Source organism: Stegodyphus dumicola, chromosome 1 (assembly GCF_044657685.1).
Source record: "Stegodyphus dumicola isolate Sdum_Otavi_A_Nest chromosome 1, ASM4465768v1".
NCBI classification, from domain to species: domain Eukaryota; kingdom Metazoa; phylum Arthropoda; class Arachnida; order Araneae; family Eresidae; genus Stegodyphus; species Stegodyphus dumicola.
In genome coordinates this window covers 51,214,490-51,480,794 of record NC_140768.1, presented here as the reverse complement: position 1 = coordinate 51,480,794, position 266,305 = coordinate 51,214,490, and the positions used below count along the sequence as shown (strand labels likewise).

Below are 266,305 nucleotides of genomic sequence, written 5' to 3'. Positions count from 1 at the left end.
TTGAAAGGCATGGTAAAAAAATCCATTTCTGTTTGAATGGCAGTGAAATCTTCGTTCGAACTCAAAATACGGTTTTTTTCAAGCCATCTTCATAATTTTTAAGATTCTCTTCATTTACTGAGGGTATTGAATTTAACCTTGGGAAATGAAACTAGCTAGCTGCCCTGCAAACAAATTAAGTTTTATTAAGTTAAGATAATTAAATTAAGTTTGTACTAAGAGGTCTAATTCCCCTATAATTGGATTCCCATATGTCTGCTCCCTGAGAAAGAGATAGCGCTTGTTGGCGCCAAACTTCAGCTATAACTAACAAAGAACTTCCGCTATTAATACTTTACTGATTGAAAGCTGTCTGTGTTTGCTATATCCGTCACTTAATGTTTTGTAGAACAACAATAACGAAAGTGAAAAGATCATCAGTCCTTTGAAAAAAAGGAAGAAAAAACTAATATTTAAACAAAGTAGAAAAGAATATGGATATATAATATATAAATGTATATTTCTTTTAATTTGCCTTAGACAGGAAAATTAAATTTCTATCCGCGGACCGGATAGAACCTTCCGGCGGGCCGGATTGGCCCATCCCTGCCTTAACTGGTAGTAAGAACAACATAATTCAATGATTTTTAAAGCAAAAAAAAAAAAAAAATGCACAATTTACTAACATACACTGGTGTGCAAAAATTAAGGACGAAGTCGAAAAATTAGCATATCAGCTGAACGAAGAGGCAGAGCGGACAGAAAGACCAATCAGGAGATTAAGTAACGTGATGTATGGTAGCACATGCGCAGATATGCAGGTAGACGTAATGGGGAAGTGTCTGTGTAGTATAAAGCATGTTGTCGGTGTAAGATCAGTATTTCTGGCAAAGAGATTGCACGCCGTATAGCAGTTAAAATCACACCGAGTTGCTGCCTCAACGAGAAATTGCGAATAATCAATCTGTTAGACGACATCTGGATGCTTTTACCCGAGGTCGAATCATTGGGAAGTTGGAGGAAGGCCACAGTGTGACAAGTGTGGCTGCAGAGTTCGGAATTGCTCACAGCATCGTTTCACGACTTTGGAGACAATTTCAAACTACAGGAACAGATATCCGGGCGTTTAGTAGTGGTCATCCACGAGGAACCACACCCGCAGATGACCGGTATATTGCCTTACAGGCCAGAAGAAACAGGCGGGAGAAATCCTAAACACACGACACAGGCGACTGGACGACCGATATCACGTTTTACCGTGGCCAGAAGACTGCACGGTGGTGGTCTGTTTGCACGACGCCCTGTACGGTGTGTACCTCTAACGCCGGTCCATCGAAGAAGGCGTTCTCTGTGGTGCCGGGAACACCGGAATTGGAGAGACAATGAATGGGGACGAGTACTCTTTACAGATGAGAGCAGATTCAGTCTGAGTAGCGATTCTCATGGCATATTCATCTGGAGAGAGCGGGGAAGCCGCAATCATCCCTCGAACATCATTGAAAGGGACAGGTAGTATGGAGGTGGCGGTGTTCTCGTTTGAGGAGGCATCATGCTTGGTAGTCGTACAGACCTTCACATCTTCGACGCAGGTTCAGTCAACGGGACCCGTTATTGTAACGAGATTCTTCTTCCATATGTGCGTCTTCTTAGAGGCGCTATCCTTTTCATGGACGACAATGCACCATGTCATCGCACAGTAGCTGCCGAACAGCTCTTAGAGAGTGAGGATATTGAACGTATGGATTGGCCGGCACGATCTCCGGATCTCAATCCCATCGAGCATGTATGGGATTTTCTAGGCAGACGCTTGGCAGCTCGTACCTTACCACCAGTAACGATTCTGGATCTTCGATTGGCGCTGCAAGACGAATGGGCAGCAATGCCTCAACAACTCACTGACACCCTCATTCTCAGCATGGGCAGACGCTGTGAAACCTGCCTAGCAGTCAGGGGAGATCATATCCCCTATTAAAGACGGGATGTTTCTTGCTGGACACCCATCGCAGGGATGTTTCGGCCTTCGGTCGCATTGCGCTCCATGCTACTTTTTCAATAAAGCTTCTTTTTATCCCTCTAATTTCTCTTTTAGTGAGTGTTGCTTACATTACTCATGTCCTTACGTATTGGGGATCTTACGGTATTAAATGTGTTGATTTGGAAAGCTTTTGTACAACGTTATATTGAAAAAACCGTCTCGTCCTTAATTTTTGCACACCAGTGTATAAGAATAACAATAACTTAGCTCACCGAGCCGAGTAACAGAGTGGGTATATATACGTTTGGTGCAACCAAACGGGAGGTGCACAACTCCATATTATAGCAGTCCTATATACAAAATTTCTACGTTCTGATGCTACGTTCGAAGGGGACAGGACTATGATGGTCCGCATAACGTTCTAATTTATAAAAGTGGTGCCCACTTGAAAAAAGTTTGATAAACGCTATAGTTAATAGAATTCATTGAGAATTTTAGAAAAAGAAGTTATCAATCATGAACTGGAGCTCCGCCTCACAAGTAGCAGACAGAAGGACTGAAGAGAACAAAATATTCAATTGCACAAACTTTGACATCACTTTTGATGGCGTTAGAGCGCTAGATATTTTTCACATTACACATATTCTATAATACTAGCCTTTGACTAGTTAATTTTGAAAAAAAAATTTAAAAAAATGAATGGCATTCAGCGTATTTGATTACTGACTTCGTAAAATTATTACGTGCAAACAGGGCTGGACTTAGACTTGATAAGGCCCTAAGCTATTTTAGATATGGGGCCATTTATAAGTCCAGATATTATATGTCAATACCAAATATGATTTTTGGATATCTAGACGTTTTTTAACTCCAAGAAAATGAGGCCCCTAAGCTACAGCTTGTTTAGCCCCCCCCCAATACGTAAATCCTGCACTGCATGCAATAGCAGCTGACAATTACGTAACTAGCTGTCAATAATGGAACGAAAAATTGTAAAATTTTATTGTAGAAACACAACCTTTGAAGAAAGGTCTTTGGAAATTAAGAAGCGCATAAAATTTGAGGGTTAAATTTAAGCTTTGAATGAAGAACACCTGCGAACTTTAGTACAATACCTGTTGGATAGATGGCAGCACTAGAGCAATAAACGTAGTAGCATGAACGTAGCCATATTTGACTATTGTAAATATTATTACTATGCTTTCAGCTTACAATTATTTATTTCACATAAAAGTGCAAAGTAATTTATAGAAAAACATTTACTCATTGTAAGGATTATATCTTGTATAATCATTTTGACATGACGATGCAGAACTTATCGAAAAATATGGAATTGTACATGTTAGTTCTTTTTCTGGTAAGGTCTTGATTAACAAAATCTGATAAAACTTTAAACTAAAATATTTAAAAATTATCCAGCTGCTTAAGTTTCTAAAACTATCACATTTTTAAAGCAGCATAAAATGTTATGAACTCTTAAACAAATATCATAGCCGATGAAAAAGTATTTTGCGGATTTGTCTTTTCGAATATGACTGTTATGTCTAAATAGCGTTATGGGGCTGACTAATTTTGAGCAACCGAATTAAATGCAGTTATGTTTACTCAGTGTTGATGTTTGTTTTTATTGTGAAAGTGAATGGTGCATTGTGTTGTTGTTGTTGTGTCTTATCTCACTTGTCTGACAGTAACATCAGAACAAGCTCACGAAATGCGTCGTGGCAAGGAGCTCAAGACTGCACCTGTTGTTGGCAATAGCTTTGAGCAGCATACAGGTGACAGCAGGACTTTGCTCAGTTCCGCCGCCAGTTTGGATGGAGAGCACCCAAGGGTCTCCTACACCTCTTCTCCTATCTCAACCTCTCCAGAGGACTTTCGAAAACAAACAAAAAAAAAAAAAAAAAAAAAATATTAATGTAATAAATCTAAGTAAAAATTAAAAGACAAAAAACTAAGAATCTTGCAACAGTGGCACACCTACAGATCTCGAGGCCCGAGGAGGAAATCTCAGAAAGGCTCCCCTTATTGAAAATGATCATCACACAAAATGTCAACTGAAACATATAATAAGCATTTTTAATTAAAATAACCTTAAAAAATATTAAGCCTAAAGAAGAAACAACTTACATCTAGCAGACAAACGTGTATTAAAAAAAAAAAAAAAAAAAAAAAAAAAGGCTTCTCTGCCATTTTTAATGATTTAAAAAGGTGTTTTTAATTTTAATGTCAATTAAAAAAAAAGAGCTAAAAGTGCGTTTGGGGGAGTTTTGACTTCTGAATATCTTTCTTTTAATAGCTTCCCTCAAAATTAATGTTTTTAGCTACTGGACAGATTTATCAAACCGGTAAATCTTACATTGCTTATTGTTGATCGAAAATAGCTTTTAATCTTAACGTATATCTATAGTATGCGTTCTGCAGTAGATATATTATCTACAGTATTGAACTTGCGAAGCAAATATAACACACACAGTCAAAAAAGCTTTAGTACCAAATATACGTTAGAGACTAATTCCTGGAAGTCCACTTCTACAATAAACATTAATATTTTCAATGTAGGCCACTTTTATTTTCCTACACCATTCACCATTTTTTTATATTCCTACAAATAAGTACATATACTTAAAAACATAAGGAGGAGGTTAAACAAATAACTCTGGAGCCCCCCCCCCCGATCAGAGTCACTGAACGGTCCGCCCCCTCCTCGGTACATTATTATTTATAAATCTGGGAATGTATAAATTATAGATCTTAATAACAGTTATTCTAATTATTTAAGCCATTCGAAGTCTCAATTTTCAAATTAATTTGCATCATTTAGCTTAAAACTAGCAAATAATTACACAATTACTTACAGTTACATGCTTAAACAATTACATAATTTGAAACCAATTTTTGCTCTCAGAGCTCATGTTTTTTTTTTCCTCTATTTCAGTAAGTATATGTTATTATTTATACATTCGGATTTCTAAAACGCCTTGATCTTATCATGAAGAAAGTGTAGTCGTGTCTTATTTTGCGTGTTATCTTCATCTTTCTTAAAAATAATTATTTACCAAAACTAACCATTCAATATATACTATAAACGCAAAATCATTAAAAAATAAATTTAATTGAATATAATAATATAATTAATTAAATCAATTTAACAAAAAAGAACTGCGTTCGACTATCTTGGATGGGCTGCCCACTGCCTCCTATTCACAAGCGCGATCCCACTACTGCACCGTGCGGGAGCTTTTGCCTGCTGCGTTTCCGCCCTGGGCCGGTTCGCTCCTCCTTAGACGACCTGGTGGATCCGGGCTCCCCCAGTTCAACCATATCGACACCGTGCTTAGCGCGGACGCCTGATCGACATAGAGAAACAGAGGACAGAACTCCCAACCTCACGCCGTCCAGCAGCTCAGACCTCCAAGCAGCTGGATTACAGCACCACGCCACCGGTGCCGGTCGGTTAACTGCGGTTTCAATTGCTACATAAGCTTTGAAGATGAATATTTCGGTTTATGTGCTTCCATCTGTTGGTGGCGATTGTCTTTATTTCTTTACATCATTTCGAATTACCCCGCAACATTGTAGCGTGAAGAGGTATGCGTTCGAAAATAAAGAATCAAGATATATTTCCTAAGATGCTTCGAATTTCATTTTCATTTACAAAAAATTCCAAGACCGTTAATTCAAAAATATCAGTATTCTAATTCAGAGTTATTAGTGTACACGTATCGCTGAATTTCATGGTAAAAATTCAGTGTACACGACGGTGTGATTATGCGCGATTAAATATGACACTGCATAAATGTAAGTTTATTTTCGCACTGCATAAACAAGTAAGTAACATTAAATGTACGTTTGTGAGAAATTAATAAATTTAAAATTAACTGTTATTTCAATTCTTGAATTTACATAATGTCTAAAATTAATGGTGAACAGCATACATGTCCATACGGTGAATAATGTGTACTATGTAGCGCTACATACAATGAGTTTACAGTAAGTATCATCATTAAAAAAAGGTAGGTCTGCCAGCAGAATTGAAAGAACAGAAATGTTCACTTTCCTAAATAAATGTTAAAAGCATTACGTTAACGTTAAATCTATTTTATCCCATTATTAGTCAAGTGAATTAGCTCGCTGAATACCCTTAATTGGAGCTAAATTCGGTTCCTGACGAATGGTTTGATTACGTATAGTCTTCATCTGTTACATGAATAAAAGCTAGTTTTCCTTAGAAAATACTCCACGAAAGTATTCTATTTGTTTTTGGCAGATAGCCCTCACGTGATTTCCTTAAAATTAAATAACTAACTAAATTTCCGCTATTTTAATGTTAAATTTTGCCTCCCATAACAATGAAAAATTTCCCTTCTGTTTTATATGCTGATTTATTATGCTAATTGTATATATATACTAATTTGAATACTGCATATTATTAAAGAGGAAATATGTGCATTATTTAAAATCGTCTGTTAAATTAATAAATACTATGTTTTGAATTCGAACAAAAAAGTACTATCTTACATCACAGTTACTATGCATTGGCAACAGTTTTCATAACCGATAATCTGCATGCCGCAAGACAAAGACGGCAGCAATTCGGTAAAATTACGTACGTGAGAAGTGGAAAGCTAGGGTTACAGCCATTTCTGAGATAAAATCAAGGAAGAAGGGAAGATAACAATAAAATAATGCATGCTTTCTCTCTAGATGATAAGCAAATAATAATGTCTAGATCGAGATGTCTCTAGAAATGTTTGTTTTCAATGACCGTCATGATGGAAATGTTTACGAAAATTTCTCTGTCAGTCACATTACATAATATTGTAAACAATGCAAAAAAATGGATCATGTGTGTGTTTTACACCATTGGCGAGCCCTCTAGGACCAATTAATTTGTTTTGAGACCTCAAGCCGTATAGTATGCCCCGAAATAATAAATACCGGTTATTTAAAAATATTTACTCTAATAATATTCTTGCAATATAATTTAAATAATATTTGCATGAAGATAGTTAAAAGAAAATATAATAAATCGTAAATAATAAATTTTGTTATCGACACTATCACTTGCATCTATTTGTAAAAATCTCAAAATAATATGCTTTTTGGGTTTTGTTTGAAATACTAATTCTTTTAGCATTTATAAACAAAACATATTATGAAATGTAAAGTAAAAATAGTAAATAATTTTAATGATTTCCAGATATTTTTACTAAAAAGATTGGTAGAATTTATAAAAAGTAATTAATTAAAATTATCACAGCGAATAATTTTTGTAACACTGTGACCAAGAATATCTATTTACACAGGCGCTAGAAAAGTCATTATTTTAGTTATGCTAATGATATAGAAGTTTCCATAAATGATGGAAATTATGCTACTCTTCTGGTATCGGAACCGGATTCAGAAATGTATATATGTATGCATGTGTATAAGTATGTGTCTACATATATGTGTGTGCGTGTGTCTCTATAAACACATAATATACGTACGTACACTGCGGGGAAAAAAAAAAAAAAAAAAAAGAGTATGGGACAGTTCTATATCTCCCGTTCTACTGGGCCGGTTGACAAAATTCAACTTGCGTTTTTCATGTCTCGAAAGAGCGACTTAGGATATGTATTAGATTTATATATAGCATTGTTCCGTAGGAATTTTGACACAAAATCGAATTTGTTCTGAAATGATGTGCCAGTTTTTCCCTATTTTTTTGATTCTGCGACTCAAATTATGCTAAACTGCCAAGTTTTGTATCGCACGAATAGTTTTTAAAAAATTAGCTCTCAAAATTTTAGCTCCTCAGTGTTAACTGAATTTAATATAGCTTTTTTTTTTTTTTTTTTTTTTTTTTTTTTTGTTAAACTGATTTAAGTCTTCCTTTCACATTTTTAAATTTAGGTTCATTCCAAATAAAATTCCCCCATTTTTTATGATTTATTTTTAAAATTTGTAGTTTTAAATAATTTTTACAATTTTTTTCAAAAAAATTGAATCATAACCTATGAAATTTTTACGATCATCTTAAAGAAGATGTATTTCTAAGTATACCTGCAAAAAATTAGATGTTTGATTCAAAATTTCCTAGCACATACCTGAATTTACATATTGGCGCGTTTTGAAGTTTGGCATATTTTTTATAAGCTATAATAACGCTAAATGTGGTTTACGCACTTTTTAAAAATTATTTGAAATTATGAACGATGACTTTTTTCCGAGCTTGTTTACAATGGAAAAATGAAAAGGAAAATAGGGTGGCATAAATTAAGAAGTTCGCCAAGTGAAGGATTCTTGGTGCAAACTGAAAAAAAAAAAAAAAAAAAATGAACCAGGATTAATTTTTGAATTTTTCCTTATACAAAATTTAACATTTAGGCATAATTTGAGTCTTAGAAACGAAATATGGAAAAAAAAATGGCATGTCATTTCAGAAAAAGTCTGATTTTGTTTTAAAATATCTATATTAGAACAGTGCTATATATGATATGTATCCGCGCTTTCGAGACATGAAAACGCACTTTGAATTTCTTCAATAGGCGCAGTAGAACAGGAGATATAGAACTACCCCCCCGCTGTGTACATATACACATGCATACATGAACACATTTACCCATACATACATGCATTTATACATACATTTCTGAATCCGACCCCGATAATAAAAAAGTACCGAAATTACAATATTGGCTCTTGATACGAAAAAACTGAAGGGGAACTGAATGAAAATTTTATTCATATCGAAAATATCTCAAAATTGATAAAACTTTAAGATTACTCTTTTTTAGATTACTCCATCATTCTTATTTAAACGCAATCAGACGTCATTTCAACAACAATAAAAGTAAATAAATTTTTACCATTTTAATGGATACGATGATGAAATATGGGTAATTGTATAAACAGACAATGGCAGGCTTAATAATATGATTATGAACACGAATATTAATGATCTCATAACCACCTCACACATTTTCATGCATTACATAACAAAAGGGACGCAATTTCGCTTTCGAAAGTTATCGGCGAGTATATTCAGATGAAGGTGTGCAGCATGCAGAGCAAGCACATCGCCATTTAATAATTGGTGAAATTCTACTTTTATGTAAATAGTAGTGAAATACAAACTTCTTATGACAAAAGTATTTATTAATAGGTTCTTGTTGCTATTGCTCTCGCGTCAGTGAGAAAATGATATGATTTAAAACACGGTTTCAGGATCAGATCTCCCCAAAGGTCCTGGTGACTGCGGCGAAGAACGTCTATGTAAAGAAGGAAAGGTTCCACAGACGTAATATAAACTACTAGTTTGCTATTACGCCGCTAGAAAGCGGAGGGAAAAATTCACCAAAGAATCGGGGTCTATGAACAATACATATTCTTTGACTGCGGCGGCTACTCATAGACCGTGGCGTAGCGATCAGGCAAGGGGGTCTATGATGCCCGGGCCCCTCACACAGAGGGGCGCCAAATTGTCTCCAAACAAGATTTTCCGGAAAATATCAGTTTTTATTTTAGTCGATTTTTGAAAAATATATTTTTAATTAATAATTATCGTAATATAATTAATTATTTATTTTCTTAGTTTTTCTGATAAAATATGTAATAAATTTTTATGTTTGCAGTACATCAATCAAATATCTCCGTATTTAAAATGATATCTTTGATATGCATTTTACTTTTTAATATTAACTGGACAATTCCATTATTCAGTGAACATTGCAATGTGTCTGAAACTGTTAGCACTAACGTAACACAGTTGTCACACTTTTCGTCACTCCAATAAAAATCATCATAAAGTCCGGGGAAAATTACGGCGTGAAGTGAAATTTTTATTTATTTATGTGTGCAGTGTGAAAATCTGCATAGGAAATTGTCATCGAAGTGTGTGATTCCATTTATGTGGATTTTATAAGCAATGTTATGTGATAACTACGTTTCGCCAAAGTGCCGTGCCCGTGTTCTCCTCACAGCCGCATCATCGGCGACTACCCCGCTGAAACAAATCATGTCATGCAGCTGTTAGTGTTAGTGTGTTTGTGAAAACGTCCGAAGAAAGCATGGGAATTTTTTTAAAGTCCAGATATTGTAGACTTCCAGTTTAAAAACACCAGTGCTTTAATTCTGTTCGGGCCAAGGCAGCCACGGTAGGCTTATTTAAGTACTCTCATATAACTTATAATGGAAGCTTTAGACCTGTCCACTATATGTGATAATATTACACTTGTTAGTTCAGGTCCATAGATCAAAGAGCTTCAAGAAATGAATATAGTATTGTCTCATGTGGGTAAAGAGTCAACCTGTTCAAGCACTCTTTGGAGCTGACGTGACAGGAAAACTTATGACAGGTCAGCGTAAAATTTTGACTTGTAGACTTGTAGCAATGGAAGCTTTACTTGGTTGGACCTTATCAGGAAAATTACCTGATAAAGAGATATCTTCAACCAATGTTATGCTCGTAACTTCCCGTTTAGTAAAAGAAATTTATATTTCTGAAATGTGGAAAGATTCTTTAGGGATACAAGATCCTTCAGAACAAAGAAATAAAGAACTTTAGGAGGCCTCTATGGAACATTTTTTAAGGACCGTCAAAGTGGATGAAGATCAACGTTTTCTTGTTAGTTTACCATGGCTTGACGTTCATTTACCTTTGCCAGACAATTTTAAAAAAGGATTACTAGTGAACACCCGTAAGTTTAAAACTGAGAGTTTGTTTATATGAAGAGTATGGAGAAGTGTTCAAAGAATTGGAGCAAGAAGGCATCATCAAAGAGGTTTCTAAAGAAGAAATTAAGTCATCTTGTTCCTATTTGCCCCATCGACATGTGGTGCAGGCGAACAGTACGACTAACATTAGACCTAATGTTTAATGCTTCTTCTAAAGAAAAGGAAACTCCCAGTCTCAATGACTGTATTGAAAAGGGACCGAATTTGATAGAATTAATTACTTCCATATTAACGAGGTTTCGTTTGCATAAATTTGTCGTGACAGCAAAGTGTTTTTGTAAATAAGTCTATAAAAAAGATAGAGATTTCCTCCGATTTCTATGGTACAAAGAGAGATGGGAAGCTTAAATATTATCGTCATCGCAGAGTTGTTTTTGGAGTTTCTTGTAGTTCGTTCTTGCTTGGATCAATTATCCAATACCATTGAGAAAGGAAGCTAGATGAAGCCAAACAAGGGAATAAAAATATTGTCAAAATATCATTCGACAACTGATGCTCAGCTTTTATGTGGATAATTGCTCGACTAGCGTTAAAACTTAATCAAACCTGAGAACATTAACTTCGCTATTAAGAAACTACAAGCCTTCATTCCAAGTATCGAGTCATGGTGCGCGAATTGGAAAGTGAAGATTAATGCTCAAAAATCTCAATTATTGATCATTCGCAGAAGGAAAAGAAATAAGCAACTGAATAACAACTGAAATAAGCAACACCTTCTCCTCTTTAATGAAAGAGTTCCTATAGTGAAAAGTGCCAAATATCTCGGAGTCACTCTTAATGATCGTCTTACTTGGACTGACCATATCAACAATGTTCGAACAATTGCACTAAAAATTATCAATTGTTTGCTTCCTATACTCTAGAATGGATTTGGGGAAGAAAAGACTTGTTTATCTCTCCACAATCAGACCTATTTTGACTTATGGCATCACCTTCCTGGGCGGCAGCCAAAGACTCAGATGTAAACAAACTCCAAATCGTTCAAAATAAACTCCTGCGTATTATCACGAACGCAAACTATTATGTCCGCAACAAGACCCTCCATGAGGACCTCAAAATCGATACCATCGCGGTACATCTGCGAAAACTTAACGACAAATTCTTCAAAAATGCGCAGGAATGTAACTTCATGAATCATTTCAACATGCTTCATTATAAAGTTCTCACCGATGATCGATTTCTTCGACCTTTCGCAGCCTACATACTCAGTGGAAACGAAAATTTCCCCACCTAAATACCAAGTTAGTGGAAATTTTGATCTGTACATAGTGATTTTACTCTTATTTTCTTTTACGTTACTCCAGAATGCTGCTTTTCTTCAATATTCAAGAAGCACTTCTAAAAGTCAGCGCCTGAGAGGGTGACCTCCCGCGTGACCTAAGAACTTGAGTTCTATATTCAGCCTTGTTGTAGGACTTTCTGCATTTTTTAGGACTGAAATTTCTGGTATTCCTTACATTTATCATATTGAAGAACATGAGAAAAATAGTGATTTTTCGCTATTGCAACCCATTATTTAATTATTTTACTCTTTTCATCAGTTTTGGACAAGTTTACGCTAAGCGAATCAGAATGCCTGATTCCGCTCACGTGATATGTGACTTATTCTAAGTATACTCTGGGGTAGACATTTTGAATTTGTATATATATGTATTTTGTGTTAACATTTGTCCTGCATTTATTCTGTTATTTCGTAACTCTTACTAAAATTATTGCTTTTCTGAAACTTCTTCGACTGTTATAATGAAACTATGATTCTATTTACACCACCCTCATCACGTTATCATGGACTCAGAACTTCAACTTACAGAACTGTATTATGTGATGAAATTTGGTTTATTCCATATGTTGTTACTCTGATGATTACTAGAAAAATTTCCCTTTTATGTAATTGTTTCGCAAATTTGTACATTTAATGTTTTCTTCAGCATTTCTAACCTGAAATCTCGAAACGTATTAACGACTTCTTCACACCTCACGTGACAAGGTAGTCACGCCCTCTCAACATCTGCAATCCTGACTTAGGTCTCACTCATGCATTCTCCTACTTTCAGTGCTCTATAGCAACTAACTCAGACAGCCGGAACAAAACTTGCAAATCCTGCAAGTTAATCAGCGGCGCATCCAGCGGTACTTGGAACCTCTTTATCTCAAAAGTTTTTAGTGCTTTCAGTGAAAAGTTATTTTTAATTTCAATCCTTTTATGCAACTGATCAAGTTTTCTAAAATGTTATGTTTTTGAAAAGTTTCCGATTAGTAAGACCCGCAGTCGTTTTCAAAAATCTGCATTTTGTTACTGAATATCTTTTAAAACAAAGCTGTCATTTTATTAACTTTAGAAAGCACACGCCAATTCAAAAACTGTACCATCGTAATTCTTCTTGGAGAGGAGAACGGGATAATTTCCAAATTTTAGACCTGTGCTTAGCATGGAGTTAAGTTATATTCTCAGGCTAGTATTCCGAGGAATTTCAGTTCTATTAGAGGTATTCAAACGTAAAGAAAATGTATTCAGATTTCATAAATAAATATAATGAAATTTGTTCTACTAATGTTTACACAAATACATCCAAACCTCTTTAAACCGTTGACTCAAATAAGAAGTTTGGCTTCAAAACAGGAAAATAGCTTACTCATCCTCGCAACTTAAGAATTTTTGACATCCTCACACGGAAAATTCTTTTTGTTCTACTGTTATGTTTCATTTTTGTAAAACCATTTAGTTCAAAAAAATCTAAAGTGTGTAGAATCTACAGTACAATGTATTACGTAACATATTTCAATAAGATATGAGACAGCCCGTATCTAATTTCCTTTACTTTAGACATTGAGAAACTTTTGGTCCTCGTAGACGCAAAATAAAATTTTAAATTCTTAGCGAGCGCCACGCATTCAAATTTCATGATGAAACATCAAACCTCGTACTGCAAACTAGTCTTGTTTAAACGATATAATTTTATTGAACTACAATAACAAAAATTTATAATTTATACCCTTTAAACAACTTGTTTAATGTGTCAATGTGATAATTTGTGTTTATAATTAGATCTTAACTAACGTCTGCTAACTTATTACAATCGACAACGTAATTTGAGTTGCATATCTTAAGGAATTCTCTAAGCATGAATCAGTAAGTTTTGAACGATACTTTGACTTCAAATAAGTCATATTTGAAAACGTTTTACAATTATAGGTACTTGAACAATAAGAATCAATCTTTACCGCACGTGGCTCTATAATAGGATACTGATTTCTGTCTACCAAGCTCCATATCTTCTTATTAGTTTCGTAAGATTTTATAAATGACATCATTTTGCAAGCTTACTATTTTTAATTTTTCCACATTGTTAAGATAAAAACAGTTAAAAATTGCTGTAGCCGTGTTCTCTCCGTCAGTAATATTAAAGGAATTTGTAAAGAATTTTAAAACGTAAGCTCTAAATTCGCAAAGTGAACAAATCTAGAATCAAATTCAGTTTGCAATGCAGACACAATTTAAAGATATGAATCTGTATTAATATTAGGCTATTTCAGACTTTCTGCCATTTCTGCTATCGAATTCTATGCAGTCTTTATTATTCTGAAGTGGCCTTCTGTTGGACTGGTATGTAATTCTTTGAGGAGGTACGCGATCCGAGATCTTGCTATATGCGAGCTGCAACGGAATGCCTTTCTATCATCCGATTCGAACTTCCCATGCAAGATGCAGTTTCGCATATGGCGTGAGTCCCAGAGAGTCTAATAATATTCCTTAGAGAAGGAATTTTTTCCGTACAAAAATTATGGAAATGCGGGGTCGCTCCTAGGCCATTGGCTGCCCGTGTACTTTCCTAAGATTGCCGCCCCCATGATTGAAACATAATGCTCAATGATTAATAAAATTTTTATTCCATACTCACTATGTACTTACATATCACGAGTACCTACAATGAAGTTAATGAATTAAAAATATTTTGGCGTGCTATCGCGAGAGTCCGGCTGCCTCTGATTTTGGCGCATCGCGTACTTTTCACGCCCGATAGGAAAGACCCGGTGGAAATGTTCTACGACTTTAACTAAGGTATGTGAGGTGTCTGGCATGCAAATGTAGGAAAATAACACTTCTCTGACTCCAATAGAACCAATATTTTATTCCTTACGAAGTTATAGATACTTATTTATAAATTTATTTAAATTTTACATGCACGTTGAATCGCGTGATAGAAAACCGAACTTTGTTTACTTCGTTCTTCGCGGAGACTAGAAAGTGTTACCATTCCGCTTTAACTAAACTTAATTAGAAATTTGACGGAACTGAAGCGACACTACACACCCCTTTCCTAGTGACAGCGATTATGGAAGATAGTCTTTAAAGTGATTGGAGAACTTTACATGTCTGCCGATTCTAGTAGTCTTAGTTACATGATGAGTTTCTCAATTTCCTTCAGTGTTCTTGAGTGCAGGTGTTTCCCCAAGTCCCGCTTTCTTGGAATGGAGTTTTGGAAAGGAATATCAGAATCTTGCACTAGGAAATATGGCTTTAGTCTGTCTACTGATACTCTTTTAACTTTTCCTTGAATTTCAATATCGAAATACTTATCCTTTCTTGCGCTTACAGGATACGGTCCAAGATAGACTTTCCGTAGTGAAGAATTATTAATGTTGTTGTGTAAGAATACGTGAGAAAAGTTGGAAAGATGTTTAGAAATAAAGACTGTTCTATTTCCATGGGTGGTGGTAGAATTTGGCTTCATGTCTCTTATTATTTTCTGAAGGTTTTGAGAAAATTCAGACTGTTTCATATGAGGTACTGTTGAAAAGAATTCTCCTGGTAGTGTTAAAGGGGTTCCGTATACAAGTTCTGCGGATGAGCAACCTAAGTCTTCCTTGACGGCAGATCTTATGCCTAAAAGAACGAAGGGCAATGCTTCCAGCCACGATTTTGATTCGCGTAGATGACATTTGAGACTTGATTTCAACGTTCGGTGTTGTCTTTCGATCAGGCCATTTGCCTGTGAATGGTACGCAGTTGTAGTGTTTGTATGAAAACCAAGATATTTTCCTAAAGCTTGAAAAAGTTGGCTATCAAATTGCCGACCTTGGTCATATGTTATGCGATTCGGAATTCCAAAGCGTGAAAACCAAGTATAAATCAAAGCTTTAGCAATAGATTTTGCTGATTGATCTTCTAACAGTACCGCTTCGATCCATCGTGTATAACGATCGATGATGGTTAGAAGATATTTGAATTCTTTACAAGGAGGTAGCGGACCAACCAGATCTATGTTTAAATGCTGGAATCGGTGTGGAGGTACTTTGAATTTTCCCAAAGTTGACTGTGGATGTCTGTGAACTTTAGGTCTTTGGCAAGATAAACATTGCTCTAGTCCATAGTTGGCAGTTTTTATTCATATTGGGCCATATGAAACGTCGTGTTATCAATTTTATCGTGGATCTTATTCCAGGATGAGATAAATTATGGATTGACGAAAATATTTGCTGCCGAAACTTTGCAGGGATGTATGGTCGATTATAATTTGTAGAAGTATCACAGTAAATTTTCTTGTCAAGTATAGGGATCTGTAGGATTTTTAAGTTTGGGTTGTTTTTAAGTATCTTCAAATCTACATCTTCTTGACAGTCTACTATAGTTTTTATGTCTATTGCAGATGGTACAGAAATGGTGTCTATGCGAAAGAGAGTGTCAGCGACGGTATTTTCATGCCCTTGTATGAATCGGATATTGGTTGAGAACTGGCCAACATATAACAGTTGCCTAGCTTGTCGTGGCTAAGCTTTTTCCAAATTTTGTTGGAAAGCTTAGTGGTTAGTGGTTTGTGATCCGTGTATATTGCAAAAGGTCGCCCTTCTAAGATGTATTTGAAATGTTTTACTGCTGTATAGATGGCTAAGAGTTCTCTGTCGTAAACACAATATTTTTGTTGGGCTGGTGTCAAATTTCGGGAAAAGAAACTTAAATGTTATTTTTCATTGTTCACAATCTGATGTAAAACGGCTCCAATGGTAGTATTGGAAGCATCAGTTGTTAGCGATATTTCAGCCTTTTGGGATGGGTGAGTTAAGTTTGTGGCATGAATAAGTGCATCTTTTAAGATCTGGAAGGCGTTTCTTGGTTCTGCCGTCCAGGTTATTTCTTTTCTGCAGTTCTTTTTAATAGCATTGAGCAATGTTGTTAAAGGTTGTTGCAGTTTCGCACAATTTGGTATGAATCTGTGATAAAAATTCACCATACTTAAAAATCGTCTTAAACTAGTAAATGACTTTGGTTCTGGGAAATTTTTGATGCATCAACTTTCGTTGAAAGAGGTCCTTCAAAAGTCCTTCAGCTGACACTTTGTATCCCGGGAATGCAAGTTTTGTTTGACCGAATTTACACTTTGCCGCATTAATACACAGGACATATTCATTTAGTCTCTCGAGGACTGCTTGTATAATGTTGTCGATGAGTTTCTTCATCTGCAAAACACGAATTCTAGTCCATTCAACACACTGTTCATGAAACGTTGGAACGTTTGGGCCGCATTTCGTAGGCCGAACGTTATGAATGGAAACTCAAATAAGCTAAAGGGAGCGAGAATGGCCGTTTTCGGTATATCTTCTTCGCAAACCGGAATTTGTTGATACGCTCTAATGAGGTCTATGGATGAGAAAACTCTTTTTCCAGCTAAAATGGAACTGCAATCTGTTAAAATTGGGAGAGGGTATCTATCAGGAATAGTGACGTTGTTGTGACGTCGATAGTCTCCACAAGGTCTCCAATCACCTGATTTCTTCATAGCGAGATATTGAAGGCTCGACCAGTTACTTTTGGATGGCCTTCATAAAACCATTTGGAGCATAAATTCAAACTCCTTTTTAGCCGCTTTGAGTTTCTCAGCTGATAGTCTTCTAACTTTAGCGAAAACTGGTGCACCTCTGGTTTCGATATAATGTTCGATGTTGTGATTTTTAACTTTTTTATTAACTACATTCAATTTTAAAAAATCCGGAAAATCGTTAATGATACGTTTATATGGATCATATACGGCATTTAAAATTGGAATATTACTATTGTTATTTTGAAAACAAGGAGTTCCATTGGTTGTTAACAATGTAGTACCATCAATTAACTTGCGATTTTTGCAATCTACCAAAAGGATTAAAATTTGCAAGAAAATCTATGCCTATTATCGGTTTGTTTACTTCCGCAATTACAAAAGGCCATGTGAACGATCGTCTGAGTCCAAGATCAAGCTTGAGTAATTTTTGGTCATATGTTTTGATTTTCGTACCATTTGCAGCAAAGAGTTCTAGTTTTGAGATGGTTTTTTTAATCTGCAAGTAAGAGAGGAATGACAGAAATTTCTGCCCCGGTATCTATTAAAAATTGGGTAGCCGATTCTTTGTCGCTGATGAAAAGACGATTCAGCTGCACCCCTTGTCCCTCCGTCCTCAATGAGAGACGGGGAACTGGTTTTCCGGACTATTTTTGTCTGTGATTTTGATGAGTAGTTGCAGGGTTGTTTACACTTAAATGACTTATCACCGAATTTTTTATGGTAGTAACAAATATCACTAGATCTGTTACCACTGTAACTTCTATCTTTTGATTTGGATCGGTTACGACAATAGGGACGACTGTGACGTTGCTTGGATAAAGCAGAAACTTGTAAGCTAAGTTCACTAACCTGTTTTTGTAAACTTTCGATGACTTCCGTTTTCACGGTTATAGATGAAGTAACAGCTATTTGTTAGTTACTATTATTAACAGGGTTTAATCCCCAAATCTTATCGGCCATTGTAGCCACTTTTGACAAATTTTCACCACTAACAGATATAATGCTACGCATATTAAAGGGTAAACGTTGTAGCCACAATGTTTTTAGGAAAGTATTTGTTACTTTATCACCCGCCAAATTACGTATCTCACAAATTGAGATGGCTTTTTATCACCCAGTTCTAATTCACTCAGTAATTTTTGAGTCTCTGAATCTGCATATAATGAAATTAGTCTATTTTTAATTCCCTGATATTTATTATCTGGTGGTGGACTTTGCAAAATATCAGATACCTGTAACAAAATATCGGTTTCAATGGAACTTATAACATAATCATATTTTGTTTGATCTGCATTTATTTTTGTATTTCTAAATTGTGCTTCTAATTAAATAAACCATATTTAGGATCTGGCTTCCAAAAAGGAGAAACTTTAACGCTTACCTTGGCGACAGACAGAGTTGTTGCTTTAATTTCGGTTCCTCTTCGTCAGCCATTGTAGAATTCGATCATGTCCGGGTCACCAGTGAAGTGTCTGGTATGCAAATGTAGGAAAATAACACTTCTCTGACTCCAATAGAACCAATATTTTATTCCTTACGGAATTATAGATACTTATTTATAAATTTATTTACATTTTACATGCACGTTGAATCGCGTGATAGAAAACCGAACTTTGTTTACTTCGTTCTTCGCGGAGATTAGAAAGTGTTGCCATTCCGCTTTAACTAAATTAGAAATTTGACGGAACTGAAGCGACACTACAGTATGCAACTCTTTCCTGGTGACACAGTAATTTCTCTGTTGTTTAGATACATATTTGTTCCAGCAAGCCATGACACGTTCTTGACCGTTTATCCGTTCCATCCATACCGTTTACATTTATGACCGTATATTTATATATTATATTTACAAAACAGCTCCCACACTCTCATTGCTTGCATCCGTGTCGGGAATAAATGGCTTGCCAAGCTGAGGATACATCAGGACTGGAGCAGGTTTTAAAGCCTCCGTTAGTTTGTTAACTGCATAATTACACTTATTGGTCCACAAGTACTTTTGCATGCTCTCTGTCAGCTTATAAAGGGGTTTTGCGATGGAAGAAAAGTCCTTCCAAAATCTTCTATCGTAGGTACAAAGCCCCAGGAAACGGGGTGTTCCCAATCTTTAACAGCTGACAGTTTTTCTGGATCCGTAGACACACCTTCGGCAGAGATGACATCTCCAAAGCAAGTAACTTTCGTTCTGAAAAGTTTACATTTAGCTGGACTCAACTTTAGATTGGCTTCTTTCAGTTTCTAAAGCATCTTTCTAAGATTTTCTATATGTTCTTTAAAACTCTTCGAAGCGATGATGATATCATCCAGGTATATCTGATAGGCTTCGTAGGAAGACTTCTCAACATGGTCTCCATGAGACGTTTGAATGCTGCCAGCGCATTACATAATCAAGAGAGTATCACCTTGAACTGTCAAAGTCCTTGTCCGATCGTAAAAGCCGTCTTTTCTCGGTCATTAAGATATATCTCTGCCTGCCAAGATCCTAACCACTTGCTTCCAGAAAGAGTGTCTAGAATGTCGTCAGTTCTAGGAACAGGGTATCTGTCTTTTTATCCTGATGTCGTTCAACTGGCGATAGTCAACGCAAAATCTAGTTGAACCAACCTTATTTCTGACCAGACGGTGAGTGAGGCCCAATGATTTGCTGAAGGCTCGATAACGTCGCTTTTTTGCATGTCCTTTAGAAGTTTTCCTACATCTTCGTGTCTAAGGAGTCGACAGACGTCTTGGATATTGATTGATTGGTGTGTGATCTTGATATCAATTCTATGCAGCGTCAAACTAATTCGACATAGGTCAGAAGACGAGCGAGAGGGAAGATCTTGATATTTTTGAATGACACATTCGGCAGCACTTCTCTTTTCATCGCTTCAGTTGCGCATTCTGCAATAACTCCGATATTAGAGTCTACGAAGACAAAGATTCTGGAGTGTTACTGTTTCATTTAACGCAGGTTAGTTGAGTCATGCTGCAACCACTTCACATTTCCTAATAACTTTTTTTTTACCAGTTACTCTCACTGGAATAACGGTCCTCGATAGGTTGACGAGTGCTGGGACTAATTGTACTCACTACCCATTTCGTGGGGTGTTACTGTTCTTAGGATATTCCATTATACCGTATTGGAAATTTCTGTTTTCGGATATGGATTCAGGAAGTAAAAATTCTATTCTTGCTGGTTTTATGTAATGCAGTTTATGATATCGTTTTGAGCTATGCTTTGGTGAACTCATTTATTATTAATTCCGCATAGGATTATATCCTTAGAGGCAGAACGTAGGTTATTATTTTTAAAATCTAAGGAAAAACTATATTTCCGTAGAAAGTCTAATCCGAGTATCCAAGGGTCTGTAATATTTGCTACATTTGCCGTGAAATGGTATGCGGTACTTTCAAACGTGATGTTTATGTTTGATTTATAATTAATGTCGATTTTATTCCCGGAGTCTGGAGGTACACAGGGCGGATGATGGTGACATTGGCTTCTGAATCAATGGTAGAATTGCATAATTGTTACTTTCTTGAAATTGAAAAGGATTGGATTTCTGGAACGGACCATCTTATGACAGGAGACCCGGGGTTCGATCTGGACCTTCTGAGAGGGGGTACAACTGCCGGGACACTGAAGCACTACCTTATAGACTCTCCTGTCCTAGTCCAGCATCAGCCTTATATAGTTTTCACGCGGTAGCCAAGATATTTCTAGCACTTTCTCTTTCTCGAAATAACTGGAAGATATATGAGGCCCAGATACGGTTACAGCTAATACAGTGATCAATTACAGTTATTCAATTACAGTACACTTAGTACGGTGACACAGGGACCAGAACAAAATGTCGCCAAGTTTAGCGACTTTTGGTGATTTTTCTCCAAATTTAGAAACAAAAGTTAGTCACCAAAACCGTTGCCAACTTAGTAATGTCTCGCCAAATTAAAGAGATAACTATTTACTCAGTGTTAAATAGATTTGTCCCTGTATTGTTATTTTTCTGGTAGAGCATTCTCTCTCTAGATTTTAATATTACATTATACAGAAATATACAAAAATTTCACATATAATTTAACTACAATGATCTATGCACAAAATTCATAACAATATTTTTCATAGCACATATCTTTTAAATATCAATAACAACTAATAAACACAAAACACGTTTATTTTAATAAAATTTTACAAATGACTAGCACAAATACATCAATGAATGAAATTGGACTAGTAACGTATAACTCAATTTCTAGCGATTTTAGAACACTATAAAAATATGAAATAATATGTGAAGTCACACAATGAAGTACCATAAATCATATAAATAGTAAAAGGAAATTTCTCACAATTTATTGAATACATGTCACTATTCTATATTCCAGAAAAGTTACACAAATGCATATCAAAACAGTATGATTCGGAAAACAACAGACATTTTGAAATATCAATATTACCATTTTGAAGGTGCCACCATTTCCCTAACAAACTAAAACTGATTCCTGTTTAGCTCATTGTCCTTAAAAAGCTTTATAAAGTCATTTAAATTTTATAAATATTATCATTTATAATCTTCATAATTTAATAGTTTTTACTTTTAGTGATTTTCGTTTCTTAATATACAGCAGAATAAAATATGAAAGGGTGAAAAAATTCGCTTAATTGTTTTCTTAAATAAACATCCAAATCATCTTTAGATTAAATTGCTGTATTTTTAAAAATGTCATGAAGTAATAAAATATTAATTTATATATGTATTTTATCTTTTTACTTTTAAGAATTTAAATTTAATAAGATAAGAAAAATAGTGATTTATTCAATTTTTTCAACAATTATTTAATAAAATTACACGTTTAAATCAAGAGTATGCAAGAGGTAAAGTCAATAAATTTGTTTCTGCCCGAATTTCAATTTAAGTCACAATTTCAATTACTAAACTGTTGTAGAAGTTTCAAATAATAATAATTTTATACTGCATATATTATGTATGCTGTTTCAGAGAGTTTTACACATTAGCATGATCATTTCGGACTTTACCACCACTAAGAAGCTATCGAAATTTACAAGCTTTCTTTTATGGTGAAATATTTTTTTTTTCCAGATACTTATTAATGGTATTTACATATCAGTGCTAAAGGTCACACAAGTGAACATTAGTAACAACAACAAACCAGTGCAACCACTTCAGCACAGTTTGGCGACTTTTTCATACAGGAAAAAAAAAAGTCGGGGTAGGCTGGGTAGAATGCTAATATATAATGAATTGGTACAATTGGAATAATTATTCAGTACATATATACATTGCATTTTAATTAAATATTTAGCCTGAAAATAAATATATAAACCTACTTACGAGTTGTTTTTTTTTTTTTTTTTTTTTTTTTTTGTTTTGTTTTCTCTCGTTCTGTTGGAAATTTCATTGCGATTATCATATAAACAGATTGAAAGCAATTGTTCTCTTCAGCAGTTTTCAGCAAAATGCTGTATTCCTGCAGAAATTTTACTAAAGTTTCTTTCTTGCAGCTAAAAGCTTGAAGTATACATTTGAAAATTGAGGGTAAGACCAAAATATAGGATGATTTGTTAATAAAAACCATCGGAACTTGTATTACAAAAGCATGAATGCATACACAGATTCTTGTTAAAAGTGAAGAATTGTTATATGCATGATTACAAATTTGACAACTTCTGCTGATGTGGCTGCCCTAATATGTAAGAATGTTAAGTACCTTATTAATAAATTTATTATAATTTACAATTGATAACACTAGTGCATTATTAAACATTTTCTATTAATTCATTCTGACAATTTAAGACCATGTTTTTTCCATTAATTTTCAACAATAACAAAATCTTGGCAAATATCACATCATGTATATAGATAACATCAACTATGTAGATAATTGTGTATGTAATAATTAAATTAATACTATATGATAAAAATATAAACATACTTTTTTAAATACAAAAAGGCAAATTAATAATTTTATGTCTACCTTTTTTTTTTTTTTATTTAAGCCAGAAAGATACAGAAAAGTGCTTTAATAACCAAGGAAAAAATATTTTAAAAATTTCATATAAATGGAATGGGAACGACAAAAACATTTCACATGTAAAATTGATTTCAAGTTGAAAATTTTTTTCAAGTACAACAAACAATAGAAGAACAAGGATTTGTAATTAAAAAACTGACAAGAGAAAGTAAGAGCAAGAAAATAATTCAGAAAGTAATATAAAAACACATGTTACAAGATGTTTTTACAAACTATGAAACACATCTGATGAAAAAATATCTTACAACTTATAATTTTTATTAGAATAGCTTTTAAAAACAAAGAATATGAGTTGTTAATTTGTGAACAGTAAGAACTATTATAATATTGTTACGAAATGTACAGGCGCGGTGAGATAGCTTCTCTGCAAAGGGTTGCCATAAAATGGCAAGGAAAGCAGGGTTTCCACATTTGGCGACATGCCATGGATGGATGGAGAACCTTCTGGAACGAATTCTTACCAGTTCAGCCCAAAATGTTCTCGAACACAACCCGAAAGCTATATAAACCCTGCTGGTATGCGGAGAGTTAGTTAGTATCGAGTTGGTGACTCATCTAGTGAGTCGATCCCTGCGGAGTCGATCGAGTTTACAGCCGGGCAGCAAGTGCCGAGTGGGTCGTCGAGTACATCGGAGAGTCTCTTAGTGTATCGTGGTTAGTGCATCGTCAAGAGAGTTGTTGAGCTCCGGGAACGACTGAACCAAGAGTCGGGAGCTGTGCTCTGTGTGTCGTCGAGTGCATCGCGAGTTGGAGCGTGGAGAGTACATGAAGTTCCGAGAACAACCGACAGAGTCGGGAGCTGTACTCTGGTGCTTTGCAATGAAGCTGTCTCCACCGTTCTAGCCTGATAACCTGAAGGCTGTGTTGCCGATTGTTCCAGCGAGTTTATAGTAGATCTTCAAACGTAAAACGTGACTTTTTAGCTGTTCTGATTAATACCGGCCAATAAAGAGTGTTTCGATACTTCATCAAGTGTCGTCATTATTCACTCCAAATCCCCATGAACCCCGTCCGAACATGAAGGAAGAAAATAACGTAACAACTGGTGTCAGAAAAGAAAAACGCAACAATATACAAGCTTGTGCAACATTTTAAAATTGGACGGATTGAAATTGGCAAAATAAAAATAGCAAATTTAGTTTAGGAATATACACTTATAGATATATATATAATTGTAATCATCCTGATTATTTTGGATGGAATGTTTAATTTTATAAAAAATATTAGTAAAATTGTAGGAATTGATATACAGTAAAAAACTACAAAAATTGGTCACACCACAGCACTTCAACTTCCTGCTTATTTTACAAAAATATTTTATTGTAATAAAAATGTTGGCAAAATTAGTTTTAAAAAAGTAAATATTGTATTTTCTTATAAAAATGGTAATAAAAAAATAAACGGGAGAGATAAATATGCCAAACTTTAACTATTATTATTCATAAAATCAATTACAAATTAAATTTATGAGCTGGACATTATAAAAGATATTATCAGTTTATATTAGTTATTCTGTATGTCACTTGAACATTTAAGTTATGAAATTATTATTTTTTAAACTCTAGACTGCTTGAGTAAATTTATGATAGAGAATTTGAAAACTGTTTAATCTTAAAATAAGGAATATAATGAAAAAATTAAAGAATTATTTCCATTAATTCTTTAATTTTTTCTTCCAATAATCTTTAATTTCAATTAAAGAATTATTTCCATTTTTGAAATAAAGTTTAAGAAAAACTTTTATACAATATATAAGAAAATGGATGGATTATCATTTAAGGCAGCAAAATAATGAGTATGCTGGAAAGTTTATACTTATTTAGAATGTTACAGCTAGCTGTCTCTGAAATAACTCTATTTTTCTATTCTAACTATATATTTAGCATAAATTACATAAAATTATTTGAAAAAATAATTATTAAACTTAATTTCTTCTTTGTGATATACTTAAAAATATAAACTGCATACGAATGTTACATAATTACAAATTTATTTCACTAATATTCCTCATTTTTGATAATGCAATTTATGTAGTTTGCTTGTGTACTGAGGCCTGGTGGCACAGTGGCTAGCACGTTGCACAGCAGCACAAGTTGGTGGTTCGATCCCAAGGCTAGGCAAGGTTGACCCAGACTTTTATTCCTTAAGTGGGTCGATAAAATGAGTACCAAGCTCACTTGGGAACTAAACACCGGGTGTCCTGTGACAGCTGATCACTTGTCCAGGGCATATATTCATGCAACCTGGGCCCTAGGTCAAGAAAGCAGATATTAGGGAACTGAAGGCCATGACTCTCTAAGGGCTGTTGTGCTACTAAGTTTAATTTAGTTAACTTGTGGATTGATGATGATGTCGTGTCTAATGCAAAGTGCAATTATATAGCTCAGAAGCTGTCAAAGACAGCTTTTACAACCTCGGCAGCTCTATCAGTATAAAGTAGGTCCACTGGGTCTTCAATGCTGATGTTATACAGTCTGGCCTGGATTGCTGAGCAGGTGCTTGTGCATAATTTTTTTTTAATGCATTGCATGCAACATCACGTTCAAAATTAAACAATTCAACACAAATATGAATTTTATCTGCAATTTTCATTATTAAATTACAGCAATTCATGAAAAATGCAATAACCAGCATTAAAAACATTGAAATTGAGCAGAAAAGATTCACATCAAAATGGCAAATATTCACTGGAATACTTATTTTTATAGGTCACAGATACTTTTACATCACTTTCTCGAATAATAAACAAGTTCTATAGTTTTTCATTAAATAATACAATAATTCTTAACTAAAGTTCTCATTAAGTGATGATTAATTACTTCTAACAGCTCCTTCTTTCTAAAACATTATTATCCATGATCCCCCCCTCAATAGTCCAAAAATATATTTATAACATTAAATTTTTTAAGCTAAATAATTTGCAGATTACCTAGTAATTTACTGTCATTATAAACAAAATTTAATTATTATGATATCATTTTAATATTAAAACTTTATCTACAGATGCTCATGTAACACACACATATTAAAGGTACTAAATAATACATACACATACCTCAAAATATGACTAGATAATTTTGTAGTTGCATTAATGCCAACATTTATACATGAAATACAATGTCAAAGCTTAATCACAATAAGCAAGACTAATGCCATAACAAAGTAAAATAATGTCAAAATTCTGAATGTGCACATTGGCATAGATTATTCCATGATTAAGTAATGTAATGATAAAAGATATAACAAGAATAATCTAATTACAAATATAAATTAAATCTTCATAATGTTTCATGTTTCTTGACATATATTATTGTCATCTGATAATTATAGACATGCGCCATATGATTTCACATTTTATGCATTAGAATAGTACAATGCATTCGAATAGTACAAGATAAATAATATTTAAGTAATCGACAGAAGACCATAGCAGATGAAAATGAAAACCACAAGTTTAATTCTTCACAAATTTAGGGAGAGGGAGAAAAGAAAGAGAGAAATTTAGTCCTGAACATCTCCAATATAATACTTTATTATTTTTTTTTTTCCTTTGGGAAAGAGAAACATGAAAAACTAAAAATCTCTCTATATAAATTCATTATATTGCATGTACAAGTTATTTCCTTTATTGAAAAGAATAAAAATTTCCTATTCAAGGAGAGATGCTCACTCTGTTAGTCAGAATTTTAAAATTACATTCAAACATTACTTCCAGCCTTACATAGAAATATATTTGTAATTAAATACACATATGTGCATATATGTAGACTCATACATATACATATGTGCATATATGAATACTTATAGTGGTATATATGTAATAATTTAGAACAGAAGATGAACATACTTGCAATCATTGCTATTTTAATATTTATATTTTGCATAAACAATTTTTTAAGCCAACACAGAAAAACTGGAGCAGTAAGTGTGTTTATTCTTGAAAAACTACACTGGGTACTTTTAAAGTTTTTAAATCATATTAAAAGACAAATGAAACAGCAGGCAGCAAAGTGAGAGAGAGAATGTGATGCATTCAAGATGAAAGGCTAGTTCAGAATGACTTGGTTTTAGTTTATTTTTGCCCCTATTAGCTAAATTTTAGCTCCCACATTTGAAATCATTACTGGCTAAAGCCTGCCTCATTAGCATTATAAATGAATAATATGACACAATTAATTTTAAAATAATGCATTTCAGAATGATTTATTATAAGCAGTTACTATTTTTATGACAGAAAGGGAAAATAATTAAATTAAAATGGACACTTAAGAGACTATAGTGAATTAAAGATAGTATTCTGATTTATATATAAAAACTTGACATTTTGTTAACTTAAAAATTTTACACCTATATTTTTTACTCAACACCTTTCCCTCAGATAGGATAATCTGGATTTCATTTACCCAATATAATCTAATTTTATATATAAAGAAGAAATATACACATGAAAAAGTATCAATCAAGAAAAAGTATATGAATCAACTTACATAACTGTATTTGCATTACAATATAAGATGTTAAATGATGAACTGAGAGTTCAATGAGAATAATATCAATATTTATCAATCGTAACTAGAAATCTAAAAAGATTTTTTTTTTTTTTATTCTGAAAAAATAAAGCAGATTAAATAGCAAACAATACTTGGCAGTAGTGTGCAATGATAAAATAAGAATTAAAAGTTTATAAAAAATTGCATTTGGTAAAATTATTTTAATATACTGTCTGCCTAAATAAGAGAAATAATCTCTCCTTCACAAGAAGAGACCACATCATGAGATTTCAGACAATCCTAACATATTACTTTACGTAAACCAGGATAATGATGCATGTTCTGTGACAATAGTATTTGGATTCACTCATTTGCAGCCTTAAACGGGTTCTCTTGCATCTCTTCCTGCACTCAAATGAACTCCTCTTCCTAACAAGTGAAGTTAAGTCTCTTCTCACAGTTGGAAACATACCATAAAAGCTCAATTTGCAAACTAGAGTAGAAAAGAATGCTAAAATTTTCTTTTTTGCTAGCATAGAATTTGATATATTTTCATGAAGCAAATTATGTTGTTTTGAAAATGGACTGACATTTATCATCCCTGTGCAGAAGCATCCTAGGATTCTATTGCACCGGATGGTCTATAATTGGGCAAATAAAATTTTTAAAATTATGCAACATTATCTTAATTACATTGTTTGCATTCAATGTAATTAAGATAATGTTTTTCTTTTAGTAAAGGTCTATTTTTAATGCACTTCACAATTACTTTTATGACTATTCAACATTTAAGTGCACATTTAGCTTATATACTAGGCCTATGAAAAAATTTGCAGTTCTTTCATAACACTTCAAGACCAATTTTCTTCAATTAATATCTAAATTTATCTAAAGATAATTTTATTTCTTCATTTTAACAATATAAATAATTAATAAGAATTTAAATTCTTCATCTAGAAACAATTTTTTTAGATTAAAAAATAGTTTTTTTATATAGAAAATATTAATAAATAAATAATAAATCACCACAAACCAGCATTTATTATGTTACATCTGTAGTCAAAATAAATTAGATAATTGACAAAAAGGGTGCAGATTTGAAAATTGCTTAAAAAATTTATGCTGCAATAGTTAAAACACATTACATGTAAAAACAATGAGTACACTGTATAACCCTTTGTATTTGTATATCCATCTGCATAAAAACTACCATGCATGTTAATAGTGCATAATAAGTCGAAATAATAATTTGATAAATATAAGCTACTTCAAACAAATGAAACAAAATTATAAAATAATAGATTACAACACCAATTACTATAATAAATATTCCACAATTTGTTCAGTTACATATTTAATTTTTATTCTGAACAAAATTTCTCAGTTGATCACTAAGCCATTCAACACCCTCTCCAAGTCCTTCACCAGTCAATGCGTTGCTTGCACAGATGTGCCATGGTTTGTTTTTTAAGCGATCTAAACCTAGAGCTTGACTAACTTTGACGCTCGATAACGCTTCTCTCAAATCCATTTTATTTGCAAAAAATAAAATAGGAATATTGCGATCTTTTATATCTTTATGCTGTAGCATCATTTCAAGTTCATCTTTGGCTACAACCATACGCAAGGCATCACTACTATCAATTACAAATATAATGCCCTGCGCTTCTGGATAGTAATGTTCCCATAAATTTCTGTACCGGCCTTGCCCGGACATATCAAAAGCAGTGAAACTCAAATTTTTCATTCGAAAACGATCAACATTAAAACCAACAGTAGGAACAATTTCCAAAGATTTTTGTTCTTCAGGTTTGAAATGATTGATAATCGTTGTTTTGCCGCTGTTATCTAAACCTACAATTAATACATTCACTTCTCTTTTTTTTATTCCAAGAAAATATGCCAGTTTATCAAACAAACCCATATTAAAAATTATAAATCAGAGTTGATTACGAAGGCGTTTAAAAAATATATAAATACAATTACTTTTCTCAATTCAGAGCAGAAAAGTATAGTAAAATTAAAACAATATTGCGATTAAGTATAGTTGTTTTACGTCTGGTGTTTCACAAATAAAACAAATTCTGTGACTGTTTTTGTTTATGCCTATCCAAAAAATCAAATGCAGATGATTTTTAATTCAAATCTTTCATTAACATAGGTATTTTATTTTTTCGAGATTTTGAACGTGTCAAAATATATATTTTCTACCAACAGAAAAAAGACAAGTTTCATTTAAAATTGAATAAAAGAAGAATACTTAATTTTTTTGTATAATGCCGAGTTTTAAATTTCTTCCTAAAAGGAAATTTAAATTAGAAGAAAAAAGTTATAAACTACTTGGTTTTTGTAAATGGAAGGTGGCTGTATCACTTTTAAAGGCGACGCGTGTTCGGTGTTTTAAGAGTCGTGTGTCTTTTTATATCGAAATCATGTATTATTCCGTTTTTTGTTTGTTAGTGCTTAGTTTTTGTAGTGTTAGTCATGCAGAGCTCATAAATAATAAATTAGATCGTAATATAGACATTGCATCACAATTAGTAAAAGTTTTGATCAAACTTACATTAGAAAACACAGGAAAGTCGCCGGTATCAACATTTCTCTATGCTTTGGACCCAGGAACAAAACCTCATTTATCGTATATTGGAGCATCGGTATGTTTCAATGATATAAGTAATAAAGTCTCTTGAAAACTAGATTAGACTAAATAGAATGTTTCATCATGAATTTCATTTCTGATTATAGCATGTAGTTCCATTCCGAAATGTAATGAGAATTCTTATTAAAAATATAAGACATAAGCAGTAAATTGTAAAATGTTTAAAGAAAATAGAAAATTTTTTACTGGGTATTGCATCTCTGAGGAGAGGGATTATATTTCAAATGTTGCCTATCAGTATGATTGATTACAAAAAATAAAAAATTCTGCAAGAAAAGGATGTGTAGCCCTGTTGACAGTAATTCTGAATGACAAGACTATTAAATGTGGATAAATGAATATCAAAATAGTGTGCGAGAATTTTTTGGCATATGTAGAAAATGCATGTAAATACGCTACTAATGTGTTTATTCCATTATATAAAATTTTATTGCTTAAAGTTTACACTTTTTCTGCATAAAAACAGGCATTAAAAGAAGAAAGCGGTTTAATCCTAGTATCCGGTGCACACGAGATTTGGCGACTTTATGATGAGCAGTAAAAACGGGACATATACGATGAGTAGTAAACGGGTCATTCAAGGAATATATATAGTTATATATAGTTTATACTATGTATATAGTGTATAGTATATACATAGACGTTCTTTGGGTCATTTTTGGTGTTTGCTATAATTTTCAAAATCGCTCCAAGGCTGCACCGTATACTAGGATCTTACCAAGAAAGCTGTAGCTTAGAGATTAGAAATTAACTAAAGGAGTTTTCTCCCCCTTTCCCTGGAAAGTGGTTTACTCCCATTATATTAGTGGTTTTAAAGATTACTAGTATTGAATAGAAAGTGTATATTTGTACTTTTTTAGTATACTTTTTGCTGTTATTAACATTTATTAATACACTTTAATAATCTTTAATAACTTCTTGCTGTTTATGTTTTAAATATTTCTCTGGAATATATATGTAGGAATAAGACACATACAGAAAGGTAAATCGTGGGCATGTTTTTTATTTTTTGCAGCACTCTTAAATTAATGATTTCAGTGTAATACCGTTGATGCTTACACATAAATAACAAAAATGAAAAACTTCTATCCAACAGAATTTAAGGCCTACCAGTGGCCGAGTGGACAGAATGCTAGACAGCGGCCAAGTGGTAAAGTCGCTGAACACTGGTAGTTCAGTCCAAAGTTCGAATCGTACGAAGAGGCAGTCTGCATGGGCATTTTCATGGTTTTTCCCTTGTGTAACATGTATACGAGCCAGTTTCTCTCAGAAAGTCCTTCATAAAGGGATCTCTTCCCTTAGGCAGATAGCCCTCGAGGCTTTGCCAAAATCGCATAAAACCAAACCAACAGAATTAAAATCAAGAGATATAATTTAATAATAACATCCTCTGGTAAAAAGAAAAACAGAATTCTTAAGTAAATTTCATGTTTCTTAAATAAACCTTTCCTCTCTTAATGCATACTTTCATCCATAATCATGTTCTGCAAGAATGAAGCTTTAATGTAATGAATATGTATTTAGTAGTAGTATCTGAAATGGGAGCACCTACATCTTCACTGAAGAACAAAGTAGTCAAATATGAAGAAAGGTGTTATGTAAATGGTTCATGTTTAATTTTGTGTATTATCTCAAGTTATATATACGTTCCTCCTCAAATATTATTCTCTCCAGTCTTGGTTGAATGAAAGGAAATGTAATAAAGGGATTTCTGTATTGCTGTTTGCATACAGGCAGTGGTTCATTTTCATATTTTCATTATCTTAGGAATATCTGGTACACTAAAATCTCGTATTTTCTTTTTATCATATATTTGATAATATTGTTAAATTTATTCAAATAATAACTAAAAGTTTTAGGCTTCACATATACTTGTACTCTTTAATAATGAAGAGCGCATTCTTAGAGATTAAAATGAACTCGAAAACGGAAGATTTCAAATTTTCAGTTTTGTTTACAAGTTATGAAATGCATCCAAAATTGTAAATGCTGTATGTATATCTCTTAACCTTTTTGCGACGGCGCACCTTTGTTTAAGGTGCTTGTGCAGGACAGAAGAGAATCGAAGGCAGTCGCCGTACAGGACGGAGGTTTTTCATCGCTAAGCCTAATTTTATAACAAAAATTTGAAAAACAAAAGTTTCGCTTCTAGCATCGTAATTTTTGGTATCATTTTAGATTATTACTTGAGCTCTTATATATGTTAAAATTAGCCCTTAAAACATTTTTTTCTTCATTTTACATGAAAATATACTTAAAAAATTGCTTATCTTCTAAAATAATTTTCGGAAGCACTATTCAAATTATTACAAAGTTTTAATTGATAAAAATCCATCAATAAAGTTTTAAATTAATAAATAGAACACAATAAAGACTATTTACAGTAAGAAGTAACAAATTTTAAAATGAAAACAAGTGTGGTAAATCTCGAAGCACAGAGAAGTATCACTTTGTAACTCTTAGAAAAAGTATCACTTTTTAACTCTTTAGAAAATGAATCAGTATTCTCATTTGCATTAGTTAAATGGTTCACTAACCATACAATGGTATTCTTCCTCTGATAAATAGCGCCTTCCCGCCATAATAGACTGGAGGTGAGGCTTTCCTAAATAAAAAAAGAAGGAACGGAAATATATCTGAAGGCAATGCGAAACGTAAAAAAACTCCGCACAGTAACCCTAAAAGACCGTACATAGCAGAGGGAAAAAATAGAATTAAAAAAGGAATTGGATATAAATCAAATACGAGAATGTTTTCATTAGCACGCAGCGATTTAAAGAGCCCACCTCTGTTTATGCTTTCCCTCCGCCCTCCCCTTAGAACAGCTGATGAGTAACATCCAAAGTCAAGCAGAATATGTCAAAGTCAGGAACCTAAAACTATGTTCATTTCAAAAGTAATGGACACAGGATACCATCTAGTGGCCTTTAGGAAAATGTTCCATCTTAAAATGCATATACGCATCACCCGTCCTCTGAATGTGATCTTTACTGATGCATAGATGGGACGCCGGGCTGTAAGAGACGTTTTTAGGGAATGCGTATATGGGACGCCCGTCCTGAAAGGGTTAAGCTGACATTTGTTCCATTATGTCTTGAAGTTTCTTCTCAATTTCAGTCTGTGATAAAAATGCCAGTTATGATAGAAAGCTAATTTAGGAATCTTGTTACTAACTTAACACAATTTCTTACTGAGAATTGTTGAGATAATTTAAACTAAAAGTAAATAAATAAAAAAAATTTAATTTGAAAAGGGGTTTTCAGATTTGAATGATGTGGAAGAATTATTTTTTTTTCTTTTTTGAACGATTTATCAATCTTCATGTGCTTATTCTTTTTGTCTCTTCTTTTTACTATTTTATTCTACCATGTAATAGAAAATAAAAATTTTCATTGCTTTTAAGGTTAATCGACTTTGTAGCGTCTATTTTTTTTAAACGTGAATACGGACATCAAAAGTGATTTGATGGAAAAGTCAGGTTCTAGACTAATAGCCATTTTGGATAAAAAATATTTTTTTCATTTGTAACATCTCTAGTGAAGGACTTTGTTGTGCTAGTACAGAGTCTTTGAACTCTCCATCCCCCCCATAAACGTAATATTTAATCCTAAGCAACTTTTAAATTAATTATAAACAACTGTATTATATTGCATCATAAAAAATAAGATAAATAAATTGTCACCCCTCAGAAAAGAAGCCTGGTGTTGCCATCTGTTGTCAAGGTTCCCTCAGTATAGTTGCTGAAAATTGTATAAATAATCTTTTAATTATCATTTTGATTGAAATGCAGTGAATATGTAAGGTTCAGCATGTGTAAATCATGCATTTAAAGATTTTTGAGTATTTTCCTCCCCTCCAATAGAATTTATGAATCTTCAAACATACCCTTTGAATGATTCATATTGATTTCATAAACTGTAAAATAGGGCAGTGTTGCCATTTAGAATCAAAAGGAAACAGTGGAAACTCAAGATTACAGCTTTTGGTATAGAAAAACCGGTCTATATAGTCAGTAATCATCTGTCATTAAATCATACCTGTTATGAGAAAGGAGAACTTGCCTTGATTCTTTAAAATTAGAAGATTTTGTCTCAGTTAATAAATTGAACAAGGCAGTTTCCTTCAGTAAGTTATATTAATTAAAGTGATAAAGGAAGTTATTTATGTTCTTTATCAATTTCTGTCTCTAACCTGAGAATTCTTTCTAGTATAAGTAAATGAAGGTGTGTTTTTAATGGGTGTTTGATTGTCGTTGCTTTGTTGACGGTGAAACTCGATTGCATCTTTAAAAATAACAAAAAACTTCAGGTTTTATCTTCCAGAAAGTATTCCTGTATATTTTTACTTGGTAATGTGATAGTTACACATTCTGTCTTAATACTTTTAGTTATAATTTCTTTCTTGAACTGAATAAATTTTGCAAAGCTGGAGCCAGATGTGTTTGTTCAGCAGACATGCTTTTGCATATCACTAAGTATATTTATTGGCTCTGAAAATAATCTCCTTTTGTATTAAATGATTTTTCAAAGTTTCAACTCCCACTATAGGTAAATTCTGCTCCCTGCAGTGTATATAGGACTTGGTTTGGATGTTCTGAAACCATTTTTTTTTTTTTTTTTTTTTTTTTGTAGGAAAACAAAGATATTTACTAATCCTGGAATTAGTTGACAGGCTGTGACATATTACTGAAGAAACTGGTGAAAGAGCGATTAGATGTGGCAGTTTTGTGAAAAAACTTTTTTTATTTTTCCTAGGAATTTTTTTGGGGGGGATGGAAAGGTACTTTCCTGGTTTCCCGGTAAAGCTATACTGCTGCTTTTTTTTTTGTGTGTGTGCCAATTTTCTTTTCGGCAAATGTTGCTCGTGTGGTTTGACATCTTTTGCTGGTGATAACTGTCTTTGTAAACATGATTTGTATAGGTGCATTTTTCATTTTTCATTTTATGCTTGTTGTGTAGTTTTATTCTTTTTTAGTGTTTATTACTTATTGCTATTTTGTGTGTTTGATTTGATCTTATACAAGCAATAAATATAACTACTTCCTCCCTATATTTGTCATTATTTCATGCTTCTTCTTTCTTGAAGAGGGTTTCAGAGATGACAGCAACTGAAATAAAAAGGGATTAAACAGAAAATTTGTAAAAAGTAGAAAAAAAAAAAAAAAAGTTTCGCAGTTTGAAGCAATTTTTTTCCTACAAATTATTGGCACACCACCTAGACGTTAGCTGATATATGTAGTCAGTTTAAGAACCTATCTATCCAATCCTTGAAGTATTGAATAAATCTCAATGCTTGGAATTTTTAATTAGTTTAGCATATTTTTATATTTTATTTTTGAACAGCAGACTTAACTATTTTCAAACTGAAATGTTTTTTTTATAAAGGCTACAACATTAATACATAAGAGTATGATTTCTTATTTCTCTTAGATTTGTTCACTTAGTTCTGTTTGCACATAGTATAATATAGGCACGTCCAAACTGCAGCTCTTGCTTCGTAAATGTGGATTCTGTCATAGCACATAATTTTATTTTAGAAATACCAGTCATTTCCCCTTGAAACAGAAGTCATGCTACTACACACTTTTTTAATGAATTTCATTTTTCAAATTATGTTATATGTATATAGTAGTACTTTTGAGTAATTGCAAACTACAGACCATTTTTTGGACTTCGGAAGAGAAGACTAAAATTTAGTCTGAATTTCTTTATTTCTTTATTTTTTTTTTTTTTAAATTCCTTACAACAAAGACTAATGGTTGTCCTTCATAGTTTATTCTCATGAAAATCTGATATTTTGATATTAAAAATTATTAGAAAACATCATCCTAAAAAAGGCATTTCTTTATTCGTATTCCACTTACAGAAGTACCTTGCAAAACAGAATTGAGACAGACTTGACAGAAGTAATATAAGTGTTAGTAATGGTATTAAACAGAAAACTTATATTGCATTCAGATATTGAAAGTCTTTTTTATTCCCTCTAGCAAGTGCAAGAAGAAGGCAAAATTAACTTAAAAACTGAAGAAGTGGCTTCTCCACAAAAGTAAGTGTTTTTGGAAATGAAATAAGGAGTTTTACAAATGCATTTTTTCATTAAGAAAAGGTATCTAAATTTGTAATTTAATTTTTGTTACTGATTTTTTTGTAGTATTAACTGATTACTTTTGCATTAACACCAGTGCATAGTCAGTTGAAGTATTTCCCAAAACACTACTGAGGCTTATGAATTTTTGCATTATCATTAATTAAACAATAGCTTTGTGAGTGAATATTCATTCAAATTATATAATTTGTATCACTTCAAAATTCTTTTGTATGTCTCCAACAGATTTCAAACACTTAATTTAACATTTTAGTGCTATAATTTTTTTTTTTCTATTTGATCGTAAGAGGTTCTTTTATCACTTTTTTTATTGTTGTTTCTTTATTTGATGAGTCCTTTTTTAATGAAGTTATGAGAATGTTGCTCAGGTTGCACTGTAAAGGTAGACAACATACCTATATAAAAGGGAGAACCTGACAACCATAAATAACCATGCTCTATTTTTGGTATTAACAAATCTGGGACGAAAAATATATTTATGGATGCCCCTTGTCGAAAATTGGCGATTTTTGATGGCACATGGATACCGAGTTTGTGAAATTCTTCAACTTGTTATTTTGTCTTTGTGTATCGATTATTATTACTTGTTATTTTGGTGATTTTTGGCGCCAAAAATCACTGCTACACCAAGACAAAGTAACAAGTCAGAGAATTGCACAAACTTGGTATCCATGTACACATCGACCTATTTTCACTTTAAAAAAAAATCAGAGAATTGCACAAACTTGGCATTGCGCACTCCTTGACTTTATCCAGAATTTTTTTAGTTTGTGCAATTCTTTAACTTGTTATTTTGGCTTTGTGTAGCGATTATTATTACTTGTTAATCAATAAATATATAAACTTGGCATTGCATACTCCTTGACTTTATCCATGTACTCATCAACCTATTTTCACTTAAAAAAAAAAAAAAAAAAAAAAAAAAAAAAAGAATCAGAGAATTTCACAAACATGGCATTGTGCACTCCCTTGACTTTGTCCATGTACACATGAATCTATTTTTGTTTAAAAAGTCAAAGGAGCACCCAATTCTACAGTAGAGCCAAACAAAAAATAATAATCTCAATAAACTGCATTTTAAATCATACAATAAAATAACATAAAAAAGGAAATTCATCTTATGCATCTAAGCACTACACAAAGCAAATATCTACTTACCATACTTAGAAATTTCTGCATCTTCAGTCTGTAGCACACAAAATTCCTTAACAACATCCAAAAACTTCCTAAAATTATCTGAACTAGAATCCGTATATCGCCGTCGCCACATGAATTCACAAAAGTAAGAGTAAAAAATATCCTCCATAGTGTTGGTATCATCCAACATTCAACCATACTCATTTCCTTCCTACAAACAGGACACTTATAATGGCTACTAAATAAATCTTTCATTTACTTACCAGTCAATTAATGTCTTTTTTTTTCTCCTTTCGTTCCAAATCGTACAGAAACTTCAAAATAATCTTACCACATTCAGCCATTTAGCCGTCTAAACCACAAAGCAAGCGATGTACTTCCTAACCAACATACAAGCCTTTATAAATCTTTTCCCATCATTCAAAATTTACCGCAATCATGTAACCGATTATGTCATAATAGGGTTTCCATAACATTTAACTACTCGGGTTACCGTAAATGAAACAACAACTTGGCGATAAATGAAATAACAACTTCGCGATAATATAAGGGGCACCCTTCAGTCTACTCTAACCAACCTGGACCCAGTGCTATAGCAGCTAACTAACCACCACTTTGAGCAGAGTGGCTGAGTCATAATATTATATTTCAGGAAAATATGAATCTCATAAATACTGTGTTTCTGAATTTTTCTTGGAACCTACTGTTCTGTTAAATTTTTCGTTATGTTTGTTTCATTGCTTCCTTCGTGGATCTCAAGAATTTTCTAAATAGGGAAACAGAAATCATAATATTTACCTGCTCTTACTGATTTAATAATTGCTTTGAACCTATATTGCAAGCAGTGGCTAGTCAATGTCTACTATAAATATATAAATTAATTAAAAAAAAACTTGGTATCTGAAAATCTAACATTGCTTTTTATTAGCTGAAGAATGAATTTATTGTGAAGTTTAAAAAATATTAAAATGTGAGAAATCTCAAAAATAGTATTTTTCTTTTTTCAAATACAATTACCTACTGCTTCATTTGTATGCATTTAAATACTAAGTTGTTGTGTCAAACTGGTGGTAAGCAAGAGCAAAATAGGTGGTACACAGAAATAAAGTAATTTTAATTATTGAATTAAAAAATCTTGTGAAGAAAAAGAACAGTTGATAGAAATTTCCTGTGATCGAACTCTTAACTGAAGATTTCAAACACATTTGTTAACGTTTGGCTGAACCAAAAAAAAAAAAATAAGGGCATTTCAAATAAAGTTATAAAATTTTTATTGCCTCTTTGCGCAACCTATTTGTGTAAACAAGGATTTTCTTCCATGTTTACATTTGAAAAATAAATACAGAACAAAATTTAAAGTAGATTCTAATTTACGGTTAAAACTAAGTGAAATAAGGCCAGACGCTCAAATTTGACACTAAATTTTATAATTAAAGTGTTATACCTTAAATTTCTATAATTAAAATGGTAACCAATTTTTATCTAGTATTTTTATGTGTGCATATTTAAGGTAAGAGTTGACTTTACCCCTTGTATTATTGCCAAGTTGCTGTTTCACTTACCGCCAAGTTGTTGTATCATTTATGGTAACCTGAGTAGTTGAATGTTATGGAAACCCTATTATGATGAAATCATTTGCATTATTTTGGGAAATTTTGAATCATGGGATGTTTTGCAAGGGCTTTTGTGGTGTGTGTTGCTTATGAAGTACATTGCTTGTTTCATAGCTTAGACGGTACAATGGCTGAATGTAGTAGGATTAATTTGAATTTTCTGTACGATTTGGAACGAAAGGGGAAAAGTGCATTAATTGACTGGTGTGTAAATAAAGGTTTACTTAGTAGCCATAGTCCGGAACTACGTACAGTAAAATGTCTTTAATCCAGACATCCATAATCCGGACCTCAAAGCTACAAACTTTCTACACATGCATAGCGTTTATGCATGCGCATATGCGTTTATGTATGTGCATAATATCTTTATGCATGTGTATATGCATTTACGCATGCACATAATACATTTATGCATGCACGTTTAATGTATAACAGACGGTATAAGCTAGGCTAAAATTATCTAATTATCTATTTCAGTTAATGTTGCAGGTTGCGTTGTTCCTTAATCTTCTAATTGGATCCGGCTTATTATTTTTTGCAGACTGTTAGAGCAATTTTATAAAAAGTAAGCTCGAACTTTCGATTATGTCAAAAAGAGTTTATGATTCTGGAGCTGCCAAAAGATCTACAAAGCGAAAGCATGTTTCGGTGTCCATCAAACAGAAAGTGGAATCGCTGCAAAAAATGGATAAAGGCATGAAGAAAGTGACAGAAAGGTTAGTGAAAACGAAAAAATTTCGATTCATAAGTTTAGTCGGTATTCTCGGCACAGCAATTACAGAACTTGAACAGCGGAACTTTGTAACTCAACAAGAAATTATGTCTGTTTATAGAATTAAAGAGAAAGTATTAGCACATAAAAGGAAGCAACTTAAACAACTTACATTGAAAGAAATGTTTAATAAAGTAAACAAAAAAATATTAAGCTTTTTTTTTGGGTAAATTCTGATACCCTTTAGATCATAATTGCTCTTTATTTCATAAATTGCGGTTTCATATTTTTAATTTTAGAATTTCTGCATGCCATCTTATCAGATTTAAATTGATGATCTATAATCTGGAAAACCCCTAATCCGGAATCGCCAAAGTGAGTCCGGATGAAAGACTTTGTACTGTAGTATATTTTTTAGTCTTATTTTTGTGATGAATTTCTGTGGCGACGCCGATGTACGGATTGTAGTTCAGATAACTTTAGGAAGTTTTTGGATGCTGTTAAGGAATTTTGTGTGCCACAGACTGAAGATGAACAAATTTCTAAATAAGGTAAGGGAATATTTGCTTTGCGTAGTGGTAAAATACATAACAGGTTTTTCCTTTTTTGTGTTATTTTATTGTTTGGTATAAAATGTAGTTTATTGAGATTATGTATTTTTTGTTTGCCTCTACTGTAGAATTGGGTGCTCTTTTGATTTTTTAAGTGAAAATATTATTGATGGACAAACTCAAGGGAGTGCGTAAAGCATATTTTGTGCAATTCTCTGATGTTTTTTTAGTGAAAATAGGTTGATGAGTACATGGATAAAGTCAAAGGAGTGCACAATGCCAATTTTGTGCAATTCGGGGATTTTTTTAAGTGAAAATAGGTCGATGTGTACATGGATACCGAGTTTGTGCAATTTTTTGACTTGTTATTTTGGCTTGCGTAGCAGCAATTTTTTCACCAAAAATCGCCGCTATGCAGGCCAAGATAACAAGTCAAAGAATCGCACAAACTCAGTATCTATGTACTGCCAAAAATCACCAAGTTTCACCAAGGGGTACCCTAAAATATACTTTTACCCATATTTAATACAGTAGCCAATAGGTTATGCAAATGGCAAAAAATATCTATTTTTTTAAATATTTCTACTGAGAAATTGAAAAATAATCTTTGTAAAATGTAGTGGTGGTACTAAATTTTTTCAGTTTTTGTTTATATGGTACGTGTTAGTCAAAAGGTTTAGAACTTCTGCTTTATCGCAATTACAAAGAGTCACAAGTTTTAATAAACATGAATTCATTATTAAGAAGAAAGAAACATTACTCAACTTGAGTAGAACAGTATTGGTTGGAAACTGCAGAAACATTTAAAAGGAAGTGATAAGCTGAATGTTCAAAAACTAGTTACATGAACTAATTTACTCCTTTCAAACATGTCATCAGTTCTACCTTTTAGGCTGCGGGCTTGCTATGGGAACATTTCCGAGCGAGAATAGAATAGTAGAAAGGCTGAATGGTTGATATTCAGTTTTATCTCACCAACTTTATACTTTTTAGCATACATCTGATCAAGTTTCATTATGCAGAAATACTAAATTCTTTTAATATTGCTAATTCAAGAAGCTAAATTTTTGCCATTAAGTAAACTAAGCATTTTAATTTTCTCCAAAGCACTTCAATTTTAAAGCTGAAGTGGTATAAACAGCAAAATATTTAAAATGCATACTCCTGTTTGAACAAAGTTAAAAACAGAAATAGGTATAAAGGCTTATATTCTTTATATTACTGCAAAATTTCGTTATAAATGCAGATGAAAGTATACCCAAAAAAAGTAGAGTTGGTAATTTTGCAGAGTGTTTAGAACACCCACTTAAAAAAAAAAAAAAAAAAAATAATAATAATAATAATAATAATAATGACAGTAATTTATGAAATAACATTTGTTACATAATACTAAGGCATCCGCCTAAGCGTTACAGTTTATTGTGAAAGCAGGTAATAGTGCACATGAAAAGTAGAATTACAGATTTTGCAGTCTTCAAATTAGAATTTATTTGAAATCTATTTTTAATAGCACTGTAGTATAAAATAACTCTTTAGAAAATATTGTTAAATTGTTCAGCTAAATGACTATTTAATGATTGACCTGTAATGATATTGAACAATAGATGTTTGTAATATTGATGATAAATGAAAGAACAGCATCAATTTATTGTGGATTTTATCATAAATTGAAAATAACAAACACCTCAATTTTTATACCTGAGATTCCTCCTCCCTCCCAAAGTGTTTATAGTATGCCAAGTACCTTTATTGTAACCTTTGCAGCAACAGATATATAATTGGTACTCAAATCACCACTAAAATTACATTGGTACATACTAAAATCCTGGAGCATGAATAAGACACAAGTATTGAACATTTTACTATAACAACTAGCTATACTTGTATCAAATACATTAATCTTCTTTTAGTCAGATTTAAAATGTTTTCTAAACTGGTATTCTGAACATGTGACTTGAACAGTGATAGCTAAAATGTTTGATAACTGTTGCAATTTAATGACGAATGTTATTACAATCACTCTAAAAAATGTAAAATGTACTAGTTCCAGCTGTAACTGTTGTTATTTATACTAAAATAAAAAATATTAAAATTACTATAATAGCTGTATAAAGTATAAAATAACTATAATTATGTTGAGGGAATTACACTATGATAAAATAAAAATTGAAAAAGCAAAGATAATTAGTGATTTACAGTTCAAGATTTTAATTGGCATTGATACAGTTTGTGTGGCAGATTGGTTATGGAAATACAGGCACATTATAGAAAGCAAAATTTATATAAGTACATTGCTATTTTAAGCTTTTTGTGAAAGAAATTTTGAATATCCTTACTTTTTTACATTTTCAGTCTTCTAATTTTATTGATGTCTTATGATGCGCTGATCATTTGTTTGGAACACAGTGTGTGGTTTTAAGAACATTGTGTTTGGCAAGAAATTAACATCTTCCAAATAAAATTACATAATCTTTTAAAATACATTTACTTTATTTTTATATCAAATTTTAAAAGTTTCATGATCAAATTGTACGCTGTTATGAAAACTGTTAACTGTTTAATAAAGTATGTGTAATTTTTGCGTGGAGTAACACTGAAATATTAAAGTATAAAGCATATGAACTAAATGACAATGTAGGTGCACCTAGCTCTCATATTATTATTATTTTTTTTGTTTTGTTTGTTCATAAAAGGTTTTTAACTTCATGTGATATATCAGTTTTATATTTCACACAAAGAAATTTAAAAATAATTTGTAAGTAATAAATTTAAGAATAAACATATTATTCAGATGGGAATTTAATAATAAAATCTTTATTTACACGTTGTCTGAAATATTTCCTAAGAATAAAATATGCTTTTTTGAATTAGAACAGAAAAAAATAGATTTTTTGAAATTTATTGATAAAGAAATATTTTATATACTAATAATAAATTTTTTTTGTCTTATTAGCACTGTACATAAAGATAAAGACCTTATTAAAATTCACTTCAAAACTCCTCTTCAGCCTGCAAAAACAACCATTGTACGCCTGGAACTGGTCTTCACCCATTCTCTGGATCCACATCCATCTAGTATATCTCAGTCAGAGAAACAATTAGTTTTGTATCATGGCAACCATTACTATTACAGTCCATATCCTACGAAGACTCAAACTACTGTTGTCACTTTGCCCTCAAATTCCATTGAAAGTTTTTCTAAACTCAAACCTGTTGCACATAGTGATAATCTTATTACTTATGGACCATATGATAATATTCCACCATATAGTGTTGTGAGTATATTTTAAAAACTCATGTTTCAATTTTTATTCATGTATGTGTTTTTGATATAAAATGTTTTAGTACAAAATTCATGCTGCTAGATATATAAAGTTATTTAAGCTATTTAACAAATTTTTAGATGTTTAATTGTGAAAGACAGAATCCAGGAGTTGGAAATAACCATGGCATTGTCTAGTAACTAAAAATTTTGAACAGTATTGATTTGCATGTAAGAAAACCCTTATTTTTTAAAGCCTTTAACCAAAAGTAAAGAACCTTCATGTTTTAAAAATTAAGTATCATATCTTGATGTAAAATTAAGTAAATATGTTCGTATATGTAAAATTTAAGAACTAATTGATAAATTATATTAATACAGTACAAAGTCTGATTCCAATATCCGAAATGATCTAAAATCTGGATATCAAAAACCGCCAGCAGCTTTTTTTTTTTTTTAACGCTTTACACGTGTGCATTTGATTCCCCCCCAATAGATAAAACATGTGGAGAGTTCTGATTCGTAATTTCCATTCAACACTAAATAAATATCTCATTATTGAAGAAACAATAATTTAGCATAAATTTGTGTGATCAATAATTTGATGGGTAGCCTGTTAGCAAAGCAGAAGTTATACATGATGTTGGGTTTGTGCAATTCTCTGATGTGTTTTTCATTGAACACTGATTCCTGTGTGCACAAGAAAAAGAAGAGAGGAAAAACTACAGAACAATTTCTCAAAAAGTGAAAGTGTTTTTATTAATTTGTTATTTTTTTATATAGTTCTTATTTAATAATTAAAATCTGTACATTTTCTTTTGATATGTTGATAATGTTTACTGACTTAATGATAAATAAAGATAGTTTAGAGTTACTTTATGATAAATAAAGATAGTTTAGAAAGTTTCACAAAAAAGTCATGAAAATCATCAACTTGAACCAAACGAGTAACTTTTACCTTTTTATTTATAAAAATTGTTCATAATTGTGCAATCTTCTGTTGCCTTTTTTAAGTGAAAAAAGATCAGTACGTACACAAGGAGAACAGTTCTGCTCTCCCCGTGTAACTATTGCTTTTCTCACGTTCACAGCAATCTGCTTTTGTTTAAAAACACATCAGAGAACTGCCTCAATTTGCCATTACTCACATTAAACATTATGTATACTATATGGTACTTTACTGTTATTATATGTTAATTTTTTTCATGAAGCTTTACATACTTTTAGGGTTGCTGCCATTCAGTTTAATTTCATATGCCAGCATTTATGTTTGGCACTATGCGATGTCTCGTTAACAGAAAAGTAACCTTTTATCTTGCATTTGAACCAGAGTACTAAATATTTCATGACTCTGGTCTTATTTATTTTCCCCCCTCTTTCAATTTAAAACTGGGTATAATATTATTTGAAATCCAGTTTCATCCTAACATAAATGGTAATTAAACTTTAGTTTGACTAGTGTTATTGAGTTAATTTAAAAGATATTTTTATATGGCTGAGAATTTAAAAAAAAAAAAAAAAAAAAAAAAAAAAAAAAAAATCTTTTATTCTTTGAAAGATAACTTTAAAATTTTCATTGTTCAAAATTATTGCATGTTTTTGTATAAGTTTCTCTTACATCTATTTATGCATCAGATTTTGAGAATCTAACTTTATAATGAAATTGCTGTAAAAACACTTTAAGCCTTGAAAGTGTGATTAAAAGTTTATTAAAAAATTACATTTTTCTAGGCACTAAAAATTATATTTTTATCTGTATGTGTGATGAGTTAGAATATACTAAATTCTGGCATTTATTGACATAATGAAATTCTTTTTGGTGTGTGAAATTATGCTGAGCTCTTTTTCCCCCCTGACATCTCAGAAGTTAAATCTGGGATAATGTAAGTGTAATATAATGTTATTAAATATTATAATTAGAATCAGGAATTCAGATATTGAATATAAGAAAATAATGTTTATCTAAAAATTTTGTTTGAAGTCTCATAGTTTGAGTGCATTATATGAATGTTATACCTTTCATAAATGAGTATTATTTATATGTATGAAGGAGCAGTCATCTTTTGTGTTGAAATTAATTGCAAATAATGCTTGAGCTCTTCAGAACTCAAGCTCATCTATAAGAAGACCCAGTGTTTGACATTCATTTAAACAGAAATATATGTGTTTATACAGGTATTACGTATTTAAAAATATTTTTGTACATAAATAATGTAATCATATTTTGCACTGAACAAAAAGCAAGCCTTGTATCTTTTTAGATAAATTTAGTAAAAAATCTGTTTAAAACATAGTGCTCTATTGGTGATAAAACCTGGATTCTTTTTTTTTTTTTTTTTTTTTTTGTTTAAATCAAGAATAGTGCATTTCTTCTTGATGTTTTTATAAATGCACAGTATGTACTTTATTAGAAAATATTTTGTTTAACATTATTTTTGAAAGCAATTTCAAATAATTCTTCATAAATATTTTATCCTTTTTAGAGCAAAATGACTATTCATTGTGAAAATAACAGCCCGTTCCTTACCATAACAAATTTGAATCGAGCTATTGAAGTTTCTCACTGGGGTGTTATTTCTGTCGAGGAAAACATTGATGCTGCACACACTGGTGCTATACTGAAAGGTCCTTTTTCCCGTTATGAGTTTCAGAGAGATCAAAGTGGAATAGCGTCTGTTAAGTCATTCAAGGTTAAGTATACTTTTCTTTTATTTATCCTTTGAAACTTTTAATTTGCAGCTGTTTTGAAATTAAATTATCTGAAAGTAGTTGATAAATGAATAGTACAACTTCATTTCTAGGTAAAATTTAAATTAAATGTAGGTTTTTAATTTTTATAGAAATGGTACACAAGTTACATTTTCTCGAATCCGAATTCTATGATTCTGGAATTTTGTGAATCCTTCATGTAAAAAAGTATTAATAAAAAAGTGAAAAGAAATGAGAAACAAAACTGTTATGTAATATTGAAAGTTTTTAATTAATCCTATACAACTCATTTTTGGGGTGGGGGTAGGGTAAAAAAAATTTAAAACTCCTGCTTATACACAGCTCTCTTCTATGGAATGAAAATGGGTTGAACAAGATGTTGCATTACAAACTGTAACTTGATTATAGTGAGTTCATAATAGTACATCATATGAAACTAGCATTTATGAGCAAAAAAATATGTAAGCTGTTACTGTTAAGTTGTATCTGACGATAGAGAGTTAATGCAAAAACTGAATTAATGAAAAACAAATGTAAGAGTATAAAAAGGTTTTAAAAATGCATGTATATTTTTTAAAATGATACAAAGGATATTTGGTTAATGGAGTATGTAATTAAAACTCCCGAGGTTAATTTTTTTAATGCAGCTTGTCAAAAGTATTTTAGTAATAGTTCACATTTTTTTAACATTTTCTCAGAATCTTTTTAAATCAAAGCAAATGTGGAGAGGAAAGGATTAGAATTAATAAAGATAAAAATGAAATGTATTCTCACATTTAAAAGTGTAGCTCTAAGTACCATGAGACGCTTTTAGCGATCTATGGCCACCGAAATTTCTATAATCATGTTCTTCTTTCTTTCTTTTTAATACCTGTGTTACCTGTGTTAGATATCAGTAAAATTAATCTTTCTAAAATTTTTACTTGAAACATTTGATATTTTTTATATTAGAATTTGAAATATTCGTATGATAGTAAAAAATCTGAAGATTCAAGTTTTTAAATCCAAAACTTCCTTTAAGATTCATGGAATTTAAGAGTCTATAGATTCAAATGTCCCATTCCTGATAATCAGTTGAGTTGTTTATGCTAAAGATAAAATGCAAGTAAAAAATTAGTTAACTATGTGAGGTATAATAAATGTTTCTTTTTAGCTTCCCTTCCATTAATATATATAATAATACCCCTTACCTATCACCTGAAATTCTAAATTTGAGGAATAAGGTCCCCTCCCCCCAGCATAAGTGTATTTGGTATTGGTGCTGTGCCATTTTCTTCTTCACAAAATAATTATTTTGAAGTTAATAGAGAAGTGAATCATTTTTCCTTTTTAATTGGCACAATCTGGATCTTGAAGGAAAAATCTGGATTAGAAATTGGTGTTGAGTATATTGTACAACTCCTGAATTCCCGTAACGAAAACTTCGTTTTGAACATTTTTAGAAGAGAGGAAAAAAAAAAAAAAAAAGTCTCAATAGAGAAAAATGAAAATAACAATTAAAGTTAAAAAAAAAAAAAAAAAAAAAAAAAACTGAAATGTTTCAGATTTTAAATTACGTCCAAAGGGGCGTTTTTTAACATTTTGTGTGTTACCTTTCTTTATTAAATATCATGTTCCTCGCACTTAAACCATAAGATCCAGTGCAACAGCAATATCGCAAAATAGTTTTAAAACGAGCATATCTTTAGAATTTCCGATACAGAGACTCACGCGCTGGAGATAAAAATGTTTTTTCTGCACAACGTTGCCATTGCTCGCTTTGAAATCCTTGAGTTTGTTAATCAAAAATTCGTCAAAGTTTTAAAAAATAGGAAATCGATCATAAAACAAATTTCAAATTTGGTCTTCCACATGCTCATATTCGTTGGAGGATTACGTTATTCAAAATTCGATGACTCTATGTACCGTTATTTTATGACAATGTGAGAAATATACATACATTTACGCAGATTTTCATTATTTAATTTCTTCAAATATAATGCAGGACTCTAACATTTTATGGCAACAGTTTGAAAAGTGAACCGACATTTATCCGTCCGATGCAAAATGCCAAAACGAAACTAATAGTCCTTCGGGATTCAAATCCCTTTGGACTAAAAAAATCAGGAAAAAATGAAGATATATGGTGTAGAGCTATTAAGAAACAAACAAGTCTTTGTTTGCTCACCTTCTGTGTGGAATTTCTTATTTACAAAGCCTATTCATTGTAACGAAATCATCTAATTGTATAATTGTAAACTATATACATTTATAAATACTGATGATTTTTGTTTCACATACAGTTATCATAAATTTTAATGGTATTGTTGTTAAAATTTTTATTAATTACAAATGAATGTGATCATTATTTTCTTGGTGAAAATTAATTGCTTAATATGTCCCTCCTTATTTCAACACTGCATCTATTAAAAAAAAAAAAAAAAAAAAACATGTTATATCAAAAGTCTGGGAACAGACTTATGGTAGTTTTGGAGTATTACTGTTATCGCCATATGTATATATAAAAGATAAAAGAGATGACGTTACATACATTCACTATATTTTGCAAGTTTTATTATAGTTATATACAGTTACTAAGAAAAAGTGCTTTTTTTTTTTTTTTTTTTTTTTTTTTTCCCATTTTAATGCAGAAAATTAAGTTTTTATTATCTAAAGCTGTATTTTCCAAATATTTTAACATCAATACTGATAAGCACATAATTGTCATTTATTTCAACCCATATATATGCACTAATCTAAAAAATAAATAAAGGAGTTTTAAAAGAAATATAATAATGGAAAAGTTATATATATATATATGTAATTATTAATTAAATAGCAATTATGAATTGACAGTTATAAATCTGTTAATGATCCATTATATGCTGGTTTTTAACCCATACTTTGGAAACTATTGATGTAAGATTTTGTCTAGAAAACTAGATAAATTAAGAATATAAATAATTACATTGTGCCGCTTTCCATTATTTCAGACTGTATTGCCAGCTTCAGCTAGTGATGTTTACTACCGAGATGAAATAGGAAATATATCTACTAGTCATTTACGTGTTTTGGAAGATTCAACGGAAGTCGAACTGCGTCCCCGTTTCCCTCTGTTTGGAGGGTGGAAAACATACTACACTCTTGGTTATTATGTGCCTACATATGAATATTTGTATAATAGTGGTAAGAGTAGTTTATTTTGTGTTGTAATTTCAATATTTTATCTTTCTTTCACCCTTCTAATGTGTTAAGAGTGATGCAAAATTTGTTTATGAAATTCATATTTATGCTGTTAGCTTGAGGTTATAAATATCTTAATCACAAAAGCACTGAAGTAAAGTGTTCTAGTCAAATTAAGTGCTCTCTTTAGAGGTGTATTGAGCATTATGTAATTAATGCCAAGCATGCCCACCCAATAAAGTGATGTTATGTGAACTTCCATCTAATACCAACAAAGACAGCATTATTTCTGCACTCAAAAGTTCATTGGATTCTCCACTAGCAAATAGAAGATCCAAAGCTCCCACCCCCATTTTCTTGCCCATGTTGTAAGGGATGAAAATGTTGATAAAATTTACGATTTGAAAGATCTCTTGCATTTTTTATCAGCAGTTGAAAAGTATATCTCAAAGAAGTAGGTTCCACAATATCGTGATTGTCAATGGTAGTACTATTCTTCCAAGAATTGTTTCCTTGCTGCACAGTGTGTAAAGTGCTCTTTAGAACACTGATGGCTTATCATATGCAGACACGGTCAGAAGGCAAGATGTTAATTCTAAGCTTAACCAAGTTGGAAGTACCCCAGAATTGGTTGCTGCTGCAGTCAGTAACTTGTTAAGTGAATTTTCTGATAATAAAAGTCCTAATACCCAAAAAAGCAATCCCTTAAAAATACTATGAGTGCTAATGGAAAATATCATATCTTATATTTTCTGAGCCTTTTCAAATGTATCTCTGAAATTGATAAAATCTTCAGAAAAAATCAAATTGTAGCAATGATAAAAGTGTTCAGAAACTATGTGCCCAAATTGAAGACGTTAACAGACCTTTTAGATAAAATGTATATGCATATAGAAATTTTCAATGAAATCAGTAATTATGGCACAGATTAGTGCTTATAAATGTAAATCTTAACTATTTTTACTGCACCCAAGATTAGATTATATCAGATTAAATAAATTAAATCCAGCTCTGCCCTTATAATATTCCCAGCTTAGTTGCGTAACCATCTGAGTGGCCAGAGTTTTCACTAAGAAAGCACAAATTTCCCAAAACTAGTATGAGAACAAAGTATTTTTTTGATTTTACTCTAAAAACTCTGCTGGTATTTTATACCTGCATTTGTGTACTTTTGATATGTTGCATTAATTTCTTTGAGAAATTTTAATATGCATGTATTCATACGTTCTTACAGATATCACAAAAAATATTTTAGGCTGTGTATATACGGCCTTGCCGCTTAGAGGGTTAATGTTTTTCTCTTTGTCAGTTTTCTTAAATTCCTCAGTTAATTTTCTTCAAATTCTAAATTTCTCTTTCAAAGTTATTTACACTTATTTTTTTGGCTGACTATATTACATGTGGTTCTGAAAGAGTCTCTGCTCATCAACCAATGTGTAATTTCCTCAATTTTATGCTCTTTTGCTATTCTTTTCTACTGGCTCCTTGCTTTCATATGACCATTGGTCATACCTTGATCCCTATTAACCCAGTGTAACTAAGAGTTCTTAACTTATTCTACCTTATCACCACACTCTACATTTTGCTTTCTTCTCGCATGTAAAATTATTAGCGTTCTTTTCTCATCTAACATAATGTTAAATTGAAATGCTCTTTTGTTTCCCACAGCCCTCAGCTTTTCAGCTATTGTCAGCTACTATATTAGTACAAAAATCTTGATTGCATACTTTGCTGGTTTGTTCAGCGTATACTGATCGAACCCAAATTGGCTAAGGAAAAGGATTCAGGCTTCTCATCAATAGTGATGTTCGCCTGAGTTATAGGAATCTTAACACTCTGAAATAAATCTGCCAAAGAAATATCTTTATTGCTGCTATTTTATGCAAAGCTTCTTCTCTGTGGCCTGCCTACCAAATTATGAAATGCATGCAATGTAAAAGAAATGAAAATCACTTATAGGGCAGAGTGCTATGAAAAATTTTAATACCTTTTCCATCAGCCTGCCTTATATATTGAGGTGCAACAATCTGTGTGAATGCTGCATAAATATAAAAGTCCTATAAGAGCTTTCATCTCAACCAGATCCATAATTTTTGCATCTCTTTCATGTTTGTATTGTGACATTATACAGTCAAAAGTCGTTAATCCGGACTCTTCGGGACATCGGCGATTCCGGATTATCGATTTTTCCGGATTATAGATCATCAGTTTAAATCTCGTAAGATGGCATGCAGAAATTCTAAAATTAAAAATATGAAACCGTAATTTATGAAATAAAGAACAATTATGATCTAAAGGGTATCAAAATTTTCAAAAAGAAAAAGCTTAATATTTATTTGTTTACTTTATTAAACATTTCTTTCAATGTAAGTTGTTTAAGTTTTGCTTCATTTCATGTGATAATACTTTCTCTTTAATTCTATTAAACAGACATAATTTCTTGTTCAGTTACAAAGTTTCGCTGTTCAAGTCCTATAATTGCTGTGTCTAGAACACCGATTAATTTGTCAATCGAAATTTTTTCGTTTTCAATAACCTCTGTCACTTTCTTCGCTATGGAAAGCGAATTATAATGACGAGGAACTTGTTTTAAATCATATCAAAGACGGAGCATATCGAGATGAAATACTACATTTGGTAAGGAATTATAAGCCAAATAAAATAAAAACATCTGCGCTGAAGATAAGGATAGTGTTGACAGATCAACTTCCAATTCATTACGCGCCCGCCGCGGCGATCCCCCCCCCCCCCCCCCGCCGAGCAGCGTGAAATTGATAAACAGATTTCGGATTTCAAAACATACTTTCGCTTTAGATCCTTTACATATTAACAAATATATATCGGAAATTCTATTTGATATAATCGAAAGTTTAAGCTTACTTTTATAAAATTGCTCTTACAGTCTGCAAAAAATAATAAGCTGAATCCAATTCGAAAATTAAGGAACAACGCAATCATCAACATTAACTGAAATAGATAATTAGATAATTTTAGCTTATATGTCTATTATACATAAAACGCGCACGCGAAAACGTATTCTGCACTTGCGCACACTCATATGCGCAGTCGTAAAAGGTCTTACATGCACACGTAAACGCCTATGCGCATGTGTCAACGTGGTGCATGCGCAGAAAGTTTTTAGTTTTGAGGTCCGGATTATAGGTCATTCCGAATTATGGGTGTCCGAATTAACGACTTTTGACTGTATCAGAAATATATGAAGTTGTACAACTGCATTCATTGATAATAGAATATTCTAGCTACTAAATGGATCAGTAACATTTCTTGCTTCCCTTACTGGATCTGGAAGATGAGACATAATGTTATACAAACAGAACTCGCATGTTATCCAAATTTCTTTTTCTTCACATCATTTTTCCATCTTCTCCTACAAAATCATCCACTTCAGAAACATTATTTTCGAATATTTCATCATCATCTTCTGTATCTGTGTTATGTTCACTAAATATTTCATTTTTGAGTGAGTCTAATCTTCACTTTCAAAGTGCAGTCTTCATCACTTTCCACTGATTCTATTAGTCTTGTCTTGCATCTTCAATTCATTCGGACTCATTTTCTTTCACATAATGCGATTTAGGCATCTTAAGAAATAAGTTCAAGTCCTTTTACATGCTGGAAATCAACTTCTCATAAACTAAACATTTTATCAGAAAACTACTTACACGGGCAGGTACATGGAATATCCCAGTTTCAATGAAATATCAATAACTTCTTTTCTAAACACATGTGTATACCTATTCTGGAGGTCAACAATATGTAGAAACACAGTTATTCAATGCATTAGGAAATTTAGGTTTCACAATTTGCGTTTATTCTATTTTTTTGTTGGGGAAGGGATGTAATATATCCCATGCCCTTTTTCACGGATTAACCAGATTTTATTTGATTCTAAAAATAATTTTAAAAAGATTCAAACTGATTTGATATATATATATATATATTAAATTTACATGTCTATGTAATAAATTAATGATGCAGAAGTGCATTTAATAAAGTGCTCAGCAAAAGATTCTAAAATTGCAAAGTATGTGATGGGTAGAATCATTTATCCTGTTTTTGAGTGAGTATCAAATATTTACCTCTGTTATGAATAACTTGAAGTACTTCAGCTTCTCTCAATAGAATTTTTAGGAAGGTGAGACTTTAATACTGGTTTGATCTGCTTTGGTTAAACTGTATGAATCATATTAAGTTGTTGTGTAATTATATGTTAACTGGCAGATATTTATTTGCTTTTAAATATATTTTCTAATAAAAAAAATTTTGTGTATTTCAGGAGATCAGTATGTTTTAAAAATGCGTTTTGTCGATCATGTGTTTGATGACAGTGTGATTGATCAATGCACAGTTCGTGTCATTCTACCAGAAGGGAGCAAGTAAATAATTGCATTTTTAGAATTTTATGTGCTTTGTATAATTTTCAGAAACTTGTATTATATTTTATTAAAATAGTTAAAATGATTTCTAGAAATATGTGGTAAAACTTGTATTATTATAGTTGATTTTAGTTTTCTTATTATGTTTATTTCATTTGATAATTATTATTTTACTTTTCTCAATTGAATAATATCTCTATAAGATATTTATTTTTTTATGGAAAGCCTATGATGCATCCATGAATGCTTATAAAACTTTTTGGTAATTAGTATTATTTCATTTGTAGATCATTATTGCAAACTATTGAAAGTTCTACATAATATTGTGTTGTTTACTATTCAGTCTGCATTTTTTATGTTTATCATTATTTTTCTTTTGTAATTTTATACATTTAATATGGTGTAATGAGTAGTGGACACTCTGCACAAGGTTTGCTGTTTGGGTATGAGAGACTGATACCTTCCTCTTTAGGCTCACTAAATGGCAGACTTCTGTGGTGTAGAAGTACTTCTGTGTGTACAGCTGTTCTGTGTGTTCTGTGGTGTGTTCTGTAGTGTGTTCTGTGGTGTAGAAGTACTTCTGTGTGTACAGCTGCGCCACCTGTTCTTCAAGTGGGGGAGCTGTACTGCAGGTGTGAAATAGGGCATACTTTTCGCAGGTGTTCGCATTATTTTGTCCTCCATCTGTGCTAAGGAACATCTGCTTGTTGTTCTTCCTCTTGTACACATGATTACAAACATATTATGTTACTGAGTTTAATAAAGCCTTTTTTTGTGCAATTCCATAGTGTATGCATTGTATTCATTTTTGAGCAACTATGCTTTCCTCATCTTTTAAATAAAAAATACTATTTCTCATTTATGAATTTCATGTCTCTTGGATGATTTCTCATAGAGGAAACAAAAGAACACTTGTTGCTTAAGTTTTGCACACCAGTGTGTAATCATTGATATGGGGAGAGTTTTTTTTTTTCTTTCCCAAGGTTAGAGATTCTTTTATGTATTTTTTTTTTAAAAAGCTTGTTTTTAAAAGTAATTTTTTTACAAATTTTATTATTTTTAATGAATTCGTAACATTTTTGGATGATAACAAATTAAGCAGCATAAGAGCAAATGTTTACAAGTCCCTCCCCTCATCAAATATCTTAAATGTGGAATTTTTATTTATTAATATCTGGGAAAACACATAAAAATTAATTGAAATTGCTAGTCATTAAAAAAAAAGTTAGTTCATATAGCATGTTATTTCTATTTGAATATTTCTTTTTTCCAGCAGAAAAATACTCTGGTTATGAACATGTTCCTTACAATTATTTTTGTGATGAACACGTTCATAACCAGAGTGAACCAGTTCATAACCAAATATTTTTGTGATAGGGAATATAAGTCATATTCCTATTCTTGTATCAAATTAAATACAGACACAGTAGCTGTATCAGCTGTGTTCAGCATGGTAAATGTAATATACCGTAATGTACAAAGGTGATGTATTACAACTAACCTCATCTGTTCTTACATCTGTTCCTGATTTTTTTCTTTCCACTTTGGGAAGTGTGTTAAAGATATTGTGTTTGGTTTACTTCCTCAATCTAATAGGGTCTCAAAAACTGCATTCTTATTGCTGTGGAAATAATAACAAAAGGTATATTGTTGTAAATACAGCAAGAATTTGATCATCTTAATGTTGTTCTTGTAACTGAAAGAAATAATAATATAGAGAGCTCTGTTAAGTAAAACATGAGTAGTTTTCTTTGCATTTTATATATTACCTTTCAATATAGGTTTATAAGTTTTGAAAATATAGCCATTTGGGAAACATTAGTTATTTTGAATACTTCTACATATCAATTACCAGTTTAATGCAAATTAACTCTAAATTAGAGAAGATTTTCTTTGGGTCTACCATTTTCTACAAATAATGAATTTTTTATATAGGATAGATATTTCATTTTTTATCTTACTTTGCAAAATCCAAGAGAACTTCATTTCAAATTTTCTCTTGCTTAAAGGTATAGTTGAATATCCTTAAAGTTTGCTACTAAACACATATATACTTACTGTGCATTCTTGTTTTATGCATCACTGTAAAGGAAATAATTTAACTGAAAATGAATCTTATATGTGTGTTTTAATTATAATTAATATTATATTTGTATATTTAATTTGTTTTTTAGGAATATTCAAGTTAAGATGCCATATGCTGTAGAACGCTTGCCTAATGAATTGCATTATACATACTTGGATACTGTTGGACGTCCTGTCATTGTTTTACGTAAAACCAACCTTGTAGAGCAGCATATCCAAGATTTTGAAGTAAGATACTTAAGTTATTAAATTAGCTAAAAGAGATCTGTTTAAAACAAAAAATTAATGTTGTTAAACAATTTGTAAAAATTGTTTGTTAAAAAAATTGTTTGTTAAAACAAAAAATTGTTTGTTGTCTGTTTAAAACAAAAAATTGTTAGTTAAATTTTTTAGACTTGTAAAAGAAAATATTTTCAATAGTATCATACGTTTTATTAGTTATTTGTGATGTTTTCATCACAAATACGTGAACTGATTTATTTATTATTTTTACTTGCTTATTTTCAAATTTTACCTCTTGAAAACAGAAAGGGTGAAATTATGAAAATATTTCTCTTTCAGTTTTCTTCTGTTCAATAATTCTTCATATACTGGTGAATTTTAAAGATGCTGTACCATGTGTTATGGCATATATTTTAAAGTAAATAATAATTAATGCTATAAAATGTAATATACTGGGTGATTTAAAAATCAGTTAAGTTTTTTAAAATGTATATTTCAGTGAAGGATTTAAAAGAATTTTATTATGTAAATTTTTTAATTACTCCTTTATAAAATAAGGTGGGAAAACAACAGCTGCTGTAGATTTTAAGTAAAACATTATCTGTTTTGAAAGTGAACTGACATGTAAATACATTTCTCTCTTCAGAAGGAAAAAAAAAAAAAAATTCCCCCCTCCCTTGATAAATGTTTCCAAGTAAGCAATACTAAAAAACAAGGAGGGGACAAACAGACAAGAAAATGAAATAGAAAATTTATTCAATATAAAATTTATTACTGACTTTGTTTCATTGGAACTTAAGTCATGTTTTTTAGAGCATTATTTTCCACTGAGTTCTAACATAACTGCATCCAGCAAAAAATTTTATATTTGTTTATGTTAATTTTTATGCTGAATTGTTTCATGTGTGTGGTTACTTTCATTTTATGTGTAGCATCAGGATAAATTTTACATGCCTAGTTACTTTATAAAAAAAATCTCCAACAGAAAATGAATAGCAAGGAAAGCTATTATCACAGATTTTCAAATCAATCTGGAACATGTTAGTAATGTTACATTTCTAATTGCAATGCAGGGTTGATGATTAGACCAACTTTCCTTGGAGCCTTCTTGAATGACTATGTATGTGACATGGGTGTCCATATATGGGACTGGTGAATACACACATAAAAAAAGGGGGGGGAGTTCTAACCTATGATGGAATGTAATATATATATTTTCTTATTATCACAATTGGTTCTAGTATATGGGCTTAACAATGAAACATCATTGTCATTCTAAAATAACCTACGTCGGAATTGAGAATGTAAATATGAAATAGTTTCTTTTTTCTAAAAGTTCCTAAGTTAGTATATAGTATATATGATGTAATATATATATATATATATAAAACATAATTTAATTTTTTATAGGTTCATTATGAATATCAAAAGATTCTGATGTTGCAAGAACCACTTTTAGTAGTTATAGCCTTGTATCTTCTTTTTCTTGCTGTTATTTTTTATGTTCGTCTAGATTTCAGCATTACCAGAGTAAGTAGTGTTGGAGTATTAATTTTAAGTAGTATTGATTGTATTTTAGTATTCTGATTTAAAAATATGCATATCCTTGAGTATCTCACATAATGTTTCATATAATGTTTTCTAATTTTTTTGTAAGATTTGTATGGTATGCTGGCTTTTTTATTACAGTGCTGTGTATGAAAATATGAGAAAATATGTTTAGGGTTTCCTTCAATCAAAATAACTGTATAACTGAGATTTAATATGGTTAACTCGCATAAGCTAAAATAAACAAGACTGTCTTTAGGAAAAAAGTATTTTTCTGTACTGTTGATGTTAGATGACTGCCATGGTATTGTACCATAACAATAATCATTGTCCAGTTGAAATGTTTGTGATAGACTAGTGACAATAAAAATAGCATGGATGTTTTAAAGTGTACACATAATATTCGGAATGTTCAAATTCAAACCATACTGTAAATTTCAAAATAAAAATGATAAAAAATGTATATCTGGAAAAGCATGGTAACAGATGTTATATTACCTTCAGAATTCAAAGGACACAACTCGCCTCCCACCCTTTGAATATTTGCTTTATAAACATGGTATAATCTTTTATCCTATTATCCTAAATTGCATCAATCTTCGAAAATTCTATAAATTATGCTTTCATATTTTATAGACCTTAATTAATATTCAATTTTTAAATCTCTTACATATAAAGGCCTTATACATGTCTATAAGAATTTGCTATTGCTGGCTTCATATGTTTAAAAATTTTATCACATATTAAAATTTTTTTGCAAATAAAATTTGTAAAATAAATAGTAAAAATAAAATTTTTGTTCTAATAATGTTGAACAGTTTTGTTGGCCAATATTTACACGATGGGGAAAGACATAATTTCTTTTTAATATATGTTTCTTTTTAGTTAACATCTTATGCATTCTGTGTAAATAACCAAGATTCCTTTGTAATTAACTCCAAAGTAAATTTTTGTGGGAAAAATTTCCATTGATACATTTTTTCATTGTCCTCAAAATAAATGTTTTATTTGTGTACTTCTTTACATAATCATTTTATTGATCCTTTTCTGTCTGTCTAAGGATTCCTATAAACTAAATAAATGCAAGAATTTGTATAGAGTTATAAGTAATTCTCCATTGCTTCTAAAAGGATTAAATAAGTAAAAACCCTTAAAACTGTAAGATTAATAAAATGAAAAGAAATTAAATTGGGCATTATGAAGTATACATATTGCAGTATGGTGGCTGCTCTACTACTTACAACAAGAAATGGGAAAAGGTCCTCACCTCATTTGTGAGGTATACCAAAAGGCCAATTAGGCAAAAGAATTTGGAAATCATAAAATTTTGAAGTAAAAAGAAAGCCAAAAATGAATTAGACTTCTTTCCTCTGTCCAGAACAGATTTATTGACCTCGCCAAAACTCTATTATTATAATACAATATTTACAAACACACATTAAAAAAAGTTACTATTCCAGTGCAATAAGAATGAATTTAAACCAAAGTGAACGCTTTTGTAAAACAATTCAGTAGAATAATCTACATAGTACAAACAATGCTTTTATAGTTTAGTAATAAATTTCAAACTAAAAGTAATACGATAAGAAATCCAGTAAGAATACATAAGGTCAATAGAAAATTAAAACATTGAATACTTATTATTGCACATACGATTGCGTTTCATTATCGTAAATATGTTTCATAAATTTTATTAAGATCAATCGTCCGTTATCATTATTTAATAATTTTCGGAATGAGTCTAGGTTGATGTTCTGTTTGAAAAATTTTCCCAAATCCGAGAATTCAGAACAATCTATTAAAATATGCATTGCGTCAACCAGTCGAAGTCCACTGGGACATCTTGCTCTCAAAACGTTATATTGATTCAGATATGCTGGGAATGCACCATGTCCAGTTAAGATTTGTGTCAGGAAAAAATCTGAACATATACGTGAAGTTTTAACTTTTGGAATCAAGTTGTAAGTATGTTGACTTATTTCTAAGTTATCCCATCGTCATTGCCTTTCCTGCAAGTTGCTCAAGTTGCTTTTTAATATAACTTAGGGCTGCTTTACATCCAAAAGAATTTCTTTGCTAATTCCTTCCTTGGCATATTGTCTGCTGTTTCATTACCGATGAAGCCGGTATGTCCTTTAATCCAATGCAAGTAGATTGTTTGCTGGGATAGAAAATTTCGAATATCTTGTACTATCTTCAAATTTGAATTAAATTTCATAATTTCCTCTAAAGCCGCCTGGCTGTCTGAGAAAAGGTAACAGGACTTTGAAGGAAGATTTTGGTTCATCCATTGCGGAGCTTAAAAGATAGTATTTATTTCTGCTGGAAAACTGTGCAGTAATCATGCAGTTTAAAGGATTGCTGCTTAATTAGTTGACCATTAAGTAAACACAAAATGTTGCACCAACTCCAGACTCCATCTTGGAGCCATCTGTGAAAATTTCCACTTTTGAATTTGTTGGAGGATCTGAATTCCATGTAATGCCTTAAATTTGAGCTGGATGAACTGTCCATTTCGGAAGTACTTTTTCAATATCATTTGTTGAGATGATCAAATTATAAAACTTTACATCAACATTGTCATTCTTCGATGTTAAAAAATGTAACCTCCATATCCAATTGGATATCTATAGATAGTAAACCTGAGATTACCTGCAAAGAGGAGTTAGAAGCAGTTTTATATCCTCTTGTAAGTGCCAAAAGGATTGGACAATTTACCTTGGGAATTCTATCTCTCATTCTTGCTGAATGTATATCCCACTAAGCTCTGCAAGATTTTTCATTTGATTCAGTCGGTTGACAGTTCTTCCAATTTTGCCTTTGAGGTATTCAAATATGAGGAAGCCATGGTAGTTTTTTGTCTAGTTTTTCGAGACTAGGATATTTTATTTTTTAACTGGTTTGATAAAAGTACCTCCAATTGAGATCTTTGGAGGTCTTAATTTTGGGCTTCTATAAGGAAGGAACAGTAATGTAGACTTTTCTTTAGAAAATTCTAGTTTGAGTTTTCTTGACCATTCTAATAATTTCGATACAGCCCATTTAGCTCTGTGCTCAATCTGAGCCACTGAAGATCCTGAGATCATTAAGATTAAATCGTCTGCATAGGTTTGGGTTTTTGTGCCGTCGCCAAGATGGAGTTCTAAAGCTGTATTCATAATTATGTTCCAATATAAGGGATCCAAGTTGGATCCCTGAATGCATCCCTTTTCTTGCTTTTGTTCCACTTTTATTCCTGAATAGTCATGCACAATAAACCTATCTTTTAATGTATCATTAGTGACTTGGAATAAATTATGTGGGCATTTCAATTGCTTTAGTTCATATAGAAGTCCACCATATATTATTGAAGGCACTCTTTATGTCCAGTGAGATAATACAAGTATGTAATTTATTGTCTTTACTGTTATCAACAAATTTTATGATTTGTTGAATTGCATCCGTAGTACTCTTACCTGGCGTGAAACCATATTCCGATGACGTCAATTTATTATTTGAGAATAGATAGAAACTTAAGTGAGATGTAATCAGTATGTCATACACCTTACTCCATGCCATGAATAGGCATATTCGTCTATAAAAATCCACTTTATGGGGATCTTTGCCGTCTTTGCTAAAAAGCACCAATTTTTCCCGTTTCCAGTGCTTTGGGAAAATACCCTGTTCTAGAAGGTTATTGAGAAAATCAGGCATTAGTTTAGGGTTTGCCAGGTAAATTTCTTTATAATTTCTTTGGGAAGATCATCTGTACCCGTTGACTTACCAGGATTCAGACTGTTTATTGCATTTAAGACGTCTGCTTCAGTGAAAGGTAAATCTTTTTCAGTGTAGAAGGGCTTGTGAATATCTCGTCTTGGAGATTTGTGATAATCCAAATTTTCCGAAAGAGTATCTGAAGGAAAATGATAACACAATAGTAGTTCAATCGTGTCTCAGATATTGTTTGTTTCAGAACCATCGGGTTTTTGAATTTTACTAAGTTGGAAAGGATGTTTTAAGGCATCTTTTGCAATATCATGGTGAGATCCAAATAGGGAACTTGAGGTAATAGAACTTAAATGCTTTTTCATACACTGCCTTTTGGATTTCAAGAGTTCTCTTTTATATATAGCAGAGTTCTTTTTTCTATGATAACTTGTAATGTGCATGAAAATCTTCATCGCATGTACACCGTTGAAATCTCTTTCTTTTTGCTTTTACTTTATTTCTCAAGTTTTGAAGATTTATGTTCCACCATGTGATTCTTTTGTGATTCTTTGTGATATTATTATTAGTAGAGGTTGGTTGAAGCTCTTAACAAATTTGCTTCTGTCCATTAAACGAGAATGTGGTTTAGTGTATTAGAGTCATTAATTGACGCTATTGTTTTAGAAAAAAGTATTCACTAAGTTTTAATTTTAGCTTAAGCCAGTCCATCTTTAAAAGATTAAACCGCCGTCTCCGAGATGCAATCCCTTCTTCACTTCTAACCTCGAGATATAATTGTGGTCACTACCTGAGATCTCATCCAAAACCGTCCATTTTGTAGTGAGTGGAATGATACTTGTTACTTTTGTCATAGTAGCATCAATTCAGCTCCTACCTGTACTACAGGAGTAGGTAGGAATGCTGTTAGGATTGTTTTCAACAAGATTGTGTGTGTTTGAAAATTCATTAATCTCCACACCTCTTGGATCCTCAAAAGAAGATCCCCAGGTAATGCTTTTAGCATTAAAATCACCAGCTATTATTGTTTCAAAATCATATTTTCTTAAATCCTCCTCCAATTTTCTTAAGTTCTCTGTAAGCTCACAGGAGGGAGAACAATAGCTGTTAATAATAGGAATTTTCTTGTTTGATAGTTCAATTAAAACAGAGACGACGTCTCTGGAGGCTGAGGTCTTTAAGATTGGTAAATTGAGATTTGTTATAATGATTAGCGCTCTGGGATGATGAGAGTTTTGATCACATATTAATTTATTTGTGATAGCAAAACCCACTGGTTTCTAATGAAGACAATGCGGTTTTTGGACTAAAGCAATATCGTAGGAACTAATTTCTGTTTTAACTGTTCCGTGCCTGCTTGGCAATGGGTGACGTTAATTTGCAAGACTTTTAATAAATTTAATTGATTGTTATTATCCATAATTTATTCTACGTCGCAGCTCATCAATTTCCAACAATCGTGTTATGCAATTTCGATCATAACTAATGTGATCAGTCAAGTGACTTGTGCCACTGTTTGCATTCCGTTCCAAGCAATTGATGCATTTCTTAGTCGAACTGTTACAAGATTTGAAAATATGACCAACCTCTCCACAGAGCCCGCAGGCCTCTTCTGTCGTACGGTATGTTCTAATGTGTCCGTATTGACAACTAGTACTAGTTTAAGGTATTCCTTAATATTTAATCTTTCCCAGTTTAAGCAAATTTTCTTAATCTTCATAAAGATCTTGTATATCTCTGGATGTACTTCAAGAACCCAATGTTTACCTTCTTTGACATTAATTGGAAAGCGGACTGTTATTTGGTCTGCTTTTAGTCTTTCATTTTGTGCAATCATTCTTTGTACTAAGTCCTGTTTTGAGATATTTTTGGAATGTTATATACCACAATTCGTGGATGTCGTATCTCTATTTTCTGTTTTAAAGATTCGTTATTCTGAATCTCGGTCTCTAGTAATTTGAGCTCATCTTCTTTATTCGTTTCTATCAACAAACCACCATTTCTAATGGTTCGCATTCTTTTGATTCCTACTCTTAGTTGAGCAGGATTAACAGATCTTAAAATTTGCCTCTTTGTGTGTTCGGAGTCTGCCCTCAGTAGGGTATAGAGCGACATGTTGTTTGGAAACCTTTTTAGGTTTCGGCTTCGCTTTTATTTGTGGTGTAGGAGCTGATTGCTGCACCACTTCTGCATATGTTTTTGGCAATATGTCTTTGCCTATTTTTAGTTGTTCCAATTTTCCTTCTATTTTACTATAGTCTAAGCACTGATCAATAACTAAGGTCATCAGTAGTTCGAATCTCTTGTTGTACGGATTTGGATATATTATTGGTCTTGTCTTTCAACAAGTCCTCAAGACCATTTTGAATAATTTGGGTTTCTCTGACATAATCTGTAGCATTCATGCTACAATCTATATGAGCAGAGCTTGGAGAGGCCATTTGTTCGGCAGGGTATTGTCTTCCCAGTACCGTGGGGTTCACACTGGGATGACAGTAGCAGGCAAATCTACTCAGGTATTGGACTCTTAGAGGCAGCCCCCCGACCTTGCCAAGGTACCCGAGTAATGAGAAAGCTTTTGAAAATTCACACATGTAATCTAGTAAAGATCAAATCACATTTCAATCCATAAACGCTTGTAATCACATAACATCGCATTTCAAATCGCTTTCCCACGGGGGGGGGGTCTACTATTTACAACACTCAGACCAGTACCTAATTCGTCTGTCTGCACGATATGGATTTTGACGCAGGGACCACATAGTTTCAGTGGCCCCTTGATTGCTCCGAGTTGAATTGGCCTAGTACTGGATACTTATAAATAATATTATGGCACCCTTGTGGTTTTATTTATTGGTATTAACACATTCGCAGCATGGCGCTACCTCCCATGCCGGTGACGCTCTGGGGCGACAATCAAGTATGATAAGTAAACTGCTTTAGTTTTAGTTCGGATTTGGAGGTTGAACGATGAGGTTTTTGTGGCACGTTAGTGAAGCATTATTTTTATATTTTCAGTGCGTGGTTTTTAAATTTTGTGTTTAAATTTTTTTTTTTTGTGCATTTTTAAAAATGGCGGACAGTACAAGTATTGCAGGACCTTCACAGCCTAAGAAAAGGAAAGTAAGTAAAAAACTGACTGATGCCGAAATATTAGAATTACTAGAAAAGAGTGATCTTTCTGATTATGACAGCGTAGACGATGAAGATTACGGTTGGGATTCTACGAGCGAATCGGAAGGAGATAATGATGTCGCTGTGGATAACTTAGAAATGTCGGATTCTGACACAGAAGATCAACAATTACCGGTAATCTGACAGGTTGACTGGAAAACAGATTCAAGTTGCATGGTAAGTCATACATTTACAAAATCTGAGTCCTTGCTAATACAGCCAACTGAAAGTACTCCTATCGGATATTTTCGCCTTTTCCTCACTGAAGTATTTCTGGAAAAAATAGTCGAAGAAACAAATCGTTACGCATTAGAAATAGAAAATAGCGATAAAACGAAAGAAAAGTCACGAATAACGCTTTGGAAAGATTTAAAAGTGGATGAATTTTTAGTTTTTTTGGGAGCATTCTTGCAAATGGGGACAGTAAGAATGAATAGACTTCAGGACTACTGGAAGAAGGACCCATTATTTCATAATGCAGGCATTGCAAATAGCATTAGCCGAAATCTGTTTTTATTAATTTTACGTGCATTACATTTTGCAAAAAATAGTGAACCTGGAGAACCTCAACCTACAGACAGGTTATATAAAAATACGCCCTGTTATCGATTTTTTTAACGAAAGAATGTGCGAGATATATTATCCTAATAGAGAACTTTCTTTGGATGAATCTATGATTCTCTGGTGAGGTAGATTATTGTTTCGCCAATACATAAAGAATAAAAGACATAAGTATGGTATAAAACTTTATATTTTGAGCACATCAAGTGGAATAGTGCAAAAGATTGCCGTGTATACTGGTTTATTAGATGACTATGGAGGGCAAAACCATACACAAAAAATTGTTTTGCATTTACTGAATGAAAAATTAAATGTCGGTCACCATGTTTTCATGGACAATTATTATAATAGCTTTGACTTGGCCAAGTTACTGTTAGATAAAAAGACACGCTGCACAGGCACATTGAGAACCACTCGAAAAAACACTCCAAAGAATGTTCAAACTACTAAATTGCGAAAAGGCGATACTATTGAAAGGTATTGTCAGGGAGTAATGATCGGAAAATGGAAAGATAAGCGTGAAGTGTCTTATATTTCTACGGAATACAAAAATGAAATGGTTGTCATTTTAAATAAACGAAATGAAATAAAGCAGAAGCCTCTGCCAATCATCAAATATAATGCGTTTATGTCTGGTGTAGATCGGCAAGATCAAATGCTGTCATATTATCTCTCAGAGAGAAAATCACTACGCTGGTATAAAAAATTGTTCTTTCATACTATTGAAGTAATGCTAATGAATTCACATGCTCTTTATAATAAATATTCCGGAAAAAAAATATCACTTTACGAGTACCGACTGAACGTTGTAAAATCACTTTTGCCATCAACAGACGAACAAAAGCCGACTCCCAAGAATCTCAAACATACTCTTCAGAAAAGAGAACTTGCACCTGGTAAAACCAAAATACAAAGAAAAAGGTGTACATCTTGTTCCTCTCAAGGCAAACGCACGGACACTACGTACGAGTGCCGTGACTGTCCCGACAAGCCAGGATATTGCTTGAATTGCTGTGAAATATACCATAAGTGATAATATATTTATGCAGTACTGTTCTACACTGACATTTTGTTTGTAATAAGTTTAATTTTTTTTCATTTTCTATTATGTTATTTATGTATATTATACAATATTTGTTACATTTTATAATCTTACATTTACATTTATACATATTTATGTTTTATTGTTACATTTTATAATTTTTCATAAATTTCACTTCTCTTTATCCAATTAAACGTTTTATTTCTTTTAAACTGTGACTTTATATAATGTGTCAATAATTTTGCAGAAAAATGATGAGACACGCCAGAGCGTCAGTGGCATACAGATAATAAGTTGAACGTGAGGTGCCACTGACGCTCTAGAGCGTCCGAAATTTTTTTACACTAAACACGAAAATAAAAGGTTTTTCTTTTTTTCTGGCTTTACTATTAAAATATTAGGAACGTTTTTAATCATTAAAACACTTTTTTTTAATTCGGCTTCTGAGGATGGATATATAAATTTTGGTGGCAGCGAATGTGTTAATTTAGGAAAGTAAAATTTTTAGTTTGTCCAAGAGAATCTCTCCCATGCATATTCATTTTTATTAGAGGTAAATAATAGAACAACATCTGTACACTTCTAGCATTTTTGGGAGGTAATTAAAAATACAATGTACTAGATATGTTGTTTTTCATTTTATTTACAGTTAGCAGTTTATATGGTAGTTTTGCATTTAGTCAGTTGATTGGAATTACAACCAACTATGTTTACTTGATTCATATTTCTATGTCAAATAATGGTGAAGTCTGCTCCCTTAATAATCACAAAATTACTTTTAAATGTTCAAGTACCAAGGAAAAAGTCATCTGTCTTCAAACTAAGAATCATGGGACTGTTAGGCAAGTTTAAATTTAAAGCTATGAAAACTAAAAGAGAGGTTTAAACTAAAAATGATTAATTGTAGAAAAAAAGACATAGCAAACTAACTGAAGAGTCAATTCCCAGATCTTTTAACGTTAACAATAAATCTCATTGCCAATGTAGGGATAAAGTTCTTGAATAACACATTGAACATTTTTGCAATTCTTACTATATTACAAACTTTTATTATAAAGAAATTATACTATGTAATAATAATTATGATGATAATTTTCTGATACTGTATATTATTTAAAATATCATGCCATTTCAAACTTTTCCATTAATGTAATTTTTAAATCAGAACTGTAAATAGTGATGCATTTGCATCAGATAAAGAAAAGAAATCATACCTTCAGTTTAAAATGAAAAGCTAGGAATGATTTAAAGACACTGAGTACAAAGGTAAACATAATGTATCATACATTTAATGAAGTTGTGATTATAAAGGAAAAGTTGTTCATGAAAATTCAAATATATTTTTAAACAGATAAATTATAAGGAAGTGGAATGACTTATCAGTCTATTGCATATAAACTTCAGGACATACAACATAACTTTTACAGGTCTTGGGGGAGGGATCCTTTAATTATTTGTTTTCTTGTAGTAATCAGTTTAATGTGGTGGGTTGGAACTAAACTTAAAATATACAGAGGTATGCCTACGTTTAATTATTTTAGACTATTTTATTTAGCTTTTAGAATCCCACTGTTTAGTTTTATTTTAGATTTCAAACTTTTTCCACAAATATGGACTTCCTGCCATCCCTCCCTTTAAAATTTCTCTCTCTCTTTCTTTGTTAATGTATGCTAATGCATGAGAAAGAGAGAAAGGCAGAATATGCACAAACTTCTCTTAGTGTTAATTTAGAAGTCAAATAACAAAAAGGTCTCTTCGTCTCAACAAAAGTCTCTTAGTGCATACATTTAAAAAGTTTATCCAGCAGTATAGTGTATTTAGTTTTTAAATAAGTGCATTAAAATGCTATTCATAAAATGTGTAATGTAATTTGTATTAAGGTTAGTTTTTTGTTTTTAAATTTTTTTTTTTTTTTAGGATCCTACTAAAGAAAGCAAACTCAGAGTGTCTGGTTTAGTAGAAGCTATTCATGGTCACAGTGACAAAAGGGCTGATATTTATGCGAAGTTTGATGAAGCTTTGAATAAGTTTAAACACAACAAAGATCTTATCCACTATCAAGCAACAGTGAAAAAATTAAATGCAGAACACAAGAATGAAACTCAAGCAATTGCAGATCTTCTTTTAAAGCTGAAGCATGAAGGATCGGATGTTGCAGAAAAGGTATGATTAAAATATTAGCTCAGTTAAAGGATAAAGAGTCTATATTATTAGTTCAGAAGGGCTATTAGTCTCGAAAATGCATTTTGCATTGGATCTCTAAAAGTGTTGAATCACTTTTCAAATTGTTGTTGCCAAATGTTTATCACCCTGTATTATATTTAAAGAAATTAAATAATGAAGAATCTGCATGTATGTTTCTCGCATAGTGAAAAAACAGCAGTACCTAAAACCATCAAATTTTGAATAATGTAGTCCTCCACCCAAATATGGACACCATTAAGCCCGAATTTTGAATTTCAAATTTTTTTATCTCTCATATTTTGTAAAACTTAATGAATTTTTGATTAAAAAACAATGATTTTAAAGCGAGCAGTAGCAACATTGTACAGAATAAAACAATTTTATTTCCAGGGCTCTCTCTCGCCAATTCTAAAGATATGCTGTTTTTAAATATTTTTAACCCAGAAGCTTTCAAAATGTGTATGTGTAAATTAAAAAAAGCTCCTTTAGGCATAATATAAAATCTAAAAGCTTTCAGATTTTTCTTTTCTTTTCTTTTTTTAAATTTTTATATTTGTATGTATATTTATTTTGTCTTGCCCCCATGAGAGGAGAATGTCAAATAAACATAAGTAAAAAATGCAATATATATTATTTCTGTAAATGTAAAATTGTATTTAATGTGTGGCATATTTCTTGCTATTCATTTTTTATAAAAATATTTTTTTCAACAGTATTTCCTTTTAACTGTTTGTTAAAGAAGATTTTGCATTGCATTGTTTGTTTGTTGTATAATCAATTGAGAATGTTTTGTATATCAAAAAAGAGTTAAAATTCTATAGTAGGCAAGATGATTAAAATCTAAAAATAAATAATCTAAAAAAATCTAAAAATAACTTATATATTTGGAAGTGTCACCTTTGGAACTTGATTCATTAATATATGTGTTTACTTTGAATATTTTAGTTTCATGCATTTGTTGGTGAAATGTTTACTGATTTGGCAGAAATCTGACAGTGGTAAATCCTGCAGCTCTTATACTTTCACTGGCAGCCCATTATGTTAGCTTGTCTCTCCCACAATTTTCATAAAAACTTATTTAATGGTTTAATGTGAAAAATTCATTTTTACAGATGTTGCCTTTGGAAGAATAGAAATGTAGAATGTCTGCCAATGTATTGTCAAATCTATATCTTAAGCATGCATCCACGTTAGATGCTTCAGTTTACTGCCTGAATTAATGCAAATTTATTTATTAAAAGCAAGTTAAGTTCTCCCATTTGTGAATCTGCACTCTTCCATTATGTTTAATAAGATTTGGATAGCCCTCGAGGCTTTGCCATAATCACACACACACACATATTAATAAGATTTGATAAGTAGTTACTATTTTAGAAATTTATGGATCTATTTAGCATCAAGAATGTGTTTCCAACAAAAATATAAAATTTTATGTGTTTAACTTTCCATTTTGTTGTGGTGGGTGTGGGCTTTTTTATATAATAGTATTTCAAAATATTAGTCAATTTTGTCTACAAAATTCACATTATATTCTTTGCTGAAAAAACTGATTTTTATTCATTTGGAATTGAATGTACACTCACTTCCAAAAGTTAAGCACGAAGATGTAAATGGAGGGGGGGAATACTGCTTTGATTGATACAAAATTTGGCAGGAAAGTAGCATATATATTTATGCATAAAACAAAATCAATAATTATATACAGAAATGAAAACAATATTAAATTTTTGTAAGTTATCAGATAATGATATGTTGGAGACTTAAACATGTATAAAGTGAAAATAAACAGCACAAAATGAAAAAAAAAAAAAAAAAAAAAAAAAAAAGGACATTACTAGGGTATGTGATCCCCCCTCATCTGTATACAAAGTTTATACCTTGTGACCATGCTTTCAATTAGGTAGTCAATCACCGCAGAATTAAGCAATCACCATTCTTCTTGCAGAGCAATTTCCAGCTCAATAAGAGTGAAACGTGAAGATACAGCACGGCCGAGAACATCCCAAAGATTTTGAATGGGACTAAGGTCGGGCAAATATGCTGGCCACGCCATACATGCAATCCCTTCACTCTCCAGGTAATCATCGACGATGTCAGCTGTATGGGAGCGTGCATTATCATCCATTAAAACAAAAGTAGGGCCAACTGGTGCAGCGTACAAGCTCACAATGGGTTCTAGGACTTCATCTTGATACCAGACAGCCGTCAAAGAACCCCGTTTAAAGATGTGCAGGTCGGTGTGATATTCTAATGAAATCCCTGCCCACACCATAATGCTTCCGCCTTGGAATGCGTGATGTTCGGTAATGTTTTGGGACTGATTGCATGTTCGTTGTTCATGCCGTATCCTTATATGCTTGTCATCTGGCTCCAGAGCAAATCTTGACTCATCAGTAAACATGACATTGCTCCAATCAGACACATTCCAATTGACATGTTCCCGGCACCACCGTAATCATACCCGTCTTGATTCGACAGATAGAGGAACACAAACTCGAGGTACCCGGGCGTACAGTCCACTCATATGTAATCTTCGGCGTACAGTAGCTGCAGATATCGCCTTACCATGGACGCTGTAACCATAGATATCACACGTGTGGAGGTCGCTCTGTGATTCTGCTTGGCTGCAATAGAATATATCGATCTTTCGCGGAGGTTGTAACCCTTGGGCGACCGGCTACGGGCCTTCGGACAACTGTCTGTGGTTTGGAATTGTTTCAATAAACGTGAAATTACAGAACGATAAACGCCGAAGAAAAGAGCAACATCTGTGATCGACTGTCCTGCTTCAATGTGCCCCACAGCATGCCAGTGCTCAGAATCTTCCATTCTTCTGGAAGTCATAGAAACACATATGTCTTGAAAACAAATTGTACGAAAGTTTTAAACACCTTCTATCAGTGTTTAAATCAACTTCTGTAACCCTTCATAAAGCTGGCTTCATATAAGACTGCCTTTTTTGCATATTTCTTGACATGAAAGCACGATTGGCTGTTATCTAAAATATTTGCATACTTCCATCTACCTCTGCAGCGAATTGCATCCTCTTCAATTCTGATTGGCTTCTGGAAATTAGCATTTTCTTCTCTGTGCTTAACTTTTGGAAGTGAGTGTATATGGATTGTATTTTGAATTCATATAGAATTGTATGTTCATCGCATGCCATTTCCTCAATATTCCTGAAATGCCCAATTGCAATGTATGCAAATATTATTAATGACATTGGCAAAAACATCTTAGAAACATCAGCAAAAACATTCATATTAGAGCTAATGTAGAAGGTTCCAAATCACGATGTTATAATATGTAGGATATCTCAAAACTTCACATACAGATTTGATGGAAATGTAAGAGTATATCGATACGAGCCATATTCATATTAGAGTGTGTGATTGGATATGAGACCTTAAGGTGTAAAGAAGTGCAAAAGTGACTTAAGACAGTCAACAGTTTATAAATTTTATTACATCTAATATAATAACTATATGTAAGTGTTGGATGTGCTGCTTTGTTGAGTTATAGGGGTTAGTAATGCTAATTGTTTTATCATTTGGCCCAAATTCAAATCGTGGAGAAGGATTATGTTTGTAAGTCTGTGGTGTTTTTGCTGCATGGGGGCAATTAAAATACATGACGAGCCAAAAGTCTCTCGAAAAGCTTGGTAGTGAGAGATCCCTTAATCCATCCTCCAAGGGATTTTGCTTCAAAATTGGAATGGAGCTGGGAAAAGTTTGCCTGTCACCTGAAAAATGTCCAAGGCCCATGCCAGTGAGACATACAATCATGCCCTAATCACAATAAAAACATTTATGGATTTGTTATGGTTTGTAATGATGTTACCATTAGACAGGTAAGATAGTCACAGCAACACAACAAATATCGGATACAATAAATGAATCTTAACAGATGGCTAATCATAGCACCATTAATAATGATGCATGCCATATTGTCACTGATTGCCAGACATGATCAAACAAATCCAAGTTTCAGGGATAGTAATATTGATGCTGGCAATTCTGGGCACGTGATTGATGTCAGAATGCTGTGTTATTATTTATTGTATCCAACATTTTACATTAAGCTATTAGATATAACAAAAATTTCCCACTTTTTACAGTCTTATGTGTTGTTTCTGAATCTTATCCAGTGTTCCCTGTAAATTTTTACTACTGATGTGTGACTTTATTTTGACCCGTGTAGCTTTCTTACTAGAAGAATTATTTGAGTGGCTTTTATTTTTAATTCTTATTTTTGTTTTAATTCTATTTTAATAACAATAATTTTCAAAAACATGTATTAAAAAACTTATTAATTTAAAAATGAATACATTAATATACATTTAAACATAATAGAATTATTTAAAAAGATAGCTTAATTCTAATTATAATAATAAAAATATTGTTTAGATTTATTAAAACAATAAATAAATGCTGTATAAGTATATATTAAATCTTTTCTCTTCTATCTTTGAAATTTAACCATTCAACATGTATGCTATCCAGATTTATACTGTTTCTACTATGTAAATATAATTTTATTTGCATTAGCATGTCTAAGTGATCTTCTTATAAATTACTTTTTATAAAAAAAAAAAGTTTATTTAATTCATTAAACTGAAACTTCGTTCAGTCTACACTAGGTGCAAAAAATGTTCTGTTGATAACAGTAATTTTGAAAGTTAAAAAAAATAAAAACATTACCATATCTGAAGAATTTCTAATCAGTTTACACTTAATTTTTTTCACACATGGCAAATTTAAAGTCATTATATTGTTACACAGCTGTTTTATATGTTAAGAAGTTACTATATTTTATATAATTTTTCGATTAATTCTGTGCCGTAATGCACTTAGTGCTTTGTCAAACGAAAAGCTGTTCATTCCTGTATGTCGTTTTCCAAAAATCTTTCTCCTAAATGAGAGCAAAGTATATTTATAAAAATTAACATAGAATTAGTGTCAATTTCAATTTTTACCCTCTGGCTTTACAAAAAAGAAATTTCACTGCATTACTTCAAGTTATGCTGCTATGGTTAATATAGTGTTAAGTTTATTTATTTTATCACAGAAAGTGAAATGCATCAAGTGGTGTTAGATTGCACTGCTGAAACATTTTGCACAATGCAACAAGTTCTTCAAAAACGTTATTGATTATATGTAAATTTATACAAAATTCAGTATTTTCAAATGTTTGTAAACAATATTTTGAAATAGGATTATTTGGTTCATCTTCTTTAAAATATTTAGTTTAACGCTTCATAATTTTTAATTATTGTTTTCAATGCAAAATGTCTAAAAATCCACCTAACTTCATTTTATGGTTAAAAGGTAATAGCTTCATTTTGTACAGAAGTAGTGATATTTTGAAATTTATCTCACTTTCTGGCAGGAAATGTGGTGTATATTATTCTCATCAAAGTTACATTATCTCTCATTAATTTAACTTTTTTTTGAAGCATTCGCATAAACTCAAATCTTCACGATATGCAACACAGATTGTTGAAACAAAAATGTGGTTATATTTTCTTTTAGTTTTGCTGCCACTCCATTTATCGCTTGCATAAAAACTGCCTCATCAAAAGTAAATGTAATTATTTTTGTCAGTATTATTTTCTTTAAAAATTTCTTTTATTTCAGAAACAATTGGAAAAGCATCACAAGATTAAAATTTAGTTATTCCACCAAAAATAGTTTAATACTGCGTATTCTATTGACATCGGAATTTTAAGTAGAATGGTGATAGAAATATCAGTAATTTTGTCGATAGTTAAAATGTGAAAATCAGATCCCTTGAGTTCTTTTATCACGTTGGTTTTTACAAAGAATCGGTAATTTTTAAAAGCTTGAAAGTATAATTTTTACTTCGCCAGTTTTCTGGAATTTTAACGTATTTTGCCTTATGATCATTTAAATCCTAGAGAGAATGCAATGAAATGTTCATTTTAATTGCTAGGAATATATTATCAGTTAATACTTCTTCACAAATGGATTTTTCTTTTGACTTTCATTTGCTTCTTAATTTTATTACACTGCTTACATGAGATTTACTACATATTATTATTATTATTATTATTATTATTATTATTATTTTAAGAGAAAACAGTTTCTAATTATGTGCTTGTTTTTCCCCCTAACAGAATTATTATTTCCATGTCCATCACAACAGTAGATATATATAACTGCATTTTTTTCATCATATAAAAATATTTCTCATAAAGGAACTCATAATTTGCTTTTATTATTTGGTGCCTCTGTATTAACTATGTCATTAATCGATTCAGTTTTAAAAGAACCACTGTTTTTCTTTTTTTTTAATACAGTTTTCCATGGTTTATGTATAATATACAAATAATGTATAAACACATATATTGTTAGCTATGGCTTGCAGACATCATACCACTTTCTAGTTGCTCTTTAGCAATTGCAGCTTAAAAGGGACAGTGCAAGCACACCATTTTCTATAGTTGTTGGGTGCAACATAATAATAAACACTTTTCAGATATCGATGAATATATAACTAACATAATATTTAATATGACTTATTGTATGAAGTAACGTAAAAATTTAATTATTAATATTACTGTTATTTTGATTAGTAGAATGTTTGTGTGTGTGCTTGTTAATTTTTTGTGAATTAAATTTTTTAATGTGCACACACACAGAGGAAACTCTGATCTTTATTCTAAGCATTTTCTGGTCATGCATTCTTGTGTGAGTATGATTCCATTTAGTGTTCTCTACATCATTCACAGTCTGTGTATGGAGTTTTGAGATACACACATATATAGAGAAAAATAGTGTTCTCGCCCCTTGAATAAATATATTTACAACTGTAATAAAATACTTGTAAATATATTTATTTAAGTAAATTCTAAAGGAGTGATTTTTATAATATAACAAAATACTCTTAAATGTACAAATAAACACCCCCCCCCAAAAAAAGGAGACATCTAAAAGATACTTGTGTTATTTATCTCCCCATATTGATAATTTTGTATTGCTAATTATTTTAACATCTTAAGTAGTATCTCTTTCTAGATGCATACGATATTTGTTAAAAATCTAGTTGAGTAAAAAGAATATCACAAAATTATAAATAAATTAAAGTGCATTTTTTGGCTTTCCAAAAAGTACTAAATATTTTGAATTTAATGAAACAAAAATGAAATTTATTAATTTCTACTTATAAAAATATTAATTTATTTATAGAAAAAAATCAGGTTTATTTTTTTTAATTTCAGGTTGCAGAACTCCAGCGTTATGACAAAATTTTCAAAGAACAACTTACACAACAGATGCTGCTTGTGGAAAAACTGATTGCTAATAAAATTAGTAAACAGCAGTATCTGGATGCTGAAGCTGTAATAGCAAAAAAGAAAGAAGACATAGCAGAGAAAATAATGAGTGTTACTTTGTAGAGAATCATCTTGCCTTTAAAAACAAAGCATTTTATTTACTTTCTTACTTAATTCATTCCATGCAATCAGTACTAATAAAAATTGATTCTTTTCATTCTGTTCCAAGAAATAAAATATTTAATAAAATGTTATAAATTATTTTTTATTTTCATTCTTAAATGAATATTTAAAACATATACTTCTAGATGCATATTACAGAGTTATCTAAATCTCCACTATAATAAGCATACTAAAGAGGTCATCATTGGAGTAGGGGAACACGTCCAAATTGCATTCCTAGGATACACTGCCTAGAAGTTTGATTATATCATTGGGTGAGAAAGACATTAGCTTAATTTGTTGAATAGCACTAGAGCACCAATGGTAAAATAAATGAATCTTCGTCAGATTATATTAATATTTTATTAAGACAACATCTAACCAAGAAAGCTTGTTAAAGCATATTGACTATATTTGCCAACTGCATTTATGTTAGCTTGCTGTATTGCAGCATTGTGCAGTTGATACTTTTATTTTAGCATATGCTTCAGATAGGTATATCCACTTTATGAGTTACATTCCAACTGTATTTTCTTGAGATACATACATCTATATAGTATATTTATCATTCATTTCCTGCATTGTTAGTCCAAAGAGGCAATTTGCCTAGAAGGACTATTAATTTCGTTTTGGCATTTTGCATTGATTCACTATAAATGTCATTTCTCTTTTCAAATTGTTGCCACCAAATATTAGAGCCCTGTATTATATTTAAATAATGAAGAATCTGCATAAATGTATGCATGTTTCTCTCATTGTGATAAAACAACGGTACCTAGAGCTATCCAATTTTGAATGACGTAATCCTACTACGAATATGGGCATCTAAAAGCCCAAATTTTAAATTTCGAATTTGTTTTATTATCAATTTCATATATTGTAAAACTTTAACAAATTTTTGATTAACAAAATCAACAATATCAAAGCGAGCAATGGCAACTCTGTACGTAAAAAAAAAAAAAAAAAAAAAAAAAAAAAAAAAAAAAAAGAAGAAGAAGAAGAAGAAAAGAAGAAAAATATCTCCAGTGTGCAAGACTGTGTATTGGAAATTCTAAAGATATGCTCAGTGTAAAATTATTTTGCGATATTGCTGTTGAATTGAAGTGCAAAGAACATGATATTTAATAAATAAAGGTAACACACAAAACATTAAAAGAACACCTCTTTAGGTGTAATATAAAATCTGAAAGCTTTCAGAATTTTTAATTCACTTTCATCATTCTCCTCAGTATTAGAGAAGTGATAGTGTTTTACCTTCAAATTTGTAACAAGAACAGGAGAAGGCATAGCTGCAAACATGTCTTCCTTGCAGACATGTTCTCTGATAGCATTTGGTCTACACAAGCAGATTTTGTATCTAACCTACTAAACCAATCAGAGCAGTCAAAGTAGATGATATGATTTGTATCCAATAGGAAATCTCCATCAATTTCACAATAAACATAATATTTGCAAAGTTTGCAATGCTTTTGTTTTTGAGGGCTTAATTTGTTAAATAAGTTGTAATAATAGTAATAACAAACAGAAGCCTTAGTAGCAGACAGAAAGTAAGTGATAAAAAATGCAATATGAAAAATAAAAAGTATAAATTAAAAAAAATATTAATGAAGTAGAAAGGGAAAGCAATTAATTGTGAAATGTTTATATATATATTATCATTAGATAAAAAATAAATGTATTGTACACTACTAATAACAGCATCATTTTAAGTGCATGAAAGGGGAAAAAAAATTATCACTTAAGGAACGCATAAAAATTAATTGTATTTATAAAATTATGTAAATAAGTGTTATAAAATTGTTATATTAACAGAACTATGTTAATTGCAGAAACAATAAAATATTCAATTGAAGAAATAAGAAAATAGCTCAGCTGGATTGGAGCTCAGTCTGCTGGCCTCACAGAAAATTTAAACACTTTAGTAAATCTGCCAAGTGATCAAGCTAATTAGACTCCACAAGTTGCAAAATCATTAACAATAGAAAGTTGGAAATACAGTTAAATGCAAACAGATGATAAATGAAGCTTTTCTTCTTCGTCAGACTTATCAGAACATAAGAATATGGTAATTCGCTTAAACAAGATAAAATATTCTAACAGTTTTAGTCAATGCTAACAAATGGGGTAAAAAAATACATCACTATATAGCTTACAATAGCAGATCAGTTGTATCAAGTTGAAAAAATATTCTGTTAATAAAGAAATCAATCAGAGAGAAATATTGCATCGTAAATTAAGTTTATTAAAATAAAAACAAAAACTTCACATAATTCGTGTAACATGTTATTCAATAAGGTAAATGCTAAAAATAGCCACCATTTCTATTCGTGCACATGATTTCATAGACAATATCACTGGCTGTAACAAGTATGTCTCCAGGAAAAATGTATCCCATCCTGCACAATCATCATGACTACCAATGCAGGTGCTGGATGTTTCCCTCTGTAGATGGATTGACAGAGTCATCCAGAAATACTTATTCAAATCTCCTCTTGTAAATGAGCCTGTGGAATGTATTATGTCTGTGACAGATAGCCTTAAAACACAATAAATGAGACTAACTGTATTTATACTCAAAGTAAGAAGTTTAATTTTTTTTGCAAAGTATTGCCATTTCATATTCTTTTTAATGGTGGATTATATTCCAACTCCCTTCACTTCCAAATTTTCAAACCGGTTGCAAATAAGTACAGTACAGTTATTATTATTGCTTTAAAATGAAAACTTTTTTTTTAAAATTGTATTTTGTTGAAAAATTTGATTTAAAATAAGTATGATTATAGATAATCATCCCACATTTAGCTTGCCAAACATAAAATACATTATGAACTAGTATGGCAGAAGAGTATAAGAATTTGACACCTCGTTTGACATAATTTAGCTAACTGCTATGTTTTAGCATTTTTATTTATGCTTCAAATTTCAGTCACTTAAAAGTTGATATTTTCATTATTATTTTTTTCTTTTTTTTTTAAGAAAAAGGCTTATGCATTAATAGCTGTGGATGCCAAAATTACTTTATCTCTTATGTGTGGATTATTTGAGGGAATATTTAAAAGATTGTGTTTATGCAGATTAGAAGTCTGAAAACATGATTAAATCATGCTGTAATGAGTTAAATGTAACAGAAAAGTGAAAGTTTAAAAATAGGAGACTCGTTTGTTCTTTACTTTTAGATATTCTAATCATCTTACTGAAACTATGATTATCTGATAAGAAAGATTGTCATAAATATCCTTTGTTCCCTATCACATTCTGAGAATAGATTACTATGATTTATAGAGACGAAAGGAAGCTACAGGTCATACCATTTTTAAATTATAACATTGAAAAATTTTTTAATTTAAAATGTTATTTTATCTAAATTTTATGGATGTACACAGTTGTCTGAAAGTCTTCAATTGATAAATTGTGGAAAAAATGTAAACAATAAGAAAACAAAGCTCAAAGTAATTGTTGCAGTAATTAACCTTTTCAAAAATAAGTATTTTAAAGTGGGGAAAAACAATTTAATTTTTTTTTTGTTTGATTACATTTTATATCAGTAGGAACTCACTGAGACAGAAAATATTAGAAAACCCACTGTCAACATATGTGATCATTAAACATTCATGGTAAATTAAAAACGAAAACACTTGATGCATTCAGGGCATATTATCTCATTGCATTTTTCACAGACATATTGGCTATGAAAAGCACTTTTCAGTGTGCTACTGTAATATAAATTTTGAATATTTTTGTTAAAAGGCAAATACATGTGATTCATTTCCTACATTGGAACACTAGCTTATGACCTGCTTAAAAAATATTTAGACATGCAATTTTTTATAAACACCATAATATAGTCAGTGATAGGGTTCAGCTAGTGTACTGTGGTTCCAAAAATAGTTTCAGATTGGAAAGCCACTTGTTAAAATTCAATTTCTATAGTTATGTAGATAATTTATGACTACTTATTAGTTAACTTTATCACTTATTTAGTCAGTAAACCAATTTTCATTAGTAAAAATATAATAGTAAAGAAATTTTTAAGCAATGGATTAATGAGAATATTTTTATATATATAATTATTTCCAATATGTAAGATTAATTTATATTGACAATACTGTTAAAATGAGTATATGCAAAAAACTCTTCAGTAAATACTGTGGAGGTGTTAATATTTGCAACAAATAAATAGTATTTCACAATAAAATGTTAAAACACTACTCATTTAAATAATACTAGTTTTGAGAATTAATATATTTTATTAAGATCTGTTTTGATCAATATTGTTACAGTCTGAATTTCTACCTTATTTAACCCCCCTTTTTTTGACTGCTTCTGTTGAACTGTTTGAGAAATGTGCCGTGATCATAGAGCAACTGAGTGAAATGATACTACCTCCCACTTTAAACTAGCAATTAATAAACTAATGCAGATTTTTATATCACATGAAATTTTTATCACTAATGTACGAGATAAATTTGATTATATCTAGGGATATTTTTAAATATGAGAAACAGTATGCCCCCTCCTCTCATTTTTGGTTAATAGTTTCAATAAAAACCAAGATCATTGTGTTAAGAAAAATGCAAAAGCTCTTGCTTTTCAGAAGAAAAAAATTATTCTCACTTATGTCATCTGTTTTAAGTTCCAAACTGGAGACTAGAAACAACGTACAAAAGAACTTGAACTAGTTTTCAATTATAATGAACATGCTGGAAAATTTTGTTTGATGCTTATCCTACTATAAAATGAAATTTGTATGTTTGTCAAGATTTGTCATGCACTATTAATTTTTTTCCCCAAAAAAAGTGTAGCAGTCAAATGTTAGGAATTTAAAAGAAATGTAAGTAAATGATTTTTATTAACTTTAATAATTTTATTACTTAATGCAGCTTATATGCAATGCTAAAACTGTAAATGCAACACCAAAAAGGAAAGGCTGTAAGGTTTTGCAAATCTTGGATACTACAGGCAATTAAGGTATGAAAATTATCACATGTTTAAGCATCTAAACCTGTGAAAAAGCTTAATGGTATGAAAGCTTGATCAAATGCAATTTTTTTCTGTCACATGAAACTTTGGATATCTGATCAAGTTTTGCTATTTTCTATTGCATTGCTTAAGTTCCTCAAAGGCTTATCATCATCTCTCAAAGTGGACAGGAACTGAATTCTTGAACTTAATATATCTTTCTGGCAAATTGCTATCCATTTGATTGAATCAGCACTGCTCAGTATTGTGTTGCTTCAAGAACAATGAGAAATCTGGAATTGACTGAATTCCCTTGAATGACAGCAAGCATTAGTCAGAGATAAACTTCTGCTCAGATGGATTGCCCAATTAGCATATAGTGATCTATTCAGTAAACTTGGATATCATATACTAAGTGTAGGAGGTCTAGCACTATCTTCTCAAATCATCAAAACATACTTGCATAGGAGTATGAGTCAGATTACCAGCAGCATTCCAACGATGCCAAGTAATTACTCTTCAAAGGCTATTGTGGTGTATATATCGAATTGTGGATACTTAGCCGATGATACACTTAACTGGCACCAGTTAGCTGACAGGACATTTAGCAGACATGGACACTTGCCGACAGGATATTTAGCTGGCACGGACACTTAGCTGACAGAACGTTTAGCTGACAGGGACAGTTAGACTTTCTTTTACTTTAAATCCACCTGCTAAACAACTTGGGTCAGGTTGTGTGCATGTAAAATTCAATGGTGCTAAAAATGTATCTATAATTGTTAATTAAAGTAATATTGTGTATTATGTTTTGCAAGTCATGATGAGTATTTTTAATCTAATCAGTTATGTGAATTTTTTTCATGTAAAATGCAACTTTTGTCAATATGTGTTAAGAATTTATAAATATTCATGCAGTTTAGCAGCAAAACATATGTTCTGAAAGTAAACGAATTGAAGCATTTGCAGTAGACAAATTTAAAATTGGTAGCACAAGCTTGATTTTGAGCTAATTTCTTTTGTCAAATTTGATAAATTTATGACAAAAAGTAAGAATGAAATTACTTATTTATATAGCAAGATTGGAAAATTAATATCATTAAGTAAATAAGAAAAATTATTAATCATGTGAAAGTGCTCCAAGGAACCCAGTTGATTAAATGAAGAAGCTTTATGGACAGTTTTTGCAGATCCCATATATAAATGTAGCTAAGTGACCGTCATACTTAGCTAAAAAAATTCTTTTTTCATTTCAAAAATTAATTCATATTCTCTGATGAGAGATTTCAGTGCTTTTTCAATTTGGCCAATATACAACAAACAGCATAATATATATTAAACCATGCTAAATTACACAAGGATTAAAGCACATATGGGATTTTTAAGAATCAAAAAGTGATTTTTACTGATAAGTGAAAAAATGAAATAAATCAGGAAATTTTGTAATTGGAGAGTAAGTTTAAATAATTATTGGGTACATGTCAGCTAAACGTCTTGACAGTTAAATGTCCTGACGGCTAACTCTCTGTGTCAGCTAAGTGTCTTTGTTGGCTAACAGTCCATGTCGACTAAATTTCCTGGCGGTTAAGTGTCACGGACCCGTGTATATCTAGGTGGGCTATGGAAGACATTTTTGGCAATGAATTTCACTTCTCTTTCAGAAGATTAGTACAGAAACCACATAACCAATGTCATCAACCAAGCTTTCACATAAGAAATGTCATATCAGGTTTATAGGGCTGCATAATGTATATGTAGCAGGTTTTGTTATTTTTGCTTTAAGTAAAATATTCATTAGAGCATTGCTGTGTTTTTCCTGCAGCAACATTTCCTAAAACAAAACAATGAAATCTTCACCTGACTCACCCCTATTCAAAACGTGTAATTACCACAAAGATCTCCTCCAGTTAACAAGTCTACTACTTATGAATAGGCACTTCAAGGTAATTTTTCCTGGCTTATCTTGTAATCATGATAATAACTGGAGCAGCACATTATTGCATCCTTTCTCAGCTACTGAAGTTTTCCTGCATATTCTGCTCTTAGATGAGATATCGAATTGTTTACTCTGTGTCTAGTATTAATATCAGTTTTACTAACTGCTAAATAAAATGTGACATAAATATTCTGTTAATGTTGCAATTCAGTTAAAAATTGAATTTGACTTTTTTGAACACTCTATTTAAATTCATAACTTACAAATGACCACATCAAAAGAATAACCAACATAAATTATTTAGTAGCTAGTTTTCCTGCATTACATCTCTCTTTTTACCTTTATATTTACTGCATATGCCCATTAAGTTTCAAAGTTTTTAAGTAATTTTCATTTTTCTTAGGATGATTGAAATTTTAATATCAGATGAATTAAGCAAAGAGTTCTGTTTCATTTTTAGTTATGCTTCTAACTTTACAAAAGGTGCTTCACGTAATATTGCAGGTTTAATACATTATCATGTGAAACTTTGAAAGAAGCTAACTTTAAACTAAATATAAAGTACAGTATTAAACATAGAAGCAAAAACCTTGCCTCTGCATAATAATAAATATGTAACACAAGTGCCTAAAATATAATAACAAATTATGTTAAACTCACTGCTAAACATTGAACACTCGCTTCTTTCAGGTGCATGTGATAAAGAGGCCACATACAAATGGGGAAAAGTCTCATATTGTAAAAGAGAAAAAAATTTTCTTTTACCATTATTTCATTAAGAATCTCTGTTCTTAGAGAAGAGAGCAGGAGTTCAAAATAAAGAAAGATACACTTCATAAATAACGCTAGTATTTAGACAGAGGCAGAATCAGAAAAGACGATATAGTACAGCTAATTCTATTTTGAATTTCTAATAAATAAAACTGATGATGGTGTAAAGTAAATAACAAGAATTTTACTGTACAATTAAGTTAAAAAATAGTAATTCTTTTCTTACAATGTCAAATTTATAGGCATGCACCACATACCTTAAAATATCACCTGTTCCTAAGACATTTTAATTCGAACAGAGCCTTTCATATACAATAGATTAATGCTTTTATGAACATCAAATTCATAAAATGTAAGCTTTGTGAATTATGCTGTGATCCCCAAAAGGTTATGATCTTTCTAAAACAGCATTCCTTTTTACAAACTTTGAGTTTTGTAAATTTGATTTGCAATTCTAGTGAGCTTGTAAAATCAAAAATATTTTATTGTAGTATGCTATAACTGTATGCGTGTGTGTACCCACTAGTATGCAAAACTTACAACTTTTCTGATTTTGACCATAATTCTGCAAAAAATCAACTGGGAGACATGAAATTTTTATTACAGAAGTACAAGATAATACTGAAAGGATGATGATAGTATAGCAGCCAAAAAAAAGAATAGGATACATACAGTACAGAACAAATAGAAAAAGACTTTGTTGACTGAATGGCAACAAAAAATTGTCTGGCCAAGACAGACAATAACAAACCAGAGCTTAAGTAAGGAATATGACTTTCCCTAACTGCAGTGGTTGTGTTTAATCGTCTGTCAATACTCAACACCAGATTATTAACAATTTCTAACAGTTCTTGGGGTAAGAGTTCCCGTTTTTCAAGAAGCATATGTTTCAATTGTCTGGTGTTCTCTGGAGGGCAAAATCGTACAGACAGATGTCTCCATAAAGTATCCCTCACATTTTCAAAGGAATTTAAATCAGGGAAGCACACTGCTTAATCCATTCCGTGAATAACTTTCCAGGTGCTCTTCAGCAGCATGAGCCCTGTGTGGCCATGCATTATCATACGTGCAAACAAAGTCGGGACTAGTGGCACCCCTGGAAAAGACAAATGTGGGGGAGAATAACTTCATCACAATAACAATGTCTGGTTAGTAAACTTCAGCCGAAAATGTGGAGTTCCACCTATCTACTCATCATAATGCCTCACACTGTGACCACCCCAATGGTTTCTTTCCACAATGTTGATGGAATGAAAGTGTGTCCTTACCTCTCTCCATATCAACTAGTGTGGAGAATCTTTTGGCAGACTGAAATGACACTCATCAGTAAAGAAGACATGATTCTACTTGATGAGGTGTCTACACTTTGTGTATGCTACACCACGGTAAACTGTGTCAAATATGGGCTGCTGTCAACGGTATGCAGCGTACATGACAGTGGGTGAATAGGCCAACTTTATGAAGTCATCTGGCCACAGTAAACTGGGACACTTGTCATCTAATTGCTGTGTGCAGCTGTTGAGTATTGCTGCCTGTTGTCTGGTTTTGATCTGTTTCTGTTTCACTTCTAATTTGATCAGGGCCATATATCAGTCTTAACTCACTGTTGTTTCCCCTTGGCCAACCATCACTTTCTTACAGCTGTATCTGTCGTTTGAAGGCATGAACTACATTTTACTCATGAAACAACACTTTTATCAATTCCAAATTTTTGGAAAACAGATGCCCTCATCAAGCTTACTATTCACAATACCACATGTAAAAAGCATCCTGATATTTTCTTGTAGCTATACTGCACATACAATATCTTTTCCACTTGCAGAAGAATGCCTGGAAATACTCTTTTTCTGGCTAATTGTCACAGTGAAAAGAAGAAAAGTTACCTTCACGGCTAACGAGCTATTTGGCTGTCTTAGAACATTGAAATAGGTTAATTTTTTTAATAAAAGCAATAAAGAAATGAAAATACCAGAAGCAACAATTTTTTACATTATATACAATTACTTCAGTAATTACACTATTTACAAATACTCTAACTGATAGTTATCCCACTTATATCGCCTTTTCAGGTTTAGGAACAAGTTTTCATATCCCTATCAGCCAAATGATTTAGATAGAGTATTTAACACCTGCTCTTTTAAGACAATGGTTAATAAAATAATTAGGTACTAGATTATTTTTGAGAATTTTAATAAGTAGCAGAATTTCATGATGTAGATCTAGTGTATCTGTACAAATATTTTTAATTCACTAGATTTGAGTTAATATACAGGGTGTCCAAATCAAATGTCCCTATTTTGAATAGTCGATTAAAAACAAAGTTTTAGTGCTACGAGAGCGATTTTGGCCACATGTGGGAGCTAAATTCGTAGAGCTTGGCGATAATACTTTTTTCTCGCATCTGGTGCACCTGCGCTTTTGCTTAGCTGACAAACGAAAAAACGGCGTCACCGCAAGAGAAGGCACAAATTGTTCTCTGGTATGTAGAATGCAAATCTGCAGATAATTCATGAAGAGCTTGGTGCCTCCATAACCACAGCTATTGCTACTGTGACTCTGGAAATGCTACACCGGACATGGCTGGAACAGGACTACCAGCTAGACATTCTCAAGGATACTAAGGGAGCTCATGTGGAATTGCACTGATTGTTTAATAAAAATTTTGTAAGTATTGGTATTTAATTTTAGTTTTCTTATGCTTTTAAACTCTCTGTTAAGTAGAGCGACCTCTCTAAATTAGGTACGTTTGATTTGGACACCCTGTAGTACTACTATATGCTTTCAAGCTGCAAAGGATTAAGTTCTGTTTGAAGCATTAAACAGGGGTGATTAATTTATTATTTTTTACATATATTCTTTAATTTTAATGATTAAATCACTGTTTAAAAAAAATTCAATTTCCTTACAAAAAATTTGGTTCCCAACTTGGAACACTATAAATTTTCACCTTTAAAATATTATAACATCAAAAATATGCCCTAAACCTTTTCCCTCACATAGGCTAATCAAAAACCTGATCTCTTATGAACTCAATGAATATAAATTATTATTATATTAAATAATTATAAATAAGAAAATGCTTCTGCTGATTTCCATGTGCTTACATGATATCTACTTTAATTAGATCTGTTTGATGTAGCGTATAACACACACCTATAATTTCAAACTACATTTTTTAATTTTTAGGTATATTCATCATATAATGCACACCCTTTTCTTTATGAAAGATGTGTGATGCTCTTATCTTTTGAAGCCATTCACTTCAATATTTTTCTCAGGTCTTCAAACAATGGTATAATGAATTTACAAGCGATAAGGGGAATAATAGGTGTGTGAGGGAAATCCTTCATGGACTAATAGCTATGCAAAGAGGGTGGGTCATATTCAATACAAGTGTGCGCATAAGAATATTATGCTAGGGAAGAAAAGAGGGGCATAATTTAGGATAAGAATATACTTCTGACCCGAATGAATTTGGAGTCAAATGTTCTCTTTCTGTATTGATTTGAAGTATTTGTTTTAGTTAAAATACAGTTGATTTAGTGTTCCATTTAGTAGTAAATATGGCTCCTTGCCAAATGAAACAAATACAGAGCTCATTTTAAATGCAAACTCATACAATTTACAAAAGAAATGAGAAAAAATGCTGCAGCATTGATGTCTGGAGTTGACGAAAGCTCCATATAAATGAAGAAATATGAAATCACAATAATTGATATGTTAAAGAATATACGTGCTTTGCATAAAGCAGTAATGAAATGGTCTATCCCAGAAGAAGGTATTACTGAGTCCTAGAAAATCACCAGAATAGATTAATTATAACAAGAAATGGCTCTTCTCTTATATGTGCCCTAAAATCACCAAATGTGGCGATATGTGTTCTCCGCTGATTTTTGGTGCAATTGCGTGTTGATGTTCAAAACTCTTTTGCTGGAAGTGGTTTAACTGCTCATTGGTTTGTGTCACGCATGTTTTGAAATGGCCTATATTGCAATGAGAGACGTGGTTGCAAGAGGGTCTAGGAGATTATTTTTAGTGGCTGTGCATGATAGAAGTAAGGAAATGCTGATGCAGTGTATTAAATAGTGGATTGAGCCTTGTACAACTATTTTTTCAGATGGCTGGAAATTTTATAAGGATTTAGGAAAAGAAGTTTTTGAACATTTATTTGGTACGAATTTTCTGGATAGTGTGTCTGGCTGTCATATAAATATGATAGTGATTACATGGCGGCATGTTAAAGGTGGTATGAAATTGGTATTTCTGTTGTTCGAAAAAGCATTAATTCATGGTAAGTGCATTTTATTTTATTCTTGTTCTTATTTTGTAGAATGTTATGTTCATTGTTTTTTTAGTATGAATTTCTGTCGTTATTGTTTTTTTTTTTTAATTGTTTGAAATTTATTTTAGTTATTTTGTTGATTAGTGCATAATGCCTAGATTGTGCAATTTGTAGATGTTTTTTAAAGTTGCAACAGAACGCTGTGTACATGGTATTCTTTAAAATTTGTTGTTATGTTAATTTATTAAAGCGAGGTGTGTGTAGTTCGTAGATTCGTTCGTTGCCTAGATTATGCAATTCATAGATTTTTTTTTTAAGTTAAAAACATATCGTGCGTATCGTGTACATGGATTCTTGTCAAATATTTTTGGTTAAAAACTTTATGTTTTTGCTATCTAAATTTTTTGTTTTTGTTTCAGATTTTTAGCTTAAATTGTATGTTCAAAACATGGTTTTTGCATATGCGAAAACCGCGTTTTTGGAGTTATTTTAGGCTTAAAGTTCGAAATGTAGACAAAAAATTTAGATTGTAATATGGCAGCGTGGAGTTTCTCACCAAAAATGTTTGGCGACCTGAGGGCACATATAAGAGTAGTTACAGCGTATGTTTATTTGCCTTAAAGTGGGCAAAACAGAATGCAAATGAAAGAGAAAACTTTAACTTTGAGTTGGTGTAGTCAATTTATGACACAGAATAATTTAGTTTTATGCGGGAAAAAAAAGTTTCACAAAGTCTTCCAAAAAATTTGGACAACGAACTGATAAGTTTCCAAAAGTATGTTATTGACCTATGAAGGCACAAAAAGTATTTACTATAGCATATTCGAAATATGTATGAAACTGAAGTAATGACCGATACGATAGAAAATAAAATGATGCGAAAGGAACAAAACTGGTTTATAGAAAAACAACAGGTTATGAAAAATCTCAACTCACCGTACTGTTTTCCTGCATAGCGGACAGTACAAAATTAACACCCATGTTTGTTTTTAAAAGAAAAACTGTGTTTTCATACATATTCACAAAAAAGGATGGAGAGATGAAAACAATGTGAAACTGCAGATACAAAACATTTGGCAAAAGCATCCAATTGCCTTAAAGAATTAAACTTAAACAAGAGGGTAATTGTTCTGATCCCATCTAATGGACAATATGAAGACATTAACAAAAGCATGGAATTAAACCTAATTTAAAGAATTTAAAAGTTATCTAAAAAATGTAGCATAATCTAAATTTAATGGAAAATGATTATTTATTTATGGATGAGTAACAGTGATGGTGAAGATGAAACAGAATTTGATGATGTGACTGAAAATAAAATGGAAGACAAATATTATGAACTTTTCATGTCATCTGATAATGAAATTTTTTTTAAAGTTCATAAGGTATTAATTCCGAAGTCAAACAACAAAAATCAGCGTTATATTTTCAAAATTTTCGCAGGACTAGTTTCGATGGTTTTACCAAACCATCATCCTCATCTGCAAAACCGCAAATGAACAAGATAGGAAATAATGACTAGATAAGATAAGAAAGCCTGGACAGGAATAAGTAAGGGGTGCCATCTGTTGATGAAACCAGAACTAAAACATAATTTCTTTAAAGGCCGAAGGCAAAGACGGATTGGAATTAGGATCGTTAACTAGAACAGAAAGATTTTTTTGAATGTGAAATGCCTCTAGAAAATCCAAATCTCCAATGGAAGATGTTTTTTGAATAATTTTGGCAGCAGAAAAATTGAAAGTGTGAATTTCGGACCATCAATGTTGAGCAACAGAAGACTTCTGTGTTTCCTTTTTTCTAACACATGCCTCATGTTCCTTGAAGCGAAATTTTAAGGCTCTCTTAGTTTGGCCAATGTAAATTAAACCACACTGGCAAAGAATCCTATAAATATCCCAGAAATTCATATCCGAAATGGTGTCCTTGAGTATGAAACTCGGAATTTTATTGATGGGAGAATACACAGCCTGAAAGTTAAATTTCTTCAAAATATGTGCAACTTTATAGCTAATTGATGGAAAGAAGGGAATGACAGCAGAATTTTTATAATCTCCTAAAGCAAGAGCGTGCCTTTTAGTGTGTTGAGATGAGAATTTTTTTAACTGCTTTCATAAGATATGTCATTTCTTTTAGATAAATAGCATTTAGCTACATGTGGAATTGCAATTTTTGTATGCTTATCTTTTCCTTGATTTTAAAACTATGATTTTTATATTCAGTGTATAATGTGCACCCCTAAATCATGATCTTTTGTATTAAAAATGTGTGTTATATGTCCAAATATACGGTATATGTGCAATATTAATTACGGGAAGGACAGAAAAACCATGTAGTCAGCTTTTTCAAATACACCATTTAAAAAATTAGATTTTCGAGAACTGCAATGTTGCAATAACTTTCAAAACATTTTCTTCCGCATTTTACAAATCTTTTAACTGGAAGTAAAAATAAATGTATGAGGGTCTGATAGTTTGCATAACAATGTTACAAATCTAGGAAAATATTAATGATTATTGTTAGAAATATGAGAGTTCATTGCAATTTATTGAAACAGATGCATGCAAGAAAAGGAATATGTAAAAGATTAAATTAGCAGCGTAAATTAATTTCCCTTCTCTATTCTAAAAATAGCAACATCTATTTGCACTGCGTCATTTCGAGAAAAATCTATGTCATATGACTCTTATGTAATTCTGGTGATGTAAATTGAACTAAAACTCAAGCAGCCAATAATTTTACAGCAATACTAACTATCCAATCAAAATGCTTTGAGAACCAAAACTAACTCAGTTCAAGATTTCATCCTGAACATTACACACTTGCTTTCCACCCCTTGGCCTGGCCGCACTGCAGTTTGTCTGCTCTGTCTTTCTTATTGCAAATTTATCTAAAATGTAAAATCTCTTGGAATAGGCACAAGTAATGTGCCAACTTGATTGTCACCGCAACATGTTTGCTAAAATAAAAAATGAAGATTTAAATCTGCTTTTGCCTCCAATTTTCTATTCATTATGGATCAACACTTCTACGCCATCAAAAATTCCTCCTCCTGAATTTATTACATGCATATCTTAAAAAACTATATTAGTTATTCAGCTCACATTACAATTTTGTAATTATGAACCAGATGTTTGCATAACATGCTGCAACATTAGTATGGCAAATTTCACACTTAGCATGTTATTTTCCACACAATACTTAGTAATAAACAATTCAGATTAGTAAGTGCTACAGAATATATGTGAGGTCATAAGATTTGAGTGATTGAGATGGTTATTCAAAATCTCCTAACCATGACCAAAGAACGTGATGACGCGTAGCTAATCTTGCTGAAACCAAAAGCTGGCATCAAAATATTGCTATGTTGCCCAACATTATGTGATTTTTTTTTTAGCAAGATAAGAATGTTGCTTTAATTTCGATACAATCTAGTTCTCTATTGTTATTTAAGATATGAAATTGTCTTAAATCTGCAATGCACTTTTTTCTAACAGTACTTGTATATATTTCCATTGTATTCTTCATAAGCCTTGTTCTTTTTCACAAGCTTCTGTTCGATACACATTGTTATTTCCCATACCCCATCCTATATCATAGCTGCAAACCTTGAAATGTGAAAACCCTGAAGATTTTTACAAGAATGTGAGGCAATGTGATTCAAGAGAATGCAGAGTTTATTTAAAATTATTTTATAATATCTAATTCAGGTTATTAAACTATTTACAATGTGGTTCTGGATATACTAAATGTTATTTTTTTGACTAATTTCATTTTATATTATAATTTTCTTAAACTTATACCGAAAAAATCCTCAATAGAGAACAAAAGGTTTTATTTATCAAAGTACTTTCAAACATGACAAAAATAACATTAATAGTTAATGCCAAATAATAAAGTTAATTAGTTAACATCTAACTGCAAATTTAAAACACTGCAGCAAGTGCAGATTATGTAAGAACCTCCATGGTGTGAATAAATACAGTTGCCACCCCCCATAAAAAGCTCTTCACTTCTAATCATGAGCTTATTATCCCTTCACTTGAGCATGTATATGGGTTTGAGATGAGAAATACATTTTTTATACTCTTTTTGGTCTGATGCCTTGCACGGTCATATCGGCTATTCAGGTCCACTCTCTAGTGATAAAATAAGAGGCTTAAAAAAAAAAAAAAAAAAAAAAACACGAGAGCTGGCAGCTATGCACTTAATTTAGATCAAGTAAAAATATCCTGAAAATCACCAGATGTGGGGGGAGTTTCATTAATTTTACTATTGTGAAAATTTTTTTCCCTAGTAAAGGCCACCAATAAAAAATTGGAAGATTCATTATTTATTGAGAGATGTGATAAAAATCCAAAAGACTTGGAATATACATACCATCAAGAAAATATGCATATATGTAATAAAGAAATCATGCTGATGCAGTTTAAGAATACCACACTAAAGTATGTAAATATTTATTCATTCAAGATTTGTGGTGGATTTTTGATAAAACTACATTCAACAAAAGGAGTAAATTGGATGCACTGATATGCAGTCTTTTTTTTTTTTTTTTTCCTCCTTTCTTTCGAACTTAAAAACAAAATTAATCATCTTATGCAAACAAGATTTATATTTTACATTTCATAAAAATGTCACTCTTAAGAGTTTCAAATTACATTTGCCATTTTTTTTTTTTTGTCTTTTTTTCCCCTTTCTTTTTTACAAGAAGATATAAATCTATACAAGTATATAAAAATCCCTTATTTTTATAGTAAATATGTAATATTTATTTACAAGATTTTTTTTTTCCTTCTTTGACTCTACGATACTTCAAAGACTAGCACTGAAATAGATCAGAGAAAATATATTTCAGAAACCATTCCGTTAATTGATAGCATTGTTACGTGACCTGAGGCGTTGTGATGATCGAGTATTAATTTTTACATTTCCATTCGCAGCATTTCGTGTCTTTAAAGTACTTTTACTTTTCAATGCATTTGGTACTCGAGTTCCAATAAGTTTTGCAATATTGCCACCACCATTGGCACGACATTTCTTTGGCATTCGAGAATCTACACAACAAGGACAAACTCTCTTCACAGAAGTTTTAGGTGTATCACGCAAACGCAATCTACCCGCTGGAATTCCATCCATGCTTTGGTCTTCATCTTGTTTTTCATCAAGACAAAACCCATCTTCATTAACAAGAGTTTCATTCAACAAAGGTGTGACCTTTTCGATCTCATTATAGCATGGGCTCATAAGACAGACTGTTCTATTAATTTCTTTCTCCTTGTTTAAAGATTCCTGAACATTGTTCAAGATTCCTGCCTTCTGTATGTTTGCATCACCATCAAACTTTATGCACAAACCCTTTTTGGCATCAATTCCCACTGTTTCAATTTTTCTATTTTCTTGCTTAACTTTTCTTTTTTTCTGAGAATTTTTTTTCATTACATTTCCTTTAGGGTCATCTGATGTTTTCTCACTTACATAATACTTAATATTTTTGTCATTTTCATTCATTTTATTTGCGGAATCAAGAGATTTGCGTATTCTCAAAGCAATACGCTTTGGCCCTTGTTCTTCACTTGCATCACTTTCATTAGGCAAATGATTCTCATCATTAAGCATATTACTTTCAAGAGAAACATGTTTATCATGGTTATTGACTACTGGAAGAAAAACTGTATCATTACAATTATTTTCAACTGATTTAAGACTATCACTTCTGATATTCTGCAAACACACCTTGGAAGGATCTGATAGGCTCTCTTTACACTTCAGTTTGGTCTCGGTAATATTTGAATTTTCATCAAAAATATCTTCTAATTTATTTTCTTGTTCACTTTCATTTAAGGTATATATATTTACATCACTCTGATCATTTGTTGCAGAAGAATTTTTTTCATTGTCTTTAAACGAATTGATATTTTCATACGAATCATCCGTTTCTCTTTTGTCAGAATTTTTAATTTGCAAGTCTGAGGTTTTTAAGTCAGGATGAGTGTGAGCACGCACACTTTCTGTATCAGAAGATGTAAAATTGAAATTTTTACTAGTCATACTTAAATCAGTAGTTGTAGCAGGTAAGTCTGTGCCTGTTGTAACCACATCTCTTTCTATCACATTTAGATCTGTACTCTTTGCACTGAAGTCTGTATCTGCTTCTTTTGAATCTATACACATTGAATTCAGATCTCTAGTTTTTGCACTTAAATCTGCATCTGCTCCCTTCAAATCTATATCTGCTATATACAAATCTTTATTACTAGTATTTGAGTCTGTATCTGTTAGAGTGTTATTATTTAAACTGTTTAGAGATTCTTTCTCCTTCTCTTGATGAATTTCTTGTTCTTGGACAACAGTAGATTTAATTTCAGCATTATTCATGCAGTGTGTCTCAATAACTGCATCTTCTGTTTCACTATTGTTTACAATTTGATCAGTTTTACAATCTAAAAAAAAATCACTCTGTGTTTCAGATTTGGAATTTTCCTTAAAATTTGACACAGAAATTTCCTTTTCAGCATTTTCAACACAATTTACAGCACATCCATTTTCTGCACACTTATTAGCATTTTTTATATCCTCACAATTATATACATCATTGCTTTTCTTCTGTTCATTAAATACTGACTCACTGCAGTTGTCAGTATTTCGCTGTCCTAAAAAAACATCTCCTGAATCACATGATGTGGATGTTTTACTATACACTGTAGGCATGGCATTTTCATTGAATACAGTTTTAGGATCACAATTTGTTTCTTTCCCTATCACATTTATTGAACTTTCTGGGTTGCTAAGATTTTTTTCACAGTGACCAATATTTAGCATACTTTTACTTTGGTCTAAATTTGAACAGTTTTTGCTCACTAAGTTACAATGGTCTAAAAAAGAATTCTTTCTCTGAACATCAAAAATTTGTTTAGAACTAGATGGATCAATAGTACAAGAAGAAGAGTTTATATCTTTATCTGCAGTGCATAAACGCATTGGAGTAAATGTATTAAAATTTATCCCTACAGATGCAGTCTTAGAAGCACTGTGAGTTATATTAATGCACTGAACACTGTCAGAACTGTCTGTTTCATTCACAGCACTAACTGTATTTGTACTCTTTCCATCTTTTTTTGATGTAAGCAAGTCACCTACAGAGTCTTTATTACTGCACGTCTTTTGTATCAAATCTAATCTAGATGTCTGCTGATTAACAGCATCAGCCTGAGTGAAAATATCAGATTTAGATGCAATGCAGTCAACATCTAATGGTTTTACAATTTTTTTTACACATGATTTTTTTTTAACACCACGGCCTAGGTTTCCCAACAAGTTTTTTGAACACGGAGTAGCAACTGGTTTTCGAGGCTTAGGTCTCGATATAGAAATTTTACCTTTTGATGATGAAGCTGTCCTATTCTGTCCCGAAGATCCACTTCCTTGCGTAGGTAAGGGTAATGTGAGGGAATCTGCACTTGATGGACGATTACCTGACTGCTGGGCCAGGTTATGAGTGGCAGATTGATCTCCACTCCAAGGCATGTTTTCTAAAAGAAACTGCTCTAGATCTTCAAGACCATCATTAGTTTCAGATGATGAGCGAATTGAAGGATAAGATGGAGCATTAGCACTAAACTCTGCTATGTTCTGAGTTGAAAACGAGCCATGAGGGCAACTGGGCTGCTCTTGATTGGGCTGTATAGCAGGAGAAAAGAACTGGTGGCCTGAAGCATCATGAGATGGCAAACTATAATTTGTCCCTTGTGAACGCTGATTTGCAGGTAACTGAGCTACAGCTGCTGCCTGGCGTGCAGCTGCCAACTGGGACTGAAAACACTGAGCTCCTCCTTTGGTACTAGATCCCTGAACACCAGTTACAGTACTTCCTAAAGAAAGTTGAGAGGCTACACCAGCAGCTGCAATTGCATTTTGTCGAATTTGAATGAGCTTTTGCATTTGCTGGTTTGCTAAAATCTGCTGGTTTTGAGCTAGCTGAGCAGCTTGAATTTGCTCAGTTTCAGTTATTTTTGTAACCTGCTGGGTAGTAACACATTTCTTAAATTGTTGGACTGGTGTTTGTTTCTGAATCCCATGTGTTGCATGTTGAACTGGAGGTAATGCTCCAACATGATGCATAAGTTGAAGTTGTCCTAATCTCTGCTGAACAATCTGTTTGTTTTGCTGGAAGTGAGGGCATTGTGTAGCTGGCTGCAATTGTTGAGCCTGACAACCAACACTTGACAAAGGTTGTATCAGTCCTGCAGATGGAAGCTGACCTATCTGTCTCTGTTGCTGTAAAGCAGATTGCCCACAGAGAGTGATCTGGGGCATTTGTGACATTTTTGCCAACTGTGGAACTTGGGAAGTTGGACATGTCGAAGGCTGTCTTTGAAATTTTGTGGAGTTTGCAGATTTGCCTACTGGTAATTTACTTTGGGTAATTTGGGAAGAAACTGTTGTAGGTGTGGGCAACCTAAAGTCTTTTGGGGGTGTAACTGGAGAAACATGAGTAGATGTTGATTGCGATGACATCCTAGGAGGAGTCTGCATCTGAAATTCTGTACTCTGCATCTGAGGAACATGTTGAGTAGGTGAACTTTTCACAGCAAAATCTTGACTTTTTGTTTCTCGAGTAGGTGACTGTAACATAAAATCTGGAGCCTTTGGACTAACAGAAGACTGCTGAACAGTACCATAGGGTACTCGTGCAGCAGAAACATCAGATGATGCAGAATCAGTCTGTGGGATATGAGGAAGGCACTGGGATGATGAAGCGAAAGGTACATCAGATGAACCTTTAGGAAGATCCATTTTATGAACATTCCGACAGTGTCGCCTCAAATTATATGCAGAGAAAAATCCTTTGTGACAGATCTCACACCAAAACTTATGTGCAGCATCAGGATCTCTTTCAGATCGTTCTTTCCTTTTCTTCTTTTTCTTAGGTTTATTATCATCTTTCGTTTCACCAGAAGAATCAACATCGGGGGATTTTTGGATACCTATTTGTTGGGCAGTTTCATTAACAGAAGAATCTTCGAGAATCCATGTTGTGGTTCTTGAAACTGTGCTTTGGCATTCTGTAAATTTTTCACTTTGTGAACTGTGAACAGATGTTTCAAACTGCGAAACTCTACTGACATTTAGCTCCGTAGTACTAGTAGATTGTGGAGTTGTAAGAATAACAGCTGGAGTTGGCGAAGCTGTACTAGTATCTCCACCATTTGTAGATGTATTATCATATCTTGGCGAGTCCTGTGATGATTCATGCGAGACTTGGAATGCATGAAGTACCTACAGCAAAGGGGAAAAAATACATTCATTTTAAAAACAAATAATATGCATAGTAAAAGTCAATCTGATAATCCAACACAGGAAATTTTTTAAATGAAACTTAACTAAGAACTATGGACAGATTAATTAAATTATAATCTAGTATTAATGTTTAATTATGATGAAACAATTATCATGATTATAATATTAAAACTGAAGGTAAAGTAACTGAAACTGAAGGTAATACCATTAAATAAAACACTTAAACAGTGATAAAATATGGATAATAATTCAGAAAATATTACTTCTGTCACTTAATGTCTATTTTTGAAAAAAAATTCTCTTTCAATAATGAAATAATCAAGGGTTTAATTAAAGCACTTAAATACAGATAAAATATATATACTATTAATTAACAAAATATTACTTCTGTTATATAATGCCTATTTTTTTGAAGAAAATTCTCTTTCAATAATGAAATAATCAAGAGTTTAAATATAAAAGAATATTTTACACCAACAGTTCCCAACTTTTACATACATCCCTTAATAAGACCCTGTAATTAAAGCTTACCCCTTTCTTCAGAACTTATAATCCCTTCATCCCTCCAGTACTTCAAAAGTATATCTTACTATTGTATTAATACCATAAAATTTACTAATTGTATTGAAACAAATACCGTCAATGTACTGACTGCATTAATTTCAGTTAAGAACTGTTTTAGTGCAGGAAAAGTGGCTGCCATAGAGATTTATCAAGTTCCTAATTAAGAGTTTGATGACTCACTATGCAACCTGTGTGTCTATTTGAGGTGAGCATATTTCCTATTAGCCTCATTTAAGACACTATACTACAGTGTCAGTTTTGGCATATCTATTCTCATGATAATAAGTGGATACGTTTACAGTCATATGGCACAAATGATTATCTTACATTATATACCAAATACAGTCAAAAGTCGTTAATTTGGACACCCATAATCCGGAATGATCTATAATCCGGACCTCAAAGCTAAAAACTTTCTGCGCATGCGTCTCGTCGGCACATGCACGCAGGCGTTTTACGCGTGCGCGTAAGACCTTGACTACTGCACATATGCGTATGCGCAAGTGCAGAATACATTTTCGCCTGCGCGTTTAATGTATAACAGACGGTGTAAGCTAAAATTATCCAATTATCTATTTCAATTAATGTTAATGATTGCGTTGTTCCTTAATCTTCGAATTGGAACCTGCTTATTATTTTTTGCAGACTGTAAGAGCAATTTTATAAAAGTAAACTTGAACTTTCAATTATGTCAAATAGAATTTCCGATGCTGGAACTTCCAAAGGATCTACAAAACGAAAGTATGTTTCGATGTCCAACAAACAAAAAGTGGAATTGCTGCAAAAAATGGATAAAGACATGAAGAATGTGACAAAGAGGTTAGTGAAAACGAAAAAATTTTGATTAACAAGTTAGTCGGTATTCTCGGCACAGCAATTAACGGGACTTGAACAGCGGAACTTTGTAACTGAACAAGAAATTATGTCTTTTTATAGAATTAAAGAGAAAGTATTATCACATAAAATGAAGCAACTTAAACAACTTACATTGAGAGAAATGTTTAATAAAGTAAACAAATAAATATTAAGGTTTTTTTTTTTTTTTTTTTTTTTTAAATTTTGATACCCTTTAGATCATAATTGCTCTTTATTTCATAAATTACGGTTTCATATTTTTAAATTTTAGAATTTCTGCATGCCATCTTACGAGATTTAAACTGATGATCTATAACCCGGAATCGCCGAAGTCCCGACGAGTCCGGATTAACGACTTTTGACTGTAATTGTTGCATGGTATAAATCATTACCTCATTTTAATACACATACCAAACTTCATTAAATTCTGTTTCTCTCTCTCTCTCTTTTATTTAAAAAAAATATGGAAAAAGTGTGTTTATTCTCTTGGTTTTTAAAACAAGCATAAAATTGATGATAGAGAACTGTTCACCTCCCTGTCTCACTATATAAACAACACAAAGTCTAAAATCCGGATGCTCAATAACTGAATGATCTATTATCCAGACCTCCCATTTACAAAAATAATTTTTAAAAAAAAATTACACAGTGTAGGAATAGATAATATTCAAATGTACCGTAAATAGATTTGTATTCCGATTAACTGAGCCCCCCCAAAACATCATTATTCGTGATAATACTGAATCATCCTACATGCTAGTTTGGCTTTAAATACCTGCTGGATTACGAATCCCATTTTTATTTTCAGCTCTTCAATGCTTGTGTTGTCGATCTTATCTATTAGTCTTGCACACAACATGTGAACCCTGAAGACCAACATTTGTCTCGACTGTAATGCTTCATATACTGGTTTTCCTTCTGTTGCATAGTAGGGAAGAGGGAGAGAGAATTTGTTTCCAGTTAGTTTGGAAGCTCAGCTAGAATTCCAAATTGTGTTTTTCCTTTGATTTGATCTAGTGTATTATCTTTTCTATTATTATTACTGTTAATCTTATCAAAATTAAGGATTTAGTACAAGATAATATCTCTATTTTACTTTTTCTTTGAAACTTCATCAATGGACACTGGAATTTTGAGTGCATTGAAATGTAGAAATACAGTAGTGTTTTTTAAATCGATGCAGTAAATCAATAGTTAAGTCTACTGTGTAGAGGTGATGGGAAGATAAGTCTACATATATTTAAAAAATGTTTGCATATGCATATGTGACACAGGCAAGCTGCCTATAATGCCAACGCTCAATTCGCTCATTGAGCTCCTGGACACAGCGAACTTTTTTACTGCGCAATATTAGAACTTTGAGATCTTCTGGAAGGTACTGGGTGAGTAAGTTTCTGTATTTAACCACCAATTCTAAATACCATCTTGAGCAGTGTTAAGGCCTTGGGTGCCCCTAGACGCACACTTCACGAAAAATGGAACATGGCTTCTTAGACCCTGCTAACTTCACAGAAAATTGTAAAAAAAGAGGATTTTCCTGAGGGCTCTCCATTATGAAGACTATTTCATATTTCTGAGCTTGAAAAACAAATTAAGGAAATAAAGAAATTTAGGATAACTACAAAGGATAAGAAATTACTCAAAACTATTAAGCTGAACTTGACAAGAATAAACACCTCCTATCTGAAACAGTAATGTATAATCACGATGTCTTAGATAGAAATGCTACTGCACATCTGCACATCTTATGATAGCGAACAAAAAGATATTGAATGCGTAAAAAACAAGGTTCATACACATTTCTGCACAAGGAAATTAAATATTTTTAAGGACCATTAATGAAAAAAATTAAGGACCTATGAGCAAATGGGAACTGAATAAATTCAATTAAAAAAATTTTATATCTATGCCTGAACGTGGGTAGGATGCATTATTATTTAACATAACTTAATTAACAGAATTATTAATATGTTTGAGAATAAAATTAATTTTATGAAATTTATCAAGTAGTATTAAATAATATTTTAAACTCATAATAACTGGACATATTTGAAAGAAGATAAGTGACATTTTACTTACGTTTTACTAAGACTTAGTTTAGTCTCATTTTGTCACATACTTGCTCAGTCATTTATATCAAGCAGCATAGGTTAAAATGAGCATTAAAATCATAATCAGCATGATTTATAACAAAAGACTGGCTATTGTCGCCACTCCTGCTTGCCTATAGAGAGGCCTGCTGATCAGAACAAACCTAAAAGGCCTGATGTAGGCAAACAAATATTACACAAATCATTTAAAACCCTGAAGAGAATCTAGATGAAATCATCCTTGAAAATCATGCTAATGAAAACAAACCTGAGGATAAAAATGCCACTGCTAGACAAAATTAAAGTTACAGTAATACACCTAAAATAACCAAAATTCCTCCAATAGTCATCACAGACTCCAAAAGCAATTTTAAACAATTAAGGCGAGAGTTCAGAGAATTAGGAGTAGCCAAAAAAGAAGATGGCAATCTGAAACTTGAACCATTCGACACTGATATTTCAGGAAAATCTAGGACAAACTTATTAAGGAGAAGATCCCTTTTCACATATCTGGTTAGCCCAGAAAAATGCCTTGAAGTCGTCATTAAAGGTCTATCAGAAGACTTTACCCCACAAGACATCGAGGAAGAATTATCACTTCTCAACAAACCCTACATAAAGGTCTATCAACTCCAAAGATACTACTAATGCATGTTTTGAAATGAGTAAAATTAACGGCATGTTAATATGTTCTTATGTACAATGTGAACTGTTATCTTAAAAGTTAAGAAGTACTGTGATATGTTAGAAATGAAAATGTTGTAGTAATACCAAAATTTTAACTTATTGGTATGACTAAAAAAAAAAAAGAAAAAGAAAAAAGAAAGAGTTAAGCGTTGTGAATATGTGCTAAAGGTTAAATGAACATAAGCTCTCTGACGCTACACTTCAGAGTTAGCCACTTCTTGAGAATAGTACCTCAGGGTTCAGAGATGAATTAAGGTGTATTCTGAGGTCTTGTTATGTTGAATTTTAACACGTTAGTGTTTTGATTGCAGGTGGTACAGGGTTCGTACACATTTCTGCACATGGAAACTAAGGACTTTTAAGGACCATTAATGAAAAAAATTAAGGACCTATGCACAAATGGGAACTGAATAAATTCAATTAAAAATATTATTCTATGCCTGAATTTCACTTTTGTAATACCATCCTAAAAATAAAATAGATCCCTAAGTAGTATGCATTATTACTAAACATGAATTTAACTAACATAATTATTAATAAGTTTGAGAATAAAATAAACTTCATGCAGTTTATCAAGTAGCATTAAATATTTTACACTTATAATAGTTGGACATATTTAAAAGGCGATAAGTGGCATTTACGTTTTACTAATAGTTAGCTTTCACATACTTGGTCAGTCTAGAGCAGTGGTGCGCGAACTTTTTTCGACTGCAACCCCTTTTGTAGAGAGAAAAATTTGGCGACCCCTAGAGATAAATGTTCACAAATACGATGTACATTTTGCGCATTCCTTTCATTTCATCGAATAAAAACATCATCATATCTGACTCATATTAATTTTATTTATAATTTTAAGAAAATACTTTTTGTATAACACAAAAATGAGTAAATTGCCCTTTAATGAGATGCATGTGGCTGCAAGTTTCTAATTATCTCATTGATGTTTGGATGTATGTTGCTAATTGGAATTCGCATATCATCTTCAGGGTTTAAACGCGAGCGGTATTTAGTTTTTATTGAAACTAGTTTTCTAAATCCAGTTTCACATAAATATATGTTGATGCAAATTGTATTAACACTCTGATGGCATTCTTGCATAAAACGGGATATTGTTTTTCCACGGATATCCAAAATTTTTGGCAAGGCTGAGTCTGAAATTGATTTTGAATGGTATAATCACTAATTAGATCTATCAATTGCTCTTTCTCACTAATTTGAAGAGTTGAACTGCATATGTCAAAGGAAAATGGATCACGAATCCAACCAAGATCGTTTTCAGAAAAATCCTCGAATCTTCTCGAAAAATTTTCCTTTAACTTTTAATGTGATTGGAAATGACGTTTTTAAATGTAAATATATCTGTATTATTTTCTTTGATAAAATCGTTAAAGCAAGGGAACATGTCGGTGTTGTTTTTATTCAGTTCAGTTTGCCAGAGACTAAGCTTATTCTTAAAAGCTTGAATTTAATGGCTGAAGTTATGATAATTGAATTCTCACCCTGCAAGCTCAAATTTAAGTCATTAAGTTTTTTGAAAATATCAACTAAATAGCTCAGCTTCCCTAGCCAAACTTCATTGATATAATAACTTGCCAATCTATTTTTCTAGAGTCGTAGCTAGGGTTTTCAGCGCCCAGGGACAACTGAAGATTTCGTGCCCCCTACTGCTTGCCAAGGATGAAAAACATTTAATTCTAAAATGTCGTAACATCAGTTTGGCGCCCCTTGGATTCTGCACCCGAGGACAGATGCCCCCTTGCCCCCCTCTAGCTACGCCCCTGTATTTTTCTTTTCGACTAAAAACATTTACACTTCGTTTCTCAAATCAAATATCCGTCGTAGTATTTTCCCACGTGAAAGCCATCTGACTTCGGTGTGTAACAGTAATCTCTCATACGTTGAGCCCATCTCATTGCAAAGTATTGAAAAGAGATGGCTGTTGCATTTAACGTAGTTAATTGATCTAACAGCGTCTTGTAATATGTTGTGCAACTCTTCAACCATATCTTTTGCAACAAGAGCTTGCCAATGAATCATACAGTTTTTAAATACCATATGAGGCACCACCTTCTGAATTAAGCCTCTGAGCCCTTTATTCGAACCTGTTAATGTTGCAACACCATCAGTACAAACCGCAACACAGTTTGCCCAGGTAAGGGACTTTGTTTCAAAATATTCATTTATTATTTCGAATATTTTTTCTCCAGTTGTTTTTCCTTCCAAACTTTTGCAACATAAAAACGTTTCTGTTATATCTTCATTAAAAATAAACCGAATGTAAATAATTAGTTGTGACATTTTAGTAATATTGGTAGTCGTCTCGTCCAGTTGTAAAGCAAATACAGATGAATTTTGTATGCGTTTTATGACTTCTGACTCGATATTTCGTGACATTTCAGAAATCCACCGAGACGCGGTATTGTTTTTAGTTCATTTCTATATTTATCGCCATGCATAATTGATGTCATCTTAGTTGCTGCAAGAAGGGTAAGGAATTCTCCAATTGTATGGGGTTTCATTGTTTTTCCTATTAGATAAGAAACTTCTAAAGAAGTTCGTAATGCTTTCTGAGGTATTGTTGTAAATTTCTTTGTGCAATTTGAATTTTCAGATTTTCAGCTCGTCTTTGAAAAAATCGGCATGTTTATTTTGAAGTTCTTTATGTTTAGTTTCCAGATGCCTTTTTAATTTAGCTGGTTTCATGCTCTCATTTGCTAATTTTTCGTTGCAAATGACACATATCGGGCGTTCTTCATCATCAACAACACAAAATGTAAAACCATACTTAATAAATTCCTCATTGTATTTTCTTATTTTTTTAGATCGGGCATTTAGTTCAGTATTTTGCGACTCCTTATCAGTATTTCTTCGTTTGTTAGCTGAAGATGTACCTGGTGTAGGTATTACCCATTTATCCATTATGAAGATAAGGGTTAAATTATTTAAACTAAAACAAATAATATATAAAATTTTATAATTTTTTTCGAGAAATTCAATAAAATTTACAGAGATCTTTCTCTAATGATAGTAAATACCTGATAACAGAGAGTAGCAAAGCCCGATAAAAATATAAAATATCATAATTATATAACGTCACATGATAAAAGTCGAGGATAAACTAAAACAATTGCAGGCCAACTGCTACATGCTACAACTTCATGCGAACACTTCACGTCTTCACTCTTGACTATCAGATACACCGCTTACCTCGCCATCTGATTGGCTGATCACGGAAGCGAATTTTTCCCCTTTCCCTGCGGTTAACGTCTAGTCAAATAGGCACTTTTCAGTAAAACTGGGGAATTAAAACCGCTTACCTCGCCATCTGATTGGCTGATCACGGAAGAGAATTTTTCCCCTTTCCCTGCGGTTAACGTCTAGTCAAATAGGCGCTTTTCAGTAAAACTGGGGAATCACCGCGAAGAGGGCGCTATCTACCGGACTGAAAAACTTGCGTCTTCACACTTTACATACATTATGCATTATGGTCAAAGAAAGTGCGGACAGCATGAAATTGCAATTAAACAGTGAGTGATGGCGCTTCACTCTTTATATGTACACTGTATGGTATGCAGCATGCAGGCATAACGCATTTCATAAAAATTTCGCGACTCCCAAAAAACTTCTGCCGACCCCTAGTTTGCACAATACTGGTCTAGAGGTTTAGCAAATAGTAGGGAGATTTTATGTCAAACGGCATAGGTTCAAATGAGAAGTGAGATCATAATCCGCATGGTTCGTAACGAAAGACTGAATGTTGTCCCTCTACTGCTTGTCTATAGAGAGACGTGCTGATTGGAACAAACCTGAAAGGCCTGATGTAGGCATGGTTGGCAAGTGTTGAAAGTTAGTCAAGCTCTGCTTAATGCAGTTAATGTCATAGCTTTGTGTACAGTTCCAGCGGTTATGACCCAGTTAATATACTTTAAGGTTCCAATAAGCCATTAAAGCACCAGAGGTGATAAGTTATTTTATATATATTATAAGTCTCAGTAGATGCAAAGTATAAGTTTTACTTGATGGTGTTGATGGTTACTTGATGGGTGTTGGATAATGTTCCATCAAAGTTCATCATCCTGTGTTCTCCACACAAAGGATTTGGCAATTGGATCCCCTAAAAACCCCAGTTGCCCTTTAAAATGGAGAGTATATAAGGTATTTCTCCAACCTTCTTGGCAATCCTTCGTGGTGTAGTGGTTTGCACACTGGTAGTGGTATTCCAGAGGTCCGCGGTTCGATTCCCGGTGAAGCATTGTTAATTTTTTATCTTTCCTGCTTTCAAAAATAGCTAATGTCTCTCCAAGCCGTCCCAAACATTTTGGCTAGTTTATATCAATTTCCTTCTCTTTAATTATCGATCTTTTCTGACAATAATTAGAAATTTGTCTCAATATGCAAACCAATGTTCTCGCTAGTTTCTGTGTGCTTTATCTCCTAACTTTTCAACCTTTCCACAATGAGATGTGAAGCAAATTATCACTGTATCTGAAAGTAACTACAATATCAGACAAAGAACTTAGAACATAAAGGCATGTTCTGATGCTAACAAAGTCAATTACAGCTCACGGTGACGTAATTAAATAAGAACAGTCAAATTCAAACTAAAAATGTGGACTAGTGGTCAAAGATAATACAATTTAATTTAAATTTAATCTGGCTTAGTAACTCTATCATATGAGGAAACAGAAATGGGAAGTTATAGTAAAGGCTAAAATGATAAACAATCGGGTAACTTACATAATAACTGCACGTTTTTGAAGAATAATTTTCTTTATGTATTCGGTTTCTTTCTTCAGCGTGTTTCCTTTTAATTTTAGAATTTTTGGATTAAATTAAGGATTTCTGTTTTTCTAAAAAACACTAAATGCATTTAGATTGTACAGAAAAAACGGCTAATTTTATTCCTTTAGTAATATGAACATTCAGAAGAAATGGTAAAGGCTGGTTACAGAGGTAGTGTGGCAGAATTTTAATAATTTAGTGACACACAGAACAACAAAATCTAGAAAAGGCAAAACTTTTAGAATTTAGAGCAGGCATTGGAAGCGGAACTTAGATAGGCACTACGCAGCAGAATTTAGGATACACAAAGATTGCATCGGGGGGAATGCATAGCACCACCTCTGTGTATGATGCATTTAGACATATTAAATGAATCTCTTAAATTGTAAGTTTTCAATTTCTTTATTAATAAAAAACCTCTTTCTATAATGTTTGCTTAAGTGATAAGATTAGAAGCATTTTTGATATTTTCCATGCTTTTGTCTAGTGAAAAGTAGAGAAAATAAAGGGAAGATAAACATGTTAAAAAAAAAAAAAAAAAGATTCTAGTATCATGAGTTAAAAAACATTCAAATATTATGTTTCCATTGTTCTTCCAGACGTTCTCCAAAAAGTAAGAAATTCATTGCAAACTTTCTGTAAAATGCATCCATTACATGTTGATACCATGGAGACATTTTTCATTTTGTCACATATTTCTCGAATCTTCCAGAATTGTCGGTCTATAAATCTTGCCTTCAAATCCTTCTAAACTTTCCATGCTGCAATGTCAAAAATACTAAAGAAAAATTATCCCAACCAATTCTGTAACAGCAAAAAGCCAGAAATATTTTGAGAAAAAAAAAAGGGGGGGGGAGTGTAAAATTAATTTTATACAGAAAACTGATGCATATTCTGAGAGTTTTGAATAATCTGAGACAATTACATGGGAAAAACGCTTACTATGAAAAAATTAAAAAGAAGATATTTTTAATATTAATTACATAGCTAATTTTGTTTTTGCTAAGAGTTGTTTTGTAAACTGTGCTTTATAGAATTATACCTTGTTTATTTTTCAGATTCAAAATATTGTATAAGTTGCCAAAATGAAACTATATAATATGACAGCAAAAAATAAAATGTTTTATTTTAATGTTATTTTTTAAATATAATTTCAATATATTACCATTATTTTAATGAAATTTATTACATTTTACGATGTTTTAAAAAAATCGTCGAAAAATTCTCAGATCTCGGAACTAAAAATTTCCTATAGAAACTGATCTTAAAATCACCAAAATGTTGATAAATCGCCAAATTTAGAACCGTTTAATAAAAGAATTCACATCCCCAAAAGCAAAAAGTTGTTTAAGAGCTCTTTATTAGAAAAAATGAATTTCGAAATGCTTACGTTTCACTTCTTGCTTAGAAACTCAAGTATCTCATATTAGAAATAGAAACAAATTATAACCCATAAACACATTCAAAAGATAACCATATACATCAGTGAATTGCCAAAAAATATTCTTTCAAAATGCTAATTCACACTCAAAATGGCAGTCGTAAAAAACGAGAGAAATTTCAGATGATTAAAATTAAGGACCTTCAACTGATTTTGGCCAAAATTTAAGAAGTTTTAAGGACCAAAAATCGATTTAAAAAAATTTAAGAACTTTTAAGGACTCTTAAGGACCATACGAACACTGTGGTAGTGTTAAACACTTGTACATAGACATTCACGTGTTTGGTGTTTCTCTTTACAACATATGTCAGAGAGCACGGGGAGATAATTAAATAATGGCATGAATGAAATTAGAATAGTTTTAAAAGAAATACATGTTCATGTTACTTGCCATTTGATTGTTTAACATTTCATTAAAGTAGTTTTCCTTCCAGAGATCTGGAAGGAACCAGATTCAACTAAGAAAAACTCCTGTTTGTAGATGCAGTACAGATGAAAAGTAATAGTCCCTGGGATTGATCATGTAAAAACGAGTTTTTAATTTCTAGATTAGATCATTTTTAGTGAGGAGAGTTGGTAAAAGATTGGCCTCGCATTAGATTTATAATCTAGAGCTAAAAGTTTTCAACAAGGTCATTTAGACCTCAGTTTCAAACTAATTAACTCTGGCAGGAAGTATGTAAGGATCCTAAGTTTTACTAACATTTATTTTATTTTAAAACTGTACTATCACTTCTTATTTTCTACTTCCGGCCAGAATTAAATGCTTTAACTTGTTTATGCAAATTGTCTTGCTAATGCCCAAGTATTTAAGCTGTGGCTTTTTGCCAAGAGTTAGAGAGAGAGATAGAGAAGGAGATTTAGGAAGCGAGCCACTTGCCACTGCAGTCTTACGAGTTTTCACTCGGCTGCTGTTTCCCTTTAAGGCCAGAGGTTTAGCCCTTTTGATATTTGAAAACGTATTGTAGTTTCAGCAGCTTGGCGTACTACATACGTACCTCTTTTAAATAAAGGCCAGTCTTAGTGCTAAGCATTTGTATACTAATTCAAAGTTAGATTTTAGTTAGAGTTTTAGTTAATAGTTTTATATTTTTATGTTCAGATCACAAGTGGTTCTCTGTATCCCAAAGTATGGGAGTACCTGTAAAGTAATAGAAAATAAAGGGTTTAGTATACCCTTCCTGCTTGTGTCATCTATTCCACACAATCTGTAACAGAACTTTAGTAAGTTCCCTGTTCTTATTCAGGATACAGTATGTTTCCAAAGCAAGTGAAGAGACATACATCTCCTGACAGCTTTATATATAACAGGCTGATGCACAAGGCTGTGTTCCTGAATTCTTTAAGCACTGCTATGTAAAATGCTGTATTGCCCATTTGTGCAAGTGGAACAAACTATACTTGTGGATTACAGCTTTAGATTAAGCATCAATTTCATCTTTGATTTGCTCATGAGAGCCTTCTTTGTTGAGCAGACTTACTAATGTACTTTATTGGTACATTAGTAAGTTCTGGCTTTTTGTCTCAAAATCATACTCAAAGACTCATATTTCATCACCAAATTACCATTTTTCCAAAAAAATAGGTTTACTCCTCAGGTGATCCAAAAGCTTATGAGAAATCAACCGATGGTTTCCCTTCTGTTTTCGGTTTAAACCTTCAGGAACCAATTGGAACAAAATTTCTTTATTTGCAATTATTTCATTTTCAGTGGAATTTGGCAGTTTCACTTGATCTGATATAAATCTAGGACGCATAGATCAATCAGAATCCAAAACCACTTTTACCTCCATGTTGTCTGAAATGTGAGACTTCAAAGAATGCACCATGCATTATTTGTCCTTGATGGTCTGTCTTCCTTCCTTGATCCACAATATATAGAAACAAAAGAATAAAATGAGGAGAAATTGAATGTTTACCTAAATCTCCCCCACCAAATGTCATACCTAGTTACCCCTTGGCTCTTCTGTCTAGGCCTAGTCATTACTTTCTGAACAAACACAGTATGTTCAAACATGAGTTTTTAATATAATATATATTTGATGTAATATCAAATCAAGTATTTATTTTAGACATTATATGTGAATTTTAACAGCCAAATTGAATTTTTTTTCTTAAATTCATTTTCAGAAATTTTGAAAACTTTGGGATGGAGATCAAATATATTGTTTAGAAACTTCTGAAAAATATATTACAAAAATACAAATATATTTTTATTTCTAATATTCACTTTCATTTTAAATGAAAACACGAAGCCTATTTATAAATAATGCACAAATAAAAAGTTTCATAAATTAACAAACTACACTTCTGTTTTATTTTCTTTTATATGCTGTATTAAAAAAAAAAAAAAAAAAAAAAAAAAAGAAGAAGAGTAGAGAGAGAGAGAGGAGTACTTTGAATATCTCTCAAGTGAGGACATTCTCAAATGATTTTTAACAAAATAATAATAATAAATAAAATTAAATTTCCTAGTGTAAATAAGACCCTTAACATATGATTTTATCCTTGCAGAAAGCAACATCTTATTCTAAATATATTTAAAATTTTTATAATATATCTACATCAATTCTAAATATATCACATCAAAAAGTATACTATGATATATATATTACATGAAGCAGTTTTCTTTTTCTCTCTCTCATTTTGTGGTGTTTGTGTATGTGTGTATAATATAACTCAGATCTACAATAAAATCTTTTTACAATCATAGGACAACTCATTAAAAAATTTTAATACTTGGTTGTTAGTAAATAAAGATTTAAGTTTGAAATGAATGTGAAAATATTTCAGTCATACCCCTTTTACCTGGCAGAAAATTGTGTAAACATTTTACATGTACAGTTGAAAATAACAGATGAAGAGTTGTGTAATGAAATGCAAAAGGAAAGTAAAAGAACTATTTATGACAATACCAATCTTTTCTACATTACTATGAATTTGAAAGTAGAGCAATGAAGAAAAATAAAGAGTAATTATAGCACACAATAAATATGAAAATAGGTTTCATATATTAAAAGAATAAGGGGTATAAATAAATTTAAATGCAAATAAAATGAAAAGCTATTTAATATTTCTAGTGTTAAGATATAGCTGTAAAATATGATCTCCAACCGATTTTCAATTGACTTGCTTAAAACAGAATGTTTTTTAAAACAAGAAAGCTTGATCAAAAATGAAGTACACTTTCTTTTGCATAAATTATTTTCTACTAATATTCTCTTTATGGTATTTTTGTCTTTTCTGAATCAGAGATTTTTAAAACCCTTTGAATACTTTATTTTTCTTTACAGAATGAATTCCTTTATTATTAAATTGACTATCAAATTTTTAGTTCTACAATACATAATAAACATGATTCTGAAGTATGTTAAAATTCCTTTTATTGTTTTAGAAGTAAAGTAGGAAACATCCTTATATATTTTTAAAAATTAACATAAAGCCTCATTTTTTGGGTCTTTATACACATGTTAAGAAATATTCATGTAACATAAATAAATATGTTAAAATTTAACTGAGATTATCAGCATTAAATTAAGTAGTGATAAAATGTACTGAATGTTGCACTGAATAATTTATCTTTCTCTTGTATGTAAAAAAAGGTTGTAAAGTTTTAGCACAATTCTCAAAAACATTGTCATTTTCTGTATCAACTCATAAAGTATGCAAAAGCTCAGATAATTGATTAGAGTGCATATATGCTTGTATATTTAAATTTTAGTAGGTAAAATAATTTTTTAGAATAACTGGTTGAATTTGTATATCTATTTTACAAAAATAAGTGGCTGTATTTGTAGACTTATGTTACAGTAATTATCAGTGAAGGTTTTGATTTTATTGCTTTGAACATTGTCTTAATATTTCATTATGGCATATTTAATGAAAGGAAAGAAGGCCGATCTTGTACTTCTGGCCGATGAGTCAGGGGAAGAGGTCTCAGATGATTTAAAAATGATCGAATTAAAAAATATCATTCTAGGAAGGAAAAATTACGAAGAAGATGTAGTTAAAGAGTTGTTAACTTTGATCATTTCCGAGAGGAAAGAGAAAGAAAATATAGAGCTAGCCAAGGGGAGATTACGCATAGAAAGCGAACGGATAGCATTAGAAAGATTAAGACTCGAAGCGGAAAACCGGAGTCTAAATTCGGAAGGTCCAGTGGATTCGACAATGAGTCCCAGAGTTAAAAGTTTGGATGAAATTGTGAAAACTATAAAATTGCTGACGGTGAGGGTTCCGGCAGGGTCAGAAGGCTGGAATTATTTTTTTAACAGTTTAGAAAAGGCCCTCGCGAGTGTGAAAGTAGCGGATAATTTAAAATCTAAGGTGTTAATGTGTTTGTTAGGAGACAAGGCTGCGCATCTTTTAACTTATTCAGAGGAAGAACAGTACGAGGATTACGAGGCTTTGAAAACCATAGTGCTTCGGGAATACGAACCATCTGGTTTCGAAAATTTTAAACGGACAAGAAGGAACCCGGATGAAAATTTTACTCAGTTTGCTACAAGATTAAATTCTATGTGGAGTTATTACTGCAAATTGAGGGGAGCGACGGATCTGGAAACTGTCAATCAGTTAGCAGTTGCGGACAGATTAATGGAAACGCTCGATACGGAAACTGCTACTCATATTGGTATTAAGCAAGGTGAAAATTGGTGGAAACCAAAGGAGTTAGCGAGAGAATGCGATATGTTTTTTTCGGCAACTGGGAAATCATACACTAAGGTTTATAGGAAAGAGAATGATATTAAAGAGGGATTATCACCAGAGAGGATTAAAGTAAAGCCAAAAGAAAGCTATAAACTTGGTCCAGAGAAGCAAGCTTCAACAGTGTCAAATAGAGGCAAAATAAACTCTCCTCAGAAAAATTTTGCATGTTACAAATGCGGGTCAAGAGAACATTTTAAGCGTGATTGCCCTCAAAATAAAAATACGAAGGACAAATTTGCGAAAGTGAACAGAGCAAGTGCAGTAGATAGTGGAGAGGTTATCGAAACTCAAGAGAACAGAGTTATTGTTGCCAAAGCGGGACATTTTGGAAAGGAAATTTCTAGACAATCAATCGAAGAGGAGTTATGCAAATTGGATAGAGTGCAGGTTAGTGTAAATGGTCGGATAAGTAACGGATTAATCGATTCTGGCAGCGAGATAACGGTTGTAAAGGAAAGTATAATTCCAAATTTTAGACCTGGAAGCGGATCGGCAATTTATTTGAAGGGGATTTTTGAAGGGGATTTTTGAACCGCCAAGAAGGTGTGAGCTAGTAAAATTACCTTTAGCAATAATTAATGGAAAGGGTACAAATGTGCATCAGGAGATACTTTGCGCAGTGGCAAAATCTTTAGTTGAAGATGTTTTATTACCCCCACAGGTGTTATATATGTTATGGGGCAAAAACACTAGTAAAGATCGACAGTTCAACGGAGAAGGAAGTAGCAGTGGTTTGTTCTACGAATCGAAGGATTCCTCGAACGTGGGAGAGGCAGAAACACCTCAGGGTAAGTTACAAACGGACATTCAAAGCCACGTAGCTGCTATCCCAGATGTCGGAGCACCCTTAGTGGAGAAAACAACTAATTTATCTCAGACAGCGGAGTTTTGTCAGCAACAAAAAGAATGCACTGACTTATCTAAGATGTGGGAAAGAGCGAAAACGGATAAAGGATATTATTTTATGAGGGACGGTTTTCTTTTTCATCGGGACAAGATTTTGGAACAGAGTGCAGAGCAATTAGTTGTTCCTAAATCCAGAAGGAATGAAATTCTAGAGCTTGCACATGCATCAGTGTTTGGAGGACACTTGGGAATTAAAAAAACATTACAGAGGATTCGTTATTCTTTTTATTGGGAAAACGTGAAAAGAGATGTCCAGGAATTTTGCGAATCATGTGAAAGTTGTCAATTAACAAAGCCAGTGAAAGTGAAGGACAGAGCGCCAATTACTCCAGTAGCAAGACCAGGGTTAACCTTTTCAGGTTATCAATGTAGATTTAATCGGACCTATAGATCCTCCTAGTTCGAAGGGGCATAAATATATTTTGTGCGTGGTGGACTAGCATACTAGATGGGCCGAGGCAGTGCCATTAACCAGTCTGACGGCATAAACTACCTGCGACGCGTTGCTGCAGATTTTCTCCAGGACCGGAATTCCTAATGTGATTGCATCAGAAAATGGTACCAATTTTAACGCAGACTTAACACGGGAATTTGAGAAAAGATTAGGATCGAGTCCGAGATTTTCGACACCCATGTATCCTCAGTCAAATGGTTTAATCAGACTTTGAAACGTATGTTGCATTATATTATTAGAGAGGAAGGTCGAGCTTGGCATGTCCAAATACCTTACGCATTATGGGCATACAGGGAAATACCTAACGGTACTACAGGGGTATCACCTTTCCAACTATTGTATGGTAGACCCCCACAAGGACCGTTATCTATTTTAAAATCTACATGGTTAGGGGAGCATGACGAATTAAAATTCGATCTGAAGCCAATTCACAAATATTTGCAAGATTTGAAGGAGCGGTTGAAACGTGCTGCTGAGCAAGCTGATCTTACGAGCGAAATCCAACAAGGTAGGATGGCGCAGTATTATAATTTGCACTCTTCGAGTAAAACTTTTGAAATAGGAGATAGGGTTGTAGTTTTCATACCTGATTCCAGCAACAGGTTATATGCTCGATGGCAGGGTCCTGCAGTGATAAAGGAAAGGAAAAACCCACACTCTTTTTAGTAGAACTGGCAGACGGGAGCATTAAGCATGTATATCAAAATAAAATAAGGAAATTCATTGTGCGGTCAAATGCAATTAATGTAATGTTTGACGGGGAAGAGTTCGGGGAGGTAGACAATATTCCCTCTACTTTAGACCAGGATAGTAGTTTTGAAAGTATGTTAAATAATCTAAGTACCGCTAATCTTAACAACAAACAGATTAATGATCTAAAACTACTGTAGGGAAGGTACAAGAACTTATTTTTGAGACATGTTCAACCTGCTAGAGTAGGACAACATAAGATTGATCTTATGCCTGGAGCAGACAGGAAAAAACCTCACTGTTATGACATTCCAATGGCATATCGCAAGGAGATGGACAAACAAGTCAAGGAACTTCTAGAGCTGGGTCTCATTGAACCGTCGGAAGCGGACATAGCCCATCTGGTTGTGTGTGTGGTCAAGAAAGACGCAACAATCAGGATGTGCATTGATTTCAGGGCATTGAATTCGATCACTAAAGTGCCGGCATTTCCTATGAAGGATATGCATGAATTAATATATGTGGCTGGGCATTCAAAATGGCTATCAAGTTTAGATATGCGCAGAGGATACTGGCAAATCGGAGTGGAGGAATCAAGTAAACGGCTGACAGCGTTTTCAACTTACAACGGGACGTTTCGGTGGAACGTCATGCCATTTGGTTTGGCAGGAGCGTCAGGTACCTTTCAAAGAGAAATGAATAAGGTTCTTTTCCGGTACAGCAATTTCGCCCAAGCATATATAGACGATATTACAATTTTTTCAAACACGTTTGAAGAACACCTGAAGCATCTAGAAACGATCCTTAAGATACTGGAACAGTTAAAATTTTCTGTCAGGCTCAGTAAGTGTGATTTTGCAGCTAAGGAAATAGATTACCTAGGACATAAGATAGGAAACAGCAAACACGGCCCAGATCCTAGTAAGATTGCAGCAATTAAAGTGCTAGAAAGGCCCACGAATAAAAAGGGAGTCCGTTCGGTATTGGGTCTCATGGGATTTTATCGCACATATATCCCGAACTATGCCGAAATAGCAGGACCTTTGACGGATTTGACGAAAAAGAATTCGCCGAATAATGTACGGTGGGGTCAAGTTGAAGATGCGGCTTTCTGGAAGTTGAAAGATATGCTGTGTCAGGTGACGTCTTTGGCCATGCCTGACTTTAATTTACCATTTCAGGTGCATTCAGATGCATCAGATGTCACCGCCTGTTGTTGTCTAACTCAGAGATATGCACAAGGGCATTTTAAACCAATAGCTTTTGCATCCCAAAAATTTTCTGGGGCTCAGAAGAATTGGGCAGCCATAGAAAAGGAAACCTAGGCGGTTTTATTTGGGCTCAAGAAATTTGATAAGTGGATTTTCGGGGGGACGGTGGAAATCATTATGGACCATAATCCTTTGAAATATCTCACTGAAATTACACCTAGGAGTCCAAAATTAACGCGTTGGGCTCTCTCTTTGCAAAGATGGAATTTAAAAATCACTTATCATCCAGGAGTACAACATCGAGCCGCAGATGCATTGTCACGATTGGTGTGAATAATAGTAATATTTTTTAAAAAAAAGGGGAGGAACCACAGATATTCAGAGGTTCGTAATTCTTGCCTTTCAAATACTTTTCGAGATAATTTGTTTAAATGACGTTGGTAAATAAAAATGTTTGTCTAATGTAGAATGTATTTATGCAGTTATGTTTAGTTGGTAAGAAGACTTTTGTATCCTGATCAGATTTTGGTTTCTAAGTACCCCCTGCACCTGGTCAGGTAGGGGGCTGAAAAATTTCAGTATCCATGTCAGCCATCAGGAACTTTGACATTTTGTATGAAATCAAGTGTGTCAACTAATAAACCTCTGAACTCTGATTCTGACGAATTTGGAATTGCTTAGGATGAACGCTGGGTTTTGTATCTAATGAACTCTACATTATTTCTAATGAACGCTGAACGGTTCGGTTGAACCTGTTGTGAAAATTAGCCTTAAGAGGCAAATCTTCATCTTGGTGGGGGCGTGTAATGCCCATAACCGAGAAGGAGAAGGAAAAGCCTAGCCAGCGGAATAATTAGTCCGACGGAGCAGGTGGTTCGTTGGACGGAAGGAGAAAGGACGAACAAGAAGACGAGGGGGGTGAAGAGGACTTTGCACCCTGGTTGTCGGACGGGATGGTCCGATTTTTTTTGACAGAAAAGGATCGCCATTTCTTTCGTGATGCAGAGATTGTTTTTCTCATCCGGCGGAGACAATGCTGGACTTACCTATTCATGCTTGTACATATAATGTATAATAATCAAGAATTGTTTACTTATTAAAGTTTATTATTAAACAAACAAAAAATGGGTGTCATCTATGCATCGATCGACGGTGACATGTGTGAAGCAACTGAACCCTACGCTACGGTATAATACAACGATGCTTATTTGTCTCGGCACGACTACCACAGTCAACTACACATATACATATATGTATCTACTCAGATAAAAATTGCTGCAGGCAGACAATATTAATTAAACACTGATTTAAATCACACATATATGTTAAAATTTTAATGTCTAGTGATATGAAGCATGAGCATCTGGGGTTACAAAGGTTTTCAACTTATATTTGCAACAATTTAAGTTATGATTGCTACAACACTGAAATCCTTGGCCATCTAAATCAGAATTCTTATGAGTGCATTTTCTTAGACTTATTTCAATATCTGGAACTTCAGTAACTTAAAAAAACAAGCTTCTAAGACAGTTAAACCATTCCTAGTGCAGAGTTGGTTTAAAGTCCAAGTTTTATTCCTAGTTTATGTTTTATTCCTAGTTTTTCTTAGAAATTATAACAATTACAATATTTCAGCTATCATTTTTATCCTATTGACCACTGGTGTTCTTTCCAAGTTAATAAATTAAAAGACATAACACATTTCCCGCTTTCTTATTTAATGACTGTTAAGCAGAGCATTGAGCTTCTTAAATATTTTCTCAGACTTCGAGTGCGAAAGAAGCATCTTCCTTGTTTTCTTCATAGTCTTTCATTTCAACATCAAAGAAGCATTTTGCCCCCCCCCAATTGTCGGTCATTTCTATTTTGCAATATGTTATTCCCCTTTGATTTACCCAACACTCTTATTTGTTTTGACTGAGCCTACAACAGTTATTACTTCCAAATTTTCACTCAAATCAACCAGTACCACTTCCATATTGTCATCATTCATTGCATCTCAGTTGTCGCCCTCAGTTAAGATTACTGTCTGAAGCTGTATAACATTATCGACTGATTTCTTACAGCAAGAACTACACTTGCAATTCCAATAAAGTATTAACTGGCAACTACGTTTTTAAACCCACTTTACATTTAATCTTCACTCAAATCACCCAGTACCACTTCTATATTGTCATCATTCATTGCATCTAAGTCATCACACTTGATTGAGATTACTCACTGAAGCTAGACATCATTACCAGACGGATTTCTTAATATAGCAAGAACGTTTACACTTGTAATTCCAATAAAGTCCAGAATGGCAAGTATTTAAACCTACTTTAGCTTTACAACCAAATATATTTTCGTACAAACTGCAATCTATTCCAGAATGATGTGCTTTATTTTTTAAAAATTGAATGAATTTTATTCCTTTTAATCACTTTATCATACTGTTTATTGCAAACCAAGCGTATAATATCTTTTCAGCTTTCTATGAATAATTCTGATTGTGGTAAAATAGGAGCCTTGGATGCAAAGAAGTCCGTAAGGGCCTTTTTGAGGTCTGGCTGGTGGTTGAAGGATTTCCCACGGCGATGGTTGTCCAAGAATGGAAAAGGTGGTAGTCTGTTGGTACAAGGTCTGGGGAATATGATGGATGGGGTAGTGTCTTCCAGCCCAGTTGCTGGATTGTATCCCTGGCTTCTCGAGCCACATTCATCCTAGCATTGCCATGGAGGAGTATACCCTTACAGTTGACCAATGCTGGCTCTTTATGCATCAGTGCCTGATGCATACATTCCATTTGCTGCGAGTACAGGCCTGCTACGATCGTTTGGCCCACTGGCAGGAGCTCATAGTGCACCACTTGGCGACTAGTCCACAAAGCATGATCTTGCATGGGTGGAGAGAAGGTCTTGCAGTGTGAGGCAAAGGGTTCCGTGGGGACAATCAATGTCTGGATGGACAATCAACGATTGGGTCTGTCATACTGGACCCATTTTTCATTGCTGGTGAGTACTTGATCAAAAATGGATACGTTGCAAATCCCGGTAAGCAATGACAAACAGGCAGCAACATGCTGTTGCTTGTTTGCATCAGACAGTGAGTGGGGTTCCCACTTGCTCAGGTTGTATGCCTCTCCTATGCAGTGCAAATGTAATAATAATAATTTCATTGGTAATTTCATTGGTAATTCATTAATTCTGATAATTTCATTGGATACCTGGAAGTTTGCAGCAAGCTCACGACATCATATTTGGCTGCTGTCACTCTCTATGGCTGCTCTCAGGGCCTCATCGTCCAGTTCTTGTGGCCAACCATTGTGTGGTGCATCACAAAGAGACATACCCCTTTACCTGAACTTCTGGAACCATTGCCTAGCAATTTGTTCATTGGCATCATCCCCAAAGGTCTAGCAAATTTGGCCACTTGATTCTGCTGCTGACAGGCCCACTTTAAAATCCTACAGCAATCTACTTCAATCAGTCGTTGTGTGAGTTATGTTTGAAGTATTGATGCAACGTGCTTTTACACTCTTAGACTTTTCCAGACTCCCATCCTAAGCACCAGGTTTGCCGACAATTTTTATGTTTGGGTTCACTCTTCCAATGCCATATCAGAAATGGCAAGAACGTTTTTGGTTACCTTGTAAATAGCAGAATCTTATTTATTGCACACATACAGTATGATGGGAGGAAGACATGATTAAATTTGTAGGTAGTTTGGGATATAGAGCATGAAGAATTCAGTACACACAGCTGTAATCCAGCTGAGCACTAAGTCGAATTAAACTTGGATGACAAATATGGGTACTTCCTTCCATGCGGCAAATTTATGCCAGAGTTCATCAATCAGAGTGGCTGGTGTGTGGTGGTATGCTAGTTTCTCAGCAACCTATGACAGAGGTTCTCAGTGGGTGAAAGATCTGGAGAATGTGCTGGCCAGGCTTGAAACGCAAGCCTGAAAGATAGGGCACAGCCACTAGCCTTAACACATCAAAAATGTAATGCTGTCTATTCTCATTTACTGGCTATGCAAACTAGAGGTGACTTTTTTAAAATTTATTTTTTAAATTTTTAAAATTTGTTGGGTGAAAGGTAAACCTTTGACAATGACACATAAACAAATTCCGCATATTATTATTGTATCATAATTTCATAAAACCAAAATAACCAATGTTTTAAATAAATATGCAAAAAGCTTCATTACATCATTATTACAAAAGAAAAAATATTATTAAACTCTAGTAACAAAAAAATGCAGCTTCAAATATTTTTTTCTTTTCTTTCTTTTCCTCTCCTCCCCTTTCTAAGGCTTTTAGTTGCATAAAATAGAAGTGATATATTTTAAAAGTTCACCTTAAGACAAATTAAAAAAATTCTTTTTTATTAATAATGACTTACTTTATTTCTCTTTAATATCTTCTTGCAAATGAAGTTAAATAATTATTATGATTTAATCTGAAAAGCAACAATTTTCAAATGAAATTTATAGCAAAATGATTACAGGCAAGAAAAATGAGTGTGAAAATGTTTATTTGTAATAATGCAAATTTAATAATAAACGTTAATAAAGTGCATCATTCATTATTTGTGCAGTTTTTGCCCTGACAAGAGTAGCAGATGTCCTTGACTTATTGATTACATTCAAATTCTGCATAATTACAGTGTCTTTTGTTAGCAGGCAAAAAACAGTCTGGATAGCATCACATGGAACACCATAACAGAAATGAGTTCAAATTTACCAGCTGCTAGAACATCTTTACCAATGCTGTTAATTCTTTTAACGCTACTTTATTTTAAAAGAAATTTTTTTCAAAAAGTATTTTTAAGGGGTTAGAACATATGAAAGAATGTACAACAAATTTCAGGTACTTCCTGATTATTTTTCTGTGACTGAAAGTTGGCAAAATCTATGAGGCAACCCAGTTATGTGTGTAGCACATGCATGTTCACATGAATTTGCACTTTTGAAATTCAACAGTCACTAGTCTGATTAGTATTTCTTTTTGCCTTGAGTACATTTGTTTTCGTCTTAGTGAACCAAGATGGATCAGTGGAGTATTCTCCTTGCTAAAAAGAAAGAACTGCATTCTTTCAGAAATATATTTTCTCTGACAATAGAGAACACGAAAATTCTCATTCTCTGATGTTGTAGTTCTTAAATGACGAAATTTTATGGAAATACAATGTGAAAAATTACAAGAAAAAAGGTTCGAATGCAGGTCAGAAGCTGGTTTAAAGATAGCTCATTTACAACAGCTATTTCCTTTACTTATTGTTTGACAATGTTGAAATATAGTCAGTGAATTTCTGTAAAGAAGAGCAAGGATTATCCCTAAATATAATTATTAATAGGTGTATTTACCATCAAGAAGTGTGCATGTCTTCTGTGGAAAAAGAAGAATGTAACAAAATAAGTAGCATTGGATGCATCATTGAAACAGATGTGAGGAGATGCAAATGAACATTTGTCTCCAAAGTCATCAATAAGTTCGCAAATGCTCTTCAAAGTCACCAACAAGATCACAACTTTTCGGTGGGGATGTGAAAAATCAGAAAGTATCACATTTTATATACAAGACATGTAAGATCTAGTCTTCTTGGTTAACATACACTGTCACTAGACCTACTTGAAAGTTTTTTAATGACTTCTCACTAAGTGTAAAAGACCCTTTACTGAACTCGGTTATTTACAGACAACACAATCTTACATGCCTACAGTTCCATTATCCACTTGTGGTGAGGAACTTAAAGATAATGGCAATAAAATAAATTTAAGAAATAAGCCAGTAGTTCTACACAAACTAATTTAACCTAGCAGATTGACTCAGAAACCTACACTGGTATGATATTAATTTCGGCAGCAAGAATGTGAAGCTGAGATTCAGAATTCAAACAGCTGGTAGAAATAACAACGTGCATACTCAACAGCAAAAACGTTCTTTGACTAAGCTTTTTGCTACTTCAGGTTTAAGTACACTCACATTCATCCTAACTCGTTCACATTCTTTCGAGGAAACGCAACAGAAACAAGGAATGAGAGAAAAGGCTAACAAATTAAAATAAATATTAGTAAAAATAATATAAACCTTACAGACAGTCTTTAATTAATACTGTAATTTCCGGAAGAAATGCTGTGGCGTTTACGCGTTTAAAACTTAAAATTTTCAGCAGGTGCGGCATTTCTACCCATGCGGCGTTTAGGTGCAATAAAAATAAAATATTTCCTATGATGGTCATTGTGCATAGTTTGAACAACTTTGTCATTGTACATAGTTTGAATAACTTTGTCATTGTACTTAGTTTGGATGGCCTTGTCATTGTACATAGACCACTCAGTTGTTCCCACACAAAAGACCACTCAGTTGCTTTTTGCGAACGTTATTTTGTTTACATTCTTTCCCGTGAACGGGTTTACATGCCTTATTCACCCTAAATGGGATCTCAGAACAATAACATTTCCCCCCCCCTTTCAAATCAGTATTCTCATCATTTTGAATAGTCTCTCTCCTCTGCCATTCGATGAATCTACCAGGACCCATCCTCTCCCCACCCCTGCCTTTTCTGCAATTCTTTTCAAAAGGCGAACACGACTCCACCTGCCTCGCAATAAAAATAAAATATTTCCTATGATGGTCATTGTACATAGTTTGAATAACTTTGTCATTGTACATAGTTTGAATGGCCGTGTCATTGTACATAGACTGGTGCTGTTCCCACACAAAACACCACTCAATTGCTTTTTGTGAACGTTATTTTGTTTACATTCTTTCCCTTGAACGGACCTACATGCCTTAGTCACCCTAAACGGGATCTCAGAACAATAACATTCTTCCCCCTTTCAAATTAGCATTCTCATCATTTTGAATAGTCTCTCTCCTCTGCCATTCGATGAATCTTCCAGGACCGATCCTCTCCCCACCCCTGCCTTTTCTGCAATTTTTTTCAAAGGCGGACACGACTCTACCTGCCTCGCAATAACGAACTCCGACGTATTTCCCCTTCAGCATGAATCGATTTTTCTCGGCATTCTGCCAGATACAGATCCCATTAGTTTGGGTACAAGTATATGTTGAATAGTTTTTAAGTAAGAAGGGAGCGGAAAATTTTTGAAAATGGCACCTAAACGACACAGAAGCTATACTGCTGATTTTAAGCTTAATGTAATTTACGTGCTGAACAAATTGGAAATAGAGCAGCAACTCGAGAGTTTGAAGTGGACGAGTTCAACGTTGTAGAACTGAAAAAGAACTTAAAAATATGCCACAACAGAAACGAGCCAAAAGAAGTGGTACTGTAAGGTGGCCAAATCTAGAGGACAACCTCGCAAACTGGATAAAGGAGCAACAAGGAAAGGGAATGGCAATTTTGACTGTAAAAATGCACTTACAAACAAAATTTATAGCAAAACAAACAAACATAAATGATTTCAAAGGAGGGCTTTGCTGGTGTAGCAGATTTATGAAAAGAAAAAATATTTCTGGGTGTACTAGAACAACAGTCGGGCAGCAATTACTATGGACTGGCAGGATAAAATGGCATCTTTTCTAAAATATGTGACAGATGTTAATGACGCCACAAAAAAAAAAAAAAAAAAAAAAAAAAAAAAAAAAATTCTGTCTCAGATAATAAATATGGATGAAACGCCGTTAGCTTTCGACTCTCATGCAAACAGAACTGTTGATGAAACTGGTGTAGAAACTATCTGTGCTTACGACGGGGCATGATGTGTGATCATTTACACGTGTATTAGCTTGTGCCGCAAACGGTGACAAGCTAACGCCGATGATCATTTTTAAACGAAAAACTATTCTGAAGGAAGATTTTCCTAATGACGTAATTATTTGTACAAACGAGAACGACTGGATGTGCGAAACAATCATACATAAGTGGCTACAAAAAAGTCCGGCAGTGTCGTAAGGGATCTTTTTTCCAACCAAAAGGGTTATTGACAATGGATTCGATGCGTGCTCATTTACTTGAGTCAGTGAAAACCAGATATCAAAAATTGTCTACGACTGTAGCAATAATTCCTGGTGGTTTGACAAAAATCTTACAACCATTAGATTTGTCAGGTAATAAATCTTTCAAAGATGAAGTCCAAAAGTGGTGATAGTGTTGGATGAGTGAAGGATTGCATACGTATACCAAAAGTGGGAAAATGTGTAGAGCATCTTATGAAAAAGTTGCAAAGTGGGTAGGAAATGGGTGGAAATCGGTAAAAACATCGTCAAGCAGGGTTCAAAGAAGCTGAAATTATATATTTAGATAAAGAGACTGTAAACCAAAAGGATTAAATGTGACGATCTGGAAGACTTGGACTTAGATCAGGATTTACTAAATCTTTTTAATTCAGATAGTGAAGAATCAAATTTTCATGGCTTCATATGATGTATAGTTTGCTGTAATTCCTTTTGTACGTAAAATTTAAAATTTCCTTTTGTCATCCAAATTTAATATTTCGTTATTGCAATATTTTTTATAATATAGTCTGAGTATTACAAATATGGACTTCTTTAGTGGGTAAATATAAGTATATTCGTGAACGTAAATATATTTTCAACATTTCTTACCTTTAATTTATTTTTGAGTTATGGTTTCATTTCATGCATTTTTCTTAACTGATATGCCATATATCAGGACATAGGTTGAGATTTTGAATCGATACAGCCAACGACGATGTCACGTGCAATTTAATCTATTGCGGCATTTACACGGATGTCGGTTTCCGTGTAATTTTAATTTTTTCCCCGCCATTTTTCTCGAGTGCGGCGTTTACGCTGATGCGGCCTTTCTTCTGGAAATTACGGTACTTTTTTCTAACTGCATTTTTCAACAAATTTATTTATAACTTATTAATATAAAAATATTTAAATATACAACACTAGCACACCGTTTTCATTAAATACAGTGCAAAAGTGGTTGTTGCAACAAGTAAAAAATTCTAGTTTATAGCTTTATACAAGGTCATCCAGGCTGCTGGCACTTTTGCCTTGATTTTCTTTTTCATTTTTGACATACACATATTTTGTTTTCATATGTAAATATTCTCTGTTAAGATCCTTAATAATTATACAGAATTTGGAGGAAATCAGTGAGACCAAGGTCAAATACTCCTCTTGCAAGATCAAAACTAACAATATCTTTTACATTACTGACCTATCAGAATATCACAAACGAAGAATGTAGAATCGAAAATAGAAGTTTAAAGAGAAATGCATTTAGTATCATTTACTAAAAACAGCCAAAAAATTAATTTTGCAATGTACAAGAATTTTAGCAATTCTTTTTAAACAAGTACATTGATGCTTGTTAGAAAAGAATTATTCAAATTCTTAGTTACATCTTAAAATATTTAGCCATCGAAAACACACAGATTCAAAGTTATTTTCACTTTTCGCATTCATTTATATTTCTTATTTTTATACAAAATTTATACAAAAACTAAAATGAGAGGGAAAAAAATTCTTAAACATGTTAAAGTGTGTAACTGAAATTTTCATTGTGGTGGCAGATTAAAAGTAAAGTTAACGAATGTTACTGAGAGAGGAGAGAGAGAGAGAGAGAATAATTTGCTTCACATATTGATACAACAAACTGTAATTATTTTGTCATTCTGTAATAAAACTATTAAATATTATTCTATAGCAGAAAACACTTTAATTTGGATAAAATGAGAGTAATAGTTAAATTGTTATTATATCCAGATATAGAAAATTAGAATATGTTTAGATACAATAGTCCATGCAAAAATAAACTATAGTTTAGAAATAACAGTAATTATTAGTAATTCATACTATAAAATATATGTTCAATTAATTATTATAAGAATACAATCAAAATAATATTAATGATGTTATATCATTATGACCATTAACTAATTAACTTGAAAACTTATACTCAATTCAGTTGAAAATGAAAAGCATATTATAGTTTTGAACAAGAATGAACATTTTAACAATTACAGTCTAAAATAATGAGAAAATCTTGTGGAACATGTACAACAATTTCATGCCTAATTTTTTATAAAAGAGGGAAAACTATTGTTTAATTATTAATAGCAAAGTATAATATATTAGATACTTATCAGAATAATAATTTGTAATAAAATATCAGAATAATAATTTTTATCACATTATTACATCATTAACGTAGAATGTGCATAAATTTAGAATAACCTTACCTTTGTAGACATTATATAGTTTTATTAAGGTTAAAACTCCAATGAACAAAAATTACAAAACAAAAATATTTTTATACATTAATTTTTGAGATTTTTGATAATTTTACATAATATGATTATATCAATATATCTGTTTATACAAATTTTATACAAAACAAATACAGTGAAATCTTTCTAATTGCTATATGTACTTCTAAACATATAACTCCTAACAATAAACTTTATATACCTTGCATGTATCTAAAGTACATTTAATATAAATTCATTTCTTGACTGTTTAGATGTCGCAAAATAGATAAAGATTGTTGAACACTGAGTGCTTTGACTAGGTTTCAGCCCTAGTGAACAGAATAGCTGTACACACCAGCATAGAGCTTTACCTATATGTAATGTAAATACAAAATAGTTTCCCTTAAAAAGTCCTTTATAAAGAGATCTTTCACCTGAGGCAGAAAGTTCTTGCATGCTTTGGCATAATCTATTTAACCAATTCTCTAACACCTATGAGCTAGGATGGCAATTTTAGTTATTTTTAATGTAGAAGTTTTTTTTTAAGTCACTTTATTAAAGGAATTAAATTACATTTTCATACATTGGGGGTAAAAAGGTACTTACATGTGTAAAAAGGTACTTACATATATATTACCCAGTTAAGTGTGAAAGCTGGCTACCATCAACCCATTAAAGTTGGCCAAGATTTCACTAAAATTGCACCAATCATTCCTGGAGAATTCTGAAGGAACTGATGCCTCTTCATTTAACAAACAATCAGGATTCGACCGGTTTTGTTTCTGCACTTTGTAAAAAGGTTTCACTTATTTTGACTATTTTGTTAAGCCCTCTGACATTGCAGGAAACTTTATTTTGAAAGCTATGAGTACAAACTTCCTGCAAATAATTGTTCCAATCCATTACTGTTTTGTTAGCCATATTCAGCCAGCCATACTGTGTCCATTAATACACTTTTTTGATTACAAGTTCTCATAGCTTCAAAAATAACCCATTCCTAAATTTTAATCACCCCCTCCCCGAATGCTAGAAAAAATAAGCAATTTATATCCTTTTTCAGAAAAAAACAAAAGGTGGCTAATTAAGAATCAGTTGGGTCCTACATTTTAAACACAAATGCAGATGTTATGAACATGTTGTTACCATGTGCTTATCAATAACCCACATTAAATTGCACTGTTTGGAAACAGTTTCATGGTCAATGGGATAATATTCACACACACACACACACACACACACACACACACAAAAAAAAAAAAATAAATAAAATTAAAATAAAATAAAATAAATAAAATCTGAAAGTTATATTCCACCTAAATGTTTTGTGTGGGTGTTACCTTTATTTATTGCATATCATGTTATTCGCACTTAAATCATAAAATTCAATTCAACAGTAATATCTCAAAATAATTTTTAAATGAGCAAATCTTTAAAATTTCTGATATACACAGTCTCGTGTGCTGGAGATAAAAATGTTTTTTTTTTTCATACAGTATTGCCATTGCTCGCTTTGAAATGCTTGAGTTTCTTAATAAAAAATTTGTTAAAGCTTTACAAAATATGAAATAGATAATAAAACAAATTCCAAGTTTGAGTATCCAAATCTCCCTATTCTAGTGGAGAACAACTTGTTGGAAATTTGATGTCTTTAGGTAACGTTGTTTTTTTGCAATGCAAGAAACATACATTCATGCAGATTCTTCATCATTTCTTTAAATATAATGTGGGGCTCTAATATTTGGTGGCAATAATTTGAAAAGTGAACCGAAATTTATAACGAACCAACACAAAATGCCAAAACAAAATTAATAGCCCTTCTGGGCTAAAACAAAATTAATAATACATTCATCTGATAGCATGTTATTAAACATAAGTTATCCAAATAAAGACTGCACACAATACAAGATGTTCTACTTTCCTCAAGGAAAAAATGAAAAGATGTTGCTATGTTATCATTTGAACATCAGTCTTGAATGGCAAAATTTAAAAATATTTAATATTTATGCAATGCAAGAATTATGAAAATAATATATAAAACAGATGAACTGGGGGTAAGATGTAATATTTGTAAAATTGACCATAATCTGCCAAACAATTGTGTGTGAAAGGAGTCTGTAACTAATGACAATAACAAAATAATTTAATTAGTGAACATTTTTATTATCAGATACTTTAATTCAACCTAAATGATATACATTACTAAATAGACCATGCTTGATTTCCCGTTATCTTTATGACTGATCTATTATATCTGTTTCAGTCAATTTCAGATTCAATATAATATCGATAAAGTTTAAAAACCTGCTTAAAATAATTAAGATAACATTATATAAGGGTGGGATCATATGTGATAATGGATTTTTACCTTTATTACATCAGAGTATTAACTAATAATGTACATTACATAATTTCTGCCACATGATATTTTAATGTATTTGAGGCAGTATGGTATACACAATGCAGATTCATACAATAAGGCCAAAATAAAACTGGTGTGGAATGATCTCTGCTGTTTAGACCATATTTACACGACATTCCGGAAACTGTTTTCCAGGTCATGTTTATTTCAGCCATCCTGTATTATGAGTAAAAATGACACTTTAAGATTTATAACTTAATTCTAACATGGATGTAATACTCTTGAATAAAATTATTGCTATGTAGTATCATTTGATGAGGCTATTGAACAATTTCTACAAGTATCTGAGCCATTTTCTAATAAAGGCAGTCTCCAATTCTGCATGGTATTAAAATTTCTAGGAAAATAAGCAGCATTATCAGAAAGGTAAAAATCATCAACTATTACTTCTAGATGGAAAGAAGACTCGAAAGGAATGCACAAAAAAGGTATATAAGGTTTCTAAAGTTAGTAAGAAAGAATCTGCTGCTGCAGAAATCAATTTCTAAATACATCTCTAAATACATCTCTAGCAATAATAAATAAAATAATAAACTGAGATTTACCACTTAAAAAAGCTAAAATACATAATTTTTAATTAATTCACCAATTTTTGCCAAAGTATGTGGCTCAATTAAAAAAAAAAAAAAAAAAAAAAGATTTATAGAACCCTGTACGAAAACTATTTAGTTAAAGAAATATCGAAATACACTGTGACCCTTGAAGAAGGATTGGTTTACCTAACCAACTGCAACACAAAAAGGTCTATTTATTGTCAAAATGAAGAGGGGGGGAAATGTAAAAACATAGTTTTGACAAACTTTCCACAAGGTGCTAATCATTGCTGTAAGATTCTCTTACAATGGGAAATTAAAAATAAGAAGAGTAGGAAAAAAATATTAAAAATCAACTCAATCTACTAACAAAAGAAAAGTTTTACATCCCATATGCACAGAAAAAAAATTTCAATTTGTTATGCCAATGACTTTCAAAGAGTAAACTTCATCATGACAAAGCAACAAGTTGTACTAAAAAAAAATACCACTGTTTTCCTTAAAAAAATGAAGTCTGATACATGTATTGCACATGTAACTTTTCGAGGTATTCCTGTGAAGTCCCCAACATTTCACCCATGGACTTATGCCTTTGCCCTCTTGAAAATAGCTTTTTTTAAGTGCAGTCCCACCACGGTTAATGGACTTTGAAAAATGGTGGAAGAGGAATTAAAATCAATATCCCTGGAAATTTTATGAAAAGCCCTTCCACCATGGAAATCACGACACAGATTTAATAGGTCAGGAAAAAAATATCAGATCAAACATTTAAAAAATACTCTCTATGTTTTAAACATTATAATTAAATGGCCCTGAAATCATTCTAAAAATGTATTAACACCCTCTGTAGATATATTCAAAATTATTAAAGGAAAAAAAAAATCTATTAATTATCAGACATGAAGTCTTAAAACTTTGTTGACCAATAAAAATTATTGGAACTGTTCCCAAATTTCCTATTAAAGAAATTTTTTATTCATTTACTGACAATAAAAAATAAATAAATAAGCCTCCCCCCCTTTTTACATTTGATGGTATTCTAAAATACTTTAAATCCTGTTTACTTACTACATAAGTATTATTTTTTCTTTACCATATTATGTAAATGCTTCTCCATAATAAAATATGCTGATCACGAAAGCAACCTGTAAAATGTTTCTTGATAGTAAAATATTCCGATAGCCAGAGCAGCCTATCATAGAAAGATTTCACTATACTATTCTTACACAGATATTTACTTACTAAGTAAAAACTTAATATAATATGCTTATTAACATTGCAAAGTAAAATAATTTCACAATTTTGCTTTGCAATACTATGGTTTTACTTCAAAGCTAAAAATGACTAATGATACAAAATTTTTTTTAAAGAATTAAAATGAATTAGGAAATCAAATAGTTAAGCAAATTGAAATAAAAATTCTTATATGTGTGAAAAGATAAGATTTCAAACAATTAAAAAGCTTTACCTGATTTTCAACAGAATCTGTGGCATCATCCATATCCATCAAGCTGAAACGGACTGCATCACTGATGGAAGTGAAAGATCTAGTTGGCACTTCAGAAACTTGGTTCCCACCTTCAGCTTTACCTTGGGAACATATTTTACCAGGAATTCTGAGACTTGAAAGTATATTCCCAACTGTTATTGGTTGAAGTTGCTTTTGTTGATCATGACTAACAGCTATATTTTTCGAAACTGTACAAACTGCTTCTTTTTTCTCAACAGGCACATTAGTTGAGGTAATTGGAGCTTTATTCATAAGAGGAAGATTTTCCTTTTCAGATACAATTGCTGCTGCAACATTTACACGTGTTGCATTACTATCTTCAGAGGGAGGAGACTCAGAAGCTGCTACCATTACTACATCAGTATTATCTACATTTTCATTAACAGGACTTGGGCAAGGTGCAGTTGGTGTAGTACCAGGACCCATGTCAGTATCAGTATCAACAACTTTATCTGAAGGTGAATTTTGAATGCTTTTAGATTCAGAAATAGAATCTTGTGGCATATCTTCTTTTAGAATTTCTTGATCTTTCATTTCTAGATTTAATGCTGAAGGTTCTACAATTTTCTTTTGTTTTGGGGAACTAGGAGCACTAGCAGGAGAATTTGGAATACTTGATATAGCTAAATTCGAATTATTAGATTGTGGAGAATGTACAACAGATCCTTCATTTTCAGCTAAGTTTTTGTTATCTTCTTGTTTTGCTTCCCTCAAAGAAGCATTATCATCAGAGAGTGGTTTTTCTTCTGTACCACTGAACTTCAGATCACTATCACTTGGAGTATCATCAGTATTGGTGCTTTTAAGTAAAGATATTTCAGGTGGTATAGCACATATTTCAGATTTATTTATTGCTGGTTGTATATCTGAAGATAAATTAACAGCTGCTGTTTGCTCACTAGTAACTACATTACTAGGTACAATTGGTTCAATTTTGTTTACAGCAGGAGGTTTCAAGCGTGGTTTCTTGGCTTGAGGTTGAGTAAGCTTTTTAGCTGCTTGCTTTATGATTTTGGGCACTGTTTTTGTTACAGTAGTACTGGCTTTCTGTCGAATAGATGGCAATGAAAATCTTGCAGCTGACAAGCATGGCATAACATTACACTGTTGTTGACTAGACGGAATAATGCGTGCACTGTTTCCGTTTTTCACCAATATAACACCTGACAATGGTTGATTAGCAGATGCAGTAGCAAAAGCATGATTTTCACACTCAGTTGAAGGCAAGGTTGAAGAACTTCTGATATTGCCACATGTATTTATAGGTATCATCAATTTTCCAGCAACAAGCTTATTTTTAGATGCATTATGAGCAACAGGGATAGCAAAAGTGGTCATCTGAGGAGATGCAACAGAAGTTGGATAATTTAATCCACTGCTGAAAACAGTTCCCATCATATTATGTGCATCGGAACAAGAAGGACTTGCTAAACTAATAGGTATTAATGTACCACTGCTTACAGAAGTATTACTGTTCTTCATAGTATAAGGTAAATTTTTCCTTTCTATAATTACATGCTTAATATTTGATGAGAGATTCTGAGGCTGATTGAAAGACTTCACTGAATTTTGTACCACTGAAACCTTACCTGGTAGAACAGGTATAGGAGATTTACTAGCTTCTGAATCGGAGCCCACAATGCAGTTAGAAGACTGTGCAACAGATAACAAATGCGAAGTCATTTTCGAGCAGACGTATTTTAAAACAGCTTGGTTGTTAGCTGATGAGATGAAATCTGAATTAGCATTGCTGACTACAACATCTGGCTGCTGTCTTGCCAACAACAACTGCATTTTCATTATATCTTCAGGGGAATAATTATCAAAATTTTGTTGCACTAAATGTTTAATTTGTGGATTTGCTGGGCACTGATGAACTAATGGTGTTTCATTTTCACGACTTCTGCTTTGATTTGAAAGGTTAAGAGCAACTGATCTCTGACGAATTTGAACAGCTTCCATTTTCTTCACACTTGCAAACTGAACAATACGTGAGTAATCACCCACTGAATTAATATTACTACCATTCAAAGTATCCTGAGGAGTAAGATTTTTTAGTCCAGCTTGACAACTTTCAATAACAATTTTCTTTTTACGTTTACTTGACTTTGACTTTTCATGTTTATGCTTGTCATGGCATTTTCCTTTTTCTTTCTTTTTATTGAAGCTTACTTTTCTTTTCTTTCTTGACGGCTCATTGGACAAATCAGATGAGCCAATGCTGGGACTTACACCAACAGGAAAACTAGAGGCATGAGGATGCTTTGAGGTAGCTGCAGGTATTTTTGAATAACTATTTGAATGTTCTTTGACTAAACGCATCAATTCACCAGAGCTGAAATCACTACAGTAATCACCAGATATGAAACCTGAGTTCCCATCTTTTTTCTTTTTTAACTTATGCTTTTTCTTTTTATTTTTTACATAATCTTTATTGGCTTTTCCATGAGTAAAATAATGTTTTTTGGCATGCCCTTTAGCTCTTTTACCTTTTCTCTTTTTCCTTTTCTTTCGCTTAATTAATTCACGCTCTGCTCTAGAACTATGGCGTAATTTTCTTAAAGCCACTTTTTCTGGGTTTTTATCATGATTTCTGTGTTTTTTATGCTTTTTCTTATGGCCTATATGAGAAGAAGAGTGCTCTGTGTAAAAAAGTTTTTCCAGTGGAATCTGAGGGTAATGTATATCAGACAGATTTACATAGGTAGCCATATCTGTCACTTTATCTGTATTCATAAAACGTTTGAACACATGGCTTTTATCAGCATAACGATCTTCAACTATACTATCATTACTCTGATGTGATTGAAATTCTTGAAATGCAGTTAGCTCAGAAGTGGAATCTGCTTCACTATCTATGCTTCCATTTAACTGCATGTTCAGCATCATACATCTTAAATTGGTAACCGTTTCTAAATAATCTTCACACAAATGTTTAATTTGACTCCACTTATTACAACTCTTTAATTGTTTATTCCTCAAACTCTCCAGAACGATGACAAAATCTGACAAAAGTTTACAGGAAATACCTGGTATTTTTGAATCTAATATAATATGAGAAAATGAATGTACGGGGACAGATGCATTATTTTTTACATGTGAATCAGGATTCATTTCTGATAAACATATATTTTCACACATACTTTTGCTAGTGTTTGTTTGGATTTTATTGGAAGGAAACAATTGTATTTCTGATACATTTTCATGTTCTTTACTTTGCGACTGTTCTTTGGTACTAATGGAAATATTCTCATTTGAAGATAATGTGTTATGTTTTACATTCAAAAGTGAATCTGTTTCTCTATTTTTACCTACAATTTCTTCAGTGCAAAACTCATCTGCTATCTCAGAATGACCATGAACATTTTCATTATTTAATGGGGCAGTTTTCTCAAAACCATTTATGCATTGGTGGTTGCAATCTAATGACTGACAGATGTCTAATTTTTCTTCAAAATTTTCATTACAATTTTGAATGTCATTTTTCATTTTCACATTTACAGCAATATCTGCTTCACAAACTGTATCTTTAGAATCAGGAGAACTGTCCCTAATAAGTTCTGATGCAAAACCATTTTCTTCATTTTTATTATTAGCACTTACAGTCAAATTTCCATCTAAGCAATCTTTATCAATGGTGGCATCACTTTCTAAAGTTTTACTTAAATCTTCAGTTTTACTGCAAAGACTGACTTCTATTTTATCATTAACATTTTTGGTTTCAGAATCAAAATTTGGTATTGATAAATCTTTTTCTTTTTTTCCCGTAATGTCATGGTTGCAATTTACACTAGGGACAAATGTATCACAATTTTCTTTTTTGCTATTTGCACATTCTGCTTTAATTAATGTTGATGGTTCCAGGACTGTCTCAGCTATTCCATTAGTTTTTAAATCAGTTACTTTAGAATCTGATTCATTTTCCTCACTAGTTATTTTATCTGTTTCAAGATAAGCTGATGTTTCACTATCTTCTGAACGATTAGAATTGCAGTTTTGGGTACAATGTTCATTAATTTCAATACTATTAATGTTTGAACAAGTATTACTAGGCAAAATATTTCCTTTAACTTCATTTTCTTTCAAGTCTTCTATAGACATATCATCTTTTCTGACAGTTATTTCATTTAACACTGAAGATTCTTCCATTCTTCCTTTCATTTCCTCCATAATAGCACTGCTGTTTTCTTGAATATTGTTGTTTACTGATGCAGACAAAACAGATTGTTCTTTTTCACAGCTGTCAAGTAGTTCATCCCCAACTTGAATGGCCTGATCACACATGATGACAGATTTTCGTTTTGTGATGACAGGATGAATGTAGTTATGGGAGCATGGATTACTGTTGCATGTTTTGTGTTTGCAGAGAATGTTCTTTGAAGCATTAGCTTTTAAGGCTTTTTCTTTGGCTATCTGAAGGGACAATCTCTTAATCCATTCTAATCGTTCTTTGGTTGGATCTAAGGAAAATGCACTCAGCATGCATTCCAAAGAAACTTCTTTATTAATTGAATTAAACATGGATGATAACTTAAAATACATAGCTGCCATGTGGTTTTCAATTTCTATAACATATTCTTTATTGTCTGCTTGCCTAGCTGCTTCTAAATAATTTAAATCTGATGTCAGTCCTCTAAGATACATTTCCAAATATAAAGGCAAAAGAGACACACCAAACTATAAAAAGAAAAGAATAGAATAATATAATAAAACTATCAAGGCATACTGTTCTCTCAATATTTTAAAGTGCTAGTTCAATACATCTACTTTTTAAATTTTCTACAATGAATAAACTGGAGTACTTTAGTATATATGGAACCACTCCCTAACTACAGCAAATTTTAAATATTTTAAGATGAAAATATACAAAATATTTTACTATATTTATAAATTCTATGACATAAGTGCAATAAATCAAATCTTTACTGCAGTTATGTTAATATCATAACATGCAAAATGGAATGAAGTAACCCACATAATAGCAATAGTATTATAACAAACATTATCTGTGTGATCTCCTTCCTTTTAAATTAAAATAATTTTGAGATTCAGATTTGGTCAATATAGGTATAGATTATAAGACATATATATATATATATATAAAGTGATAACAATATTGAGAAAGAAATCATGTTTAAGTTTTCAAATATTCATTTATCACTGAAAAATATAAATAATACAATACACAGCATTAAAAACTATATGCAAGAACTAGCTAACAATCCTGAAGAATATGAAAGAAATAATAACACTAATTTAAATAAAAAACTACTTTTAAATTTTACAAAATGATAAAAAGAGCAGATAATAATATTAAATATATGGAATCTAGATTTAAATGGAAAAAGTCAAAAAAAGAAAGATATGAAAGATATCAATAATTAAATTATGCTAATAAAGATCAAGATTTTTAATAATAATGTAAAGCAAACAGTTAATGATGCTTAGTTTTTTTTTTTTTTTTTTTTTTTTTTTTTTAATATTTTGACATTCATTAAACAAATACATTCATATCTAAATATAGTTAGAAAAATTATTTTATGTATACATGAATGATTTCTAAATTATGTATGAAATTATGAAGTCATAACTCTGTATCCACAGATTCAATATCTGGTTTAAAGCGGTAGTGTGGGGGGGATTCACTTAAGTTGTTAAGTTTTCAAATGGAAGAAAAATGACAACAGTTCATAACATAACAAAAATGAAGCAGTTCATACACTCCCAAACAGCTGCATAATCATTTGGAGCTAAGATAATTAAATATCGAACATGAAAATGATAATTATAGAACCTTTACAAGTATTTTCAAGTTACAGGAAATTCCTTCAAACTATGAACTACAGACTAATTTGACATGCAAAGAACACCAATGTTAGCAAGAAATCTCAACCATTAATGATCAGAAAATATTTTATTCAATTTTTGTACCCCCCTTATCTATGCTTCCATTTAACCTTTCTTCTACTCTTGTTTTCAGCATTTTTTATATCCTCATTAGTATTCCATTAATGCAGCTCCCTTTCTTTTTCCAAGCTCTTTTTACCATAACAAGGACATCAAAACAAAAGACTACTGATACTAACTACTATCAAACTATTAGTGTTAGGAAAATGAATAATTAATATTTCTTCAATTGTCTGAAACGTATGTTATACCATACAGCATAAGAACTTCATTTCGCATTTTTCACTCTTCTTAAGTTTCTGTAAATTAAATTAAAATGCCAAACTAGTTTACTTTCTAAGATATAAGAGAAAGTTTACACCCAGCAAATATATTCTACATTACTTTGGTAGTACAGTGTGTAATATATTGTTACACGGAGAACACTTTTTATCACATTATTTACTATTTGCAATATCTTGTGGACATAAGTTATGGTTATAGTGTAGAATTGGGTGCCCCTTCGATTAGCGACAATTTTTCTTAAATTTTGGCCATGAAATCTCACTCCTGGTTAACATGATAGTTTTAACTTTGATTTAGCTTCCTGATTTTATTTAAATGAAAATAGATTGATGTGTACATGGACAAATTTAAGGCAGTGCACAATGCCTAGTTTATGCAATTCTAGGATTTTTTTTTTAAGTGAAAACAGATCGATGTGTACATGGACACACAGTTTGTGCAATTCTTTGACTTCTTATTTTGGTTTTGTGTAGTGGCCATCTTGAAATTGTGCCTTCCTGGCGCTGATCTTGGCATCAAAAAAGAATTGCCAAGAAATAAGGGGAACCCAATTGTAAACTTTTACCAAGTTATTAATTAAATGTAATAATAATTATGTAAGTTACAAAAGTATCCTGCTTTATGCATTATTCATTATTACCTGCAGTTTACGAACATGTTACCTATGGATAGATACTAAGATACTCCAATAAATATATGTTATGTAGGATGAAAATATTAAAAAAAAGCACAGAATTTTTATAAATTTTAAATACCGACAAATGTCACTTTTTAATTTACAGTCTATGAATAGATACAATATGATGTAATATGCAATCTATCACTTTTAGTAATTTAATTATTACATGGTGCCACTAAAATGCCATTTTTTAATTCGAACATGTGATAAAATGTCACTAAAAGAAAATGATTAAAACAACAACCAATTACAGTCCAACCATCTAAAAAATAACCAACTAACTAAAAAGAGGTAAATCATATACCAGGCGATTACCACGATTTACTTACTGTAGAAAAGGTTCCTATCAATTATTTTTAAAGAAATGGATACTATTTACATTACAAAATGGGAAAATCACAAAAATTCATTGTACATTCAAATTTATAACCAATCTAATAAAATATCAGGAATCAAATTCATTAAAAGCTGTGGCTTTAGCTACCTATTAGTTGGTAGTTCTTGGAGAAAAATAACATATGCTATGAAAGAAAGAGACATAAATCAATCGCATTTCCATATATTATGATTTTTTAATACATTATATTTATCAATAAGTTGGTTAATAGATGATCTTCCCTTCAGATCAAAATTTGAATTATATAATCATAAAAAGAAATATGATTAATCATAAAAGGAAAAAAATTATGATAAAAATCAACTAATGAAAATCTATTTTACTCAATGATCTAGTCCAATTAATCTTTGAAAAACAAATGCAAAGTTACGAAACCAAACAATTTTCTTTTGTAAAAGAGGTAAACAAGGTATAAACATTTTAAATCAGCCATAAAAAGAAATAACCTTACTTTTTCCCATAAAATGTCAACAAATAAATAAAACTGTGCGCTACAGGAAGCATGGCCAACCAATAATTTCTGTGCAGCTTCTTGAATTTCAGATGCTGATTTCTGTTTCTTAGCTTGCAGTTCACACCACAATCTCATTAATTCCTAAAAATCAAACAAGAAGTATATTTAAATGTAAAGCAAACTTCTAATTTTAGTTGGCTAATTTTAGTTTAATCTTCATTTTAATTTGAATATTTCCTCTTTCTGTTCCAAAAATAGTAACTGCTTATAATAAAACTCTTTGACCAACATCATTTCCAGATTAATTCATGTCATATAACTTTTACATAATGTATTTTTAAACATCATGTTTTGTGAGCTGAAACTCAGAAAACATGTTAGCCAGTTAAAATGTTGTGTAAATTCAAACTTATCGTGTCATTTCGTATTCATTCGTGTCTTGAACGTATTCATTCGTGTCATCGTATTCATTCGTGTCTTGAACAAAATGCACTTTGCTTCTGCTCCTCCACTTATTTATAGTACTTGCTGCTTCTCTTCTTAACACAGATATATATATATATATATATAAATGCAAATGTTTTGGAATAGACATGATTAATGTGTCAAATAATTTGTGGCTGGAAATGCTAATTAATTTATTTTTTAAATGAACTCTGCAATGCAAGTTTGTTCTTCATTATGCATCTTCTATATCTACTACAGCATTTGTATAAGGTATAAGGTACATAAGGTGTGTATGTATAAGGTACAGAACTACAATAATTTAATCAACATTTTCTCATGCTATAAATATACGGCATTATTCATCAGTTTAACATAATAAAATGTGAGATAACTAAATGCTCATTAGCCTACATTAAGAAAACTAATAAAAAATTATTCCTATTTTGATGTTAAAAAATTAAATTATTTACATGAGTTTTTCAACAGTTAATTGACATAACATGATTCAAGTACAGTTATGGGCCAAAATATACAGTACTGAAACTCACACATGTCGAACATGTGTGTGTGTGTGTTTGTCAATGGGACATAGCTCCAGCTGCACATGTTTATAGTAGTGAAAAGGAAGTTATGTTGTGTGTTGGAAATGGGTCTTTCAACAAAGGAAAAGGATTCATAGTTGAGCATTATTGCTGCTCATATGGAAACAATCGTGAAGGTGGACAGAGTTTGAAAAAGGTGGCAGAACAATTCCTACAGGAGTTTAATAAGACAGCACCAAGTAACACAGTTATGCTGTCTATTGTTATGAAATTGTGCCGTTCTGTACACTGCCAATGGAAGGAGAGGTCTAGTCAACCAGTAACTGTTTCGACAAATGAGACCCATGCACATGTTCCATAGCAGATGCTGCATTCACCCTGACAAAGTCTATGATGAATGGCCTTGAAACTGAACATCAGCAGTACGTCCATTCGCCAATTTCTTAAGAACATAGATGAATTTCTGTACCAGATACAGATTGGACAATGCTTGACAGAGCAAGATATGCAAGCCAGGATGGTGTAATATAGAACATTTTTGGCCATGGTGTACCAAGATCCAGATTTCTTGAAGAATGTGTGGTTCTCTAATAAAGTCACATTCACTTGAACGGCTACATGAATCGCCAAACAACTCACTTCCTTGGTTTTGAGTGGCCAGATGTTATCATCCAGAAACCGCTACACAGTGCACGTGTGATGATATGGTGAGCCATCTCAGCACACGGTTTATTAAACCCCTATTTTCACTGGAGATGATGAAAGCAATAATCTTACCATCACCCAAGAATGCTGCAGGGGTTTACTAAATCAAGCCATTTCTTCAGGATTTGAAAAGGTTCTGTCGTGCAAGGAACATTCAGATGAATAGACAGTAATATCAACAGGATGGAGTGACCAGCCATACCACTCAAAAATCTCTAGCCATGCTGCAAGAAAACGTTCCAGAATGAATCATTTCACATGGTACTGACTTCCCATACCCCTGACTTTACACCACCTGATCCCACTCAAAAATCTCTAGCCATGCTGCAAGAAAACTTTCCAGAATGAATCATTTCACATGGTACTGACTTCCCATACCCCTGACCTTACACCACCTGATGCTACTTGTAGGGAATGTCAAAAGAGAGTGTGTTCAACTGTGAAGATTCACCAAAAACTATGCCTGCATTATGTGAGAAAATCAACTCATTTTACTGGCGTCTGCAGCTACCTTTGTTTTAGGATATGTCTGAGGATCTGCATGAACAATATAAACCACTCTTTACAGCAAGGCAGCGCACACTTTGAACACTTACATTATGCAAACCGTAGTAAATCAACACGCTAATAGTGTGTGTATGTATATAATGTGTATGTTAATTTCTTTCAGGAGAAATAAACTCACAAATGAAAATAATGCAATTTTGTTAATCTTTTCATTTCAATACTGTATATTTTGGCACATACTGTACTTCACGAGCTCAAAAGAAAAGAAAAAAATTACGCATGCCAATTTTTTGAGTAAAAAAACACAAAAACACGACTTGGTTAACAAAATTATATAAAATTCTCTTTTCATAAATCTGAACTTACATAGTTTTCAGAAATGGCAATTTTGAGCTCTTGCCTATAGTTTTCAGAAATGGCAATTTTGAGCTCTTGCCTATTATACAAACAAATGTATACACATCGCTCAAGATGCTACTAATTATACAGCTATATGCAAATTACAGAGGAATACAAATGTAGAATTATGCTGCTTAATTATTACATCATTAGCAGTTACTTTAGGGTCTGAAAACTAATTTAATAAAATGCAACTCCAACCCCCCCCCCAAAAAAATTGACCTAACAATTTGAAATGTGGAAGGTACGGGAGCATCTACATTGCAGAAATTTAAATGATTACACAGCACAAAACAAACTTTGAAATAAATTTGGACAAAAATTATAAATTTATAATGTTTAACTTATTAACTTTCAGCAATATTTTTATATAAAAAATCAATATCCCTTAAAATGCCATGTTAATAAATAGAGAATAATACAGCTTATAACCGGAACCTGCTCTTACTGAACTTGTAGCACTGATATTTTACAGGCAAGCTTATAAATTTTGGAGACAGCATCAAATCATGTTACAAAATAAAAATTTTACTAAAAATTAAGAAAATTAAATGCATCCATTAAGAAGTATATTCATATTGATATGAAAAGATTTATTACTTGTAAAATAAATCTCATATACTGCCTTTAAATTTAGCTTATGTAAAGATTCAAAATTGAAGAATAAAAATACTTATTCCAATAACTTACACTTGTGCAGCAGTAATCAGACTGAAAGAGGAGATCACGGACAAGAAATAAATTAATTAAGGTTTCAGTTAAAGGTTCAGAATCTTCCATTTGAGAACTCTGTGCTCGGTAAATTAAACGAACACCATCATGACAACTGCAAGATGATGACTAAAAAAATAAAATAAAGTATTAGTGAGGTATTCACAAAAACAGCAAAACAGTGAAAAGTACACCAAGGAATGTCAAAATAATGATCATCTATGTTGCATTACAAATGCGAGTTTAATACAGTAGTTCAATTTATATGATCAGAACCTAAACAAAAATACTGTTTTATTAATAATTTACTTCTTGTTTATGTGTACCAAATTCCTTATAATTCAACATGCATCAAATTTACAAAATTCTATAAGAAATGCAAGCAAAAAAATTTACTAACTTGTCCATATTCTCATCCAATCTTGGCTGTTCAATACTGATTAAAAGCTCTTAACTGCAACTTACCACGCCCTTATCAGGGCTGGTTCTAAAAGTTTAAAAAAGTTAATAATAATAGTATATAATTTAATTAATAACTTCTGGCAATGGTGACTATTGTTATCATCAGAAGATCACGTTTCCTAATGCTGTTGTTCCAAAACATGTAGTTCTGCTTTAGTTAGTAATTCCAATTTAAACTCCCTATTTTTCGTCCTGATATTTCTTTTCCTGTTTTTGTTATAGAAACAATTTTTTTTAGGTTATGGGCAAAAGCAAGTTACCACACTGTGTCAAGTGCTTTGAATTGATAAGATTCATGCAGCCTAATCTTGTAAGTGTTTCGTTTTTGTCGTAGCATTTGAAATTAGTTTAAATATCAGTATCAAAGATCCAAGTAAAGCCTTTAGCACGTGAAAACAAATGGCTTATATGGAAATATGGGATAACATTTTTATGCACTATCCCTTTAATTGCTCGGAACAGCGTTCTGTCTATAGACAACAAGTTACTCATTTACAAATCCGTATTGCTTCCATGCTCTGTTATGCCTGGACAGTATGGGCATATTCTTGCAAATCGGACAGATAGAGGCTCCAAATAGCCCAAAATTGTATATTACATCAAATTTCAAACTCACAGCGGTACATTCATAATAACCATATCCATTTTGAGCTCAAAATGGACCAGCTTAATACTATTTATTGTAAATTAGCAAGGAAATTTTTCGAAAGCCAAAAAAATATTCAAAACTCTGCCATTAAAATATGTACGATTTTATTATCATCAATAGATGTTTTAAGTGTCTTGGGTACAACCATCGTGCTGATGAATGTCGTGAGCGAACAGCCTGTTTTAACTGTTCTGGAGAACATAAGGCAAGGGATTGTTCGAATAGGAATGCTGTAGCTTGTATAAATTGCATCCACTTCAATCATAAAACAAATAACAGCTATAAAAAAGTGAATGTTAATCACAAACCTTTTTCAGAATGCTGTCCTAGTCATGAATTTATGAGAAAGAACATTCAATCTCGAATTGATTATGGCTAGACGCGTTCTAAAGTGTGTGCAGTTAAATCTTCATAAATCCAAATCTGCGACACAACAGCTAATTTTAAATATGGAAGCTGATGATATTGACTGTGCTTTGATTCAGGAACCTCATTATTACAAGAATTTTCTTCCAGGATATCCTGGCACTTATAGACTTTATTGTGATCCTAATTCTGATAATGTAAAGGCGGCAATCATTATTCGATCACGTGATCTATCAACATTTCTTGATTATAAAAATACGGATTATAATATGGTTACCTTGGATATTACTGTTGGCTCAACTGTGCTCACTCTTTTTTCATACTATTTTGAACCCTCAAGAAACATTGACTTAGATCTTCATAAAATTAGTCAAGTCTTTATGTCCAAAAATCTTAATCGACTGGTTTGGTGTATGGACTCTAATGGCAAATCTGAATTATGGTTTAGTCCCTATTCTGACTCTCGTGGAGATAAACTGAGTGAATTTATTTCTGCCAACAACCTATTTGTTATTAATGAAGATTATGGACCTACGTTTCAGGCAACTCAGGGTTCTAGTTATATTGATGTTACTGTTATTGGTTCAGATCTTCTCCAGGATATTTCGAGTTGGCGACTGTCTGAAAAAGAATCCCTTTCTGATCATATGATGATTGAATTTGAATTTTGTCTTTCTACGTTCTTACGAGACACCTCAAATGTTCCTTTTAAAATCTTCAATACAGGGAAAGCAAATTGGGATCGTTTTCGAAAATTTTGTTCTTCTCGCATCACCCATTTCATTGATATTCTTAACGACAGTACTGACGGTTCTCGACTAAATACTCTTGTTGAGAATTTTAGTTCTGTTCTTCTCCAGGCATCTCAAATTTACATACCTGTTAGGAATCATGGTAAGCACAATGTTCCTTGGTGGTCTGCCGAAATTTTTTGTATGAGAAAAAGGCTTAATGCCTCTAGGCGTAGATTTCAGCGTTGTAAAAATCCGCCTCTTAGAGAACTTTATAAAAGTAAATATCTTGAATATAGAAAAGTTTACAATCTAAAGCTTGCCGATGCTAAATCTCAGTCTTGGAAAACATTTCTTTCGACCATTGATGTTCGCAATGTATGGAAAAAGATTTACACGTATGGAGTTAAAAGAGATTTCATGAAAAAAATTGAAATAACTGGTATTTGTCTTTCCACTGGAGAGACAACCAACTCTTTAGAAGAGACAATTACTGCTGTGCTTCAGAAATCTTTCCCCTCGGATCTAGAGGAAAATGATGATGATTTGCATAGGGAATACCGTCAAGCTGCGCATACTGCTTATTCTTCTTTTGTAGATCCTATGTTTTCTTGTGATGAAGTTAATACAGTTATTTCTATGCTGGAACCAAATAAATCACCTGGTCCTGACTCTATTTCGAATGAGATTATTAAACAGTTTCATTTAATGTTTCCTCAATTTCTCCATAAACTTTTTAACGTTTGCTTAAATGTTGGCATTTTCCCACGTGTTTGGAAACATGCTCAAGTAATTCTTATTCCTAAAGGAAATGAGTCTAGGATTCCTTGCCTAGATAACCTTAGGTGTATAAGCTTACTTCCTGTTTTGGGTAAGTGCTTGGAAAAACTTTTTATTAACAGAATTTGCTGGTATCTCCGCCATAGAGACCTTCTTTCTGGTAATCAGTATAGTTTTACACCTCAAAAAAGTTCTGAAGATGCTCTTTTACGCTTGAATGAAATTGTTCAGAGAGGAAAAAAGAAAAACTTGCACACTATTTTGGTCTTTTTGGATATTAAGGGCGCCTTCGACTATGCGTGGTGGCCTTGTATTCTCAATCTTCTCAAAAAAGTGGAACTTCCAATGAATATTTTTTCACTTGCTGCTGATTTTTTAAATGATCGGGCGGCCAAATTGCAATTGGGCTCGGCTTCTGCAATTCGTCACCTTGAAAGGGGTTGCCCTCAAGGTTCTGTTTCAGGACCTACATTTTGGAATATTATTATTAATGATCTCCTATTAAAACTGGAAAATCTTGCTTGTTGTGATACTATAGCCTTTGCGGATGATGTTTTGTTTTGCTTCTAGAGTAGGGACCTTTCTGCTACTTTTTTACAGGCACAAGAGACTTTAAATTTCGCCTCCAACTGGTCAAAAGGTTTTAAATTAGATTTTAATCCTGATAAAACCAGGATTATGATTATTGAAAAGCGAAACATCTGTTATGATGCATTTCAGTTATCTCTCGATGGCACCCCTTTGACTGTGGTAAAGCAAATGAAATATCTTGGGGTTTTTCTTGACTGTAAATTTTCTTGGAAACAACACTTAACTTATGTATCAGAGAAATGTGATAAATTACAGCGTGGATTAAGTCGTATTGCACGCAACACATACGGTATTAATTACAACGTTCATTCGCTCATCTATAAACAAGGAATTGCCCCCTTCATTATGTATGGCTCTAGAGTCTGGGGTATATCGCTCAAGAAGAAGATAAATTATAGATATTTACGACGTGTTCAAAGGCGGATACTTCTGCGGGTTATATGTGGATATCGTACCGTAAGCTATGAGTCTGTTTATGCAATTTCTGGCTTTCCTCCAATTGACATTGCCATTCTTCATTCTATTGCTTATAAGGAAAATATTTCTGCTTCTACTGTCTCTCAGTATGATTGTATATTACCTCTATCTGATCTCCCTCATCCTTCAGAAAGAAATGCTGTTAATTTTATTCAGTTTAGCAATAAAGTCGTAGATGATTCGCCTGTAACTTGCTATACTGATGGCAGCAAAATTGATGGCAAGGTTGGTCTCGCATTTGTTATCTTCAAAAATGGTCTTGAATTTGAGCACTTTCAATTTAGAATCAGAGATGAATGTACCGTTTTCATAGCTGAACTTTTGTGCTTAAACTTCGCCATCAAATGGGTCTCTAAACAAAACAGTGCTGTTTCAGACTATCTCATTTGTACTGATTCCCTTTCATCCTTGGAGATCTTAAAATGTATTTCTTCTTCTAATAATATCATTATTGAGATTCAAAAAGAACTGAAAAATCTAAAGGATAAAAATATTTCGGTTTCATTTTCATTTGCTCGTGGTCATACAGGTGTTGTTGGGAACGAACGAGCCGATTTCCTTGCTAAGACTGCGACTAAGCAGGAAATTGACACTTTTGTCAATATCCCCAATTCCTTCTATAAGAAGTTCATGTATAAAAGCATTGTGGAGTCGTGGAATCACGAATTCATTAATTCAAATAAAGGGAGTTTAACTAGAAGATTTTTCCCTTCTATTAAAATGAGATTGTCGTGTCATCATTTCTTCACAAATTATAAATTAACCCAGTTTCTTACTGGACATGGGAATTTTAAAAGTTATTTGAACAGATTTAAGTTGAGTCCTGAGTCTGTCTGTGACTGTGTCCACGGCGGCGAGGAGAATGTAGAACATGTGCTTCTTCTATGTCCTAAATATGAGAACGAAAGAAAAGTCTTGAAACTGGGACTGAAAAATTTTAATATTAACTGGCCTCCAGAGTTTTACCAATTTATTTCCGAGAGAAGTGCTTTTAACATTTTTTGTCAATTCATTGTAAAACTGTGTAATCATCCTTAATTTTATTTCAATTTTCTCTTCTGTTTAGTTTGTATTGTGTTTCTTACTTACTTCTGTAAGCCCCATGTGATACTATGTGGTACATGGGGAACTTGTTGTGTTTCTTTTAATAATAATAATAAAAAAAAAAAAAATAAAAATAAAATATGTAATTATGACATTAATGATCCTGCCAACAGCGAACGCCCTATGGCCATACTTAATGTAAATACTGATTGGTATTTTCTTAATGTTACCTGCATTATTATCCAGCATTTGTATTATATATTGAAACTATGCATATTGTTTTATACATATATCTCCTCTCACATATGCACATATTTTGTATTTTGTTTGACAGGACCAGTGCCAATTTAATATTTCAAATTGCTCAAACTTATCCATTGTTTACCTGCATTTTTATTCTTTTCCCCTTTTAAAATTTTCACCGAAGCAGTTACACCTACTTCTTGTTTATTCTTCCAGTTGCTGTATGTCTCCCTTTCAAGATATTTCTCACCGGCTCGAAAAGCTTCTAACAGATGCTTCCCCCATTAGTCAACTCTGTTTTAACTTTTAAATTCTTATCTTATATTAACTTGTTATTAATAAGTAATGTTAATGTCTTGCTTAACTTTATTACCTTTTTATTATAATATAACGACATACCATAAAGTTGTGACAAAATTTATTATGTAATTTGTTACTTAAATCTCTTTATATAGTTCGATTTTTTTAAATATTATTTAGAAATTTTCTTTGTGTTAATGCTCACATAATTAGGAATTTTTTAATTTTGTTCGATAGGGGTAAGGCCTTTGGCCGAGGTACCCAGGTGTATACACCATTCCCCCGTGAAACAGAGAACATTTTTATTTTAAGCTAACATCCTGGTGCTTTAAAAATTTTGGAAGCAACTTAAGTAAAACCAGAAAAATCTTCCAGTACAAATTTCAATTGCTCAACAAGAGAAATATAATGAAGATGTTAAAAAGTTTCACAATGTTCAATAAGTTCTATGATGGTTTTAACAAATTCTATGGCAGAAGAAACTCTGAAAACATTATGAGATTTAAGCTGCTACAGTGGTTGGAACTACATAAGTTATTTGAAGCATCATTGGAAAATAAACTTATAATACATGCATACAGTTTTTTCAGGCAGCTTACCTTTCCAAAGTAAAAAAAAAATTATGGAATGAGTTGCATTCAGTAATTAAAAAGGAAAATGAAAATAAATTACCCAACATGGTACTCAATTGCAAGATTTTAGATGTTTTACCCATACAATGCCGTTCGTTTAAATCAAGTTGGTTACTCTTAGGTGAAGACAAGCAAACAACATAGCTTTCATGAAAGACAATTTAAGAGTTATGAAAAGTCAATACAATTGAACACATGGCATTTAATAATGTCAAAATCCGAAAAACAATTGCAATATAAAAAAGTAAACTCAGAAGGAAATCAGGAATAGATATCTGCAATCATTTTAAACACAGATACTGGGTAAAAGAACGCAAATGGTGGACTGCTGATAGAAGATCACCTAAGAATAGATCAACAAAAACCATTTAACCCTTTGCGGCATGGTGGGTCAATATATGTCCCACTTAATTAATATTTATTTTCTCAGTTAGCAATTTCCGTTAGAAATTTTCTAATCTTTTAAAAATAATCTATTTTAGTTATTATTTTTCTCAGTAGATGTTACTACTATACCAGGGCTTAAGTTTATAAGCAAAAAATATTCAAAATAGGATCACAAAAGTGATATCCATGTATCTCGCATTTCTCAATATTTTAAAAATTTTGGTATACAATTTATGATATGTATGATTCTTTTTAATATTCAAAGGTATTTTATTTTCAAAAATCTTAATTGGATTCAATATTTTATAACATTAATTTTGCAGTTGAAATAAGTGGGTTAAAATTTGTCCCACCACACACTTGAATTTCCGCTCAATAGATGGCAGCACTCACGATTATTTTTTCTTTTCTTTTTTGCATCTTTTTTTTTCAGTGATTGCGCTCGCTTTTACATCCGTTGTATGCTCTGATGTGCTAAAATGTCTAGAAAAAAATTAACAACTCAGGAAGCTTTGGATCTTTTTGCTGAATTACCATCCGATTGTGACTCAAATGCTTCAGATGTCAGTTCTGATTCAGATGAAATTGAAATCCAAGAAAGAATAACTGAGGTTGAAGTTATTGCTGAAGAAGAAAAGGAAGTAGTTATAATTTGTTTCGCTTTTTAAAGATAGACTCATCTATGCATGTGGCACTGTATATATGGATCGGAAGTATCTACCCAAAAATTTAAAAGACAAATTTATGTCAAGAGAATATATAGACTTTTCAGTTAGCGATGATTCAATTTATTGCATAAAATGGAAGGATAAAAGATCCGTTTCTATCCTGTCTTGCTTGGAAAAGGCAACTGAAATGAAAGAAATTAATAGAAAAGAACTAGATGGAAAGACAAAAAAGAACTGTGCCCAAACAGCATTATGTCATATATTAAGAATATGGGATATGTCGACTGATTGATCAACTGAAAGGACTATATGAAATAGACCGCAAAAGCAAGAAATGGTGGCACATGATTTTTTTTTTTATTTTACTTTTTAGATGCGAGTATAGTAAACGCATTTATTCTATTTAAGTTTGTTCGCGAACCTGATCATGATGTAAAAACAATGAGATTTTCTTCTCTCAGTTATAAAAGGTCTAATGGCAATTGCAGGCAAGAAACAGCTGAAAGAAAACTGAAATCCCCAGTTCAAATAAAAACTAAAAACTCTTTCGTACAACCAGAAAAGAGACTAAAAAATGTAAGTAAAACACCAAAGAGAACGAGCAGGAGAAGATGTGCATATTGCAGCATATCAAAAGAAGAACGACGAACATTTTGGGTGTGTGAAACATGTGAAGTGCCTCTATGCTTACAAAAGAATGAAAAACATGTTTTTCAAAGTTTCATGAAAAATGACTTTTTTTCAATTTTAATCATATATAAATGTTTTTGAATCAAGTGCCAATTTTAATATTTTATTTAGTATCATATGTACGAGTATCAAATTTTAATCTTAAAATAATATTCAAGAAAATATTTTCTTTTGTTCCTAAAATTTAAAAATATTAAATATATGTATGGAAAATGTGCATATGCAAAATTTTACAAGTCATGCATATATGCAATAAGTACAAAATGCATTTTAGTGTGTTTATTATGAATATTTTAGAATGCACGCTTTATTTTGTTTATTCATTCCACATAGGATTTTTTTCCCCTGCTATACACCAATATGCTGTAAGACATGTGCTAGTTGCATGGTGGGACAAACGGTATCCCACCTTCCACCGTAAAAAATAAAAGCGCAGAATTTTTTTCAAGCCTTAAAGGCACTTAAGTAAGTCCATCTGACTTATTCTAAGGCATTTTTTTAAAGATTAAAATATATTTTAAATATGCGTGTCGCAAAGGGTTAAAATGTGTTTCCAGAACTAAAACAGAAAACAAACAGCACAGCAAAAAATGCAAAGTTTCAATTGGAATTACTAAATAAATTTGAACTACATCTTTAATCTTTAGAACAATAGCATCATGAAACATCATCTTCTAATGACAACACTGTTGCTAGAACTTATTAATTAAATTATATATTACTATTATTTGCTTTTTTTTAAACCATACTTGAAGTCTTCCCTTTGTTAATAAAAAAAGAACAATAATAACAGTAAACTAGAAGAGAAAGTCGCAAGAGTGCCATCTTATCCAAAAAATCAACAGTCTCGGTTTAAATAGATGTTTAGTCAATCAACAAATTGCTTCTCTGTAGGTATCTGCTGCATAATGATTTGCTTTTCTAGAACTTTCTGCTGTTTGATAATGTACATCATATCGATGGATTTTACACATCGATGAAACTCAAGATTTTCAGACAGTCTTACTGCAATGTTGTTATCTACTTGAACTACTGGAACTTCATATAACTTGGTAACATCGTTAAATAACTCCTTTAACCAACTTACTTCTCTAGAACATTCACTAGCTGCAGTTATCTCCACTTCATATTTGGAAGTTGCAACAATTGACTGTCTTTGGTTAATCTGTTATATAGCTCCACCACTATATAATATCACTACTCCACACATATAATTCCTTGTTTCTTGACATCTTCCAAAATTTGCATCACTCTAGCACTCCACTACACCTGCATTTTTGTATGTAATATCTTTAGTGAGAGAACCTGCTATGTATCTGAATACATATTTTACTTTGATCCAATTGTCTGTCAGTGGACTTTCAAGGTGATATGAAAGAATGTAACACAGTAAGCTAAATCTGATCTTGTACTTAACATAAGATATATATTAAAGCTCCTAAAGCTTCTCTATAAAGGAATATTTCTGTATCTAAAATCAGTATATATAAAATCTTTTTTTCTTTTCAGTTAAAGTTTTCTTCAGAATACGAGTTGCCACTGGTTTGCAATCTTCCATCCAAATTTTTGAATAATTTTTTTTTGCAAGAACTTGCCGATTGATTTTGATACTTCCATCTTCAGTATACTTAATTTGAAGTCCAAGTATTCAAGTCAGTTTGATTTCCAGCTTTGTTGCTAGTTTTGTTGTGATTCTAAATCTCAACTCTAATTCTCGAAGAAATTTTTCAGACTTTTGCAGATCTGTTGATGTTACCAAATCATCATCTTCATATAACCATACGATTAGCTTCCTACCATTTTTATTTCTTATATATAAGCATGGATCTGCTTAAAACCAAGTTGTGACACGGATTATCAAAAATATTTGTTCCAACAGTATGATGCTGGCTTGTTTTAGTCTCTAAATTGCATTTCAGCTTGTAGAGACATTAGGTAATTTTTGGAAGCAGAAGAGATGAAAAATATGCGACCGCCTTCGCCAGGAATCGAACCACGGACCTCTGGAACACCGGCCCAGCGTGCTACCGTTACATCACGAATGTACGTTAGGGAAGTGGGAGAAATACCTTATATGCTCCCCTTTTTAAAGGGCGACTAGGGTTTTAGGGGACCTAGTCGCCAAATCCTGGGTGCGGAGAATCATCATCCACAACCCTTTTAGTTTGGGCGCCACTTGTAGAGACATTAGGTAATTTTTGGAAGGAGAAGAGATGAAAAATATGCAACCGCCTTCGCCGGGAATCGAACCACAGACCTCTGGAATACCGGCATGGTGTGCTACTGTTACACCAGGAAGGCACGCTAAGGAAGAGGGAAAAATACCTTATAAGCTTATAAACTTTATATCATCACCATATCTTTCTGCTCATATCCATCATATCCATCACCATATCTTTCTGCTTGTTGCACGTATATGGATTCTTCAAATGTTCCGCAATGATGCAGTATGGGAGACTGCTTGGCCCGTAACTTGAAAAAGTGTTTGTAATTGATAAGAGTAGAATGAAATTTAAAAGCTTAATCTAGTAAGCGTTTTGTTTTCATCACAAGAATCCAAAGTTGTTTAATAATCAATGGCTGTAATAAGATCTTAACAAAGCCTGTAAGATGTAAAAGTAATTGGCTTATATGGAACTATAGGATAAAAATTATTTTAAGCTACCATCGTGTTGCTTTAGAAATTATGGAAGGAACTTTGGTGAAACAGAAAATCTTCCAGTAAATGTTTCTGTTGCTCAATAAAAGAAATATAATTAAGCTGCTACGAAATGTCAAAATGCAAATATAAGTGGTATTATTATTCTAACAAATTCTATGACAAAAGAAACTCTGCAAAAGACTATGAGATTTCAGACTGCTACAAAAGTGTGGTTTGAATTTCGTAAGTTAATTGAAGCATCATCAGAAATCAACTTATAATATATGCATGCAGTTTTTCAATTCAAGTGGAATGAAAATGCTAACTTGCAGGTCATCTTTCCAAATTAAAAAATACATAGAATAAGTTGAATTCAGGAGTTGAAAAGAAAATGAAAATAAGTTACCCCACATGCTACTCAACTGCAAGATTTAAATGTTTTACTCACACAATACCATTAGTTTAAATGAAACTGGCTACTTTTGGGTGAAGGTAAGCAAACATTTGATGAGTTATCTGCCCAGCTTTGATTTAATGAAAGATAATTTTAAAGTGATGACGAAGGCAATCAATACAAGTGGCATTAGAAATGTCAAAAATTCGGAAAAAAAAAGGGGATGTCAAAATCAGAAGGAAATGTGAAGAAAAGGTGTAGTTATCCATTCAAGAAAGAGACAGATAATTTCTGGCTCTGAGTATCAAGAAGATTCAGAAAAGTTTCTTAAGGAAGAATATAATCCAGAAAAAGAACACAATGAAGAAATATCTGGAAATATATCAGAAGAAGATTCTGAAGTACAAGAATATAAAGATATTAATTTGCAAAATAACCAGAGATATCTTGACTACCTTATTCTGACTATTTTATCTAACATATCTAAGAAACATAGTGAACTGAGAAAGCTAAAGCATTTTGAAGATTATAATGATAGGTGATATTTTTATTGCTGATTATGAACAGCCTGGTTCTTATGACGAAGCAATCAAATGTAGACAAAGTGTACACTGGAAAGAAGCTATGGATTCAGAGATACTGATGGAAAATGAAACCTGGAATTTAGAAAATTTACCAAAAGCTACTAAAGCTATAACATGCAAATGGCTTTATAGCATCAAAAAAAGAAGCCTGTATTTATTGATAAATTCAAGGTGAGACTTGTTACTAAAAGGTTTACTCAGCATTGTGGAGTAGATTACGATCAAACGTTTAGTTTAACAAAGTTAGAAACTGCCCGGTCAATTCTCGATATTGTAGCCAACAAGAAAATGCATCTTCTTCAGTTTGTAAGTATATTCAACATTCTTATATGGAAGACTTGAAGAACACATACACATGCAGCAACCAGAAGGATATAATGATGCTTCTGATAAAGTCTAAAAGCTAAAATGCAGTTTATATGGATTAAAGTAAGAATCACGCTGTTGGAATAAATATTTTGAAAATTTCATATCACAGCTTGGCTTCAAGACAAGTGAAGCAGATTCATGCTTATATATAAGAAACAAAAATGGCAGGAAACTAATTGTGTGCTTATCTGTAAATTATGGTTTGGTAGCATCAATACATCTACAAGAACCTAAACAATTTCTAACAGAATTGATGCTGAGGTTCAGAATCACAACTAAACCAACAGTATGCTTTCTTAAACTTGAAATTAAGCATCTTGTAGATGGAAATATCAAAATTAGTCAGCAAGCTTATGCAAAAAAAAAACCTTCTCAAATCTGGGATGGAAGATTACAAAACAGTGTCAACTTCTATCCTGAAGGAAAACTTAACTGAAAAGTAAAAGGAAGATGAGCCAAACACTGAAACTATATATAAAAGCTTTAGATGCTTTAATATATCTTATGTTAGGTACGAGACCAGATAAGGGTTGCCACTCAAACAAGAGAATGAAATTCCCTAACTTTTCCAGGTTTTTACAGGCATGTTTTAAGAAATTCGCATAGTGCATGTTGGCTATGCTGAGAAGTAAATTAATTATGGTACCACTTTTGAAAACAAAAAAATTTGCCAATTACATATGACATATAATCCCCAAACATTACTGTTATAAACTATAATAGAAGTTGGTTTCTCCACTGAAGATTGAGATTAGAATCTGTCCAATCTGAATTAAAAGAAATATTTACGCAGTAGGCAGTGTTTTTGCATGGGAAGAAATATCTTTAGGTGAGCATACAAATGTATACATGCTACCACAAAAACTCTCAGTACTCAAGACGTATATAGAAGTCATACTGGACTTTATTATTTGTCCATATGCTGCCACAATTGGCTATACCTTCATTCTGCAAGCAGATAATGCCTGCTCTCACACTGCTCAGCTACTGCACTAATTTCATGAAGAGGAAACTGTAGTCCAAATGGAATGGCCAGCATGCACTTTAATCCTATTCAGCATGAAAGGGATGGTCTTGGTATGTGAGTTGCTGGCTTCCAACAGCCTCTTCAAACCCTATATGGGCTTACAACTGCTTTACAAGATCAATAATCAGGGCTACCCATACAGCTCATTGATAACACCATGAACAGCATAAGACGTCATTTTGTTAGGCCTGTAATGCTTTTCTAGGTACTTGTTCTGAATATCATGCTTGCTACTGAGAATATTTTTGTATTTAATAAATACTATTACCAAATTTCACTCAATTTGCTTACATACTTTTTGAGTTACCTCAGTTTTAAAGTTATTAACTTTTTGAAACCAGTGAATATAAGAACTTTTGAAATTAAACAGTCACTTTTTTATTATTGTTTTTTATTTTATTAAATATATTTGTTTATCTTGTAACAAGCCAAAATGGGACTTTGTTAACTGATGATGAAGAAAGCACTGCATTTCTGCAGAATTATGGTGCTTTACCCAACAACAGAGAATGCAAAAACTCATTTCTATGAAGTTGCACTTCCTAAATAAAAAATGTTTTATAGAAATGCATTATGAAAAATTACGAGCAAAGTGTTGAATACAATCTGGAAATTGCTTTGAAGATAGCTATATCTCATTTACAACACCTGTTCACTTTATTTACTGAATTTGTAGTAGTCAAAAATTTACAGAAGGATTTCTCCAAAAATGTAAATGTTTTATTGCTGACGTTTCTGGCTTTTCGAACTTTACAGATTGATTGCTTTTTTATAAATTTTTAATATGAGGCCATTTTCAAAATGGCATTTACCTTTCGTAAATCAGCTTCGAGAAAAATTAGTCACTAAGCTGTTTGTGAATGTTCTCCACAGTAACCAATAAATTTGTGATTGTCTGGGGGGTGGAAATAATTAGAAAAGCAAAATACTTTTTTTATAAGCTTCTATTTAGTTTGCAAATGGTGTTTATTACTATGGCCAAAAGATTATCATTGATTTTTAAACTACTTCCTGATAAGCTTACCTAAGTCAAATTTTTTATGGCTTTTTGAATTTAATTGACTGATTGCTCTTTTATGGAATTCGTAGTATGCGGCCATTTTCAAAATGACATTTGCCTTTCGTAAATCAGCTTGGAGAAAAATTAGTCACCAAGCCATTTGTGAAAGTTTCTCACAGTCACCAATAAATTCATGATTTTCTAAGGGTGGAAATAATTAGAAGTGTAAAATATTTTTTTTATAAGCTTCTATTTAGTTCACTAATGATGTTTGTTACTATGATCGAAAGTTTATCATCAACTTCTTAAACTACTTCCTGATAAGCTTAGTCAAAATTTTTATTAGCATTGTGGATAATAATACAATGTGGTAAAATGATTACTTTTAGAATTTAATTTAGATTTTTTTTTTATAATTCATTGTTTAAAAGATTTTTTTTTACACAGCGCAAAAAAAAGGGGGGGCAGTTCTACATCTCCCATTCTACTGGGTCGATTGACAAAGTTCAAATTATGTTTTTCATGCCTCGAATGCGCGACTTAGGATGTATATTAGATTTATATATAGCACTGTTCTAACATAGGTATTTTGACACAAAAACGGACTTTTCTGAAATAACATACCAATTTTTTTCCATATTTCGATTCTAAGACTCAAATTATGCCACTAGATATTAAATTTTGTCAAATTTGGTGCGACATTTAAGAAGAAATTCAAAAATTTATCTTGGCACCTTTTTTTTTCAGTTTGCACCGAGAATAATTCACTTGGCGAACTTCTTAATACATGGCAAACAATTTTCCTTTCCTTCCCATTATGCCGGAGCAGAAAAAAAGGCACCTTTTACATTGTACATAAGCAGAAAAAAGTCACTTTGTGCCCACTTTAAAATAATTTTAGCAAAGTGTCTAAACCACATTTGATGTTTTATAGCTTTCAACAAATATGCCAAATTTCAAAACGCACCAATATATAAATTCCCGTATATCTTCGGAAATTTTGAATAAAAAGACTGTAATTTTTTGCAGGTGTACTTAGAAATACGTCTACTTTAAGATGATGGTAAAAATTTTATAGATTATGATTCAAAAAAAAATTTTGAAACATTTATAAAAATTATTAAAAATAAATCATAAAAAATGAGTGAATTTTATTTGGAATGAACCTGAATTTTGAAATGAGAAAGGAAGAATCAAATAAGTTTAGTAAAAAAAGAGAGATTAATAAATATATACCAAACTCAATTAACATTGAGGAGCTAAAATTTTGAAAGCTAATTTTTTAAAAACTACTCATGCGATTTTTACAAAACCTGGTAGTTTGGTGTAATTTGAGTCGTAGAATGGAAATATGGAAAAAATGGTATGTTATTTCAGAAAAAGTCCAATTTTGTGTCAAATTACCTATATTAGAACAATGCTATATATAAATCTAATACATATCCTACGTCGCACTTTCGAGACATGAAAAATGCAAGTTAAATTTCGTCAATCGGCCCAGTAGAACAGGAGACATAGAACTGTCCCCTCTGTTTTGTGTGCAGTGTATATATCTTTGTTTAATGAATAACTTAAAGATATGCATAATTATAACTTAATTTCCAAACTTTTGGTGAATTTTTGAAAAGCGCTCACTTTTTTTGACTATTTGATGTTCATTATTTTAAAATTTACAGATCTAAAAATGGGTCAGTTATAAAGTTTTTGCAGATTATAAAAACCAATATTTTGCACTTTTTTAAAACATGAAATAAAAATAAAAAAAAAGGCTATTCTCAATGCTCATTTAAAAACTATGTTGAAGTCTAAAGCAGAAAGAAAAAAAAGTAGTTTTTTTTAGGCCAGTGATCTCAAACTGAAATCACATATAGACCCTATGCACAACCTGACAGCAGCTGGGGTTCAGATGCTTTTCTCAACAAAATTTCAAACAGCTAACTAAAATTTAACCTCATTTCAAGTTTCACTTACTAAATAACTATCCAAATATGCATAAACAATAATAATGATTATGAAAAGAAGAAATTCAAATTTATCACGTTTATGGAGGCAGCAAAAGAAGTAAGCTGCTTCGCCCCCCCCCTCAATTTTTGAATCTTACATATAGTTTGCCACTGCAATTCTTCCCGCCCCCAATATTGTTTGTTCCAAATTGAATATGGAATGGATTTTAAATGTATTATTTTAATTTATTTTGTACTGTAATAAATGTGTGTAATATATCTCCCTTTTATTTGAAATAGACAACATCACTGTTAGGCCATATTATTTTAATTTATTTTGTACTGTAATAAATGTGTATAATATATCTCCCTTTTATTTGAAGTAGTGCATATAATTAACATCAGAGTATAATTTTAATTATAGGTGTATGAATAATTATCATAATAACGCATATAGTAGTTAACCTCCATTTCTGGTCACAAAGACATTGGAGCATTACAAAGTATCATAAAATCTTTAAAACTGTTTTAAATTTGAGTAGCAAACAAAATAATTATAAAAGGGAAACATTCTTTAAAAAACTATCTATAATATGCACAATATTATTATTATTAGAAAGAAGTTACCTCTGCAACAAGATCATTTAATTTTCTTTTTCGGAACAGAAGTCGAAGAAGCCATTCCATGAATGTCCACCTCCAGTTTTCATCACTGTACTCCACTTCCTGATTAACTGGCATACTGGATTTTGAATGCAAGTAACTCCGACAAAGCTGAATTGCTGCATCTTCAAAATGAGCATTGACTAGGCATTCTACTCTTATAAGCAATAATTCACATGGCTCAGATCTTATGAATTCATGCACTAAAATTTTTTTTAAAAATTGTTTATGAGTAACTGACAAGGCTTATTTTATCATTTACTAAACTACAAAAATGTCATCATAAGGCAATGAATTACAAAATGCAGCAATTAAAAAAAAAAGACTGATTCTAGACTTAAGGTAATGAAGTAATTGATTTAATTTTAATTTATTCAAAATAACTTCCTCTGAAGCCCATAAGCAATTTTTGAACAATCACAAAGCTCACAAAATGCTGGAAAAGCATTAAAAGAGAGCTATTTAAAATCCTCTTTATAGTTCCTTGGTAATGAATAAATTATTAGACTAGCACACATTAAAGAGGTGTTTTGATTTTTACAAAGTAGGAAATATTCTCATAAACTGAACTAGGTAAACAAAAATCCCCCCCCTTTTTTTGTCAAGAACTTATGAACTATAACAATGTTGCATCTGTACGAGTTCTTAATGGAAGTACTTAATGTCCATTTGCAGAAATATGTATGAACCCTTTTCAATTGACTTACAGAACCGATGATAGCTTGATAAAATTTATTTTTACAAAAGGAACACTTTATATTTCTAGAACTTTCCACAAAAGTTTTTGTACAGCTCTTCTCAGTAAAACAGAGACAATCAAAGATTACCACTTTAAACTACTAAGAACATTAAACACAATGCATTGCAAAGCATATGTAAAGAGCGAAGCTCACATGGAGATCTGATGCTGACTAAAACTGACAACCTGATGCTCCTCTCTCTCTGGTCTTATACAATTTTCCTTTGGCCACCGAGAAATTTTTAGCACCTTCCATTTCTCGAAATTACTGGGAGGCATATATAGTTAAAGTTACATATAATAAACTGAAAGGTCAAAAAGCCTTTTTTTTTTAAAGAAGCCAAGAGATTTTTGATAAAAAAAGCTTTTAATATATGCATACAAACTACAAATTAAAGGAAATTTTTTTTTTTTTTTTTTTTTTTTTTTTTTTTTTTAAGAATTCAAGACAAAAAAAAAAAAAAGAGAGAGAGAGAGAGAGAGAGGAGACAATTAGCACATTTAAATAAAATATTAATAGAAAAAATACTAATGACAAGTCAGCACAAAACTAGATTTCTTGTTTTAAGTCTGCAATTTGTAAGTCAATTTTCATTGGGTGCTCAGGTTTCATTTCAGCAATATCCATGCATATATTCAAATAACATTGTAATACATGCTTAAGTTGATTCATTTTATGCTCTAATCTTTAGGGCTTCTAAAATTAGATGTGCCGGAGCCCTACGGAAAACCGTCAAGAAAGAGGCACAAAAATAAATATCTAATAAAATAATTAAATAATAAGCTAATTAAAACAAAAATAATGAAGTAATCAAAATTAATATTTAATAAAATGGAAAGAGATAAATAAAAATTTAATAATTTATTAAATTAATAATAAATAGTTAAAAATACAGTAAAATAATAGACCTGCTCTTACTTGGAGTTCCGGCTGAAATTACCATTTCACTCATACACTAAGAAATAGCTCGGCTAGGCTGGCTTTGGCTGAACTTACGCCTGAATGTATAATAAAGTGTTCTATTTCAAGGGATGATAGAAACAAAGATTACTGTTTTCCCAGTACACCCATTAAAAAAGGGTAAAACAGCTAAAGCACCACTAATGAGAATAGAGAGAATACAAGAAACTCTATGAGAATATGAAAGGAAATTTTAAAAGAGATGTGTAGATATGAAAAAAAAAAAAGAAGAGACTAAACTTTCTGACCATGATTCCCTGCCAATACAATTCTAGCTATGAAACAGAATGTTACTGGGAGAAAAAATTTTCTCCGAATCCGAGGGTTAACTGAGAACAAAGTAGTAAGTGAATATCTCGGTCCCTCCGTATTTGGTTGCGCAATTCCAAAACATCTGTAGGTGCTCTTTTCCACAAGGAAACACTAGCACTGGAACAAGAAATTTACCTGCTGTCAAATTCATTGCAGTTCCTGAAAAATAAGCCTTTAGTGGAAATTTTCCTCCCTCAATGTTTTGTTTCCAAGGAAAAGAAAGACATTCATTCAGATATTAGAATCAAATTTTATTTTCATTTTATTTCTAAAATAAAATTTTCGAGATTAAAACAATTTTCAGCTAAATGTGTGTTTCAATTACATAAAAGAAATACCTGCAGCTCTTTTATTAAGGCTCTGGCCAGAATTACGATTTATCTCAAAAATCAAGAAGTGATGGAGCCAGGCTACAGTGCAATTTAAGCTTTGCTAATCTTGACCACAGGCATTTATTTATTTTAAAAAACAATTTGTTCCTTCATTCCCAGTTTTTAACTGATAAACAGTGATATTTCTTTTGTCTCAAATAATCAGTCTCTTTTTCAAATTGCTACATTATCTATTGCAGCTTATATAAAATTTAAAATATTAAAACTACATACTTAAGTTCTGGTCTATCTGCTGTTTCGTCAGAAGCTTTCGTATTACAGGGTCTCCCCATGGATCATATACTGCCATCACCAGTGCTGAACAAAGGGCTTCTGACCCCTTCACATAATTGCCCATTGAATGTGAAAACTGGATTAGAGAACGAGCCAAGCCTCTTTTGAAAAGTATATCTATCCGGGGCCAGTGACCAGAGAAAATGGTCATGGCACTTTCTCTGGAACAAAAAAAAAAAAAAAAAAAAAAAAAATTGGATATTTTTTGTAACATTTATAAGTATTAAATGCTATTCTCTCTCAATGTCATACAAAGATTATATTTTAATTTACAATACGTTCTACTTTTTGCAATTATCTACATCAATAACTCCATATCTAGAGATAATACATTATACAGTTACATGAACTGTGGTAATATCAGATGCTGTAAAATTTTGAAGTTTTTTTCAATTGTATACAAACGTTATCATAATTTTTCAAGTAAAATACTGAAAACGTATCTTTGCTCCAAGCAAGCAAACAATTGTCCTTTCCCCAATGAATACATGATAGGAAACTGAATACTACAATTAAAATCAAACTGATTTGGAAATGATGAGCAACGAAGAAAAACATTTCTCCTCTTATATCAAAAAGCTTCCTAATTTGTATTATATATACCTGGATTACTCATAAAACACAAAACACATTTTGCACACAAACTAAATATTTTACAACATACATTCATGTTATTTTTTTATACTTAACCACAGTATTTTGAAATAAATGTCATAATATGCTTTTGTCCATTCAGCAGTACTGCAGTAGTTATCAAAAGAATTTACGCTAAGCATTTTGAGTGACATGAGCATCATTTCTAAAATAAAGAGTTTCAAGGCTCCAGATATTTTAATCTCGTGAAAAGTATTACAGTTGAACCTACCTTAATGGAAATTACACATTAATAATGGAAATTACACATTAAGAGACATTCCCTGACTCCCATGTTGTAAAACAGCAATATATTTTAACACCCAACTAGGACAAGGAATATGTGCTTCTCCCAACCACAGTCTCACAGAATATTGCTTGTGATTTTTTGACTCAGTTCTTGTACCCCCCCCAAGTATCGCATAAGTTAGATGCTAAGAGGAAATACTCTTTGAATTTTAAGCTTGCTTCAATTGCAGATCGTAAAACATAAAGCCCCTGTGATCCACAAAGAGGTAAATCCTTATCGAGCCAAAAGCTCCGGCAGAAAGCATGAATGAAAAAACGATACGCGAGTACAACAAAGCTGCAAATGCGTATGCAAAGGCGAATGCTGCTGTGATCATTTGCACAAATGTATCACCAAATGTGTTAAATTTGATCTGTATGCATGGTAATTCTGCACTAGCGATATGGAATGAGTTATTAAGAAATTTTGAGAAGGTGTCAAGCGTGAAATTGGACACTCTTCTGCAACATTTTTCACTTTTCGGATCGAGAAAGACGAAACTGTAATGCAAACACTCGCACGTTTACGTATACTATGGGTGGATCTTGAACGTGAGCAAGAGTTGAGCGGCGAAGGAAAGTTGCTGCAGAACTTTCTAGCACTGCGAATCTTATCTATTCTTCCTGATGACGAATATATCGAGTTCAAATCACAGTGGGACTCAATGCCAAAGACGAAAAAGTCACCTGAAAAACTGATGGAACAGATCAACATGCGGCTGCAAAGAAAGTACAGTAGTAACGAAAGTACGGTTAGAAACGAAAGTACAGTAACATTTGTGGCAAATGCTAATTATAGTGCAAAATATAGTGGAAAAAAATGGAAGAAGGGTGGTAAGAAACCTCAGATGGTCAGCCAATCCTAACCCTTGACAACAAATAATGCCGAAACGATGAACAGACTTAGTAAGAAAAGTGATGGTGTGAAAGGTTTCAATGGCATCTGTTTTTATTGTAATAAACCTGCGCACATTGGTAAATTTTGCCCATTTTCCCCTGACATGCCACCCGCGACGATTGGCAAAACAGAGACCTTCTTTGCAAATACTCAATGCAGTGTGTTTGCTTGTCAAGAAGACGACTGTGACCGAAATGTGTGGCTTAAAGACGATGGACACATTCAGCTAAGTATTCAGCACACATTACACATTCAGCTAAGTATTTCAAGACGTAGCGTCACTTTAACAAACAAGCATAAATCACAGTTGGTAACAAACAGACAATACCAGCATATGGCTGCGGGGACATTGACATGTGTGCAACGGTTAGAAACGTACAAAAATCTATTGAGCTTACTGATGTACTGTACGCACCAGAAATTGGCAAAAAAATCAATTGTTATCAGCCTCAAAGGCAATGAATCAAGGAATCTCAAACTTTGGTGATTCGGACGATATGATTTGTCATTTCTTTCGCAAGGAGACCCCAGATAACACTTTTAGAAGCCACATGTTCATTAAAAGGACTCTTTGAACTAGGTGCAAAACCAGTCAAACCACAAGGGGGTTCTGCTGCTGCAGCCTACTTGGTTGACAACGAAATAAGACGGCAATGAAGACGACGACAAAATTGCCATTATCACTTTGGCATCGACAACTTGGTTATCAAGGAATACAGCACGTGAAAGAGTACTTGTGTGAAAATGGTATAGATTTTATCAACGATGGACTATTTTGTAAGCCATGTGCGTATGGTAAACAAAGTCGATGAATATTTAAACCAAAACGATTCAAAACCCAAAAGTCTGGTAAGATAATACATGCAGACTTATTAAGAGGTGGAAAGAAGTACATATTAGTGATTAAGTACGATTACTCTACTATTATTCGGCATGTAGAATTTCTAAGACATAAAGATGAGGCTGTGGATAAAATCAAGCAGTTTCCTGTTTGGACCAACAAATATGTTATAAATGTAAAAGAACTGGTCACAGATGGCGATCGTGAGTTAACCAATGATAAATTGGTGAAACTGACTGATGATAGAGGCATCAAGCTGCGAATCACTATGCCATATACACCAGAACAAAACGGATTGGTTGAAAGAGAGAATCGTACAATAATGAATGCAGTTTACACTATGATCAAGGATTCAGGTCTACCACAGTTCCTATGGGCAGAAGCAGCATCTACAGCTGTCTACGTTCTCAATCGAACCAGATTAAGTAAGACTACGAGTCCTAGTTGGAAAATGTCCATTTGAGAAATGTTTGGATGCAAGCCGGCAATCAAGAGAATTCGAGTTTTGGGATCAGCTGCATTTGCACATAAACCAAATGTCAACAGAAGTAAATTAGATGACAAGGCTATAAAGGGCTATTTGGTTGGTTATTGTGATGATGATGGGTATCACATTTTCATACCATCAAGGAATGATATGATAAAAAGTGCCAATGCAGTGTTCAATGAACAGCAAATTGGCCCTACTTCCCAACCTTCAAAATTAGCATCTAACACCAGTCTATAAAGTGGTATGAAGTTTATTTTGGAATATACACACAATGATGCAAACACACAAGGGGCTGGTGCTCTGTGCACTGATGAAGATGAACCAACACAAATGACCGCACGTACATTGCGAGACCATTCAGCTATCCAACGGCCTGTCAGATTTAATAACTACGATGTGTACAACAGCATTCTGAAGTTGGAAGAGCCTAAAACATATGACGATGAAACGAAGTTTCCTGAATACGGACGAAGAAATGTGTTTGCATGCCAAACATGGAACATGGCAACTTGTTGAGCCACCAACCAGACGTAAAATCCTCGACAATCGCTGGGTTTACAGAGTGAAGACAAATCCCGATGCCTCAATTGAGATTCAAGGCTCATTTAGTAACAAAAGGGTACATCCAGATGGTGAATATCGACTACGAAGACACATTTAGCCCGGTGTGTCTCTATGACACTATTCAAGCACTAATTGCAACGGATCAAATTGACGTGGAGACGGCATTCCTTTACGGTGACCTAACTGAGGAGATTTACATGCATCAACCCGAAGGCTATAACGACAGAAGTAACAGTGTATGTAAGATGCTTCGCCCTTTATTCGGCTTGAAACAAGCTGGACGATGTTGGAATGCCAAGTTTACTGACATGCTGAAGAAACATGGCATGATACAAGGTAAATCCGACAACTGCCTGTTCATACGAAATGATTATGGACATAAGATTATAAGGTGATTTATGTTGATGATGGCGTTGGCGCTGTTCAGGACAAAGCAGCATTCTTCACATTTATGAACGAGCTCAAGCAACATTTTAACATTCGAGTAACGAAGTTAAATTGTTTCCTTGGTCTACAAGTCGAACGTTTGAAACACGGCTCCCTCTTCCTGCACAAAGAAGCATTTACAAGAAAGATATTAGAGCAATATGGATATGTTAAGACATCACCCATCCCAGTACAGAAATTGAGTCTCAAGGTCGAATATGGTCAACCGAATGATGACAGCATGATCAAGATCAAGGAGGTGAAGCCTCTTAGCAGTGAAATTCCATACTGTTCAGTAGTTGGCAGTTTGCTGTACTTGGCGATGGGGACTCGGCCGGATATTGCTTACGTAGCGAGTTTGATGTCTTGAAAGCTGAACAATCCTGCAGAGATTGATTGGGAAATCGTACAGACAGCATTAAGGTACCTTCGCAATACCACAGGACACGGCATTTTGTACAATAATGAAGATGATAGAAGTTTGAAGTTGTTTAGTGATGCAGATAACAACAACTGATGAAGACAACAGCTGATAACAAGATGATAACTACAGCAGAAACACGCAGGTCTCAAACAGGTGCTATTTCTTTCTATGGTGGACGTGCAATTACGTGGCACTATTTGTAACACTACAATCACAGCCAGCTGCACCCTCCTGTTTCCTCTGTCAAAATTCTCGCAACAATCTGTGTACTGTGAGCTTATAAGTGCACGTTCGCAAACAGAGACCTTAAGCAACTGTAAATTGTGTGCAAAATATGAACAATGCGCGCAAACAGCGAATTAATTGCGACTATACACATGTGCAAAATGTTTACATATGTGAACTATGCAACCGTGGACAACCTCATGTGCAATCTATGCTCTATTAACTCCTAGCACAAAACTCAACTTATTGTGCACCACATGCCAGTTGAGGTCATTATCCTAGCAGCTCAGCTCAACACATGCCTTAATTATATTTCTTTGCATGTTTTAATTCTTGCTCTTGCCCCATCCCCCCCTTTTTTTATTTTGCAACATTTTTGTTTCTTTGCCATTTCTGTTCAGTCAAAGTCTCTCCAAATCTGTAAAACAAAATACGAGTGCCCTTGTTTGGACATGTACAACCTTTTTCATGTCTCAATAAACTCCCGACACAGTCTGTTGGGGGATCCAGGGAGTTGTTGCCTCTAGATAGGGCAGGGCATGGGACATACGCCTGTTTACCTATGTTAGACAGCAGGCATCGCCGTCTTCCGTAACATGTATATATGTAATATGACTTGTGCAGAATATTGACTTAGTGAATTAAAATGCTACTATCATTTATTTTTTTAACTATCACAAAATGATATGCACATAGCTTGGCTTTGAAGATTTATTTTTAATTGTTGAAATCTTTATACATCCTGGGGAACTATCATATTAAGAACTTACAAGAAGCTGAGAAGCAAGTTATGAAATTTATTCAGCATGAAGCTTTTACAACAGACACTTTTAAGAAATTGAGGAGATTATTAACATATATTGATGACGAGGGTCTTCTCAGATTCAAGACAAAGATCACTTTTAGAAAAGATCCTTAGATTTTTTTAAATCCCGTGATTTTGCCTCCAGATCATGAGATTGTTAAATGACTGATAATAACTAAACATTATAAAAACTGTCATGCTGGTCCCAGATTTTGCTCAATATATTAAGGGAGCATTACTGTATTCTAAATGCAAAAAAAAACCTATAAGGTCAATTATATCCAAATATGCTGCACAAGACATAACGGAAACTGACTTCTCCAAGCCCTGTGACTATACTGTGTTTATATACTGTATTTACCAGAAAACATGGCAGAGGATTCCACTGTTTTTTAAATTGTCAGGACTGACAGGCGGGTCCTGCATATTTAAAGGGAGGAAGTAAATTTTGGATTTGTGTTTACAAATACGCTGCCTATCATGCAGTTAATTTTGAACTCTTGTCATCTCTGAATACAGCAACATAGCTCCATAGTTTCCATCAGTTTGTTGCATGAAGAGGCGGATTCTTGCTCTGTAGTATGATAACAACACTAATTTTGTAGGAGCATTTAACAACTTCAAATTTGTGAACTGGGATGAAATTTTGCAGTATAGCACAACAAAAATGATTCAGTGGCTTTTCAATCCCCCAGTTGCTCCTGATGGGAGATTTTGGGGAATGGTTCATAGGTACTATGAAGCAAGTTCTCAAGAAAGTATTAGGAAAGGCTTTGCTTAGTTATGAACAGATGTCAACTGTTTTAATGTTTGTTAACTAATGACCTCTCACCTACTTTCCAGCAAGTTAACTTGCTTTGTTGAAGATACTGTGTTATTCCCGAGCTTCTTAACTGATTTCCAGCAAACAGACGTTTCAGCCTTCGATTAAACTGATGAAAATTTTCTCAACAAAAGGCTAAAGTATCAACAAAAACTGATCAAGAAAGTTTGGAAAAGATTTAGGTCTGAATATTTAGGACTTCTAATTCAAAGAAATAAGCATGAGAAATATAGTTAAAAAAAAAATCAGACTCAGTGACATGGTACTAATCGGAAATGATGTTACAAAATGTGTTGAACGGTCATTGGATAATGTAATGGTGTTGCTTCCTAGTAGAGCATTAGCATCAAGACAAACAGAGACATACTCTTAAGGCCAATACAGAGAATATTTACTCTTGAAGTATGTTCAGCAATACTTGAAAACCCTGTGAGAAATGGAGGAACTGAAGACATAAATGAAGAAAATCCTAGTGGACCAGACTTGCCCACCCAATATGAAGAAGCTTACAATCAAAATTAGTAGAAAAAAGCCCCTCCCAGAGACTGGACTTCTAAAAAATTAAAAACTTTTAGTAAGTTCCACCTGGGTTAAGCTGAATCCAACAAATAAAGTGGGAGGATGCCACATCTGAAGTTTCAACTTCATGCTTTAATAATTCCCCCCCCCCCCCCATCTAGTGGTTTTCCATCAAGTTTGCGTGTAACAACATGTGTAACTTTTGTTTGTGTTGTGAAGAGAATTAAAGATAGAAATTCTTTTTAGCTGTAAAAAAAAGGTTGTTTTTCTTTGGATTAAATACACTAAATGTTCACTTTCCTGAATCGTTGGTAGCATATTTTATACCCTGTGTTAGTACAGATCTTGACTGACAACAAACAACTTACTTTTGGATTTCAATTAACAGAATCATTATAAAGAATTCTTTTATAGTTCTTTTAATTTTTCTCTCCAGTGTACATCAGTACAGGAACAGAATTACTTTTTGGTTTCAAGCAAAATGCAGGAACAATTCTCAAAAGATCTTTATATATGGCATTCAGCATAATGAATATCAGTAGTATTTATGCCTTACTAGTTTTTCTTAAAAATACAAAAGCTAAAGGTCAGACATGTTAACTGTATATTATGTTAACACATCAAAAGTTACAAATTATTTAAAAATAACTATGCATAGATTATTTACATTTCGGAACCTCAGCTTTCAAAAATGCTATATAGTCAGTATATTAAACAAATAGATTAGCTTTCCAATTTATAAATTTATAAATATAAAACATACCGATATAGCATATGGAAAACCTTCTCGATGTTCCGAAAGTACCCAACTTTTCCAGCAATACATGTCCAGACTGCAATTAGTAATGAGGCTCGATGTTCGGTGTTTTTGTATAAATGGTTTTCAATCTGTATTAGTAACTGGATTGAAAAGAAATACTGCTTTAGTTCTCCTTTTAAATAAATTTTAAAAGCAAAAATTTAACATGAAAACATACTGAAATATGAAACAACAAACATAATAAAATTATGACAAGTTTTAAAAAATATTTTCCACAGAAATCCAAAGAATATCTTACTAAAAATAAGAATATGACAGAACTGATTTGAGACATTCTTCTTACAAGTTACTTTCAAATACCTTCCGGCTAGAGTATCATAGGTACAGGTTCAAGTAGAAGTGGGCAGGACACCAGAATTTCACTACTGGTCGTACAAGCAGTAGTCCTGCTGCACTAACTGTACAATTTCATACCAAGAATGAGGGAAAAGGAAGGCTGCCCTAGAGAGCAGTCCGACATTCTCCCATCTCTTTTCCCTACCATTAACCTCTCAAGAGGACTTCTGGCTTGTCATGTATTTTGAGTGCCCCCTTGCCACACAGACACTACACGCTTACAAGCATCCATGCCTTCTCTGGGATTCAAAATTGGTCCCATCAGTATGACAGACAGCCTTACTAACCACTATATTGACTGGAGGGTGCTACAGAATCACATCATGGCTAAAGTCAGTACATTGTCATTAGCCAAGGTCAATAGACACATTGTCCTTCACATTGGCCAAGGTCAATAGACAAGACTGTAGTAAGTAACCTTGCACATTGGCTACGGACACAATTTTGGATCTTAAGTTGTTGTTGTTGTTACTAATCTCCATGTCTAGGAATATACTAGACGAGGTCCCCGAGTCCATTTACTTTCAGAAAATCGAAAATACGCTTAGGAGACTTGTAAAGGTCCTCAAGAGACAACTCCAGGCACTCAAGGATATGTTCCATACAGCACACTTAGTTGCTATGACATTGCAGTGACCTCTCAATGTTGCATTTTCTTCACATTACATTTGTAACCACGGTACAACGTCGCATTGTGATGTGGATGTGAATGTCACACGGATGTCACATACACATCGCAGCAAACGTTTAATGCGACAAGAAATTTGCAGTCTTTCCTACTGTTACCTTTCTTGACCTTGCTCGCGTAATTCTTCTTTAATGGCAGATATTCTTGCACGCTAACCTCCCCCCCCCCGATTCATTGATATGTGTTTCAGTAAACCTTTCTAAATAAATGATTCTTTTATGCTAATAGCTTGCAATTCTAGTTATTTCTATTTTATTAAAAAAAAATTAACAGTTTTTAGCATGTTTTTATTGATGTGGTACTTCGAAATCATTGAACTATATTCTGTGGTTAATGGATTCACATTCTACTGTATCCAGAGGCTGACGAAAGAGTTTGTTGTATGCATAGCGTTTGTTTGTCTGAAGGATTTTCGCAACCATTTTTTTAGTTCTGTTCACCGAATACATCGTCTGTGCTACATTTTCAGGTAAGCACTGTTTATTGTACATTGAAGTGAATGATATCAGTAATAATTAATATGTAATAATAAAAGCGTAATTTAAATGCTATGAACAAAAAGAAATACTGGCAGTAGATTAACTTTTATTTGTATTACAAAGAGTGCGGAAGAAAGGGCCATTATCAGAAGTCAACTTATTTTTGTCTCACTGCTTAGAAATTTTAATTTAGGGAGTCAGGTTTATTTAGTAGATATAATTCATTTTTTGTTGTTTTTAATGTTAAAAGATAATGTGAAAAAAGAATTGATTTTACTGCAGTACTTTCATCGTGTTTAGCTATTTTTCGAAATTATTCGCAAAATAATTACTTACTTCCATGCGTGGTACTTGACGCTGCATTATAAATGATGCAATACTTCCATAACCCCATTTTACTTATATAGATCACGTTTTTTTTAATTATTATAACTTTACAAATGGTGCATTACTTTAAAACACTGAACTTTTCTACATGTTTCCTATATGTAAATTTCTGAGATTAGTTTTAAAATTTATTATATCATATCTTTTCTTTTCACAAATTAAGGAAACTAATTCGTATTCAATTTATATCTTAAGAAAAACATGAAAACCTGTGCAAAAGTATTTGTTACTTGAGAGATTAAGAGAATATATTTATGGTATTAATTTTTAAATATATACATATATTATTTAAATGATAACAATATAAAAATAAGGAAATTACATTTCATCGTTATTTATATATGAAGGAAGTTAAAACTTTACTTGTGACAAAAGAGTATAAATTAATAGTAATTTGTCTCTAAAAGTACAAGTTACTTCATCCTATAAAGAAACCGAATTTAAAATATTATTTTAAGAAAATTTAATCTATTGCAAACAATTTTATAAATGTAGTGAAAATTACTATAAATCCAAATGTATATTTAAGCTTCACCAATAAATTTTATTGGAAATAATAATTTTATTTTAAATTAATATATTTCACTTCTGCAAACAAGATATTTTATTTTGTTATTATAAACTTAAAAATTACATCTAATCCTCCAATTACGTCTAATTTAATTATCTAAACTTATCACATCTAGTTTTGCTTTAATGTATCATTTGCAGAAATAGACATTGAAACGATACTAATTTCTGCAATCTTATTTGAAAAGCTTAGAAAAATTAAGAAAGGAATCTTTCGCAAAGAAATTTAAATATTTCATTGTGTGGAAATTCGCATATTATAAAACACTGATGAATTAAAGTAAAGTCTTTGCCAAACAGGGAAGAAACACTGATTTTCAGGTAAAATATAACTTCATGGAATTCTTTTTATTGGGGCAGACTTCAGTTCTTTGCCGCATTTAAATAAGCAAATAAATTTGTTTGGAAATTTCATAACATAAAGCCAATTCCTCAAGAGTCAATCGAAGGTTCTGAAAACTCTGTATAATTGTGCTGCATTATACTGTGGGACAAACAAATATTTCTTTTAATGTAAGAGGAGGAGTTTTATATTTTCGTTGTTTTTAATTTTAACAAATGTTGTAAAGTTATTCCTACAAAATTAAGTAGTGGAATTACTTTTATTTTCATAAATACAGCCAATTTCAATTTAAACTTGAGTACATAACTGAAATTCAGTTTTAATTGCATAGTTTCTAAAATGAAAAGCATAAACGTGTTTTCATATTTCATTTCACATTGTGTTTTCATTTTGTTATATTAAAGAAATCAAATAATCTATTTCTCTTCAGTTAAAAGTATACTACGGAAACTGTTTCTTTAATTCCCGTCTAGTGAAAAAACTATAACATCATTGCTAAAAGATGTATTGATGCCTTTTTGACATTTTAACAGTTTGAAATCATTTCTGATTTCAATAAAGAAATCAAATGAAAACTTTAAAGAAAGACCAGTTTAAAGAACAATGAAGTACTTTAAAGAAAGTAAAGCATCAGATTTTAATATCTGAAACTAATCTCATAACTGCTTCTCCTAAACATTTTTATTACGTTCCAAATTCTTATACATACAGTATATGTGCCCCATTATTTTCAAATGCCTGGATTCACACAAAAACGGTACGGCTCTGCGTTGTACAGATTCATTTAGATTGATTAAATTAATAACTTTTTGAAAGTATGCATTGTAAAACATGATATCTTCATATTATTTAAATTAAATAAAAAAATGAATCATGTTTATATTAAAGGAGAAGGATAGCAAGAATGCCTATATCTAATGTTATTTCATATTTACATCAAAACACATTTTCCGAATCCGCAGCTTTGCTCTGAAAAATCGTATTAAAACAATTTCAAATGCCCCGATTTCATTGTCTGTTTGTAGAAATTTGTGGACAGCAAAAAATTTTCATTGATTTTTCTCGTGCACTTCTATAAAGTTCATGTATCTCTGGTATTTTTCTCGTCGATAATCGCTTCATTCTTAATAATAATTTTAAAATTTATTTTCAATTATTATATATTCCTTGCGTACTTTAACGCATAAACAGCCGAGTTTCATTCAGTTTATCGTAAGAGCTACGAATAGTATTTAAGCATTGCTGTGAAGGTCATAGTATAGTGAATATTCTCAGAAGTGAGTAATACAGATTTTACGTCAGCTTTGTTAACAATAATTGTTTTATGAACTGGAATAATTAATTCATGCAAATTTGTTATGCTTTTGCATAATATGCTATTTGTTAAGAGAACAGAAAAATACGTTTAGGAAATGCTAAAATGTTTAAAACAAATGATTCACATTAATCATCAAATGAAACAAATTATATGATATTTTTACTGTAATACACTTATTTAAATATATTGAAGCTGTGCAGTATAAGACAGTTATTTTAAATTTATAGCTTAAAAACCTCATAAAATTGTAATTTGTCGATGGAGTAATAATGGTAAAAAGAATGCCTGTTTTGTATAACTAATATAAACTAAGTATAAATATTTATTTATACTTAGTTTATATTAGTTACTTTAACCCATGCGTCATTTAAGGCAGAAAAAAAAAAATGTATGCCAACACTTAACTGAAAAATGTATGCCAACACTTAACACTTTATCGGGAATTCTAAACACATGCTGCTTTTTAAATTTTTGTCATTTTCCTGTTTAAAACCTGCCCATAAAACTAAAAAGACAAAAAGAAATGGGTTAGCAGGAGTAAGTGCAACAGCGGAGTGGTAGACTGCGATTTCAGTTAACAAATCCTTTGGGATGACTGTTAAAATCTGAGTCTTTCAGACTTTCCTTTTTTAAAGTCATTTTTTTAATTATTACTTTAATTCGACTTTCGCCAGTTTGAATCCATGGTTGTCAAGTTGTTTAAATGATTGCTGTTTTACATTTAATACGTAAATAATACTGTATACAGTCAAAAGTCGTTAATTCGGACACCCATAATCCGGACCTCAAAGGTACAAACTTTCTGCGCATGCGTCGCATAAGACCTTTACGGCCGCGAATATGTTTGTGTGCATGCTCGTTTAATGTGTAACGGAGGTATAAGCTAAGCTAAAATTATCTAATTCAGTTAATGTTGCAGATTGCGTTGTTCCTTAATCTTCGAATTGGATCTGGCTTATTATTTTTTGCAGACTGTTAGAGCAATTTCATAAAAGTAAGCTTGAACTTTCGATTATATCAAATAGAATTTCCAATATATATTTACTAATATGTAATTTGTATCTACAAAGTGAAAGTATGTTTTGAAATCCGAAATCTGTTTATCAATTTCATGCCCAGCGGATTGGAAGTTGATCTGTCAGCACTATCCTTATCTCCAGGGCAGATGTTTTTATTTTATTTGGCTTATAATTCCTTACTAAGTGTAGTATTTCATCTGGATGTACTCTGATATGATTTAAAGAAAGTGACCCAGAGGTTATTGAAAACGAAAACAATTCGATTGACAAATTAGTGGTATTCTCAACACAGCAATTATAGGACTTGAACAGCCGAACTTTGTAACTAAACAAGAAATTATGTCTATATAATAATTTATTTCCTATATATATATATATATATCCACTTTGTTACTCGGCTCAGTCTGCTAAGTTTCTTTATTCTTATATTATAATCTTATATATGTTTATAAATTGTGCATTTTTTTTCCTTTAAAAATGATTTAATTATGTTGGTCTCATCTTCCCGTTAAGGTTTTTATGCCTTTACTTAACCTGCATGCAATAATTGTGGAATTATCAACAATTTAAAAGTTTTTTAAGTACGGCTAAGCCTATTTTTTTGGTTACCATTGCAGCTATATTTTTTTGTTTACATTTGAAACTTTGCAGAATAGTGGATTTGTTGCCAATCTAGAGAAACACAGCTTCGCAACAACAAAGTAACATCTTCTTTTATTATTGCAAATTAAATTAATTAATTCTTAATTCATCCTGGAATTATCTTGTTTTTGCATAGAAACTGTAATTTTAATTTTAATTTTTTTTAATTGTTTTAACTATATTTGGTGTTTTATGTTGTTCTATAACTTTAAATTTTTAATGAAAATATCTTGAATGTTTATATATTTTTGAATTGCCGTGAAGTGAAAAATGAACTAATTAGTAGTGCATGCGCATTAGGTAAGCGGCGCTGAATCGTCTGTGAAAAAAATGTTTCTTTTTTTTCCCTCCCCTTGTTCAATTTCTTTTATACATCGTTTCAGATTTTTCCGTGAACTCTGAGTTATAAAATGAATGAGATGTAATGCTGTTAAGTGAACCTAGCGCTGAAGTGTCACTATGGTAAATAAATATAGTGAACTTTAAGGAGTGCATTTTTTCTATTGTGGTTTATGCGCTTTTGACGAAGTAGATTTAATTCAAAATTCGCTAACTGTTAAATTCAATATGTTTAACGAAATGCAGGAAAATTGCGTATAACTTCATATTCCGTACAAGGAAGTCATGTGGTGTACACATTGGATTTTTTAAATGTTATTTAACTGTTAGCTGAAGTTTGTAATTCTTACACCTTTCTGATGGAGTCTAATAGCGATAAGACATCGCCATGCAACTATCGAATGCTTCGTCATAAACACCTAAAATAAGTAATTGCAATGAAACATAAGCTTCAAATCGATGATTATTTCAGTTTATTCAACGTCATTTATCACTCTGTAATCATTCTCCAGGGGGGGAAAAAATTTTATTTCAAACGCTCTTAATTAAAAATTTTAACTAACCATGGCTTTATGCGCAGAAATATTTGAATGAAACAATAAACCGTTGGACTCAAATTTCCACATTTGAAAATTTAAATTTGCAGTTTTTTTATATACAAACAAACAGTTTTCCAAACATAATAGTTAATATAACAATTGTTTATGTTATGCTATTTAATTGGGGACTTTTGATCCCTCATTAATATGACAAACATGAGCGCATAAATTGACGTTTATCATATTGTGCCTGTTACTAAATAATTACTTTCAATGTTTATTGAAACGCACATTTTTCGATCAGATGTTTTCACGGTACTTTTTAATTACCCGCAATCCTGGTTTAAACATTAATTGGCTATCCTTTAGTATTTTTCACAAAAAATATCGCCAAGCATGGCAATAAATGACATGATGTAGAAGCCCATACCATTCCACAAACGCAATGTTAACAACCATAATTTTTTCTGGAAAACGGTAAGAGGGTGGAATTACGGTTACAGCTAACATAGTGGTCAACTAGATTTATTCAATTTCAATACAAATTACCAAGATATCCATTTATTCAATGTTAAATGTACGTGCTCCTGTATTCTTACTTTACTGGCATAAATTTCTCTTAAAATTTGTCTGGTGTTGCATTGCACGGGGACACACAACGATTTCAATTATAATTCTACTAAAATTAACTATCTAAATACATAATTCATAACACTATTATCGGCGATTATTTAATGCTCAGACATCGTGGAGAATATATTTTTGGAGATTAGATCTTTGGCTACTTTAGAGGTGAGATTTTTACATTTAATTATGGTTTGCTCTAAATCTGCTGTTAGTGATGTAATTAAGTAGCAGAAGATCTTGAAGAATATGAACTTTTTAAAGGATTTTGATGGATTGTGAATTATTTTATTTTTGTTTTCCAGGAGTGATCTCGTAAAATTCTGTTCTTCTCTTTTTATAGCCCGCTTTTTGTTAAGAGCGAAATATCTAAACGTTTTCAGCATTTTTCCTAAAATTACATCCTTTTAACCTTAACCACTTTCATTAAACATTCTTTAATATCTTTTTTTCTTTTAAAATCGTGTATGATAGTCGTAAATTTATTTCTATTATCTAATTTATTTCTATTTCTGGTGAAAATAGCCATGGCCGGTGATGGTCACCGTTTTTGAAACACGGAGTTTCATTGGAAATCTTGATGGCATCCATTTTTCAAAACACGGTATTTGACACACTTTGGCACCAAAAAATTCGCCAAATTTTGAAGGCGTGCTATACTGAAGCTGTTCCCAATAATTATTCCTTGTAAAAATAAATTTCTTGTATTCTTTTCGTAGTTGATGTAAAAACCTTATACCTGACTATCATTTAAATATTCGATGTGCTACTTTGATAGACGGATTTTGGCGATTTTTCTTTTGGCGAGTAATACGACTTATGGTAAACCCATTGCTGGATAAATTATTTATGGTAACCGATACTTTGTTGTCATTTTATTTTAAAAATAATGCGTTTTATTATGCATAAATTCCCTGTTTTAAATATTATTTATGGCTTCTAAATATTAAAAATCAATTTAATTTTGCATTTTTATTTGAAATAAAATGTTATTGTTTATGATATTTTATGTTGTGAATGATGTAATCAATGACGTCACCTTACTTTAAAAGTAATTAGTTTTAATATCTATAAATTTAATCTAATGTTTTAAACATTATTTATGGCTGTTAAATATTAAAATACAATTTAATTTTGCATTTTTTAAATATGATTTTATTATGTATGGTTATTTAAATAATTTTAATTCTAGGCGCGATGTAATCAGCTCCCTGATTGGTTACTGAAAATTTGTGCATTACCGCGCCATTTTAAACTTTGGCCATTTAAATTCATATCTTCGAATTCCTTCTAAGATGTCTGTTTCAAAGATGAATGTTGTTATTGGTAAGTACCAAGATTTATTGGTATCGGAATCAAAAATTTGTCCTTTGTACTTTAGGGAGGGGCGGTTAAAAAATCTTCGAAATCTTAAAAACAATACCTATTATTGGAGGTTCTTTCCTCCCCCTCTCCCAAATTTTTTTGTTATTTTTAATCTTCATGATCCATTAATTTGGCTCTAAATTGCTTTATCTATTTATAATTTTTTTTTTATTCCTGCCCTTTATATTACATTTTTCAAATTTTTTTCATTGATATCTAAATTATGGTTCTGATTTTTTTGTGGTACTTATCAATAAACGACAGGTTAAATGACTAAAAAAAAATGAAAGTACATATTTTCTTTTATTTCATAATTGTATACTTCAATTTTTGTTAAAAAAATTAATACACCTTTTTTCAAAAATTGCTGAGATAATTATTGTCACATATGTTTTAATGTTAATTACATTCTATATAACGTATTTTAAAGTATTTGAATTTAGTAATATTTTAATTCTTTTAAATGTTGGTATAATGTTTTTAATTCAATATTCAATTTAAGTAACATTTTAGTCTAATTAAACGTTGGCACAATGTTTTTATAGCGTTTTTATTCTCTTCTTTGCTATATGAAAGTAATAATAACCTTACTGTAGTATTTTATACTCATAGTAAATGTATTTATTTACACTTGCCTGCCATCTTAAAAAAACGACATTTTTAACAAAAAATTAATCCATTACTTTTAACGATATTTATTTATTTATTTATTTATTTTAAGTTCCGAATACTTTACTATGCGTAAAAACAGCGTTTTTCAAGATGGCTGACGATTGTAAAAACCGCGCCAACAATTGCGCCAACGTAAATCGCCAAAATCCGTGCAACCGTCTACCAAAGTAGCAAAGTAAAATAAATTCCTTGTATTCTTTTCGTAGTTGATGTAAAAACCTTATACCTAGCTATCATTTAAATATTCTACAGTAAGAATAATTATGAAAGCTCTTTTATTATAAGCTTTCATTTAGTTCACTCATGGTGTTACTATGCAGTTGGAATTCTGTCATTTAACCTATTTCCTGATAAGTTATCGAGTTCAAATTTGGTACTTACACTGTTGGCCGATAACAATGCAATATGGTGAACGCATTTTTTCAAACCTCGATTTATATATGTAGTGTGTTTTTTAAATAAGGGCCGTTTTGTTGTATACATTAATAAGCGGCGCGCATGCCGCAACGAGCGATTGCGTTCGTGTCCCGACATTCCTTGGAAATAAATATGCTCAGTTGCACCTGTGTATGTAACCTGTACTATTCTGGGTCTATTCTGGGTCTTTAAAACATTCAAGATATTCGAATCGCCCGCCCAAAGCGAGGTACGGTCAGTGATACGTCTTTTGTCGCAAAAAAATCTGTCTGCAGCAGACGTTCACCGACAAATTTGTGAAGTTTACGGATATACTGCCATGAGTGAAGGCAAAGTGCGTAAGTGGATCAGAAACTTCAAAGCTGGATGCCAAAACGTCCTTGATGAGTCCCGCTCCAGTCGCCCACCTGTGATAGCAGATGATATGGTGGCTTCAGTTGAAGTGAAAATCCTTGAGAACAGACGCTTCACCATAAGCACTCTTTCAAACGAATTTCCTGAAGTTGCTAGGTCAGTGCTGTACAAGATTGTTTATGAAAAGTTAAGGTTTAAGAAACCGTGCTCCCGTTGGGTCCCTGAACTCCTAACGGAAGACCACAGAAAAAGATTTGAGTGTTCGCTGAATTTTTTGACTCGTTAAAATGAAGAAGGTGACGCCATGTCGAGTCTGATCGTAACGAGAGATGATACGTGGGTTTCACGTCATGCTCGAATGGAAGCAACACAACATGGACTGGAGATACACAAACTCTCCTGTAAGGGTCAAGGCCAAACAGACTCTGTCCCAGAGCAAAATCATGGCGTCCCGAGTTTTGGGATAAGCATGATGTTTAGTTTGTAGACTTCATGTAACGCGAAAACTCCATATATACGGTAGACCACGGCCAAACCCTGCGAAAGCTCCGCAGAGCGATTCAAAACAAAAGACACGGCATGCTGACTGACGGAATTTCGCTACTCCATGACAATGCAAGGACTCACATTGCAGCTCAGAACCGAGCTTTACTGGACTCGTTTCGCTTGGAACTTCTGGACCACCACCCCTACAGCCCAGACCTTGCAACGAACGATTTTCATCTTTTCCGCTCTCTCAAACATCATCTCGGGGGCAACTACAACAATGACGAAGACATGAAAACGGCCTTCTATGAAGAGGGTATTTAAAATCTAGTTCGAAGGTAAGATAAGTTTTTAAACAAACTAGGATACTATGCTGCAAAATAGAGAAACGTATGTAGAATATGGAAATAAATTTGGTTTTTGAAAATTTTCTTTCATTTGGTTTTTATTTCTAAACGGTCCTTACTTAAAAAACACCCCTCGTATTTTTTTAATTTGATGTTTAAACGATTTTTTGGACATATCTTCATTTAACGAACAAACTAAACATATCAGAATTTTACTGTTTGAACCATCGAATAGAGTGGGAAAAAATATTTTCAATGAAAGTTGCATAAAAATTGTAATTTCATTTCTGAAAATCATTCTCCCCCCCCCTTTTTTTTTTTTTTTTTTTTTTTTTTTTTTTTTTTTTTGATAGAAATTTCAACAGATATAAAGTTTTGAAATTTTCGAAAAATTAGAAAACAAACTTTTCGCCCTATTTTAAAACTAGAATAATTTTTAAAAAATAATTCGGAGATTTTCAACATTTTTTTAAAAAATATATTGCAAACGGAATCAGATGGCAAAAACGTTTCCAGTTTACCATTCTGGGGAACTTAATGACGAACTCGAGACACCTCTTTCTTCGTTTGAGCTTTAAATAAAATGCTCGTTGTGACATTGTCATTACATCGATTTCCGAACGTGTAATTGCGACTAAAAAATAAAAGAAAAGAAAAACAACGGTTTTTTATATATTTTTATTTAAATGGATGGTATTTAAAAGCACTAAAATGAGAACATTGTTTTATCATATATTTTAATTAGGAATTATAGAATAAATACTTCTACTTCGAAAATTCCTCTACAATTTTACATATAAATAATTATCGCGTGAAGCGAATCTATTAATACAATTGCACTATCAGATGTATAAAACATTAGCTTTTTTAATTTTCTGTTAATTTAATCGTACTTTCAAATATATAAGCCATTTTCTTTTTAACTTAAGATGAGCGCACCGCCCCATGTTTTTATTATTCAGGATATGAAAATGTATATGAATTTCGTAAATACAATTATTTAATTTATTATTTCCATTAAACTATATAAAACTATTTTTCTCCTTTTAGTCCATTAATTACCATATCCATTTTAGATAAAAGCTCATTGCATAAAATCTTTTTTAATTGTATTTTAATTATTTAAATCCGATAAATCTAATTGTACTACTATTGAATGTACAAAACTCATCAAGGACAGTAAATACTGATTTATGCTACAGAAAAGTTCAAGTTATACTTCTAAATGCTGTGTTAAGTATTAATATTGTGAAAAACCTGTCTGAAGACAATATTTGACACATACTGGCCTGCCGTAAAATGTAAATAGAGACCAATTTTTATTTCGTTCACAAAATTTCTTATGCGTTTTCATCAATTCAGAAAATCAAGCATTGAGCTGGCAAATTTTCGTATGGGTACTATAAACAGAAACCACTTTTTCTACTCCAATAAAAAATGGAGGTTTTCTATATTATTTTCCAGTTTAGATGAAATGAATTTGGCTCTCAAACAAAACGTTTTCTCAGCAATAAAATAATAGATCTTATTTCATTCCACTAAAATTATATCTGGTGATAGCATTTTTCAAATTTTGAAGCAGTATTCTGAAACTGCTAACCTGCCTAATCTTTAAGAATAATAAAACAGAATTTATTTCGCCAGATTCATAATATATACCTTCTTTCTTCGACATACGGCTTCTTATGTCGGCTTTGTTCAGATCATTTGCAAATCGCACAGAGGGCCTTTCAAATTATGATCATCTCAATTACAACGGATCTTTTAAGAGTAATTATGTATCACCCTTACATTAGGTCCTAAAATGAACAGCAATGAATGAAAAGCTGTAAACGATTAATGCACAAACTATTGAAGATAATAATCAAGTTCCAAATACACTGTTGGCCATTAAAATTGCAACACCATGAAAGAAAGCAAATATTAAAAAATATATTTTTATTGTACGTAAACAGTATGGCATGAAGATAAAACGATTAACTTTCTAAGCAGTTTGGGGGTTTACAGTGGTGCGAAATTAGTAGAAACAGCTGCCACCCTTGGCATCTAAAATGGTTGTTATCTTGTTAGACACGGAGTCGAACTGGGCTTGGATGACAGAAATGGACAACTCATTCCATGCTGCTTCAAACCTATGCCCCACTTTATAACACCGTATTAGCTGGAGAGGGCTAGCCGGCCAGTCTCTCACCACTCCATGACCAGATGTTTTCAATGGGTGACAGATCCAGACACCGTGCAGACTAGGGCAACAATCGAATACCCTGTGTTTCGAGGAAGGTCAGAACACGAAGTGCAACATGTGGTCTTGCATTATCTTGTTGCAAAATGGCGCTTGGGGGCCTCGAACTACTGGATGTAAGATGTCAAAAATGTACCGATCTGCTTTCAAATTACCGTCGATCCGAACATTAATACTAATTTTCTTATTAGACAATTAAAGTTGAATTTTTTTTTAATAATTTGTTTTGCATTTAGTGTATATTCGTTCAAGACATATGGATATCAGTTATAAAACATGAAAAATACACAGAAAGCAGCTAATCTTATATAACAGCTGATTGTGAACGAAAAATGACAGTGCTCTTAGTTACAGTTATAGTGCTTTTAAATCTTCCTATTGTATATATCAGTTTTTTAACTGACATTGGATTAAATTAATTCCATTATCCATTACAAAATAATTATACTGAATTATATCTATTGACGACGTTTCTAAGAAGTCGCCTTTTGAAAGAGACCTGTATTTTTTGTGAACATTAACAAACATTGCAGTGAATATCACGTTTCTAAGACCATCATATCTACAATTAAAATTCCTTAAAACCGTGAACGGTTGCGTTTAAAGAGGACTCACTATATTTTTAATAAAACATGTACTTCTTAGTTATACACATGCTCCATTTTGATTTTCTGTCAAAGCAGCAGTGTGGCCAATATTCCCTTTCACCTCCCTTTGTCGGACTTATACGAGGGCACTTCCATTTGTCGCATAAATACGAGGGCATTTCGAAAAGTAAAGCTACACCGTACGCCAGAGGAAAAGAAAAGTTTTGGGGAGCAAGCTGGCAACACAGGTGTTAACCTTGAACCGTTAGCTTTCTCCTCGCGGTCGTTCGGCATTTCAACGTTGATTCTGGTTGGAGTAGGTCGTGTTTAAAATGGCTGCGCCGATTCAGAATCCCGCCAAATGCGAAGTGCGCTCTCATACCTTTTCTTCATGCAAAAGGTCAACGACTAGCGGATATTCACAAAGAAATTGTTTCTGTTTATGGGAACATTATGAATCGACAAAATGTAACGAAATGGTGTCGTCATTTCTCTGAGGTCGGACCGATGTTCATGACGAACAAAGAACAGGTCGGCTATCTGTGATCTCTGATGCCCTTCTTCAGAGAACAGAGGAAGCAATTCGTGCGAACAGACGTCTCAAATTGAAAGAATTGCATCAGATCATACCAGAAGTGTCAATGACAACTCTTTATGAAGTTGTGACTGTCAAGTTAGGGTACAGGAAATTGTGTGCGCGCTGGGTTCCAACAGGCGGCAACCTTCCATGACTGTGAGATAGAAAAGCTTGTGCACCGACTTAACAAATGTTTGGATAACGGGGGCGATTATGTCGAAAAATAATAAATAATCCAGTTAATAAGATGTAACTGACGTTTTCTAATTTTTCTTTTCTCTTTTTTTTTTTTTTTTTTTTTTTTTAGGGAATGCCAGCCATTGTATCTTTACTTTTCGAAACATCGTATAATAACAAAGCCCTCGTATAATAATAACAAATAATCGTATAAAAACAAATATAACAAATAATCGTATATAAGCCCTCGTATAATAACAAAGTTACACATACATGTATATGTTTATAATTACAATAATTTTGATTGACTCTCTTAAATTCAGCCGGAGTCCAAAATGAAATGTGTTCCTCTACTTAAATTTACTGTTCAATTATTTGTTATTAATTTAATTTATTTTTTATTTTATCTTTATTCATGAATCTACTTTGTGCAGCTGAAGACAAAAGGGAAAAAATATTCATTTTAGCGTAGCATATACGTATATATCGGTGTGGTTTTTTGTCAGTGTGGGCTTTTATCAATGTGGGCTTTGATGTGCGCTTTCAGCGGTGTGGGTATTTGTTGCGTGGGCAATTATCCCAGTGGGGTCTTTTTTGTGGGCTTTTGTCACGTGCGCTTTCGTCCAGTGGGCTTTTGTCTGGTCACCGTTTTAGAATTATAAGACATGGATTTATAGGCTTGAGATACGGTAGGAATTAAATTTCGGAATTCAAAGTTTATTGAAAACGCTCAAATATTCGCACGTACAACATACAAAAGTTCACTAGAAAGACGAATCGATTTTTCGCTGCTAGCAAACGCCAATTACCCAAACTTTTTAATTATACGAACAAACCAGTTCAAGAGTCAGACCGCAAATCAGAACAATTTTCAGAACGAAGGTTTATTGAAATCAACTTTTTAATTGAAGGGGGTTCGAAAATGCAATATCGGATATCAGAAGTGCAAAATCATGATACACAGGTGAATACAAAGCATTTAAATTGACATATGATGAAAACGAAATTAATTGGCTTTGAAATATTGATGCAAATGATCCTGGTTATCGAATTTTAAATGATGATGACTAAATTGGATATCGAGGAAAATGAAACGATTGTTCTGTTAATGATTCATAATTCTTATGTTATGTTACTTTGAAGTACTTGTTTATGCACTTTGAAGCGACTTTGAATGAGGAATATATTTTATTTTGCAATGCACCAAAAAGTTCTTTCCTTTTATTTACCATAAACTCTGAGTCTTTCCTCTCTTAATTTTTAAGTTTCTCAGTTTTTAACCGGTCAGTTGCAAGTTACCTGTTTCGTTTCAATCTTAAATCAAACAGTTTATGTGAATGTTAAAAAAAAAGTACCTCAAGTTGTGGTAAAAGTACCTCAAGTTGTGGTTTTATTTTCTCATGCTCTAGCTTTGATGGCCCTAGATTATGCTTGCTGAACGATTTGAAAATGTTCGGAGTGACTTGGCCAGTGAACTTATCTGTTTTCGTGACGTCCAGACTGCTGTTGTCTGCTTTTGTTCGTTTCATTTATGCATGTAGCATTTAATGTTTTAGTTAACTTACTTCTGTAAGCCCAGTGTTGCACATCTGTGGCGTACGGGGTGATTGTATGTGTTAATTTTTTTAAAGTCTTATAAAGACTTGTTTAATTCAGATTTTGATTAAAACGAAACTGCGTTATGCCATGTCATATTTTAAAGGTAAAAAATTCTCTAGAAATTAAAGACTGAGGCGACTGCGCTAGTGGTCAGAATGATTCTACAATTTGCACGCTGAAAATCTAAAAATAAATTTTACGCAATCCAATCACTTATCCAAATTTTATGGTGACAGGTTCGAATTGCAGCGTTCTATTGTATATTTAAATTATCACCGCACAATTTGTTTTAATTTATCGATTCATTAGAAATTAGATTGCGAAAAAATTACTTTGCACGACCTGGGCCATAGAAATGAGAAAACCGTATTTAATTTCCTATATCTTTGTTTCAGCCCAACGAAAGTTACTTTTAAAGCGAAATTAATGTCAAGCAATCCTCATTTGTCAATGTGTTACTACAATACGATTTCGCTTTAATAAAATTTGCGAACACGTTTTTTCACATTAAAGCTTTCATTTCATTTTTTCACATTAAAGCTTCCAGCTTGTACTAAGATCAAACGCTGTTAGTAAAAAATAAAGTGGAGGAGGGGGCGAATCTAAATATTTTTAAAAATAAGTTTTACACTAAAAAGCGTATAAAGATGTATAAACTTATTGAAAGAAATTAAATATCTATACTAAACATAGACCTTCCATTAAAAGAACCCAAAATTCAAGATAGAACTGAGTACTATACGATGAAATTCATAAAAATCAGTCAACACGTAATAGAGATGGGGCACTCATAATCAACAGTGTTTAGCGCTAAAGAGGAAGAGGGGGAAAACCAACATGCATTACTTAACATTATTGCTTAACACCTTTCATTAATTATTTTTAATAAACATTTTTGTCGTAATATTATAAACAGGATAGTTCGATTAGCATTTGGTACCTAACGCTATTTCTTTTCGTCATACATCCAGAATTCGCTGTTGCCTCTATTTTTTACGAAACGGATACTTGGGGGAGATGCGGATTTCATTTGTCGCCGTCAAAATATGAATTAAAAAATTAGACTGTTTTTCATAGCTAGCAATAGAAATTTCATACTTATTTTAAACGCATATTTATTTCATATTTATTTTACATACTAATATTGATTACTTATATTGAAACTTAATTTTACACTTGGAAGTCTAAATAAAATTTAAGTTTCCACAAAAATTAGAGAAAGAATTTGCAGCGTTTCTTCAAGTTCAAATTTTGGTAGAAAATTTCGAAATCAATTCTAAGACAATTAACACACAGATAATAAAGCTTCGTCAAATTATTAATAGAAATCCGCCTTCAGTAATGCTGAACTAGAAAAGGAAATTTTAGAAACGTGATTTACAAACAACGCTTGCTTTTCAAAACTACAAGAAAGCGGTGTCTGTAATGTTCGATAAAAGGCGACAAAAAAGCAAAATCCGAGTGAAATTCGCTCTCCATACTGAGCTTTAATAATCCGATGACTAAGCTTGAGCAAAATAAAACGCTGCTGCTTCTTTCAAAAAAATCGATATTTCTGCTGTAAAAGGTAGAGGCATGCGGCGAAGGGGCGGAGCTTAAAACGAACCAATAAACCAAAGAGGAAGACATTTTTAAGAGCTAAATAAAAGATGGCAGAGCCCAGCTTCTTTCTGCTTTGCAAGAAGAACGAATATTGCGAATGATGCAGAGTTCTGCATCACAGACGAGAATTCGAATTTCTCTAGAGCCTTGCGAATATTTTGAAGCTATGGAAACATTTAACATTTGCTTAGTTAAATATAAAATTTAACTTAGTAACGATAGATTCTAAATCTTTAATAAACTAGAAATAAATTTTAAAAACTTAGAACATATATAATTAGTAATTTCTGTTTAATAATTTTTAACACAATAATTCTTAACTATTGAAGTGATTATGTAGCTTCTTCAAGTCACCTTTAATAACAGAACTAGGTATTATTTCTCTTTCGTTTATATGCGAGAAGAAAAAGTTTATATAATGAAAATTAGACATATGTTGCAGCAAAGACATTAAACTACAGCAGACTGTTAGATACTGATACATTACAAAACACGTCGAAACTTGCTGCTTATTACTTAATAATAAAATTTCTAAATACATCTAAATTAATTATAAAATTTCCCTTTAAATTAACCCACACTACATACTGCATCAAAACGGACAAGTTTTCTCATAATATTTAATTACGATCTTCTCTGCTTGCATCTATTCAATCCTTTCTAAAATCCATTACAAGCTATTTGAAGCTTAACATCTTCTCTGTTAAATGACAGTCTAGACTAGGCAGCGCCAGATCTTTGATTTTTCTGATGTGGGGCTAAAGCTAAAACTGCCGCCCTCACCCATCATCCTTCAGGTTTCTCTAAAAAGTTTTAATTTGTTTAATAAATACAAAAATAGGTAGGGTTTGAGGTAAACACCTAAGCTCCATTTTATACTAAATTCCTTACGTGCCTTTTTTTCGGGGGGAGGAGGGTTGTTATAAAGGAAAAATCCGTACCAAAGTGTCATAATTAAAAAATTGTCCTCTCCTAGGAGAATCGCCCTTCTGGTGAGCTCACTTTCGGATTCAAACCTAATCTTAACTCTAATTCTGAAGTGCTTCTGACCCTCCAGTCCTCGAAACCATTCGTTTTTCCGCTCTAGGGGGGAACGGGCATCTCCTAAGCTTCTCACTATTCCGTGTTATTGCATACTGGTTAAATTAGGTTAGGTTAGATTATATGAATATGGCAAAGACAGGAGGGCTATCTGCGTAGAGGAGAGGTGCTTTCGTGGAGGAACCTTTTAAAGGAAACTAGCTCGTATTCACGTTACACATGAGGAAATCCAAGAAAATAAACTATGCAGCCAGCCCGCTCGCCTGGGTTTAAACCCAGGCAAAGTCGAACTATCAGTATTCAGCGGTCTTAATCACTCGGCCACTGCTGGACATTTGTCTGATTATTTACTATGTGTTCGGGACTGTATGGAAAAGGAGGAATGCACCGTGGGAAAAAAAAAATTGTAAGGAAACTAGCTCTTATGTATGTTACACACGGGGAAAATCACTGAAATGCTCATATAACCAGCACATTCACATATACTTGACTCTCGGACCGAACTACTAGTGCTCAGCGGCTTTTATTGCTCAGCCACTAATGGGGCCATAGCATACAAAATATGGGCTATTGCGGAAAGGAAAAATTCTGAAAAGAGTATACAGAATATGGGCTATCACTCTTAGTATTCGTGCTTCCTGTCTTGTTTTTCATACTTCCTATTTCATGAGTAATTTTAAGTTCTTACCTGCCTTAAAGCTATTAAAATATCACGGACGTAGTAACGAAATTAGTAACGAAAATTAAAATTTTACTCTGTAAACCTTTTGTTCTGCAAATAAGTGTATGGAATCATCAAAATTTGATCTGCGGGTTGATTTTCGGTTACCAGAATCGCGAGACTTGATAAAAGCTCCTGGCTCACCGATGATCTAAGATACTTTTTAATATGTTTTAATTTGCTGAAACTTTGATCTGAACAGGTTGAAGTGTTCGTGATTCGTCCTCAAACAGTACATCAGATTGCTTTTTGTGCTTTGCAATTTTTTCCTTCGTCAGAATAGAATGGGCCCACTAGCGGCCGAGCGGTAAAATCGCTGAACACTGGTAGTTCGGTCCGAGGTTCGAATCCCGCGAACGGGCTGGCTGCATGGGCGTTTCCGTGGTTTTCCCCATGTGTAATGTGTATACGAGCCAGTTTCCCTTAGAAAGTCCTCCACGAAGACATCCCTCCCCTTAGGCAGATAGCTCTCGTGTTCTTTGCCGTATTCTCAATACACAGAATAGAATGGTTTCTTTTAATTTAAATAAAATTCACTGTGAATTGCCTTAATAAGAGTACCTACGAATTGACGTAATTACACTGAACAGTCCTAAATAAATGGTCGCGTCTCGCTAAATATAGTGCTGGCTATTAAAATCAAGCATATTTTAAAAAAAAAAAAAAAAGAAAAGAAAAGAAAAGAAAAAAGAAAGAGTACAGAAGAACCTGAAAACTAAAAAATAACCATAAAAATAATAAATCTAGCTTTAAAATCCAAAATACGCTCCACTGTTCAGAGTTAAACCAAAGGATGAGCCTTAGTTGCCGACTGGCTGCTAAGAAATCTAAATGCCTTGCTTCATCTTGAAGACACTCGACCAATATTAATTTGAATTATTTCATTTGTCCGGGATGGCCAAAGGTTAATTTTTTTTGGGTTAGCTTTCAGAAAATAGTTACAATGCTTCTCCATTTCCCAGCATACGTTGCTAGGGAAACCAGGCGACTTCTTCAGTCAGGAAACCAGGGTCAGTCTGAATTTGTCAGTGACGCCTGGAGTCCCTCTATTCTGATCTTACTGTAGTAATCGGCTATACTTAACTTTAACTCGTATTCCTTTAAAAGGGTTCTTAGTGTTTAATTATAAATCTTCTTAAAAGAGGTTTTTAAACTTGGCCTTAAAACAATTAACATTGTACTAAAATTAGAGAGCTGTTTTAGCGAACAACATACCAAATACAATCCAGCGTTATATTTGAATTTGCTGCCCCGAGAGTTGCCGCCCGGGGCAAGAACCTCGGCTTGTCCCCCGCTAGATCCGGGACTGAGAGCAGGGGTCCTCAACCGGTGGTATGCAAGAGACAAATAGGTGGTACGCAAAGAACCAAAGCATTTTTAACTATTATTAAGTTCAAAAATTAAATACTCCAACATCCTGCGTTAAATACCCCAGCACCCCAACATTTCATATTTTGTAACACTTCAAACGAATTTTTGATTAACAAACTCAACGATTTCAAAGCGAGCAATCGCAACACTGCACGGAAGAGAAGGAAAAAAAAAAGAAAAAAATTGAATCTCCAGCGCGAGAGACTGTGCATCGGAAATACTATAGGTATGCTCTTTTTAATATTTTGTCACATTGCTGTTGAATTGAATTTTATGGTTTAAGTGCGAAGAACATGATATGTAATAAATAAGGGTGACACACAAAATGTTAAAAAAACGCCCCTTTGGGCGTAATATAAAATCTAAAAGGTTTCAGAATTTTTTTAATATTTCTATTCAGAATTGAAAAATGATCATTGTAAAATGTAGAGGTGGTACTAAAGGTTTTCAATTTTTGTTCAGATGGTACGCGTTAGTCAAAAGGCTGAGAACCGCTGGTCTAGACCACATACTTGTAACTCTATAAAAGCCATTTCTTCAACTAATATAATAAACTATTCTAGTTGTAGTATTTTTAAGGTTTGCGTTCTCTGTGTTCCATATTTTCTTTTATGAGTATGCAATGTTCAATATTTTCTTTCATGGGTATGCAACAAAAACAAGCATTGAATACATGCAGTAAAAAATTACATTATGCAGTAAAAAAAAAAAAAAAAAAAATATTTAAAGCAAATAAATAGTGACCTTCAAATTATTTTCACAAAGCCTTCAGTAGATTTTGCTAAGCTTAGAGCTGCAGAATACTAAGCGTTCAAAAAATTCATGCCAACAAAATCTATTATCATTTACACGTATTCTCAAACCTTTTTTAAGCAGATAGTATGTCAAGAGTTCGCGTAGTTACGAAGTGTGAACGACTGACAGTGATGTAATAATGAAAATGACCTTCAAAAGATAAATGCGAAAGCAAGCAAAGCGATCATATGCAATTATTAAAGCGTAGCCAGTTTGTAAGAGTACAATTCTATGATTTTGTAGTTGCGAATTCTCGTTAAAATTTTTTCGCAATGCTTTAAATGCTCTTTCAACTAAATTTTAAAGCTTGATACTTTTTATAATATATTACTTTACACACTAGGATTACAGCTTATCATTACAGATGTAAATTTGCGTTTAATAGGGCTTTCATAGCAATCTCAATGTGATTGAAATCTGACAGAAAGCTTCAAAAATCTATGTTAGGAAGAAATATTCCACTTCATTTGCATTAGCGAAGCTTTCCTTAAAAAAAAAAAAAAAAAAAAAAAATATGTATATAAAATTCCAAAACACCATATTTAGTTTCTGAAAACCGTTGTTAGTTTTAAAATGTGAGCTGCCCTCGTAAAATCATGTAAATTACCTACTAACTATATTCAGATACTCTTTTAAAAGTGATACGTGCGCGTATGAGGTCAATATCTCCACTTTAATCCTTAAAATCTTACACTACGAAAACATGAATACGTTTGTTAAATTTCCATCTTCATTCAATAAAACTTCTGAGTTACCATGCAAGACATACACACGAAAATCGGGAAATCGCTTGTATATCACTTACCACATAATACATAGAATGAAGATTGCTGAAACTAAACATTCCTTTTCAAAGCCCTTCAGTTAAATTATATTTGAATTAGAATAACGATATTTTAATTAATACATGTTATAGCAAACTTATGCAGAGTCTGCTTTCCAATGGAAACTGTATTGAAAAAGCCCTCCCCACTCCCCTATTGAGCTAAAACTTTAAAATGAAAGCAATAAAAGTTATTACATATAAATGCTGATTACTTTTAATTCTCATAAGGATCTCTCCGTCAAAATTCTTTTGAGATAATGCATCTTAACTTTATGATCTCATCATTATGATCATTTAACATCTTTATGATCTCTTGATGTAGGCTGCAATTTCGCAGTGGTGTTTGGAGAAAAGGAGGGGACGTACATTTTTTTACTTGTCTTTGATATCTTGAGGGTGAGCACTGCAATTGTGTATCAACAGAGCAATTTTTATAACTAATGCATTTTAAATATTAAGTAGGTCATAGGAATTCTTTAAGATTTGCCCATGCAATCAAACCTCAATTTAATGAAAACTCTATGTTAAAAACTCCTCTACTTAGCGAAGTTTTCCACGGGATTCCGCCCGAGATGTGAACTTCCTTGTTTAAAAAAACTCCAAATAACCAAGTACACTCTCCGTTCAACAAAGTTTTAACAAAGCACGTGGCTCATTTTTAGTTTTCACATTCCATTCTACATCAGGGATGAAGTGCGGGATGGAAATTCTTGAATAAGGAAAGCATTTCCCCACCCTTATACTGCAAAGCCTTTTTTAACCCTTTTAGTTCTGTACTGAATAATAAAAATATCAAAACAAAAGTGTCTAACACTTAATGAAAAAATGCTGATTCTCAAAGTGGGCAAAGTTGTAAAAAAAGAAAGATAGTGCCATAAAATTCTGTATTTTACAAACTACTTTATCGATAGTCCTGAAAAATCAGGGAAAAAATCGTGAAGCGTTGACTCCACTGCTCCAAGTGCCAATGTAAGAAAACCAGCGTTTATGAAGACATTGATGAAACTACGTTTAAAATGGGCCGCTTACACGGGAAAGTGGTTAGTGACCTCTGACTGCCGTACCAAAGATCCCGGGTTAAAACCCCAGGGAGGGTATGGATATAAACTACCTATCCCTTCATAGGAAGTAACGGTGCCTCCTGATAAAATGACCACCGCTTCTGGTCTCAGTAGTGGCCAAAGCCTAAAATGGGCCACCATGTTTAAAAAAAAAAAAAAAAAAAAAAAAAAAAAAATTAAAAAATTAAAAATGGCTGCGCACAGTGACAGAAATTAACAATGATTTAACGCAAAGTGTATTTCATGCAAGCAATGGGTGGCTGGAGAAATTCCAAAAAAGAAATAGAAAAATCATACATGGGGAAAGACAAAATGACTCTCATATAAACAAATAGAAAATTAAAAGAAATAATGAAAATGTACAAACCACAAAATATCTTAATGCCGATGACACTGCCGACATTTTATCAATGTTTACTGCAGAGAACATTAACATTCAAAAAAAGGAAAATGTTAGGAGGCAAGCACAGAAAGTTAAGAGTTACTGTCCTCCTATGTGGAGATATGGAAGAAATAAAAAACTGAAACCTTTCTTACAAGAAACAGTAAAATCCAAGATGCTTTAGAGGTACTAAATTACTGGAAGTAGATTATGATTTCAACTTATGGATGACCTCAGACATTCCTGAAAAAAGGCTAAAAATTTAGATAAAAATATGATTGTACAGAAACGGAAAATTGCTCTATTGATAGACAATTGCAGTGCTCACCCTCAAGATATCAAAGGCAAATATACATAAATGTTACGATTCCCTACCCTTTCCTCCAAATACCGTTGCGAAACTGCAGCCTGGATCACGGAGTGATAAAAAGGTGTTACGATGCATTATCGCAAAAGAGTCCTGAAGAAAACTCTAATAAGAATAGAAAGTAATCAGCATTTATGTGTAATAACTTTACATGACTACACATCTGAACTTACGAAAGTATGAAATTGCAATAAAACTGAAAAAAACTGTTCGCAACTGCTTCAAAAAATGCTGGCTTCATCACCATTGATACTACCGCAGGGTCAATGAAGACCATGGGCAAGATGAGAAACTGAATAAATAGGCGGCTGCAGTTGGAAAATTAAAGACAAAGAATAATGAACAATTACAAGATTATTTATTTATAGATAACGATGCTGAGACCTCAGGAATTCCTACTGAAGAGGATATATTGGAGAGCATAAAAAACAGCAGCCACGGAATGTGATTGATGATAAAGAAGAATGAAAACGCTAATTAAAAATAAAATTTTTGACAGAATATAAGTAAACTGCGCTTGATAGTTTACAACGCGGTTTTTAATTTGAAGAAAATGCTTCAGAAAACATCAGATTTCCGTGCATTGCAAAGATGTGAAACTTATTATGACATAAAATGTTGTTCCGACAATCAAGAGAAATTAAAGTAACTGATTATTTTCCGAAATGAATTTACGAAATTTTCATATGTACCTTCGAAAGCATGGGTACATTAACGTATGCAAGTTTGCATTCATATTCCATTTTACTATTATTTTACTAAAATTTAAATCGTATTTTATCATAATCTCTAGTTTGCGAATTTGACAAATTTTGCGACTTTGTTTAACAGAGATTTAAATGCATAATATAATCTGATTCTTTAACAAAACGCTTTTATCTCAAATTCTTATAACTGAATAAATTAAATTTTAATTACAATGTTGAAACAGGAGCTTTACTTCACACTATTCAAACAGCATATACAGTATAGTTGCCTTAAGCAAATCATTCCAAAGCTCAAAAAACGCTTTACTCCGGTCTGTTCTATCAAAGGTAAAAATTAAACTCATTTTTCTCCAGGGAAAAAGGGAAATAAATCTAATGAAATCGCTTAGTGAAAATGAATGTTATCGGGAATCTAAAGAAGTAGAAAACTACTTAACACGTGAATCAATGGAAATATCCATTTTGACAGTTCCCAAATCCATTTTAATTTTTTTTTTTTTTGTGTGTGTGTGTGTGTGTGTGTGTGTGTTTGTGTGTGTGTGTGTGTGTGTGTGTGTGTGTGTGTGTGTGTGTGTGTGACATCTGTATGTACGGTCTGAATATAAGAACCTGTATTCCAAAATGAACTGTAAAATGAATTTTTTTGTGACGTCTGCATGTACGTATGCACGCGTGTATATAGCATAACTTAAAAAAAAAAAAAAAAAAAAAAAAAAAAAAGATTAGCCGTAGAATGTTGAAATTTTGTAAATGGGAGAGCTATGAAATCTAGTTGTACAGGTAGCTTTTTTATTGCAAAAGTGTACATACATATACATATAGTCGACGTCCCCCCCCAAAAAAAAAAATCAATACAAGTTTATTTTACGAGAATTTAACGAACTTCTGATTGAAAATTCGGAGACCTGAAAGCTTTGCATTGCCACTCTGCAAAAGAGTACGATATATATGTTTCAAATTTAATCAGGATACTTGGCGAAATAAAAAAATTGTGTTGCCACTCAGTAAAACGCAATTATATTAATTTTACTCAAATTTAATAGAAATTTGTTGCACTGCCCAAAATTAAAATATTTCAAAATGTGTTGTCATTCAGCAAAGCGTGAAATATTTAATATTTCACGTAATAACACGCACGCATCAACATACGTATTATTACACGCGTTTTCCTTGCTTTTGAAAGTGAATTTGTAGTAGTCGTCACAAAGCGTTACTTTTGCTGTGAAATCAATTATGCCACTAGAGCGAAAATCGGTTGCTCGATCTGTACCTCAAGCACGATTAAAATCATCTTAGAATAAGAATAAAGCAGCATAGAGATGTTTGCATGGCGGAAACTAGAGAAAGGAATGATATAATTATTGTGTCAAGAGTAGTTATACTAAGTCTGATGTATAAGAGCAACTAATCTGTGATTGGTTAATTTTAGGTTGTTATATAACATGGAAAGATCTCGAATTTGAAAGAACAGATGAATTTAGGGGGAGAGCACCAAATCTAGAATAGTTAATTTTGAGGTCGCTAATTATTCTCAAGCAACTATCTTATTTTGTTATATCTTAATTCATCCCCTTCACCCGGCCTTTATTTTCTCAATCGTTGGTCGTAGTCATATAATTCCAATTTCAAAAGTGTTTTAAATGATGAAAATATTCATGCTTTGCAATTTCAAATTTAAAAAATAATTAATTTTGGACGAATAACGAAATTTAACTTTTAACCCTCCAGCGTCGTATCAAGTTTATATTTATACATTGGTATCATGGCGGTCAGAACTAATTTTCCTTGAACGAACATTAATACATAATATGCAAGATTATGAAGCTTGTCTACTTAATATAAGATCAGTATGGTTCTTTGCTATGATGGCTGAAAGCAGATATACGAAAGGAACAGTAAAAAAGCTTGGAGACTGAGAGTACGCATACGACCGCAAAAGGTTAGCGCGGTCTTCCGGTTCCTATATTTATACTTGGGGAAGTTTTATACTTGTTATAAAAAACTAAAAATACAAGAAGTTTGACTCCCATACGACAAGGACTTACCTTGATATTTATTTTCAAAATTTGCAATTTTTGATGGCATTTTCAACTTACCTTGAGAGATAGATTATGTTCCGTTCGAGGAAGTGATATGATGGCCACATCAGAATTTTTTATAAAAACGTCCCAAAAACCTTTTTTGGTTTCACGGAATGGCAACATTACAAAACTGCCTCTTACCTGACATTTGACTCTGCAAGATTTATTCTATATTACCCACAAAATGTTTATAAAGACAAGTATTGTATAAAATGCCATCAAAGTATGAAACTATTAATACATCATACATTTACGAGCCATTCTACGCAATGCCAAATGGCAAACCTGTTAATGTTTCTAACATCAACTGGCAAGTCACGTGACTTTCGACTCTTACGGATAATTCGAGATCTGTATTTCAGTCTTCGAACGAAAGTGCTTAACACAGATTCTATGCTATTCTGCATAAAAATGAAGCGCTAAGTGTAATACTCCAGACGGAATCATGGCATGTTGACGTGCAACGACAATTCTGCGATGAACTGTTTGAAATGGGAGCCAGTGCTGCATAAACATTGTTTCCCTCACCGGTACTTACCAGAAGTTAGAAGGAAACAGAGGAGTATTAGCTACAAAATCAATCGCTAAGATGTTAGTAAAAAACAAACTGATTTATCCCGTTAAAGAAAGCGTCAGTGCTATTGACTTCTACGTCAGGTGATTTCATTAAAAGCTTTTTCCTAATTCTCTTTTAATACTTTGCCTAAACAACAACTGGCACTCTATAAAATAATGTGTAAATATTACGTACGCTGCCTAAGGAAAGTATACATATTAAAAAATTCGGATATTTTATATATTGTCCAAAAATGCCAAATATTCTATTAATTACCTAAACATTTTACACAATGCTTGTTCTTCATACACGCAGACATTAATTTTTCATGATCTTCAATGAATTAACACTATACTACAGACTAAATTTTGGTTTATTTATTACGGCAAAAGACAAGGCAATCTGTCTTGATAGAACCATCATCCACGCCAGTTTCTTTGAAATGCAGTGGTCCACATTTATCTTATGCAGCCAGTTAGTTAAAATATTATTTGCGATAAAAATTAAAAACATGATGGACTTATCGAAACAATCATCAATTTTTACAAAGAAATGAGTCCTATGGTTAACCATGGGACACATTTCTGTAGACAATACCTGAAGAACTTTTTAATTTCTATTCAATTACAATACTTCTAAAATTAAGATACTGTAATGAATTATAAGACAAAAAAAAAATCCTTCATAGCAAATAAAAATCTCGAACTTCTGCAATCAAAATACACGCACCAAAAAAAAATAACTAAAAATTAAAAGTATATGAAACAATAGCACAGGTTTAAATTGTAGGATTAAGGAACACTAATATATTGGTAGGAATTTTTGCATCGGCAAGCAAAAATCCGTTACACTATTAATAATGTCTGGTAATTACTAACGTATTGTACCATCAACTGCGAAAATTGGCAACCAATGAATCATGAAAGTTCGCAGAGATGCCACCAAAACTGTGCCAATCATTCCAGCAATATTCTTTAAAAAAAAAAAAAAAATGACGCTTCTTTATTTAACAGGCAATCAGTATTCGGCACGCTTCGTTTTTGCGTTTCAGAAAAGGCTTTCTTTCGCCGATTGCTACTACTTCCGTCAATTTTGCAGGTATTCCTATTTTACAGGAAGCTCTGTTTAGTACGCTATGAGTACAGACATTTGTTCCAATTTACCGCGTACTTTCGACTATCCGGGTTAATGCCGATAAAACAGATCACGGATAATTGAAAAATATGGGCTATCCAAATTATCAATTATCACGCACACTGTATGTGTTTATTTCTTTAAAAAAATCAGTACTTTGTTTATGAGAGCGTTCAAATATCTGCCGAATTTCACTGCGTGTTTTTCGAAGTACTATTTCATCACTGTATTTCGAAGCCTAAGTCTAAGAGAAGTCATTGTTGTCTCGGAATTAATGTAGCGGTCAGTATCTTCTTCGCTTGTATTTTAAATATCATTATCTGCCTCTTCTGCTCTTGTGACACCTGAAGTGACAGTCGCATCACTCAAACATTGACAGCCCGGCTCAGCAGAATCGCCATCGAACCATTCCTCGATGTTTTTACCATTCGACATTTTTGAAGAATTTTACATTTCATTTTACAACTGCAATAACTGTCTCAACGTTTCCACAATTAGATAAATATCAGAGTTCTATATTAGGAAGATGGTTTGGTTTATTTTTATTAAGGAAACCACTCGAGAGCTACCTGCATAAGGAAAGGGATGCCTTCATGGAAGATTTTGTAAAACAACTGGCTTGTATACATGTTACACATGGGAAAAATCACAAAAACGTCATGCAGCCAGGATTCGAATTCCGGACCGAATAACCAGTGTTCAGCGACACCGCTCGACCCGCCACTGGTGGGCACTACTTTCGAACTTTCGCATGTTTGTTTTTTGTTACTCTCGTGCATAGTGTTAAATGACCCTGCGTGGAAATCACCATCCACGAATAATCCGCACATGGATAATCGAGAGGACATTATATTGCTGTTTTGCGGGCCATATGCAGCTGTCCATATCGTGTTCTTTAATACACACATTTTTTAAATTAGGGTCCCACAACTTACATAAAATAATCTACTGCTTGCTCTTCTGTGAAAAACAAGTCCAAAATTTTAGTCTTCTCCCTCCCTACCCCCCCCTCCAAAATACAGGGGAAAAAATACAGCAATAATTTATTTATATCTTTGTTCATTAAATCAAAACGGGGTTTAGCGTAGATGTTATGAGAGTGTTGTTAAGTCACTCTTATCTGTAACTGGCGCTAAAACGCGCTGCTTGGCGATATTTTCACTCTCGAAGAGATAATACGTAAGTACCAATAAAATTTTATAAAAATGGTTTCTTTTGGTATCATGAGTTAGATTTCTTAGGTTAAGAAAACTTAAGTAGCAGAAAATTCGTAGGCACTTTTTGAGTTTTAGAAATCTCCGTAGAAGGGAGAATTTCATATTCGGCCTCTATAGTATTATTGTATATATGTCAACACCAATTTTTGTCTAAAAAGGATTTTTGGGGGGGGGATATTTATTCTTGCGAGATGAATTTGATAATTGGCAAGTAAGTAAATAACAATTTTCAAATTTCAATGTCAGATATTAGATTTTGACAGTTTAGTAATGCGTTGGTGGGCATATATTTTTATACAAAATAATGAAATTGAATTTGATATCTAATTATCATTTTATTAATTTAGTACAATAATAGAGAGTAGACTGCATTATTTTAGAGAATAAAAAAAAATTCTTTTTAAGAGTTGTTTTCTGTGAGCATGAAAAATCATTAAGTTTCAACAGCATAACGATTCTTCGCCTCTTAACTGTCAAAGTGGACAAAAACTGTACCACCCAGAAAAATAAACATTTTATAATGTTAATGCATTATTTTGTTGACATAAAATAATCTTAGATGCTCCAAAGCAAGATATGAGTTCATTCCACATTCATATCGCATCACAGAGCGTTTCCGAAGTACTGCGTCATCCGATTTCTATAAACAACGCGGCTAGAGAGGAAAATGATCATTCGCCTCTTTGTATTGCTCCACAGGTTCAACTGACGCAAGGAAAAAAATGTTCGTATTCGAAACTTGTGATTGCTAAAAAAATTGGCTGTAATTAATGGACACGCTCTGGAGCAATTAAATTCAAGCGTGAACTTGGTAATGTTGAGAGAAGGGTCGGCAGAAGGTGACCATAAAATCTGACAATCGATATCTAAAACGGATGTCTCACTTTAACTGTCATGCAAGTGCTGCTGATTTAAAAGTTGAATTTGAGAAAGATTGTGCTGATAATTGAAGCACACGACGGCGTCAAAAGATGCCTTAAGGCATGCGATCTGCATGCGTATCAACCCCCCCCTCCCCAAAAAAAAGTGGGCAAACAGAAGCTTTTGCAGCCTACCTGTATCGCTTGGAATTGCACCACACAGACTCATACATATGCGGCTCAACAGTGTAGGTACAGTGTACGTTCGAGTGTGAAATCACCAAAGATCTAAATTTCCGGCCGTGCACAGCTGAAAATGACAGGGTATGATGGCTGAAAGAACTCCAAAAATATAAGCTACTACGAAAAAAACTTAAACTCTCCATAGACTATCTGGCAACGAACAACAAAAATCTAAAAGCAATCTTTAAAAAAAAAAAAAAAAATCATTCAGCACAGTTAAAGTCTTGACAGAGTCTTTTTAACACGACCGCTGGCAGTTCAACAGCATACGCACGTCCAACCAGCCGCTCAGCCGTAGTTTCTTCCTGTTCTGAATAACTGTCAAAACAATCTGATAAATCGTCTAAATAAAACTCTTCAGTACCATTTTTTTTTTGCTCATTGTGAACGGTAATTTTTTTTAAAAAAACGGCGTGAAAATGTGGGAGTTTACGAAGCAACGCACTTTACGCAAGTGAGGAATTTACCTCAATACTACTAATAAAATACAAATGATATAGCAAATGGCAATTGTTTATCGTCATGGCTACCGATTGATAGGCTTTTATTAAGTAGCCTCCAGAAAAAAGCGATTAATAGGCTATCGGTCGGTAGGCGTTGCCGATAAAAAGCCGATTAATAGGCGATCGATCGGTAAAGTGTTAATAACCACAGGTCACAAATACCTATCTTCCGAAGTAACTTTATAAATTCAGCTACAAATTTATTTAATTTTTTACATTCTATAAAGATTTTTGGCTAGGCTTTTTGATAATCATATAACAGGAGGTACAGCAACTCAACTCAGTACGTAAACAGAAGCGATTTTCTTAGGCAAAAGAACATGTTTCATCGGCAAATGCTCAGTGTGGCTCAGCAATTTTTTTTTTTTGGGGGGGGATGAATCTAAATTCAGTCTACATGGATCGTAGCAAGTTCGGAGACATACAAGTGAACCTTATCATTCAGAATGCATAATAGCCTACTGTGAAATTCCAAGCGAACTAAATGGTCTGGGGATGCTTATTCAGCAAAGGAGTTGAACGCCTGGAATTTACTACTGGAACTGTGAATGCATTAGTTTATACCTACATCTCGGAGGCCTTTAAAACTAGCCATTCGGGATCATTTTAAAAGTGCTAAAAATTGCATTTTCAACAGGACTCTTCACCCTGTCATACAGCTAAATCGGTAAGTACGATCTAACTTAATTATGCATGATTTTGTTGTCTTATTTACAGGTTTTCATCTCCACAACATAATGGATAAAAGTAATTTTCCACCTACGTCCCCATTTAGGTGCAGTATTTATACGATATTAAAGTTCTGGACTGGCCTGGAAATAGTCTTGATCTGAATCCCATTGAAAACTATTGGCATATAATGGGTACAAAAACTTGTGCTATGAAGCTAGCTATTAAGATTAACCTGTAGGAAAGCATTATTAGGGTTCTGATCTATAAAACTGGCCAGGATTACATTCAGAAATTTATACCTTCTATTCCGGACAGCTGCAAGGCTGTCATCGCAGTTCGTGGAGGACTTAACACTGAAGTGATCCTTATGCATGTATACATACCTACGTACATGTAATATGACTGTAGTTCTGTCGAATTTACATTAACTACACAATCTGTGCATCAATTACTTAGTTATTTAGTTAAATATTGCACTTTTCACTCTTTTTCATTTTCTGAGTAACTAAGGATAAATAATTTACTAATCCTGATGAAATTTGATTAAGATTAAACCTACAAATTAATTTTATTGTAATAATACGATCTTTAGATAAAACACATTATTTGCACACTTTTCCACTTAGGTAAGTAATGCATTTTTAGATGCAGATTTTTTTTGGGGGGAAGGGGGTTGTCCACTACTATATATACTACAATGCGAATAGCCTCTACTCATGTGATAGAAATTTCGTAAGCTACCGTAATTTTCAGTTGATATAGATTATACAGCCTGAAATGAAACTTAAGATTACGCAAATTAATTAGCCGATAACGTCAATATGGACACAAGTGTTCACCTATACTGCAATCTGCTAGCAATTATACCCCAACAACTGCAGTACTTTAAGTAATTTACGGTAAATAGACTCCTTCTATAATGAGTTCAGTTTTAACAAAACCAAAAACGTAGATTTATTTCATAAATACAGCAGGCGACTGTAAAATTTTGTTAAATTGCATCTTTTGATGATCTTGATGCTTTTTTAAGTTGTTCACCATTTTACTGCTTTTAAAAAGCTTTCAATCTTACAGATCCTCCAACTGTAGTTTCCAAAATTCCAGCTACTATTACTTAGTAATAGTTTGCTGTAATGCAAAAAAATGTATCGTACGCTCAAAAAAACTTAAAATTAGAAATAAAGCCCACTGTTGAAGACATTTGACTGCAGAAAAGATTTAAATTCTCTCTCTTTCTTTTAACTTGAATGTTTAATTATACATAAACTGCCATTATGCCTACCTAAGCGTATTTTGAGTTCGAACTAAGCCTCGGTTTACATTACGGCTTCGGCATGCTGGGCCGGTATTCCAGAGGTCCGTGGTTCGATTCCCGACGAAGGCGGTTGCTATTTTTCATCTTTCCTACTTCCAAAAATATACCTAATGTCTCTACAGTGGCGGTCGAACTAAAAGGGTGTTGGATGAGGAGTCTCCACACCCAGGATTTGGAGATTGGGTCCCCTAAAAACCCCAGTCGCCCTTTAAAAAGGCGAGTGTATAAGGTATTTCTCCCATTTTCCCAGCGTGCCTTCGTGGTGTAGTGGTTCTGCAACCTGGGTCGGTATTCCAGAGGTCCATAGTTCAATTCCCGGCGAAGGCGGTTGCTATTTTTCATCTTCCTGCTTCCAAAAGTATACCTAATGTCTCTACAAAGTGATACAAGGTATATACTATTTACGTTCAAAATTTACAAGTCGCATATTTTTGTATATACACAGAAATAAATTTACCGACTCTAAAACGAAAGCACGTAAATAAGAGTTCATACGATGGTCGCCTTCACAACGAATGTAAATACGACTTGCGATAGGTTAATATCAAAATAATTCATTCATGTATCTATTTCAAAATCACGAAACAACATAAAATTTTCAGAGACTATTATCAATGTTACAAATGCAAAAATTTACTAATTTATTATTCATAATAATATTTGCGTGTAGTATATTTGTACACAGTCTTAATGTCTGTCATACGCATTTACGATTTAGACTGAATATTCTCACTTTACCATTAAAAGCGGAAATCTCATCTGCCCTTGATCTTACAGCACATCTTCCACATGCATTATCAAACGTTCACAGTTCTGGGGGTAAGTCAAAATTTTCAGGCACTTAGTGACTAGACTAAAGTGACCAGCAGCCAAATGGTAAAGTCGTTAAATACTGGTAGTTCGGTCCGGGGTTTAATCCCGGCGAACGGGCCGGCTGCATGGCCGTTTTCGTGGTTTTCCCCCATGTACTGTAGACGAGCCAGTTTCCCTGAGAAAGTCCTCCACGAAGGCATCCCTCCCCGTAGGCAGATAGCCCTCGAGTGCTTTGCCGTAATTAAATAAACGAAACCAACTCTCTTATTCACGACAGTCCTGACGACTGTTGCTTGACTACAGTCTGAACCTATTTGCACTTCTTCAAAAGGTTATTAATTTATGTATAAAAATATTTTTCTGAATTTATGCACCTATGCAGAAAGTAAGCCAAACTTACCTCGAGTATTTATGATAAGTGACGATATTCGTTCGCTGTTTTTAATGCTGGACCGAGTTAACTATGCGGGAGTATTTTAGGCCCACGCGCACGTTTGTTATGCAGAATGCTCATTATGCAAGGAATATTGTTGAAAATAATCGTTAATTAGGATACAAAGGCTATCTGTGAGAAAATAATTACGAATTTTAACACCGTGAATTATGAAATATAATGCTTAAGGAAACACCAATGAAGAATTCGAGGAAGAAATATATATATCCACACTGACTAAAAGCAATTAACAATAAAGAAGAAAGAACAATACAGCAGCAGAGAGGTTTTTTTTAAGAAATCAGAAATTGCTGAAATCTAAAAGAACTGGTTCATCTGAAGAGAAAATAATTGAAATAGAAAGACAGATTTTGTATCCAAATTCGTCGCAAAGAAAAAAGATGTAAATTTATTTTAAGACTCATCTCAATGCCAAGTAAAAGCATAAATATCAGGAGAAAGTCGGTGTCTCAGCTTGGATGGAGTTCCACCTTCTGATAATCAAATGGAAATAAATCAGAAGAATTCGCAGAAGAATACAATCATATTAAATCTTTCTCTTTTAAAATGTTAAGATAAATATTCGTTTAACCTCGGATACTTCCAAAAAGTATCGCGCACATTTTTTACTAGGAACTGAAGAGTTATTGTCAAGGATAGATCAAGGCCTCAGAAAGAAAGCAATTAATCAACTAAAAGATCTTAAGATTTCTATTATATCAGATAACGAAATGCGTGGCAAAAGAGTTCAAGGAACATTTTCAGATGAAATGGCAATCGCCGTCTCCTAAAGAATTTGCAATAATAAAAAGAATTCGAAAAGCGTTGTTTTAAATTAAAATCGTGTTTGCTTTTAATATCAGAGATCAAGAAAATAAATTTCGCCATAAGAATAAATAAATAAATAATATAAAATGAAAAAAAAAAAAAAAAAATGAAGTCATTCCCAACCAAATTGAACAATAGAAAGAATGAAGTTAGAGCAAGAAAAAGAGTTCTCGATTAGAACGAAAATTTCTCACTGCTACGAAGAATCTGTAAATCATTTTATTTCTTACTATCCTAAGCTTAAAGTTGCTGAAAATTTTAGTATAAAAATAAATATCATAAACATATATCCGAAGATGAACTGTAACTTCATAAAATATCATGGATAAAATAAATGGGACTCTGATGCACTAAATTTGCTTTTTCTCGAAAATATATTTTATCAAGCATGACGAATGTACATGTATTTTCAGTCTCTTCAGAAAGTTACATGATTTGTTCACCACTAGCAAAAGATGAATGCGAATTAGGGCATGACATCTCGATAGCAGCTGTTAACCACCATGTAAATGTCAAACTTATATTTGGGAGAATGACGAAAGTTAAGATCTTTTGTCAAAAACAAGTTCAATTACCTGTGGTACTACAGAGGTGCTGGCCTAGCTTCTACCTGTACCTGTCTCAAAAACAAAGCCAACAATTACGGAGACCTCATTACTATTGCTCACAAATATAAATAGCGCTTTTTTAATATCGATTAAGCAATCCTATAAAAATTCAAGAGCAGAAAGAAGATAGCATTTTGAACATTGCTGAATTCAGATGATTCAGGATCAGATATAAAATTCGTGCAAATGTTTGAGTCACATCAGTAATTGATAAAAGACACATCAACAGATCTGATGAGGAAGCAAAATATAATTGAAAATATTTCAATGACAGTTCATCTTTTTTAAGCTTACATATATGCTTTTATCCACCGCATCAACACAGAAGGAAAACTATCATGAATATTAACTCAAAAACAAAATAGCAAATATCCATATATACCAGTGTGCAAAGCAACAAATTCATTTTTCGACATACAACCATGAAACTGTAGAAAACAGCTTTTAGCGATCAGTCCAATGAAAAGTCAATTATTCAGTAGAAAGGTCATGCATATGGGCTAGTATCAATTGCATGAGGTCAGAGGGCACGAGCACGCAAATCATGAGAAGTCAAAGCGCGCAGTGCAAGGCAACTTAAAAAGAAGAAAGGAAGGCACATTTGCAGGTCTTTTTTCACGTGCAAGTGAGATTTGTACGTGCAGTATGGCTTATCAGGACGCCTTTTACAAGTGGTAAAATTGTAAGGATCTTAAGTTTTACTAACGTTTATTTTATTTTAAATCTTTACTATCACTTCTTATTTTCTACTTCCGGCCAGAATTATAAGCGTTAAAGTATTTATGCAAAGTTTGTCTGGCGAACGCCAAGTATTTAAGTTGTGGCTTTTTGCCAAGCGAGAGAGAGGAAGCAGTTAGTCGAAGCAGGCCGCTTACCTTAGAAGTTTACTCAGTTGCTGGTTGCCTTCCAGGCTAGAGGTTTTAATCCTCTTGACAATTTTTAAACGTATTGTAGTGTTCACAGTTCTCTGTACTACATACGGCTTCCTGTTAATATAAGGCCAATCTTCCACGTTTATTATTTTAGAGTTAAATTAGAGTTTAGTTCTATTTATTTATATTTTTACGTTAGACCCCAAGTAGCGGGTCTGTGTATTCCGAAGTACGGAAGTTATTGTAAATAGAGAAAAATAAAGGGTTTTGTATACCCTTCTTGTGTATCCTGTTTACTTCCCACAGTTTTGAACATAGCTTTAGTAAGCTCTCTGTTCCGAGTCAGGTCCTTGCATGTTCCCGAAGAAGGTAAGACGGAACAATTGAACCTGATAGTGGCGCCCAACGAAGAATAACCATGGCCGAGTTTCAAGAAGAACCTGTGCTGCCTGCAGAAACGGCTCAGAATCCAGAAATGCCAGCTGCCGCCCTGGAAGGATTTGGTTACATCGTCCAGACCATGCGCGCTTCGATGAAACCAGAAGCAACATTTAATGGAAATTCACCGGTAACCAGTTTTTTGGAAAAATTGGATGATCACTTCATGCTCTACCCCGCGCACGAATTTCAAAAAGTTACCTTAGCTACCAGCGCTTTCAAGGGCCAAGCGCTTAATTGGTTCAAATGTATAGGCAGAAGTCTCTTGGGTCAAGCAGGAAGTCCCACCTATACTTACGAGAATTTCAAGACTGCCCTACTAAAAGCCTTCCCTGTTGTAAGGGATCGTGCGAAATTAGAAACGGAACTTTTTAGTATATATCAACAAAGAATCGAAAACCTCTCAAGCTTTATTTTAAGAAAAATTCACGTCTTCAAGCTCTTGTATGGAAACCGTCCGGATCCTGAGATAATTCAAGTGATTTTGCCGAGGTTACTGCCCCAAGTGCAAGACTTTATTGAATTAAGAAATCCGACTACACTGGAAAAGTTATTTGAGCTAGCAGTCCAGTTTGAAAGTAGCAGAACAGCGGACGTTGAAAGAAGACGCCAATATCAACAGCGGAACCAATTTGGTGCGCCAAGACTACAGCAAACTCAAGCACACGGCTACGGAAGCAAAGCGAATCAGTGGGCAAGGAAACCCGAGCATTCAAAAACAGCCGGCGAACGTCGACAGTTCAATAGCAATCCAGAAAAAAAGTCTCAAGGCCAGGGGAAAAAGAAGGAAAGCACGGAAATGAAAAATAAGTTAAACTAAAACGGATTTCTGCTGACGAGAGGGTGCGGAAATCCGAAGGCCACGAAAACCCCTCTTCCTTCAAGTTAAATACAGTAATGGTGAAAAATTTGACTCTTCCGAAGATTGAAGTGTTGGTGAATAATATCCCAGCCACCGCACTCCTGGATACAGGCGCGCAGTGTTCCTGTGTGGCAGAAGATTTTTTTAGGAAGTATTTTCGGAAATACCGCATATATAATTCGGATAATACGACAGTGTTAGCGGCGCAAGGAGAACTATGTAAGTGTATAGGTAAAGTACCGCTGTATGTCCGTATCAAGGACGAACAAGTAAAGGTGATGTTTTTTATAGTAAAGAATCTGCAAGCACATATAATTTTAGGAATCGATTTTCTTTCAGAAGCACAAGCAACGCTGGATTTTAATGAAGCGTCCCTTAAGCTGACAATGAAACCAGTTCGTGCAGAAAAGGCTGAACTGCCGATGTTAAATCTTGACCACCTGCCTAATGACGAGCAAGGAAGAATCCGACAAGTGGTAAGTGAATTTGCTTCGTTATTTAGTGATATTCCAGGATTTACTCAGGTTACTAACCATAGTATTGACACCGGAGATTCAATGCCAGTTCGCTACAAACCATACCGGTATGATAAGAATAAGGAAAAAATTATAGAATGGCATGTCACCGATATGCTACGTAAAAAGATCATAACGCCCATCTCAAGTAGTTATGCTAGCCCGGTGGTTTTATGTAAGAAAAATAATGACTATCCTTTGACACATCCAAAAAGGTGGAGATTCGCAATTGATTACCGTAAATTAAACTCCATAACTAAATATCCGGTATATCCGTTACCTATAATTGAGGAGATTCTAAGGAACATAACATCCACCAAGTATATGACGACTTTAGACTTGACGACTGGTTATTTTCAAATAGGGGTTAGGCCTGAGGACGTGCCTAAGACTGCTTTTATAACCAAGTCTGGCACTTATGCATTTTATGCCCCGGCAACTTATGCCCCGGCAACATTTCAGCGATGTATGGACATTGTGTTAAGACCTGTTCTTGGAAAGTCCACATTTATCTATTTAGACGATATCATTATTACTAGTGATAATCTCGACCAACATGTACAGGATTTAAGACAGGTGTTTTCTTTATTAAATGAGGCCGGTCTAAAAGTTAATGTCGAAAAGTGCAAATTTGCAGCCCCTGAATTAAAATATTTAGGTTACAAGATATCTCAGAAAGGAATAGAGACAGACGAATAAAAATAATCGCTGTACAAAAGTATCCGACTCCAAACACGGCAAAGAAGCTCTCTTCTTTTCTAGGACTTTGTTCATATTATAGGTCCTTTATAAAAGATTTTGCAGCTATCGCTGAGCCATTGTTAAAATTAAAAAGGAAAAAGGCAAGATTCTCGTGGACGACCGAAGCCAATAATGCTTTCGAAAAATTAAAACAAGCATTAACGCAAGCCCCTGTGTTGAAATTTCCTGAAAAGGATGAGAATTTAGAAATTTCAGCGGATGCTTCGGATTATGCGGTACGAGCAGTACTTTCGCAAAATCAGCAGCCCGTGGCATTTTTTAGCCGAACTTTAAATCAAACACAAAGAAACTATTCCGCGACCGAGAGAGAGGCACTTGCAGTTCTGTTAGCAGTGCAAAAGTTCCGAGTCTATTTTGGAAAGGCGCCAATAACAGTGTACTCTGATCATGCGGCGGTAACTAGATTGTACTCAGGGAAAAACTTATCCCCAAGGTTAATAAGATGGGCACTCAAGCTACAAGAATATAATCTGGTAATCAAGCATACCCCCGGAAAGGAAAATATCGTAGCAGATGCCCTATCAAGAATTAAAATAGATGAACAAGGTAATACTGTAAAGGTGGCAATGCTCACAGCATGTACAATAAATTCCCGAGAAACTGTAATAACCGAACTGGGTAAGGATCCTGAGTTTGGAAGCATTTATGAGTATTTAAAGGATCCTGAAAATTTTAGCCACCAAGATATCGTGGCGATAAGAAATAGGGTGACCCATTACGAACTAATAGATGGTCTATTATTTTATACAAAAACTACGAATTCCAACAACGAATTTCGACCTGTTATCCCAGCTAGTCTTAGATTAAATATCCTGCAGGAGCTCCATGACAGCCCTTTAGCTTCTCATGCTGGTATTCGAAAAACTATCCAACGCGTACGCGAGGCAGTCTATTTTCATGAACTGCAAAAGTTAACAAGGGCGTATGTCCAGTCCTGCCCAACATGTCAAGCAGTTAATTATATTAATTTCCGCCCGGCCGGGTTTCTAAATAGTATTAAATCCGAATTTGCAAATGAAATAATTGGCATCGATTTATTGGGCCCTTTCCCAAAAAGTCAGTTAAATAAAAGTTGCTATCTCCTTGTTATGGTTGATCATTTTAGTAAATGGACCGAAATTGTTCCCTTAAAACGAGCCTCCGCGAAATTAGTTACTGATTCTATTTTAAATAAATATATTTTAAAATACGGGGCGCCCCTAAAAGTTATATCGGATAATGGTCCTCAATTTGTAAGTAATATATTTGAAGACATGTGCCAAAAACTGGGCATACGTCATTTAAAAATGGTCCCGTATCGGCCGCAATCAAATATAGCGGAACGGGTCAATAGAAATATAGTGAAAATTATCCGTAGTTACGTTAAAAATTTTCATAAAAGCTGGGATAACTATATCAATGAATTTGCTTTCGCCCTTAGGACCGCAAAACATGATACAACGGGCAAAACTCCTGCTGAGTTATTTCTAGGCAGAAAGATTATAACGCCGTTAGATAAATTATTTTATGTTCAACAAAGAGCCCCAGAATTTAAAATGGGTGATATAGAAAAACTAATTAAGGAAGCAAAGAAGAATACTGAAGTAGCACAGAGAAAACAAAAACTATATTATGATTTGAAACGACGGGGAGTAACTTATAAAGTAGGGGATGAAGTTTTAAAAATTAAGCATTCACTTTCTTCAGCACCAGAAGATAAAACTGCCAAATTTTTTCCACGATTTGAAGGACCATATGTTATAGAAAAAATAACTCACGCTGTAGTAGTGTTAAAAGCCAGAAATGGTGAAACCTGCTCCGCAAACATTGATCAAATCAAACCCTACTGTGATCGTAATAAAATGCAAATATTTTCAGATCTTTTGCAGGATCCGGCACGGCAGACACCGCAGGCACAAGCTCCAGAGGTGGAAAAACGACAAGTACAAGGGCAGGCCATTAAGAGGCAGGAGCAAGTGAAAAGAAAGTTTCCCCGCGGAAAAATTGTAGGTAGCAAGAAAAAGAAGCCGTTCCACCGTCCAGAAAAGAGAGTTCACGAACACCCCCAGAATGAAGAAGGGAGAAGGACGACGTATGCAAAGAGAACCAGGAGAAATGACGGCAACTATAACCCGGCTCTAAAACGGAAGATCTACTCATCCGACAGGACTCTCCGCAGCAAATGTCGCCGAACTGCGGAAGGGCCATCAGCGGCGGAGGAAAAGTTACAAGGAAAATTTGAACGGCCAGCAACGAGGTCCAAGCAGGAACACGAAAGAAGTTTCCCGGTTCCGCCAAGACCAGCTGCCATCAAACGACCAAGACCACAGGCAGAAGCGAAAAAGAAGGTATTCAAGGGTAACCGAATTGGAGAAAAAAGAAAGCATCTAGAGGAAGGCACTGAAGGGCGAGCCCGTACAAGAAGGAGGATAAATCAAACAACTATCTGCACTACCTTTAAGGACTGGGCCCAGAAAAGAATGTCCGAATATCACAAAGATAAGTAAAATTTTATGTTACTTTGCAAACATTAAGTTAATCTTTCATTCTTACTGCAAGTGGCAGATTTCAAGAAGTTTTACCTCATGCGAGGTCTACCTTTATCGCCAAAAGGGCGAGAAATGAGTTGTTACCGATCTTGGTATTATGTTTTTCAATTACTCGCGCGTAAAACTAAAGTTGATGTATAATAGCGTTGTGTAAAGACTTAAATATTGTAAAAAGTTATTGTATAAATATTATTTAAAACATTCTGGCAAGAAAGAAGTTTTAGCCTGAAAGACTTTTTGAAATGTATTATTTCAATGTAGAAAGAATTGGCACTTGCTTTGAAAAGAATAGAAGTTAACAATGTACTACTAATGTATGTTTTCAATTGTGTAAAATTAACGGCATGTTAATATGTTCTTATATACAATGTGAACTGTTATTTTAAATGTTAAGAAATACCGTGATATGGTAAAAGTGAAAGTAATGTTAAAATTTTTTTTATTCGTGTGACTGTAAAAAGACTAAATCATGGTGAATATGTGTTAAAGGTTGAATGATGTAGTTAGGCTCTCTGTTTCAGAATAGTACCTCAGGGTTTAGAGTTGAAATTAGGGTGTGTTACGAGGTCTTGGTATGTTGAATTTTAACACGTTAGTGTTTTGATTGTAGGAGGAAGTGTTGAACACATAGACATAAACACATTCGTGTTTGGTGTTCTTGTACAACACATGTCAGACAGCACGGGGAGAGATAACTAAAATAGTTATGAATGAAATAAGAATGTTAAGAGAAATATAATTATACATGTTACTTGCCATTTCATTGTGTAACATTTCATTAAACTAGTTTTCCTTCCAGATCTCTGGAAGGAACCAGATTTGAATAAAAGCTCCTGTTCAGATGCAGTACAGAGGAAAAAAAAATTGTGTGTCCTGGGAGCTGCTATTGTAAAAACAAATTTCTTTCTTTTAAATTTCTAGTTTCTAGCGAAAAATGTTTGTAAAAGATTGGCCTCGCGTTAGATTCTAGAGCTAAAAGTTTTCAACAAGGTCGTTTTAGACCTCAGTTTCAAACTAATTAACTCTGGCGGGAAGTATGTAAGGATCTTAAGTTTTACTAACGTTTATTTTATTTTAAATCTTTACTATCACTTCTTATTTTCTACTTCCGGCCAGAATTATAGGCGTTAAAGTATTTATGCAAAGTTTGTCTGGCGAACGCCAAGTATTTAAGTTGTGGCTTTTTGCCAAGCAAGAGAGAGGAAGCAGTTAGTCGAAGCAGGCCGCTTACCTTAGAAGTTTACTCAGTTGCTGGTAGCCTTCCAGGCTAGAGGTTTTAATCCTCTTGATAATTTTTAAACGTATTGTAGTGTTCACAGTTCTCTGTACTACATACGGCTTCCTGTTAATATAAGGCCAATCTTCCACGTTTATTATTTTAAAGTTAAATTAGAGTTTAGTTCTATTTTTTTATATTTTTACGTTAGACCCCAAGTAGCGGGTCTGTGTATTCCGAAGTACGGAAGTTATTGTAAATAGAGAAAAATAAAGGGTTTTGTATACCCTTCTTGTGTATCCTGTTTACTTCCCACAGTTTTGAACATAGCTTTAGTAAGCTCTCTGTTCCGAGTGAGGTCCTTGCATGTTCCCGAAGAAGGTAAGACGGAACAATTGAACCTGATAAAATGATTGGCAAACTTGAAAAGGAGCGTAGTTTGATGCCTATCAGCAAACAGTTTGGAACTGATAAAAGTGTTGTTTCACGAGCTTGGAAAGCCTTTCAAATGACAAGTACAGCTGAAAAAAAATGATTGGTGGCGGTCGACCAAGGAAAACAAGGGTCCCTCTCCCTGCAGGCCAAAAGAGATAGATACCAGACAGCGGGCAACATTGCTTTTAATAAGCTGCGCACGGCAACCGAATGATAGTTGTCCCGGTTTACTATGTCAGATACTTTATAAAAATCGTCTATTCATTCGCCCGCTGTCCTGAACGGTGCAGCCCTTGACGTTTGTATGGGATGGCATTATGAACGGACAGACGGAGCTCCACATTTTCGACAGAGGTTCATTTACTAGATATCGTTGCTGCTTTTTCAGGCTGCCGTTGATCCCTACTTTGTTTTTATGGATGACAATATACGACCATACAGGGAGCTCCTGGAAAGTTAAGATATCCACAGAATAAATTGGCCAGCGTACTCTCCTGGTTTAAATCCTAATGAACATATGTGGGATACTTCATGGAGACACCTAGCGGCACGATCTTATCTTCCGGAGAATACTAGACGACTGACATATATATTCCTTTAAGAATGGGAATTCTTACTCCAAGAACTGTTATATAATCATGTTGAGTATCGACAGACGGTGCAACGTAACCACTGCAGTTAGGGTTGGTCATATATTTTACTCAGGCTCTTTGATTTGTTGTCCTTGACCGGTTTTAATCATCTTTTAAGAACTACACTGTGCCTCTGTAGCATAAATTTTACATTGATTTTTTTTTTTTTTTTTTTTTGCGGAATTATGGCCAAAATCAAAAAAAGTTGCTTAAGTTTTGCACACTGGGGTATTACTCACAGCAACTTAATGTTTTATCTTAAACGTATATACATCATAAGCATCACCAACTAAAGATGACAGAACCTAGAAAACTCATGTAATAAAAACGGGGGGGAAAGCTTTACCAAGTTTCACACAATTTAAAAGCTATAACATTGTCCAACCGAGTTTTTTTTTTTTTTTAATATATATATATATATATTAAAGTTAATTTGTCTGGATTTTTCTTTTTAAATCAAATTTACCAAGAATAACTTTTTTAGTCTTTCCAAATCACGTTTATTTCAATATTTAGTTTTTAAGCACTATCAAATCTACATAAATTATATTGTACGCTGAATAATTTAGTTTAAATTATGATTAAACGCAAGCAGTCTGCTCTGTGGAAGTTAGTGCTATTAATTAATATGCTAAATTAGGCAAACGGTTCCCAAATGAAAACCAACTGAAGACAACGGATTAAGGTATGCAAAGTTGCGAGGTCTTGGTTAAATGGAAAGCCTTCATTTTACTTGCGACCTGCTTCGTTTCAGATTCTGTGTGGAGGAAAACGACTCAGACACGTTATTTCCCCTTTCGGCTAATATTCCACAGCTTAAAGACATTAATGCTTTAAAATTTCTCCAACTCCTAAGAGATCAAATACGGACACCACTAGGAACCTGCAGTATTTTAAATTACGAGTTATTTATTGATAAGTTTATACAAAGCCAAAATATGGCTCAGATCCAAATTCTCTTCCCGAAACGGAAAACCTCGTAAACTAGCATTTCACCTTCTTAAGAAAAATCATTACAAGATAGTGATGCCTAATCTGACATCTTACGCAAACACACCAACATGATATATGACTGCTAATAGTTGTGTTTTCAATGTACACAGCTTCTTTTTTGCCGCCAGTAAACGGCACAATGCCTCTTCAAGCTTTTCAGCTAATATTTAATGTCTGCTCTTTCATATACGTAACTAGAACAAAAATATAATTTATATACGCAATTAGAATAAAATTAATACAAAAAAAATTTAAAAACAGCGGTGAACATCGTGAATCCTACAAAAACATCTATGAAAACAAAAGCACAATTATTCGAAAGTAGAAAGTTGAAAAGAACGGCGAATCTCTCTCACAAAAACAATCAAAAAGAATACTTTTATCAAAGTAATCGGACATCGTGAACATCTCTGCAGAGAACACAGGCAGAAAACTATAAGAATAAGCGAAATCCTTTTTATCAAAGTATCTTTGAACAAAAATCCTTTCGCAGCACGTTTAAAGCAAAGGAAGATCTTTAAAAATAATAACTTGCATCCAGACAAGTATGCAGACTTTTTTTTTTTTCTTTAAAACCGGTTTAGCTATAAACAATGCTAGAATTTAAAGTGGGAAGGAACTCTGCAGACGAAGTCACAGGTGCAAGATTCGCCACTGTGTTTAAAGAAATGATTTCGAAAGTAGGCTACAAAAATCTACTACTTTTAAACGTTCATCTAAACAGGCTTGTTCTAGAAAAGGTTACGAACATTTTCAGTAGAAAGTTATATGAGTTAACTCGGATATAAAATTCACAAGATCGCTTTACACTGCGTTATCACTCCAAATACAGCATTTGGGTATTTTGGATCGAATTCAGGTACGTGGAGAGCATAAAGCTGATATTAATTGAAATGATTGGAAAATAAGCCACAGAAAATACTCTTTTTTTTTTTTTTTTTTTTTTTTTTTTTTAATGCTTAGGGTTATCCTAAAATACGTCATTGCAACTGAGTAAATTTTACTTTACCCTTCAGAAGTTCATTTCCAGATATTTAAAATATTCTATAATGGCACATATATCTGTTATTACTAAAACAGCAAATACGAGCTGAAAGCAAAAGTGAAATTCACAAATTACATAATTGTTGAGGATTGTAACTAGAAAATTTACAAAATACTGAAAGCATGTGACTACACCTGCAGATTTTACTCAACTAAGGGTTAATAGAATCAGTAAGTTCTTAAATATGATTTGATTACTCAGTAATTTAGTTATTACGACTGCAACTCAACACAGAGTAGAAAGAAAAAGGGTACAATTTCACAGACCATTAGACATTTCAGAAACATGCAAATAAATTGTGCCATCACCGAAATTCGCAAAACGAAACTTTTAATTTCTACTATAGGAGTTCTCAACCGGGGAGAAGGGGATTTCATAATTTCAGGGGTAGAATCCGGCCATCCTTTTATTTAGCTGTTAAGTATTTAGTTTTATTTCATGAATATAAAAAACCACTTTTATTGAAGTTTTGGTATTTATCAACATTTTCTAGATTTTTTTGTTGTTTAATTTAAAAAACACGTTAAAATATCCTCTAAATCTAGATAAATGCATATATTCATTTTTCGAGTTTTGGAAAGGAAGGGATGATCTTTTAGCAATGATGAAAGGGGTGCATACGGCAAAAAGGGTTGAGAAACCCTGTTCTAGCTCGACATTCCAACAAATTTACACCACAACAGCTCGCACAAGAGAATGCGGAATTTCCTACACAATAAGCAAAAAGGTTAGAAATTTCGATTCCATTAGTACTAATACTACATCTAGCTTTGGTTGCAATTCTATACATTTAATATTTATATAGACGATTTCATTAATGCGGCTTTGGTCTCGCACTGTCTGGACCAAAGCACTGCTATGTTTAAAACTTATTATCGGCGCCAAACTTCCTTCAAGAGACACAATTTCAAAGAGAATGTGGGATAATCTTTCTGAATAGTTCGAAAAAATTTAAATATTTAATACCTATTCAAAAGAAAACTGTTGCATTTTGACTTGAAATTCCCTATCTTATCATCTCTTATGACAGCATGCTTTACTTTTTTACAAATGATTTTACTAATTTAAGTCATAATTAATATAGAAAATTAATACAGATTTGGAATTCGAGAACAAGGATACATTGCATGAGTGTTGATGCAAACGATTCAGATGCAATGGTCCCGGAAATTACGAACAACTTGCACGTGAAGAGAAGGGAAATAATTTAAAGTGTTATCTTTATAACAGTTTCAACACAAGAAATGGAAAGGGAAAAAGTTATATGGCCAATGGGGTATTTATAAACAAAATCAATATATCAAATATAGCAAACATTTATACACAGCAAATTGTATAAAAATGATAATTAATTCGATTAAGATCGCAGACGATTTCACACGAGCTTGGACGAAAATCTTTTACATCATCTTATTCAATTAAATCTTTTCAGAACTAAAAATATTATTATACATTTTTTTTAATCATTCTTATTTGCTACTGAACATACGTAACTCACATTGGCAGAAGCAATTTAATTAGCATATCTGCCCATAGCGTTCCGCACCACATGGAAAACCAGTGCCAAAATTCTAGATACTGAAACCTCCTAACAAACAGCTTGATAGCTACCGCCATCCGTTTAAAAACAAGCACACACTTCTGCGTTTTTCCTCTACAATACACTTACAATTCCTTCAGAAACATACACACCTATTTGCGCTTTTCCACACCCTAGTCCAAGTTTTCTCCAATCCACCACTCACACACCAAGGCGGGAAACTCGAATAGCTCCTCCAACAGATCCAGTCGAATTGACACCAGTTGCAACATCAGCGTGCGCATCATCCCTTTTGACGGTCAACTAACGGAGACTGGAGAGAAAGAGAAAAGGATTGTTGGTAAACACAGCTGTTGCGAGAGCCAAGCGGAGCAAGATAGAGCGATCGGGGTATAGGGAACGCCGAGGTACCCCCGTCCTTGAAAGACAGACAGACACGTGATCGCAAGGAGCACACGTGAATGACTCCCTCCCCACAACACGAAATTTCTCTCTCTTCAGCTACATTCAGGTTATCTATCTTGCCCTCCCACCAACTTCTCCTTAGTGCGGCTGCAGCTCCTCCGAAGATATTTTAAAAGCATTGGCAAAGGCGCGCCGCCTCGGTGTAGCCCAATTCCCTTCTCCCTCTTCCCATCCTTTGCCACGCTGTCTTGGCGCACTACTCTTTCCTATTACCAGTCGGTGGACGGAAAGAAAAAGATCATTTCAGATGGCTCTTCTCTGCCATAGGAGGGGGTATTTCCCAAGAAACTCTTTTCTTTCCCTTTTTTTTTTTTTTTTTTTTTTTTCTTTCCATCTCCTCTCCTTTTCCTCCAAAAAGGTTATTGTTCTCTCCTATCGTTTGTGGCATGTCGCAGTGTTCGAACTTTTGTCAATGAAACCAGTCTATTTGTCTTTAGTTGGAAAAGTCCTTTAATCTTTCTCCACGTGCTCCATTTGCGTAGTTAAGGGTTCAGCGCTCAATGGCGTCGTTAAACTAGAGTTCACATCCGAGAATGAATGAATGCGCGCCATAATTTTAACGTACCTACATATTCAATTAAATTATTATACGCAAATCAAAATAAATAGATTCGTATTGCGTATCAGTTATCATACTATTAACTAAATTAATTGGAATTTCCAAAAGAACTTGCATTTTGTTGCTTTCAAATATTACAACGATTTTTTTTTATGCTAAAACCCCTTGCTCACCAATGTATATGCACAAGGTTTTCTTTGCGTAATATTACACGCAAACTTCAAATTTCCACATAACACGATATTTTTAGATTTAAAATTCTTCAAAGAATAAACTGAACTCAAATTTCTTAAATATTTGTATGGGAACGAATAATCTTTTTACTGTAACGTCCTACATTGTAAATTTTTATAGCTCTTTCTTATGTTGACGTCGAAAATACATCATCCTTTTAATTAAAAAGAAAGCAAGAAGGAGCGTGCGCAAGCAAAACAAAACAAGGCGGGTCGGATTTTTCCCAAGCTGCATCCTTCATCACACAGTGTCATGTTTCACCTCAAGCACGGCAGCTGCGCAGAGAAAGACCACGGATTTCAAGGGAAGGGTTCTCAGGGGATATCACCATGGCAACCGCACATCTACCTCATACTACTCGAAGAAACCCATTGAGAATGAGAAAAACAAAAGTAGAAGCTCCGATTTCAAGATGCACATAACGCAGACACCATTAAATCTAATGAGCTATTACCCCGATTATAACGCACATTCGTAATACAAAATAATTTGTAAATAAATGACAAACCTATTTAAATACACTAGAATAATTATTTAAAAACAAAAGTAAAATTCAAGCTGTAAAATACTTTTAAAAAATGGTCTTTACGCAACGAAACAATGATGTGGACCTCTTATTTATATTAATTTTGGGTATATTTAATTTTTCATTGATTCATCGTCTTCTGAGCTCTCATTTTTATCATTTTCCGAAATTATGCTGTATTATATTGATCGATAAGCAAATGTAACAAACATGCTTGTCTGTAACAACCTCAGGCATTACTACTACTCAGGCAAAATATTGCTAATAGGTTTAGACAAAACAGCCTAAACCTATTAGTAATATTTTGCAGCAGTACTAAATTTTCTTAGCGTTCTACTATTAATATTATTAATGAGACCTGTTTCTAAAGCTTATTATATTATTCAGTAACAGAATTTATCTGCAAATTTCACATCCATATACTATTTTTTTTATATATTTGCAACAAAAAATAAACTTTAATCTCTATGTCACTATTATTTAATAATGAAATTGTATTTATATATGCTCCTGGGCACTGTGGAAAAAACGTTTGCTCCCACAATCCCCAAATTTTTACCACATGTAATCCTCCACCCGAGCATGTGCACCTCTAAGGCCGAATTTTGAATTTGTTTTTTAATTCCTAGCATATTTTGTGTAATTAGATAAACTTTTAATTAAAATTTCAATGATTCGATAACAATACACTTGGCAAAAGGTTACATATTTATGTTGAAAATTTAATCAGAAAACTGAGCAATATTCATCTAGAAGCGTGTTGCCACTGGGCAACACGTAATAAATTTGCCTTCCGAATTTAATCAACAAATTCAGCAATTTTAAAGAAATATGATGTAACTCCCAAAACAAAATAATATTTTTATTTTCCATGCGGCAATGTATTACCCTTTTTTAAAATATAAGATATTTTTCTTTTAAATTTGTGTTGTTAATTAACAAAGTAGGCGATTTAAAACCAATAAATGCCGATTTTTCATTTCTGTTATTACTAATTACTAGCTGAACTCGCGAAATTACTCTTGTAAACTTATATACATATATATAAATCTTTTTTTTTTAATATCTATTTTTATGTGGCTGGTTGCAGAAGCAACTAGTGATAATAAATAATGCACACTTTTAAATTCTTATTTAAAAAGTCAAGCTTTTAGTAAATGGCTATAATATAATATTTTAATTTAAAGAGAGAAAAAAAATATATTATTTTTATACAAACATTATTTTTATACAAACATTATTTTTATACAATCTCAACATATACTTATTAATGCAAAGAGTTGATGACAACTCAATACCTCTTTAGTGGTTTGATTACTCCCACATTAGCTCTTTTCATTCTAAGGTTGTCAGGATCACTTCATGGTTTCCTGCTCAAAAGAGGTTATACTCCAATCCCCTTATATGTTCCTTAAATTTGGCAAAAACTTTTAAAACTTTCTTTATATATATGCATGTATAAGATAAAATTTGAATTTTAATGGATAACAGTTTTTTATTTGCTTATTTTCCCTCTTCATCCTAAAAATAATTTTAAAAATAATAATAATTAAAAAAAAACTTTCTGAAGTGCATCTTTCTTAAATTAATCCCCCTTGTATGATTTTTATATAATACAAGCGACACACATACTAATATAATGGCGAAAATGAAATTCATGTTTTTCATCCAAAATATTCAAACCAAATCTTTTTATAATGGAATAGTAATAATGTGAGACTACATGCCTCTACTGAGAAATATAACTTCAAAATTTATATTCTAATAACAGTAACATAATCTTATTCTTCTCATGCTTGCCTTTATCAAGTTCAGATGTTATCATCTGTTTTTCTTCTTTCATTAACTATACACATATCTCATACATTTCATTAACTATACACATGCTTGCCTTTATCAAGTTCAGATGTTATCATCTGTTTTTCTTCTTTCATTAACTATACACATATCTCTCAAAATAATTAATGCCAAAAATAATGTAACAACTAGGTGATGACTGCATCATTACATAGCCCCACTAAACTCTCTCATATCATTATTTATCAAACACTCTCAATTTTATCACATGCACATACATACATATATATTCAGCAAAAACAATTCAAAGTTACTTGCATCAAGAAGAATGCATTATCAAATTATATGCTAATAGCAGGTATGGTAATGATTTTGCCTTTTCCTCAATAATTTTCAAATATTCACTGTCTCAATGTTTGTAAGAATTTTGCAATTTCTATAACTGTATATATTCATACAATGAATACATAATTATAACACAGTAATTGTAAAATTATATATTAACATATTGTGTATTTTATATTTACATTTAACTTTAAAGGTTAATAACACTTTTTTTCATGTTTGATACTTGATACATTAGGATGATATAATTTGGATTTGAAAATTCTGCTTTTTCTTGATACTATTATGAGGGTAGGGAATTACCTTCTGCAGCTTTAATTACCTCAGTTAAATTTGATTAGTTTACTAAAATATGTACATGAAATATTTGCTACATAGGGTAAATTATCAGAAATGCATTTAAGCTAAAATGTGTTCCCTATCCTGAATTAACAGTCACTGTCTTTATTTTAATTTTCATAATGTGAACAATGATTGATCTGGCTTGAACAGTTCTGCCTAAACGTCTGTCAGGGAATGCTCAACAGGCAAAATAGATCTTCACTCTAGTTCAGCAAGCCTCATTTCCAATATCTCCAGTTCTTCACATAATATCACAAAATAAATAAATTTTCTGTATTTTTAAAAATACTTCTTTTGATCAAGGTCTTTCTCATTTCCCAATTCTGCAATGATTTTCAATGTGAAAATGATTGCATGAAACTAAAAGTTTGAAAAAGATTTATTAACTAATGACTTAGGATTTTAAAACTGAATGAAATTCAAGAAATGATTATGAAAGATGAAATTTTGAAATGTTTAAGGTCTATAAATTCACAAAAGAAACACAGTGAGTTACATAGTAAAACGGTCAGTTAGTTACAAGCTAAAGAAAGAACAATTATTAATTTAATATTTAATTAAAATCAAAAAAATAGTTCACACTGTTCAAATTAACTTCATATTATCCCAGTTATATAATCAGTTCATAAGAAGTCCAGTTAGAGAGCAGAATATCTTAATATATTGTATACAGTAGGAATTTACTTACATAGGTTAATTATTAGCTTATATAATTCCTTTGACACTTATCATTGCATGTTTTGATGCCAAATGCAGCGATATCATCAGCAGAGAAAAGTCTCAAATAATTATGATTTAAAAAAGAAAAATCATAATAGAATGATAAAATATCACAATAACATTAAAGACTGAATTATCACCTGGCTAGTAGGCTCAAGTTGTCAGATATCAATGCTACTAGGCTACATGGTCTGATATCAAATATGCCATTGCAAAATAGTAATGAAGACAATCATTCTCGGTAGTGTGCATGAAGAACAACAGTTGTAAAATGTTGAAAATCTTCGCATTATCACAACCACCTTAGTAGAAGTCGCTGAATTTTCAGAAGAGCCAAACTCTGGCAACTACTTACATAAACATTTTTCAGTCAAACAACATTGCTATTTCCATATGTGTTCCTTTAGTTGTACTCTATGTTCCAATGGTTTTTTTGTAGACAAATCAAGATATTTTTTGCCTTAGACTCAATTTTAAAATATGTGCTTGTGGAATTTGCCAGCAAAAGAAGAAACTGCAGTAAAATTTCTGCCTGAATACAGTATTTTACAATAAAATCACTGAAGAGAACAACGATGAGATGTACTGGTATACAGCCAATGCTGCGGAAATATGGCATTTTGTCCAACAATACAGAATGCAAAATTTCACATTTTATAATACTGTACTTCAGGAACTGAATTTTATGAAAATGCAATGTGAAAAACAGCATGCAAAGTGTTAGAATGAAGTTTGTAAATTGGTCTGAAGATAGCTGCGTCTCACTAACAACAGCTGTTCACTTTATTGCTAGCCAGTGCACAATGCCAAACTTGGGCACTTTTTTTAACCCTTTCGATCCTAATGGGCCCATCTGTCTCAGAGATTAGATTTCATTCCCTATTGGGTAAATAAAACTCACATTTAAATGAGTTTTTATGTCTACAGTCTTTTTAAGGAAACAAATATATGACTAAAGAAACCTAGCTTATTTGCCAAATTGGTCAGGTTGCACTTTGTAAAGACTACTTTATGTCATATCACACTTATTATTTAGGTATTTTTGTACTGTAAGAATAAAATATCTAGTACATTTAATTTAACTTTATTATTTATTCACATGCAGTGTAAAGTTATTATCACAATATCCTAGATGACTGGGACAAATAGTCCCAGTTGAAAATATGATTCAGACATATTATCCCACGAGATTCCCAGGAAACTGGTAAAGTTCAAAACTTTAAACATTACACTTCTTTTAGTATGTCAACATTAAATTAAATTGTTTTTTATGGTTATATTTTAATTATGCAAAAGTTGGGTCAAAAGGGTTAAAGCAAAAAAAAAGGTGGGGGATCACATCGTGAAGTGATCAACAACAACAAAAAATTACAGGATTTCTTGAAAAAGTGTTTTATTATCAAAGTTTCTTGCTTTATAAATTTCATTGAGCAATTGCTTGTTTACAAAATCTTTGCACACCGCCATTTTGATGATGGCTCTTGCCTTTGGCTTGATAAAAAATTAGTTATTAATGCTTTGCAGGGAATAACAATAACCAAAAAGTACTGAATTTCATTAGCTGAATTCAGACACTACAACATACCAGCACAGAATATGCTGGTGACTATTGAAAAATATGGAAGATCCAAGGATTAAATATTTCGGAATGGTTAAGGGTATAGTACCCTCTACCTCCACATCATAAAACAGTGAGCAAAATTTGGGAAAGAATACATAATAGTCATTAAGGAAGTTAAAAAGAAAGACAATATGACTTGAAAAATTTTAAGAAGAAAGAAAAACTTTTAAAAGTTTCAAAAGTTCTCAAAAGTTTTAGAAAAATTAACAGCGATTAGCAGGACTCGATCTCAGGACCTTTCGTATTTAAGTCTTAACAAGCTAAAAAAAAATAAGCTTATGCTTATGCTGCAAAATTAGAGAATGTTCTTTATTGCTGTTTCCAAATATTTCGTTTTATTTATCCTTAACCCAAAAGTGCAGGAAAATAAAAAATCTTAAAATGCATCAATATCGCACTCCCAATGTATGGTATTACTTTAACAGGAAGTACCAATTTCTTCCCCCATTATTTTACTATTAGTCTATAATTTTTTCATGCTATTTTAATGAATTTTTCTTGTTTTCCAGGGAAATATTCCCCCACCCCTGCATAAAGAACAAATATATTGCTAGTTCTTCAATATATACATATATATACATATACAAATGAAGCTGCTAACATTTGAACCAAGTTCAGTATTATTAAATATACTCTGGAAAATAAAATAAGTAAATTATCAAAAATAAAAAATAGAAAAAATGGATAGAAAAGCTAGCCCATCTTCAATTTTCTCTTTGGACTAAAAAGAATATCAAATCTAAATGTAACTAAATTATGTAAATGAAAAATAATTGCTTTAGAGATCAATCCAAAGCTTTCACTCTATTTCTATGATTTTTATCCCCACGCTATATACAATTCTGCTGTTTGTTGTGTATAAAGATTAATGTTAAGAATATTAAGGAATTTAAGTCATGCACAGACTTATAATAACCTTTAATTCTTTAGTGCTAGTCATTATCATTCTCAGAGCTCAAGACTTTATGATGAGGCTGGAAGAAAGGAAAAAAAACAAGGTGGTCATACGAGGTGTGCTGAGGAAAAGCAAAAAAAAAGTCTGAAAGGTTTCAGATTTTAAATTACATCCAAAGGGAAGATTTTTTTTAACATTTTGTGTGTTACATTTACTTATTAAATATCACATTCTTCGCACTTAAACCATAAAATTCAGTTCAAGTGCAATATTGCAAAATAGTTTTAAAATGAGCATATCTTTAGAATTTCCGATACAGAGCCTTGCGCGCTGGAGATAAAAATGTTTTTTTCTCTACAATGTTGCTAATTCTCACTTTGAAATCCTTGAGTTTGTTAATCAAAAATTCATTAAAGTTTTACAAAGTATGAAATTGATAATAAAACACATTCCAAGTTTCAAATTTGGGCTTCCACATGCCCATATTCACAGTAGGATTATGTCATTCAAATTTTGATGGCTCTACATACCGTTGTTTTATCATAATGCGAGAAATATATATACATTTATGCAGATTTTTCATTATTTAATTTCTTCAAATATAATGCAGGACTCTAACATTTGCTGGCAGTAGTTTGAAAAATGATTTGCCGTTTGTTGTTAATCGATGCAAAATCACAAAACAAAAACAATAGTCCTTCAGGGGCAAAGCCCCTTTGGACTAAAAACAATCTGTTAACCAGAACAGAAATTGATCTTAGCTGTAACCTCATGGTGGGCGGAAACTTTTTTACCTCTGGAGGCAGTTAATACACGAGGCTGTTTTATTTTCCTTTTATCTAGAAAGGAGTTGTGCATTAGGTTTTAGCATGTGCAATGACATCTTTTGCTGTAAAAATTATTAGTTTTGGAAGTTAACAAAAAGCTTGAAATCTTTCCAGGGTTTGTACGCATTTTTGCACATGTTAATTAAGGACTTCTAAGGACCATTAATAGAAAACAATAAGGACCTATTAGCAAGCGGGAGCTGAAAAAATTCAATTAAAGATATTATCTATGCCTGAACTTCACTTTTATAATGCAAGCCTAAGAATAAAATAGATAGTAAGTAGGATGCATTATTATTAAACATAATTTAATAAACATAATTATAAAACAAATTTGACAATAAAATCAACTTTAAAAAATTTTAAAGTAGGATTAAATATTTTACACTTATAATAGCCGAACATATTTGAAAGAAAATTTTATTTGAGGTTTAGTAACAGTTAGCTTTATGTTGATTTTTTCTTTCATGTCTCATTTTGACACGTACTTGCTCAGACCAGAGGTTTAGTAAATAGCATAGGTTAAAATGAGAAGTAAAATCATAATCAGCATGATTCATAACAGAAGACTGACTGTTGCTACCACTGCTGCTTGCCTAAAGAGAGACCAACTGATCAGAATAAACCTGAAAGTATGATGTTGGCATAGTTTGCAAATTTTGAAAGTTAGTTGTGCATTGCCTGTCTGATGCAGTTCGTGCTGTAGCTTCGTGAAGAGTTCCTAGGGTTGTAGCCCAGTTAATATACTTTAAGGTTCCAATAAGCCACTACGGTACCAGGAGTAATAAGTTGTTTTTTATTACTTTCAGTCTCATTAGATGCAAAGAATGTTTTACATTAACTTTTATATTTTTGTGCTGTATCTTGTGACCAGAGTAAATATTAATGAAATGCAATAACTCGCTTTAATATTCAGAGATAACTTTTAAGGGTGAGCAGTAGTTACAAATAATTAAATTAGGTAGTTAGATAGCCTTGGTCATTATAGATTTGCATAATCACTATTAAATTATTTATATTTTAAAAATGTTTGTCAAAAAAGCATTACCAAAATCACATTTGCACATTAAAAACTACAAAACATTTATATATTGTAGCAATAATACACAACACAAAATTTATGCATCTTTTTAATTTTGTAGGGTTTATTTTAATTTTTTAAAAGTTACTTTTAATTTTGAAACCCTTTCCTTTAAATTTTTATTTTCCACCTACAACACCAGAATGAGATTTCAGTTTCACATTTTATGTAAATGAAGTAGAACCAGTATTTAATGGGAAGTTCAGTCACTTCCTTAGAAGAGTTCAGGCATTCTCAATAGAGCATGTTATGCCTTCAGGCCACGTCGTTGTTTTAAGCCTATCCAGCTATGTACGGCCCTAGTTTTACATGCCTGTTAGATTTTGCTGGTGAGGTTTAATTACAGGCCAACTTGATTATCTATGTCTGTACAGCTTCGGCTAAAGTTTCGCTAGTTAGAATTAGTTTACTTTCTTATTTTCTATCTTACGTTAAAGCCCAAGAGGAGGCTTTCCTTTAAGCCCAGGAGGGCTGTCTGTTAGTATTTCTTTGAGTGAATAAAAGGATATTTTAACCATTCTTTGTTTTAACTATTTTATAGTTGTAAGAAGACATGCAAATAGTTGCTAGACACTTCTCTAAAGTTCTAGTAGCCAAGGACATGTAAATTAGTAGTAGTTCTAGTAGCCAAGGACATGTAACTTTTTAATTTGAAGCCCTCCCAGACATTTTGGCTAATTTATATCAATTTGCTTCTCTTTAAGCTCTTTTCTAACAATTAGAAATTTGTTTCAACTGTTTCAATATGCAAACTAAAGCTCCTGCTAGTTTCTGTGTCCTTTATCTCCTAACTTGTCATTCTTTCAGCAATGTACCTATGAGGTTTTACTTGATCTGCAAAAAGTTAAACAGTCCAAAACCCCTGTCAGATGTGAAGTTACTGCCCTGTCTGAAATTACCTACAAAGTCTGATAAAGTTTTAAATAAACCTTTTATTTAAAAAGAGCTTAAACATAAAGGCACGTTTTTAAGTTAACAAAATCAACTACAGCTCATGGTAATGTAATTAAACAGGAAGAGTAAAATTCAAACTAAAATGTGGACTAATAGTCAAAGACTACACAATTTAATTTGAATCTATAATGGCTCAGTAACTCTTATCATCGTAATAGATTCAAACATTGGCAACAATAACACAAAGACGAATAATTACAAATTATCAGAGCTGGCAGGAACTAATGCTGTGTGTAAGCAGAGGCGAAAAACACACTGTCTTACAATTCAAAAACCCATGTTAGAAACTATCTAACTGATTGTAAAGGCTGAAATTGATTGATGATTGTAATGGTTGATAGTAAAAGCTGAAATTATAAACAACTGGTTAATTTACATAATAATAACTGCCTATATCTTTGAAGAATAATGTTAGAATAAACTCTTTACATATTCAGTTTTTTCCTTCAATATGTTTCCTCTTCATTTTAGAATGTTTGGATTTAATTAGAGATTTCTGTTATTCTAAAAAAACTAAATGCATTTTGAATATATAGCAAAAGCAACTACTTTTATTTCTTTAGTTATATGAACACTCAGAATAAGTATGAAATAATTCAGTTGAATCCGGTTAATTGGATCACTGGATAATCAGACCAGCCACTTTTTCGGACCGAATCCTAAAGAACCGAAACAAATCATATGTACATAAGTCTAATATTATACGCTTATTTGGATCAGAATTCCGTTTAATCGGACCAAAAGACGCGAGAGCAAATAAGAAACAGAAGCCACAAGTTGGCCGTGTACAGCGGATGTACAGGTGGTCTGCGACATATGGCAGGGTCTATAGCTGCGCTCCCCAGGAGAACTCTTTGTCAAAGGTCAGGAATTCCTTAAATTGCATCACAACAGCAAAACCAGTGGGAGATGAACACGCGCACCATTTTCTTTGTCCTTTCTTAAAACAGAGTAACCAATAGCCGGCAGCGATGTTATTGGTCCCACTGCATCTCCGATTTTCGTGGAAATGTACAATAGAGTTCCAGCTCCACTTGAAAGGAATTCCCGCCCGTCAACCATGATTAAAGTTTACACGAGAAAGCTATCATTTGACCACCCTTTTGGGATGATTTAAGTGTCAAAGCTTTGAATGGCAAGCATTTTATCTCCCTCTTGACCTCAATATCTTGACCCCGAAACACCAAGGTTTCTTCAGACCACTTTAGTCAGTGAACTGTCCCCTGCCAAAATGTCATGATGGGACAGGACGTTAGCTGAAAAAATTGGTTCCTGGATAAGATCAAGCAACAACCACAAAACACTAGTCAGCATCGGTTGGTGGAAATTACCAGATTGGCAAAGACTACAATTTCACCCATGATAAAACAAAAGAATGAGCTGTGAGAAGAATGGGCACAATGTGAAGGACGAGGAGGAACTCCAAAAAAAACGGAAGCATGAAGGAAAGGATCCAGACGTCGATGAGGCCCTTAAGACGTTCCCTGCCATTTGGTATTATCATTGTAAAATGAAGAATTTTTTAAAAATTCATTATGCTGCCAATTATGGGCATCTTAATACTACTGCTGATGCCCTCATTTAAAACTGATATACGTACGATAAAAAAAATTATATGTGAAGATGCAACTTGTTTGGCATAGTAATGTTCAGCCAAGTATTTGTTAAACTAATTCCTAGAAAAATAAATTTATTGTTTTATTGTGTTATGCATGTTAAACTATATAACCTTTCCTTGATAATTATGATTTTTGCACTATTTTAATTATTGTAAGGTATACGCCAGAAACAAAATAATACAAATGTAAAGCGTGGGGCGCCTGAACGGGAAGTCTTCAAAAAACGGTCTGACAGGGAACGTATTAATAAATGGTTAACCATTATTACTGGACGAGCTGTGCGAGTAAGCAGCTCAATGTTAAAATGCAAAGCAGAAGAACTCACTAAAAAGCTGGGCCACGATGACTTTAAAGCTATGGACGGTTGGTTGTCTCGATGGAAATCCAGACATGACATGAAATTCAAGAAAGCACATGGCGAGAAAGTGCTGAGAATGCAAATGCTGAAGAATGGAAATCAAAAAAACTGCCTGACCTTCTTGAAACTTTTTCAGCTGATGACATCTACAATGCTGATGAAACTGGGCTGTATTGTCATGTTACACCGGACAGATCATTAAGTTACAAACATGTTGCACTCTCTGGCTCCAAAAAAAATGATGGATCGCATAACTGTCTCGTGATGCTCTAACATGTCAGGAGCAAGCAAGAGGAAGCTATTGGTTATAGGAAAAAGCACTAAGCCTCGCTGCTTTAAAGGACTTAGGAGGGACAGTTTACCAGTTGTCTATCGTGCAAACAGAAATGCGTGGATGACCCCTGAACTTTTTTAAGAATGGCTGAAGGGCTAGGACAGAGAGCTACATCGCCAGTTGAGAAAAGTACTGCTTCTTCTTGACAACTGTAGAGCACATCCTCGTTTAGATTGCTTGAAGAACATCCAGCTGGAACTTCTACCTCTCAGGACCACAGTTTTGGACCAGCCAATGGACATGGGCATCATAAAAAATTTGAAGACCCTTTATCCTGCAAGGTTGGTTAATTACATCCTTGAAGTAATTGAAAAACGTTTGCTGACCTTATCGTCAAAAGCCAGCGAAGTCAGTGCAAAGGTCAACATCTTACAAGCAGTTACATTTATGGCCAACAGCTGACAAAAAGTGAGCAGTGAGACAATTCAGAACTGTTCTTCTCACTGTGGCTTTAAGCACTTGGTTTTGGAAATGGATGTGGCCAAGCTCATTGAACGTGAAAATGATGATGGACATGTGGAACTTCAGCAGACACAAAATTGCGAAAAATTTTTATCCATCGACAACAAGCTTCAATGCTACGATGACAATGAAGCTGCGATGCTGCAATTGTTGCTTGAGTTGCAGCAAAACACACAATAGCATCAGAAGACCAAGAAAGTGATGATGATGATGCCGCTAATAAGTTGGTACTAGTGACAAAACAGGATGCGAGGAAATGCGTTGAAACTTTGCGTCGATATTTCATGCAGGAGAGAAACGAAGGCAGTCCCATTGCTGCGTTAGATGTTTGTGGCAATTTTGTTCACGTGCAATCCGTCAAGAGAACGAACGCATCAGATCACATTGCATAAGTTCTTCAAATTTTGACTGGAACTTAGTAAGAACTTGTTTTTATCATGGAGATCATTTCTTGGAATTTGTTTCTAAATTAATTTTCTCAATGAAAAAAGTTCGACTGTAGTTCTTGTTTGTACATGTATGTTCGCCATAGTTTGTACCGCACAATAAAGGTCATAATTACATTTTAGTACATGATTTACATGTGAATTTACTGTTTGCTACATACAGCACGCCTCATCTTACAACACAGGACATGTTCGTATAATCGGACCAGCCGGTTATTAGGACCAAAACGATCACTTCCCGATGTGGTCCGATTAACCGGAATCGACTGTATATGATAAGTGACGAAATTTTGTGGCAGAAAGAATTTAGTGACACACCAAGGAACAAAATCTAGTATTGGAAAAACTCTTAGAGTTTAGGACCCACAGAGATTACAGCAGGTAGGAAAATGCCTAGCGCCACCCCTAAGTATAATGCATTGAGACATACAAGATGAATCTTTTAAATTGTCAGTTTTCAATTCTTTCATAAACAGAAAAATTCCTTTCTACAAATGCCCATCCACACGATAAGAAGAATTTTTGATATTTTCCATGCTTGCATCTAGTGAAAAGTAGAGAAAATAAAGGGAAGATACACATGTTAAGAAAAAGACTTCTAGTATCAGAGGTAAAGCATTCAAATATTATATTTTCATTGTTCTTCCAAAAATTCTCCAAAAAGTATGAAATTTATCACAAACTTTCTGTAAAATATGTCCATTATGTGTTAATACTATGAAGACATTTTTCATTTACTCACATTTTTCTGGAACCTTCTAAAGAATCGTGAGTCTCTAAATCTTGCCTTCTAATCCTTCTAAACTGTCAAAGTTGTACTGCCTAAAATCCTAGAGAAAAATTACCCCTACCAATTCTGTAACAGCAAAAGCCAGCCCCCCCCCCTTTTTTAAAGAGGTAAAGAAAGTGTAAAATTAATTTTACAGAGAAAACTGATGCATATTTTGTGAATTCTGAATATTCTGACACAATTATATGGAAAAAACTTAAAAAAAGACACTTTTAATTAATTACATAGCTACTTTGCTTTTGCTAAGAACTGTTTCGTACACTGTACTTTATTATAGCATTTATTGCCTTACTTATTTTTCAAATTCAAAATATTGTACAAAATGTCGCCAAAATGGAAAGTGTCACTTTATAATAAAACAATGAAAAACAAAAATGGTGTGGTGTTGGTGGTGTATTTAATTATGGCAAAGCACACGAGGGCTATCTGCCTAAAGGGAGGGATGCCTTTCGTGGAGGACTTTCTAAGGGAAACTGGCTCGTATACACGTTACACATGGGGAAAACCACGAAAACGCCCATGCAGCCAGCCCGTTCGCGGAAAAACAAAAATGCTTTATTTTAATGTTACTTCTTAACTATATAATTTCAATATATTACCATTATTTTAATGATTTTCAATCTCATAATGTTAAAAAAAAATTGCGAAAAAATTCACAGATTTCCGAATTTAAAATTTTCTATAGAAACTTATCATAAAATCCCCAAAATGTTGGTAAGTCGCCAAATTTAGAAACGTTTAATAAAAGATTAACATCCCCAAAAGCAAAAAGTTGTTTAAGAGCTCTTCATTAGAAAAAAATGAAATAATTTTGAAATGCTTATGTTTCATTTCTTGCCAAAAAACTCGAGTATCCAACATTTGTATTAGAAACAGGAACAAATTATAACTCATGAACCCATTCAAAAGATAACCATATTTGTCAGTGAAACGCCAAAAATATTCCACCAAAATGCTAATTCACACTGAAAATGGCAGTCATAAAAACAGACAGAAATTCCAGAGGATTAAAATTAAGGACCTTCTGCTAATTTTGATTGAAATTAAGGACTTTAAAGGACCAAAAATCAATTCCAAAAAAAAACTTAAGGACTTTTAAGGACTCAAGGACCGTATTAACCCTGCTTTAGTATGCAATTATATTTTGTGTGGAAATCTGATAATTTATTGCTCCATTACTTTTGGTTAAAAGGAGAAGGTATAAAACTAAAGGATTAGATAAAAGATAAATCCTAATCTCTAATTTAATCAATGATGTGGTTCATGGGTACTGGCAGTTAAGAGATCGAGTTTTCTTATAAGACTGCAGACACACAGAAAGAGAATTGCTTTGAAATTTTCCTAGAGATTTGTTGTAAATTTTGGTTATGCAAGAAAAATGCTAAAGATATAGGGACACATTAAAAGATTAGTTCAATTGCAGTTCATCTTTATTGGAAGGTCATCAGTCACTATGCTCTGAGATGTATAGGACAACATTAAACGGGTATTATGCCATATAGGAACACAGAAAAGAAGAATTCGGAAAAAAAAATCTTAAATACAAGGACTCTGAGACAGTGTTAAAGCTAGTGGGATATAAAATAGCTGCTGCCTAGAAAAACTTATCACTATGTTCATAAACAATATTTCTTCTCAATGCCTCAAAAGCAATTTAATAACTCAGGACTGTATCCCAAAGCAGTGCACAACAAGAGTTTTAATTTGAGGTATCCATACAGTCAATTTGGAACAGACTGGGATATGCATGAAATGGTAAGTGATGAAAAGTACTATGTGCAGGCATGCTAATTCAAAGGTTTTGTTTAAAGTCAAAATTAAGTTAAGTCGATTAAAAAAAAGTCAAGTCAAAATCTGGAGCGTCTGGTACATGGCTTTGTTTTACATATTATGTTTATGCACATAAGCCTTTTTGTGAACTTAAAATCTTTCTAGTACAGTCAAATACCGAAAATTCGACCTGAAATTTGTGCGGCCTTCTAAATGTAGACATTCAGTTTATAGGTTCAGGAAACTGCAACATGGGGAACGCAAAACTGAAGAAAAGAGAAATACTTACCAAAACAGAAATATTAACCAAATCATTGACCATCATGGTAAAAGTTCCCCCCCCCCTTCTACATCAAGGTAAAGAAGCCGATGACTTTACTCAACTCGTCTTTCGAGTTATGACTTACTAGATTGCATTTCCTGAGCTTCACAAAACTGTTTAGTGGTACTCTTTTGTTTTTTATCCAGATTTTTTGAAGGTAAAAATATTTCTAATTTTAGAGATTCTTAATACAGTGACAGGTAGGAAATGCATTACGTAAATGGCACTACAAATCATAGTTTCTGAACAAAATTCTTTCAAAAGATCATTCCATTTCCCTTTGTGACTATTAAAAGAATTTAAAATTAAGACTGCATCTATTTGTTAGCAGAGTCATGGAATTCTGTTTTCCAAACATTAGTAAATGGCTGGAGTAATGTATGGCCATCTTCTCTGTTTACTGAGAGTGATGACAGTGAATTTTCTGGTTTTGCGAGCAGAGGGTAAACAAGAGAATTGCTTCTTTATTTGAAAGAATAAACAAATGAAGAGGCTTTGTGAGAAGACATTTCTGAATGGATGATGTATCCAAATGAGCAACACTAGCATATCAGATGACTGATGAAAAATGAAATTATTGGTTCTATTTTGACCTCCACACAGTAAGAAACGATTCCGACATTGACACAAATAGTGAATTCGAAAGGAGTAAGAAAGTATCATTTCATGAAAGTCTGGAATATCCTGAAAAATACCTAATTTTTTTTAACAACAGAGCTGTGTCACAAAGCAAGAGATTACATATAATTTACAAAAAAAAAAAAAAAAAAAAAAAATTACTCTGAAGCACCCTTAAGTTTTATAACAAATCTCTATCAGAAAAAAATTTGAAACATGTACAAAAAATTAAATATTTTATTCTTTATTAATGTCTGTTATTTTCATGTATCTTTAAATTTATGGGTCCTTAAGGGGTATCAGAAACCCCTATACCGACAATGTTAAATTGGCCATTTTCAATGTACCTTTTCTCAAAATCTGCTGTAGATACAAGCTTGGAAATTTTTTCTGTAATTAAAGTATACCTATCTGACTATACTGAAATGAGCTTTTGAAACATTTTGAATTTTAGAGTAAATTACAAGATATTTTGTTAGGCATAGTAAAATTTAGCACTTTTCTCACACCAAAAAATTTTTTTTTTAAATTTTTTCTAAGTTTATTACAAAAAGCTCATTTCAGTAAATATTAGGGAACCTAATAAATAAGCCATAAAAAGTTTAGATACTTCTGAGCAGTAGTTCCTGAGAAAAGGTACATCGAGTATAAAAAAATCACGTTTGGAGAAAAACGCATGTGTGTAAAAAACCCTCATTGATCAAAGCAGTAGATGACAAATTAAAACTAGATTTTTTTTACAGTTCTAATTGTCATAGAGATTAAAGAATGGCATTTTTAGAAAGATAAAAGTGTAGAGAATTTGAAAATGCAAAAATCCGAAATCACAATTTTTTGAAGATTTTGGGGTTCCAACTCCCCTTAATGTTTGTATATGTCCTTATTTATTTTTCACTTTAAGACTAAATATTATGATTTATGTTTTCTGTCCTGAAATCTGCAAAATGCTTGAATCTACACAACCTCTAGTCCTAAGCATTGCAAAATTCTGGTCTTCTGCTGTAAATGGGATTATTTTCCCTTAAATTGTGCCAATTATATAGTAATCTATTCCATACTTTTCCATTACGCACCTGACCCACATTCTGGTATTTTTTTTTTTTTTTAATCGTAAACAATTTCTGATTATAAGCATAGTTTATAGGTAGCAATTTATAGTTTCAAAGAATTTTTTCATTCTTAATTACCAAAAAAAACTGAAATAAATTTATAAATATCCGCTGGTATGGCAAAAAACATTTTGGCCTTCGGATATATGCGATGCGACAAGAATTCTTAGTAAGTAAGAGTCAAAATGCTGGCAGGCAGTACTTCTTCGGCATTTGATTAGGTATGAAAAGTTGTGACTGGATTGAACTGAAAATAAATGAATGATTCATTGTGAAATTATTACATTTCACAGCACTCAGATGATTTGTAACTTTCCCAGCAGTTCGAAACTACTGCTGTTCTATCTGCTATATTATTCTCTATCGCATCCATTAAACTCTTCGCAGAGCAATCTGGAATATAATAAGAAGCACTCTCCCGTTTCTCGCCATAAACCTCTGAAAACCAACTGTGGATGTAATATGTGACCTACGTCATGTTTCCGTTCCATGAACCAACTTTCATTAATTTGTACAATTTTGTCAGCACCACTGACCTTAGTTTTATGATGAGATATCAAAGAACTGCAACAAACCTTTTGAAGATAACTGTTCCACTCCACTGTCATACTGTTATTTAATTGAAGTTGTCATTAACAAAAGTTAATGGAAGTCAGCTCTTCACACTACGAATAAATAAATCGTACGCTGAATGAGAAATAGAACGTGTGAATTCTTAAATCACATTCCTTTTTCAGAGGCCTTTCTCTTCTCTGCCTGACCAAAGATAGCAAAACATTTTAGCCTCCAACAAATATTTGACTTTTCATCGGATGCTTATTTGAACACCGACACTTTTATCTTGAAAGAATATAATTACCACTTGTTAGTTTGTTGGTAAATTCCAAATTTTCAAATCCATTGAGGTAAAATACAGAAATCAAACATACAAAACAACGAATTTGAGAGAAATGAACTGCCCAAGAAAAGCGAATTGATACATGGTTTGGTTCTGAGATGTAAATGAGTACTTAAGTTAAATTAATTCAAATTTCAAATGTTAAGCATAGTATTCTTTTCCACTATGCACCTGCCAACACTTTTTGGTAGGTGACAAGTGTTGATCTATTGGCCATCATCTGCCATGCAGTGCTAGTATTTGCCACTAATAAATTATTCTCATAACTGGAAACTTTCCGCCCATCATTCCGCGTCGTCCCCCCCCTTCCCGCAGAGCAGCGTGAAATTGATAAACAGATTTCGGAATGATTAGAGAATCAAAGGATATGCCTCTATCCATTTTTTGCAGCAATTCCACTTTTTGTTTGATGGACATCGAAACATGCTTTCGCTTTGTAGATCCTTTGGTAGCTCCAGAATCGGAAATTCTGTTTTACATAATCGAAAGTTCAAGCTTACTTTTATAAAATTGCTCTAAAAGCCTGCAAAAAATAAAATGCCGGATCCAATTAGAAGATTAAGGAACAACGCAATCTGCAACATTAACTGAAATAGATAATTAGATCATTTTAGCTTAGCTTATACCGTCCGTTATACATTAAACATGCATGCATAAACGTATTATGTGCATGCGCAGAAAGTTTCTAGCTTTGGGGTCCGGATTAAAGACTTTTGACTATATTATGAAAAACCCTATTATGACGTAATTGGTTGCCTCAATTTGACTGATAGGAAAAAGATTTGTAAGGGCTTGTTTGTGTGTTGGATGTTGGTTAGGAAGTTGCTTATTTTGCGGTTTACACCATAAAACGGCTGAATGTGGTAAGATTAATTTGACATTTCTATAGGATTTGGAACAAAGAGGGTGGAAGCATTAAATGATTGGTGTGTAAATGAAGGTTTACTTAGTAGTAATTATAAGTGTCCTGTTTGTACAAAGGAAATGCATATGGTCGAACATGAAGATAGTTCAGATGGCTCTGAATGGGTTTGTCGCAAGAAAGGTTCAAATGGTCACCATATAAAACGTTCCATTAGAAAGCGAACATGGTTTGAGGAAAGTTTTTAAATGCCACTAAGGAGTTTTGTGTGCCACAGACTGAAGACGCAGAAATTTCTAAATAAGGTAGGAGGCTATTTCCTTTGTGTAGTGCGTAGTGCTTTCTTATGTTATTTCATTGTTTGATTTAAAATGCAGTTTATTGAGATTACATACCTTTGCGCGCAATGCTGAGTTTGTGCAATTCTGGGATTTATTTTTAAGTGAAAATAGGTCGATGTGAACATGGATAGCGAGTTTGTGCATTTCTTTGACTTGTTATTTTGGCTTTGTTTAGTGGCGAATTTTAGCACGAAAATCGCTGCTAAACAAAGCTAAAATAACAAATCAAAGAACTGCATAAACTCTGTGTCCATGTACCACCAAAAATCACCAAGGGGGCACCATCAAATATAGTTTTACCCAGAATAGTGGCACATAATTCTAAACAAAAGCAATCAAAATCAATAAAGGTAAAAGTATAGTTTAGGGTACCCCTTGGCGAAATTTGGCAGTACATGGATACCGATTTTGTGCAATTCTTTGACTCGTTGTGTTTGCTTTCGATTTTTGCGCCAAAAATCGCTGCTACACAAAGCCAAAATAACAAGCCAAACTAGTGCACAAACTCCCTATCCATGTACACATCGACTTATTTTCACTTGAAAAAAATCCCTGATTTGCACAAAAATAGCATTGTGCACTCCTTTGACTTTAACCATGTACACGTTCACCTATTTTCACTTTAAAAAAAATCCCAGAATTGCACAAACTTGCACTGCGCACTCCCTTTACTTTGTCCATGTACACATCGATATATTTTCACTTACAAAGTCAAATGAGCATCAAATTCTACAATATAGGCAAACAAAAAATACATAATCTCAATAAAATACATTTTAAACCAAACAATAAAATAACATAAAAAAGAAAAAACATGTTATACATTTAAGCACTACCAAAAGCAAATATTCACTTACCATGATTTTCGAGTTCACTTCATACACCAAGAGCCACATAAAAATCAAAATATCAATCAAATGACTTTTTTCAAACCCGGTACTTTTTCTGATCGAACGCTTCACATAGTGACCATCTGAACCTTTCTTCCTACAAACCCATTCAAATCCATCTAAACAGTTATGTTCGACTAGACGCATATCCTTCCTACATACAGGACACTTATAATGGCTACTAAGTAAACCTTCATTTACACACCAGTCAATTAAAGCTCTTTTCCCCTTTCGCTCCAAATTGTACAGAAACTTCAAATTAATCTTACTACACTCGGCCATTCTACCCTCTAGAGAATCAAACCAACACACACCACAAAAACGCTTACAACACATCTCATGATTCAAAATTTCTCACAATCATGCACCCCATTACGTCACAATAGGGTTTCCATAACATTGAACTACTCAGGCTACCATAAATGAAACAACAACTTGGCGATAAATCAAACAACTTCGCCATACCACAAGGGGTATCTTAAAGTCTGCTCTACCCTCAATAAAATTTTAAAATTGAGAAACACTGGCGACAAAACACTCACCTCTTTTAATAAACTCTTCTTTTTTGCACTGTTACCCTATGTGCTGAGCAATCTGCTTTTGCCTAACACTTAAACACAGACGTGGGGTCTATATGACCATGCCAATATTTTAGAACTACGAAACTGCTTATAAGTTATACAGTTTTTCTTCTTCTTTTCAGTACTTTCAAGTTGGCATAAAATATAAATATTCCTAAATTTTTATTAAACTCTATCCGTTAAGTTTTTTTTTTTTTTTAATAATTTTTAAATTTGGGCCATGGTCATATAGACCTCACTTCTGCGTTTACGTTACTTTTTTCTAGCATGAGGGGCAGATGGCTTTATTACTACTTGAGTGTCAAAATTTGTACAAGAACTCAACTATAGAGGTTTGACATAGGTTGGGTACTATGAAATAATAATAAAAAAAAAATTTAAAAAAAATTAAAAAAAAAAAAAAAAACAGAGAGAGAAATACCAGGTGAATTTTTTCCAAATAAAATTAAAAGTGGTGGATCTTCTCATTATGCATTCACACATAGAATGACTCTCGTTTTACAGGTGCCTCAAAAATTAAAAAGCGTTATTCTCATTTCTTCAGTGCATCATTCGAAATCAGAAGACCTTGAAACTGAGAAACCAGAAATAATAACATTTTACAACGTGACTGAAGGAAGTGTAGATGCACTGGATGAAAAATGTTCTAAACATTCTACAAGCCGAAGAACAAGGCGATGGCCAATGGCCATATTCTTCAGGTTTACTTGATGTAAGTGGAATTAATGCACTTATCACTCATTAAGAGATAGTGCCAAATTGGCGGAAAAAATTAATTTTTAATGGAGTTATTATCAGAATTAGTGAAACCACATATAGAACAGAGGCTTCAAAAGCCAACTTTGAACCAAGAAATAAAAATGTGCATTCAGAGAGTGCTAGGAGTTTCCAGCGGAATCTATTCTAGCCCATATGTAACTGATACCCCTAAAAAGAACAAAACATAGTTTCTTGTCCCTCCTAGATTGAGAAGAAAAACTACTAACTATGTTTCAGCCTCAAGAATCCAATATGTAATGAATGTGCCAAGAGAATTTGCAAAAATTGTGTTAAAAATGCTTAAAATAATGTGCTGCATTTTTTTAATATTCTTTACATATCATACTTTTTGTATTATTTTATATAATCCAGATTCTGTAGAGGAAAAATTTATTAAATAGTTTAGTTTGTACACATTTGCAAGTAAGTAATGTTTATTTCATTTATTTAATTAATTGTTCCATACTTTTTCATATATAATTTTAAAATTAAATTTTATGCATTAATTTTAGAGTTTTAAAAAAAAATTAATTACTCCACTATAACAAGCAAAGTGTATTGATGCTTATATAATAACAAGAGTATATTATTTTAAAATTTTATATTTTTAAAATGCATAAAATAGAGCACAGTCTGAGAGACCACTTCTCCGTGTTTACGTAACAGAAAATGAATGTCTGTACTTAAGGGTTAAAAAAAAATCAGAGAACTGTACAAATTCGGCATCGTCAGACGTATGGGTTGACGCATAAATACTTTTTGGCAACATATTGCTTTGTCTTGTGAATAGTATTTCAAACATTTTCAGTGGAAGTGCAGATCATTAGAAAGTTTCATTTTTTCATTAAAACTCAGAATGTTAAGTACTAAAAACTCTAGAAATCTGAAACAAAACACTTTAATGCTCTTTAACTATGTCTTATGAACTTCGCAACACTTCATGATTTTTTCAAAGAACACGGCGTTTAGAGTCATACATTTTGCACAAGCCCTCACTCTATTTTCACTTGGCAAGTTGATTCATTCACTAAAGCTTAGCCACATACTGACATGCTAGCACCAACGACTTTTTGTAATTAGTAATTAAATAAGTAAACAGGGATTTTGTAATTAAATAAGTAAAGTATCAGGCATTTTGTAATTAAATAAGTAAACAGGGAAAGTTAAATATGAAAATAACTGACTGTTAGCAGCATATTTTCATATTTAACTTTCCCTGTTTACTTATTTAATTATGAAATGCCTGGTACTTTTTTACTAAGATTAATCACCCTAATTAGTCATTAAAATTGTACAAACTTAATTGCGGAATCTGCAGTACACAAATTTTTAATGTCATCAAATACTTATGCAGTCATCACTTTAAAAAGGAAGGACTGAATGATTTATATGTAATATAAAATTTCCCAATAAACAATAAAAATATTTATCTAAGAGTATCAATATTATAAAATATCATTGTGCAGATACAGAAAAATTAAGGCATTTTTAACTATGGAATTAATATATATAATTGTTAAGGAAGAATTTTTCTCTCATGCACACACAAAATGAATATGACATTATTAATACCTCATTAAGTCTTTTTTGAGATTATGCATTCAATGTACCATTAAAAACTATTCCATATCTAGAATCTGCTTTAAAAATACAACATTTAATCCTCATATAAAGCATCATTTGATTGGAAAAAATAATTAATATGAACTGTTTTATTTTATTCAATACTCAAACAGTAGCACATAATGAAATGCAATAAATAAAAATTAAAATTACCATATATACAATATACAGAAAGGGAAATACAATGCGTGTATTCCGATTATAATTTAACTAAAACAGAAATCTTTCAGAATATTCATTTTTTATGAATGACTTATTTACACACAATTTTTGGAATTTCTTTTTGTTTTTGTAAAATTATCTCTCAACCAAAATACAACTTTAGTTTAATCTTAATATTACATTTTTCAGACAAATCCTTCAATTAAATCCATACAAATCTTTAGTTAAAGACTACTAAAACATGGAAATCATGAGGGGCATGAGGCGAAAAAATGTTGTAAATTAAAAAATAAAAAATTCGTATTCCCTCATTTGTTTACAAAATTAATTTTTAATCTCAAGTTTTAACTTTTTATAACGAACAGTAAATCCATAGCTGCGATAATAAAACATTATGTATTTAGCATGGAGATCAATTATTCCAAATTACACATTTAACATATTGATACTTATGCAAATCAACTTTTTAAAACAAATTATCCATTAATTGCTTTACATTAATCCTCTTTCATAAGGCTTTTTGTTAATTATACTGATATATATTTCTCTTTTTAATATTATTTAAAGAGTTAAGTTTTGGAATGGAAAAGATGTTGAGAAAAAGGGATAAACGAGATCAAAAGCATCTATTACAAAAACAAGAGGAATTTTTCCCCTCATTCTCATTTTTTGCTCTGGATGAAAATATAGCATTAATATGCATAACATTTCAAAATCTGAATTCTAATTATTACTCCAAACTTATCGCTCAGTTGATTTGATAACACACCGGTGATACTTGCGGTAACTATTTCCGCATTTAAGAAAACACTCACTTCGCTAATATTTACGACCGCGAAACGAGAATCAAAAAATAGCCCGTTTTGTACGCATAAATCGTATTTTTCATATCAGATTCTCAGAGTATGAAGTTTAAAGAGTTATGTTACCTCTTCAACAGTTGGGTGGCGAACCCTTTCATCTTGTTTATTTCGTGAAAGGTTTTGTTTTATCCTTGATATTGTAGGTATGGATGCGGCGGCCATTTTAATTTCACTTGTCAGTTGTATCAGGAAGGTCCCGTTTCCTGATTGGTTCTTTTGAGATTTACCCTTCATTATTGACCATAAGCGCTAACGGAAAGGACAGATGTTCATAAAAACGATGAAAAACGCAACTGTCTTTAACATACGGAGCAAATACTGCGCCACTTCTATTTGTTTACGAAATAATAGCTTAATTAATCCTGTAAACAACATCACGTTAAACCATAACCAGCAGTATTTAATTGAAATACCTGCACTGTAATTATAAAGGAAATAAATTATTTACCGAGATTTCAGAAGTTAACACATCGTTTAGAATTCATTTAATTTATACTCTTAAGGAATACCTCTTTCTTTATTATATATATTTTAAAAGAATTTCAAGAAAGACAACAGAATCTTTCAATGTTGATATTTAATTATTCTCCATTTGTTACGAATTTCAAAAACACAATGATTTCGATTATTATTTGTCCAAAACTATTATACCAGTAGCTGTCTCTCTCTTTCTATATATACATTTGTAATATTTTGGCAGGTAGGCACAGGAATGACAAAGCTTGACAATATGACTACATCAGAGTGCGGACATTGTGGCTGAGTAGAAGGCTGCAAAATGACGACAAAGAAGGATTTAGCTTTTTAAATTCCAGATCTTTATTCAATTCTCACAGCAGATCATTTTGCCTTTAGATGAGATTTTCCAAATTACATATTCAATAGTGATTTAACTAAGTAAGATTAAATTTAGACTTTCTACGTCATAACTGTTCTAACAAAGGGAATAAAGATGTGATGAGCAGCAGCAAGGATTTGTAGCATCAGTAGAAGAAAGCAGTCTGTTCCAAGTTCCGCTGGGTACGCAGCTGATTAACTTTCAGAGATTGCAAGTTTTGTTCTGGCTGTCTGAGTTAGTTGCTATCGCGTGTACTGTATGTTTATACTAGCGGTTATATAATATGCCAAAATGTTCTCGAAAGTACTGGTCTAGGGGGAAGATCCTGAAACTGCGGAAAGTAAATTGTGGGTTGCTGTTGTTATATTTAATTCATGAGGGTACACTTTTAGCTTTTAGAAACTATTTATTTACAATCTTAGAATGTATAATCACAGAGAACTGCAATACCAGCATAGTTCTATTTTGTATCTGTATCCAAGGTGTTGCCAATTACAATTACTAAATATTAAATGTTACCATTTACAAATTATTAAATATTACAGCTGTTCGCACAGAGCAAAGCCATCGTATTTTTATATTATATATATATATATATATATATTAAGGGATAAGGTTCGGAGAACAGCCTTGGTTGCGCCAACTTGGCTCCTTTAAGGATATGGGCGACATTTCATTATGCCAACGGAACTAAATATCATGTGGGGAATAGGTGCTAAGGAGAAAAGGAAAATACATGGGGGAAAACAGGATTAAGATGTGTTTATATTTGTTTGGTATCTCTGATTGCTAATTTGGTTCTGTTATGTTGCTAAATTAGCATTAAAAGTCGAGTAATGTGCGTTTATTGCGAAAACGCAGGACAATTACTTTTCAATCCGATTTTATATATGTATTAATATATCACATTTCTGCTCATATGATCTACATATGTATCAGATAACTAGCTACTTTTGACACTTATTTCTGGATTTGTACTATTTTACATTTTTTTCTGCTTTGAAAACCCAAGTATTGAAGCATTATGTGTATGCTTGTGAAAATATTATTTCAGATATTCTCGTATAACTAACTATACTATAATCTCATATTATTCAGTTCTCATGTAACTACGATAGAAATATGCTTCTATTATTTACTTTAAAAATGCAGTATTTGGTAGCCATTCTAGAATTAGTTCTGTAATGTTATATAATGTTAATTGTCTTATGCATTATTTTTTCTAAATATTCATTTCCATAAAGAATATATAGTCAGTGTAGAGAATGCGAGTTCAATATATTTTAAAGACAGAAATAATAAACAAAAAATAAAAGGGAGACTACACATGCAAGAGATAAAAGGGACCATATTCTAAAGAAAGTTAATAAACTCAAAATGATGTGAAAGTATAGCCCATGCCACAAAATTCACTTAAGTATTATTTCTGAGTGGTAAAGCAGAACATATATATATCTGAGTGCATTTGTATATCTAAAATAAAATCTGTTATTAGTTGCTGATGAAAAAGTAAGAAAACAATTTTTATGAATAGAAATTTATGTATTGGGAAGTACTTCGCATTTTGATCTCTCAGGAAGAACACCAATAGAAATCTTAATTTGTGGTCCCCTATTGATTCCGTAGTTTTCTCATCAGTTTACAGCAATTTTTGTTTTGTTTTAAGGTTAGGCATAAAATTTTCATCAACAAGGATAAATGTGTTATTTACTTTGGCTTCTTCTTCGAGTAGTGCAAACATCTGAGTACTTGGTCTGTGGCGACCTACCTTCATCAAGTAAGTTACTTTCGAATTTACTGCGAACTAACAGAGATGATTCTAAATGCTGAGGAACAGTCACTAAAATGGCAAAAATTCTAAACATAAAAAGAGCGCGATCACATAGCACTTCTCATAGAAACGAAACATATAAGACAAGCTGTCGAACTGGTGAGCATTTAAACAAAAATAAAGTTAAGCATGTAAAGGCAATGTAAGTCTTAAGGAGATTATAACAAATTTTAAAATAATGCAAACTCATAAACGGACTCAAAATACAAAACATGAAATCTAGGTACTAAATACGCCCTACTTACTAAATTACCGCATACGTGCGAACATATCAATGTATCAATGTAGTGAGTATACTAAAAAATAATTACCAAATGATTGTGGTATAATATTTCTTATTATTGGCAGCACTAAAATTATATTACAAACGATGCATATTATTTAATGCTTATGGTTTTACAGTGCTATGCTGTCTAGGAATGAAAATATAAAGTGCCGATGCATTACGTAGGCTGCCAAAATATCAATTACACTCTGAATTTTGAAATACCACCAGACCTCGAAGTTGAAATAATAAGTTATTTTTGAAACAGCTTGAAAATCCTCTCGGACAGCGGTCTCAAACTGGCTGCACGCAAGCCAAAATATTGCGAAGTAGTTTTACCATGGAGCAGTTTTACATGGCCTGGGAATGCACTTCAATTATGCATTTGTAGCGAATATGGTGTTTATAGTTTTAGCAACACAAATATATAGACTAGGCTTATCTGCACAACCGCTATTAAAGGATAAATAGATAGAAAAGATAGGTCGAGGCTTTGACTCTTGTATGCCTGCATGCTAGGCTAAAGGACTGGGTTAAGGTGGGAGACTTTACACGTCGGTATAATATAATCAGTAAATTTAGTTCATTAGCCAATAGTTTAGAGCGCTTGAATATTCTGATGGTGTTTTTTTTTTTTTTTTTTTTTTTTTTTTTTTTTTTTTATATAAGTCCAAAGGGATTTCAGTCCCTAAGGACTATTGCTTTCGTTTTGGCATTTTGCGTCGGACTCATAAAAGTCGGTTCACTTTTCAAACTGTTGCCACAAAATGTTAGAGTCCTGCATTATATTTGAAGAAATTAAATAATGAAAAATCTGCATAAATGATTGTCTATTTCTCGCATTGTGATAAAACAATGGTACATAGAGCCATCGAATTTTGAATGACGAAATCCTACTGCGAATATGGGCATCTGAAATCCCAAATTTGGAATTTGTTTTATTATAGATTTTATATTTTGTAAAACTTTAACGAATTTTTGATTTACAAACTCAATGCTTTAAAAGCGAGAAATGGCAACGTTATATATATATAAAAAAAAAAATACTTTTATCTCCAGCTCGCGAGACTGTATATCGGAAATTCTAAAGATATGCTTAATTTAACATTATTTTGCGATATTGCTCTTGAACTGAATTTTATGGTTTAAGTGCAAAGAACATGATATTTAATAAATAAAGGTAACACTCAAAACGTTAAAAAAACGCCCCTTTGGACGTAATTTAAAATCTGAAAAATTTCAGTTTTTTTTTTTTTTTTTTTTTTTTTTTTTTTTTTTTTTTTTTTTTTTTCCTGTTTAACAAGTACTCCTGATATATACTTTGAGTCTGTTACTGGTTGTTTAGCTGGATCCCAAGTCATTGTATAGCTGCTCAGTTCATACTGCTAAAGAGATTGAGAAAAACTAACGTATAACATACCAAACCTGTTTACTGTGCTCTGTTTTAGATCTGCATTATATCAATACCTAACGTATGGAAATATGTATTGACTTTGTTGTTTCTTACACGATACAGCATACAAATAATGCTCAAAGTCAATGCATGCTTCCAATATATATATACATATTTCTCATTTTAACATATCACTACTTTTGGTTCCATGTATTTCTTTAGCCATACCTATACAGATGACGAAACACGAATTCGGTAATTGAAGAGTTAGGCTTTGGGCCAAATTTCCCTTGAAAGGACCTGTCTCTTGCCTGCTCAACAATTATTCACTTTATGAATATTAAAATCTATTTTTGAAATTTTAAAGTTTTTAAAATAAATTTTTTGGGATTTTATTATGTTTTTCTAGTATGTACATGCTTGCACATTATTAAATTTTTCTGGGATGCGTCATTTCTAGATTTAATCTATATCATATTGTAGAGTCATTAGGTTAATTGGAAGCAGAAAAGATGAAAAATATGCAACCGCCTTCGCCGGGAATCCAACCACGGACCTCTGGAATACCGGCCCAGCGTGCTACCGTTACACCACGAAGGCAAGCTAGGAAAGTGGAAGAAAATACCTTATAATATGACTTTTATATAATGCTCTGACGAAAACAACTTATATCAGAATCGACTTCAATCAACAATAATTTTAGAACTTCGCCAATTATCCAATCAAATGGTATTGAAACCGACTCTAATCCATTCTAAATTAAAATTTCATCCTGAACACAACACATTTCGCTCTTGTTTCTTGGCCTAACTAGATTGCTGCTGGCTGTTGCTCTTCTTATCTCAAAAATATGAATGTTATATCCTAGGCTTCGCCTGGATGACTAATATGCATGATTAATATGCCACGTTATTTGTGTCCGCAAAGTGTTTAACTAAAATAAAAGGCATATTATTTAAACCCGCTATGATTGCTTTTAATTAAATTTATTACTTATGCAACTATTGCTTTGTTTCAATATCTGATGTCTGCGACATTCCCAAATTATAATTTACATACATGCATATTAACATTAAACATATTATCATTTAACGCACACATATATATACAGTGTCTCACAAAAGTGATGGGACACTTGTGCTTCACAAAAGGAAACTGTAGTAAAATAAATTAAGAACACATGTAAAAATTTTTTGTGGGTGTGTTTCATAATTAAATTTAGTAACAATTATTACATAACATACATTTTCTCAAAATATTAAAATATTAATTTAATAAAAATACAATTGTTCAGAACGGAGCAAAAAATGGCTCACATAAGTGATGGGACACTTACTTTTCCATCAAATTTATCCAAAAATTTTACTTTTTAAAAGGTTTTAATATTTTGTTGGATTTCCTTTTACATTTAAAACATGATTTAATCTTCTTGGAATGGATTGGACTTTTTTTTTTTGTGATTTCTGGAGTGATTTTACCCCATTCTTCTTGAAGCACCGATTTTAATATTGTTGTTTTGAAGAAATGGTGTGTTTGCGAATTCTTGATTCCAATTCTTGCCAAATATTCTCTATGGGATTTAAGTCTGGAGATTGTGGTGGTGTTTTTATTATTTCAGGATAGTTATACAGCAGCCAGAGTCTAATGTTCAAAGCAATGTGCTTGGGGTCATTGTCCTGGTAGAATTTAAAACCGTTATGAAGGTTCAATTTTCGTGCTGAAGATTTCAAATTTTGATTTAAAATGTCAATATACTTGTACCGATCCATTATACTGTCAATAAAAACAAGATTACCAACTCCAGCAGACGACATACACCCCCATACCATAACTCCTCCTCTACCATGTTTTACTGTTGGCACCAAGTTCTGTTTATGAAATTCTTACTAATTTTCGAACTTCGGGCAAAGTTTCTTTTCGTTTAGCATTCATGGCTGCACAGAGCTAAAAACACAAAAATTCCAAAACAAACTGGAGAGAAATACTGCAGACGATTTTATAAATTATTGCCAATTGCTCTTGAGTAAAAATAAAAACCCAAAAAAATATTTTTATTGTAGTACGTAGTAGTATCTAATGATGTCCCATCACTTATGTGAGCCATTTTTCGCTCCGTTCTAAACAATTGTATTTTTATTAAATTAACATTTTAATATTTTGAGAAAATGTATATTATTGTTACGAATTTGGTATTTAAAAAGCTAATGTTAGTTCAATTGGTTAAATGGTTTTATTTCTCGCGCAGTGCAGCGCGTGACGAATATTAAAAGAAAGCTAAGCCAGAAAATTGAAAATACAAGAGCGTGTGCATTAAATAAATAAATATCTCTTTTTGATTTGGAGAAAGTACTGGAAAATTCTAGCGCGTGATTTTAAAATCTTATAAAAGGAGGAAAACATCTCAGTTTGCAGTTGCTGCTTAGTTTGTTGTTGTTTAGAAAACTGCTCTTGTTGATTGTAGCGAATTCGCGGATTAGAGTTCTTTAGCTGTTTTGAATTACGTTCTATTGGACATTTGAGTAGTTAAAAGATAACTTCTGTGAGATATTGTAATACTGCATGATAATTTGAGAAAATTTAAGCATTTTTGTTGTAATAATAATAAATTTTTGTTCATTTTTCCTCGGACTTGTGCATTCATTTCATAACGAACCCGTACGCACGCAACATTATGTAATAATTGTTACTAAATTTAAGTATGAAACACACCCATAAAAATGTTTAAATGTTTTTTAATTTATTTTATTACAGTTTCCTTTTGTACAGCACAAGTGTCCCATCACTTTTGTGAGACACTGTATATATGTTATAGATTCTGCAGTAGAACGCAGGTATTGTATCCTCAATGAACAGCTAGAATTTTGGTGCCGTAGAATTCTGAAACTCCGATCGACAAGGAATAAGAAATTTGGCAGTGAAGGTATATTTAATTTAACCTTTATTTCAGTAAACATGTTGTGGCCACAATCACTTGGCACTCTACTCGTGCCTATTAAAGAACATTTACAATTTTTGATAATATTGCCATAGAAGCGAATAAAGCAGCTCATACATGATTGCAGTAAAGCATCTGGCGAAGAGGAAAGCACAAGCAAAAGTAACGCAACAGTTCCTAGAAAGGAGGGAGGGAGTCAAAAGTTTCAGTTTTTAGTTTTGGTTTGAAATTTGGTGATTGGTCAAGAGGCATCTGCAATAAGGGTTACATAGGATCGCATGATTAATTTGAATGACGCAGTTTAGACTTACAAGCGTTATTTTTAGGACAGAGAGATGACGTTAGTGAATTAAATTTGTAAGTTTGCTTTCATATTTTTTATCTTACATATATATATATATATATATATATATGTATATAATATAGTAGTCAGGCACATTAATGACGAAGCTTGGCATCAGAGCGAAATGACGACACAGAATTTAACTTTATATCTCCATATCTTTATTCAATTCAAACGGAAGATCATTATTCTTTTAGATTAAAATTCTCCAAAATTACATATTCAGTAGTGATTTACTAAGTAACATTAACTTTAAATTTACTGCGTCATACTATTCGAAATACAGATGTCATACAGATGTCTTAGGGAGAATTATGATAGCATAATAAACAAACAGTTAAAAAATGAGGTTAATCTTTGGATTATGCTAACTTGGCGATTTTTTGGCGAAAATTTGGCGACCAACCCTGCTACAGCAACCTGCTAGTTTTTTTTTGACGCCATTTTGTTTTCACGAAGTAAAGGCTTTTTTTTTTAACCCAACATTTTTTTCCAACAATTTGCTAGCCAAATTATGCTTATGCTAGAACTTTTATGCAACAAAAGTGCTTAATCGTGGCGAAGATTAGGGTCCAAATTGGGAGAAAGTGCAGAATCACCCACTGCTTGCGTTTTTAAGAATTGCACATACACGGTATCCATGTACACGTCGACCTATTTTCACTTAAAAAACATCCCAAAATTGCACAAAAATGGCATTACGCACACTCTTGACTTTATCCATGTACACTGCTAAAGGAACAGGAATGTTATAACAATAATTCTTGATAAATGAAAATTTACTTGATATTCTTGAGACCTATGGTAAGTTTACATGTTCTTGATGTTTATGTGACATTTCTTGATTACAAAAATTTGAATTTGTATTGAAATGCATAATGATTCTGGAAAATAATTCTTGAAAATGTTCATGTATCACTGATAATCTTGATTGTTCTGAACTACAGTTCAGCCGGGCACAGTGTGTAAGAAATTTTATGTGGAAATATATTTTAATCGCCAAAGAGGGCGTAAATCTTTCATGATATATACTTCTTGTTCTTGGATCTGGCAGTGCCAGTTGAATGCGTGTTAGACTTGAATAAACTTGGAAGTTTTGAAACCTGATTCGTAATGTTCATTTACCTTTGTGATGTTATATGTGATTTGAATTAATGTTTCTTGAAACAGGATAACTTGAATTCTTGACGGTTATAATATTTTATACAGGGTATTCGATTGCTGCCCTGGCCTGCACGGTCTCTAGATCTGTCACCCATTGAAAACAGCTGGTCATGGGTTGGTGAAAGACTGGCCGGCTACCCCATTTCAGCTAATACGGTTGATAGAAGTGGGGCAACATGGAATGAGTTGTCCGTTTCTGTCATCCAAGCACCAAGCACCATGCCTAACCAGATAACGGGCATTTTAGATGCCAAGGGTGGCAGCTGTTTCTATTAATTTCGCACCCCTGTAAACCCCCAAACTGCTTACAAATTTAATCGCTTTATCTTCATGTCATACTGTTTACGTACATAATTATGTTTTTTGTATTTGCACCTTCATGGTGCTGCAATTTTAATGGCCAGCAGTGTAGAATTTAATTTTAGGGAGCGCAGTCACCATCATAATATCAAAACTACAGTTACGCTATTTTTCTTATTTATAATTTTTCCATTTAAAAACTGAATTTAATCTAAAAATAATACACATGCAACTGTACTAGGTTATTTACATACAATACATGATATTCATTCAATTTCATTTCCATTTTGATTTGAAGTAACACCCCGAATAACGATTATTGGAAGAGTTAAAGCAACAAGATTCAGTGCAATATTCATAAATTTTCAGGAATTACGAAGTATAAAACCTTTATACTCCGTGGCAGGAATACTTTCAAAAGTTTAAATATAGAACCTTCGAAACTAGTCCTGCAAATTTATGAATATTACGCTGATTTTTATTGCTTTAACTACTCCAATAATTCTTTTCTATTATTATTGTTCATGATGAAAGTTTAACAAAATACCAATCAACAATACAAAAATATTTATTTTATTTTATCAGTTCAAAAACATTCCTAAACTTATTTTTTAATTAAACTAAATCATGTATTACTCTTCAATTTGCAGTTTTTTTAACGTTTAAAACTTTTTTTACATGTGTATTTATATATACATACAACAAACATAATCCATTCAAATGCGTTTCACTAATCGTAAGTTTGGTACTATTCCGTGTTGAGGACCGTAAAAAAAATTTCAGCAAAAATGTATGCGCAAAAAGCGCCAAATCTAGCAAACGCGCCCATTTAACATCACGCCAAATCTAGCGTACGCGCTGATTTCATATTGGGTAAGTTTACATAGTTCTATATTTCTTAAAACGCCATTGAAATACTAGTTTAATTATTAAATCATTTTTCATAAAATAATAAAATATGTTTAAATTTTCTGTTAACACTTTCCTTAAACATATAAACACATACTTTATTGTTGGAGCCCAAGAATTCAAAATCAAATTTTTCTTCGTCAGTTAATTTATGATTAACAAAATATAATACAACATATTTTTCATTTTGGAAAAAAATATTAAGTTCAGCTAGAGAGTTCGTAGAGTTATCTGAATTAGAAGCAAAAGTATTTGCAGAAGAGCTTCACTTTCAGTTTACAGTTGAGGTAGCATTTTCCAGTTATTGGCTTATCATCGCTTAGTACACTAATGCATAGCTTGCATTTCACTTAAATTCAGTTTTCTGATAATTTAAAAAATAGTTTAAGAAAGAACGTTGTTTCTTCTTACTCATTTTGAAATTATTGGTCGACTAAGATTTACTGACTGTTTCACTCTGTCTGTCAGGAGCGTATGGGGCTAACAGGAATTCAGGAAATTTCTCGTGGCTCCAGTGACCGATGTTTGTCTTGTCACTTGATAGCGATGGCTTAAAAATGGCTGAAATAATTATAAAAGCAAAATTCATGCGATAAAAAATAATAAGAAAAAGATTTAATACCAAAATATAAAATATAAAAATAAATAAATGTATATAAATAAGTTGATAAATTCGAAAGAAATGGTAAACTCATTAGCTTATCCCCTTTGTTCTAGCTTGTCGCATATTTATAACTGATGCATCCAATTCTTTACTCTGTATCACAGGAAGTAGGAATTTTATGAAATTTTCGGAGTGTCCTGTCACTCTGACAATTTCATAACGATACTGGCACATTTATGCAAATCGGCGACTATTCACTTAAATCCTCAAATGGGTATCCTTACTTATTTATTGTTGTAAACATTTTTTGTAGTAAAAACTTTCACAACAAATTATCAAAGTAGAGCGTACAATAATATCTCTTACCGTCTCTTAACGTAATAATTCCTCTTAACGTTATAATTTTCTTTATAACGTTATAGTTTCTCTTCTGCGCTACTTTGGTTTACCGTCAACAAATTACCAAAGTAGCGCAGCATCACCATAGCTTAGTAAGAGGAGTAATCCAAAAAGAGGTTGTAGATGAAAATTTCAATATTACAAACACATTTATTTATACATAATAATAGATATGGATTCATTAGTTTTCCCAATATATATCAAGAGAGAGTTATATCAATGTCTTCCCTTGAAGGAGCAAGAAAAAAGAAAGTAAGAGAAAAAAGCGAGTCACACAATTAACTCCTCTGCAGGGCGCCCAGATTACACTGCTTATCGCGCTATTAGTGACCGTTCATCACCATTTGCATACTAACACCAACCATTTGAGTTACTGTACCGCCTGTTATATGACCATCAGTATTTGTATTGAATTAGTAGAGCATTCTATTGTCTCTAGGCATAGCTAAAACTCTCTACAGAATCTTAAAATTTGTAGCGGAATTTATAAAGTTACTTCAGAAAATGGGTATTTGTGACGTGTGGTTATTAAAGAGACCCTAAGACTTTGACTGTGCTTAATGATGATTTTAGCAATGTTTTACGCATTGTGATTCTGAGTTTACAGAGAATGTTTAGTCTAGAAGTCAGTGGTAACTTGGATATAAGAAGTTATTCTGATGCATTGCCATCTTGATGCAGCTTGCATTCTCTATGGTATAACAGGAATGTTATTAGGATGCCAGACACACTTCGGGTCTTTGCGAACAACGCCAACTTGTACAAAGGTGCCTAAGTACTCGTTTCTTAATTTTTTCAAGAATTCTTTTGAAAAATTAAATCTGTTGTTGAGATCAACTCAGTGGTTAGAGCAAGACACTAGCTGACTCTCCATTATCTTTCAAAGTCTTTTAAATTTGGATCATTTGATTGAAACACCCCGTCAGTTTCTGAAGCACACATTTAGCAAATGTGAATAGCAACTTCTTTATTCATATCCAACCATCTTCTAACATTCATTAGCTTGATCACTAGAATCTAAACGATCATAAATGTTTATCCCCTGTTTAGAGACTAACAGACATAAACATTAACAGAATAGATATACGCGATCTCTTCTCAAAAGAGAGAAATTAGAGGATAAGACAATTCCCAAACACTTCTTCAATAAGAAAATTAACAAAATAAGATCATTTTTAGTTATTAAAAATTTTTGGTAAAAGAAAAAAATTTAGAAGGTACATGGTTTTTGGCATTAAAGGGAGGTGGGATATCACTCCTTTGGAGTAGGATATTACTCTTTCGAATATAGAGTGTACGCATATAGAGTCAGCCCATTCTCAGAAATCAGAACCCATCCAACTATCAGAGTTTAGCGATTTTATCCACTCGGCCACTGATGGCTCATTAAAACAAGGGCGCACGGGGATTTTCCACAGAATTCAAGCAAACTCTTTTGATAAAACAAATAATATTAGAAATAATTGTACGGAGTTGAACTAGCAAAAAGACAAATGTTCAGGATAGAAATATTGGGTCATCCGGAAAGTTCTACGTTTTCTTCTAATTATTTTGTTCCTGCTGCTGAAGAGTGACATTGATCGGAGAAAATGTTTAAATAACCATCTTTTTTGCTGACATTGTGTAATTCTAGCATGTAGGATAATTTTTGTTGCAGTGGAGTGTTAAAAACGGGGAACATAGAAGTTTATTTTCTTAGATTATGTTTTTTATTAAAAAATATTTTAAAAAAATTTCCTAGTTAGATCACTTGTAAAATTCTTGTTATATGTGAAAAAAGTATTGTTCCTGATGATTTAGTTCAAAGGTGGTTTGAAAAGTTTAAGCATGGAAATTTCAGCTTTGAAGATGATATTTATTCTGGATGACCATCCTATAAGGTGACAAGGATCTATTAAAAGAAGCTGTCACTAAAAATCCTCCCTATACAGTTCAGGAACTATCAAATAACCTAAATACTAAAGAAATAATACAGTACATGACCATTACACTATGGTACATGACCATGAATTGAAGAAGATTTCGTATGTAAGCTCCATTGATGCTGGGTAATCCATATTTTAAAAAAGCAGAATATGCTTACTCGAGCTTTATGTGATTATTTACTGGAAAAAAAAATAAAGTTCTGTTTTTTGGAACGGATTATTACTGAAGATGAGAGGGGCATACTATGCGTCATGCGGTAAGCCTCCTTTAGTAACATCAAGAGGAGCTTTGATCGGTCAGACTCAGTAGCGTAAATAAGGGTATGCAAAGAATGCCGTGGCATAGAGGCCCGAAGGCTTAGGGGGGCCTTGAATATTCCGCTGAACTACATTCACATGATTAAACTTAAAAGAAGATGCATTCTTTTATATATACTATGACCAAGGGCAAGGTACCCCCATAAAAGTTGAATTCAGTATGACATATACCAAAATGTGAAGTATCATATTTCAACGGAAATATCCATTTTCATCGTTCCCAAATATATTTGGACGGTTTTTTTTTCGCGACGTCTGTACGTACGGAGAGAATAAAGGGCTCTTCCTTTCAAAAAAGAATTATAAAATGGATTCAAAAGGGATTTTCCTCGTGACATCTGTACGTTTGCGTATACGCACATACGTATGTATACAGAGAGATAGAGATATATATCTCGCATAACTCGAAGACGATTAGCCGTAGAGCGTTGAAATTTCGTGTATGGGAATGCTATAATAGCTAGTTGTGCACTTCAGTTTTTATTCAATTGGCAGAATAGGTATCCACCACCTTACCCGGCTTAAAAGTCCTTATCCGACCTTTATTTTTGCAGTCGTTGGTCGTCGATATTAGATATATTTTTGCAGTGCAGAATATGTATCCACCACCTTACCCGGCTTAAAAGTCCTTATCCGACCTTTATTTTTGCAGTCGTTGGTCGTCGATATTAAATATATTTTTGCAGTGCAGAATATGTATCCACCACCTTACCCGGCTTAAAAGTCCTTATCCGACCTTTATTTTTGCAGTCGTTGGTCGTAATCATAGCTTTCCATTCAGCAGTCTCCCAGGACGAAAAATGTTTTGGCAATGTCAAATTTAAAAAAAAAAAAAAAAAGAAAGAAAGAAAGAAACATCTAACCAAATTAAAATTTTCCTCCGCTCTTATATTTAGGAAAGTGTTATGCTCATTAAAAAAAAAAGTTTGACTTTTGTGCAACAAAAACTGATCGGGATCATTAAATTAGAATCATTCAAGGAAGCAAGTTTAGATGAAGCGCATTTATTTTCTGATTATCATCAAAATCCCCATTAAAATTTTGGCTCCTGGAATCATCGAATTTGGGGGGGGGGGTGAGGTAATTTAAATTTAATAGGGGGCCCAAAAATTCTTTTGCATAGGGGCCCGAGAGTTTTAGCTACGCCACTGGTCAGACTACAAACGATTGTATACTCTGAATTATTGCCACTAAATCAACCTATAAATTCGGAAAAATACTGTTTCAAAATGGCAGTTTTAAGAGCAGAAATTAAAGCTAAGCGCCCAGATCTGCCCAGTTATCAAGTTGTTGTATTGCATCATGCTAATGTTTGACTCCACATTTCGATGAATGTGAGACATAGATTTCAAAATTATTTTAATTACCTGGAGTTCATTTCTTTGGAAACTATCAATCAGCATTCCAATAACTACTTTATGAGAAATCCGATGACTTTTTAAAAAAGAATTTTCCAGCTTCTGAAGCAGAAAAGTTATGGAACTGTAGAGTCACGGAATGGAACGTTAAAAATGTGCAACATCCTCTTCGGGATTCGAACTCCGGACCTCTCAAATACGTATCGAGCGTGTTTCGACTTATACCACGAAGGTATGTGGAAAGAAAGGAGAAAATATATTATAGAATAAAATGGTGCTTGTGTGATCCATGGATTTTTTTTAATGTTTTTTAACTGCTTTATTTATATTTATCATAAAAAAAAAACGCTGAACTTTCAGGATGGCCCAATAGGTTCTCAGAATTTAATATTTTGTCATCGGAGTCCCAAATACCCCGTGGGCGTTAAGTGTGACGAGACAAACGCGAAAATGCAATGCTGAGGAAATCATAGACAAGTTTTGCACAGACAAGTCCAAAGAAAAATTCACTTTTTGGTACGTTAAGAATAAAATAATTGAATAATGTAGTAGTTTTGTCGTTGTTTTTCTTTAATTTAAAAATCATGTTTAATAGAAACGCTTCTTCCCTCAAATATTTATAAAAAATATGAAAGCAAAAGAAGCAGAAAAGGAAAGATGGAAATCGAAAAGACGTGCAGCTAATATTGGTCTTAGTAGCTTATTTTCTTTTTAAGGCAATAAAAACAAGCTCAATCGGTCAGCGATCATGATTTTCTTAATTTATTTCTACAACATAAACAAGTAAAAACAAATCCACATGACCACGAAGTAAATGCTATTACATTAATATGAAGACATTTAATAATGTACATAAAACTATAGGGTTTGGACAAGAATTCGAAACATTTAGCGAATACAGTACCCGAAATTTCAAACGAGCATACGAATTTCGGTTGAGGCACGTAAATGACTTATAATTTGATTATATGTAGCACGACGGGAGTATGATAAAGTTTCCAGCGGTATTAGAGATCCTGAGTTTAAACACTGATAATAACTGGACATAATTAGAAGACATATTGCAGTCCACAAATGGACACATTGTTGGTTCTTCTCTTTATATCTGTCAGCAAGATCACAGGTCTTTTTAATGCACTGAGAGAAAGAAAATTGAGTTTCATGTCTATATACTTAGAACAACGAAGAATTTCCTCCATTTGTAGTAATTGCCGACGTAAGAGGTAGTTATCTAAAAAAATGTCTTAAGAGTGTTAAAATGATATTGTAGTTAAAAAACGGGAAACTACTACAACTCAAATTATAACAAAATTTAATAATTTTTTGAATATTTCTACGAAAAATTGTCTGTTTGGAGTTTCACAATGTTAATGTTCACGATCAGAGAATCGCAGCAAAAGCATTCATGCTAAACACTGAACACTGTTTTCAGGAATGCAAAATGTAGGTTGCATGTAAAATATGTATTATTCAGCTATGATTCCAACTTCAATGTCTTCTCTACAACTGGGAGAATTTCGCAGTGGCTAATCGCACCGACGGTGCGAATAGCTAACAGGCTATTCACACCACCTACATTCGCGCACGCGCACAATCAGCCCAGGTACCAGCATTATACGCCGATTTCCGTAAGGCAGGCGGTAGCGAGAGCGAAGTTTGTGAACCCTAACTCAGCAATAGAAAGGGTTGTTAATTGTTCACCAGCAAGAGAATAATTTGCAAGTAATAATTATCAGTTACAAGGAAGAGCGCTTGGAAAAGTTTTCAAACGAGTACTTAGTGCTCGGCTCACCAATCATCTAGAACGCCTTAATCTAATAGACAAACATCAATTTAGATTCCGCAAAGGCCACGCTACCACACATCAAATATTAAATTTAGTTGAATTTATTGCCCAAGAATTTACAAAAAAGAACGGAGTAACGGCATGCTTCCTCGATTTCGAAAAAGCTTTCGTTCGAGTGTGGCATGCTGGCTTACTTCATAAGCTATCTAACTTCCTTTTACCAAACAGCTTTATCAAGCTTATGCATTCTTATTTTAAACATTGTACTTTTCAAGTGCGCTGTGGTGAAGCAATCTCTTAAAAAAAAAAGTGATTTACAGTGGAGTAGCTCAAGGCAGCGTTTTAGGACCGAAGCTTTTTACAATATTCATAAATGATATGCCTCTACCTTTTCATTCTAATATACTCAAATATGCCGACGACACAGTCATCCTCACCAGTTCACGAAGTCCAAATAATGCTTTAGAGAAACTTCAGCTCCAAGTCAACATTATTAACAAATTTTGTCAAAACTGGAAAATCAAACTAAATACTGATAAATGCTGCGTAGTTCTCTTCCGCAGATACAGAAAAAATATACCAGTGAATATAAATATCCGACTCAATAACCAAAATATTCCTGTTGCCAACTTCTATAAATATTTAGGTGTCTATATTGACAAAACCCTAAATTTCAAAGATCATATTCAATATGTTACAAATAAGGCTAACGCTGCTTTCATTGCTCTCTACTCATTAATTGGAAAAAACTCTAAGTTAAACCTCCGTACCAAGAAAAATATCTACATCTCACTTATTCGCCCAATAATCCTCTATGCAGTTCCAGCCTGGGCTACTGCCCGAAAAATAGACAGACAAAAATTAAATGTTCTTCAAAACAAAATCTTACGTAGCATAGTGAACGCATCCTGGTTCGTGCGAAATTCTCCAAATTCACAATTCTCAAATTCACACCTGGGTATCAACCCAATTCACGACCAAATCCTAATTTCTGCACACAACTTCTTTGAAGATATGAGAAATTCTCCCTATGAAGCTATTAAATCGCTTACAGACTATGACCCTACTACTGAGCCCGTAGTGAAAAGACCTCGAACGATCCACCACAATTCTAATTGGTGGTAGTGTATATAATGTAGAGAAAAAAAAAAAAAAAAAAAAAAAAAACACTACTATTCCTTTGCAGTTACTATTCAAAAAAGATGAACTTTGTAAAGTTAGGACTTTATTTTTCATCGATGAATTCTTCGTTTTACTACTTATTTAACCAAGATTTTTACTTTTACTTTTTTATTTTTACTATTTCGTATCGTGTGTTTTAAAATCAAAGTTCGTGGTAACACCAAGTGCTTACTCTCACTCATTAGCCCTAGTAAGCTAAGCTACATGACCTCATTTTCGCCTTTTACAATTTCCTATTCATTTAATGATTATATCGCAAGTTTAGAAGATTTTCAAGCGCTTCAAAAGACATAGGACTCTTAAATTCACAAATAGATGTTGCTTTTACTATATTCGAACTTCATTTATTTCCAAAAACTAGAAAAGACTTCATTTTTCGAACTCTGACTCCTCGACCAATCTAAATGCCGGACGCTGATCACGTGTTTCTGCTCTTCTTGATTCACCCAGAAGCTTAGACTTTCATTTCGCTTCTCGCCACCATTTATATAATCACCCATGCTATGCCATGATATGCAATTTAGCAAAACTTATTTTATGAGTTCTCTCATTTATTGATCTCGCCTTCGGGCGCGGTGTATTTTTAAATACACCTCTTAAATTTTTAACTTTATGGCCTATGGTAAAATGATAATATACTGGTAAGAGCTCCTAGTAGCTAAAGCCAGCAGTAAAGATATGATCCAAGATCCAAGGTCAATCTATATACATGATAATGTTGAGGAAATGATTAGATAAAACAGGGGTTTAATGATGGTTCTAATTGCAAACGAGGACGAGTAATTAGTTAAAAAATCTTTAATGTATTGACAAAAAGGCTACAGAAATTACTTAAATTCTTTTATTTAACAGAGGAATTTTTATGCGAACTTAATAGCATAGGACTGTCAGAATTATTATTCAATAAGAAATCTTACTGAAAATTATAATATTCTTATATTCATCGCTTTTTCAGTATCCACACATGTTTATAGGTTCAAATGCCATATTTCAAAATCAAAGTTATTTATGAAATAAAACCTTATAAAATCTGATAAATCATTTGCATGTGCAAATTTTTAAATCTAAATATCTTACATTAAATTGTTTCTGTCTTTTAAATTGCATCCCATTATTTATTTCGATTTAATTTATTAATGTGTTTGTATTAATATTTCAAAGTTCTTTGAAGTACTTTTTGTGTCCTGAAAATGCCAAGTATTTCCATAAAAAATAAGCAGGCATACAGAACAATTCATTTAGTAGTTGATATAATCGCTTTTAACTTATTTCATGTCTAAACTTTCTACACAGAAATCCTCTGTCTAATTTTTATTATCTTTTCTCCGACGAAAATTTTCAAAGAGGAATGAATTAAAAGTCTTGATTGAGCAAAACACATTTTTAAAGCTAAATGTATTTATTCTAAGAAGTACAAAAAATGTAAACAAGATTTTGTCCCCCCCCCCCAATCAGTCAACTATTGCAACCGTTCAGGAAAAGGATAAACATTGCGAACATAAAAATCTGCCCTTTTTTTTATATATACTTTAATAAAAGGAAATGTGTTCCTTCTTTTTATAAGAAAAGGAACCCATTTTTCTCTCTAAACTTTTGAAATTCGCCAACGCTTAAAAAATGATAAACTACGCCAAGGTAGTAACTCACCTTTTTTTTAAAAAAAGATTCACTACAGCAGTTCGCGCACTTAGAATCCGTTCCTTTCGATTGGGTTCAAATGACGGATCTGACAACTCAATGCGCATGCGTGGTTAATGTTGGTGCGAATAGCTTAAGCGGCTAATCGCACCGGTGGTGCGAATAGCATCGGCCGGAGAATTTATATGTGAGTAAAATTTTCAGAGGCACATAGCCCGGATCATCTCCTACTCAGAATGAAAAGTATGAGTAGATTGGAAACGATTTAAGCCTCAGAAAAGTGAGAAAATTTTTGGTAACTGATTGTTCTTGAAGTCACATCGATGCCAAAGATAGTCGGTGGATCAAATCAAGTTGTTTAAAATTTGTATTCCGATAGATCTGCATGTATCAGAACTATAGGGTGCTAGTTTATGCCGTACAACTGGTGATATATTGGTTTGAAGAACAGAAAGGCAGCTTGAACATCTTCTTCATCCTGCCTGGGGTTTATTAGAGGAGACAGATGGAAAATAAGTTCTCCTCCTTCACCATGAACAGAAATAGCTCTTATTTTGCAAAATGAACGACTAAGTATACTTTTAATGATTGAACAAGTTTTATTTTGATCATTTCCAAGAAAAATCGCGTTAATATTGGCCGTAAAAAGAAGGTCTGGTCTGATTCATTAAATATTACATCCTAGATGCAGGTATTCCAATTTCGTTGCCCAATCCCTACATCGCTGCTTACTTATCATAGGTAGATAGGTATAACTTACAGAAATACTAAGAGGACGACCCTTATGTATTCAGACATTCTAAAAATCTTTAAAAGGCTACGGTTCTCTATTTTTATAAGTTTTTTTTTTAGTTTGGCTGTAAATCAACAACTTGTTGGTTTAAATCATCCCCATACGAACACCTAGAAGCGTCTGCAACGGCAGCATCCTTTTTGATGTCCAATCTGCGGCTGTTAAAAAAACCTGCTTATTGCAGTCCGCATCATATAACAGAAAGATAAACGAAAGATGAGGTATGCGACGTTGTATTTGAAAACAAGAACTAAATGCATACAATTTAATAGTTATAACTAATAACTACTTCTTTATATGACTTAAACGTGTTTTTAACGCCAAAATAAATAATGAATGATATTTCAACAAATAGTATTCATTATTTATTTAACATTCGAAATAAACTCTGTCTAAACGGTTCGTATAAACGGCATTTTATCACAAGACTTCTAAACTAGATTCCACTTCATAAAATACCACATGCATTTCAGTGTATATTTGACATGAAATGGCAAACTGGGATCCGTGACCATTGCGAAGCTCCACTAATGTAGTCCTCATCGCATAACGTAAAAAATTAACAGGCTTATGATGTTGAATTTGAAAATGAAAAATATTGGATTACGTTTTCATAAATATGGCTTACATACCCAGATGACCTGAACATGCGGCGTTCATGTCATCACAAATGATGTTTCAAAGTTTAATAACATTAGGAATGAAACAAAAGTTGCAGCAATCACACATCAAGAACAACCCAGTTAAGTCTGGACAGCTCATATAAAATGAAGAAATAAATCCGTGGCATTAGTTGCCATTTTATTAGAATAGTTCGATAGTAGATTTAAGTACCAACTGCATTTCAGTGTATTTATTCACCTGAAACCTACTTACAAGACCCACCTTTAATTCCTATCAAATTATTTGTGAAATTGTCAAGTGAATGGTAGAGGTGCAACGGGTTACGCAATATAAACGGACTTTTAAAAGTTGTGCTTAACTAAAAAATATTTACTCCTGGTTTATCACAACTTTTTTAAATGAAAGTCTAAACGTTTGCGAGCACTTTTTTCCTGTTAAAGTACATAAAAAAAGAAAAAGAACAAAATTTCAGATGAACGTAGTAATCTTCATTATTGGTATAATATCTATTATACTGGATATAGATTCACTGACATTCAGAAACAGACTGGATAGTTGTATGCTAAGTTATGCCATGCTAAGTTAATATTGGTTTTTAAATTTCTTTTGAATTAAAATGCAAATGCAATTTTATATGAAGGAAAAGTAACACAGGCTACATTGAGGTCATTGATAGACATTGAATTACATATGAGGTCCTTTAGAACATCTTTATTGGATGCGGTGCTGGGTATCAGAAAACTTTTGTCCTAGGCAGCGAGAGGATTCATTACTCTTCGGCGATACTTATTTTAGACTTTACTTTGCAAACCATTCTCGAATAATTTGGTACGCAGCAGGATGAGGAAATACATTTTCTATGAAAGCATGTTATATGTGTGAATAATTTTTAAATAATTTTTAAATGTGCATTGCAGTCAACGTTTGGAAGTTTTTTGATTATCAGTGACTGCTCTAGGTTTCTTAAGTTTTATTCTTTTTATAATGAATAATACTTTGTTACTTTGAATGTTTGAATGTAACTTTTACAAAGTAACATTCAAACTTTGCATCAAAAACATTCAGTAATGTGTTGCCTGCATTTATGCAACTTTGGCAAAACTTAGTATTTAATCACAATCAAAGTGTAAAAAATCAAACTAGGGCATCATGCTAATGCAGTATAATATCTGAACTTGTCATGCCTCACTATTTGCCACTACTTAGATATCAATGAAGTGATCAGTGTCTTGGCTGTTAAAGTACTCTCATTTTCCATTCCCTGACAATAACTGGGATAGTGTTCAGGTAAGCAGCCAATACACAGTTTGAGGTCCTATGCACAGCTTTCTTTCAGATGCCCTAAGGAAAAAATAGGATTATAAAAATGTTTAGGATCATTAGGCCTGAGCCTTACGGGAGAAGGTGGTAATACAGCCTTTTAGGGAGTCTTCTGTATTATGCTTTAATTTAATAATCTTGAAGAATCCTATCAGGAATTTTTATCAAGCATTTATACAATACAGTACTAAATTATATTGTTATGAATTTTGGTTATATGTAAATTGTGTTACCTCTTATATAATGTAACATGGAAGGCCTAAGAAAGTATAGCATTGCCAGAAACATAGGAGTACAAGGGCAAGACCATTTAACATTGAAGAAATGGTGAGGTACAGCCATGTTAGCTAGGGTTTTGGTGACTGTTTTTATCACCAAATTGGTTAAACTTGGCAAAATTTTGGTTTGATCCCTCTGTAATTGTATCCAGCCCTATGTAACTGTAATATTGTATGCCTTCCAGCAATTTTGAGAAATTGAAAGTATTGCAAATTTCTCAGCAGATGGAGGAAGACTATATAAGAGAGAAAGCATCAGTTTTCAGTTTAATTTAGAATATTGAGAGATCACTGTGTGAGCTTCAGTTTTAGATGTGTTTTGCATTCACTGTCTCGTGTTCAAGGTTCTCAGTAACTACTGATTGTGTTTTGCCATACTGAGAAGAGCTGATGGATGCTTTTGGTGAAAAGTTCCAGAATTGTAAAGTTTTTTTTTATAAATTTTATCAAGGTATCATTGGTTCTGTTTGCATTCAAATTATGAACTTGTATTCACATAACAATAAGTTGTTATTACTCTGTTAAACAACAATATAAGAAACAAATGCAGAAAAAGAATTTGTTATCAACTGAAAATTATTACAGTTAAATTAAAATTACAAAAATTTAAGCATCACAATAATTACTTTCATAACATATAATAAAGAATTTAGAAGTGTAATATTTGAACTATAAATATCTGAAATGTGTAATATCTGAAATCTAAACTCTAAATTAAGATAGCATACTTAGAAGCCAAACAATAATTGTATCTTATTAATTGTATTGTATCTTAATTATATAATAAAGAGTTTAATACTTTTAGCTTATTCATTACTTTTTTCCAAATATATAGCAAAAGTTTAATGCTTTTAACTTAACACAGTTTAAATTACATACTCCCTTACTATAACAATAATTTATGCTCATACATTATTTGATAAATAATAGGTTTTTCACAAGCAACAGAGATTTCGGTCCTCGCCCCCCTTTGTAACTCAGGGCAAGAACTTGTGAGACTATCTGGAGAGAGAAATAGTAGTTTCACAAATGAAGTAAATTTTCAAAAAGCACTTATATGCTTTGCCATAACCAAATTATCAACTCCCGAAAATCATTTAGAAGGCAATATTCTGCTGCCCCTCTTCCCAAAAAAGAGGCAGATAGTTTTCACATGCTTTAATTAATAACAGCAGATGTGAAATAAATATTTTAATGTAAAATAAAAATAAGATAGCATACTTATTGAAACTATATCTTAATCGTGTCATTTTTTTGGCAATATTCTGCTGCCCCTCTTCCCAAAAAAGAGGCAGATAGTTTTCACATGTTTTAATTAATAACAGAAGACGTGAAATAAATATTTTAATGTAAAATAAAAATAAGATAGCATACTTATTTGAAACTATATCTTAATCATGTCATTTTTTTAAGACAGTAAAAATTAAAACTACAAATCTCCTGCAGACTATAATACCACATTTAAATGCATATATTATTACACAGCTATTGGTTTAACTATTAAACTCATGTAGTAATTATATATCTGTAGAAATGTCCACAGAAATCTAAATGAAAAGCTATTAGGGAAAAAAAAATACTTTTCCCTAATAGCTTTTCATAGGGAAAAAATATTCTTAGTTTTGATAGTCTGAGGAAATATTTTTCATTATACAGATCTTTAAATCAGAAAGCTGAAACAATTAATATAGTCTTATTTTGGATAATAATTTTGATAAAAGTTACTCCCAAAATTAGATAAAGCTATCTAATAGACTAATATACTATTTTTTGAAAAATTAAATAAGCCTCTATAAATAATTGACAAGAAATTACCATTTAATTTATTTATTCATTTCCCAGATCTGTGAAATTTACTTTTGTTTTCAATGATATATGTGATGCTACTGATATTTCATTGATTTTAGCAGCTTTGTGCATTCAGAAGCACAAAGCTGCTACGGCTTTACCCCTTTGTCTGGATATTAACACGTGGATTACCTCAAGAATAACTTGAGAAGCGATTAGAAGTATTTCCTTTTATTGGCTTGAACTATTGAATACCAGTGGTGACAGAATGATTTTGTATCCAACTCTCCTCCCTATTCTTACTACATATATCTTAGAGGATGAAAATGACTGAATGCTTTGCATCAGTACGACTTCTAAGATAACTTGAAATTATTCTG

At 32.7% G+C, this 266,305-nt stretch overlaps 3 protein-coding genes and 1 non-coding gene across 6 annotated transcripts; 1 reads left to right on the top strand and 3 right to left on the bottom strand.

The window, feature by feature from the left end:
* Positions 1 to 5,107: 5,107 nt before the first annotated feature.
* On the bottom strand, positions 5,108 to 5,405 carry LOC146999077 (signal recognition particle RNA). The gene has a single exon (XR_015038832.1).
* A 16,221-nt stretch (positions 5,406 to 21,626) lies between these two features.
* On the bottom strand, positions 21,627 to 30,050 carry Arl6 (ADP ribosylation factor-like 6). The gene has a single exon (XM_035356158.2). The coding sequence runs from the start codon at positions 29,935 to 29,937 to the stop codon at positions 29,368 to 29,370; it is 570 nt and encodes a 189-aa protein (XP_035212049.1). The 5' UTR covers positions 29,938 to 30,050; the 3' UTR covers positions 21,627 to 29,367.
* Positions 30,051 to 30,378: 328 nt separating this feature from the next.
* Positions 30,379 to 76,396, top strand: LOC118186138 (dolichyl-diphosphooligosaccharide--protein glycosyltransferase subunit 1). The gene is made up of 10 exons (XM_035356183.2): positions 30,379 to 30,667; positions 36,659 to 36,717; positions 43,744 to 44,065; positions 46,536 to 46,742; positions 49,734 to 49,926; positions 54,221 to 54,320; positions 56,495 to 56,633; positions 58,038 to 58,157; positions 68,575 to 68,820; positions 76,082 to 76,396. Exons 1-10 carry the CDS (start codon positions 30,446 to 30,448, stop codon positions 76,256 to 76,258), a joined length of 1,785 nt encoding a protein of 594 aa, XP_035212074.2. The 5' UTR covers positions 30,379 to 30,445; the 3' UTR covers positions 76,259 to 76,396.
* A 16,293-nt stretch (positions 76,397 to 92,689) lies between these two features.
* On the bottom strand, positions 92,690 to 242,183 carry LOC118186114 (uncharacterized). 3 transcript variants are annotated; one of them, XM_035356142.2, is made up of 8 exons: positions 242,001 to 242,183; positions 168,624 to 168,760; positions 160,865 to 161,085; positions 158,212 to 158,450; positions 141,586 to 141,735; positions 138,293 to 138,436; positions 130,532 to 135,250; positions 92,690 to 97,524 (listed from the first exon to the last, which is right to left on the bottom strand). In XM_035356142.2, exons 1-8 carry the CDS (start codon positions 242,166 to 242,168, stop codon positions 93,115 to 93,117), a joined length of 10,188 nt encoding a protein of 3,395 aa, XP_035212033.2. In that variant the 5' UTR covers positions 242,169 to 242,183; the 3' UTR covers positions 92,690 to 93,114. The 3 variants fall into 3 exon arrangements, with proteins under 3 accessions (XP_035212033.2, XP_085670480.1, XP_035212040.2); XM_085814354.1 differs by lacking the exon at positions 242,001 to 242,183 and adding an exon at positions 216,914 to 218,008; XM_035356149.2 differs by lacking the exon at positions 168,624 to 168,760 and having other exon boundaries at positions 242,001 to 242,127.
* Between the last annotated feature and the right edge of the window lie 24,122 nt (positions 242,184 to 266,305).

What these genes read in the sequence shown, in the direction of transcription:
- Arl6 (XM_035356158.2), bottom strand. Translation starts at nt 29,937, where the DNA reads ATGGGTTTGTTTGATAAACTGGCATATTTTCTTGGAATAAAAAAAAGA.
- LOC118186138 (XM_035356183.2), top strand. Translation starts at nt 30,446, where the DNA reads ATGTATTATTCCGTTTTTTGTTTGTTAGTGCTTAGTTTTTGTAGTGTT. An exon ending in GAAGTGGCTTCTCCACAAAA is followed by an intron (nt 36,718 to 43,743) that starts GTAAGTGTTTTT and finishes TTGTCTTATTAG; the next exon opens with CACTGTACATAAAGATAAAG. An exon ending in AGCATATCCAAGATTTTGAA is followed by an intron (nt 56,634 to 58,037) that starts GTAAGATACTTA and finishes AATTTTTTATAG; the next exon opens with GTTCATTATGAATATCAAAA.
- LOC118186114 (XM_035356142.2), bottom strand. Translation starts at nt 242,168, where the DNA reads ATGAAGGGTAAATCTCAAAAGAACCAATCAGGAAACGGGACCTTCCTG. An exon ending in TAAATGATCTTGTTGCAGAG is followed by an intron (nt 141,736 to 158,211) that starts GTAACTTCTTTC and finishes TTATTTTTTTAG; the next exon opens with TCATCATCTTGCAGTTGTCA. An exon ending in CTGATTACTGCTGCACAAGT is followed by an intron (nt 138,437 to 141,585) that starts GTAAGTTATTGG and finishes TTTGATTTTTAG; the next exon opens with GAATTAATGAGATTGTGGTG.